The sequence below is a fragment of the Melopsittacus undulatus genome, chromosome 5 (genome assembly GCF_012275295.1).
Source record: "Melopsittacus undulatus isolate bMelUnd1 chromosome 5, bMelUnd1.mat.Z, whole genome shotgun sequence".
NCBI lineage: Eukaryota > Metazoa > Chordata > Aves > Psittaciformes > Psittaculidae > Melopsittacus > Melopsittacus undulatus.
The window spans coordinates 65,709,197-65,997,554 of record NC_047531.1 but is presented as its reverse complement, the minus strand read 5'-3'; the positions used below and the strand labels follow the sequence as shown (position 1 = coordinate 65,997,554).

Sequence of the window (288,358 nt, the reverse complement as noted above, 5' to 3'; positions counted from 1 at the left end):
AATTAAACATATCAGGGGTGGACCTCTATCTGACATTCATAGATGCTAATTCTGAATCTGAAATCCATTGGAACTATGAGAATTCAGCAGGTCCCTCAGCTACATCAATCCATTTTTAAAAAATATTTCATTTGTCTGGCGCTTTACGGGAAAGCTATTTTGTTTTGCATTGTTTGCTTGTTTGTTTTGAAGACAAAACATGCCTTGCTGACAATAAAAAGTTGTCAGTTCTGAATTCATTTATTAATCGCACATTAAGCATTGCCTGGCATTTGAGAGCTTAGCAAACATGCAGTGCTGATGTGAATGAAGAAAGGGTAATGCTCAGAGCTCATCTGGATTGTCAAAAAACACTCCTGTGCTCAGTGCAGTTGAAATAGCAATGCTGCTGTCATAAAGCTGGTCATATCTTCTGACAGTCCCAAAATGTTTGGAAGAACCCAAAAGATCAGATATGAGCCCTTTCCTCGATTATTATCACCTTAGAGCTGGCAGCAACTCACTTATTGATCCCGGAATCTCTAACAATATGATCTGATGCACATTTAAAACTACCTTTTATATAGTTCTTAAATGTAGAATATTAATTTCATAGATTATATTAACAGCCCTTCCTGCCTCGTTGATGCATATGTGTGGGCTTCTAAGAGAATTATTGATCCTTTAAACTCTAATAGATCTTGCATGCTTATGAACTCTTTCAAATATGCACTATTGACCTGTATGTCTGCACTTTGTATATGTGAATTATTCTTAGGAAATCTTTAAAACATTAATTATTGACTACTAAATACATCACTGAAGAACCTCTGGAGATCTCAGCCTGTTCTGTCAGAACAGCTGTCTTGAATGCTCACTTAGAGTCTCTCATTTAGGTCTCATGTTCCAGTTCTTCATTAGAAATCTCAGGTAAAGAACAACTGTCTACTTGAGATTTGTGTTCTCTCAGTGTTTTAATGCACTGTCACATACAAGTGTTTGGTGGAGCTCAGCACACTAAAAACAACTCAGACAGGACCATGGAGAATCACACACTACAAGTTTTCCTTTCAATACTAACGACTGATTTGACTCACAGGTCAAAACAGAAAGTACAATGGGCCTAATAACAGTCAGAAATTATATGACTGTTACCTACACACATGGGCTAACAGCAAGCATTCAAAACTACGGTCAGTTTCACCTATCAGGGAGGCTTAGACAGCGTTTTTCCTTTAGGGCCCCACATGGACCTGTGTGGACTGCCCTGGTTGCTTATTTCCATAGCTGGCTCAGCTGGGCCAGAACTTGCAAAGCCATTTACCCAAAGTATAGGTTTTGGTGCAGAAGTTTAAAAAAGGAGACTTCTCTAAAAAGTATATTTAAGAAAATTACTATTATTTTACAGATTGGAAACATTATTCCTTTCTGTTTCTTGTGCTTTCAGGACTTTTTGGTCCAAATTTTCTTCAAGTGTATATTACTGGAGTCAAGTCATTTCAGCAACAGCGTGCAAGCCAGTTCTTTACAAATTACTTCTTATGTATCCAAATTCAATGCCAGTTTCAAAAAGACTCAGTACTTCACAAAAATCCCTGAGCATTAGGTTCCATTTGAATTTTCTTGTCAGTATGGATTTTCAGTGGAAAACACAAAACCTTTCCTGAAATTCACATGGTTTGAAAAAATTGCAACTCTAACAGCTTTTTGTTTAAGGAAAAATAAAAGTAAAACCTTTCAATAATGTCTACATTTGTTAAATGAAACTTTTCACTTTTTGCTTCAAGATTACTTTTGGGAAATTAAACTCCCTTGTTGGAGTGAACTGCAGTAACTGCAGTTCCCAGTACAGCACATATACATTCTGTCCTGTGTTTACTCTTTACTTTGGTGTTCATGAAAATGCTTTTCAGTTGGTCAAAAAAAAAGCAGCTGGGACATTATGTAAAGGAGTATACTTGATCATTTAACCACTTGAATGCTGCTGAGCATATGGTGTTCACAGGGTAGGACACATTATCAGCTTTTTCCCTCTGTACCAGACAAATTGTTCTGAGTCAACAAAGAGCTGGGGCTGGTACTTTAAAGAAATGCTACTGCATCTCCCACAGCAGCACTGAAGCTGTGACAGAGCAGAATAAAAATCCACTGAAAATGCCCTGTGCCATGCTCATTATTGCTGTTATAAGATTAAAATGCTGGGTAGGGGAATGAGTATAGTAGGGCACATTTACAGTGCTGTAAATGGGGAATAACACCATTAAAAGCAACACAGTTTCACTACACTAAGATAGGAATCACCATTGTTGATTTGCTTGGGTGATACTATATTTTTGTAATCTACTATGTGTGCCTGGCTGTCACAGCCATGGGTCCTGTTGTTCTGGGATGTGTGCACAGAATAAAAGCTGTTCTATGCCACAGTTTACAGTATAGCTTTAACAATGCTTTGCTGAACTTCTCTAAATAATTAATTCACTGTAATCTACGTGAGATATTTCAGTTTACCTGAATTATTTTACAGCACTCTGCCTAGCTGATAATCATCATTACCTTTTAGAGTAAAATGCAACCAGCAGTAAGTTTGCTTCATGGAGCTTTGAATAGCTGGAATGTTAAAGAGCCTATTAAAGAACAAATTGCCAACAGAAAATTGTATTTGCCACTACAGCTTATCTTAGGAAAAAATAAAAAATGAAAAGAAACCCACTATAAAATAGCAAATGCATAAAAAGGAAGATTTACTTTCCTAATGCCTGAGCTTAGGGGGGGGAAAAAGGGCATATAATTTAACTTTGAATGTTTTTACTGGAATATTTAGAACTGAAGTTAGCACAGGAGATTACAAGCTAAATTCTGATCCCAGCTGACATCATTTTAAAACTCAGCATCTCAATTGAACTCAGTGTTATCACTCTGGCTTTGCACAGGTAATAATTGGGTGATAATCTGGCCCCTATATACATGTGTTTCCTACATAACATTTTAGAAAACTTATAAGATCTTTTTTTAGAGTACAGTTAAAAACCATAGGGTACCTCTCTTTCACATGTTAAAGCTCAAATTGTTTCTGGGCCCAGAATTTATCTGACATAAATTCAGCTCAGAGCAAATGTCTATAGCCATTTTATGAAATTTGTAAATGACAGGGAAGTTAAGGGTAGATAGTGTTCTTGCCATTACAAGCAAGGAGAAGGGAAACTTCAGGAATGATTTTGGAACGGTTGTTATGGAATGATTTTAATCATTTTTCAAAAGGACACTGCTTTATACTCATTACTTTTTAAATTCCACCTTTTTTTTAGCATCCTAATATCAAGGCATTTTTGCAAACAAAAAATAATGCTCAGTTCTGGTTTTACTATATTTGAGCTTTGGTAGAATTATTAGCAATTTTAGGGTCAGCTCTGCCGTAACAATTTTATGTTTATACAGCTAGAGGTAAAGTTTCTGTTATTTGTTATGGTGCAGCCATGAATCTTATCTCCTTTGATTTCAGCTAACGGTCAAACTCATAATTGTAAGTGCCTCACTGTGACTGTATGTTTCGTAGCATTGTACGGAGCTTCAGCCCAAGCGTGGGGCTGTATGAATAGGTCAGAAGGGAAGAAAAGATGCTTGCATTCCTCCATGTTCTACCTACACAGGGATCTGTAAGGTCATGTCCTGGGTTCAGCAGTAGCAGTCATTTTTTCTTCTTCTTGGTAGCTGGTGCAGTGCTGTGTTTTGACTTTCGGGCTGAGAACGGTTGCTGATAGCAAGTATGTTTTGAGTTACTGCTCAAATGTTTGGTTTGTCCAAGGACTTTCTGAGCCTCATGCTGTGCCAGGGAGGAGGGGAGGCCGGGAGGAAGCAGAGACAGGACACCTGACCCAGGCTAGTCAAAGAGGTATTCCATACCATAGCACGTCCAGGATGTAACGGAGAGGGACGTGGAAGGGCTAGGACTCTGGGGGGATGGAGGAGGTATTGGTCTGTGCTCGGTTGGGCAGGGTGGGGTGAGTTATGGGTCGGTGGCTGGTGAGGTGTTGTATTCTCTTCACTTGTTATTGGCTTTATCATTATGATTATTATTATTGGTAGTAGTAGCATTAGTGATTTTTGTTATACCTTAGCTATTAAACTGTTCTTATCTCAGCCCGTGGGAGCTACATTCTTTGGATTCTCCTTCCTAACTCTCCGGGAGTTGGGGGAGCAAGGGGGGGGGGGGGGGGGGAGGGGTGAGTTAATGAGCTGTGTGGCTGGTTTCAAACCACGACAGGTCATCACTTCTGCATCCATGCACTAGGTCATGATGAAGATCAGCTCATCACTCCTCTCATTACCTGCCTCGAATGAATGGTGCATTCTGCTCTGGAGATGTTGAAGGTTCTGTCATGCAACAGACTTCTTCAAAGTTTCTGGTTACATCAGGAGCCTCTGCAATCAAGCAGGCTCTCTAGGCTGTATTCCTACTACAAATTATTCCTGATCTGTCATGATAAAGCCATCAATTTTTTTGGCCTGGGGACTTCAAACATCCTTATAAGTGTTATTTCTTTCAGGGCTTTTTACTTCTCTGGGGAGATGTAATAAAGTCAATTATTCAATTTATTTTATTTCAAGAGGATCATTTTTACCTCCTCATAATTGCATTAGTTTTGATGTAAGCAGCTGCTCCTGAGAGACGCACACTTTGACCCTCTGACCTGGTGTTTACATACTGGAGAAACTGTTAGAGGCTGTATAGCTTCAGTCTACCCTAGTGATCTTATCCTACAGTATTTCAGACAGTTATTGTTAAAATTGATAAAATTGAAGTTACTGCAAAGGAATTGAAAGAGTTAGTAGACTGGAAAAAAGAGGGCAGCTATCTCAACCAAAAAGGGAAGGAGAAATATTGTGTGATTTCATTTTGCCAGTTTGTTTTCTGTTTGTGGTTTGTTTTGTTTTATTTTTTTTCTAATTTTTCCAATGAACCTACACCAGCTGTCTGAATACTACAGAGGCTCAAAGAAAATTACAATTTCCCTAGTATATACTGACCTGATACTGTGTTCTAAATCTAGTCAGTGTGGGAAATGGTAATTGAAATCACCACAAATTAATTGCTCTGTTTCAGGCAGTACAGAGAAAAATTATCACTGGATGTAAGCGGATGCAGAACACTTTATGAATAAAGGTGCAAGTATATGTGCTAAGTGACCTCTATTTTTCTCTGTCAGGAGGATTATTCATTAGCCAAGAAAATTTACATTCTTAAATCAGTACTTGTGGCTATATTGTGCTTCCCCAGCCGTCTTAGACATAGATCCTGGTGCCATAGATACTTATACATACGCTTACATTTACTTAGAGGAATGGTTCTGAGTACCTCTAACAGCGGCCTTCCAGGAATACACTTTTCCTGCAGAAATGTATACACCAGTGTATCAGAGCTTGCCAGGCTGGACTCACATTTATAATTGGTAATTTGGTGATTTTGATTTACTAAAGCAGAGAAGACAAGTTCAAACTATCTTGCCTTACCTAGAAAAGCCCCGATCACTGAGAAAAATATGCTTACACAGGGAAATGAGAACATGGGGAAATGGGATGATATTTCTACTCTTGTCTTCTGTATGAAACACAAAAGAGCTTGCATTCTGAAAAAAGCATGCATGGAGAGTTGGGGTCTTTTTTGATGTTCTGACCCACCATGCATACTTCAGGCTCTGAGTTTGCCATCTGCAGAGAATTCCCTCTCTGCTCATCTGGAAGAAGGTTGTGGTTCATTTTTACAGTGATTTCCTCCAATAAAAGCTTGTAGAAATACAAGATTAATTCAGCCACAGAAGTAAGCTACATGTATAAATTAACTTGATTCATCATTATAAGGCTGACAAAGAACTGCTAATATTGACCTTCTCAAACCAGCAATTAAAGACTTATTTTGTGTGCAAACACACTTATTAAAGTATTATGCTAAGTATCCACATTTTACTGATTATCAAGATAGATCACATTACAAATGGTTAGTCTAAAATACCCACCACAGACACAAAGACTGGATTAGTTAATCATATTGTTGGACTTGTACAAATTAATCTCCTGCCATGGTTTTATTTCAAAGTGTAAGGCTAAACTTATTTATCAAAACTTCAATTTTCCTAAGCACAACAATTAGCTGTGAAACATGGAGGACAATCATATCCCTCCTTTTCCTTTACTTTTTCTTTTTTTTTCTGAATAAAACCAACAAAAAGTGAAACACTACATTAATTCAGAAGAAATGTGTAGATTTTAGTGAGAAATATACAGTGTGTGAAAAATGAAAGTTTTAATCAGAGGAGATCTGATATAGGACATTCCATGTCAAAGGGAAATTTTTAGAAATAAGTGGCTGAATGAAATAAAAGAGAAGCTGATGAAGGAAGAAATTAAAGGGGAGAAAAAGAGAAATATTTTAAAAACCTTTTAGCTATGACTTTACCATTATGATGTAATCTCACAGCATTCTACACAGGGTGGATGGACCCATTGTTATTTTGTTGTTAGCACGCTTTGCTGGGATGGCATATATTGGTCTTTCAGATGAGGAGGACTACAGAGGGGTCTGTGATTTTACTCATTCCAGCACTCTCACAAATTATTCCCAAAGCTAGGGGTGTGTCAGTGCTGCATGGACATGTATCAGCTTGTTGGGCAGGACATTTGAAGAATATGCTTGCTTTAGGTCCTCCTCAGCTGGTTCTTCCAAGTTGCACTGTTTGGGATGTGCAGGAGGAAGCAGGTCCAGGTGAGCTGGAGATGGACTCAAGGCAGCCAAAGTGACACAGCTCCTTCCTGGGGCTTTTGTCATGCAAGATGAGGCCTCAAACTCCAAATATGGAAAAAGCTAAAGTACAAAAAGACTTCATAATCAATTAAATGATCTTGATTCAAAAGTAGGGTGCATTTATCAGGCTATGCACAAACTACATATTTATATTCAGCTGGGCAATGAATAGTAAATGGCATTTTCTTAGCTTGCAGTAATCTCTCTGCCTCCTGTTGTGTGTTTTTCCCTATGAAATGTTAACAATTAATACTGAATATTTCTTTCATTTTGCTAGCACCTCTGAATCTGTGAAAGAAACAAAACAAGAGCCATGAATACAGTCAACAAAACAGGAACACATGCTGTTTGTGGTTTTTCATTAGCACTCTGATCACTTATCAGGCTTTAACACAACTGATGATCTCAGGTTGCATTCCTTAAGACAGTAACTTTTACACTACAGTCTGCAAGCACTTTTCTGGTAACCTTTCTTAAAACAGACACTGTACAAATGCAGTGGGGAAAGCTTTTTGTCTCTATCATTTTAGTCTAAACTGTTTCTCCTATATTACATATCCCTTTTCTTTCTGCTTTCCTTTTACAGGCACTACTTTCAAGAATAATAGATTTTAGACCTTGAGGGGAACTTGTTTGTTCATTTGGGGTTGGGTTTTTTTAACCTGTTTCTAATAGATCATTATATCTTTCCTGGACCAAAATAAAAGATATGGCAATTGAGAGGTGTCATTCAGAAATTCACAGGTGTAAGTCAGCAATTAAAGCACACTAGTTTTAAAGCAGGGTAAATTATATGAGAGATAGGCACATAAAAGGCATGAGAAAGCTTTCTTGTTTTTTTCTGAGAAAGAGTTACCAAACAAACCAGTAGATTTGCCGAGCATAAAACATGTTTGATGCAAGTTTCTTCTGAGGACCATACCAGACAAAATTGCTGTACAGCTTTTTTTAGAGCTGGTTTTAGAGTTTTATCTGTTAACGCCACTTGTATTTCATTTCCTGCTAATTAAAATTTGTATCACATATTAAATTTATATTACTAGCACAGAACAATATTAAAAAGTAACTGAATTTCATCTAGGAAATAAATTAGATCTTCTAGTCTGGATCATATCAAAACTTCCAAAATTTACTTTGTATAGATTAGGGAATGTATTGGTTTTGGCTTCGGTTTTGGAACAGGTGGAGTGTTTTGGTTTTGTTGGGTTTTTTTTTCTTTTCTTCAGAAAGGCTGATTTTGCATTTAAATGGAAAACACTTCAAACTATCAAACATTTCAGTTCAAGCTACATTGTCTTCTGAAAAGCATTTCATGCCTTATATTTTGAAAAACTGTCTTTGAAAGTTTTATTCATAGGTACTGTACCTAAAGCCAGCCAGCAACAGAGGCAGTACAAGAAGAGATGGAATCCTGAGGAAAGACACATTCTCAGTCTGTTTGCCTGCTTAATTTGCTCAGCTGCAGTGAACTTGTGCTGCACACAGACTAACCTGGGCATGTATAAGACAGGTTTATCCTGAAAGCCAAAGGCCCACTTAGCAGAGTGCTCTACTCAAACTAATGTGTTCCATCATGAATCTGTGGCTTCAGCAGAAAATGACAGCTAAGTGTGAGCATCTTGTGGTAGATGACTGATACTACTGAAATCCAGTAATCTATCAAAAAAATTAAATTGGAACAATTAATATTGCTGTTCAACATTAAGCCTTTCATCAATTTGGTATGTTAGCTTTAAAAATGCTTAACAAAGGAAAAGATTAGGGGAACAGTGAATCATTAGCCCTACTCTGCTGTAAAAGGGCTTAGAAGAAAGAAGTATCATTGACTGTACCTTAATAAAGCAAAAGCAAAAACATTTTCAATCTTCCCAAAGCTATTAAGAATACATGTTGGTACTTATATAATTTGTATTATTTAGCTTTAACACTACATTAGCACCTGCTGAAATTAAAGGTCATTAAAGGATCACAAACTGCTACACATTGTAACAAATACACCATAGAAGATGGTCCTTTCCTTGAGTGGCAGTTTATGTACTCTTAACAAAGGAAGAGTATAAGGAGAAAAGAGACATTGATGGGACCTGTCCATGTTCACAGGAGTTAGGATGTCTATGGCAGAACCAAAAGACTCTCAGGTCCAGGTTGTTGATCCTGTACCTTTTTAAAATTCTTCAAATACTATTTTGTGCATTTTTTTATAACCTTCCAGTTTGACTCAAGCTTTAAGGAAAAAACATAACAAGTAAGAGGGTTAAAGCCGACAGTCTCACTGCACACATGGCTCCATCAACTCCTACTGTTTCCATGGACACGCTAATTAACTCCTTGACTTCTTCTTGATGGTATCTTATTAGAAGGTTATTTCAGAGGAAACTGGAAAGGTGAAAAGGGAGGAAAGTTGGTACTAGAGAAGTACAGATTCTGTGAAATCCAGTAAAATCAGACTAATTTTATATGCAGTATTTATGCCCCCAGGAAACAGACAGCATTTCTTTTATCTGTTCTAAGTGTTTTCATCGTTTACCTTTCATCTTTATTTTATTCTGCCAAATTATTTAATATGAATGTTTGAGCTTTCAATTAGCTGTGTAAAATAAAATATTATATTGTCGTCTCATTTTTAATCTCTTTTGATTCTGTAAATTGCAAACGCAAAAGAAGTAGTACCTGAAGTCAGCTCCTGGCAATGGCTACAGCCTTTTATGGCCCATGTTCACAGCTATACCCAGTCTCTGATTTCTACACTGTCATCATTTGCAGCATCAAAGGGACAGTTAGCTTGCTTCTGCTCTGTTTAAAAAATCAAAGCAAGTTCATTAAATTATATATACATGTACTTGACAGTTTGTTTTAGATGTCTTGCTTTAATACCCAGTGGAAAGTAGCTTGCTTTGGTTTAATTAGCACTTGACATGTTCCAAAAAATGAAAAGGATATGTTTTTATAAAGTTATTTTTTGCATCTCAGACTAAAATGTTGTCTCATTCCTCAAATGGTGAAAAAAGTGAACCCTTCACATCACTTTGCAAAACAAATAAAATCTCACTACCACCTATTTCATTCGTCTAGAGCAAGAGCCGATTTATGAGCCCTTGGATCAATAACCTTCCAGGACACACAACTCATTACTCTGAAAACCTTTGGGAGTAAAGGGAAAGTGGAAGTAACTGAAGTGTCTCTGTGGTCAAAATAAATGAAGATACATCTGCTGAAGAGAAAACAATGTTAGGACCTCCTTCTGAGGCTTTACTATGATCTCAAAATCAAACAAAACAAACTGCAGCTTTGACTGCTTCATTTCATGTGAATACGGGCTTTGAAATGAATACATGACTTAAGATGTAATGTTCAAATATGGGTTTTTTTTTGCAAAAATCAGAAAGTACAGAGCAGTAGCACAGCCTTGCACCATAGGTGAATGCATATCCAATATCAATTGCTCCACTTTCTCCCTTTCAAGGAAGCATCAAGTGGCATATGAAGACCTGTGTGACTATGTCCTCATTAAGCAGCAAAGACCAGTGGGTGACATCCGACTTGCATGCTACTGTTCAGGCCACTTTACGTGTATGTGTTTTAAGCACAAATTGTCCCTCTACTCCATGGGATCCTTTAGAATATTGCCCATTTTTATTCTGCCCTGCCTTTCCCTCAGTTGTATCCACAGGTGGAGTGAGCTGTTTGCTCATCTTGAACACTTCAGGATACAAACTTGTGTCTGTGTTTCGTTGCGAGTCATAAGCAAGTCTGCCATCAGACAGGGGAACAGGGAGACAGAAAATAAATTAAAATAAATAAAAAACAAGAGAAATAAAGAAAATAAATTTGTGTCCTCTGGCTGTAAATGTTGTCACTAAGAGACTTGCTTACACTGGGTCTCTGAAGTCCTGAAATAGCACACTAAGCACTGAGAAGCGTAACTTCTCCTCTACCTTACATCTGTTTCAACACAATTTTAGAGCAATGAACTCCCCTGCCATTTAGGGCTGGGGGGCTGAGAATTCATAGCAGTGAGGATCCTTTGCCAAGCAGCCAGTGGCAAGGAAGCTTGGGCCTCAGTTTGCTGGGAATCTCGGGACTCAGCTCTGCTGGGAATCTCAGCTACTGAGACAGGCAGGACTAGGTGGTGAAAGAGACCAAGTCAATGAGCAGGCACAAATTCACATTAAGTCAGTCACAGCTTCAGCCCACTCCTTCCTCACAAACACACAAGGTTTGGGCATGTGTATAGAGCTCTAGTTAAAATAACAGTGGTTTAATGGGATAGAATTTGCAGGAAACTGAAATATGCCTTAATAGGCTGGTTATGTGTACTCTAGGGACCTTGGATAATTAGGATTTCCTAAGAAATCAAAGCAGCAAGATAACTGCATGATTCTTAATGGCACATTGGCCAAGAAGAACCAACCTTGACTATTTTTAATACTCTTTCAGCTAGAGCTGGAAACAGTTTCTCAGTGTAGTTTCAAACTGAAACCAAGTCTATTTATATTGACTATGAATATTTGTCAACACAAATGTTAGAACTGGTAAAAAACTATTTCATCTCTTACAAATCTCAAGCACAGATGATAAACATTAAAATTTGAAACAACATTTTTAAAAAATCACATGTAAGAAGTTTTGGATTTTAGTAAATCAGGTTGATTACTGATTTACACTATAACTTTTTATTATTGGAACTCATGAGTAGTAAATAAGTAGAACTCATAAGTAGTAAGAATACTGTCACTCAGTTGTGTTTTCAAATAATAGTTAAAACAGTTCTTTAAAAAAGAACTTTCTGCAGTTCCTCTGCCTACAACTGCAGTCATAGTTATTACACATGATCAATATTGACCAGTTAAGCAAAAGATTTATTGCATGATGAGTTAACAGCCTTACCACAGTAACAGTATTTTGCTTAGTCCTGAAATGCCTGAATTAATTCATGTCCTTTGGGAAACAACATTTTTTAAATTTACTGTACCTGTTGCTTACAGATCAATAAACATTTCAGTGATGTATATGATTGCTGATTGTGAATGATATAACTTTAACCACTGTGATAAATATGAAATATAGTCACAGTAAGAATAATGAAAATGTAATGAAAGGCAGACAGACTTGTAATAAAGGAAGGACAGTAAATGCCAGGAGAATATTCCTATTAGATGTCAAAAATAGTGTCATATAAAAGAGACGAAGTTAAATGCTTTAGCATTACTGTAATTTCAATTCAGAAAATGAAATGAGATTGCTAACAGCAGCTACTGCTGGAGGGTAGAAGATGGTTAATTAATTTAAGCTAGCCAACACTGATCTCAGAAGTTCACCTGGAGTCCAGTCTTGTTGCCACCAAAGCCAGTGACAGCAAGATCAAGCTTCGATGAGATTCCTGCTATCAGTGTGATGCTCGCTCAGTTCTAAGCAAGCAATTTATCAAAGCCATAGAAAATTTTAGCCATCTCCAAAACCTGTTTTTTTCTCATAGCATACCTGAGCATGCAAGAATTTTTTGCATTACTGCATTGTTAATTATGACTATGTAAAAAACATTTTTGTCAAAGCTATATTGTTATTGAAAATAGGATTTTTGACTAATTGAATTTCCTCAGATAGCTTTGTTTCCATGGAAATGCATTACTTTTAACAAAATAAAAAGTTCTAAAAGCAGAAAAGCTCTCTCAGACATCCGTTCATGTCCCTGTTGTCCAACCAGCCACAATTCTCATTGAGCACAGTGCAGTTCACCAGCAAGACAAACTGTGGTGCCTGTGACAAATAAAGCAGAGCCCAGCCTGGGGGGTCATGAGAGGAGTGGACACCTGAGCCACTGCATCAGTACCTCCCAGGAGATGGTGTGGTGGGTTTCACAGACAAAATAATCTTTTCAGGACATAGACCTTAGCTTTGGTGTTATTTTGGGGAAGGGAGGAGTTTGTTTGGGTGGGTTTTGTTAGGTTGATTGGGGTTTTTTGCCAAAGCATTGATATTTTCTATGGAGACACATTGATCAAGGAAAATAAATTTAATTTTCTAATAACTATAGCTGTGGTTTGTAATTAAAAATGTAGCTATAATTTTCTGGTCCTTTTTTTCTCATCCAGGACCACAGTGCTTAGCCACTGGTTTGGGGTTCACATTACCTCAGGGACTCAGCAAGAAATCCCTTTAATGAAGAATATTATTTAAAGTTGTTATTATCAGTCTTATGCTGGAATACAGTCCACAGTTGTTGCTCTGAATGGTAAAATATTTAGGCTATTTTCACTTCCAACTTACCTTTCTTTAAACCCTTTTGTTCCTCATTTTAAACAGCTTTTCCTTTCCTGCTCCTTGCCTTCATCCTGAAGCAGTAACAGTAACATCCTCTGCTTAGTGGTTTAAACACCCAAGATCTTTTAGTCTTTCTAGCAAATGTTTTTCTACTCCTCTGATCATCCCAATAGTTCTTCTATCTATTTGTCTCAAATTAAATTTATTCTTTGTACATGTTTCTCAGGTAGAACAATGCTCAAACAAGTATACATTGCTAATTCACAGTTATCCTGAGGTTCACTACATTCCTTTGCACTCTCCTCTCCAAGCTTTCTTTCAAACTCACACACTTTCTTCCTACTGCACAAGTTTTCTTACTACCCCTTTAGCAAAAAACACAAAACAAAACAAAACCAAAAAACAAAACCCAAAACAAATCCAAACCCTTATTCTCTTCATATCTATGTACCATTTAGTTTGCATTAAAGCATATCTCATAAAGCTTTTCATATGATACATTTCTTGTCTATATGAAAGACACCTCTGAACTTCACATCACCAACAAATTTCATTGGCACATTGACACTGCTGATGGTAAGACATTTCTGGAAAAAAAATTAGAACTCAATTCCACAAAGAACTTTTGAATTACTCAACTGATGATTTCTTACAAATGTGACAGTTTTTCTGTCAATGAAATTTGTTCTCATCCTCTTCTAGCCAGCTCATTTGAAATATTACCGTTCTCCTAGTAACTCCCATCTTCACCCTTTTAATAATTTTCCATGCGCCCCTATTGTCAAGTGCTTTCCTAAAGTCCAAAAAGGATATGATCTGCTGCATTTCCTGGTCTAGAAAAACACCTCTAACCAAAAGAAACTTATAAAAAAAATTTGGCATATGCTTTTTTTTTGTAAACCTGAGTGTCATTTTCCCATTTACCACTCTGTTTATAGTCCCTCACACTTCTTCCCATTTCCTAAATACGGCTGCATGCATTTGTTACTGCCTGGTTGTATATTCTACCTATCTTTACTGAATTGGTTGGCTAAAAATGTCTGAAAGCAAATCTATGAATTACTTAAATTGTATTACCAGATAACTTGTTGACTATTTTTTAGGGAATAAAATTAACCTTTCTTTCCCTTTTCTGTTGTGTGCTTTGAAGAGAACAGGATAAATTCATTAGTACCTCTACAGTCAAGGCTTTTCCTTCTCCTATGGCTCAGCCTTTATTTATTATTTATTACTTCTTGGCTAAAGAGGGATAGTTAAAACATCATACTAGACTAATAAACAGAACTGCTTTAGCTATACTGAGTGACTTACAAATTCAGGTAGAAAAAAAAGTGAAAATTGAGTGCCACTTTCATTAGGTCTACCAGTTTGAGGTTGCAGTGCCTAAAAATAATCCTTGCTTAGTGGCATACCCTCAATGCTGGAGATGACATTCTTCATCTCTTTTCATGAAATGTCTAGTTTAGAATAGGACAAACAGATGTTTTGACCAGTAACTTAATGGTGGCATTTTGTTATTTCTATTTTAGAAAAACATTTTCAATCCTGATGGATTCAAGAGGTCCCAGGGGCCCTGAACATCTTTGTTTCCTCAGAGACTTGTTTAGTGCTCCCGCTTATGCTGAGCATCTGAACTCCACAAGTCTCACCTCCCTAATTGTCAGAGAAGGACTAACAGAAGTAGAAATGTTTTATAAATTTTGACAATTTTAATTACATGGTTGTTGGTCCTTCAGCTGGAAAATACATATGGTTCACTTTCTGAAAAGCAAACCTGAAATCTATGCTGCACCCAGCTCTGCAATCGAAAAGCTGGAAGGCTTTTGGTTGAATATATTTTTCCTGAGATGTGCACAAGTTTTCTCATCTCAAAGACTCTCCTTTTGTAGGTCAGTCTGTACTTCCAAAAATGTGAGTGCTTTTTACTTTGTGGTAACCTTTTTTTTATCACTTTCATGGAAGTTCATAATATTGAACAGAGCAAGTGGATCAAAGATGATCTCTGAAAACAACGTCTCTCAAGAAAAGTAAGATTAAGATCTGCTTGGAGAACTCATTCAAAATCATTCATCTAAAAGCTCTAGAGTAATCTTCTGACAAATTCTGTCACAAATAAATAATTCTGATTCTTTTTGGAGTCATATGCTTTGGGGTGCAGTGGGCATTTTCTGTGGCATGGGTACACTAAATCCTGTTTCTCTAGGATTTAGTGTATATGATCTAGGATCATATATATGATCTAGGATCATGTATACATGACACTATATTCTACAGCAACTTTTTTTCTTGATTTCTCCGGTAAAAACATTTTCCTCTTATATCGTAGTGCAGTTTATCAATGGATATACAATATTCCTAGGGCCACCTGGCAAGTAAAATAGATACTTTCTTATTTTATATATTCTGTTTTTCATAACATTTTAGTAACCTAGCTTCTTCACTTTATTTACAGGTTGTTATATATTCCTAAAATTTTAATATTTGTGAATACATATAAGTGCATTTTCACCAGTAAAATAAGAAAATTAATAAAATGTTTATAAATTAAGAAGACAAAGGAGTTTCCTTGTCAGTGCTCTTATGGTTTAACTTCAGAAATAGTAAGTGGGCAATTTGAGGGGGGAAATTCTGCTCTCAGCTAGAAGTTTGAAACCATCTTTCAAATTAATAAGAATTCCTCATACATAGATTAGACTGGAATTCTGGCTGCACAATTTCAAAATCTAGCAATATGTCTCTTGTAAAAAATTATACATATATTATAAGTATCTAGAGTGATATAGCTATTCCACCGTGGATAGCTGCTCATATATCACAGAGAAAGACTGCATTTTTAGAAATTTTTTATAACAGTTTGACTGAATACAATGTATGTCATTATAAGAATATAAGTATCAAAGCTTAACAGGAAAAAGTCATAGCCTTAACTCAATACTTCTACTGATAAAAGCCTGTGCTTAAGCCAGGGTTGTAATCATGAATTTTAAGCCAATTTTTCAGAAGTGGGTAAGCTCAGTGTTGAATGTCTCACACAACTAATTCAGAGTAAGGTCTTGAAAATTTAGGTTATCGTATGCTGGTCTGAATAATTATTGTTCCTAGCAGCAAAGGTAAGGGATTTGGACTAATAAATTTTGTGTTTGTAGAAATGCATTTTTTTATCCCTTAATTTTATTTGTCATGGAGCATTTTTAAAAATGAGATACAAAAAGACGGATGGACCTACTGACTGGCAATACTGCTGAAAGACCTTATACCCAGCAGATGAGAGTTAGACCACATGACCACATATTTTTTTAATCTCCACATCAGCTACCCCATGCTAACAAACAGAAGAGCAATCTATTCCCAACTCAGTGGAAATATGATGAACTTGTACATACACCTAGCACAAAAGCATTAATTTAACTGAAGGAAGTTCCACAGAAATGCATTAATTAACATTCCTACAGAGTGTCCCATCTCCAAAATCAAGTGATGATATGTATAAAAATGAGGAAAAGATTTATCACAAATGACTGCCAAAAATGGTTGTAGTACTGAATATTACTACTGCAGTATATCAGCAGGGATACGAAATATCTTAGTCCTGCAGTTTTTCTGGTTTTGAGGGGAAGTATTTTGCATTTCTAAAAGTCAATTAATTCATTACAGAAAGGAAGTTTAGAAGGAAAAGTTTAAGTGAGTCTACAACCAATCCCTGAAATTTGCATAGAGTAAAGGTGAAAGGAAGCTTCTTTTGAAATTGCTTCAAAGAAAAATAGGTCAGTATTATTTCAAAAAGCCTGAGGTCACATTGATTTTAGATAGCTCCACTTTGGTCATACTTGAAAAGGGCAAATAAATATTTAAGGAAAAATATTTCAGATGCGCTTTTCAGAGTGCTTCTGCTTGAGCCAAATAGAAAAAAAAAAATCCCTCCACACCAAAAATCAAGAAGGCATCCACCCTCCCTGGCATGTTCAGAAAGACAGGTGATCCCCGAGGATCCATGGCTCTTAACTGTGTCAGAATGAAGTTCAGGAACATTATTTGCGTACCTGAGCTTCAATTCTTTTCACTTTGGCACCACAGATTGTTAGTTTGTATGCTTTTATTGTTCAAGCTGTCAGGTATGAAGTCCCTAGTCATTTAGTACTTCACAAGTCAAAACCACTGTGATCAAGAGAATGTGTAGCTTTAAAAACTGAAATCACCAGAGAATAAGCTAAGGTCAAAGATGTACTTTCACTGTTATTAAAAAATGCTAATATATAAACAAAATGGAAATTAAAAAAATATGCTGTACACATACAGTCCAATTAGCCAGTGATGACACTGATTTCACAATTTCCACGATATTCCTCACAAACTACTATTAAATCTCTTCAAATCTTATTATATTTATGGATGCTACAGAGTCTATATGAACTACCAGAAGATTTTTGCAGTAAATCCTAAAAGACATCAAGAATAATGTACATGCTAACTAGGAAATAAGATTGTCACAATGGTAGAAATTAACTTTCTCTAAGTTGCAGAAGATATGTTGAAGTATTTTATTGAAGAATATCTGAATACACAGAAACGCAGTAGAGATTCTAAGAGTGGTCATTAAACAGAATTAAGCATGTAAAAAACACAGAGCATGAAAAATACTTACCATCCATACTGATTGAGCATATCCCTGGGAAGGTAGCCAGAAACCGTATAAAACAGCAGTACTCAGAGAAATAAAATATATATAAATATAACCTTGTGAAATTACAAGCAGTATGTCACTTCCCAGCGTTTGACAGTTCATAGCATGTACATTGCAAGAGTACAGTTCTCCTATGTAAAAGGTCAATAGAAACTATATTACAAATAAATTTACAAGAATAAATTACAGAACCCAAAATGAGGTCTGCATGAAGCTGGCTTACAAGGCAGTGATACCTTCATATTCTGGCAGAGTTTCTGTCCTTATCAACATTTTTGAAGTGGTTAACTTCCCAGTAAAATCTTGAAGCTGTTCTCATCCTTCCACCAGGGAGTAAGTCAGACTGATTCTTCAAACCAGACTAGAAATACTTCATTAATTTGACACCCCTGTGAACCTTGGCAGTGGACACAATGACACAGAGTAAAAAGCTAACTATAAAGTTCCCATCAGAAGTTGTTTGCCTATTTTTAGTAACCTCTTGTAAATTATTGTGCTAATTCTATGACTGGAACTTGCATTTTCTGAATCAGGTTTAAACTTTTCTACTGGACTTTTTTTAAACTAAAATGACTGTAGATAACGACAACCAGGAGTCAGACTACCCCCTGCAGAAAAACTTGGCAGACACTGGAAACACTTATTAGGATTGTGGGCAGACACATTTGACTTCTTGGTAAAACATCAAATGTAATATTCAGCTGCAAAATGGTGTTGTAACCTCATACGACATCACATTTTTGAGCAAGATCTCGGGTCATCTGGGCATCAGCTTCCAAAATACACCCTTCTCTTCTTGTCTATATAGAAAAGAGATGGATGAGCCTCTACTTACATTTTGTTTGTTTGTTTGTTTGATGAAATGATAAAACTATATAAAGAAGGGAAACACTGTAATGTGAAATGCTTAATTTTTCAGAAAACACTAGTTTCTATCTACAGAGCAAACAATCCTCCAACATATCAGCTTCCAGGCAAACTTCTGTATTGTAGCTGACCTGATTTCAGCTGGATTTAGATATACCAGAGTAAAAGGTTTGCTAAACATCCTGGGGAAAAAAAAAAGGATCGATGTTCTATCCATTTATTATGGTCAAATTAAGCAGACCAGAAAGCCAGCTGTATCCTGGGCTGCATCAAAAGAAGTGAGACCAGCAAGTTGGAGAAGGTGATCTTGCCCCTCTGCTCTCATGAGACCTCACTTGGAGTATTGTGTGCAGTTCTGGTGTCCTCAACGTAAAAAGGACATGGAACTGTTGGAACAAGTCCAGAGAAGGGCCACAAGGGTGATCAGGGGACTGGAGCACCTCCCGTATGAAGACAGGCTGAAAAAGTTGGGGCTATTCAGCCTGGAGAAGAGAAGGCTGCGTGGAGACCTCATAGCAGCCTTCCAGTATCTGAAGGGGGCCTACAAGGATGCTGGGGAGGGACTCTTCATTAGGGACTGTAGTGATAAGACAAGGGGTAATGGGTTGAAACTTAAACAGCAGAGGTTTAGATTGGATCTAAGGAAGAAATTCTTTACTGTTAGGGTGGTGAGGTACTGGAATGGGTTTCCCAGGGAGGTTGTGAATGCTCCATCCTTGACAGTGTTCAAGGCCAGGTTGGATGAAGGCTTGGGTGATATGGTTTAGTGTGAGGTGTCCCTGCCCATGGCAGGGGGGTTGGAACTGGATGATCTTAAGGTCCTTTCTGACCCTAACTATTCTATGATTCTGTGATTCTATGAAACAGAAGTAACTCATTGTGTTACATGACATCCACACAGTATTCTGCAGTTTGGGCTTTCTTTGTCAGCAGAAATATAGGAAACACTTTCAAAAGTCACATACAGAGCAGGATAGATAAAACATTGATTTCTTTTGTTGCTGTTGATAACCAACACAGTGCTTCAAATATGAAAGAAACTATATAAAAAATGAAATTAAAAGAAAATGAGAACATATGAAGAGTTAAGTTTGAGGTACAGTGGAGACACTGGAGCAGAGGGATTGAAAGAAAATAGTTTTGCAATTACATGCCATTACATGTGCCTATATATATTAATTTATAAATTCACTATTTTCTTACTATTATAAATCCGACAGGGTTTATTTATTTATTAATTTTAACTATACAGTTACACATCTTCAGTCACACATAGATTTTATGTTTCTTCTGTACTGTGCTCTGTGATAGACTTTCTATATGAAATAGTTTGTTGGTCATGAACAAAATAGAAAATATCAATTACTTCTCAATATATTCATTCTGCCTTGTAACCGGTATTTGCAAGTTAGTGATTATTCTCTTACAGTCCCCAAAAATATAATAGAAAACATTAGATGTTTCAAAATTTGTATGAATGTTCCTTAAAATTGTATTCTTCTGTAGTGTAGAATTTAGCAGCCTGAGCTGTGTAGTTGATGGTTCAAATTGTTTTCCCTTACATTTTTATATCATCTCTTGTTCTTCAGTCACAAAAAACTTTTATTTTTTTTCCCATGCTGTCATGGTTTAAGCCCAGCTGATAACTCAGAATCATGCAGCCATTTGCTCATTCCCCACTTTCTTCCTCCCCCTCCTCCTGGAGGGATAGGGAGGAGAATGGAAAGAATGTAACTCCCACAGGTTGAGATAGGAACAGTCCAGTAACTAAGATTTAACACAAACCATTACTGCTACCACCAATAATAATAATGATAAGGGAAAAAACAACGGAAGAGAATACAACTGCTCACCACCCACTGACCGATACCCACCCCGACCCAAGCAGCGATCTTGGCCTTCCTTGTAACTGCCCCGGGTTTATATACTGGGCATGACATGCTGTGGTATGGAATACTTCTTTGGTTTGTTTGGGTCAGGTGTCCTGTCTCTGCTTCCTCCCAGCTTCCCCTCCTCCCCAGCAGAGCATGAGGCTCAGAAAGTCCTTGGTCAGAGTAAACAATACTTAGCAAGAATTAAAAACATCAGTGTTATCAGCACTGTTCCCAGGCTGGTAGTCAAAACTACAGCACTGCACCAGCCACCAAGACTGTGAAAAATAACTGTTACTGCTGAACCCAGGATACATGATTAAAAGAATATTAACTTGTCAGCTTGTACCAATTTTTCACCAAGCTTTTGCTACTGCATTTGTTTATAAAGCAGGGCTTTGATGGTTAATATGTGTGTCCCCTGAAAAATTAGTATTACAAACACAGAGTAATGTATTCCAACAGTGAATAATGAAAAGCTAATAAAAGATATTAAATAAGAAGGATGTCAAAAATGTGGTTTATCTACTGTTGAAAGATCACGCTCTTTTCCCTTCAGTTATATACACGTGCTTGTAGTCTACAGCAAAACTTGGTAATAATGTATTCAGATGTAAAAAGATGAAACTATAAGTTTCATCACCTGAAGACACTATTGAAATCCTAATGAGTACTAAAGTTTCTTTTGGGTGGTGCAATAATAATCAAGTGTATTCATGACTGAATATTACTTAGTGTTTGAACAGAGAAGGTAAAAGATTCTGATTTTTAAATGAACATTTACTTTATAGCTATGTATTCCTGCATTCCAGGCACCTAAAACTGTTAAAGACTATGAGGACAAGAAATAGTCCCTAGAAATTCAGCTGTAAGTACATAGCCTTCTGTCCTGGTTTCAGCAGTAGCAGTCATTTTTCTCCTTCTTGGTAGCTGGTGCAGTGCTGTGTTTTGACTTTCGGGCTGGGAACAGTTGCTGATAGCAAGTATGTTTTGAGTTACTGCTCAAATGTTTGGTTTGTTCAAGGCCTTTTCGAAGCCTCATGCTCTGCCAGGGAAGGAGGGGAAACAGGGAGGAAGCAGAGATAGGTCACCCAATCCAAGCTGGCCAAAGAGGTATTCCATACCACAACACATCATGCTCAGGGAGGTAACTGGGAGTTGGCCGGAAGGGGCTGAAGCTAGCTCTCTTCTGGGTTGCGTTCGTTTTGGCGGGTGGTATCGTATTCTCTCTCCTTGTTTATTTCCTCTATCATTGTTTTTATTAGTGGTAGCAGTAGTGATTTGTGTTATACCTTAGTTACTGGACTCTTTTTATCTCAACCCGTGGTAGTTGCATTCCTTCGGTTCTCCTCCTCATCCCTCCGGGAGTGGGGAGGGGCAGGGGGGTTGTGTGTGTGTGTGGTGCTGCGGGAGACTGAGGTGGGGTTTTAAACCATGCAAGCTGTGTGGGTTTGTTTAAACCACAACACCTTCCCATCTCTCCTCCTTTGTCAGAAAGACACCATTTCTGAAGGAAATTTTGACTGAACCTTTGGATCCCTTCTACTGGAGTGCTGCTGTCCACCCATCTTTGCCTACATCACTGTGATCTTTTGTATAGGAAAAATTTCTGATTACTGTGCCTAACACAGAGCCTCAAGAGTGCATTTTGTAACTCAGTGAAGGTCACATAAGCCAGCATTTAGCAGAATTTATGTCATCCCACTTCTTACTGGCTCACAAAGCAGCGTTCTTCAGCTTGTCAGAAACTGCACTGGATTCATTGCAAGATTCTAGCTCTAAGTATTCACCTCTATCAGTATTTCTTAAAAGGTATCTGTCAAGCTACCTTTTAATCCAACTATATTTTCATCAAGAAAAAAATAGTTAAAAGGCTACATATTGATCTGTGCTTTGTACCATAAACAGTAGTTAGAGCATCCACTGGCATGCAGAAGAATCTGGGCTAAGTTCCCTTTGTAGCCTTATGGGAGATAAATCTGCATCACTGGACCATCAGATATTCTGTTTAAGGTACCACCAGAAGGTCATCCATTTTGCATGGTGAACAAAACGATTTATTTGGTCAAAGGGGAATACAGAAGGAGAACTTCAAAGACGTCTCCAAACTGCATCCAAATTATAGAACTGAATTCAAGCAGAGAACCCTATCACCTTTTCTGACAGCTTATTAGGATCTTCCTGTGGGTTATTGCTAGGCCTCCTTCCCTTGGCCTTTTCTAGGAATCCTCCTAGAAACAATAGTTTGGAAAACTTTGTCTTGAAAGACTCAGCAGCCACTGGTGCTCTTCCGTGTTCTCAATCTGTATCTGGGGAAAGGATGGCTCATGGAACTTTTCAGCAGGTTTTAACTTTGTCCCAGGTGCACTCCTCTGACACCCTGGACTAAGCTGCCTCAAATCCATTCTGGACTCCCCTGGCTCAGGCCAGCTCTTTCTGTAAAGGTCCTGCACACGATGGTACAATACCACAGCTCAGGACTACTTTGCCATTTGATATGTTAAAGGAAACATATTAGTAAAACTAACAATTACTTCTATCAACTTGTCTTGTATTTTACAGCTATGAGCTTCAATGAAATCTTATTAATAATGAATGCCACAGACAAAATAAAAGAAATAATATTAATACATATTTATACCCCATACCTTTGAATAATGTCAGATACACTTATTATCACAACAAAGCTATGGAATTCTTTAAAAGTCTGATAAAAATGGAAGAAAGTGAGTACAGTGTAAGAACTTCAGATTGAGGTCATGTTTTTCAGATCAGCCAAAACAGATGTCACCAGTAACCAGAATACATTTCATTGGCTCCATCAATATAAACTGCTCAGGTTAGAAAATTAATCTTTTTAAGAAGCACTGTAACTTAGCTATACCCCTCAGAGTAAGGATCCAAAGGATCTCCAGCTGCAGAGTAGAAGATTGATGCAAAACAGTTTTGTAAATAAAAGTTGAATAAATGGCATACTGCACTCTACAGACATCAATGAAAGCCCACTTGAGCAAGCTTTGGACTAGGGACAAATCTTAGTAGAAATCTATATGCAGTAGTCTGGTAAGTGGCTAAAATTTAAAACCTGTAGAAGATGCAGTGAAAATACAGGGGCAATGGAATCTCAGTGCTGATAGGGATATGTAGGTTAAGCATTGGTCTGTTTACTTTAACAGAAGTGTCCCTATGGCAGACCTTTAAATAGCGGTCTGATGTCGATGAAAAAAATTGAACCAGATGTCTATGATGATCAGATTTCTGTCTCTTTCAGACTTTCTTCTCCCAAAGATAGCACCATGCAAAGTGTACTGTCCCCCTTTACATTTGCTGGTTATTGGCTTAAGCTGTGCCTTAGAACAAAAGGCAGAATCAATGCCTGTGTATCTTCTCTCTATGAAGGTTATATGTGTAACAAACCATGTAGGAATTTTACTTTTAAATGAGCAGAAGCCTTAAAAACTAGCTCAGAGTCAAAGCCAGCCACAGACTCTTCCAACCTCATATAGTCTTAAACACCAGACGAACCTCACCATACCTGAAGTATGACAACATGTCAATTTAGAGACGGCTTGTCAATGATTTTTACACTCATTTCTGACACGACTTTTAAAGGATCAATACAATACTCCTGACCAACTCTGATACAATTTTCAAACTTGTGAAGCTTCCTCAGGAGCAAAGCTCACAGAATCACAGAATCATTGAATGGTTTGGGTTGGAAGCAACCTTGAAGATTATCCAGTTCCAGCCCCCCTGCCATGGGCAGGGACATCTTCCGCTAGACCAGGTTGACTGAAGACTGCTGTAAAGTCTCCCCTTGAGCCGTCTTTTCTCCAGGCTGAACAAGCCCAAGTCCCTCTCACCTGTCAATTCAATAAGACCATAGCCCAAGGAAGAAAGCAAGGATGTCTTCAGAGGTTCATCTGTACTTATCATACAAAGATTGAATTTTCCTAAACAAGTAGCAACAATCATTCATTGCTCTGGCAGTGTTAGAGCATTTTCAAAAACTTTGATGTTTGTAACTTGAAAGTTTTCAGAAATGTATCTCTCAAGAAATATTACTCAAGTATATGTATAATTTAAGTGAGACCTTCAAAGCTTCTGTATCTGCAGAAATCACTGCAGAACAGGAGTATTTATGAGACATTTGTATTCCTACAGTGCAAATGGACAAAATGAAAACAAGAGGAAAAGGTGAAGTAGAAGAAAGGAACAGGATGAGTAAGCGATTAACTAGAATATAATTATGAAAGTCAGATTTTTAATTATGATTATTGTACGCTGATATATATATATATCATGTATTACAAAAATATATTAAGCAATATATTAATATACTACTGTGATAATTTGCACCCCTGAGTATACTGACATGTAAGGATGATTTACTATGATATTGTTGCCATTACCTTATTCCCCAAATCACCACTCTGTATGTTTGTGGTAGCTTGGCAAGATCCTGGTCTTCACATTGTTTGAAATAAGGATTGTACTTATTCTCTTTACCTGTTTGGTATCTAAATAGCATCGCTGGAAACCACATCAGTACAGGTAACTCATTTGAGTTGACTAATTAGAGATGTGGTTAATAAGGTTATGTGCAGTACAGAGCTGTAAACATCCTGTGCCTCAATAATCTTATCTGTTGCTCAAAGATGGCTGACAAAGTAAAAAGAAGAGTTGCAAATTAACAGCAATTCAGATCTAAAGGTCAAAATAGGGGTATTTTCTGCTCTCTGCCTAGAATTACATCAAAGAGCAGAAACTAGAGCTGAGCACACAATCGAGAAAATACAACAGTCTATTTAAACTCAGTTCAAGCTAGCTCATACTGAACCTTTTGCATAAGACAAAATCTCTGCTGTCAAAAAGATCATAAAAAGAACAAAAATTAGAGTGGTATGAAATGAAGGGAAATGGTGTAAAGGAACCCATTTTCATTCCTAAGACCACTGGAATGCAGATGTCTAGTAACCAATAATTACCTGGAAATAACTGATGGGTTGAGTGTGTGTTCTGAATATGCAGCACAATGAATCAGCCAAGGAAAGAATATTATTTATTTTATTTCCCCAAAGCTGAGATAGACTGCATAGTCCAATGAATTAAACTACATTTTCTTTGTATTGCACTTACTGAAATTTCTTCACAGAGAAATGTATGAGCTTTAATAACAAATATTGCTGCAACTACCGTTGCAAAAGCTTGCACAAGTTAGCAAAAAGCCCTGCTGTCCCTGTTGTTTCTTTCTAAAAACAGCATCCTTACTTTTTTTCTTTTCTAGCTTTCATTTTATAGTAATATCTCAAATTGCTACCAGTTCTGCTTGTACAAAGAGAAGAGACTTCTTTTCACCTCCTGCTGCACCGTGGGACAGAAGCATTCCCAAACCCAGATCTCTAGGCATTGTATGACTGTGGGGGAAAAAGAGATCTGTACCTAACTGCTTTATGAGATCATCAGATACATGGAGATACTGAAATGCTCCCTTGTTCCTTTTTACACCATTTATATGAAAAGAAGCAACACAGAAGAAATATTAACAACCAGCTGAGGTGATCTGTGCACTGCAGAGATTTTTATGATTTCAACAGTTTTCTGTTTCACATCACAATTACAGTGCCCATTCTTGCCACAAAACATTGAGGTTTATGGACCTCAGGACACCTGAAACATCACGTTCACTTAGGGTGGGGAAAAAGTATAAACTGAGACACTGGGAATAGGAACACGCACTTAGAATAAGAATATAAACTGCTTTCATACATCATAGCTGAGTCTGTTACTATCAGCCCATGCAAAAAGGGTTTGCCTAGCATAGAAGTCTCAGCCACAGAAATGATTTTTACCAAAAGTGTGAATAAAAGCAGTTCCTACTACTAGGAGCTTAGGTTTCTATGGGCAGTATATTTAATCCTCAGCCAGCTCTAGTGCACCAATAGTCATTCTGTGCTGGTACAATAACTTGCAGAGGATTATTAAAGCAGTGAGCCAGGGCTTACATAGTTATGTGTGAAAGCAAAACAAAAAAAAATGCTTTTGCCAGTATAGTTTATTTTATTGGAAGAAATTACATAAATTATAGCACAACACTTCTCTTTGCTGGTACAGGCTGCTTCTATGGAGTAAGCATTTACCACTAGAACTGCACTAGCTTAGCTAATTCAACAAACCTGTTGTAGTATGTAAGATGTTTCTGGTGCAAAAATTACCTTCAAATCCTCAACCTGAAACACATTTCTAACTTAGTTACAATTCAGTCTCTATGAAGGATGATAATATCCTCACAATATGCTGAAAAGAATGGAGTCTTTGTTGCAAGAAATCTCTAGAACATGAAGTCAAGAATGGGTGAATAAAGTGAGCAATCCAGAAGAAATGTTTCATTCATGTTAAAGTTACTGTTGATGTCTGCTACAGCATTGCTGGCATTTGTACATGATTTGATCTTCAGGCACTTTAAATTAGAAAGTGGAAGGAAAAAAAGAAGAAATAAAAGTCTTACAAAATGCAACTGAGAACATAATTTAGAAGACAATATCAATTAATATTTTCCTATTCTCTGCTCCCCATCTTGAAGTTCCACTCTTTAGTTTGCCTTCAGATTGTAAAAAATTAGGTTTTCCCTTGGCTTTCTTTGTTTCATTTCAGAAACAAATATTTCAAGGTCTAATGGAGATGAATAATGGAAATATAGAGTCTCAGGTATATTCATAACTAAATGGGTTGACTTCACTTCATTGGAAAATGTGATGTGTCATGCAGATCATTAAGAAGTCTCTGGTATACAACCAGTCACATTTTTCAAGTTTTCATGGAAACGTTTTCAAACATTAAATGAAAGCAGAGTTGCTCATTGCTGCTTATTGATCCTTTTGTATTTATACCTTCTGTTTAAAAAATATCAGCCAGGAAGTGAGTAAAAACAAAGCTAACTGGACTCAGATGACTAACCACATGCCATGAGTAACAAAGAGTCAAAATGAACTGTGCCACTTCTGTGAAAGCAGCCTGTGGCAACAGTGAGTGGTTCAGAATTATGATCCATAAAAATATGTTGTATTCGCAGAATCCTGCTGAGGGTCAGTGTGTTCCTAAAGTCCAAGACAAAGTAGTCAGGCTTAGTACAGAATGCTCCTTGGCTTAATACTTGTAAACACTTTGGGACAGATCTCATCTGCTCCAATCAAGGCTTGATTACTGAAACCTCTTTCCATAAGGCCCTGCAGAAGGACTAGAACTCCTTAAGCCTTCAGAACATCCATCATTGCCCATCTATGTCCAAAAATGTTTTTGCTCGAATTTGTGATTCAAATCAAATTTTGTTTGGCATTTAGATGCTTTTCAAAAAAACACAAGTCACTAACTATGGCCTGAATCAGCTTCTAGGTGATATTACTTTTGCTGGCTTCTCACTGTCAGAAGATGTGTGAGACTATCTTGGATGTGATAAATATAGGGTCACAACAGCAGCAGTCCTTTTCACTGAGAGACACACTAGCCCTTGCTTCCCAGAAATACTTTTAAAAGAGGAAATAATTTCATCCTGTGAGACAAATTATCACTTGCACTGGTTTATGTCTATGGTTAGTGTCAGAAAGTGTCCTTCAAGTGTGAGCCCATTCAAAGAAAGGAAACCATAAATGAGATCAATGCATACTAATTGTGTGTGAATAAATAAATCAGATGGCTCTAAAATAAATCTTCTCTTTAAAAATGTACTTACATTCTTTTAATTACATAAATTCTAGCCAAGGATCAAATTTAAAAAAATGTTCATGAAAGTGCTGTCTTAAATCAGAACTATAAAAGTCAATGTCAGCAGAAATAACTTAGAAAAGACACACGATGCTGCACTGAAGTCCAGTGATATCCACACTGGTATCAGATTTTTAGACTTTGTCACATCCTTGTGTAAGAAAACCCATGATTTACAACTACGTAAACACACTTTTCTGAGCAAAGGAAGAGTGCTCTCTTCTCAGTTTGTCACATACTGTACAGATGTAAATAAAAAAGTTTGCTAAAGCAATGACAACACAGATTTACCTTAGTTGAGAGCAGGGTTCACAATACTTATTTTTTTGCATCTAAAGAAAAATAGGTCTAAGTGATAAAAATGACACTAAAGAAGTGTTGAAATTTTTAATGTTTTAAATGAAACCAGTAATTTCTTATGCAAGAAACTGACAATTTCTATTTAAAGTTTTTTTTCTTTCTACTCTGACAGAGGTCAGAGATCAGCTACAAGAAGGCTGAGAATGTTTCTTTTTGCTATTCCAAGTTTTTATGCCCTGAGCCGCTACACTTCAAAAGCTTTACAGAGGAAATGCCCACCAGCTTACACTGATATTCTCAAGCACTAAAGAGATAGTGAAGGTTTTACAGTAGGGAGAGACCTCACTTCCTTTACCTCATGTAACTGTATCTGGACTTCTCTACAGAATGTAAAACAAATCCCAGAATGACTTCTGAGACCCAGAGTCACAAGAAGATAAGCCTTCTGCCATCCCTAGTTTTTCCATCAGAAAAACAAATTTTCCAGTTTGTACAGAAATCTAAAATAGATTTTCTAATAATTTATTTTCCAGGGTGTTTTAGGTTTGGTTTTGTTTTCTTCTACAAAGAATCAGTGGCTCAAATGGACATTTTGTGGTCAGCTGGTCCTAACAGCTGCTCAAAGGGCCAAGACAGATTAGGCTTACATCCTGTGGTAGTCACTCATCAAGAGGCAAAAAGACAAATCTAAAACAAGTTTGAAATCTGATGTGCTGCGATAAAAAAAAAAACCTACAACAAGCAGAAGAACTGATGAGGAAATCTACAGAGTTAATCCCCAGATGTAGATAAAGAGATTATAAACAGCTATAAAATGCACATGTTAACAAGATGTGCACTATATTGTAATGAGTACATCTTTCTGAAGCATCAGGAAGAAAGTGTCCAAAGATGTGCTGCAGTATTTCCAGGACTCAGAAAATTATTTGTGAAAAAAAAAATATACAACAGTGCTATGCAGCAGCTGGGAGGCATTGACACATCACTGTCATGTAATGAGCTTCCAATATGTTGTTACACCTCTAAAGCTCAGATTTTTCATCTTTTCCTTTATTATACTAAGAGGGTTGGGTTGTTGTTTTATGAAGTGGGAGCAGAGCGCTTATTCCATTTTTCTAAATGCAATTTTTTAAACTGTCTTAAATTATTACATTTTGTCCATTTTAAACAATTTATAACAAATAGTGCTCTATGAGGCATCAGGCACTTGAAACCTCCAGTGGCTACTGAAACCAGCAATTGTAACTTATTTATCAGAGCTGTGGTTATGCTGGAAGCCTTAACAATTCTGCGAAAGCTACTAAATATTCCCTTTCTTGTGTGAGTCCCAAACATTTTATTCCTGGTCAAAGCTGAATATAAACCTACAAAACAAAGGAAGGCTGATATTAGAATAGTGCATACATGTCTGGTGCTCTCTATAAAGGATATTAAAAGATGTAGAAAATGCTTAGAAAAGAACTATACGGTTGATCTCAGGTCTGGAATAAGAACACCATGCGCTGACAGATTAAGAGTATACAATTTGTTGAGTTTGCCAAAAGAAACCAGAGCTGGAACATGGTCATAGCATGGAACTGCCTTGACAAGAATAAAATCAGTTCCAAACACCTTTATATCTGCAGAAAAACACACGCAGGAACAACATTTGTGGGCTGAATCTGAAAAAAAATAACATTTAGAAATTCAGCATGCATTTTTTTCATTTGGCTTCCAAAAGGTAGAATTGTGTTGTGTCTGTCTTGTCTATCTGTCTGTCTCTACCTGCTGGTGCTGAAGTCTATTGATGAATCCTCACAGTAGATTTATTATCTTAGAAGTACTGTTTTAGAAATTACTAATTCTCTGCAAGATGCCAAAAAAATAAGCAACTGGAATAGAAAGACTCTGCAGATTCCCCCCAAAAAGGGAATTACACACACTCAGCTCCTGTTAGGCACCAAAGTATACTTCCTTGAAGAGCTGTTATCCACACTCCAACCGTAAGAAAAAGCTTCCAACTAACATACTACTAGACACTGGAGGATCTGAATTAAAGGCATACAGCTATAGGAACACAAGATATTTCTACTGCTTGCAGAACTAGCACAATGAGTAAACTCCAGGGTGAAATAAGAAGAGAAGAAACGCTCCACTTTAATTTCCAGAAAGGTCATGTCAGGTTAGGGTTTTTTATGCACACGTGGTAAAAGTTTTTTTCTGTACAGTCTCACATATACACAAAAGAGAATATCAAAGAGTAGAGGAATAGAACAAGGAAACACCACAATTGCAGAGCCATTGTCATTAAGAAAGATGTGAGCTATGCTTCTCAGAAAGGGGTCAGAAAAAAATAGGACAATCTGTTACTGCCCATTTCAGTGAGAAAAGACACAGCTTGAAAGCTATGACTGCTCTGTTAGTCATGCACACCATGAGACTGTAGTTAAGCTGTAGCTCATGTACTATCTTCATTGTTTTTCCTAAATGCAGTGTATACACACTGAGTGTGATCCACCTGGAAACAGGCAGCATCTGAACAGCAAATGTGTGGCAAAGAAGGCTCACTGTACTCTTGTGCTCATGCTTTAACTACAGAGTCACTAAGGAACAAAAAGCTACTTCATATAACCAACAGGTCAATGACAAGGGCACCTACCTGGAAGGTAAAGAACATATCTGTTGCACCTAATTTAGAGCAAAGATCTGCATCTGGCTTTTTGCATCCCAAACAAGTGTCCTAGCCTGTAAGTTTCAAAGGCAGTTTCACCCATTTCTTCCCTCAGGCCAAAGCTGTGTTTAATTATTTCATGGAACTGCAATAGTGTAACCTGAGGAAAATGCAAAGGAGAACTTGTCTTTGGAAGTGAGAGAGCTGGCCTCAGCTTCCAAACAGGTCTCCTGCTACTCAGCTGAATACTCCAGCTACTATCTTAAATAATCTCCTTCAGTCTCTCATCTCTGTTGTTTATGCAAGGTCTGATACAGCTCTGAAGATGGCTACCAAATAAGGCTTTGCAGATGGTGAAGACAAGGAATGTCCAATTTCAGGATCTTACCAAGATTTGCAGATGTGGGTTTGACTGTGTGACTATGTGCATGCTGCTGTCAGAGACAGCATTTCACATTCCAGGTTAACTGACAGAAGGACAAGGGTTTTCAGTAATACAGTGTTGCCTAAATCTCATATACAGGCCAAGAAGCCTATAGAGGCTGTCAAAGTTATAAATCACATGGCTTCTCCTGACTTTGCACATCTTGAGCCATTCTTCAGTTCTGAATGGCATCACCTGAAATTTCATGGCAGACTAGTTCTTCCTTGGAATACCTCCACTGTTTCTGAGACATAGCTTTCCAAGAAGCAATCTCCTGATCTGTGCAGATGCTCTGTATTCACAGTTGTAAAATTTTTGGCTCAGTATTCGGCTACACTGAAATACACCCCACTTGAATAAACCAAATTTACTATGTAATTCAAATTGTCCTGGGGGAGGCATTTAATCCTCATCATTATCTGTCTATAAAGTGTCTCATCCATGCATTGTACAACTCTGATGATAGATATATTTTAAGATCATTGAAGATAATACTGAACAGCATCCAGCCTCATGTAAATACCCCTTGAAAATCCTTTGGTCCGTGATTCCCTTTGATAGTTGCTTTTTGGGATTTGCTAGTTAGTGAAGTCTTAATCTATTTAATATGTCCTTGACCGACAATGTTAAGTGAGCATTTTTAATCAGAATATTATGCTGTGCTAAGTTAAAGGCCTTATAAAGTTTTATTAGAATTGAGCAATTACTTACCTCTATCAACCAAACTCACCACTTTCTCTGAAGGACATCAGCATCATCATATTCCTAGATTTTATAGAAATCTTTTACTCATTGCTATTAGGATGTTAAGGTCTATTTCTTGGCTAAGATGAATAGATACGAAATGTCTTACTTGGCCAATAGTCTTCCAAACACTCATTTATAGCAATAGCAAAGAGGTTTCATAGCTGCTAACCTGCAAGACCGATGTTTTCTTTACAGCCCACTTTGTTTATATTTCAACATGGTTCACTTACAGTTTAAAAGGTCGCTCACTGGCTAATACCTTGGCAACATTGCCTTTGTAGGACCGAGCAATACTGGAGTAAAGAAAAACCCCTGTCCTGCTATGAAAAAAGTCAGCATTTTAAAGCTTAAAGTATTTTCTGATTTGAAGTAGAAACTATTTACCATTCATGACTGGTAATTTTCCCTTGCCAACATAGTATTTTAACAAGTTTCTTTTATAAACCAATAGGCTACCAAATACTAGTTTTAGATTTTCCACCTACCCTCAAATGTATAAAGTGAGGAGAACAAACAGAATATTCGTTTGATGTATCAGGAGAGCTTGAAGGAGAGCTCAGCAAAAAAAAAGCAAGGAAGAAACAGGAAGGTTACAAATATAAAATCTTGCAATTTGATAGTCTAGGGCACTGGTAGTGTCCCCAAGCAAAAGTGATTCCATACAATGGGAGAGTTGCCTGAACACACAATATAGGGTTCACGGTTAGCCAGTCAGTCTCTAACCGGCAATATTTTAACAAAATATGATGGTGATTGCCATTAAAATTGAAAAAGAACTAGACAAAGAAGAAAACACGAAAATGAAAAGTCCCAGTTAGCTGCTGGTTTGTTTTGTTGGTTGGTTTCTTCAGTGTTATTTTTTTCCAGAAGTTTGCCCAAATTAACCAGCTTGGTTTACCACAATGAATTTTTCAAAAGTATCAGCTGATATTAAAATGTCAGCACTTTCTCTATTCCCAAATATGTCCAACAAAATCTTCTGCTTCTATTTCCACAGTCACTAACAATAGAGAAAAGATTCTTGATGAAGCTTTAAATTATTGACTGAAAGAGATCAGAAACCATTGCACAGCACTCAGCAGAGACTGGGAAAGGTCTGATGAGCATTAGTAAGGATTAGATCTGGTCCAGCTCACCCTTTATAGTGTAATCAAAGTCCTCTCTTAAAGTTTTGTCACAGCTCTTCTATGAATGACAGAAACAATCTATTTCCACCCAGATTTGTAGCAAGATTGCAGCAAAAAGACCAGAACATTTGGGGCTTTCTTCCTCCTCTGATTGGGAGGCAAAAGTTTGCTTCATAGGCTGCTGATTTCTCTGCAACAGTAGTTCCATTTATACCTGTCTATTGTTAAAAGGTTGCACACATCCCACCCAAGAGCAAAATCATCACAGAAGAAAGTAACGCTGAAGATCCATCTATGTGAATATTTCTTTCTATATTTTTTTTGCAATAACAATGAAGGATAATAACAGAAGCAATTGTTTTCTGCCATCAGTCTGACATAATACAAACCAAGTGGTTATGGAAGAAATACAGTATTAGTTATTCAAGCATGTATTCAGCCCAGTATGTGCACCCATGTGCACTGGAAAAACACAGTGCACAAATGCAAACACAACTTTCTGAGAACTGGCAGTATCTCATGTACACAGATGGGCAGTAACGTGGAGAAAATTATGTTCAAAAATTCATTCAACATTCTTCTTTCCACTCTTCTTTCATATACGGGATTCACAGATGTTTATGAACCTCACAGAGCAATGCACACAAATACTCACAGAAGAAGCTTTGGTTGCAAAAATGGTCAAAGAAAGGTGAGCCCTAGTACATAGCAACATGCATCAGACCTTCCAGCTTTGTTAGGGATAAATGCAGGACACAACTACAGAAAATTAAAAGGGAAGAGAAAATAATAAGGTAGGGAAATTATGATGCTGTGAGTTTTATTTTCTGAATATAAATAATTTCTTTAATATCACTTTCATGTAAATTACCTCCAGTGACAAAAATAAAGTAACATTAAATTTAATGTCAAAAGGGGGATAGCTTTGCTACTGAAATGGAAGCCAATGCAGAGTTTCTTTTTGTATGTGTTCATGGGAGCATTTTCTCAAGAGCAATTCATGAACTGATATTGAAAGCTATTTCTGGATTTGGGTATCATCCAGTTAAGAAACAGAAATCAGAAAAAGCTCACTGGTATTTGCTATTCTTGGAGTACGGTAGTATTTGAAAACCACTATTAACAAAAGCTGCTAAATGTCAGTATTCCCATCAATGTGGCTTTTCCTCTTCTACACAGAAATTGTCAGCTATCTCTGCAGCTGCTCCTGTCTCCAGGCTTCCTCAAAGGGCAGAGCCAAGCTAGGTAGGGAAATGACAGGCCTGGAGTCACAAAGCTGCTCCCACATGATTGTCATGGAACTTACCCACTGATCCAATATGTACTATCCATTCCAGTTATGACTAAAAGCAGACTTTGGTCCTGCAAATGGCCTGAAGGTTTCTGGAGACCAGGTTGCTCACAAGTAACTGCCCCAGGAAGTTCCTCTCTTCTTGCGGGATGATATGAATAAAGTACTAAAGAATACTTGGCATATGAGAAAATACCATAAACTATCAATAGAATACACTGTCTTTGCAGGCAACAGAAAAAAGTCTAAGACAATGAAGAATCAGGGTAATTAACACTTGCTATTGTCCACTTAGGCAAGATTTCTACCCAGGTGATCCTCACTGTGGGGCTAGAACTGTGACAGATGTTTTCTTTTTCAGTCTGATGATGTTCATTACCACCACTGACCCAAAACTTAATAGACTTTTGCAGATTTTCAAAATAACATTTTTGTTAATACTCACTATTTTTAAAATTTTCACAGAAAGAGATGAGATTTTGCAAAACTTACAACTTTTCTCCTTTCCTCTGTATGTGAAAGCATTCTCAGACATTTTCCTGTAAGTAAATTTTCTATTAACCTAAGAAGTCACATTAAAATGCTTTATAGACAAGTCTTGCTTGGTTAGTTATATTGCAGCAAACTGTTCTTCCTATGTGATTAAAAAATAAATACTAAGCCACCTTAGTCCTAAGATATGAAACTGCGTATTAATGACTCTTGTTTGGAACCTGACCTTATAAAAGCCTGGTTGATTTTGTTGTTGCAAATAAGTATAAATAATTCAAGAAGGTGTTTTTCTAAGCAGGTTATTACCTATAAAGATGTAGCTCTTAAGACAGCCTTTAGTATAAAATATGTATAACTGCCACATATATTATTAACAGGTACCCAAAATTGTTAGCACTGTACTTTATTACCATAAAAAATAATTAGTGAGAATTTTTATATGTAATTCTGTATCAGAAAACAAGTGTGAAAGTAGACTGTTTTTTTTCTTAAATGTATCTGATTTCCCTTCATGGAAATTTAAATAAACATCAGTGTAAGGGCTTCATGATGTTTTGTCTCATTGTTATAAGTTTAGAGATAGCAGGAGAAAGTAAGATCTTGTCTCACAGAAAGGAAAAATGAAAAACATGTCTCACTGGAAAGGAAAATAAGCATATTTGCCATTGAGAAGACAATCTGCTATTTCATTCCTTTAGTGCAGTTTGTATTACGATGGTCATAATGTCAGGTTTAATTAGACCAGGGGGTGGTGTAAATGCCGAAAGATAAAGTTACCGTACATCTGTTCTAATTTATCTCATGGATGTTCCTTCAGTGAGTAAGTGAAGAATGTGGCTGGGGCCATCTGTGACCCAGTTAGAGAGAGCAGGATGGCTTGTTGCCTTGTGGGTGCCAGGACAGGGGTTGTGACAAGAAGGTCAAAGGATGGTCTGAAGAGTGCTTGAGAATTTTCACTCATCTGTAAACCTTTGGCTGGAGAGAGGTAGGAGAGACTCTCAGGTGACCCAGGTGACCTTGAAAGAGAAACTAGAAGCTGGATCTTCTCAGGCAATCCTCTCTAAGATCTACAGCCTGTTAGCAAAGCACCAGGCATACAGATAAATGTCCATTAACTGGTCGAAAAACAGTGCCAGGAAGAAAGCCAATCAGAATCCCTATGGGAAGAGGAAAAAGTGTCCTCTTACATTATCTTTAAACAGGACTTAAGACACCCAATAGGAAAGAAGAAAGATGACAAATGACTTTTTTTAAAGGTCCTGCACTTTCAAAGTAAATTTTAGAAAAATGAAGATGGGGTGCTTTACAACATGCTGTAATGAACAATGAGCAAAGGCTGTGTTCAATCAACTATCTATGAAGCCAAAAGAACAGAGCAGATGAGATGGCAGAAATATCACATGTCATTTTCAAATGTTGGGTCATACAGAACTTGGGGAACAGTGGTTAGGAAAATAGTAAAATCACTGTAAACCTGAATATACTTCTCACATGCAGCTGTTTTATGGGTGTCCAAATTCAACTAAATTCTGCCAGTAAGAATCTGTGGTTTTGTTTGGTAATGATTAATAAAAATACTGACAGTCAACACAAAAGAGGATTGGAAAGCAATACGTTGGGAAAAAAAAATAAAATAACAAACTACCTGAGAGCTGAGAAAGTGATATGTTAACAGCCAACTGGAGATGAGTTTGTAATAAGCAATAACGGTCATCAGAAAGTCAGTGCAATTTTCTGTTGAATAAGCTAAGGGATCACATCCTGGGATTTTAGCTTTCCTCCATGTGCTAGGAAGTAATTTAGAGCAGTGTAATTAACAATCATGCTGTATAAGGGTTAGCTGAAGAGAAAAATGGTACAGAGATGGAAATATGTTAGCCAACAGTGCTATAACACCAACAGGAGACAGCAAGGTACTCACTTTTGTAAAAAACTAAAAAAAAAGGAGAGGGAGACTTTAATAAGGTATCCACATGATTGGGCATAACTACGAAGGAAGAGGATTCAAGTATGAATATGAATAAGGATGGGGAAGAGCAGAAATTCTATGAAGCAGCAGGAAACTTAAGGATGAACGTTGTGAGAAAATGTCCCAGAAGTGGAGCCTATGAAAGTGAAGAACAGCCTCTTCAGGAACTGCTGAACCATATGTCTATAAAAAGCTCCAAAGAAAGAATTTAAAAGTCAGTCCGATGGAGCTAACAAGATTTCATTGCAGGTAGCTAAGCTAAATAATGCATACCTAGAGGTTATTTCCACCACTAATATTCTATAGCACTTCACTTAATTGAATTAATTAAAAGCTGGAAAAGCTGTCATTCACAAGCCCATTGAAACAGACGTAACATTGTTTCAGGAAGGTTTTGCTTAACTATTACCAGTACTGCTGAGCAAAAGGGTTACTGAAAGATTCTACTCAAAGCAAAAACTGGGAATAATTTCTTGGATGTGTCCACAGGCTCAGAAGTTAAAAAAAATACTGACATTTTTTCATGAAGTTCCCCAATTTGCTTGAACCCCAGCAGTTCTGAATTACTATGTTATTGTTTTCTTCCTAATGTCTGCTATACATCAATAGTTATAATGGAGAGAGATTGATAGAAAGCTGAGATTTAGTAGCAACTCAGCAATTAAATTGCATAACTAGTCTTTCTTCTACTGTTCCCTGGTGGATACAATCCTGTTCATTAATCTGCATGTTGATTATAGCCCCTCTGTAATATCGATCTGTGTTTCACAGTCCTGTGATTGCAAGAACATGTAGTTGCCACAGGCAGCTACAGTACTGTATACACTTTAAATTAATGTTGAAATATTTAAAGCCAGAAAAAGAAATAAAACAATTGTCCTTAAACTGGTTTGAGCTTATGTATTTTTTCCATGGCAATGGTTTTGTTGTTGTGGTTTTCTGTTTTCCTCCAGTTGCTGTTAAAACAGAATTAAATAAATTTAGACAAAATGAAAAGAAAAAGGAAGAAAATAACTTAGAAGCTGTTTGACTCAGGGTATGTCACAAACAATATTCTGTAACTGTTGAACCAATTTTAGATCTTTACCACAACTTCTTCCCTTTGTTTAGATACATTTGTGTGGACAATGTTAAGGAAGACTGTTATTTGTCATTTATTCTTTAAGACATAGTGAATGCATCTCTCCTCTTGCATCCCGGTTCCATATTCTGAATCCTTTCTATTTTTATTTGGATTCACTCTAATGTAAGAATGGTTTAGTTTATTTTTTATTCATTTAAAGAGTGAATATTCAGATAGAATAGTCCATCTGTAGGTCTATCCATGCTTGGGTAATTACCCTGTTAGCTGTCTTCTCTGTGCATCTATACCACCAGATACAAGGTCGTAGGTGAAAGCTCCAGGCTGGAGGAGGCGGTGACATCCCACCTGGAAGCAAATCCAAAGAGTGATGCAGGGGGTAGTCTGATGCCCAAGGAAGTTGTGAATTCTTCATCCCTGGCGGTGTTCAAGGCCAGGTTGGACAGAGCCTTGAGTGATATGGTTTAGTGTGAGGTGTCCCTGCCCATGGCAGGGGGGTTGGAACTAGATGATCTTGAGGTCCTTTCCAACCCTAACTATTCTATATGATATCACTATACAGAGAGACCAATAAGATGCAATAGAAAATATACAGGAACGAGAAAGTCATCTTAATACCAAAGATGCCTGGAAAAAACATGTGATGAAACAGCAAAAGAAAAGCAGAGCTGGTATAGTCAGTGTGTGCACCTCAGGAGCCCAACCCTGTCCCTTTGAGAGATGGCCTACTATGTCAGTGACTTTCCTCTAGTGTAGCAGAGAAAACACTCCTCTACTATTTTTCTTCCAGATTTCTCCTGTGTTGAAAAGGGAGTCACTGCAAAGAAGAAAGAGACGTTGCTGAAAAGAGAACAGAAGGAAGAAAAATGACTGGAGAGAAGAAAGGGACTGATGGGGAAAGAGAAGCATGAAATGAACAGCAGCAGCAAAGCACAAAAAAACAAAGGAGGGAAAGTAACATTAACCAGATGATGGAAAGTTTTTCTGCAATATCCATCTTTAAGAATGAAGAGCAAAACAGATGTACTACAAAATCAGCTTGATTATCAGTAGGACAGCTATTCATAATAAGATACTAGCCCAGTCCTGAAACATTCATGCATTTACATCCTGGTAACTTTTTTGTCAGTTTAAGCTTTTTTTTCCTACCCTGAATCAAGAAGAAGCTGAGAAATCTTTTTTATTATTATTGCAAATTGTTAATAATACCAGTACAGCAAATAAGCACTAAGCTACAATGCAGATGTGAAAAATTTGGGTTTGAGTTGCTGGTTTTACTGTGTTTGTGCAGAAATTTGTGCAAGGCTGTCATATATTTCTGTGAGTGCTCTATGAGTATAGTGCACATACTTATGAGACCCTTATGTGAGCTTCTTTCAGGGTGACTGTCTCCAAAGATGATTCAATATCTTTCTTGATGCTATTGCATTTTATATGGATTTAAATGATTTAAAATATGCAGTGGGTCAAGAACTATGTGAAAGCTCTGCCTCACTTGCAATGAAGCTAATAGCTGAGGTGGTTTAAGACCATCTTAATCACTGCTTAACTCAACACTTCACTGGGGATTACAAATCAGGCTTGATTAAAGTGAACCCATACCTTGGCCACTGGAGTTCGTAGCTTGACATCTTAATACCAGCAACCATTGCAGAGAGACAGAGCAGGCAACTGGGCAGCAGGTTCTTTAAGTGCCAGAGCTGGATCCATCACAAATTTTCTGCCTGGGTGTTAATTCTCTACTCAGTGGTAATGATACACACCTGAGAAGGGACAATCTCAAGTCACATCACTTCCAGAATTAAGCAGAACAGATACTGTCTCTGCCTTGCTCGGAGAAGTGTCCTATGTTTGACAGTATCCAGTTCTGGTTTTCACCAGCACTTCCTGTGTATCACTGTAATTTTTTCCAAAAGAGCAGTTTGTCGAAACAGATCAAAATCCATGGTGTGTTTACACTCTAGTGAAGCAGTGTGGTTTTTTTTCCTGCTTTCTGCCCAGTTCCTGAAGCATACAGACACCTTAAGTGCAACAACAGACAGCTCTAAATGAGCTGGAGATTTTCTCTGACAATATTTTTGTTATCAAATGCCTGGCTGTACTTATTTTTCATTTGCTGACTGCTTGATTCTTTGCCAGCAGTTCTCTGCCAGTGGAAACATCCACCCCAGTGGATGGCTAAAACAGCACTATGGTTTTAAACTCTGGCCAGATTTCATAAAGCTTAGCTGGCAGGAGCTGCCTTGAAAATGCACAGTCTGTGCATCTCCTTGGTGCAGTGAGGGCTGTGGCTGGGAGCACTGCAGTGTCTGGACCCTGCAAGGGCTCTTTGGTGTAGGGAACTGCTGGAGCATCCAACCACCACTAATGAGCTTCTTAAATATACACCCAGTTTTTGCTCACTCCCACTAATTGTGTTTTTCTGTATTTCTAGATATGGTTATTTCCATGCCCGTGTTATCTTCTTCTATTCTGCATTTGATTTATTCAGTTCTTGCCTCCTGACAATTTTGTTTTGGTTTATTTCACATCTTCATGACATTTTCCAGAGAGATCATTTGTATTGACATTTTATATTCAGGTGTTCTAATTTGTTGGCCTAATATTTTTGTATCACTCTTCACTTGGGTTATTTTTTTTTATTTTTCTTGCTATTGCCTCTTTTTTTTTTTCTGTTATTGCTGTTTCCATCAGTTTGACCTTATTCTTTGGACTGCTGCTCTCAGCCTCTGGAACAACACTCTAGAGCTTCACTCAACACTCCTGGCTTTGATTCTAAATTACCTCTTTCATGTAAGACTCATTCAAATGTAATTTGGAATTCAGATTTCCTGAGCTTGATATTGCAAGCACCAGTGTAGTTCTTGAGGAAAGAAAGGCCACTCAAATTTGATTAAAGCCAAAAGGGTTGGACAAGCATGTTGCAAGTTGCGTGTTCCTGCAGAGCTGTCCCTGCTCTCCCAGGGAGCAGAAGTGCCTTGCTGCCCCTGGAAAACCTCTGACTCCTGCTTCCAGTGGCAACCTGCAGGCTAAGGCACCATGCGTTGTTTAGGATGGTTGGCAGAGTCCAGTCTTCTGTACACAAGAACGTGCCATGTTTTACCTTGGCTGTTTCCTTGCTCCTGACAGATTCTGCTTCCACTTCTCTACATTTAATTTTAGCCATGTTCTGCGTTTTGTATTTGCTCATACAGCCTCTCCATGATGATGCACTTTATCTATCCTTTTGTTTATTATTTTAAATCCTTTTCAAAAAGCCCAGCCAGCCTTGCACCCGGAAGGTTGGTTCACCATCTGTTCAAAGTGGAAAACATCAGGGTAAATAAAATTTGGGTAAGGATGCTCAGAGTAAACAGGCCAAATCTTTGTAAAATGTTGGAGATGCCAACACATCTTAATCATCCAGTTTTCTCTGTGCTGAGGACAAAAGTTTGCTTCTAAAATTTTATCAGTCTTTAATTTTGAATCACATTCTTTCCTTTCAGCATAGACTACAGCAGACATGAGATAAAAATGAGAGAGCCAAGGAAGGATGAAGGAGAGTTAAGAAGTGAAGGCATGGGCTTTACATAAAAGCTAGTGTTACATATTTTTCCACATGAAAAGACAAAGAATGGGCACTGAGATGACCCAGATATCTTTTTTTACAAATAGGTGCCTTAGGGCTAGTGGATTTTAACTCAGATGTGTGCTGCATGTGGTTGTCTATCTCAGAAGGTCTGATGCTTTTGAAACTAGACCTTGATTTGGAGGCTTAAGGAACCAAATCTTGATATATCCAGAATAGCTTTCCCTTGTTTACATTTGAAGGGTTATTTCAGCCCCACAATCCAGACGATTCAGTTCATCTCTTAATTATTGCAGGTGACCAGGCATTTATCTTCCAGTTTCTAACAGATTGAAAATTATGCAATTTACTTGAGAATTTTAAAAAAGAAATCAATATGTTCCCATGATAAACATACTGTCTATCCATCCTCACACTAGGGAAGCTGGTCAGGGGAAGTTAATTGCCTAGACCCGGCAGTGCAGAGAACAGCATTAATAAATGGGGTGTACTGGCTTGTATAAAGGACAGATGTGAGTTTTCTGCTCCACTGTACTATGAATTAATTCTCTCTCTTTGCCATTTTTTCTTAATTTATGTATCACAGTGACCACTGAAGATCTGTATTTACAGTCATTTTGACAATATGTTCCCAGAGCCAGATCCTGGCCACAACTTTTGATGTCTGGACATCTCTTTCTTCTTCAATCCTCATCCCCAGGTTAGATCAGCCTGGAAAAATGCTCAAATCTTAGGCTTCAGTCTAATCTGAAGATTGAAATAACTGTGCAGCAAGAATGAGAGAGGTTTGCAAGCTGACCCATCTCACCTTCCATCACCTACAGGCACTTTCTCTCCCCTCTGTATTACTAGTTGCCTCTGGCAACTAAATTTATGAACTCTGTTGCAGCCCTTATCAAAAAAAGCTTGCTGCAGAGGAAAAGGAAGGATCCAGAAAACAGTCAAAATGGGGTTTGGCAAGTCAGGTGGTGCTTCAGGCAAGATCAAATTCTGGCAAAAAGACTGCATTACTGTCATCTGTGCACTAGTCAAACACAGAGCTGTTCAGGGGTTCTGGCTTTCCACTTGGCTATGGAAAGGCAGGACAGCACTCCTGGCTCTGGCTACAGGTTTCTGATCACTAGAGCTTGTGTTGTCACTTATGTGGTTGAAAGGCTGAGTCAATTGATCTAGTCCAGGGGAATGAGAGTGTCGGCATGCCTAACAGAAATGTAAGGTTACTGTGGTTGGAAGGAAAAGAATCAGCAATGGCATGGGCAGAGACAGACCCAGCTTTCTAAAAACCTCTTCAGATTCCTCTCATCCTTGTAAATGCACCACAGGCCAAGAAAGATGCATATAATTAAGTCACAGCATAATAGTTACTAGGTGGGAATTTCCCACATAGATGTTGTTAGCCAAAGGACAACATGGAAAAGGGAAAACACGGAAGAGGGTAAACATCATAATATTGATGAGGGGAGGAAGGGGAAGGAGGCGCTTACAAACACCTACCCAAGAAGTTGCTGTGCAATGACTATGTAATGTGCAGTGTTTTTATACCCGAAGCCAAAGTTGTTATCAGGTATGTTACAATTTCAAGGTTCAAACTTTTTTAGAACTTTACTATGATTTTAAAAAGCAGGCCTATGAAATACGATCATTTCTTGGCTTGTGTCTCTCATCTGTGCTTCCCAGCTTCCACAGAAAAGTAGTCACACACTATTTATAAATCTGTTGTTCCAGTAAAATGTGTTTTTGAAAGAAAAAGAATTTGTTTGAAATTATAAGAACCTCTCAGTTGATGTGCAGAGTATTTGTGCAGGCTTTGGAGTTATGTAAGCACAAATCACATGCTGTGAGAGTTGTATATATATGCACATTTCACAGTATTTTAAAGAATTTCTAAACATCTCCTCTTAAAGTTTCCAGACAATGGGGACAAAATGTGCCATTCACCTGATAATTTCACATTGATTTATTACTTCTACTGTTCCAATCTGCTGTTCCTCACACTTGCCATGGTAAGTCTGTGTGGTCCTGCTGTGTATCTGCAGGCCAGATAAGGTGTACAGAATATATTTTGAGGCATTCATGCTACATCACTCTTCTAAGCACATTCAGGATCTAGTCTAAAGTCCAGCAAAATCAGTGGGACTCTTGCCAGTTCTTTTAGTGGTGTCTGGATCAGGCAATACGTACAACAACTCTTTAAAAAACATATTTCCAGAGAAATGATGAAGAGAGTCCTAATACTGTTTCAAGACTCAACAGTGAAAATGCAAAAAAAAAAATCTGTTTGATCACACTTCTTCATTTTGTTTAAAAAAGTCAAATGATAGGCCAGAAATAAGCAGGGTATCTAAATTCCTTTTTAATAAGAATTTTTTTAATACCTACCTAAAGGTATACAGAATCCATGCAATAGTATACCATATCAAGCATAATATTTTCATTAGATATTAAAGTCCGTGTCAAAAACATATGTAAAGCTTTCAAAAATTACATTGTACTTTCCCTTCAGGTCTATCTTGTCTAATGCAACATGTATTTTTCATTAAAATTAAACCTAGCCCTTCTCTCACTGCCTCATCACATCCTCTTTGCTGCTACTGCTGTAGCACCACTCATGCTAAGATTTTCTGATGTAAGAGGGCTTAAGCTCTCACCTCCTGAGGGTATCAAATTCCTTATTCTGCAGTGAAAACATGATCATATCACAAAAAAGCATCCTTCTTATTCTGTTATTAATACATAAAGAAATACATACTCACACTAATGATATTATGAATAATGGCTAATCTCTATTGCTTTATTTTCCTTTCACATATCCTTTGGGAAAGCTACTCTCTTATTCCAAATATGTTTATATCCGGAGATATTTTTTCCATTTCTAGTGAGATAGAGTTCACCTTTTGCATAAACATTTTATTTACAGTGTTTGTCCTCTTTGGAAATTATATTAGTTTTGAACTCTTCATCTGATTAGCCCTTATACATTCTAGAATACTTGCTTGATGTACACACATGCAGACAAGAAAAGAGACCTCAGCTTTGCTATAAATTGGTAAAAAAAGGAGTAAATATTGACATTCTAGTAATTCCCAAAGTCTCCAGTGAGGACTGACAAGCTGTTGTAACTTGCACTGTACACAGAAAAGAAAATTTAATTGCATCATATAGAAAAGAAACAATAGAGTTATCCCACATCCCTAGGCAATATGTGCACTATAATTGGGCAAATGCATCAGTGGGCTCTTTCATGTTCAATGGTGCAATTACATCCCATATTCTCAGAATGCAAACAATTATAGTACATATAAACTACAGCACTGTATTTAAAAAAAAAAAAAAAGACTAAAAAGTACCTCTTGCCAAAACTTGCAGGATATTGTCTGTAGTATGGCACTCTTTTCTAAAATAAGTGGTTGGAGTCTTTATAAAACGTTTTTTTTTGGAATTCTAATGCAATAGAAAGTACCTTAGCTTCTTGCTGTGCGCTTGTCCCATTTATCTTACTGTGATGATATGGTTTGCCATTACAGTTATAACTTTCTGTTTTACTTCTGAACCATCCCTTTCAATTTTTATCATAATTATCAGCTTTTTTGCTGTATTTTTTTTTTATTGCCAAGAAATGCAGAACTGTTTTAGGCAGCCTTTAGTGTGGATGAGCCTAAGCTGTCAGACAATTTAGCTCCCCAGCTCCTTTCCAGGCCCTGCTCTCCTGATCATATACAAACTGTATCTGTATGCCTTAGGTCACTCTTCAGCTCTCTTTTGAAGTGAAACAGCTTGGGAACAGAACAGTCTACACTTTATAAGCACAACCAGCCAGTTTTGGCTACCCCAGCCTCCAAAAACTAGCAAAAAATTACTTTGCACCCCTCAAACTCAGTCCTGTATCTCCCTGCCATGCCCTAGGGTGTGTAGCTCACACTAACAGCATCATGACAGAAAATGAGAGCATCCTGGAGTCTATAACACAGCCTTCACATTATTTTTTCTTTGTGCCTTTTCTTCCATTCATTTTATTAGAACTGAAGAAGATGTACAAAGATAGCAGGCAATTATTTCCTAGGTCCATAAGCATACTACCTAGAGTTTAGAGAAGATATGAAGCTAGTCTACAGAACAATATGAATGAATATAAAAATATGTTTTGATTTGCTCTTGAAGCCAGGCACCATTCCCCAAAGCAGATGCCTTTTAGTGGTGTGGACATAGCCTAAACTTTGGAAGATGCCTCTACTGCATCAGCTAAGACACAGAGTTTTCTCGGAAGCCAAACTGAACTGTCAACTGAGTTATCTCCCGAACAGGCTTCTTAAAACAGTGAGAGAGGATGTCTGTTGTAAAAGATGTCAATTTTCTGCAAGGCTCTTAGCGCGGCTTCAGAAATTGAGTTGTTGCCCTCAAAGGTAACATCTGTGGAAAAAAAAATGGCAGCCATGGAAATATCACTTGGGATCTTGATGTCATTTATTTCCTCCTAAATCTTTTGCTGAGAAAGCTCTGAAGGAGCTCAGGGCCTCATCTCATCTATGCCCTCATCCAGAGAAATACCAGTCATGGAGATGATTGCTCCTGGTGGTGAGCAAGACCATCTTCTGGCCCAGAGAAAGGGAAGGATCAAATCCAGATGACTTCTGAAGGTAATTTTTGTGTGTGTATATTACTGTTTCTGGAAGACTTAAGAACTACACAAAAATAAAAATGAACACTATTTACATTACTATTTAAAATGACCAGCAGTTATCTATATCTTTATCTATCTATATCGTCTATATCTATATCTATACCTATACCTGTATCTATTTTTATGTATCTCTACATCATAATGAGATAAATAGCACCATTTTTCTCTCCATTAACTATTAAAATATCAGATGATTAATTCAAATATACTTCTTTTATTGTCCCTGTTTGCAATTCTTAGTGCCCTAAACAACTTCATAATGCAGTCATAACAAAAAATCAAATTTAAGACCTCAAAGTTTGATATTAAAGTTCATCTTTAGATAACATTAAAATTAATTTTAAGTTTTTCAAATGATTATGATGTTTAGGGTTTTTTATGTGATTGCTTATCATGAATACATTAAGTCCTCATATTGAAAAATAAATTCAATTTGTGTTATTCTTGTTTTAGTGAGTATAAGATCAGTGAAAGAATGGTTTTATACTCTATTAGCTAATATTTTTGTGTCTATTAGGGCTTTATTTTTTCAAAATAGTTTTATATACAAACAGCTTACAATTAGAACCTTGAAATTATACTTTGTGTCATAAGACAAGGATTGGGAACATACACTTTAAGAAAATTTCCCATCGTTCCCCCAAACATTATTGCATATTGATCAACATCAGGGATTCTTACTGGAAAGCTGGAATTTGATTCCTTCTGGAGGAACCTCTGTCAGAAGATGCACTCCAGCAGCTAACAGGCATTTAGTCCATAGGAGTAGACTTGAATTACTCTGAAATAAAATTCCTGGTGTTATGTCCAGTTTCTCTATATAGAGCTGCTGCTCGTAACACACATACCCCACACAAAACTTGCTAATATACTCTTAATTAAAGATTGACCGTGTCGCATTTTATTACTATACTCTTCTTGTGATGTAATTCTGAAACGGGTAATTCTTCTCCTTGATATATGTGTGTGCATTTAACAACTCTTGGCAATTCATGAAGAGATGGCACTGCAGTTTTGCTTTACTGTCATGCAATTTTCTACAATGCAGAAGGGACAAAACATGCAGACAACAATCCTTTTGTGAGCCAAGATGCCAGAATTCAACCTGCACTTTCCTTCAGTTCAAGTGCTTTTTACCACTTGTATGCCAAAATAACTCATTTCATCAGGAAAATAGGATAATAAATAATTGCAATGTGTTCACACTTCTATCTGAACTTCTGAAACACCCTGTATTCTCTCCTTCCATTATCCTATCAATAGTGGGTTATACTACCACTGCTGCTGCCTGTGTTTGTGTTCTCTCTATTAGGACTCATATCACTCAAAACACAGTACACTGCAGCACAAATTCTGTCACTCCTTAAAGTATTGGATCCCTAAAATCTGCCAGCTCACATCCTTCTCTCTCCTATGGTATCTATTGCTTATGCAGATGAAAAAATGTGTACTGCTGTATTTTGCCAATATGTAGGTACATTTATCCTCCAAGTGCCTTCGTTTGGCACTTCAGGCTGTAATTTATCTCACTTCCTTTCTTCTGCACCATGCAACAGAGAACGTGAAATTTGATTCTGAGTTTCAGCACAGTGCCATTTTGTTGCAGACAAGCTTGACAAAGGTTGTGTTATTACTTCTAGCTTAATTAGACTATTAAAATGATTCATGTGCAGTATTTCAATCACTCATTATTTTGCCTTGCTATTTTCTTCAACTGATTAAATCTCTGGTAATCAAAAATTTTGCATTTTAGGCCTACCACTTATTTTGACTAGACTTCATTTTTAGGACTGATCATTTCATAAATATCGATTGAGCAAGCTGTTCAAAATTCACCGAGTTTAATGCATAAAAATGTACTTAGATGATAGTAGCTTTGTATAACTGTGCTCCCAAAGAATAAATAGAAATTTGCAATTAACCTCATGGGAAAAGAATTAAGAAAATGCTTACAGAATTTTTTTGATAATCACAATCGTTTTGCCCAACAGAATGCAAGCAGAGAGCAATCCCTATGAAAACTGTTCTCTTAGGGTCCCAGAGTTATATGGTCAAAGAAAGAAGAAAGTATACAGGATCCTGTGGAAAGAGCTCCACAGGATGTACCCTTGGAGAACCTGCAATGTAGAATAAAATTGTGCCCATAGGTTCTGTGAAATCAACTTGTTTAATTATACTAATAGGAAGTAAGGGTATAATGCTGAAGTGCTGCAAGGTTCAAGATTTGTTTTCATAAAAGTCCATCTCTAGGGAAGAATATAATTAAAACCTGAGTTTTTGCAGAAATTATGGAGACCTGAAGAAAACAGGAAGGAAATGGAAAGTTTGAAGGAAAGTCATTAGTCTCGATCAAAATTATTTGGTAGAAAATGACAGTCTTCCTTTGCTAAATGTGCCTGCTTACAATATAGGAAAAAAAATATAATAACTTTTACTTTTCTATTACTGCTTAAAAGATAATTGTTGTTCATGTTGCTCATGATTAAATATTCTAATATACTATTCTTGCAGGCACAAGATAATGTTCTTTTTTTGAATTGGTTCTGTCTGGTAATGCCAGTTGCTGGAAACCTTTTAATGACTGCATTCACAGTATCACCATTATCTAAAAGGGCAATAACTCAATGATGGCATATACTGTCCTTTGGAAAGTTAGGATTTGATCCTATGTCCTTCACCAGGTGTTTATGGGTTTAGGCTATAAACATCCAATGGGTTCAGTTCATCTTCCAAGAGGAAAATGTGGACCAGGGCTTTTTTGCATTTCACAAAAGGCAAGTGAATGTCCTCAAAGATTAGCCCTGAGAAGAATATACCTTCAAATTTGCTCTAGAGCAAGAAGTGGCATTCATTGAAATGATGACATTTGCATGTGAGGCCCCAAGGAGAATAATTTCTGGTCACAAGTCTTCCCTGGAGGCTCTGGAGCAAGAAAGATTAATTAAGAACTTGAAAATGACCATAATTTGAAGTTAGACTATATTAGACTACAAATATGAGCTAGAGATTGTAAACATCATGTGAGAACTGCCTGTGAGCAGCGTCTGATGTTTCCCTGTTCAGAGGCAGCATGCAGAAAAGTATCAGATTATTTGTCCTGTTGTGAAAGCTACATAGTTAGCTTAAAGCTATCTATAATAACACTTGTGTGGCTACAGTGTAAGTATACACTTTGATTGGAAGCCAGAAAGAGTTCTTAAATTAAGGAATTATCATAATTTCAATAGTGCTTTGAAGTGTTTCTCTGATCAGGCAGCCCTGCTCTTCCCATGATATCACTAACCACTGAAATTGTTGCTGCTTGAAGCAGAGCACCAGAAGTCTGAAAGAGGTGTTTTGCCACTGGATTTCTTTATCGCCATCTTTCTTAAGGGAAAATATGCAAATATTTGGTAGAGATCTCCCCAGATTACACTGGTCTCTTCCTAAGGCTGCTGTAGGGACCAAATAAACTCTGGGAATCAGCAATGCCAAAAACTGTGTGAGTAAGAGAGAAAACTGTCAAAAAAATATTGTCTGCGCTCCTCCTAGCCAAGGCCTGAAGGTGGGAGATGCTGAGAGGAGGGAGATGGCAGAGGCCTCAGGAAAGGCTGACCAAAAGCAACCACTTTTCAATTTTGGCTTCAGTCACAGCCTGGTAGTCCTGTGCTTCTCTGAGGACACCAGGCAGGAGCTACTCCCCAGTGCATCCCACCTGGGAACTGAAACCCCCTTTTCCAGCACTCTGCCAGCAAATGTGAACTGCAGCAGCAATGTCTTGGCTGCTTTTGACTCTTCAGAGACATTGCTCAGGGTCCTGACCGTCTTTGTAAAGTACAATGAAAATCCCTCACACTAAAAGGCAAGGTCGACCATCCAAGTTAATTAAACAGTGCTGCAGTCAGCACAGCTACACATACATCTTGTATGTTCCCATCTTGCTAGAGTTACATTCTCCAAGGCCAGTGCCTCTGCCAGTGATCAAGTATCTAAATTCATTTCATTTTCTCCAGTGATTGCTACTGCCCATTTTCAGAAAATACATTGCTCCCAGTTCAAGCTCCGGTTTGAGTGTTATAGATCACAGCTCTTTTACTATGATATTTTGGAACATTTAGGCTAAATACTGAATTATTCTAAATGTAAGAATGGAGAATGTAGTACAAACACAGCCAGGATGTTGTAGACTTCACTCACCACATACCTGTCAGTCCAATCTCTATCAAGAATAAGAAATCTCCAGGGGAGCAGCTATTCATCTATCCATCAGATTTCACATCTTCTTTTAGCTTTCAAGTTAGAAACAGCAGTATTAGCATCAACTGATAAAGACATCATGACGGTGATGGATGGAGTTGCAGAAACATATGCTGGGGATATGACTGATTTCAGAGATTTACATAAATTAAGTGGAGAGGTTGTATTCAGTCTGATGGAGCCGGTGTCTTGATCTCCCTCACCAAAGGAATCTCACTAAGCTATGCAGTCATTTATCAGATGATATGGTAATTAGAGTAGTGTCAGCAAGGCATCTTGCCAGTCTCCACTGAATATACAGTTCGTAAATTTTGCAGAGGTACTATTATTGTAGCCAGGATTGTCTGCATGAAGGCTGTACAAAGCTGATAGGCAGAAATATACCTTTTATTCAACCTACTGATAGATTTGGAGAAAATCCCTAAGATTTCAGACACAAAAGCCCTTCTTTAGTTTGGAACCAGAATGACCCGTGGGTTGCTGCTTAACATAAATGTGTTAATCTCTGAGGCTGGGTCAACAGAGCAGTTCGTATCTGAGGAAATGAAAGGAGTACCAGCAGTTCGGCTGCCTTTGAGCAGTGTAACTGACAAGCTGATTACAGAGGGGCGGTATAAAGGCAGCTGCCTCTGGTCAGGCTGTGAGATGGGCTGGGGGAACCACAGTACTTGCATTGTGTTGGCAGATGTACTTTGAAAGTCTGGGGATCCCACAAAATGCTCCGAAGACAAGCTGTGTCCCTGCTGCATTGAAAACATTCCTTTTGTAGAGCAGTTTACATTAACATAAAGAGGCTGGGGAGGTGCAAACCTTCTGTTTCAGGGTCAATATTAGTAACAACTGGATAAATTTCATCAGTGACAGCTTTGCCAGCACACAAGGAAATCTGTTAGCAGACATGAGCAGGAAGCAAGCATTAAGTGTCAAATAGCAAGTCACCAACTTCCTGCCCATTATAGCATGTAAAAACAAGACAAGTTTGTATTCACAAAACAACTTCTACCAAAGGCTTTCTGAACTTTTTCCCATCTTTCAATACTTAGTCCTCCCAATATCCCTTGAGGAGAAAGTATTATTATGCAAAGGCTAAATGACTTGCATTCTGCCAGGATAAATGATTTGCCTAAAGACACAGAGCAAATCAGTGGCTTTGATTTATAGCTCTGATCTGGCCTGACTGCAAGGTAAGACTTTCCTGGATTTGCATGGAGCTCCTCTGAAGTCTCCAGTCCCCACTGGAGAAAGAGCCAGTGCAGAGTCAGAATCCAGCAGTCCTGAGTCTTAATACTCAATCTGTTTTTTCTTGCCCAAGGTACTGTTTGCAGAGTAATGCCTGCAATGTCTTTGCATTAGGTATTTGACAGGGAAAAAAAATATAATAAGAATACTGTAATGTGATAATATATGTTTATATGCATTGCCACTCTTCTTAAAATTGTGTTTGAGCAATCTAGCTCTAATATTTCTTGTTTCTATAGAACTCTTTGCTAGCTAATTTTGTCAGTGTGTCTGATCGGGCTCATTTAATTCATCATTTTCATTTGACTCATTAATCTCTGCCTCTCCTTTGAAAGATAATCTGCATTTAATGGCTGTGTTATGTAATATGCAGCAAGCCAAGAATATCTTGAACACTTTCAGAGGGCAATATTGTAATGTGTTGTTAGATTTATCTATGCATCAAAACCTCATTTTTAAGATGCCCAAAGTGCTTTCAATTACCAATGGGGTGTATATCTGAGCACTACTATAATTTGTTTCTGGGAAAACCTGAGTTTTAGAAATCAGAGTCATATAAGAATTTTTCAAGGTATAGCTGCAATCACACCAAAAAAACCTAAAGACAGGAATAAATTAAAATTATATGCTTTATATTTTCTTCTCAATAATTTTTCACCCCAAAGCCATCCCTTCTGACAATCACTATGCTAAGATTTGTCATGACAGGATTACAGGCCTTGGTACGGAGGCAGTAAGCCCAAACCCTCCCTTTCCTCATGCTTGCAGCTCCCAGTAAGGATAGCAAGGTCTTTGTAACTCTGCTATCGGCCAGTAGGTGTAATCCATTTCCAGTGGCAGATGTCAATCTACACACCTCTTAGCTAGTGAGCAGATATGTTCTTCAAACATCTTTTAAAGACATAAACTGGCAGCAGCTGGAGAAATTTAAGATGTGAGAGAGCAGTAAATCTGCTTTGATTCACATTTTGTAATGTTTCCCAGATTGTGGTGTCAATGGAAACACTGAGAAAGTACTTGCAGACAGCTGACCAGGGTCTGGCGCTCTTGTTCTTAATTTCATCCCATTACTTGAGGATTCGACCTCTCCATTCTAGGAAATTCAGTATAGCTAAGCTACAGCACCTCCTCCTTCTCCTTCATATTGCCTCTAGAGGCACATACTCCCATAGGTGATATAGAATCATAGAATAGTTAGGGTTGGAAAGGACCTTAAGGTCATCCAGTTCCAACCCCCCTGCCATGAGCAGGGACACCTCACACTAAATCATCCAAGGCTTCATCCAGCCTGACCTTGAACACTGCCAGGGATGGAGCATTCACAACCTCCCTGGGCAACCCATTCCAGTGCCTCACCACCCTAACAGTAAAGAATTTCTTCCTTATATCCAGTCTAAACTATTTAAGTTTCAACCCGTTACCCCTTGTCCTGTCACTACAGTCCCTAATGAAGAGTCCCTCCCCAGCATCCCTGTAGGTCCCCTTCAGATACTGGAAGGCTGCTATGAGGTCTCCACGCAGCCTTCTCTTCTCCAGGCTGAACAGCCCCAACTTTCTCAGCCTGTCTTCATATGGGAGGTGCTCCAGTTCCCTGACAATCCTCATGGCCCTCCTCTGGACTTGTTCCAACAGTTCCATGTATTTTTTGTGTTGAGGACACCAGAACTGCACACAATACTCCAAGTGAGGTCTCACAAGAGCAGAGCAGAGGGGCAGAATCCACTCCTTTGACCTGCTGGTCACGCTCCTTTTGATGCAGCCCAGGATACAGTTGGCTTTCTGGTCTGTAAGTGCACACTGAAGCTGGCTCGTGTTCATTTTCTCATCGACCAACACCTCCAAGTCCTTCTCCACAGGGCTGCACTGAATCTCTTCTCTGCCCGACCTGTAGCTGTGCCTGGAATTGCTTCGACCCAGGTGTATAAGCATCAAAATATTAAACACAAAAATGATCCAAATAATTTAACATGATGTAGCAAACACTGCTTATAGTTATTTGGACTCCTCTTGTTTCCAGATATAATAACAGAAACTTGCTCTTCTTAACTGCATTTAGGTTAGTCACTGAATGTCTTAGTCACTGGTTTTTAAGATTTTCTTAATTATCTTATATCTATTCAGTGTACATATAGATACATAGACACTTTTCTACTCTCATAATCTCTTTGCAAAAGACTTAATTTTGTTAACAATTGAGCCATCTATTTAGAGCAATCAAATACCACTGTCCTAGAACCCAGGTTATTTCTCATCTTGAATTCTTTCCTATTAAATTGTTTCTGAGAATGAAAAACCTTATCCAATTGCAGTCAAACCAAAATTGGTAGACAAAGATTAAAACTCCTCGCTGAGTGACACTATGCATTACAGTGTGATCCCATAATGGTACTAGCTCATTTTGCTACTATAACTCATTGCAAACTTGTACCTGCTTTGCTCTTCTAACTCCTCTAGGTTATTTTGCACTGGTGTTATTGAGGTTTCTCCATTCTACTGGGTAACTGGGGTTTTGAATAATTTTTCCCACCTGCATTTAGAGGTGAATGTTATTTCCTGTCAAATATTAAATTCTTTAGGTAGGGTCTCATAAATTTTCCCCATCCTTATTGCTGTTAGCAAGTCCCTCACACTGTAAAGTTCATTGAAAGGCTGTTTTTTCCTACCTTTCTGAGAAATTATTAATGAACATATTAAAACCCAGGCAACCATTAGGTACCTCACCCAAGTCTTACAGATTGCCACAGGTCTTCAGACATCTTCAGCCCATGTGAACATGTTTGTTCCCTGGCTAATTTTAACTAATTTTAAAAGCTTCTGTCAAATGCTATATTAAAATCTAAATAAATTATAGCTACTGCTCTGAATTCATCCAAGCACTTAGCTATTCTATCAAAAAAGCAGTCATCAAGTTTGTCTTGCCAGATCTGTACTTGGTAAATTCACATTACTTAATGCTGTTGCTTTCATTATCCTCCAGAAGTCCAGAAATGCATTTTTTTCCCAACACTTCTTTCTTTAGCATCCTAAAGATCAAAGTTAGACTTATTATAGGGCAACACTCTAGCTGAGTATAAATAATCATCACGTGTTGATCACCTTCAATTTTCTGAAGCCCAGTAGTAGGTAATTATTTTAATCTATTCCTCCATTTCTATTCTGCCATTTGCCTACTATGTTTCTACCAAGAGTTTGAAATGTGTGTAGGGGCTGTGAAGCCTACAGCCACTTCCTGCTTGGTCAAAGGGACTAGTTAATCTCTATACATAATTTCCAGACCATTGACTTGGTACTGTAGTGTTCCATACTTCTCTCTTAATAGTGGTGTCTTAATTCATTTCAGTCTAATGCTTTTATTCAAGGCCATGACCACTTCTGTTGTTTTATTTTTATATTTCTAAAACCTATCTTTTGTTGTTTTTTGTGTTTTTTTGCACACATGAATTGACTTATTGCCGATTGTCTTCACTGTGAAGAAAATCATTGCACCACCTTATGTTTCCCACTACATCGTGCTAGATACTACTTCTGATTTTATGATGTAACACATTACAATTTTAAAAGATCCAGGCAATACAATAGATTTTCTATATCACACATCTTCCCTATTATAACATCAAAGATTCAGGAAGAATTTATATTATTCATGAATAAAACCAGAGCCTTGCTCAGATAATCCATCTGTTCTCTGCCCTTGGAGCACTTCAGGAGATACTTTAGTTTTAGGCAAAAGCACTACTCTGGGTCTGTTCCTGAGTAATGTCATCAGAAGACAGTCAAACCTAAATACTAATGAAGTGAACAAAAGCTGATACCTCTCATGTGGTGGGGAGAAAAAGAAATCTGGCTTTAAATCATAATATAAGAAAGAATCAAATTATCAACTTTGCAGCAATTTCCTGCTATCAGAGCACTGTCTATCCTCACACATATTTTGACTAGGTTATATTGCTTCCCACTAACACAAGTGACAGAGGCCTGTGAAAAAAAAAAAACGCAAACAAAAACATTCCACCCTACTAAGGCTCCTTTAGTTTGATGGTTACTTTTTTACATTCAGGTTCTGACCAATTCTCTGAGTTGGGCTTCAATTACTAGTTTAATTTACATTAAATGTAGTCAGTTTTTCCAAGAACTTCATAATTCACTTCAGGGTATACCTTTAAAATTTACTATGTACACTATCCTAGTACTGAAAATAATTATATTCACCTTTTCTATCCACCTTACTGCATTAATTGCATATTTTGTGATGTGATTTATTGCTTTTTTTTCCATGTTGACTGAAGTATCCTTGATAACTAGCTCAGATGCAGACATCTATCTAATAGACAACTAAACTTAGCAAGTCTGACACACACTGTAGGGATAAGGTTCTTTGGAAGGAGTGCATTACACTGCTTTGTCTCAGCTGTTCAAATCTCTGTAGCACTGCTAAAATAGGACTGGATAGCACAATAATTGAATCATTACTACCAGGAAACATGGAAGTCCCAATCCTGCCGTGCTTTAGACCAGCGGATACAGTTTTTCTGTCACCCACTCCAATACAAATTAGAAGTTGCTAGCACAACATAGTGAAAGTAAGCATACTTACCCATTAGGAAGACAAACTTGATCTTGCACAGCTGGAAGTAAGTCAACTCTGTTTATCTGAGTTTATCCACTTGTCTATACATGCTTGCACTTAGCTTGCAGAATTTTGTAGAGTCAATTCTCATTACGTATTTCCCTTAATCCCTTGGTGTTAACAAATCTGATTATTTACTTCAGTTTTTCAAATGTAGTGCTGTTAGAATTTTGTACCTTTATGCCCTGCCAGGTGTGTATGTGGTTAGCCAAAGCTGCAATTTGACATATGTAGGAAAAAATTCATAGAACTCTGTCCTTTTATAGCCTAAACAAATCATTTAGACACATAAAATGTGTACCACCATTTTATACCCTGTTACAATTGCTGAACACAAGTGAAATGATTTTAAAATTGTAATTGCAATTGCACACCTAATTTTAAACCTATGATGACCTTCATTTTCCTATTTACTGCATGTGTAAATTTGAGCACTTAGCCTCCATAGAAATTCCATGCAGCTCTCTAAATTAAATATTTGCCCGTGTTAATTTAGTGTCATACTGCACACACCAAAATAGTAAAATGCAAAGCCTATACATGTCTTAAAAATTTCAGTATACAGCAAGGTCAAAGAAGGGTGAATTATGTAAAGACAGATGCAGAGACAGTTTTTATGAACCATGATCCTGATATTTCATCCTTAGTTTTTTATTCATACAACTGTTTTCCCCAGGCTTAAGTTTGAGTTTCTGAAAAATACCCTCAGTGATAAGGAGATTTAAACAGAACAGAGAAATTCCTGAGTCAACCATTTATCTGCTACTGAATTCTGTGAACTAATCTTAGTTCAAGCAAGAGCTCCCCTAAGCAGTTCATATATTTTAATATGGTACAAGCACTCTGTATACATTGTGCAGTTTATGGCTTACACTGTTTAAAAACTAAAGGGAAAAATCTGCAGTTGGATAGCACATGGCATGAAATCCTTACTAAGCCTCTCAGCCCACTGTCCTAGGCCAGTCACAATAAGGCACTAAGGAAATCTTCATCTTTTACTTCTTCCCAAACCCACACCATTTAGTGATAACCATCACACACTATTTCTCTTAAGCAGAAAAAACTTGTCTTATCATTGTTGGTAACTACAGGAGGAGCATTTTAAATGCATGTTTTTCATTAATCTAATGGCATTGGCCAGTGAAGAGTTTTTAACCTTGAGCTCTCTCCTAACGCACTGGTTCCACTGGAGATTCATGTAGCTGCTTGGCATTAAATTGGATCTGTTGATGTGAAATAATCATATGTACATATTTTTTTCAGTCTTTTAATTCAGCGTTCAGTCCAAAATGCTTTCTCTGTAAGCTTTTCTCAGACCCACAGTCCCAATTTTTTCTTATGTCTTGCCTTTTTTTCATTTGCTCCAGATTCTTTGGGGTTGGGGTTTTCCTCTGCTCATTCTTCATAGATGCATGGATGTTCAGAAAGCAGTCAAGAAAGATCCTCTTCCCCCTCCCCAAAGTGCCTCTGCTTTCCAAGCTGACATATTCTCCTTTGGAGTAACTTACCTGCCTTGGGGTAGAAAGGGACAGAAATGCTCCAATTTCCACTTATACGTATGGAAACACATGCTGATTTGGTGACAAGAATTCTATTATGACACACTTACTCTAACCTCCATAGAAATGTATTTGAATGTGTCAATCAGCTAAGCAACTGAGTGGGATGAGATAAAATGGGTTACATCCATGACTGTAGAGTGGAAACAATACAAACTTTTGGTATTAACTATAAATAGTTAATGGATCTGAAAGTGCATCTCTGAAAATAATACCACTTATTTAAATCATATTTGTGAGCTATTTCATCTTTTTAAGGGATGAATTCACATTTCTGCTTGTGCTTATTGCAACCTTTTGACAGCTTTATTGTTGAAAATCTTGAGGTACATCTCATAATTGTACCGGGAACATGCATTTATCACTGGCAACGGTTCTGTGCCACATGAAATGAATTACTGTAATAAACATGTCATGTAATAGCATCTTATTATCCTCCCCCTCTTTCTCCTCTTTCTTTTTCTTAACCTTCTGCAATGAGCAAGTCAAAAATGATGGCAAGTATAACAGACAAAAGTGAATCCTGAGTAAAATCAAGAAGCAAAAAGATGCTTGCTGAAAGTAATGCTGCAGCAGTGCAATGAGTAATTAACATTGTTTTCAATACACTGCAAAATAAAAATGCTATACTAGGGCTTAAGCCCTATTGCTGCTGCTTAGACCCTAGCAGTTTAGCAGATAGTGAGGAACTTTGGTGGAGTAGGGTCAGGATGGCTAGCACCATGGAAGGTCAAGGCCACTTAGATCCTTCTGCCCTGGTTTCTTCATTGCAGGGCTCTAATTACTGCTAACAGTCATGGTGATATGAAGGGAAAACCATACAAAATATATCCAGGCTCTACTTGTTCTTCCTACAGTTTGCTGTGGCCTGAAAAGAAGAGCAGCAGGACTGTAGCAGAAAGGAAGGAGGTGACACAGCAAGTGTCCCTGAGAATCTAATCTTACCATGGCCTTGCTGCCGCAGTTCTCGCTCAGCCTTGCACAAATAGTCCAAATTCTAATGGGCTGACAAATTGGCACAGACATAGACAGTATGGGTTAGATTCAGTACAGAGGAGTTTGTGCAGCTTGACATCAGCTCCAAGATGCAAACAACAGCCACTAGCAGGGTGCCTCCTTTTAACCATTCAGCAATTTCTGTTTACTTTAATTAGATTTTGGCTGCAGTAGATATAGCTGCTAACTCAAAGACTGAGTTTCAGCATAATGAGGCTCTAATTTCCCAAGCACACCCTCATTATTTCACATCATTTCAGCCTTACCTTCATTACATTTTTCTGACTATCTCTGTGCTCATTTTCCCATCCCATCCATAACACAGCCTTGGCCATCAAAATACTTTGTTCTCAATACTGCTTCTCCAACATGTGGTGTATGTGCTCAACTCTTAGAACAGCCAGGATTATCACCAGCTCACTGAACTATTTCCCTCTGCTCCCAAGGCCCTGGTCCTTGCAGCATGCAGGAGTCAGAGTGACTCTGACAGCAGTGGGACTCTGCATGGTGGCTTCTATGCTGAAGGTACAGCTTAAAGGAAGCTAGATATTTTTTCGCTAGGAGTAAGAGGAAGCAGGGAATAAGTCAGCAAAAACTGATTTTCTATGATAACAAATACTTCTAAGTAATTTACAAACCAAAGGCTCTAAGTTCTTTCCCTCCTACTCCCTCCAGCTCAGCTGCAGAGCTTTCAAAGCAAATGTATGCCTTTAAAGTTCTGCTCTTACTGAAGACACTGAGCTGAGAGCAAATAAACAGCTCTTCATTTGGTCTTGTATGAAAATGTTTGACTTGAAAGCAGTTCAGCCACTGACTGAAGTGCTGCTGATTGCAGTGGCCACACTGGGAAGAAACAAGCGTGTTCTTTCTGATGTTTGATTAGGAGATGTGATGCCACTGGGATTTCAGAGGGAAGTGCCGTTCCTCCCTCCTCATGCTCCATCTCCCCTTCCAGGGATGCTTCCAAAGTGGCCATGCACTTCATCTCAGCTATTTCAATGCTCCTGGAGAAGTATGTATAGTGGAAAAGAGGGACAAGGCCTCTTTGGGAGACCAGTACATGCTAGCTTTTCATAGTTCATCCTACATACCAGTATCCCTTCTTCATGTAAAAGCTCTGTACTGGCCCCCAAATCACTGCCTCAGGCCTTCAGAACTCAGTCTTGAACTCAGGAAAAAGAGGTATAAAATGTATGTCTCCATACTCTGCTGACATATTGGATAGTTAAAACTATAGCATAATACAGTGAAGTGTTTAATGGTAGGATGCTATAAACATACTCATTTAGGCCCCAGTTCTGCTTACCTGAGCTCAAAGCACCAATGCTGCCTGTTGTGCTTTGCAGAATCAGGACCTTAAAAAATCCTTTTGGCTTTTCAGCAGACCAAGATGTGCAGTACAGGAGAAAACATCTTTATTGTTAAAGAAAAAAGACATTCTGGCATTGAAAGGTATATTTTGAAAAATACAGGGTTGGCTTTTATTCCCAGTGATGTCAATGTCAAAGCTCCAATTGACTTCAGTGGGAACACGATTGTATCCAATGGGTAAATAATTGCACATATTTCACATCTCATTGTTACTGAAAACTGTTCTTCAAAAAATGAAAAGAATAGCCTGAATTCAAGGACTGTATTAAAAAGTCATTTGAACTGCATTCCTGTTGAAATCACTTCTACCAATGAAAAGATCTTTTTGCATATTCAAAATTTACATAATTAGAAAAGCACAAAAGACAGACTTTGCTCTCTATTCCAGTCTCAGTCCTGTTAGTCTTGGAGTGCTTAAGAGTACTTCCAAGCCCAAGTTCAGTATTTACTGTGGAACTCTGCTTTCTACTAGTCCCAGCACCTGAATGTGTTTTGAAAAATCCCTCACATAAAAAAATACTTTTCTTCCATGTTTTTAATTGTGAAACCTCAGTGTATGTATTCAGCATTATTAAACTGTTATCTCAACTGAAATGGGAGCATAATCAAAAGGTTGGGTTTTATCTATCTTAGCCATGTCTCCACATCAGAAAATTAAGACAGTGATGAATTACACATTACTATAAAAAATTTTATTATCAGAGACAAAATTCAAATTTGTTCTGCTTAAAATACAGAAGATAAAATTTCTTATTAAAAAAAAAATAATCCATTTACTCAGTCCTTAGAATGGAATAAAAATTTTATGTTGAACACATAGTGGTCCCATATTTATGGAGTCATTTTTAAAGGCATATCATAGAAAAACACTGTTCTGGTAAACTGTAAAAGGAATTAATATACTTTATTTGGCTAATGGTTTAAATTGCTGATTACTTCTCTATTCATTAATTAACATTGTTAGAATAATTCTTTTATTCCGAAATCTAGGATGCTTCAAACAATAAATGAAAAATCTTATTAAATTTGGCATTTTTAGATACTGAGAATTAGTTAGTATCTCCCCGCTATGTGCAAAATATATGATTTTCTATAAAAAAAAGAGGGAAGAGCATTTGGCTCTCTATAAAGTTAAGCTGTGATTTTAAACTCAGCAAAAAACACATCCCCATATCCCTCACTTGAAACCTGTGCAGAAACAGGTTTCAACCTCAATAACTTTCCAGAAAGACTCATCCCATTTGCATGATTTGATACATTAATTTGAAGAGTGTGATTTATCCCACAAAAATCAGTGGGACTGCCTGTGTGCCAATCATGTGTTGAGTTATGGCCAACACAGCCTTACAATCTGCCTACATCCAACTGCTTTGCTGAGCTGAAACTTTTGAATAGGATCTATAAATAAGAATAACCAATGAAAGCTTTGTCAGAGCAAAATGTCCAGAACTAGAAGCTACACATGCATGTATATAAAGTATATAGAGAACTGTGACATTATGCAGTGATCTATATTCCCTTTAAATGAAAATGGCATTTGGATCTTGCAAACACTACTTTGTGTGATACCATTGGTAAACTGCATCTAAACTGAGCCAGCTCCACCTCTTACTTGACAAACTGAATTCCAAAGAGCACAGATTCGAGAAGTGATGGAAAAATATGTTCTTCTAATTACAGTATTCAGAATTAACCTAAGGCTGAGACAGAATTAATAGAGGGACTCATTCATTATAACCAGCATTAATAGCTGCAGGACTTCTTTCTTCTTAAGGTGTCAAAAAATCTTACATGTCAAGCCTCTTGGGAAAATGATGCAATTTATTATTGAGCCTTTATTTTCAGTAGTATGATCAATTTACACCATTGATGTGTGTGTAGTGGAATAGATCATTAGTTTTCAGGGTCCTAGTTTATTTTCTGCAAAAATAGAGCAACTGAACACCTTTCAGTAAAACATCAGACAGGGAGCTACAATCTCTGTTTTTATAAGTCTATACACCCCACTCACACCAAAGCCTATTGTCCCTCAAACATATAACAACATAGCAAAATTACATTTACATATATAATAAAGCAGTCTTTGTACAGGGTAGTTATACATTAATTACAATGATATTTCCATTAGAAACTGTCAGAATATTTTTCACAGAGCATCTAAATCCAGGGAAGTCCATCTCTGCTGAAATCTACTGTTCACAAGAAAAAGAGAAGGTAGCAACCACAGTAAAGTACTCCGCAGCTCTCCAAACATGTTATAAAGCTTTATCACATTGGAACAGATCACAAAATATTACTTTAACAGAAAGCAAACAGAAAACAAAAAACATTTGTTATCCAATATGTGCTACTGAAACCTAGATACAAACATGTAAAACAACCTGTAAAATAGCCCAGCTGTCACCTCAAGGGGCTGTTCCAAAAGCAATGGGTTAGATCCTCAGCTGCAAGTCACATCAGTCACTTCAATGGATCTACCTCACTGAAGGATCTGCAGTGTCGTCTGTTTGGCTACAGGTTATTACCTATTATTATTAAACATTTCTGTAATTAATAAATTGCCCAAAATTGACCAAAATGCATGGCAGAGAACTGAGACTGCATCTTGGCCCTTGGCCTTATCTGCTTTATGGAGGCTATCCTTGATCAGGCAAATCCAAATGATGCTGTCCAGGAAATATTGGTGCACTGTGGCTAAAGCCTCCTGGCTTGCAACTGCCTGTTGCTCACTTCTATGTTCTATACCAATACCACTTTTATATCCTTAGGAAATGGTGCATGTAAAATAAGCAAAGCAATTAGAAATACTGTTTGGCAACGTCACACCTAATTCACTAGTTACAAATCAGGCAAATAGGCATTTTTTTCTGAGAAAAGACATTTGGTCTGACTCACAACACTTGCTTATGTTGGTAATTCCCCTTGACACAGCTCAATGGAACCAGTTCTACACATCTTTTACAGAATCTGACTTCAACTGTATTAACATGTAGGAATACTCTGAGGTCAATCTACTCTCCACTATCAGCATGGACACAAGATGGAACTAAGTTTAGCCAGCTTCTTCAAAATATATGTGATTTTAAAATTCACTCTTTGGTGAAAAATCTTTACACACAGCAATCCCTTTCTCACTTTCCCTCTCATTAAAAACTAAATTATTCATGTCAGCATGGACTTCCTGCCCATGGCAGGGGGTTGGAAGTAGATGATCCTAAACCTCTTTCCAACCCTAACTATTCCATGATTTCATGATCTTCCATGATTTTTGCTCAGAGTGGTTTCCCTGGGTTTCAGTATTAGTTTTAAGATAGACAGAAGCTTCCAAAGTCATATGAGAAACACAGTGGATAATTTTTTTACAGTTTTATATACAAAGAGGGAACCGTCACTAATGCCATACAGGTTTGCACGGGCATCTGAATTTTTTGATGGTATTAGTATAGTAAATACTGTTACTACTATTATTACCATAAATAATTTGCACTGACATCCTTCTAAACCATTTGTTAGGAAAATGTCCAAGAAATTCATGGCACATTTTCAAATATTAACAAAAATATCCTAAAGAAAAAGATGGTCTGTGTTCTTATGCATACCTGAAAACCAAAATATTTGACTGTTAGAAATTACTTCTGAAAAAGGAACATTACACTTGTCTCTTACAAATTATTTTGGTCAACTTTCTCCCATTGGAGTGACCAGAGTTCAGGGATGGAGGTGTTTCTGAGTAACACAGGCTCACTAGCAGGACCTTTGTTTCCTCCTGTCACAAGGCAATGACACTAATCTCTGAACCATAACCCATAACCAGCAAAGGGACCTTCTGTTCCTCCTATCTAGCTGAGAGAAACATGGATGGAGCCTCTCTGCACTTCAGTGGCTCTAAACTGCCTTCCTGACCTGGGTGGAATAGTGGAAGCAGCAGATGATCCAGCCAGCAGTTTTAGGATTGCCCATCCAAAACTGGGAAAACAGCCTCTATTCAGGCTGCTTAGAAGCAGGATGGTCCTTTTACTCCTTCTTAATGATTCTGACACTGTGGCTATAAACTCTGCTTAAGACAGGCAGCCTAATATGGTGAATACTCATAATAGGAGTGGTAAGTTGATCATATACACAAACAGTTTTCTAAGTCACATCATTTTCCCTCAAACAGAAAGTTGCACATTTGACTCAAAGTTTGTTTTCATTCACGTCATTCATGATCATATGGAAAACCAAAACCTTATTATGCAGGTATCTGAACAAAGGCACCCTCAACTGCAAATATTGGCTTCACTTTATTCTATCCATATAATGAGACTTACTGACATTTCATGGGAAAATTAGCTCTACAGAGAATTTTTCACATTAATGTATATATAATTTTCATCTTTTATTCTTTACTACTAAGGATTTAATTGCATGGTTCAGGATCTCTGCTGTGAAAGCACCCTTGTGCATCAGTGGAGATATTTCTTTTGACACTTTAAAGCTCGGTGAAATATCCACAACAGCCCAAAAGCTACACAAAATTCATCTTCAGTTTCCAACACAGTATCTGAATTCTTGCTATATTCACTGAAAACATCAAAGGTCACAAATTTGGATGTACCTGAGGACACATGAAGGTTTTTTTCATCAAAATCAATGTCCAAATACTCCCAGTAATAGCAGAAGTGACATTTCATCTCAGAGAAATGTTTTTACATTGTTCTGCCCTAGTCACAATTAATACCTACTATCATTTTTATAGCTATTAGCAGCGGATACATGACAATTCCACCAGCTACAAAGTAACAGAGTGAGATTTTTGAAGTGAAAAATGTTATAAAACTACAATAGGTATTTTTTCAACAGGTATATAGTTATGCCAGTATAAAAACATAACTATTCATATGTCTTCCTGTATGATTTAGTAAGCCGTATCAATTAACAACTGCAATGGACCCCGAGTCATACAAAGGCTGATTGGAGACACAGATCTCATCAAATCTCTACAAAATGGTACCCCGGGCCTGGGTGAGGTCCACATTCACACTGGATATACATTTTGCAGCATCTCTTCTCATTATAAAGGACAAAATTAAACCCTGGATTTGAGAATACTGACAAGTTTGGGCTATTGGCTTCTTAATCACAATCCAAGTTATAAAAATGGGGCCCATTTTTATATAAGGATAAAGGAAGAAAAAGACTGGTAAAGGAGAAAGAAAATCAATAAAATAAATAGATTTTTCTAAGCAGACTGTATTAGAGTTTTCCATGAGGTATCAACTATTCTTTAACACACAGTTGGGTGGAACTTCTTACTAAAAACAGCTTCAAAAGACATATAAATAAATGCAGGGGGCAGAGGTTGAATATTGTAGAAAACAGCTATAATTTTGTTGGATTTAATCCATTTAAATTTAATCCTGATTCATTGTGAAACAGCAAAATACAAAATATAAAAAATAAAAGACTAGGAAATGATAATGGAAAGGCCAGCTTAACCTTCACTATTGCAGTAACAGTGTTCTAAATAATTCTGAAACGTTATTAGAATAGAACAATTACAAGCAGTACATCAATAGGTATGTATAATAGATACATTTAGGGCTTGATATCTGTGGTAGACCAGTTGCTCAAGGCCACTAAAACGTTAATTTACATCCAACACCAGCTAAATGTGCAAGAACTTCAATTTAAATGAGCAACAGTGGAATCTTCTGTGCACTCTGCAGAATACACAGGCTGAAATAAACTTTTGACTTTGGAACATACTGTTAGCCTTCCCTGTATCAATGGAAAGACCAGAAACTGTTATGCACATCCTGGAAGTATGTGGTTTAATCTGTGGTGCTAAAAAAGAAAAGTCATCAAAGACAATCTTGAATAAAATTGCAAAGGGACAGACCATTACGTACACTCTTCTCTGAAATCTTCAAAGCAATTCACATTTGAGGGTTTGGTTTTCTACACACTCTTTGGATATCACAATTTTGGCCTTCATTACAGGCTAAAGGTTATATTAAATAATATTTTGCTTACTTTTTTATTATATCAAATCTGCATGTGATATTGTCCAGTAGATATTAAAAATGTGACGCTACATACTGGCACTGAGGTTGAATTTGATCAACCACATAAAATAATGCTTTGCACTTTAAAATGCATTTCATCAGAGGATATTCAAGTGCTTTGCTAACATTAGTCAAGCCTCACAACACCCCTGTGAGGTAGGTAAAATACATAGGAGGAGAAGGATTTTACTTGACTTGGGCATGATAATGTCTCTGGGCTCACTAGCATCTCTGGGTTCACTAGCATTGCAACATAGCACAAAGGCAAAGAATTAACAGTACAAGAGCACAGGATTCCCTCTTCTTTTGGTTGCATGTGGTCAAGCTAACATGCAGTGCTACATAGCACCAAACACTGGAGCAAATGGCCACACAATGATTTCATGTACCCAATCCACAAACAGCACCCTCTGCACGGTAAAAGACACAAAATGACAGGCTGAAGATAGGTACAACTTAGTTATGGGATGTGTTTACCAGTTCTTGAAGAGCAGGGTACCACAGAAATGACAGCCCAGAAAACAATACTGTCTGCACACAACTCTGATAATATCTGAAGATGCTTGGATTTGGTTCCTTTTGCACTAATGTTTTAATTCACAATTTACTGGGAACAAGAAACTGCAAGTGTAAATCATGTTGGTAACTTCCATAACTTGTGAAGGAAACAACCAGATAAAATGGCTGCTCTCTACTCTGGCTGGCCACATTTCCAATGTATAGGGCTATGATGTGGTCACATGGGATGGGGTGGGATAAAGAAACACAGTTGTACATCTACATTCACCCTCTGAAGTTGCTGCAGCCTGACTTCTGAAAACTCTCTGTAGTTTTGTGGGTTGTTTTCTCCACAGTGTAGATACGAGAGAGGATTTGTTCCCCATCGTTTTTATCCTCAACACTTAGCACCAATGGTGCAGGTAGTTGTACTATCTGTGTAGTACACAGATGATCACCGTGTCACTGATCTTTCAGATTAAGGATTGAGAAAAAGGAAACAAATGTCATTCATCTACAGCAGTCTATGTAAAACACAAGAAAACAGAAAGAAAACAATTTGTGGTATTAGCCCATATGAATAAACACCTACACGCACACATACACTTTCTCAATATTTCACTTTTCTAAATTAGCATGAATGCCACATCCCATATTTGCAAAAGTATTGCCTACATAGAGAATATGACTTGTCTGTCATAATAAATCGGTATAGAGGCTGGTCTACCACATGCAAGACAACCTTGAGTAATTTTATGTCTTTGCATGCAAGATATTTTCCCTTTTTGTTAATTTCCTTGTGAATCTTAAGTTTATCTATAATACTTGTGCACAGTCACCTGCATAACTTAGTACTGGACAGGTTGGGTGACCCATTGTAAATATCACTGCCTTGTAAAATAGTTGAGAAGAGGTGGTTCATGTATTCTGTGAAATCAATGTGAAGCTACCCTCTGACACTGAATACGTTCACAGCTAGAACTACATTGTTCCACTGATCAGTAGTGAATACATGCATATAATTGCAATGCATGGATGATGTCCTTCTTGTTTTCCCTCTCCCCCTGCCTCCATGCCCCTTTATCTTTCTCCTCTCTGTATATATTCTCCTTATTTAAATATTGGGTTACGGAGACTGTAGATACAACTGGTGGCATCTTTGTAACTATTAAGATACAAACTGAGTGGTAGACTAATTGGCAGCTAGCTGAAAAGTTTACTTTACATCTCATACTGCCCCAAGTTGGAAGCCTTCTACATTTCCTTTTCCTTGTTTGCCTTTTGATCACTGGTTTTCCTTTTCTTCGCTGCAACACTGATTGTCGTAGAGAGTCTTTGTGCTTTGTATAATGCCCATCTTTGATGTAACTGGAACTCACATACAAAAAGTGGCTGTTTTACATAAGCATGCTAGAATACAGGCAGGGACAGTACAAGCATGCATAAAATAGTCATTGAAGGGCTTTTGTTTGTTTTTCTTCAACATTTACATGCACCACTTAATATCAAGTTTGGTTTTGTACACTGAGGACTGGATTTCACAAGCATTCATGATCCTCTCTTCTGAAAAGCTTCTGGACAATTTCACAAAAGCCCAGTGTAAAAAAAAAAAACAAAAACAAAACCAAAAAACAAACAAACAAAAACAAATCCCACAATTAGAAAACAAAAGAAAAAAAAATCTTATCCCTGCAGTCTGATCTTGTCTTCATGATTTTAATGTTGAACACTTCTAAAATGCTTCTTCTTGCAGAGCTTCTTGTTAAATGCTTGGCTGGAACGACAGATTAATGTGTCAAGGATTTTCTTAGCCACTGGAATAGTTCTTCTTTGTAAAGCTTTTTCCACCGCACATTGGCTTCCACTGTTTCCACGGCACGAGAGAAAGAGACAGCAGCTCCTCCTTCGTAACTCTTTATAAAGTTCTTTAGCTGGAAATACAAGTTAACAGGTTAAACTTGCAGGAACCAAAGAAAGTAAATATTTCCACTGCACACAAACAAGTCAGGCATTTAGGACAAAGCTCCACCATCACTGTTGAAGTATCATGTAGAAAGTTTTAATAGGAAATATAGTAAGACAGCAGACTGCCAATTAGACGTGATGTAATTGTTTCACATTCACTGGAAGATATTGACATGTCAGTGAAGATCACATTAATATTATTCCCTCCTTCTATCCTGCAGCCCAGCTGCTCCAGACTTTTATTTCTACATAAGAAACCAAACTGGGAGCACTGGAAATGTAATTCAAGATTTTATGCAAGTTTCTTTAGCAGAAGGCATCCCTGATGCCCTTTGGTTTTATTAAGCTTCTCAACAAATTTATTTCATTTTGATTTGAAGAACTCTTTTGATGATACAATACAGCTCAGTTGTTTAGAAAAGGAATAGATGGTTACAATGTGCAGAGAATGGCAAAATAGCAAGTGGGTACTCATTTAATGATCTTTGAATGCCTGAAACAGATTACTTCCCTTATGAGAAAACTTTGATTTTTTCTAGTGGACTGAAAAGGCTCCTGCTCTGTTCTTGTGTATCTGCAAATTATAGCACTATCACCTGGACTATTACCACTGATAGCACTGGTGTGCTTTGAATTACTGTTCTTTTAAAGTGAGAATTGCAAGGCTTATCTGCACAGTAGGTTGCTGGTTATGTTGACTTGTATAAAATTAGGGGGTTTAGCAACACTTATTTGTAACTAGTTAACTTTTATTTCCTGGTGACACCATATTCAACTTGTTTATTTAAATCTAACGTCCAACAACATCTCTTTGTGCATGGACTCAAAACTGAAAAGGCTGATCCTTTCACTGTCTCATTCACATCACCATTAAAAGCATGGGAGGGACCTGGAAATTAGAATTTACCTGATCTCTGTACTTTTTATCCCAAAATTTTCACTTTTAGGTAAAGTATAAACAGGCTGCCTGCCAATACTATCATGGAGGTGGAAACAAAAAGTACAGAAGGCTTCCTGGTAGAGGGGAGATAACTCAGATCTGGCCAGCACTGTCCTTCCCACCTGCATAGCTTTGAGGAAACCAGCTGTGGCTCATCCCTAAGTTTCTGAGGCCACTAGACTTGAGTGCAGGCAAGTGGTTGGACACAAAATATAGTGCAATCAGATTTCAATTAACAATGATTATGCTGCATGAGAATAATTTGATCCATTTGAGGTAACAACGAGCAGCTGCTAAGCAGAGTGTAACACAATCACACAACTACCTCAGTCAAGGCAGATGTTAGGTTAAAATGAGAAACCTTTGCAATCTAAATAAGAAGTACTTAGCATTTATAACAAATTATTTTGGTGTCATTTGCACAGAATATTGGCTTAACAGTTTTTCTCACATGGAAATATTGTAGACAGAAGAAAAACAGAATAGGCACTGGCAGTTTCTGCCTTCAACACAGGGGTTTACTAGGGCAGTCCTTTGCAGCTGTCCTGGGTTCAGCAGTAGCAGTCATTTTTCATTACCATAAGCTAATGTGAAGAGGAAGATCTCATTTTTAGTTTCTCAACCAATAGTCAAGAGGAAAAAACCAAACCTACATATCCAGCCAAGCACAGAGAAGTGCCTGCACCTCCTGACACCACCTCTACACACTCAGATGCCTTGCAATCTGCTCCTCATCTTCATGCTGCCCAGCCACAGCACAGGTCTGCAACTCCAGCTGAGCAACCAGAGTTTTCAGATAACCTAGACCTTATGGCTCCTGCTCTGGTTCCTGCTTACAATAAATGTGATGAAAGTAATTTAAAAATTACCTCTCTTAGTTCTTCTTCAGTATTGAGGAATTCTGTGACCCCACTGACAAGCTTCGAATTCATAAATAATGCTTCTCCGTACCTGTAAGGGCAAAAAGAAGATGCATAGTGTTAGTGCAAGTGCCCTGCCAGCTGAAAATTAGAAAGGTGTCTTCCATAATCAAGGGAGAAGATATGGGACTGATTCTGGGGATGCTAGGGAATACTACTGGAATTGGTCACTGGTATTACAGTGTTGCATGCTAAAATCCTGGACTGAGATTAGGCTGAGCTATTTGTACTTAACTTTTAGTCAGATGCTACTAAGCAGAACTGGCTTAACCACAGTCACAAATGAGACCTCCAGAGGACAGGACCAAACTACACCATCACCTCATGCTTAATGAAAAAGCTTTCCGTGTAATGATGCTCAGGAGCTCAAAATGCAGGAGCCAAAGAGGGAGCAGAGCAGCAACTGTGGAGAATTATTTTGAGAAGCCCTTCTAGATGTACCATTAAAACAGGCTTTTTGAAGTGCTGCAGCCTTCTCTACACTTTGTATTTATTCACCTCATCCACATTATAAATAGCATCTCGATAAGTGAACTGGATCAAATTTTCTTTTTCCAGTACCTGATAATTAAAATAAATAATACTGATAAAGAACAAAACTGCTAAACTAATCCCCTGCACCATGGTGTAGCATCTTCAAAGAACCAACATGGAATTAAAATTTGAAAGCTTGGGCAAGGAATATTTAAAGGGTAAGATATTCTGCAACAATCAGCAGACTGCAGGTTGTTGCTTTGAAATTGGCCATTTAAATCCTGATGTTCCACTCACTTTTCTGCAAGTTCTTTCCAGCCCCCTCAGATCTACATTACTTATATGATTAACCAGACTTCTGAATTTTTACATTTAATGTTGAAATAGCTTGGGTTCTTGGTTTTGTTTGGTTTTGTTTTCCAAAGTCAATATAATTCCATTGGAAACTGAAAGCAAGTCTTTTGTTCAAATTAGATGTCATTCAGCATAGCAAAAGGCACTTGACAAATAGTTATTCTTATCTATGTATCTGTACATACATCCAAAGCAACATCTAACTAATCTGAACATGACTGTTTTTAAGATAAGGAATCCAGCTCACTTGTCAGACATGTGTAAGTGATACCAATAGACTTCAATTAAGTTTTTATTGGGGAACAATTCAGTTCATAACCTACCTTTACAAAATGATTTAGAGGAGGAATTCAAAATTCAAAGTGAAATGAGCTAGCACCATCACAGGTTTTATACTGCTTCTATTAATCATAAATTAATTAATTACCCTTAAATGCTTAGGTACTGTAAGCCACAGTCCTTTCAAAAGGGAGAAAGAAAGAGAAAGGGAGAGGGATAGCCCCAGGGAGGGGAACAGAAAAAGGGAGAGTTAAGAGAACTGTGTTTTGTTTGAGAAGATTCCGTTTTAGGGAAAATGTACACTGTGTTGCTTTCTACCTTGAGCTTGTGTGAGGGGAAACAGTTACAGGTTTTACAATCCTGCTTCCTGATAACTAAATTATTCATGGCTATTTCAGCAAGTGAATCTCTTTTTCCAAAAACTCAGTCATACTGACATATACAGACATTGAGAGGCAAACACTTCCTATGGGAAGTCTGGATTTCATGGTCCTTTAAGCATGTTTAGACTTTCTAACAAAGCCCTTTATTTTACAGTCTCAGCTTAGCCTCATAATTGACTGCTTGGAAAACTGGAAGCTCCTCTTGATGGAGTCTTTTGACAACATTACCAATCCACTTTACAGAAGTGACCTCAGAAAAACAGCTGCAGGGATTTTACTTTTCTTTCAGTCTCTACTGTAGCCACAGTGCAAACAGAAGTAGCAGAATTCCTTCCACTGACAATGATACCTTCATGAATACGGATGCTGATTACCACCCACTACATATTTGTACAGGGTTTGCATTTGTGCTAACTCAATGTGAGAAGCAGCATAAACCATTTACTTTGGGCAGATGTAAAAGGCTTCCCAAATATTGCCAGATTCCCAAATGCTGACAAATGATTAAGCATTTAAGAATGAAGAGATAACAACATTTGACTGTGATTGTAACTCTTTTACATGTTGTGTTTTAAAGACAGAGGAAATAGTGTTATAATTTAATCATCCTCAGCTATTTCACATTACTACCTCAAACATCAACATCTTTTATAATAAATTCAACAGAAAATACCATTGAGATATCATGTTATTAAATTAATGTTTTGTGTAAAATACATTAATTTAAAACAAAATTGAATAATAAATTACAGAAAAAAGGTGCCTTGGGACAGATTATACTTGAAAGAGGGTAGATTTAAGATTGAATATTAGGAAGAAATTCTTTACAGTGAGGGTGGTGAGCACTGGCACAGGTTGCCCAGAGAAGGTGTGGCTGCCGCATTCTTGGCAGTGTTCAAGGCCAGGTTGGACAGGGGTTGGAGCAACCTGATCTAGTGGAAGGTGTCCCTGTGCATGGCAGGGGCATTGGAACTAGATGATCTTTAAGGTCCCTTCCAACCCAAACCATTCTGTGACATGATTCCATGATAAAAATGTAGTAGCAAGCTTAAATCAGAAGCCTAATTTTGCATTCTATCATGTCACTGAACATTAAGCGGCAAGCTGTTAGACTAATTTCACCCTCTCAAAGTCTCGCTTAAAAAGTTTTCATATATAATTACAAAACAAAGTTATTTTCAAAATATATCACATATGTACAATGTGCATAAACTATTTCATTTCACTGCACTGAATTTTTTGGTGATGGATACAAACTCAACAAGATGTCCCTTTCAGAAAAATGAAAACACCACAGCCTTTTTGGTGGCTCTGAATTTTGCTTGGAGATAGACTGAGTGTAGGTATCATGAAGTCAGGGTTGAACAAAAAGACAGATTTTCTGCTATTTTCCCAGTAACAGGTTTTTGATGAGGTTTTTCTGTTTGTTAGGAACTCAGATAACACACTGATGCATTCCAAGCAAGTGAGATAAATTAAATTAAAATTTTAGGTGAAGTTAAGCTATTTAAAATTAAAACACACACACAAAAAAAAAGACATGCGGCATAGTTTTCTAAATCTTGTCCATTTGTCTACAATGCTTAATCTTGAACAAACCTAAAATTACAGGTGTCGGCTAGGTTGTCAGATGAATGTACTTGCTAAGAAAGGACATGTGTTTGTAGATTTCGACAGATTTATACCAAAGCTCAGCATAAATCCTTGGAGGAACCTGAAAAATTATTTGCTATCCAGTGCATAACTAAGTGCACTGGGCTGCATAATAGCAATGGGTGTGCCATCCACTTTCTGTGTGAAAGTCTAGTTCTTGGAATAATCATGTGAGGAGAGGATTCTTAATTTTTAAACTTTCCAGCACACTTAAAGCTTTTTTGGAAATTGCATTCGATAGCATACTCCTACAATATAAACTTCCAAAACCAATTGCAGCTCAAACTTACTTTGCCAGTTGAACTTCTAAAATCCTGCTATATAATAAAGTATTACTCAAAACAGCATGAACAACTTGTTACATCTTTAGGCAAGTTTCACAGTCTCCGAGTTACGCTGACTATTCTTCAGATGCTGTGAAACCTCTAGTAAGTTTGTACTTATACATCAGTCACTAGAATTTGGTCGCTTAAATACAGCATTTTAAATATACAATTTTAAATATTGTGTGGCATACTAGATGTCTCCTCACAAGTACAGAATGAAACAGATATCCAATACTTTTTCTGCCAACACCATGGGAGTTGCCTGGCATAGGTTCCTGGCATCCTTGGACACCTGCCTTTAAGAATTTGGTCCCTTCTAATCTGTCAGTATCAGATGAGGTGCTGTGAAATCTTTCAGACCCTCAGGCTGTCCCTAAAGAACTAAAGAAATCTGTCATTCATTGAATTAATATCAAAATCTTCATCAAAAGGATTTTAAAGTGTTGACTTGCACTTCTGAGTAGGGAGCATGTCTGAGTTGTTCAAAGAGAAAGGGAAGCATTTATAAGGAACAACCATGTCTCCTTCCTGCTCATCTATTTTTAATTCAAATTGTTGCTCCTCTATTACTTGAAACTCTCCTGAAACACAGAGTGGAAGGGAAGGGGATGATACTTTATTAGCATCCTTTTGAAAACCGAAATGTTTCAAAAAGTATTTGGCATTTTATTTCCACACTTGAAATAATGCACTTGTAAAGATTTTTTTCCTATCAAACTCAAAATCAGCAAAATTCCTCTGGGATCTGCTGCTTTTTTTACATAAAAGTAGAACTGCAGCATTTGATATATAGATAGAATTCATTATTGTAAGTGCAGACACAATATAGTAATAGATACATATACAGATTTGCTAAGAGATATCTATATGCACGTGTTTGACAGTCTATTAATAAATATATTTATGACTCATATGTATGTATTTCACATTTAGACACATCTCTATGGATTAAAAGACAATGGACTACACTCAGGAACTTACAGGAACACATACATATAAAATACTTACATGAATGAGGTCAAAATAAGAAAATTAAAATAAATTTAGACTTTTTATTTTTACCTTGCATTTAGGATTTTCCATTTTTCTCTGAAAAACTTCCAAGCAAGATCCCTTCCATGTGGATTTCGAGCTACATGAATTATTACATCAATTGCATCCTGATCCAGGACAACTTCTGAGTTGAGAGACAAATTCAAAAGCCTAGTGGGAGAAACAAGGAAAAAAAATCCTGTTTAATTTCACCAACACATAGTCTAAAACCAGTCCATCAGAAAACTCGCAAAAAACCCCTATAAAATCACTACTAAATGCCTTCTTTAAGTATCCAAGTGAGCTCAGTAGCTTATTTCTATGACTCCAAATACCAGGTACATTTACAAATCAGAAAAATATTGATGTAAAAGGATTTCAGAAAAAGCTGAGTGGAATTTTATATGTGCATTTTTATGAAACTGGTAAGATAGACTGGTCAAAACATTCAAATGAAGGCTATGCTAACCAAAACAAAACAAAACAAACCAGCAATTATAACAGGATTTCAAGTATTTTCAATGAACACAGGAATATCTGGAAGCAAAAAGACATAATATGTGTCAATTTCACATGTATTAATGCGAAAACGTAAGGCAGTTTAAACAGACAATAAGCCTGTGCTTGAAAAGTAAAGTTCTTTCATTTAGACCAAAGCTCAAGTGATGATCCATAAATGTTGAAGTGATTACTGGTAGTAGGTGCAAATATATATAATATTTGTACCTATTGAGCAAGTTCCTGTCATCGCTGCATGTTAAGGCTTCTAATAATATTTTCTTCTCAGACACTGCTGTAGTAGAATGAAATTTCATCCAGATGAACTCCCATACATCTTCATCCATCAGTGAAACTCCTGTACAGTAGACAATGTCTCTCACATTGAGTGGGATTCTGAAAAAAAAACCCAACAAAACCAATAATAGCATTGTGGTAATAAAGAGCTTCTAGATATTAAAAACAGAGAATCTTAAAATGGTTTGGGTTGAAAAGGATCATAAGACCATCTAGTTCCAACACCTCTGACACCTCCCGATAGATCAGGTTGCCCAAGGCTCCATCCAAAATGATCTTGAATATTTCCAGGGATGAGCAGCCACAATTTTCTGGTCAATCTGTTTCAGTGCCTCACCACCCTCACAGTAAAGAATTTCTTCCTTAAATCTAACCTAAATCTCCCCTTAAAATCTCTCTCCCTAAATCTCTATCTAAGGAGGATCACCACATTCATGAGACACTGATGTTAAGAGTGCAACAGTAATCTTCCTCTCTTTTGAAAATTACATTTACATCTCTGCTGCCACCAGAATCTCCCAGGCCATCCTAATGGACTTTCTAATGGGAAACACATGCTTGCCATTCTTTTTATAGCAGTGACACATTGTCAAGAGACTATAAATTACAGTCATCTGGTTCACCAGCACATAAAGTGCCACATAACCTGCAGGACAGGTAACATAAACTCTCCAAATTAGCACAGGATCTTATCGCTTTGTTCCTGGGCTCTAAGCCAAATCTCTTCTTCTTGTCCCTAGTACTGAGTTTTTAGAACAGGAGCTGACTAGCCAGAAACTCCTCCTTGCTTGTGCTGTAGAGTGCTCCATCTCCATATAGTAAAATACAAGTAAGGAAGGATGTGCTGAGAAAATGCCCCTTTAAATGGTGTTTTCAAGAGTGAAAAAAAATAGGAGGATCTGTTATTTTTTTCAGCATTTTAATACCAGTACAAAACCAGCTATGTCACAGGATGGTTGTGAATTGTGATTATTGGTCAAGCAATATAAACTCAGACTACAGTTAAATGAAAGCTTCTTGAAACCAAATTCAGACCTAGTATAGGATGTGCATATGTACCATTTTCTTCTAAAATCAGTGTGAGAACATGCCCATCCTAAGCAATGCTAAGCAATCAGCATTGCTACAACTATGACCACACAGCTCAAGCAATTCCTACATGTCACTGACACACAGGTAGGACCTCCAAACTAAGCACAGGTCCTCCCCCTTGACGCTTCCACTTACCTTCTTAGGTCTTTTTCCTCTCAGTGTTTAGATGACCTAAAATGCTTGGCACTGCAAAAATTAGTATTTCTCAGATTTACTCAGGATCAAAATGTTTTGGCTTATGAATGGTCTGCGCAACTGCTTCTGTGGTCCCTATAGAACTGCTACGCCAAGAGCAAGGAAACCACAAAATCTGTAAAGCTGACCAGATCCATCAAAAGAGACAGTGTTTAAACATACACTGGCACTGAAGAAAAGCAGTTATCACTTTCACCAGCCTTTCCATACTACTGAGATTTGATTCCCAAAAACTGAGTTAACATTAGTAAAATGTGAGTTTTGGTGACATTTACAGAATTATTCATGTGTGCTAGGTGCTGAATTTCCATTTCACTGTAACAGAATTTGTACTTCTTACTTGAAAGCTTACCATTAAGCTATTGTTGCAATATTTCAAACATTAATGAATATCAACAGTTTACTTTTCCCCCATTTAACCTTTCTTTCAAAAAGTGCATGCAAAGGAAACTGCATATAATTGAGTCTGTTACAGAAAATTAAGACTACATATTTAAACACAAGAAATGAAGACATACTAAAATTAATGGAGCAGATATTTAGCTGCTGCCTTTGTGTTAGCTTACATTAACTCAGAATGAGGCTTAAAGTTTTTTAAATAACTGCAACACTCTCAAAACTTCAGTCATTAATTACCGTTACATAAATATGAAGTGTATCTACATGTACACTGCATAGAAGCTGAAAGTGATATTCATTATCATAGTGTCTTGATTTTCTGATACACTGGCTTACTTGTCCTTAAAGCACAACTTCCTTACCAGTTTATGTCCTTTCTTTGCTTCTAACTTGGTATATAATACACTGACAGCAGCCATAAGAACATATGCTAAATCAAAAGGACTAAGGGATGCTATCCTGACTGTCAGACCAAACAACCCATTGCCCCAAATGTGTCTTATCATATGTACAATATCTGAATATGAAGGACAACTGAAATCAGTCAAGCCTTATTTCAAGGAAGGAAGGACTTTGTATCTTGACACCCAAACACTAAATTAGTTTTTTACAAGCACACATAGTTCCTTCTGAGTTTTGCTGGCAGAAATATTATCTTTGGTTTATTGCAAGAGAGGTGATCCGGTCAACAGATACTCTAAGGAACTATAAGGCACCTGGAAAAGGTAATTATTTTTTTGGTCGATTGACCCATTAATTCAGATAGAAGGACTGACACTGTGTTTGGCTAGTAGAGTCAGCAGCAGAAGTACTTAGAAGAGGATGTCTCACCCCAGAAAGGTCATCATTCTTCACTTGTGAGGTTTACATTCTTTGAAATTTACAATAAAACATCTCAATTCAATAAGCTTTCCCAGCCCATTGTCACCTTTTTATGTTGTGATTTTAGCACTAGTGCAGTCACTAAGCGCAGGATCATTTGAATGCTCTGGGAAAGAAGGAGGAGTTAAGACATACAATAGCACTGATTCCACGCCCAAAGGTAATAATAGACTTCCAGTGTCAACAACAGATCTACTCAATATCATTCAACCAATTGCTCCAGGGAAGGTTTTAGGTCTCTATCTATCAGCTAAGTCATTAGGACAATGGGAAAAAAATCATCTACTACAAACTAAGACATCAAAACAAACACTGATCTTAAAAGACACATTTTGAGAAACTAGAAAACTTACAGCTGTGAAAAGCTACAAATTACTCCTGTGAGAGGCTTGTAAACAGGATTGTTTACAGTCGGGGTTCTTCTTGTGGAAACGAAAATTGTTTATGAAAATGCAAATATCTCAAAAGTAATTTCTTTTTTAACTACTGCCTCAACAGAGAGCCCTCTAATTGAATTTTCTCCAATGATTATGGTCCAGTATTTCATCATTATCTAAACATGTGAAATCTCCCCAGTCTACAGATTTTTTAATTTTATAGCTTCATGGGAAATGCTTTTCTAAAACTGCGGTTCCAAGGCACTACACCAACATGTGCAATGTTTGTTCCCTGTATTAACTGAATCAAGTGGATAAAATTACCACTGTTTTAGTATGGCTTATGTAGTAAGCCATCACACCTAGTAACACTACAGAATGTATCCCCTTGTTATATTAAGTTTCATCTGGGCTTTCAAGGCTGCTCTCATTTTTAAAGAGCTAATATGATTGATGGATACTTCAGAAGGATAAAAATAAAGATTAACTTTTGAAAGCATAACTTTAAATGGCTTTTATTTGAATACTGATCCAATTTATTTAACTTTATTTTTCTTGCTTAAGAGATATGATGGTAAGAATGAAATATGTAGCTAGCAGAGCTCATGTTTAAAAATTAAACACTTTGGGAAAAAGTTAAAAATTAAACAGTTAGAAAAAATTAATTAAAATCATGCTGTGCCTTTACAGAGATTTTTTTTTCAAGAGTGAATAATAAAGCTCTACAATGAGCTAAGAATAATCTTCTAAGATATAATTAATTGCTACATACTTGCTCCTATTTAAAGTATGTTCTAACAATTGAAGATACAGTTATAAAATTGGACCATAATTATTTATCTTCTGGGCAAATTGTGTTCTAATTTTTTAAAATGTAATTGCACACAGCTTAGACAGTTCTTTGATTAAGTGACAAATTTCAATACCATTCAGGCTACTATTTGACAAAGAAAATTAATCAGAAACATTATTCTTTATTTTTGCAACTATTTAACATTTAACTTAAGCCTATATTTCTTGATGAGCATATTTATAGTCTTGTTTAATAGGTTACAAGGCTCAGATAAGTAGTAACAATGAAGTATTTGTACTTTGTTAGCAAACCTTTAACACAGATTCTGTTACAAGGAACACAAAGTTTATTTTCTTAAGACATCAGTCCCAAAGCTTATACCCCCCATTTTCTTTTCCAAATTCCAGAGGCCATGCTGCTGGCACCAGTGTGCACACAGAGGAAGGGAGGATCCTCTGCCATAGCACCCATTCTGAAAAGGCAGAATTTCCCCTTGAAAATTGAGGCACAGAGCTGTGATGGGCTTGACATTCAAGTGCCTGCCACACACCGAGTTCAAGGGATGCTGATGGAAGATGTGGCTTTTCCGGGTGTCAGGCTATGCACAGGTGCCATGTCCTGATCCTGTGCTTCTGAGCTTCAGGTATCAAATGGGTCTGACAGAGGCAGGCAGAGAACACCTCAGTCCTCAAGTGACAGCTACTGCTAATGCTCTCAGTCATATGCCTTGTTTGGCCCTTTCTGCACTGTTTTTGCAACAAAAATACAGTCCTTTCTGGTCAGTTGTTTTACAAAGTTGTGGAGAGATCATTCCTGAATGAGAAAATTGGAGATTAATTTATCTAACTTAAGGACTGCAAATTAATTACTGCTAATCCATAATCACTAGATATAGGGTAATTTTGTTGTGATTTCACACAGAAGTCAGCTACCTAAACCTGCTGCCCATAAAGCCCAGTTTCATCTTTCACAAGACAAAATCCTGCCTCTTTTCAGACGTACTCCCCAGACAGTCTTTTGGAGCACTAACTCCTTGATTAACTCATGCACTCAACAGTGTTTTCTTCCTCCTTAAATAGTTTTATTGACTTGAGTGCAAGATTCTACTCAAATGTTGTAACAACCTATGAATTAGTTAATTCACTTCAGCAACATTGGTTGACATTCGCTGGCAAAGCTCCAGTAACATTTCAAAATGCATGAAAAGCAATGCTGAATTTTTTCAGTAATTAAAACTTCCAGGGCTTGAGAACATAGAAGGGATCCATTCTATTGTTTTATATTTATCAGACATTCATGTGTGAAAAAAAATGAGAATAACTCATTTTCTCATGTTTGCTGCTAATGATTTCCAAGAATAGCTGGTGGGCATCAAACCCATGTAAAAAGCTATTGCCTTTTCCAAGCAACTAAAAAAAAAATCATTAAGCTCTTGGCCACATTCCCACAAATATTATGTTAGTGGTTAAACTTAAATATATGTATAAGTGGTTTTAAGACTGTAGCACTACTGTGTACATGTAAAACAAAGCACCAAGGTTATGTATCTTGAGCCATTAGAGAAAGAAATAAAGGAGGAGGAAAAAAAAAAAGAAAAAAACGCTTTGTTTGGAAAAACATTTGATTTTCTATCACCTAACCCAGACCTCATTGAAATTATCTCAACTAATGACTGGTAATTTGTTATTTACCACTCCCGCAGATCTATAGATAGCTTAGTTTCTTGTTGTATTACAGTATCCTGTACACTCCTGCAGTGCAATTTGTTTTTCTGGTGGCATTTCCATTTAGTAATTAAAGGTCCATCCAAGTAAGCACACTGCCAATTTAGGCAGGTGGATGGACATGAATCCATTGTTCCTTGCAGAAGAAACACAAATTCTGCACAAACAAGTATGAAGATTTAGTACTCTCAAGATAGGCTTGCTGCTTATCACTGTCTTTGTCCAAATTATGTGATAAAATTCATCTTACTTTGTTACCTGCACCTTCCTTAAGACTGGTAAAGAATAGTGTTCCTAACAGTCACAGCAATGTGACAAAGTTTTGAAATGTCAATCGGAAGTCACTGGGAAAGCCCATATCCACAATAATGCCCTTAAAAAGAGTAAATGAGGTAACTGAGTACTGGAATACAATAATCCAATATCCTGAACGAAAAGTGGCTCATCTGTAGTGCAAAACAGCACGCAGATGTGTTCTGACTTGAAACCACAGACTGAACAGGAAAATTCACTGCATATTCCCTTTGGAGAGATCTCTGGTCCAACCTCAGCACCCCAAGACTTCTCAGAACAATCTGGATGATTAGAGACTAGAACATATTCAAAACACCTGGATTTGCATTAAGGATCATCTGGCAATCTGTACTCTTCCTCATTTACAGACAGACAAATGAAAACTTCATTAACTCATGGGCCACAGGATGGAGGCTGACTTCAGTCTAATTCAGTAGAGCAGGTTGAATCCCACTGCAAATATTATCTATTCATCTTAGCACTGCTTTCCTTGAAAAAAAGAGAAATAACAGCAAAAAAAGAAACCTCATGCTTTCCTATCTCTTGTGTTAGAAAATGTAGACTGAATGTAGACTCACAATTGTGAAAAAAAAAAAGAAAAAAGAAAGAAAAGAATTAGAAGTATTGAACATTAGTTCTACTTATCAAGTAGCATAGTGAGCTTAGATCTGTTGATCAAAGATTAGCAGACGTTATCAACCATAAGGTCAGCATAACAACTGCAAGGACAAGAGACACCAGATTTGCAGACAGCAGAATGCAACCCTCACTTTACACGTTTGCTGTAGTAGTATATTGGATTTTTATTTTTTCAATTGATGATATCTGCAAGGCAGTATTCCAAGTAAACAAAACTTATCAGAGTGCTTGTGAAAGAAGAATAACAGTAAAAATAGTAAAAACTGCATCAAACTAAAAATCATCCCAAAGTGAAATGAAGCTCAGATCAATCGAATGCATTTACTGTGCATTTCTCTTCTAAGTAGCAAGTGATGGGGCCAGAGGTAACTGCCTCAAGCTGTACCAGGGGAGGTTTAGACTGGATATTAGGAGAAATTTCTTCACCAAAGGATAGCTAGGCATCGAAAAGCTTTCCTGGGAAGTGGTGGAATCCCCATCCCTGGAAGTGCTCAAAAACATGTAGATGAGGCCCTCTAACTGGTGGACTTGGCAATCCTGGGGTAATGGCTGGACTTGATGATCTTAACGGTCTTTTCCAAATCAAGCTGATTCTATGGGGTATTTAGGCAATTATTTAATTACTTTGTTTCCATTTAAAAGCAACCAATAAATAGTAAAAGCTACATTTCAAAGGAAGAAAAAAATTAAGAGCAAGCTGAAGTGGCTATGGGGCTTCCAAAGAATCCAGTAACATCTTAAAGAAACATCAGCACATAAATGCATCTGATGCAATACTATCATCTCCCACTTCTCACTGCTGAAAAAGAATAGCATCACCACAGCACTCCTTTTTCTGCTGAAGACAAAATCAGCTGTCTCAGATCAAAACAGCTCTCTCACATGTTCTCGTGTTCACACCATCCTCTCTAACTTTGCCTGAAGCAAGCATATATCCACAGTCCACTTTGCCAGCAGAAATGTGTATGTGGCAACCTGTAGCTGACAGATGGTAATAGTAGCTAGGAGAAAATTATGCCTGCACTCAGAGAGGTTTGCAAAGACATGCTTGTGTCTACAGATGAATTACGCTTTGAACCATCATAGTGTGTATTCACATGTTACCCACTGTTATGACATCTCCTGTCAGGAGTTTTCAGATTGCAGCTCTCCACATAGTCTTTCTTAACCTCAGAAATACATGCTTACTCAGTCTATCCAAGGAAGAAAGCATGAAAATGCTAATCCTCTCAGAAACATGTTTTTCTTTCAGAATAGATATGCACTGAAGGTTAAAGGGGTTAACAAGGCTGATTCTCAAGCTCAGGCAGGCATTGTATGATAATTTTGTTAATTTTTTAGGCTGAACCACAATGCTGTTGTATGTAAGGAGTGTGAATAATGTATTTCTTCACACATGGAAGAGCTTCACAGGGATGAGCTCAGTTAAATGAAGGTAGAAGCAAACATCTTAATTCTCAGCCAACAGTAGCTTCTCTTGTACAGCATCCTGCTGTTGACTGAATCCCAGTAACCTTACGCTCTCAAACTATATGGGAAATTTCAACATGCTTATGTTTTCTACTAGGTGTGCATTCTTCTGAACATCACTATGGAAGTTTCAAGGGTTTCCATTGCTCCAATACAGGAATAGCATACATCTCAAAAGAATAAAAATGTTGGCATTCATATCAACTCTCAAGTCGTAAGTGAATGCAGATTTCCAAACAAAATGTTCTGGAGCCATCAACCATTTTAAAATAACAAAATTATTTAAATTCAGTTATTAAAAAAACTGTAAAACATGCCTTGAAGTCTAATCTCATGTTTTCAGCTGAAAGAAGTAATCACTTCCTTTTTAACAACTGAAAGGATTAAAATATGATGTCAATACCCAGACCAGTCCAACCAAATGTCTCCCTTATAGCCTTTTCTACACGTGCTATGTTTGGTTTGCTCCATATAAAGCCAAACATCTAGAGTTATTTAGCTATAACTTTTCAGAATTATGTTGCCTGTTTTAGCATTATGTTTTGCCCCGCAAAAGTGGTAGCAAGCAGTACCACCTAAAACCCTTCGCATACAAAAAGTAATCATGATATTTCAGGCACTCAAGCCTCCCACCCTCAAATGGGTGCTCTCATCTTTAGGCTGGAGAACTGTTTTATTTCTCCTGCTAATGAAGGAAATTCCAGTGGCTGAGCTTCAACTAGAGGGGGAAATTTTGTTGCAGTGTCTTAATACTGGCCTGAACACCTCACAGATTAGTCATCAGGGTGGTATTCTGCATGTGGCAGATGCAGGGCTGAGGTACTAAACTGGAGTTCTACCACAACCTCAGAATTACTGTTCAAAAGAGGGTTGAGGAACAGCTTCTCTGCCAGCTGTGTTTGAAAAGAAAAGGAGCAGACCTTTTCCTGCTTTAGTGACACTTTTGAAAGGCACCCTTTGCAAGGATCCCTAACTATGATCACCATTTACATATTCATTTGATATAGGTATCTTTCTGCCTGGAAAGTGCTGGACACTAAAGAGGGCCCACTCTCACTCCACACAGTTTCTTGTTAAGAGGCACTTCATTCAGCGTAGCAGTTACCACCAACTTCATTAAGAGGTTCCCAAATCCCCTTGTGAGAAGTGTTAACTCCAAGCATCTGATTCTGCCCTGTGAGCCAGGCATCTAAAAAATGAAGCACTGCAACACCAAAGTCACCTGAGAAATTAACACTCTCAAGCCTCTCAGATGACCTGCATTTTATGTGTGAAGGCTAACACTGCACATCACATGTATAGGGTTTATTTTTTTAATAATTCCATTAGAAAACCTGCAGTCCTACATTTTAAAATTTAATGGCTTTTTACAAATACTGCTGGAAACATAAAAAAGACCTCTGGCTTTGTGCTATGAATGACCATTATTTTACTAGAACAGTGGCAAATTATTTGCACAGTAAAGAATATGTAATTACAAAGCACAAACAGTAACTGATTATTATGATTATTTCAAGCCCCTACAGTGAAAAGTAGATGGTAATTAATTTCTGGACCTACCAGATTAAACATAATTACTAAAAAGCACAGCAACTGTCGGCATATGCTGGTAAAACAGAGTTAGATATCACTGTATTTGTTTATTACCCAACACTTTATCCGTAATTAAATGCTACAAGTAAAACAGGAAGAACATTTCAAAATAACTTCTAAAAAGCCACAGATTAAAAATGTGGGTAAAAAGTTATGAATTTTAGCATTTCTACAGTATTACTACTTGAACATTCTCTGTAATGCTTATTCAAACTTTAACTGCAGTAACTGCCAGGGAATCAAAATCTTCTTTGCATGATTTACTGTCTGTGCATTTATGTGATGTTCAATACCACATATTAATTTAATACTACCCTAAGTTTGTATTGATTAGAATCTTGGGACAGAAGCCTAATTCCATAGCCTCTACTGCTTTGAAGAACCAGTGTTCCTCCTATCATCCACTGCTTGTGAATTAACTCATTATACGAAACACACCATCTTCCAGAGTAAGGTTTTTGTGAGGGGATGGGTGGAAAGGTTGAAAATTATGCTTTATTTTTACTCTTGTAGTCAAACTCAAATCATACTTGTATATAAAAAATATCTCAGAGCTTTCTGGAGTTTTCTTGCTCTGCTATGGAAACCATCAAGACTAGGCTTTCTGCAAAGCATGAGACAATGTCTGTGTTCTGTTTCAGAAGAGGAAAATACATCTATCTACAAGAACTTATAGAGCAGTTTTCAGCAGATACAACCTTATTCATCGCTGATAAGGAGTGGAACAGGGAAGGATATATATAGTTTCTGTACCTGTTACCAGCTTTCCTCACCAGTTGTCAGAGAAGTCTGGAAAAAGATGGGCAGCATGAGTTTCCTTTTCTTTGTAAAAAAACAAGCATTGAGGGATTCCTACAGATTCTGAGGTGGCTGTTTGCAGCAAATTCACAGATAGCTGTTAAAGGCATCAAAATGAGCAAAACACTTGACTGATGAGAAAGAATAAAAAATGGCACCTGTTGGATGTGCTCTCTGCATGTATCTTGTACTTATCTGCTTGCCTTTTGCACTTAAGCTAGCTATTGTTTCTGAAGTGCTAAAAGAGGCAGAAGCATGACTCAAACACCATGTTAATTAAATTCTGATTGTAGAATCACCATAATTTTCCTGGTGGAAAAGCAGGTAAAACAGCCCCTGCTTTATTTTCAGGTTTTGGTCTGAGCTGGTTTAAACTGAGCAAAGGTGATACGGGGCACTTCTGATGCAGCAGGGATCTGAACATTCTTGAGAGAATATTGACAAACCCCTACAAATGTTGTTACTGCGAAAAATAAGCTGATTTTATGCCCATCAAGCTGCTACTACTAGTAGCTTTTGCAATATTGTTTCAATTTAAGTAGATAGAAAATGAGTCAGCTCATATGTTAGTTACATTCAGTTTGTCAAACTGCTCTGAGAATAGCAACTGGTAAATTCTGGGGTGGGCAATTGAATAAATACTATAAACTTAATAAATAAATAAAAACACATCTTTGCCTTCTTTGTAAGTCGCACCCCTATTTATCGGCTGCCTGTCAATCTGTATTCTATAATTACATTATTTATTGCAGCTATTTTTCAAAACTGTACCGTTCCTTTGGAGAAATGTACTGCTTAACTTTGCACCTATTCTCTTCCTCTGCCCTGCTGTGATGCTTTTATCATAATATTTGTCATATGCTGGCAACAACAATCTTGTGCTCCCAAGAATAGCCTCATAGAAAGGCTAAGATGAATCTTTAGATGGCTCCTTAAATTTATTCCTTTCCTCTCTTGTTATTGTTAGCAAACCAATAAGCTTTTTTTTTTTTTTCCCTGTGATGCTTCCTTCTTCAATCCTGTTTGCAAGGATGAAGACACAGAATAGGAGAAAGCTTTGCAGGGTGTCAGCTTTTTAACACTGAATAATCTACTGCTGTGCATGCTAATAGATGGTGCTAGGTTTGATTAACTAATTTTGCAAATGAATATCTAAGTAAATTACTTTTGCAGATTGTTTCCAATGATTCTTTCTCTTTTATCTCCACATTGAATAGTTTCATAGTGATTGTTGCTGCTGATGACAAGAGGTCATATAAAACCCTGGGTATATATTTCATAGTAAATACATCTGGTATCATCTTACACAAGAAAACCCTCCTTCTCACACACATCTTATTTAAAGGTGCACATTCATAGTTTTTTCAGAAACCTTTTTTCAGAAAGGTGCACATTCAATTTTTTCAGAAGTTTCAAATTCATATAGAAATTCAACTTCCATTCATGGAAGGTTCATGGCTGGTTTTAAAAGACACTCAGGTACTTATGTAACTGGGTATGCCTGCAAAGGATTTTCAAACATTCCAAAGACAGACAGACACATTTTAATTGCAAACAAACACCTGTGTGGCCTAACATGTCTTTGAAAAATCCTCCATGTCTTTAGAGCTAATACAAGATTTGGACTAAAACTGTAAGACTTTTTCTCTTCTCCTTTTCTTTCTTACATCAAAGTAAAATATTTTCCTTCAAACCACAGTATCATGTCATGTACTTATGCGAATACTTCTGCACCCACATTCCACATATCAGAAAATCCATCATTCTTTCGCAAAAAGTCATAACCAATAGGGCTTAACCTGCACTTATTGTCCATAGATCACTACACACTTAAATATTTGTATTATCAGTAATTTAACATTTCTTAGATGCTTGCCTTTAAAGTATAAACTTCATACGCCATCCATGGCCCATGTCCCCTTGCCTCAGCTGAATAAACCTGTGTCTAAACAGACAAACTTAGGCATTCGCAGTCAAACCACTACACTGCTGCTAATGCTCAACACATCAGTTGTCATCCTGTCTCTGAAAACTTACATTAGCTTTTCCACGTGTTCCTGAATCACATTGATTTCCAAGTCTTCACCCTTAAGTACTTCATAACATTTCCCTCAGATACATTGTTTTGTCTCTTTTCTTTCTTCTCAACTGTTGCTTGCTCTAACTTCTGTCAGTTGCTTTATCACTTAGCACCTTCTGCTCTCTTGCCCTGACACAGACTCCACAGTTGTCTGCCAATATGCTGTTCACTCATATTTTTTCTTTTAAACCACTCCTTAAAACTCATCTTCTTGCCTTCTAGCATATAATCATCTAACAGCAATTTATCAGGAGTAGGCAGAGGCTACATGGGTGCCCCTTCCACCCACTCACATATGCAAATTCGAATAATTCATTCTGAAGCCCCACAGACTTAAATAGCAGCCAGCGACCTCTGCTTCCTTCTGTACCACTCTGCAGAACAGGGCACTGCAGATGGGAGCAGGCAGGAAAGGAAACATGCCAGCTGTATTGCCTCTGAGTAGGAGAAACAGGACATACACGTTTCAGTTCCACTTACCGGTTCCTATTGCTAGAAATCCAATCCGAGATTAAAGTTGCAGCCTGCTGGTGACAATGTTTGTTACCGAAGCTACAGGCCAACATGATGACTTCTCGACGCAACTCTCTGTCCAAATTAAGGAAAGCCACAAGGCTGCATTAGTGAATGTCTTTGTTTACAAAAAGCAATTTTTGTAAGCATGGCAGCAACTGATAGCTGGGCAACATATCAGGGATAATCCAGCTACACAAATTTCAGTGTCAATTTAATGCCTACAGCAGCTGCAACACTAAAGAAAGGTTGTGAACCAAAACCATTTACAGTTATGCATGCTTTCTGATCTCTGTGGTCACAAATCCAAGTTCTTAAACATCCAGTTCAGTCAGATATTAAATTAAGGCTAAGGAAATCATGTTCTCCAAACTCAAGAAAGAGGAATTAATCTTACAGCATCTTGCTGCTCTACCTCTAACCCAGAAAGGAAAAACAGAAGAACAATAGAGCTAGGAAAGTATGACATGCTGAAGATTACACCAAAATTTAGGAAAGTACATTATTACAACTACATCCCACAAAAAAAGAAAAAAAAACAATAAAAAAAGAAATATAACAGTACTCATGTTGGTATGATGCTTGAACAAGAGATTTGTTTAAATTATTCGTTGGCCATCCAAGCTTGAGATACATTGATGCAACTTGTCTTAATATATACTCCTGAGGGAAGAAAGAAAAATATATTTAATGATAATTTTATTCCTTATTTAAGATTGAAATAATACTGACTATTGAAGTTTTAGTTGGTTTTTTTGTTTGTCAACCTCAGTGTCTGATTTTCCAAAGATTTTCATTTGCATTTAGCAAAGCAACATGTCTGCCTATAATCCTTTCATTGCTATAGTGAGTAGTCTGTAGAACAGCTATTTGATTAGACGCCTGGTATAAGACAATTTATTGTCATAAACCCCGTCAATTTAAAAGTTTATTACATGTTATTTTGAACTCACAATACACAACTGAAAATCTGCAAGAGTGTCAATAGCTTAATTTCTACTCTATAGCCAATCTCAACTACAACGCACATGTACACTCTTTAAAGAATATTGGTTTAATAGCCATAGCAATAAACATTACAGAAGTACATTCAATTAGCTTCAGCATACAGAACAATGTGGCTGCAAAAAAGCTTTGTACATTTAATAACACTATGTTTTAAGTTAAGGTTTTTGGTGTGCTTAAAAAACAAAAAAAAGCCCAAGATTTACTTTAGTTACTTTTACTTTTTACACAGGAGACATATTTACATATTCTGAGAAGTTGTGAAGAAAGAAAATCATTGTATACAGGGTAATCTTTTGCAGACTGAAAAAAGAGATATCTGAGATATGAAGACCCACGCAGGCCAATATATATTTTATTACTGTGGATGCATGTGCATGTATATATGATGTCAACACAAAAGTAAATTCATAGTGCAACTTTCTCTAGCAGATACATTATTCTGTGACTAAAAAGACTTTTTATTTTCTGTTATCACCTTTGCTAGCAAAGCTCTCATCAGTAGTGATAAAACACAACACAGCCATGAATTTTACTGGTTTTATTTATCAAAACTGTGTTTTCTTTAGACAGCCTTGTTTAAAAGTGATACAGCAATGGCAGGCTCATAAGAATTTTTCTGTGCAGCTAACAACAGACTAAACATGCAAATTATTACATCATTTTATATAATGGCTCTGGTTTCCATGTAGGCCTACACTGTAGGTTCATAAAGAATTTCAATGTATCTTCACTAATCTGTAGTATTTGTTCTACAAAATTTCTTTTCCATGTCAGCAGGTAGCTCTATGTATGTGTGTGTATATATATACTTGTATGTACTTTTATATGTATATACATACATGCAGCCACCTCTAGCCTCCTGTTGTCTGACTATGTGTGTTTGTGGGCACACAGACTCACAAGCAAACCCATGTTTAAATTAAAAAATACCTTTAAGCATTTCAGGCTTTAGAGGGTTTGTAAATTTGAAGGCATTATAAAATTATATAAAATTACAGTACGTTGGCCTTTGAAAATACATAGCCTCCATAAAATTCCTAATGAATTAAAAGGCAAGAGTTCATAAGTGTCACTGGCTGCAATCAAGTCCTGTGAACTTTATAAAACATGCTTCAATGTACTTTTAGGTAAAATGTTAAAATGTTTGTCAGTCTATCTTAATTATGTAGTGCTAGCTGTTACTGGTCTCTTCGGATCCAATTATGAATGGGCTTTTGACTCAATAGAGATCTAATCCTTGTTAATTAAGGTAACTGCATTGAATTCAACATGGCTTTTTGGATGAAATAATGACTACAAATCTTCACTTCAGTTGTATGCGTCTTGTTGAGTTATGTTCGCATTTAGTTTCATTTAGGTTGAGCTTGGGCATTAACCTAAATATCGTTGTGGGGCTCCTCAAGAGAAAATCTGGAAACAGATTACTTTGGCTCTTTTAAGTGAAATACTTTACTTGACATAATATTTTATAGGATATATAATTACCTTTCCTTCTGCTAATCATATATGCCTCAAACAACAGTTATCACTATTCAAATGCAAATGAACCAAAGCTTGACAATTGCTATGTTTAAATAAAGAATAATTAAGAAGAAAGCTAATATCCCTAGGTCATTTACAGTATATGACTAGGAATAGCTTAACTCCTGGCAATGAGAGGAGGTGGAGTAAGAGAAAGAAAAAGGATAGAAGGACGGAAGGATGGATGGATGGAACGAATGAAGGACAGAAGGAAGGAAGGATGGATGGAAGGACAGATGAAAGGAAGGAAGGACGGACAGAAGGAAGGAACAAGGACAGAAGGACGGATGGAAAGAAGGAAGAAAGGATGGAAGGAAGCAAGCAAGGATGGACAGAAGGATGGATGGAAGGAAGGTTGTATATCTTACATTGAAGATGTTGTAGTTTTCTGCTCGGTCCAGCAATTTATCTAGAGGATAAAGAGCTCGGCTGGCAGCATGCCAAGGCAGAAAATCCTTCTCCTCTGAAAAGTATCTGATAATCTCCAAAGGGATATTCTGAGGCAAATAACCAGCTCTGCACAATAAAAGATACTAGTGTTAAATTGATTTTGCAGAAGATACCCAATGAGGCAAAAATTACTTTTTTCCTTTTTTTTTTAAGAAATTAAAAGACAGAAAAGCATTAGAAACTTATTACATTAAAATGACAAAAGACAACCTTACAAAAACCAGCAACTCACAGTCACTCCCAACACATGCAAGCATACTTATGGATGAAGGAAGCCATGAACACACATGAAAAAACTAGACAAGCTGTCCATACTTTGCATGGAATCCTGTGGCTATGAAAGACGTGAACAATGAAGTAACTGACTTTAAGCAAAAAGCAAAAGGAAGACGTCTGCTGATTTGTAGGATAGGAAGATGTCTGCATAATATCAATGACTCAAAACATTTTGCTTCAGAGAACATTTCTGCTGGCCATGGGCAATTGGGAAGAACTAGTGGCAAGGAAGCATCTTCGGTTTCAGTTATCTTCCCCTCTTTTTTCTCTCCTTTGAAGCTACCTTTTGAAATAACATATCCAGTGACATCACTTTGACTAAGGATGTTCCAGCACTTTCCACATTAACTATGTTTTTTCAGGTGTTTATAAATCAATCAGAATTTTGACCTTTTTTTTTTAGTCATAAAAGACCAAAAAGAAGAAGGTTACTCCATTTTACAGAGCTTCCTTATTTCTGAAGCAACAGAGTATCATTAGGATGAGTTCTAGGTCTTAATATTTTGTAAAGATATGTAACCAAAATTACGGAGCTAGAAGCAAGCAGGATTGACTGCAGTTAAAAATCTTGGAGATAACATTAGCAAAGAGGTAAACTAGCTTGAAGTTGCATATGTGTAATTAGTTCCTAATGGGATCTATGATTATTGTTACTGATAATTTGATTGACATGAGAAGGCTTGGAGTATGGAACAAGAGAAATAGCTCTAGGTAACATGCTGCTTAAGGAATAAACAGAAGGATGTTTATTATAGCTATACTAATGGACATTTAGGAATATGCTTCCAAAATTAAATCTCTCTATGCTAAGTGCGAAAAGGAAATCATCATCGCAAACCAAACAGATTATTTCTTTTTAAGCTTAACCTCCTCATAAAGACATGTAAGAAGTGACTCAGGGAGATCTATCTCTTATTCCTGAGCTCTTGGTTTTCCTAATCATTTTCAAAATCATGATACTTAGCTGATGATACTCATCCTGTTCACAACAGGAACTGTTACTCTCATCAGTCACTGCTTCTAACTTCCAAATTCATCAGCCCATGCAATTATGCCTTCCTCTCCTGCTGTCCCCCACTTTTACTGTTGTTTCCTTAACAGTCTATTCCTTCTTACAAAAACAGATTGTGGGAAAGTTCGAATCAGTCCCGAGAGCAGGAATAGGGATAAGGAGAGGTCCTTGTGAATGATATTATTATATAAATGGCAACAAATTCATCACTTCAGATCAGGGAAAGTGGTTATGGGTGCTATGATCAATGATAAACTCTGTCAGCACATGTTGTTAATACCTTTCAAGTACAGCTGCTAGGCTGGACTTCTGAGAGAACTTGAGCAGAGACATATCAAAAATCCTCTTACAGTGGCAGTTAAGATAGGAGCACTTCCCCAGAGAAAACAGAAGTGTTTTAGCAACTTTGCCATGGCAGGATGTTCTTTATATTCTACATTATTTTATTGTATGGACGCCTACAGAAAACTATGATCGTACTATTCGTTCACCCTCAGCCACTAAGCCATGTTTATGAACTTCTTATTCCAAATACACCACACTCACAGAGTATTTGCCATTATATTGTTTCTGTAATTCTGTCCATTCTGTCAAGATAAGTACATTCATTGATTTACCTTTTTGTGTGGAATGTGGCATATATGTCATCAAACATTACATTTCTATAACAGCTTAAAAAGCTGTATTTTCATTCACAAAAAAAAAAAAAGGCAAGAGTTTGGTAAGGTTGCTAATTTTTTGGTATTCATAGTTTGGAAAATAGGATACAAGAAGCTCTGACCCGAAACCACAAAAGGGATAAACCAGAAACTGTAAAACGGACTTAAAAGTCCTAGAACCTAGATCACAGGTCTAGGACCTGTGTGACTTGTCCTAGGACAAGTCTATCATGACAATCAGGTTAGCAGAAGACAGAAAATAGCCAAAGCACCTTGACTGTGGTGAGCTATGTTCTAGTATCCTGCATCTCCACAAAGCACAGTGTTTGGTTTCTTAAGCTTTGTATTTTACTACAATCGTATTCCATAACTTTACATTAAAGGCTTGATCAGCACTAAGAGTAATTTCAAGACTTCTCTTTCCTAGGGGATACTGCATCCAGCAAGATGTACTGCCTCTTGAACAGTGGCAAACTCTCTCATCAGCCAAGGGGTGCTGGCACACATCTGGGATTCACCTTCATCAAGAGAACCTTTCAAAGATGGTTACAGAGGATCTGGCCAGAAAATCAAACAAGGAAGGAATGGTCAAAGACTCACAAGTGTCACAGGATATGTGACAAACACACACCTCCAGCTGGCTGACAACTGCTGAATGAAATCACTTGTGTCATTTATGGAGCAGGAAAGTACCAAGATGAGAAAAGAAGACAGAACACAGAATGAGTCTGTTCGGAGTATCTCTCTGAGCAATGGCAGAAAACAACAGACTCACAGAAATGCTCAACAGAACAGAAATGTTTAACAGTTACTACTAAAAAAATAATAAAAGTCACAGTAGCAACCTTCCCATTAAAGGAAAGAATATAAAATAACTTCCCTGTCTGGAAATATTTATTCAAAGGCACTATAGAGTATAACATTAGTTAAGTATATACTCTACACATGCAGCTGGATTTATCACTCTCTCTTCCAACAATGTCACTGGAAGGTCAGTGGCAGAAATCCTTATTTTTCTTGTGTCTTTTTAGCCATCAATCATATTTCTATCCTTAAAGTCCAGCAGAATTACTATCAGATATTGCCTGCCAAAGTCCAAATACACAAGAGCCAGGGCTGAGACAAGGTTCTATTCCAGCTTAGCCATCTCAGAGGAAAATTGAAATATTTTCTGTCACTCAGGCAATAACTGATTATAGGCTATACTGAAACCAGATAACAAACATAAACACTGCAGAAATACTGTGATGTCCGGTCTTATGCCTGGTCTGAAAAAGGTTTCTCCAGCTATGTCTCCAGTATCCACCTGAGAATCTCAGCAAGCACAAACCTACCACTGAAAAAATTCTGCAAAGGAGTCTGGGATAGCCTTGGCGAGTATCTTAACAGATAAAATAGTCAAATCAAGTGATGTCAATTCATAAACAGTGGACAGTTGTATATTGATGTTCAGGCTAAGTACTTCTCAAGTGCAGGTTAAGAAGTTTACAAAACTTCACCTACAGCATCTGGATTGAAAACACTGGAAGCTAACTTAAGAACACATCTAGTCCCTCCCCTACCCAAAGCAGGTGCATATCAATGCCATTCATAGCAAAAAATTTGTCCAGTTTTGTTTATATAGGCCTCTAGCAATGGATATCCAATGATCATTAGAATTTCAACACTCCTCTTCCTAGAGGCATAATAATAAGAACATTGTAACTCCAGTCTTTGGCCCTGTAAATATTCACAGAAGACTACCAACAGATCAATTTAATGTCCTAAATGAACTGTTGTTATGTAGGTTCAAGTATAAACTACAAAAAGCAAGAACCCTGTATACTGTACTCTAGATTCTAGATTATTTACATCACTCGTCACACAGAAATAAGCCCAGACTTAAAAAGAGCCTCTACAAGCCATCTCTAAGCCAGCATTCATCATATTGAGACATGACTACAAAAGCAAAATTTAACCAAAAAGATCACATTGGAAACACTTCACTGTTTTATCACTTTTTATCTAATTGTCCTTACCCATCAATTGATCAGCATGTCAATCATTCCACAGCCACCATTTCACATGACAACTTTAGCATGTGCTAAAACAAGGCACCACATGAGATGCGTCTTATCTGTGTTCCTAATTTCAAAGTTGTCTGCTGAACTGAACTGGAGAACAGGAGAACAGGAACACAGACTAGCAAAAAGATCTTTTTAGTTATTAGATAGATTACTTCTAGACAAACATCTTTGTGCAGCAGGTTTTTATGTCATAGAATCACAGAATCATAGAATAGTTAAGGTTGGAAAGGACCTTAAGATCATCTAATTCCAACCCCCTAACATGGGCAGGGATACCTCACAATAAACCATGTCGCCCAAGGCTCTGTGTAACCTGACCTTGAACACTGACAGGGATGGAGCATTTACCAATTTGGGCAACATATGCCAGTGCCTCACCACCCTCACAGTAAGGAACTTTCTCCTTATATCTAACCTGAACTTCCCCTGTTTAAGTTTGAACCCACTACCCCTTGTCCTATCACTAAAGCCCCTGAGGAAGACTCTCTGGCATCTTTGTAGGCTCCCTTCAGGTACTGGAAGGCTGCTATAAGGTCTCCACGCAGCCTTCTCCAGGCTGAACAGACACAACTTTCTCAGCCTGTCTTCACACAGGATGTGCTCCAGTCCCCTGATCATCCTCATGGCACTCCTCTGGACTTCTTCCAACAATTCCATGTCCTTTTTATGTTGAGGACACCAGAACTGCACACAATACTCCAAGTGAGGTCTCACAAGAGCACAGTAGAGGGGCAGAATCATCTCCTTCCACCTGCTGGTCACGCTCCTCTTGATGCAGCCCAGGATACGGTTGGCTTTCTGGGAGGTAAGCACACACTGCTGGCTCATGTTCAGTTTCTCACTGACTAACACCCCCAATTCCTTCTCTGCAGGGCTGCTCTGAATCTCTTCTCTGCCCAACCTGTAGCTGTGCCTGGGATTGCTCTGACCCAGGTGTAGGATCTTGCACTTGTCATGGTTAAGCTTCATGAGGTTGGCATCAGCCCACCTCACAAGCGTGTCAAGGTCCCTCTGGATGTCATTCCTTCTCTCCAGTGTATCAACCGAGCCACACAGCTTGGTGTCATCAGAAACTTGCTGAGGGTGCACTCAATCCCACTGTCCATGTCACCGACAAAGATGGTGAACAAGACTGGTCCCAACACTGATCCGTGAGGGACACCACTCATTACTGGTCTCCAGCTGGACATTGAACCGTTGATCACAACTCTTTGTATATGGCCATCCGGCCAGTTCTTTATCCACCAAGTGGTCCATATATCAAATTGATGTCTCCCCAATTTAGAGACAAAGATGTCATGCAGGACAGTGTCAAATGCATTACACAAGTCTAGGTAGATGATGTTGACTGCTCTACCCCTGTCCATCAGTTCCATAGCCCCAGGCCATCAAATTGGTCAGGCAGGATTTTCCCCTTGTGAAGCCATGCTGGCTGTCACCAAGCACCTTATTGTTTTTCATGTGCCCTAGCATGCCTTCCAGGAGAATCTGCTCCAAGATTTTTCCAGGCACAGATGTGAAACTGACTGGTCTGTAGTTCCCTGGGTCTTTCATTTTCCTCTTCTGGAAAATTGAGGTTATATTTCCCTTTTGCAGTCATCAGGAACTTCACTTGACTGCCATGATTTTTCAAATGTGATGGACAGTGGCTTCACAACTTCATTCACCAGTTCCTTCAGGACCTGCACATGTATATCATAAGGTCCCATGGACTTGTCCACATTCAGGTTCTTAAGATGATCTCAGGCCTGATTCTCTCCTACAGTGGGCCTAAGGTCTTAATTCTTCCAGTCCCTTCACTTGTCTTCCAAGACTTGGGTGGTGTAGTCAGAGCACTTGTTGGTGATGACTGAAGCAAAGAAGTCACTGAGAACCTCAGTTTCCTCCAAATTGAGGGAAGCCAGTTCTCCCATTTTCTTCCAGAGAGGACCCACATTATCCCTAATCTGTCTTTAGTTTACAATATACTTATAGAAGCCCTTCATGTTATCCTCGACATCTCTGGCCAGACTCAATTCTAACTGGGCATTAGCTTTTCTGACCTGATCCCTAGCTTCCCAGATAATGTCCCTGTATTCCTCCCAGGCCACCTGCCCTCACTTCCACCTTCTATAAGCTTCCTTCTTCCTTCTCTCTAAAGAGGCTGCTGACGAACTTTTGTGAAAAGTGATATCCCATTTTTACAACAAGGGCAGAGGTAGAAAAAGACCTTTCAAAAGTTAATATATATATATTAAGCAGCTTATGACATTATATAATATCATAGGCACCAACCCTCAGCAAGGTGCTATTATGCTTACACTGAAGAAATTGCTAGGATGGCCATGGCTTCAGAGAAAAGAAGCAATGAAAAGAAAGTACTGAACATGATAATGAAATGACCCTCATAAAGTATTCTCACTAAAAATCTCATGGCAATCAAAAATAATCTTTACATTACATGAGCTTTTAATGAATCAGATAAAAACAGGAGATCTAGATTATATTATGAAACATCAACGTGCATTCAGCTGCATTCTGACCTTGATTTGTTCTTTACAATGAGCCGCTGAACTTATGGACAGATCCCAGCACATTCATTTTCCCCTTAGGGACAAAGTACCAAATGGTAGTGTAATTGCCAAGGGAAAATTATTACTCTGTTCTGAATTATTTCTATCATAAATCCAGCACCAGTCAAACAGACTCTGTCACAAAACCGACAGGGTTGCCGTACAGTGATGAGAGTCCCACATACAAGGGCACCATAAATCCCTCAGTCCCACCACCCAACAAAGTCATTAGAAGTCATGTGTTTAAATCAAAATTAGAAAATCCAAGCTGGCAGCAAACTGGTTTGCAATGTTGAAACAATGAAAATGAGGTGATTTACTTGCTGCTGGTTTAAAACTCACTCTCATCGTCTGTTTCTTATGAAATATGTGAAACCTGACTAGCTTTTTTGTCTGGATAATTTTGAAGGGGGAAAATGCAGCTCTTCAGAACACAGATGTGCGACTCAGATCAACTTCAGATTTGTTTCTGTGCATATGCAATATATGAATAACTAGACTTTAATCATTAACCCATAAAGGGACAGTTTAAAATAAGTTCTGATACTTTTTCATTGATTCTTTACTGTGTGGGTGGTGAGGCACTGGAATGGGCTGCCCAAGGAAGTTGTGAATGCTCCATCCCTGGCAGTGTTCAAGGCCAGGTTAGACAGAGCCTTAGGTGACATAGTTTAGCATGAGGTATTCCTGTCCATAGCAGGGGGTTGGAACTTGATAATCTTAAGGTCCTTTTCAACCCTAACTATTCTATGACTCATTCTTTTCCTTTAAAATCAATTTATGTGGATTAGATTAATTCACAGAGAAACTTGGTGCCAATGAACATTCACATTTAATTATATTTTGCATTTTCTAACCCTACTAATTTTTCCTGGACCTACCAGGGACTGGTGACCCCACTGATATATTCAGGATATTCTTTCCCACAGTGCTTAAACAGCAGTTCTTTAACAGCTGAGTGTAAGCAGGTGTGTAGAACCCTCACACATAAAAAAAGCTTTGAGCAAGATGACCCATGCAACAGGGAAACTAACTCTTGTAGTCACAGATTTCACCTTCCACTCCCACAGGACTGGGAAGTCAAGACAAAAAATTTATGATGACTCACATTTATGTTCATTAAGGGAAGGCAGGAAAAGAAAGTTTTTTCATTGAAAACTAACAAGTAACCTGTAAAAAAACCACCCTGTGATCTCCAGCATCAAAGAATGATCTGCATCATCTTCCACTTCCAGGGTTGGGCAGACTTAGGGGCAGGTAAGGACTGACTTGGAGGCATTATGATTTGTACCAGCTCTGGACTTCCACACAAACAGGACAGGAATGCACATGTGCTCTTTGATAAATTCAACAGCAAAATGTAGCTTACATTCTCATTTTAAGTACTGAATTTAACCGGCATCCAATCTCTCCAACATCAAAGGATTCAGAGAGCATAACTGTTTTAGGTGCAGCCTGCCTATTATTATGTTTTCTTACATGCAAAATATTTGAGGACTCTTCAAGTGACATTCAACTGCACACAAGAGCATTTGAAGCATCCTACAAAGAACAGTTCAAATTTAATGTAATTATCAGAGCATCACATAGCTTAAATTTTCTTGCACAGTTTTAGAGTTGCCACATAAGCAATGACTAATATTTGAATTAATCACTTTTGTTGAAAACAGAAAAAAAAAACTTAAAACTTTCTGTGTTTGTAAAAATACAACAAAAAATCCTCAAAACTGGAGCTCAGTATCTCTCTTCTCCTCTTTCCCCCCCTATAAAAAAAAGTAAAATAAAAGGAATCAAAAATAGCAATGCAAGATGAAAAGGAATGATCTTACTGCTGAAAATTAAGACCGCAGTTAGGTATGTCAGTTTTTCATCATCATGAAACGCCAATATTTGAGATATCATTCATGTACTTAACTAAAGAAGTTTGAAAGTATTTCCAGGGCTAAGAGATGTCAATTTCAGATGACGCAATTATTAAAAGTGTTATTTATTTTATTTCTTGATTACTTTGTTGGAAAGGTACAATGAAACAGTCCTTCTATTCATTAAGTCGTCAAACAGGCAATGGCATCTATGAGAGCATGTTTGTACAAATTCAAAAATGAGTTAGTTTACTATTATTATAGAATCATAGAATGGTTTGGGTTGGAAAGAACCTTAAAAATCATTTAGTTCCACTCCTCCTGCCACAAGCAGGGACACCTTCCACTAAACCAGGTTGCCCAAAGCCTTGTCCAGTCTGGCCTTCAAGTACTTCCAGGGATGGGGCAGCCACAGCATCTCTGGGCAACCTGTTCCTGTGACTCACCTCCCTCCCACTAAAGGACTTCTTCCTAATACCTAATCTAAATCTACCCTCTTCCAGTTTAAAGATATTACCCCTTGTCCTATCACTACAATCCCCTGTACTAAGTCCCTCTCCAGATTTCTTATAGGCCCCCTTTAGGTACTAGAAGGCTGCTCTAAGGTCTCCCTGGAGCTTTCTCTTCTCCAGGCTAAACAAGCCCAACTCTTCAGCCTGTCTTCATAGGAGAGTTCTCCAGCCCTCTGATCAACTTTGTGGCTCTCCTCTGGACTCACTCCAACAGCTCCATGTCCTTGTTATGTTGCAGGCCTCAGAGCTGGATGCAGTACTACATGTGGTGTCTCACAAGAGCAGAGTAGAGAAGCAGAATCACCTCCTTAGACCTGTTGGTCATGGTCCTTTTGATGCAGTCCAGCATATGGACTTCTTTCTGGGCTGCAAGTGAACATGGTCATTGATCTTCTCAACATCAACACTAAAACACCCCAAAGTTTTGTTCCTCAGGACTGCTCTTAATCCATTCTCTGCCCATCTTGTATTTGTGTTTGGGATTGTCCCGACCCAGGTGCAGGGCACAATACTTTTTCATCTCTCTCTTTTTTCCTGTTCTAATGTTTATGATTTGCATATCAGTCAACCAAGTGAAACGTGTTTTAAAGCTAGAAACTTCATATGGAAAGCACAGAAAGCTGCCCTTGAAAATACAAAGACAAGTTGAATTTTGTTTACCAGAATAACTACAGAATTGGATATTATTTCTGTAAATATTTCTGTAAAATTCCTGTAAAAGCAGTTCCCTATAAATATATTTATAATAAAAGATTATCTGAAATTCTCATACTTTCACCTATCTTCTTATCTCCATTTTACAGGAAGTGTATAACAAAAACAGCATTCCAAGTTTCTCTAGTCCCTGTGCAGACCCTCAGCCTAACACAGTCCTTCCTGTCATTTATTGTTTGACTTCTGCGTAAGGAAAAACACACTTCTAGGTAAATAGGGAGGAGCTAAACTAACACAACATTGTCAAGTGAAACTGCTTTATAAAGTCACCAACTGAAGACAAAAAGCCCCCAAGGTATAATCTGTACTTTGAATTCAAAAGTTCACCCTGGCAGTATGTTCTGGCAAGCAGGTGGAGCATACACCCACAAAGGCCCTCTCTAGACAACAATCTTGGCCAACAGCAATCAGATGAGCCCAAAAAGTAAGATCGTTTCTGAAAAGCAACTGTGCAGACAGGTGAAAGCAGGAGGCAAAGTAGTCAGTAGCCTGAAGAGGCAAACGTTTTTGTTAATGCTGATGAGGCACCAGCATTGTCCTTTCTAGCTAGAAAAGTTAGCTCTTGCTTTTTATTCATATATACTTTGTTGATGCTGGGAAAAGAAAGGGTGTCTAGAGCAGTACCTCCAGCCTCTCAGGGTGGTTTGTTGCTACTACCTTGACCAAGGAAGCCACAGAGTCTTTTGCTCCACATACTAATCCTGTCAGACTCTCAGAAGGAAGAAAAAATGTGCTTCTGGGATAAGGTGGGAAAAAAAAGTGTTTATTGTGAGAGGGCAGGTGAGAGAGGTGGAGAAAAGGGCTGACAAGGCAACTGTGGGGAAGAAAAAGGGGCATGATGATTCAAGGAAGGTACAGGGAACAGGTGTATGCTAGGTAGGAGAAGATAGGGCCCCCATAGAATGACATAAGTTGTGATGCTGGACAAAGACTTCTCCTTGCCCCACCAACACACAGGTTTTTGAAGCCATATTTGCACCTCTCATCCTCCTTTGCAATACTTAAGGTTGCTAAGAAGCCTTCAGCAAGCTCCACTCATGCCACTCTCTTCTTCTTGTTTAACCCTAAACTCCAAGTTAAGCATTCTCTTGAAGTGCAATGTGGGCCTGGTTTAAATAATGTTCCCACAACAAATTTCACAGATTGTTCCTCTCCCCTGTCATTACACAGCAGTCGCTGGCATCTGTACTGCAACATAGATACATCCATACCAAGCTGACTTCAGAGACCAGCTTGAACCATAGCAGACCAAGACCATGGAGTGAAAAGACATTGGGCTAACTATCATTAGCTAGAAATAATTCTTTCATTCCCTTGAAACCAGAGTCATGTTTTCCTGACAGTTTATTCTGGTTCATCTAAGAATAGAGTTAGTGTAGTCTGCAGGAAAAAAAAAATAACAAAACCACACTTACTGCTATAATAATTGAGAAGTACCAGAAATAATTGAAGTATAGTCAAATTTTGTGGGGATGTACATTAAGAATATCATCCACTTCTCCAGGATAAATGTATACTAGACCAAGACCTACCCCTCCACTAAACAATCTGCAGAGAACTCAGGTCTATTGTTTCTCTTTTGTATGTGCTGAAGAGACTTCTACTTCTTTCCTGGCTCTGAGCAGGATGTCAGTCCCGGATGCTCTCTCAGCATCAGCACTACCCTGGAATGTGCTGTACAATTGCTTTATTGCTCTTTGCTACACAGCAGAATTAGATGCACATATAATATGCACTGTGAAAGCAGAATTGACATTTGTGTGCTTACTCTTAAGAATCGCTTCGATTCTTCCTGTACAAACCTATGCAAATGTTAGCAGGAAATATGTATCTCCACGTAAAGCAGGTATCAAGGCTTTGAGACATCACAGAACATATGGACTGTCAAGCAGCATATGGAATGAATGATGGCTACATAAAAATATTTGTAGCTTTCTATTTTCTCTTTAAAAAGTGCAGCTGCTCTGACCCATTGAGCAAGTATTTATGCCAAAGGAAATGAAACAACATTTATGGAAGCCATATCTAAACCAATGGCTGGTGAATCATCACCAAAATTTGCTTGACAGTGAAAGAGCTACTATGGCATCTGCTGAAATTATTTAGATGAGGCCTCACTTATTAAAATAGTAAGTCTATACCACTATTAATCAAGCATGATATAAACTACCGATCTAATACTCACTCCCTTAGGTGGTACTCAGAAGCACTAATTAAGGGAGCTGCTTAACATATCTGTTGTTTGCCTCTATGTTGTCCTATCAGCAAATGTGATCAGAAGTAATAATAAAGGCTGGAGTTAAAATGCAGTTTATTCATTTAAATGGACCCTACATGATTGTTTGTGAATACCCAAGCAAAACAAGGTCAACAACCCTGGATGTGGCTGTTGAAATTTTGAAATATTTTGAAGTACATTAATTGGGCTAGATGAGAACTTCTACTTTGTCATCTATTTACTGTCCAGCCCCAGAATATTAAATGGGTCTTCATTGACTTTTTCTGACATTACACTGAACACGACTTTAAGTAACACAAACAAGTGCAACATGGAACCAATTAGCCCAGATATGCTGAAAGTTTTCACATGCTACAGTAAATGATACCTTAATCTCTGGAGAAGAAAATCAACAATGAAGATCACTTCAACTCCATCGTTTAGCTTTGTTAAGTTTCCACCAGCAACTTCAAAAAAAGCAGTCTTCCAATTTAGCAATAATAACTCTGGATTTTATATGGAAGCTTATAAAGTAGAGGCTTAGTTACAAGATAACTAAATTTCCAGAAATAAGATCAGATAATCATTTTGGCAGGTGGCACTGCCTCAAGTAGCTGAATGGATAAGATGATGGCAATACTTCACACCCAGGAATTAACTTAAGGAATAGAGAGAGGGTTGGCTTTGATTTGTTGGGTTCTTTTGTTTTGTTGTTGTTGTTTTCCTGGGTGTTTTTTTTTTTAATAAAATAAAACAAGAATCCTAAAGATATGATGTTCCAGATCCCAAAAGCTATACTTGGTTAACTGGGACTTACATTTAAAGTGAATTTCTTTTTTGAAGCTGGTGAGAAGGTGATCTGGAGTAAGCATCAGCTTAGTTCAGTATTTTATTTCTGGAATCAACCTTGGAATCAAATGCACCAGCTGTTAAAGATGCTGTCAAGGGATTGGATCTGGATGTATATATTGGAATGCAGGTTGCCACTGCTTTTTCCTTTACCTTCAGATTTTGGTTTTCTAGAGTCAGCAGAACTCACAGCTTGAAAAGAAGCAACTCAAGAAGAACTGATTAATGGCAGGAAAACAATTATCAAAATTCATCATACATCTGCACCAGGCTCCTGATATTGGCCTAGTGAACGAAATTCTGAGAGAGAGGAACTCTCAGGAAGGCCATCTGCAGCAGAGAAGTCACTTAGTTCACAGATAATTCTGAGGGTATATTTTTTTGTCATTGCTCATTTCTGACATAGCTCCATGTATTTGTGAAGTCTAAAGGGGCAGGCTTTTCTGGCTTAAAAAAATTTCATCTTAAGATTCTATAGCTCACTCTCCCCCTAAACTGTGAAAGGAAATGGATAGCTCTCCAACATGGCCATCCATCCCTGAAGAAGAAGAACAATTATTTAACAACACTGCTTCACACTTTCTCATTAATCCAGTTAAGAAAAAGCTTCTGATAAACATCAAAGAAATGCTGCCAAGAAATATACAGAAACTACTGTCAAGTTTTATCTCTGGCCTTTGTTAATGCGTAACCTTTGTAGTCTTGTACCGTGTAGTCAGTGTAGTCTTGACATGCACTGTGCTGTCACTAGGCCTCTATATTCCCTTTCCCACCTGAAAGGGAACCATGAGCAATATCTGAATATCCAGGAGCTCCACCACTATCTCTTCAATCACAGCACAGAAGACAAGGTATTAAAGTATAGCAACACAGTTTGTCAGCATTAAAAAAAAAAATTTCCTGGAGCCATTGGCATGCAAACCAAGAACCTGCCACCTTAACATGGTGAGCTGACTACAGTGCAGGTAGGATCAAAGGGGAATGAAACACACATTGGGTTTCAAGAGACAAAACTGATGGATTCTTCCAGAACTGGAAAGAACAGTAACTATTTTAGATGACAGTAAAATAGGTATCCATAGACACATCTCATTCAACAATGGTTAATGCTGAACACAAACCAGACCTATTGATTTTACATAATATTGGATTAAGTTAACCAGTTTAATGAGGGGAAATCAATATTAAGATTTAGAGCCCAGCAAGGAAGAAGCAGGGGTGATACAACACTCTTTATATTAGGAGGGTAATTTATCTTATGCTATGTGGTTAAATGGCTTTGAAAGGTTAGGTGCATGCTTCTCTCCATTGTCAGTGCACTGCAAGGTGACAAACTCAGATTTATGAGTCTACCTTTGGGATACCTAAAGTAAATATCCCACCTAACCTACTCACTAACTGACCCCTTACAGTAAAGAAAGAGAGACAGAATAAGCTGACAACATTACTCACACTCTCAAGAAACAACAGGATCTTTGTTACTTCCTGTGGCACTAGTTATTGGAGCTATCTGAATTGCCCTCTGCTCTAAGCTCAGAATAGAACTACAGCTTTATTTGTCTTCTCTTGCTTTCTCAGTCAACACGTATCATTTACTACAGTCAATGTATTTTCAAATTATACTGAAGTTTGGCACAAAAAAAAACAAAGATAAAGGGTCTTCAAGAAGAAGGAGAGAGTGCCAAGGTGCTCAAGAATTTGAGTCATGTATTTCCATAAGCTATGTTACTGCCAAGGATATAGCTACTAGATCCTCAGGGTGTGTGCGTGTACTACAGCTGAGAACAGAGTTACGCTTAAAAATCTGAAAAACAAACAAGCTTGCAAGAATTCAAACACAGTGGGCAAGCTTCAGCTTTCTTTTATTGTTATTATTCACTTCAACTCTGCTTGATTAGTTTTATGGAACCAAAATACATCAAGAAGGAAGAATAAGGAATAAAATGGGCAAAACTTTATGAAATTCAAGTTATAGAGCTCAAAATATTCCTTGGAGGAATCAATTCACTTACATTGTTTATTTTTGAGAGATCATTATGCTGGGCAGTACAAGGATAATAAACATTTTGGAGGAATGAAATGAAACACACCTTAAAAAAAATGTGCTCCAAAATCATTTATCTGAGCAATGTTTTCATCTTTCTCCAGATCTAAATATAACTAAATTTTATTAAATATAACATTGTTCCACAAACAAAATCAGTTAGTAGTAAAACTACATTGAAACATCATATTAGGACATACCATATTAGGACACTGGAAAAACTGAGTGCCACTTCTTATGTGGAATGGGCATTATCTGTATCAAGTCTGTTGCTCAACAGCTAGGGAGTACTTCAAAAGTTACTAAGGACAAGGTACGTTGAAGAAATACAATCTCTTCAGTACAGTAAAAAGAATCATTTATGTTGTAAATTCTTTTGAAAAGGACCAGATTGAATTTAAATAGTTATGTTTTCATTTTCACACTATTTTAGCACTGAAAAGAATAGATAGGGATTAAAATAAAAGTACATATTCCACTCTTCTCCCTCTCAAAATGTGTATGTTTATAGTTGTAGACAAGAAGATAGATAACACATCAGTGCAACTAGGGACCACAATTGAGGACTGAATTACCCATAAAACCAGATAGTTTTCTTAGAACTCAGGTCTAAACTACCAATTACTACCTCTATGCCTGGTCAATAAGGTTACTCACCTTTTCTCATGTCACTGTCAGAGACAAGTGTACGTATTTAATCACCCCATCATGTGTCATTATATGGGCAGGGAAAAACATGAACTGTGCATTGGAGAGGAGACTGAATCAGCACTGCATCTATGAGGCAGGTAACATCCAAACCATGGTACTGCTCCAAAAGAAAGTGAAATGACTTTCTACACTGTGCCTTGCAGTAAAGGGGGGGAGCTAAGTTTTTTTTAGGCTGATGGTGGCATTTTGAACACCAACTTTTTGACAAAATTGAAAGGATCCATGTGATTTTTATAGCCCTCAGAGCTTGTATTAGGAACACTGATGTGTCCAGTCACAGCACCTGACAAAGCAGGGGCACCTGAACCACCCTGCAGCATCAACATGCAATTCTCCATTGATTGTCCCAACAAGAGCTTTTCCATCTGCTTTTACACTCCTAGAAGTTCACGTGCTCTGCCATCACAGCCTGACCCCAAGAGTCCTCTTCTAACAGTCTCTTAATGTCTCTCTAGTCCTACTCATGATAGAGGAACAGAGCATGGATTAGGACTATTCCTGACCTTTGTTTGTCTGGGAGAGTGGAAATAAAAAACAAACTCTTCTTAAATAGGTACCATAGAGTAAGCTAGCCAATTAGACTAACCAGCATCATTATAATTGTTTGGGGCTTTTTATAATAGGAAAAATGATAGATGAATAAAGTAAATCAACAAAAAGCATACCGTACCAGGCAAGTTTAGCCAGTTCCGCATATCTTATTGATGCTCTTGAAATACAGGGCATGAAACTACTGCTCGTAAACATGTAGATCTTTCCTCCACCCAGACTGGCTTGTAAGGCACATAGTCAAGGTAATACTACTGACCACAGTCTGGGCAGACATTTTAAAAAAGTGGGAATCTGGCTGCTTATCTCTGTTGGAAGAATATTTACTCACAAAGAACATCTATGCACATGTGTATACACTGTTACTATACAGCTCAACTACTTTTTCCCATGGTGCACGAGTAGCAAATGCAGCTGCAACCTGCTGCAGCTCATCATTAACAAAAGAAAGTCTTTTTACAACCTGAAATCTTGTGAAATACTTCATTGTACTCTGGTGTACTTATCACTGAAAAAGCAGCAGGATCCAGTCACCATAAAGGTGCTTTGGAAAGAAAGCAGGGAATGCTCTGGGACAGGTCAGATGAGGCTTTAGGTAACCTGGTGTAGTGAAAGGAGTTGCTGCCCATGGCAGGGGGGTTGGAACTGCATGATCCTTAAGGTCCCTTCCAACCCAAACCATTGTATACTTCTATGATTCTAATGCATTGCTGATTTAATCTGTAGGTAGTTTTTAGGCGGACAAAACTTGGCCAGACGATTCAGATTGGGCCTTTAATCAAGACCTTGCCTTTATGCTTCACAAACAAGACATCCTAGAACAGTGGCTCAGTACTGACTCTGAAGAAAAATACACCTAAAGATTCAACTTCAGAAACAGGGTTTTTTTAGTGTCTAGATTTTCAGAGAAGTCTAGCCACATCAGTCTCTGTTCAGTGCATGGGAAGTGCCACACTGACTCTGTGTAACTGCACACTGCTTCTCTGAGGTGCCAAAATCAAATTTGGAACAGACTATTACATTACTGAAAAATTAGTAGTTCTTCTAATTGTTCAGATATTTTGAAATATTCTGAAATGTGCTAGTACCCAAAAAGTACACAAATCATGGTCCACTGACATCTTAAGTGATAACCTATTTCTAGTCCTTTACTGCTGCCAGTGGGAAAATGCCACATGGCAAGAATGCAGGGCAGTGCAAAAAGCAAATGGATACTCTTCCTCTCCCCATGATACCTCATTCCCTACTACATCTCTGGATTGTTAAGTAAGGGCTAATAAATAGTTTATGCCATATATTCAACCTAGCACTGGCAGCAGGAACAAAGTGGTAGGGCACACAACTGTGTTTTACTGCAGTGATGCTGGAACGTCACTGAGCCATAATTTCTGTGTGACACTGTACCTGAATCTCAAACATCTCTGGTGACCATTTGTAGTGAAACGTACCTCAACACTGCTGATTCTTGAAAGCCCCTGCTTAAATATGGCTATAAATACACTAGGAAACAGAAAAGGCAGTAATATAAGGAATTCTCTTCATGCTGCCTTTGACATCACAGTGTTTTACTGATGCAATGTTCCCAGATACCAAGAATCAAAAAGTTTTAAATATTCCACTACTCTCATTTTACATTTTCATTGCTAACATATCAGATGCCCTGATTTCAGAATGGTGAAAATGTAATTGCCTCAATTAATAAAGAAGGCATTACTTAACAAGCACTGTGTTATCATTAACTCTGATCATAGTAAAACACAAATGTTGTATAAATTCCAGAAACGCTCAATGGAACTCTGATTTCCCATTCTGCATGAAAAGTCTCATGCAGAAAAAGAGAGAAAAAGGAGGCACTGGTAAAATGATATAATAGTACAAATCAGGGTGAAAACAATTACTGAAGCTTAAAGGTGCCTTCCATCACAAATTAAATACAGCAGGGTCTCATAAAGAAAAAACAGGAGAGGCAGGGCAGTAGGGAGAAACAGCAGAAAAAACCCTCACTCATTAGAGAAAGAGGAAAGAGATTATTTATCTCAAAAGTGTTAAATGGAACTTGCTGCAAAATTGATCATACCTCTCCAGACTCGGAAATACCCTACAGCAATTATTGATCAAGAGCAGTGAATGTGCAACAGAGCATGTTTATGTGCCATACAAAAAAAAAGAAACCAAAAAATCAAGAGGGAAAAAGAACTAAGGTGTGTTTAAAACATATTTACCTTCAAAGCACACTCAACTGCTGAGCTAATGATCGCATGAGTTACTGCAGCAATGTGTATGAGGATAGATTATCTTCAGAAAAACATACCTGGCTAGATTGAATGCATCATCGATCAAGCCTGCTCGATTACTGACAGAGATAACCTGTGAGGGGCAAGCACAAAAATTGAACCATTTAGGGTGATGAAACTGTGAAAGTTCACCTATCAAAGCAGATTTTAGGGATGAGAAGGGGAGCTTACCTCGTGGTTCCTTGTTAGCTGATTAATTAGCAGCCTCCAATTCCTAATATCATAATTAACTCTAAAGTAGCCAGTCTGGTTGATGTTCCCCAGCAACCAACTTGCCTCTTCCAAAGCAGGAACTCTGTGGTGTTCTGAAAACAAAGAACAAGATGGGAAGGGAAGTTGGTTTAAAATTTCTTTGTTAAATTCTCTCTTTCTGTAAATATCCATGAAAGCAGCAAAAATAATTTAAAGACTAACAAAAGCATTATGTTGGATTACTAATTTCATTTATCTGTTCTGATGTAGAGAGACACCAGCTTACATTCTTATGGGGCCTTTCAACCACGCAAAACTCCCGGGGTGTTTTTTTACTGGCAAATAGTATTTATATGAGAGGTGCCTATTTTAAGTCTGGTACCCTGTTTCTGACCATGCTAAAATAGCTTTCTACAACTGTAACTCCACTAATTCAATGGATGTGCTATATAGAGAAAACTAAGCCTGTGATTAAAAAAGAAATAAATTCTTAAGTGCTTCTTCATGTACTTTATACTGGATTTCAAATTAAAGTATTTCCAGCTGTACAGCTTCTAGCTACTAACCAGTGAGATGCTCCCCTTTAGAGCTAGACCAATTAACCTTATATCAACTATCCTGTTCTTCCTCTTTTGTCTCTTTTTTAAGTAATCACTTCAGGGCTGAAAGTCTAAATTTATTTTAGTATTTGTACAGCCAGGCAGTCCACAACTATTTGAAGGTCTAGGGATTTCAACAACAAAAATGCTCTGAACTCACAACACACAATTTTTTCACTATGGAAAGCATCATCATGGAATGATGCCTCAGGCTTCATTGTCTCCGGAAGGAGCCTTCAATCTAGTAAATTATTCTGACAAAATCGATCATGAACCAGAGCTCACTAAAAATTCAGCAACAATTTTCTACTATAAGTAGTTTGCACACTGTTGAGAAAAGAAACAGTATTATGCATTTTTAAAAATTAAAAAAAAAAAAATTAAAAAATTTCTTTTAAAATTCCATCAGGAATTGTTTGGTGTGCATGAATTCCGTGAAAGTAACTAATGGGAAAAAAGTTAACAATACAGCCTTCACAATTCATACATAGTATCTAGTACATAGACTTACTAAATAAAATTATTTCAGCCTTTCTTATATAAAAGTAATTTCTGAGGAAATAATAGATGACTAGGACTGCAGATAAAGGTTGTTACGACTAAATACCTCTAGCAAAACCACAAACAACTGTATTTTAAGGTGCAAAAAATAAGAACAGCAAGAACCCAATCCTAAAAACACTTAATTGTACATTTAACATTAAATTAATGGATTTGCATTATGCACATTAATTCAAATAAAAAGCTGGAAGATTAAGAAAGAAAATAATCTCATTTACGTAGCTGTGACATCATTAAATTCTCTTAAAAATACACTTCTTAGAAATATTGAACCCAAAATAACTCAATTGTCAACTATTCAATTGTTATTGCTATTTTAGTGTTTGTCTAACTGACTCACACCAGTTCAATTTAATTATTCTGTATAATGACTGAGAAAAAGGAACACAGACCCCTCGTTTTAGTTAAAATATTGACTACATCCATATATTTATCTGTGATAAACTGCCAAGCAAACACATTCTTTAGGAGCCAATGCATCCTGTAGAAATGAGACTGAGGCAACCAGAATTAAGTCCTGTAACATTGTGAGCTTCCCAGGCATTCATACTGTCGAAGCACTTAAGATACTTTTGCCAGACAATCAATTTGTAATAAGGTTTTAACACTGGATGTCCTTCCTGCCACAGAGGTCTGTTAAACACTGGGCTATATAACTCAGTTTTAAGCACACTCTCTTAGACAGCTATACTGAAATTGCTCCTCTGTTTAAATACTTTTTTCACTGGATCGAAAGTCAGAATCACACAGTTTCTCCAACCTACTTATAATGGACTTGAAAACTAGCTTCTGTGTAAATCACTGAACCTTATAAAAGAAAAACATTACTGTAGAAATACCATAAAAGACTGTAACAATTTACAGCACAGTGATAATGGCACTTTCTTAGAACCAATTTTTATCAAATAGTTGTTGTAAAACAGGGAGGGAAGGAATCTGAATCTGGATCTACATGATCCTATTTAATTTACATGATGTGGTGCTGTGAATACAACCTCTCACAACTAAACCTCCGCTATCTCAGTTCCAGTAGTCATTTTTCTCCTTCTTAGTAGCTGGTGCAGTGCTGTGGTTTTGACTTTCAGCCTGGGAACAGTGCTGATAACACTGATGTTTTTAATTCTTGCTCAGTAATGTTTACTCTGACCAAGGACTTTCTGAGTCTCATGCTCTGCCAAGGAGGAGGGGAAGCTGGGAGGAAGCAAAGACAGGATATCTGACCCAAACTAACCAAAATGGTATTCCATACCACAGCACGTCATGCCCAGTGTATAAACTGAGGGCAGTTACCTGGAAGGGCTAGATCACTGCTCGGGTCAGAATGGGTATCGGTCAGCGGGTGGTGAGCAGTTGCATTCTCTTCCCTTGTTATTTCCCTTATCATTATTATTATTTGTGGTAGCAGCAGTGGTTTGTGTTATACCTTAGTTACTGGACTGTTCTTATCTCAACCCATGGGAGTTACATTCTTTCGATTCTCCTCCCCATCCTTCTGGAAGCAGGGTGAGGGAAGAGGGGGGGAAGTGAGCAAGCGGCTGCATGGTTCTGGGTTGCCGGCTAGGCTTAAACCACGACACATGCCAACCCAGTGGGTGACTTAAAAGCAACAGCACAAATATCCGTTTATATATCTAGGAGAGACTGTCGAGGAAAATGACAACTTGTAGAGTTTCTCTGGCTCTTGAGGGGCATACTGCCATGTGGGATCAGGAGCAGGCTGCTCATGTCTGGTAGAAAATTCTACCACTTTAATGCAGTACTGCTTTCTACCCATGCTTTTCTGTTGCAAACTAACCCTTAAATGCTACCATCCCTGAAAGTAGCTACTTGCAACTGGTTAATCCCCATACCTCTAGGATACCTAAAACTGTACCAAATGGGCTATGAGCTCACATTAATCAATAGCTGTATAAACAAATACGTGAAATGGAAATTTTCAAAATTGGACAGTATAAAATTGTTACTGAGTATTTTTATTAAATTTTGATCTCCAAAATGATGAAATACTGAATGACACCTGCCAGCGAAATATGACGAGTTCAAAATTACCTATTTCACAAGTAATGGCTGTGCAACACCTCCAGCACATACTGCTTTAATGGAGAAAAGTATCTTTTCAAATCTTGATGCTATTATTGCTGTTGTGGTCAGTTTAAATCCAGCCATAACCCTTTACTATTATTTTTCAATAAGACCACTCATGTGTTGACCTTCTCCTGAAATACACGACAGGAATCTTTCATGCCTTTCCCACTCATATAAGGAGGCAGTTATTTTAAGGGACTGCCTGATGCATGTGCATGAGCATAGTTCTATATAATTTACTGGAATTTGATGTTTTAGTCTGTGGAGTCTCACACCCTTGTGTAAAAGAAATTCTTTCTTTTGGTGATTACAGCACTGAAAATTTCTATACACCTGGGCAATTTCTCCATTTACCATAAACACATTTATTAGTTTCCTGTTAAAAGTACTACAGTTACGGAAAATGTAGTCATTCTGTGTTAAACCCTACATTAAACCAATCATGACTTTCTAAACAACAAAGATTTCATTTGGGAAGAAATCTGTCTTCAAAGGTTTTAGTTTGCCTCTTAGAATTCCATCTACAATAGATATACAATTGTACTTGAGATTAAAGGGTTTTTGTTTGGGTTTTTTTTTTACTTTTCTTCCGTCAGAAAGAGTTTTCCATGGTCGTGTTTTGTCTGGGTGCCTCATAAAAGAACATAGCTCTGAAGCTTCTAGTTTTGCCATATACATATAGGAGACATTTAGGAGGAAATGGTTACTTTTATGACATTTGTTTTGAACTAAGAAAAACAGTTAGGGTCTGATTCTAATTTTCCCTGCTCTGGAAGTGTGAGACAGCCCTCCAGCTGGTGCTAAAAACAGATGACTTGAAGTTCTGAGCACTCCCCAACTCTCCAGCAACTTCAACTCCATCAAAACCAGCAGGAAAGATTGAAGCCTGCTCCTCTGCATGGCAGCATGAGCACCTTGTGAGGAAGGTCTGGGTGAAGGGCATCCCTCTGCAAGACACTACTCCAATGCTGACAAAAGCGTGGGCTAAACACAGTCCTACTACAGTTTCAAGTGTTAGACTCTCAGTTGTTATTTTATCTTTTCATTTTATACAACCCTTAGCATACTAGGAAATTGGTTTATGCTGGTAGACTTCCTACTGGGAGAACTGACTCCACTTTCCTGCAAAAACAATTGCACAGGAGTAGCACAATTTCATGCCAAGAACATCAAGCGAAAATTTTCTGACAAAAAAAAATGTTCCGTGAGGAATTTCATCACAGTATTTTGTGAAAGAATACCAGCTTTAACTAAATTCTGCAAATCTCATTGCAAGAACTTTTCATATTGAGGGAAGACAAACCAGAAGAAAAAGTTGGACTCATACAATCAACTAGATTGGAAAAGACCTTCAAGATCATCAAGTCCACCAAGTTTTTTCCATCTCACTTGCCACATCTCCATGTTGGAAAAAAAATGCTTTGATGTAGTGAATAACACAACAAATGGAGAACACCAGTAAATACGTCTCGCATACTTTTTGCTCAGACTACCCTTCTACCCATTAACATTTCTATATGATGGAACTGCTGATGCCTATGGTGATACAAAATCTAAGGAGCAGTCTTCTCTTAGGATCGTTGCTCAGCTGTTAGGATAATGGGAATAATTCTGCCTCACTCTGCCAAAATCAGATTGCAGGTTTTGTATCCCTGGTCCTCACTGTAACTGGCTAAAGTTATAAAGCAGGACCTATATATTTATTTTACTTACTCCTGCTTTTGAAAGCCAAAAGAGTGGAGTCTGGAAGCAACACAGGTCAAGCTCAGCAGCTTTGTCTCAAAAAAGAAAAGAAAGGGTGTTTTTCTAATCCTGCACTAATGCTCTGTTCCCCAGTGGGCAGCCAGCAAGCTCCAGCTCAGAAGCAGCTGTCTTCTACAAAGCACTTGTGGAGGAGAACCACTGTCAAGGGGCTTACAGATGAAGTACAGATTATCTAGCAGGAGGTGGGGTAATACAGTAAGTTGGGACTTGCTGTTTGGAAGGCAATTGCCCTGTTGAACTTTCTTTCCCCCACCTCATGGCAATCCTGCAGAGACACTAAGAGTCTGAATGAAAGCAACTTTGCCAGGGGCAGGAAGGTCTATCAGAGGAATATTTCCCAGGGACACAAGAAGACAGTCATGATACAGGAGGTGGGAATGGAAAGGGCAGGGAAGCAAACTGAAAAGCTGCATCAATCTGTTCAGCAGCACTTGCTGAATTGCATGAATTTCCCACCTGAAGCCTGAATGACAGAAGAGTCACACCCAGGGAATGGCAAGTATGCCTATGTCCAAAGCCTTGCTCACCTGTTTTGATGCGGGTGCTAGCTAAACCTCCTCACTTGAGGTTAAAGTCCTTCTCTTGGATTTACAGAAATGCGACAGGTGAGCCTGTGCTTACATACTTAGTACACCTTCAGCAGCAATCACCAGGACCTTCCCTCAAGTCCTGCTAAGCAGTTGTCTTGTGGGGATGGGCTGAATTGAAAGCTGGTCCTTGACTTTCTACCCACTATTGATTTTGGGCTGACCCCAAAATGCTGTGGACATTGCATCCATACATCATTACAGAGACTACAAAAGAAGCAACTTATCTAGGAGAAACAGAAACAAGCCCTGGAGCCATGACAGAGCAGAAGTTCTGTTGATACTGATGATTTCCAGTGCCAGTGAAATCCTTTATCATTCAGCAGGCCTACAAGACTGTAGCACGAAGAGCATTGCAGCCATCTTACTGTAATGCCTCTGACCTCAGCACGGATAGGAAGGCTTATCATGAGATATGTCTCCTTCATCACTGGTTTAATTTTCAGAGGTTTAATAGATGTCACCCGTCTGAAGCAGAACAGACTCATTCATGGATACAAGAAGTGAACAGGGAAAAAGGTGGTGGTGACATATCTGTGCAACGCTGTGACAGTAAATGAGACAGCCCTATTTCACATGCCCTGACAAACTGAGCCAGTAAAAGGGTCATCTGATGGCCAGTGTATGAACTGGTAAGTGAGAAAATGGTTACATGAATGCTACGGTTCACTGGGCAAGGAGAAGAGAGACTCACAGAAGCACTTGGAAGATGACAACCTTCCAGCACTATGACTACATACTTTCCCAAAACAGGTGTGGAGAGCTACACTGAATATGAAACATCTTGGAGATAATGCACTTTGTCAGACAAGTAGCCAAGGCCTGGCACTGTTCTCTCTACAGGATTTGTTGCAAAGGACAATGAATTAAATCTCAAAAAGACACCACATACTTGCAATTTCCAGCATCCCTTCACCTCAGTAGTGTAAAGAGTGGATAGAATGAGCTCTGTTGCCAGCAGCTGGGATGATCTGCAATCATCTGAACTTACCGTGCTCAGTATATTGAACAATAAATGAGTTGCTTGTCTCACTGTCTCTAGTATGTAACAAGAGACAGCCAACACAAGTAGAGATGAGCAATCCAAGCATCCCATTTGAGTGGCTCTCACAAGACTCAACAGCAGCCTCTTATCCCTTGCTCATGAAAATTCCAACTGGCATCCTACAGTACTTTGATGAGGTCACAGACACAGTAGCAAAGAGGATGCAAAAATCAGTAATTCTCTCTTTTGTCCTGGATGTACACGGAGGAAGAGACTTTTCCATCAGCAAATCACTTATACCTGGTGAACTCTAGTGCAAAGCAGCAGGAGTACTTTCCTGGGAAATTATTTAAACTACTACAAAAAAAAAAGAATATTTCTTCATGGCAATAAATGTATCTATTTCAAAGCTGCTGTGATTTCATTTCTCTCAGATAACACACAGATAAGGATAATTTTATTGAAAAAATTAAGTGGTATGTCAAGGTATCATAATGGTAGTCATTAACTTGGATCCTCTTCATTACTGGCAGCTTAGATGAGTTATGTGACTGGAACTACATGACAGAAAACAGGCAGCTGCTCATCATCTCCTGTCCACTCTTCAGGTTACACTGGAAGCTTCTTTAGTACAGCGGTTTAGTCAACAAGAAGGAAATGCCAGCTCCTTCCTGAAGACGGCATGGAAACCACCCTCATGAACAGCATTTCCTCCAAATTTGTGTATCCACATTCAATTGCACTCACATGAAGAGCAATGTGACCACTCCTAATCTGACAAATATATTCTGGAGTAGTTTGTTTTACCTCCAGCCTGCAGAGATTCCATACTACTCACTGGGACAACAGTGAAACTGTGTCCTCTGCACAACAGAACGTCTTCAGGATTCTTCACATCCACAAGAACCAGTCTTGGAAGTCATCCTTTCCAGTCTCAGAATCCCTCCCACATCCCCATGAAACAAACATATCAGCTCCAGAAAATCTCCAGGATTATCACAAAATCATCTATACCAGCCCCAACACATAACAGTACGTACAATGAATCACACACTGAGTATACCCAGGGATGTTCTTACTGAGTTTTTATGTTGAGAAATTCTCCAGCTAAGCTAAACAATAACTAAAAGCAAGAGGACATCCTTGCTATAGTCATAAGTTTACAGTCTCATTTTCAATGAGGCACAGCAAATGAATGAGTAAGTAAGTAATGAGGAAGGACAAGGATAATGACAATAGATCACAATGGCATTGATTCACTACACAGGAAATTGATGACTCAAAAGGTTCCTCTTTAACTTCTATATAGCAGCCACCCCAAAATCTTTGCTCACACCGGCCATCATTAATTTGTTGACTTCTTGAAAGCATTCCAATAGGAGCAGTAGATCTTAAAAGAGTGGGTAGTGGTTTTATGGACTTGCTCCTCCACAGTGCTCTGCAAGTAAAAGGCAATGAGGATGCAACTGTGCAGATAATCGTAACACACTGAATGTTCAAGGCTGGAGCGCAGGGAAGGAGGCATGCATATGCAACCTAATGGGATGAGATGAAATGTGATGATCAACACTCTCTGAAGTCAGTGGGAATCTTTCTATTAACTTCAATGAGTGTTCAATTAAGCCATATAGGACAAAAGAAGAGGAGGCCATTACGGCAGATTGTGAAAGTGCAAACAGGTTTTGAGCTATTCTGGAGGTGTTAATATTAAAAAGTATGGCCAATGTGATATATTTATGCAAAGTGAGGCAGCATTTGTAAAGCCCATGTGTCAAAGGGATGCATGGATCCTTCTTTTCCCTTCCATGGAATCATTCTATTCAAATTTCCACATTCCTTCCCTCAATCTCTCAATTCCAGTTCAAAACTGTCAGCTGATGCAGCATGAACTCCCAAGGAAATAGATAAATATTTCATAAAATGTCTATAACAGGATTCCTTTTTTAGATGAAAAAAAAAAAACCCACTGGTATCTAAACCTAGCTGTCCTCAGGACAATAACTATTATGAGATGTAGAAACTGAGGAGGAAGAAAATAAGTAGTAATGCAGTTTCGAGGTCCAGCATCTGGTTATCTAATAGAGAGAAGAAATACTTGGATAGATCAATAAGGAACTTTTTTAATGACAGCAAACATTTCTTAGCCCTGGTTTCAACTATGGATTAGCATTAAAAAAATGCTACAATTCTAAATACTTTGCATTTACTAGGTCATACTCATCAGATGCTTTGCTATAAAAATATTACATTTAACTTTCACCAACCTATAAAGTGAATTGCTTTCATCAATGATTTGATATGTGTTGCTAAATATAAAATACTTAGGTACACATTTCTATGTAAACGCTTTTCATTATACTCTCTAACTTCTCCGATAATTATAAATCCTTCTTGTTACTCATCCTTCATTCCTCCTCCCTCCCTTCCCAAGTCTCCTTTTTTTGTAATTCATTTCAAGTAGCTAAAACTGGGTGCAGAGAAACTAAACAATTATCTAGGATCAATTCCAAAGAAACAGTTGAGGAAAACACAAGTATGCTTTATGAGATTCCACTGGGAGGAAAGTTTATTTTTACCTGATTTGTTAGACACCCATATAATTGCCTCTGATGAGATGTGGCTCGTATTTCCTACTGCAATTGTTAATGGAATCTGCCACAAGTAGCTGCAAGACAAAGGAGGGGGAATCTAAGAACAAAAATACTGTACTGATTCTTCTCACAGCAATCAGGGATCATGTCAAAGAAATCAAAACACAATTTCAGTAGCAGTGTTAAGATGTGGATTCTATCAAGTTACTTTGACTTTGAAATGCATTTGCTATTAGCAATAAAACAATGAAAAAGTCATTCATCTTAAAAAAACCTAAATTATATTTCACATTTTTCACACACTATCATCATAACAGGACTCTTTTGCAAGGCTTTCCTAATTTAACAAAATGATTCACAAAGGAGGAAATAATGATTTCCCATAGATAGAACACTTTTTTATATTTATTTAGAAAAAGAGAATATCTGGGTAAAATATGCTTTGATTTATAGGGACCCCAAAGTTTAAAAATAACATACTATTCTAGTAACTTCCTAGAAAGCTATGATGGGCTTTCATAGCTCCTGGTTTATAAAAACAAAATAAATGGGATGGCACTCCACTCCTTTGCACCATATATTATCACCTATGTGTATCAAGCTGGACAAAACATGCCATGTGGATTTGGAGATAAACTGGTATAATCAGACCATGACTTCCTCATAGGGTATCATAAATTATTTATCATTTATAATTTATAGGTTATAATTTACTTAAGACTCTTACCTAATAACTTTATCTCAAGAAACAGGAATTTACTGTATGACGTCAATTTTTTTTGGGGGGGAGAGATGGAAGGGATGAATTTCTGTGGCTTCATCATCACCTTTAGTCCTGAGTTCTCAAAAGTATCATTTCACCAGCAAGTGAAAGAGCAACATTTCCCTCACATGCCTGCCATGTGATTTTGTACACCAGTCATGGGGAAGCACTCAGTAATGGTACCCGTGGTATCTTTGTATAGGGAGTCTGTGTGCATTCAAGCAAGGCAGCATGGCAAGAGAACAGCCCCTGCTTAGGTAACACCTTACGCTACCACTTTGATACCAAATAAGTATATCATTTCAGATTGATCACGTTAATATAATGCAAGGATGAGTGTCGGCAAGTTCTTGATGTCGACACCAGCTTCTCTCCCACTAATACACAAAACCAAGCCTATGGTACTAAAAAGATAAGTTTGCTCTTTTCTGCTTACCCAGAAGCCCTCTCCACTGAACTACATACACCATGCAAATGTGCCACAATTGCAGTGCTGGCTTGCAAGGTCTCACTTCTGGGGGGGTTAGGGGAAAGAAAGACCCCTGTCCTGCCAACCCTGCTGCCACACTTGGCCCCTTGCTCCCCACCCATTTGCAAAGAGTCCCCCATACACAAAGAAGTTTGCAGCACTTGGAACAGCACTGTGTGTGTCAGGAAACGCTTATCTATACAGCAGTGATTCAGTAGAGAGGGGGAGATACTTGGAAAACTACACAGCTGAAAGAGCTATGAGTGACACTAGAAGGAAAATATGACATTTATTGCCATATGGAAAAAATAAAAAGGCCCCATGCGATTTTGGGTTCTCTGAATGTTGTTATTTTGACACACCAGGAAAATTATTAAATCTGCTCATGTTCTGAAGACAAACTCCACATTAGCACATGGTCTGACAGACATTTTTTGATAATTAAGCTATGGCACTTGAAAATGCTACTGCGTTTATCAGTCTGCCCACTCCTTGTGCTGGTCATTACCACCCCTCCAGAACACAGCTAGCAGAAGAGGATGTCTACTGGTGCATTAGCTTCTCCAGTTCTTAGTGTGGGGTTGGAAGACAAAGTTAATTTCATTGTTGGCTCAACTAATGTTCTGGACTATGAACTGGAGTAACGAGGTGAAAACATGTAGTGTGTATGTCCTGCTGCTTCAGCTTCAGCAGCCGTAACTTCTGGGTTTGACAGGCGAGGGCACTGAGGAGATGCTACAAAAGGATGTACCAGAGTGCATCTTAGTAAATGCACTTACTAGACAACTGGCAGCGTTTTAGAGCCTGTTAAAAAAACCTTTTAGGAGATAGAATCCTCTTTAAAAATACGTCCAGTTCTAAAGAATTCTCCAGAATGAAAAAGATGCTGGCAAACTGTTATCAAGAAAAAATAGGCAAAATTAAGCATAAGGATTGTACATTATTTGAAAGATTAGGAACTTTGGCATATGAAAAAAATTAAATCTGCATTTGCATGGTATTTTTATGACTCTTGGGATAAACTCATACTAAAAAAGTTAAACTGCAAAATAAAAGATACGGAAAGCTGCCCATGTAACTGTGATTTAAAAACATACATACACATACACCAGTATTTGTGTATGAGCATACACATGGACACCTGTTATTTTGGGAAAGAACTTCATAGGTAGATAATCTGTAGATTCAATATCTATACAGCAAAGTATTTTATATTACCTTATATATTTTACGTTACCTCCAACCAGGTAAATCCTATTGAAATGAGGACAGACCCTACTCTGAAAGGTGATGTAGCTGTGGAACAGAAGCCACATAAGCTACTCATCCTCAGAAAACATGTGTGGATTTACATGTGGAAGATCAGTACTGGTAGATTTAATTTTCATATCCCCAGGGTGAGAGATCTCCTGATGCTCTTGGCACTGTCCAGAACCTCCAAATATGATCCTTTTGGTTACTGATTTATCAAGTGATTTAACAGGTGAGCCACAGATTTCCTTTTAATAGACATCTCCAGAATCCCTTTTTTTTCCTACTTTACTGCTGCTTTCTCTGTATATTTGTATGTTTTCTCTTTCCAGTCCTCTTCATTCTTGGTGAAACTTCTGCCAGTGTTGCAGAAGAATCTGTGGCTAACTTTTAACTGTGTGTGAGGGGGATGAATCCGGCTGACCTTTCAAGAATTTTTTTAAGATGAATTCTCTTACAAGCCATCTCTGAGTGAACTGTATGGACTGTGCTCTCCACAGGAAGAAGCAAACTCTTTTTACACTTTTCTATCACACTCTTCTACTTTACAGAGAAATGGTGAAAAAGTGACCCACTTGCCTGTTTTCCTCCTGCTCTGTCTAGGAGTAGTGCAGATCTTTTATTTATTCTTTATACATTAGGAGCACCACTAGTGTGTTCTGTGTATGTATCTAGGGGAAAACGCATCCTGTTCCAGCTGCCTGCTGTGACAAACCAGTTGCAGTGAAAATAATAACCTAGCCTTGAGGACCCAGTGACTAGGGCAACAGGACCTTAAATAACCCATTTGGTCCTCCTGCCCTCATGAACATGTCTGCAAGAACTGAATGCATGTTTAGGTAGAACACTCAGCCCCTAGGTGAAATGGAGCTCTGGAATGGTGTGTTTAATCTGCCTGAGATGCTGCTGAGCTTCAGAGGGATCCACACATGTCTCTATGGACACAAATGTGATCATCTCAAAAGGGACCTAAAGGCAGACCAATTAATTGCAGGCAACTAAGGGCTATTTCAGGAATTTAAGAAACAAACTCTAAGGATGAGGAGGAGAAACATATAAAAATGGAACAGACATGGTAAACATGACCTGTGCTGAAAAAAATATTGTTTAGTCATAAAAGTCTTGAAGAGAGGTAGGAAAGGGGGATGTTATTTAAGGTAGTATAAAGAAGCATTTTACTGTTGATGTATAAGTGGGAAACCGTTAATGGGAAATAGTTAAATTTGGATAACATGCACAAGTAAAGCAAATGCATTGGTGTGTTTTTGTTGTTGCTTTTTTTGGTAGCACCACCTCAATGCATAATACCAAAGTGTATTAGCATCTCCATTCAGTTTAAAGAATAGTCAAAGGGACTTGTTCAATGAAGTAATACAATCTTGCATCTGCCAAGGTACATGCAATGCTAGAAGCTAGCTAATTATGCTCTACTTGGATTATATAGATTTTTTTTTATGTTGAGCATTACATATTGATTATGTAGCCAGTATTAGTGTACTTTATCTCTCACAGAAAGCGATAGTATTTGTGATGAGTACTTGCTTATTCCTTGACTTCCAACAGATAAGAACTGAGATCCCTTCGTGAGCGAATTCTGAGGCCATAAAGTATTAAGTAAACATAATGCCTCACCCTTCTACCTCTGATGGACAGTAATGTAGTAATATTGAATTTTCAGTGGCAAAATAAATTGGCTTCTTTGTAACGAGCTATGCAAAGCCAGAAAAGGGCAGCGGTTTTATTCCCTCCGCTGAAAAAAAACAAAGATGTAAGGTCATTAAAAAAGAAAAGTCAAGGCTCCTGGAGCTTCAGATTTGCACAACTTTTCAACTATTTTTTCATATGAATGAAAGTTTTTGCTGAGATGTAAACCCATATGTTTTCAAGATTCATCTTCCCAGTAACCATGATGCACAAAGCTTCCACCCACTGCCAGCAGTAAATACAATGCTTTTCCAGTATATTTCTCCTTTCTTCCCGGCATTCAAAACTAACCATCGAAGGTCATCTATTCCTAGTTCATTACTCACAGAACAATGGATGTATCTGCTCAGTACTCAGAAGCTTATTATCCTTGGTTGCATTGTAAAGAGTATCATAGGATTGGAAAGGACCTCAAGATCATCTAGTTCCAACCCCCCTGCCATGGGCAGGGACACTTCACACTAAACCATATCACCCAAGGCTTCATCCAACCTGGTCTTGAACACTGCCAGGGATGGAGCATTCACTACCTCCCTGGGCAACCCATTCCAGTACTGATTTCTTCCTTAGATCCAGTCTAAACCTCTGCTGTTTAAGTTTCAACCCGTTACCCCTTGTCCTATCACTACAGTCCCTAACGAATAGTCCCTCCCCAGCATCCCTGTAGGCCCCCTTCAGATACTGGAAGGCTGCTATGAGCTCCCCACGCAGCCTTCTCTTCTCCAGGCTGAACAGCCCCAACTTTCTCAGCCTGTCTATACAAGTAATGTGATTGCTTCACGTAAAGTCACAGAACAGCTGTACCTAAAACACCACAGCAGAATTTAGCTTACCTTCTTTTTGTACGGGAGAGGAAGTGAACAATCACATCTGTCTATAGTCTTCTTCTTTTACAGACCTCTGGGTTAAAGACTATTAATCTATCCTGCTGTTCTTTATACAGAAACTATACTTCACCCTTCTTATTGCCCATCTCTGTATTTTTTCTGTATCTGTTATACTCTTTTCCAATTTAGAAAGCCAGGCTTGGCGTCAGTGCTTTTAAGGCATGTCTGCCACAGATTAAGAGTATCACAATTCTTTTCTCTTCTACTTTTTCTAATGCTACTTTCCTGCTAATCCCTGCTGTTTCATTTACTTGCTTGACTATGTCTGCACACTGAGCTGATGTTTATAGAAAACTACCTACCACAGCTCAATGATCTCTTCCCTGACAGAACAGTTTCTTCAGAACCCACCACTAAGCATCTAAGCTAGGACTGTCTTCCCTATGTTTATCACCTCATTATCAGCATTGAACTTCATTGGTCATTTTATCACTGTGTCAACCAGCACTGAGGAATAATTCTGTAATCTTGGTAATTAAAATTTGTTTTCACTACCCTCACAAGCCTCACATTACCAGAAAACTCCGTAACCTCACTCTTCCATGCCCTTTATCACATGACTGAATAGGAAAAATTTGAGCACAGACTGCTCAAGAATTTAATGGGCTATCTCCCTCTAATGAGAACTCCAACCCTTAATTTATCGCTTTTTGCGTATTTAACGGAGATCTCCCATCTTATTCAAGTGCAGATTATTTTCTTTAGGAATCTTTAATGAAGAAGCTGGACCTCCAAAAATACATAAAGAACAGCTAAAATGACAAGATGCTGGATACATTTAGATACAGAAGATGTCTATTAATAGTCTGATTATACACTTAGCTAGGAAATCAAAGGACCATGAAAAGGTAGAAGAACAGAACAATGTACAGATTTTAGAAAAATAATACTATTTTTTCAGTACATCTAAGGAGAAGAATAAGGGAAAACATTAAAATGCTATGTACAAAAGCAAATTAAGTGACCTGCTTTTTATCATAATAATATAATATAACATAACATAATATATAATTTTAAAGTGTAGTGGCAATCATGAACTTAAACCATAGAAAGATTAAGGTGGGAAGAGACCTTAGAAGATACAGCCCTCTGCTCAGATGTGCTAACAGCACAGGAAAACAGTTTAATTGTAGGTAGAACATGAGACAGAGGAGGATGCACAGGCCATATGGCATCATGCAAAGCCAATCAAGTCAAATGTGTCAAATGATTTGCCATATGCTTTTTTATGTTTTTTTTTCCTAATGCCTCCCACTGCAAAGCATCTACAGAGCTACTTTCAGAAAAGCTGAACACCAGAAGCTGTGTGTACCTTCAAACAGCTTACTAAGCTGAGAAATGAAATTGTGAGTTGTCAAAATTATCCCAGAATGGAAAAAGCAGAAATTGTATACCCATCAGCTGGTACTGGTGAAATCTCAACCATCAGTCTTCTGTGACTCAGTTTCCTAGGCTAAATTCAGTTGTGCAAAGTGGTGTCTAATGAGGGTACCTGTAGGGTACCTGTAGGGTACCAGAAGTGTCTGCCATGGGCTGTAATATGGCAGAGCACCTACGGGTGCTTCTATCCATATAGTGGCAGCACCAGGTAAAGTAAGATATATGAGAGTGCCTCTAATGGCACCAGTAACCTGTGCAAGCAACTAAATGGGCTCTCCATCTACTCGATGTTGACAGCATTCTCTTTCACAATTAAACATGAATTTCCTGAGGAAACTTTTTCATTTCTAACTGAAAAAGGCAATTTTTCCAAACCAAGCTTCTTGCAAGAAAGCGAAGACTTTGGCATAGATTTTCAAATACAGCGTTTAAAACAGGCATTTAGAACAGTACTGTTTTACATAAAAACTTCCAGTTTGCTGATTCAAAATGAATTTCAGCTGGAAATACAAGTTAATTGAAAGAAGAAGTTAAAATGAGTGAAACTGAAATGTAAGGTACTGAAATTGCAGAATTTAAATGAACTAAACCAATTTTCCCCCAAAATTCTGCTTTCATTTTTGTCCTGATTCAGTACAGGAAAATGTTTTGATATGTTGAAAATTTCTGTGGGATGGGAATCCATTTCCTGCTCATCTGTAACACTTACTAATCGTTGTAAAATATTCTGAGAACATAACAATCTAAGGTTTCATATCATTGAAAGATATGATTAACGCTACTTAATGCAGAGATAAAGTGAGGCATAAAATAATTTTAAAGCAAGAAGGATTAAAAAACAAAAAAGCAAGAGTAAAACTGACTGTTTAAGACACATGATTCCTTGTTTTAACCACCAGAATTTAATATCCAAAATGCCAACTCTGTCTATTCAGATAAAGATAAGAAGCTGGTACATTCAGAGCTTCTGGACTCTTTGGCATTAGTTTATCATTCTCAGCTCTCCAGATGGAGAATGCTGAAATTTCATGTACACAGAGACATATGCTTGGGTGAGCAGCACTGAGTCCAAGGAGGAGACATCTTCCTGATGTAGCCCTTTCAAACAGTGATGATTCCTTGATTAGGTTAGGATGCTGACAGGGGCATTCCTTACCAAGGGAATACCATCATGAATTCATGTTATTGGGATTTCATAGACAAAAGAACACAAAAGCAAAGTAGTGAGAAAATGTGACCTTTTCGAAAGCAAGTAAGCTTTACAGAACAAAATGAAAACTAAGAATTAGAGATTTGTATTTTTACTTCAGTTGCATACTTGACTGATCTGCAGAGACATATACAAATATTTACTGGCCAGTAAAAGAAGCACTTAGCTGTATGGCTGCTAGAGTTTCTGGCTTATAGCCTTAAAGCCTATTAGAAAATAAAGGGCACAGAAAGTTGATAACATGAGCTAACTAAAGGATAGTGTGAAGTTTGGAGTTTCAACATTACAGCAGTACAGCAGTTCTCCTTGCCAACACAACTGCAATTTCTGTTAGCAGACTGTACTGAGTTTGGCTGGGTTAATTTTCTTCATAGTAGTTGGTATGGGACTGTGTTTTGGATTTGTGTGGGAAACAGTGTTGATAACAGAGGGGTGCATTATCCGTTATTGCTGAGCAGTGCTCACACAGAGTCAAGACCTTTTCTGCTCCTCACATTACCCATGAGCGGGCTGGGGTGCACAAGAAGTTGTGAGGGGACACACCTGGGACAGCTGATCCCAACTGACCAAAGGGATATTCCATACCATATGGCACCATGCTCAGTATACACAGCTGGGGGAAGAAGGAGGAAGTGGGATATGTTTGGAGCGATGGGATTTATCTTTGTAAGTAACTGTTAGTCATGATGGAGCCCTGCTTTCCTGGAGATGGCTGAATACCTGCTTGCTGATGTGAAGGGGTGAATAATTTCTTGTTTTGCTTTGCTTGTGTGCACAGCTTTTGCTTTACTTATAAAACTGTCTTTACCCAAGAGTTTTCTGTCTTACTCTCCTGATTCTTTCCTTCCTCCCACCAGAGGGGTGGGTGAGCAAGCAGCTTTGTGGTGCTTAGTTGCTGGCTAGGATTAAACTACAATGCAACAAGAAGGCCTTTGCTTTCAGTGAATTTTGAATATTAACATAGTGTAAGGTATAAAGGTAAGTAAACAGAAAATCTGAAAGTGTATTCAACTAATCTATGAAATTACAAGCCTTGTTGCTGTGGTACCTGGAAACATTTATTCCTAGGCTGAGAGCACTAATACACATAAGGTGATCAGTGGGAAACAAGTGAAAGCTGTTGGAAGAGCTTTAGAGCTCCCTGCTACAGAAAGAGATTATACATGAACCGCAACTCAGCAGTACCAGGGTAAAATTTTGTAAGCCACACTTTCTAGAGAGATTGTGTTGGAAAAATAATTTACAAGCATCACAGAAATTTTCCCAGGTTATACATATAGTATACATATAGTATTTCATTCAGAAAAGAGTATTTCAGGTTCCACGGGAAGCTCATGTGACTATCACAGGAAATAACATAGTTCTATTAAGTGTGATTCTACAGTGTTATTTCTGTTTAATGGACAAGGAGTTGATGATACATTCATGTTGTGAATATCATTCTCACAAGACTGAAGAGCACAGAGATTTCATTAGATTTAATACATGCCAGTAAAGTGATTGTAGGCTGCACCCAGAGGCATAACACAGCAGAAGATGTTATTCCCACTCTCACAAGTATCACACCTCCTACAGTGAGCCAGGGTGTCAAGGGATTCCTTGTACCCTGTCAGCATGGAGGATGGCAGACAGGAAGGAAAGATTTCACAAACTGTGCAGCAAAGATAAATACAAAATGAAAAATTGATAAAGGAGAACAATTTGAAGGAACTGAGATCAGCTGAGTACAGCTCAGAGGCATTTACTGATCATCTGCATATGCCCAGTGTGGTCTTAACTCCTGTGCTCAGAGTGAGAAGAAGTTTAGTGCAAGAAGCAAAATGTTTAGTGCAAGCAACAATGAGAAACAGGTGAAAATCACAGGTGAATGTAACTACAAGTGGGATGAAAAAAGCAAACAGCAGACTTTTTAATCAAGTAAGAAGTTGGAATTAACCAACTTGAAGTCAGAAAGGACAGCACTTAGGTTTTATTTACTGGAATAAGCTTGCTGGTGCCTGAACTGGACAGGACTTCCACAGGTCCTGCAGACAGACGATTTCTGACTACAACACTTTATGCCATGAGGAAATGAAGAGAGCAGGACAAGTGTACCACACCACATTACTTGCGGGATGCATATCAAGTGTTTGCTGGCTTGAGCAAAATGAAGAAATGAAATGGTATTAAGGTTGGGATTCTGGGGTTTTAGGGGCTCTGCCCTCACCCAAGTCTAACAGACTGGCCAATGAAAAAAAGGGAAGCTAAGGGGGAAAAGGGGTCAGAGAAGTTAATAACAGTGATAACATGACTGACAAAGACTGAAAGCAAAAGACTGTGGAAATATTTACTCCCTGATCATTCCGGACTATGCTGGGCAGGCATTTCCAGTCCCTTTACAAACGAAAGGTAATAATTTAGACTTCTGGTGGGCTCTGTGAATTAAAGACAGTGCTCCAGCATAGCCCTTAGGAAGCTCTATCTGACTACTTTTTTCATCCAAGACTCCAGACATAACGGAATTAGGGTGTCATGTAATACACATATGGAATTGCCTAAGCAGATGACTGCAACTGAGACACACGAGTCAGAAATTAATGGTTTTCATGTTCATGTCTTCTATAACCAACAGGTCAAAACCTAACAGAGCTTTTTGTATCAGTTTCTTCTTTCTCACTAATGCCTTACCTATGGAAGAATTCAAGTTTTTAGTCACAGAAACTTATCAACCAAAACCGTCCAGAGGGGACAGCTCTAACAGGTACTGCCAGGCAGAGAATGGCTTGACCACCTGTTTGATCTTAATAGGCTCCACAGCAGAAGTGTCAGTTTTTGAGGAGTACTGCAAGTTTTTAATAGAAGTGAACTTAATAGATGCTTCACAGATTAAATCAATCTGTAGAGCAGTCTTGCCTTTTAACTACTAATATTTATCTACTTTGAGGTTTTCAAAGCCTCTAATTGGACATGCAGTTGTACCTAAAAATACTTAATATGTATTTCAGAGGGAAGAAAAACCTGGGGATTTGGAAGGTATTTGGAATTGTAGGCCTATTATAATTTTGAATACAAATTATACTTAGCTGAATACATGAAGGAAACTATGGATAATATTTATAGTTTGCAGAAATACTTAGAATTGCATGAGAGGGTGACTAGGAAGTTTATATTCTACTCTTGACAGATGCTAGCACTTCTGAGATGACTTGCTTCTGATAGTAAGCCTTTTTTTTGCAGTTCTGCCTCAATACAGCTGCTAATTTTGCAGATTTGTCTATTATGTACACTTTCATTCAGAAACTCATGTTAAAAAAGCAATCATATTGGAATATTCTAAAATAATTGTTGATAGTTCTTCTAAGAGTATTTCTAGAATAGATCATGGGTTGTTTGGGTTTTTTTCTGTATAAGTATCTAAATACAAAGATATAAAGGGAAAAACATTTTCAGTGCCAATACAGGATTGCTGAAATATATTTTAGAGGCATGTATTTCAGTACAGTCTTTGACACTGAATTCATCTGTAACCAGAATAGTGATTAACATGTTTAACAGCAATGTACTTTGTGGTTTTCCTTTACTCTGCCACAGTTCTGATTCTTCATGGATTTTACAAGAATATTTGGAATAATTTTCAGCAATAAATAAGTCCTAGAGCTGAAATAGGGGAAAAAAAAATACATTCTCCAGGAGTCTTATGTCAAATACAATGCAAATGCAATGTAACCATAAAATTCCAGAGATAAGGTTTCAGTGTATATCAGCAGCACTAGCATGAAAAAACCATGTGTGGCTCTGCACTGTGGGACTGCCTTAAGCTGACAGCATGCATATTCCATGAGAAAACAGCTGTGTATCTTTGGCCATCCTATACGAACCCCACTCTCTTTTGGTCTGATTGTTTTTTAAGGGTGGACACAAGGTAATTTAAATGGGTTAACTTGAATTAAATTACCCAATTTGCAAAGAAAATAAATTACATTATCTGATAATCATAAAATATTCTCTGACTATGATTATCTGATTACTAAACCTTCTATAAAGTTCTGTGCAGTTTTAGATTAACATTTCATACCAAAATAGGTTCTAAATCAGGCAGCTATAAATATTATGGGGCTCTCTAAAACTGACCCATTTCAGTGTCAGTGCTAGCAGAGTACCTTAGTAAATTTAGAAAAATTGTGTAAGCAAAGAACAAATGCTACAAATTCTTTGTCAGTACATGCTTTCTCCTCTCTGCCTAACATCACCTTTTCACACTAAACCACAAAATGCTTCATTTTCAAAAGTGACAAGCAATTTTGGGTGCTGAGTCAGAGATGGATAGAAAGAAGATGGTTTTAAGCATTGTTAAGTCCATTCTAACAGCGCCTCTTTACCCTCCAAAAAAGGCTCTTAATCTCTCTGGCATCCTCTGCTCAGCTTTGTACCAGTACAAAACATCCTTACAGAATAGCACAGGTGGAGCTGTTCGTGCTGTCCTTTACCCATGAGCATAGGCACTTGACTACAGAGTGCAGATCTGAGATTTCTCCATACAGAGCAGAAGGATACCTTATGGGCTAAAGAGGTAGGCCCACTAGTAGGAATTAATAGCATCTTAGCTGTGCCTACCATACTCCAACTTGTTCTCAGAGACTTACTGCCAAGCATTTCTCAGTATATTCCAATGTTCAGTTCTAATTTTTACTACTGTGAATTTAAGAGAGATGAAAATATAATTCCTACTATAGTTTCTCTTTCCTCAGTAAACTTCCCTAAATGTCCTCCACCAATATATCTCCTCGATAAAATCTGAGATTCTACTACTGAGCATTAAGGCTCACAGGGAAATAAGGCAAAAAAATCCATTATTGGCAACTTAAGAAAGAAAAAAAAAGTTATAAAAAGGAAGCATGTTAGTAGTTTCATACTCTGATCTATAATGAGGAATCTACATCTCTGTTTTTTACAAAACCAACAAAATATGATATTTATCCAGCTTCTCCCCTTCCATTATTCTTGTCTCTGTCAAATGCTGCTTGTGCTTTCCTCAATCTGCTCATTACTTCTCTAAAATCCCCATCTTAACCACCTTCTCCATTCCCCTGGTTTTCCGTGTTTGCCCATTCCAGCTACACAACTTTAACGCTTTCAACTACAGCTCCTGTCTGCATCCTGCCACACAGCATTCCCTTTCCCTCTCCCTGCATGTTAGGCAGCTCCCCACCAGCATTAGCACTGCTGCCCTCATTCTCCTCTTCACCTACCCACCTCACTCTGAATTAAAACAGTGCTGCCCGCAAGTACACACTCCTTCACTTACCATGAAATTGATTTAATTAATGTTAGTTAACTAGTTTGGGTATCTAGCAAGTTTCAAGAGTTAGCATTAGCAAATACAAGGAAAGTGACACAGTCTACAGTGGTAACAAATAAGCAGCAGTTTTTCCTTGTCAGCCTAACTTCTGTCACAATACTAGTGCTGCCACTGCACAGGAAGCAATGAGACGATGTACCAATTCTGTCTTCTTTAGCATTCTACAGTTCTAACACTGAAAGCTGCCCATATCCTGTGCACCAGATTCTATTCACAAATAGAAGCTATGAAATGGTTTTGGAAATAAAGTGTTAAATTCCAGCTGCCATTTCTGAGCTCATTGCTAGCAGCAAAACCTTGCTGAAGAGACATCAGCACAGATATGTGCAGGAACAAATTCTAAGAACATTCCCTATTCTGATTTAATAATAATGCAACAATCAGAGAGCCTCTAAAAAAATCCTACTGCAGCAAGCAATGTGCAGTGCAAGTAGTGGGCTGGCAAACACCAGCACCTCAGATCAAAGGGGCTCCTCCTGCTTGTGCCTGGGGCAGACAGGCTTCCTCGCGGTCACTCACAGAAGCAGCCCTTCTTGCCGGCTAGTTTGGAGGATCAGCACCCTGCACTGTCCTCTCTCAGGCTGCTGGGGTTAAGGACTGTCCCTAGACACATTTAAGGACAAAATCTATTGGTGTTATAGAGCTATCCTCTACTAACAACTAGTGTACACATAAAGAGAAGGAGCTCCCTGCACTTTTTCACTCTTCTGCAAGAACAAATTTTTTAAATCCATGCCTGACCAGCAAAAAAAAAAACTAGTTAAATCAATATCCAGCTGTGTTCACACACAGTTCTGTGCTCCACTAAGGATTCTTGACTTTTTAATCTCATTCCTTGATAATTCCATTTTCTCTGTGCCTAATACACTGGTATCTTCCTCTCCTGGAGCTTATTCCCTTCATCATTATTATAGCTGATATAGAGGCACTCAGGTCAGTCAAGATGAACCAGAGTACCACATCTGCTCCCTAGGCAGCAACACAAAAGTTGTTTCTAGTAGAAATGCTGATATAAGCGCAATCTTTCAGGTATAGTAAAGATGAAAGGCGTAGCAAGAAAACACTCAAAGGACATGAGAAAATAGAAGATTAGAGGATATTTCCCACAGACAGGGAAGTAAATGAGCACTTCTTCTTCTATTTATATTTTGTTAGCCCTTTTTCCTCAGCTTATTGAACAATATTTGTCCATATTATGGTCCTTTTTATTACATAATTAATACTACATATGCTACATTATTCCTCAATTGCTCTAAGAAGATCTTAAATATACTTAAGAGCATTCCCCTTGTGCTCTTAACATTTTGTGTTGTGTTTAACCAGCCCCTCAGCTGACAAGAAGACAGAGTATGTTCCCCATCACTGCCCAAGTGATAACACCATACAAATAAGGATACACATGGCAATATTAAAACACAGCTATGCTTTTACTATTCAAATAATTATCAGGGAAGGGACAAGCAAAGTCCTTTTCCCACAAAGCTTGAATAAATGAGCTTTGTGTAGGAAATTCAGAAGAGACTTGAAGGGAAATAAATTCTGCAGTTAATCATTCATCTTGGAGTGACTGCTGAGTAGCTCTGCTGCTCATTGTAAAGCCTTTCAGTTGTCGTAATTACTACATGGTGTTAGACCCATGAGTCTGTACAGCTCTAGTTTTGCTGGTCATGTCCCTGGTTTGCACAATTAGACTGAATTTTTCCTAGTCCAGCCACACAAAGAAATCACAGAGGATCACCACACTACAGCATGTATGTATACCCTGTCTGTATCCTGGTTTATACTTCTTCCTTTTTTCTCTTTCCTCACAGCTAGGAATGTGTGTCAATGCTTAGCAAGACATTTCCCTTTAGGAGATTATAATAAACAAGCAAAGATTAGTTATGGAAACTGCATGCATGATAAGAACACTATACAAGTGAGTACTACCTCAGTAACATGAACTTAATTATTTTGATAACATTGGAAAGGTTATTTCTCCGCTTTTGAAGAGACAAGCTCTGCATATTTTTTAAAGGCAAAACTTAAACCTATAACCAGAAAGCTTTGGTCTGCTCTTCAGTACAGTATATAAAAGGTTTATGGATTTCATCAGAACTGATTAGTTTATTGTCTAGACCACAGATTATTTTTCATAAGATTTCTTGTCATATCTGTGAGCCATTCCTGTAATGATGGATGAGACTAGTGCCTTAAAATCATCATTTTCTCTGTCAGCAGGGAAACTCACTGAACCCTGTCAGATGGAATATCACTTCTTCTCCTGCAGCCTCACAATGTAAGGGCATAATCTGCTCTCACAGGGGTATACAGGAGTCCAGGATTGAAACTACACATAACTAAAGCATTGTTATTCAGGGGAAGAATATGAATTACACAGTTATTACAGGAGTTTTAAACTTTCGCTTGGATAAGCTGAAATTGCTACTGAAACATTTTACGACCCACAGTCTTTGACATTCAAATCAAAGCCCATGATTTTGGCCCTTCTGAGAAATGGCATTCCTAGAAACAGTGTCTGTCAATGTTAGTTTTATTCCCTCATAAAATGAGAACTATGTATCATGTGAAGCACAAGTGTCAAGTAAAATCTGTATTCAGTTTGCAAAGAAGTGAAATTGTGTACCCTCTATAATTTCAGGCCAATTGTTAGAGCTTGGCATGCTGTACAGTTGATTTATGCAAATAAATCACAGTTTATACATACATGGCCCTTGAAACACATTTTTTTCTGCAGTTTTAGAGAAAATTAGTCTAACTGCACATAACATGGGAAAATCAACTTTATGCAATCATTCGCTTCTGCAGTGGAAGACACATATTAATGGACTACACAGGATTAGGAGTAAACCACCGCCAAAGGTATCAACAGTTTTCACTTTTACCACTTATCACATAGAAATATCTGCTTACTGCTTCTATATCCCTCTATATGCTTTCAGAGAGAAACATCGAATACAGTGGTTCACATTTCATTTTTAACAGTTAATTGCTGCACAAATATGTAGCATAAAGCACAGATATAAAATTGTTCTAAAGCATTTACTTGCCTCTTTATTTACATTTCTTATACAGCAGATACATCTGAAAGACTTACTCTGAAATGACTCTAAAGTAAAGCAAAGTTAAATTTCCCCAGAGAGGGTCTGAAGCAGAAGTTTAAACTTCTCATCACTTTGAAGGCAATAGAACTGACGTTTATTGCTGTGCCATGCCAAACTACAGCCCCACCTCTGGATAACTGAACACTATATGGCAGATGGATGCTTTAAGAACCTTCCCCAGAGCCTGCCAGTGCATATTGTGTTGTCTGTTTAGATGATAAACTACCTGGAAAGGCCTGGACCTGTACATTTTTCTATGTTTTGTGCAGCTTTACTCTTTACGGGGTTTAAAATGATCATCACGATTAATCCATGGATAAACTACCCTAAGGAAGCCAATGTTGCTTGCCCTAAAAGAGCATGGCCTTAAATGTGGCATAAATACCATTTGCTCCCTGTTATTTACAGTGCCTATTATGGTTCCCCAGGGAGCCATGCATCCAAGGCCTAATTCATGGGTCTCACAGGGGAGATGAGCACCAACTTTACTGGACTGTGAATTAGGCCACTGATAGGTTACACCCTCAAAGCCTGCAGGCTGAGATTATATATGCGTATATATATACACTTCTGTGCCTCCCACAACATCTACCCATGTTATCAGGCCTTACTGGATGTCAGTAAACCCTTGCCAGCTTCCTGACCTACCTGCAGAATCAGTCAGAATACTGCATTAGTGTTGAATGTCCATCAATCCACTGTTTCCATTTCAGTTATCACCCTCTTTTGTGTACTTGTAGAAAAACTGTCCCCTTTGTAATATGCCATAAAAACTTCAATTCTTGCAATGTTAAAAAAAAAGGTAATGTATCATGAGTTATCAAATTACTTCACATTACTGGGATTTTCCCTATCTACTGCTTTCACCATAATTGAAGCAATAGTGAATTTTTCCAACAGAGAAAAAAAAAAGGCACCCAAAAAATTTAAGAAACTCAGAAATGTCAAAAAGAATATACCTATATAAACACCAGAAAAAAAAATCTAAGTCATTGCTTGCAGAAAGATTAAATTTATTTTCAGTATTTTAATCTTTTTCTACTTAATTTGGTGGTATGAAATGACATTTAATGTCACAGAGCCATTATGCATACCAGGCCACATGCAACTGTGGGCATTATACCAACAAATTGTATAGTTATTGTTATAATGTTCTGTTCACTAATTTATAACTAAACCATAGGACTTAAATATAAATTCATGGATGACTTTTGAAAGGTGAATGGCACAGATAAATTTCACTCTTTGCTGGATATATACAGTTCCTGTTCTTTGGTATTTATAATTATGTAACATGAGTTTCAAATACCTTCAACTGTGAAGCGGCAAATTAGCTCCATCATCTAACTGGCTGAACACCCCATCTGTAAAGCCTTCCTTGGACAAGAGGCTTCCTTCCCATTTGTGGTTAACAGGACATGAAAGCACAGACTAAAACAAAGGGGGAAGAGAACAGGAAAGAGACTTGCCAAAGGGGATACATATAATATGTACTTATATGTTGTAATATTATATATATATCCTTTCTATATTATTATTATATGTATATTATATGTATCTCCTGTACTGCTTGTTGGAACAGTAAATTCATGGCAGGGCTCAAACTGGTATCTTTTGCTGTGCTTTCTATAGCATTAAATCTGTCTTCCAATGTTTAGAAATCATAATTGCTACAAAATCTCTAAACAAAAGAAAGTCAGTATAACTTGCCCTGCTGGTGTAGAAAACACTACCCTTCCACATATCACAGCATACAATTTGAATTCTGAATTAATGTCACATGAAAATAAAACAAAGTCTAATTCTCATGTGTATTGGGTTTGTGTGGAGAGGTTGCAGGGGGAGCTACAGAGCTGGTTTCTGTGAGAAGCTGCCAGAAGCTCCACTCATCTCCAACTGAACTTATTATGTCTGCTGACTCCAAAACAGACCACTGGACTGGTGATGGTGGTAACACCTCTGGGATAACATATTTAAGAAGGGGCAAACCCCAAACCTGCATAACTGCAGCTGGAGACAGCAATGAGAATGTGTGAGTGCAAAAGCTCTGCAGACACCCGGATCAGTGCAGAACAAGGGCAGGAGATGCTCCAGGCACCAGAGCAGAGATTCCACTGCAGCTCGTGGTGCAGCCCATGGCGAGGCAGCTGTGCCCCTGTAGCCCACAGAGGTCCATGGTGGAGCAGATTTCACCTGCAGCCCATGGAGGACCTCACACCAGAGGAGGGGGATGCCCAAAGGAGGCTGTGACCCTGTGGGAAGCCTGCACTGGAGCAGGCTTCTGGCAGGACCTGTGGCCCCGTACAAAGAGGAGCCCACACTGGAGCGGGTTTGCTGCAGGACTGGTGACCTCACAGGGGACCCAGGCTGGAGCAGTCTGTGCCTGAAGGGCTGCACCCATGGAAGGGACCCAGGCTGGAGCAGAGTGTGAAGAACTGCAGCCTGTGGGAAGGACTCACATAGGAGAAGCTCATGGAGGACTGTCTCCTTCTGGAGGGACCCCACACTGGAGCAGGGGAAGAGTGTGAGGAGTCCTCCCCTGAGGCGGAAGGAGCAGCAAAGACAACATGTGATGAACTGACTGCAACCCTAGTTCCCCACCCTGTGCCACCTGGGGGAAGGAGGTAGAGAAAATTGGGAGTCTGGGAAGAAGGGAGGGGTTTGAAAAGGTGTTTTAAGATTTCTTTTTATGTTCTCATTACCCTACTCTGATTTGATTGTTAATAAATCAAATTAATGTTTCCCCAAGTCAAATCTGTTCTGCCTGTGACAGTAATCGGGTGAGTGATCTCTCCCTGTCCTTATTTCAACCCACCAGCCATTCATTATATTTTCTCTACCCTGTCCAACTGAGTAGGGGAGTGATAGAATGACTTTGGTAGGCACCTGGTGTCCAGTCAGAGTCAACCTGTCATATCATCCCTAATATTACACCTTACAAAACATTTACATACCTAGTAGTCTTTACTCGTGAATTACAGCAGCAGTATTACAATCAATACTGCCTACCTAGCAAATCTATTTAAGAAAGTCTCTAAAGTAATTAAAAGGATTAACATCTCTGTTTTAATCTATCAAAAAAACTAATAATCTCTGTTTTTCTGAGTAACCTCTCTCACACTGCACCAAACTGTGAGTCACAAACTCTTGCAACAGTTCACATTCAATTGTTTTATCTCTTTTTGCATAGGAATTCACTTTGGGCCAGAACGTAAACAGATGCTTACTACCCTGCTAGCATGTTCCAACAGAGCCAGAAAAAAACACTATTTACTCTGTGTCATGTTTGAGTTCCATAACATTTATATTCTGAAAAAGGATAATGAATTCTAAACATTTCCCAATAAATGTAACTATATTCTTAGGCCTTCCTCAACAGAGCTCCACACATGTCAATCAAATTTTGTATTAAATTTTACCTTTAGATGATTTAAATCTACTGGACAAACAGAGTACTCAATGGCGACAGTGTGCCCTCTTTCCTGCTGAGCATGAACAGGCGAACACAGAAACTTCTAAGGCTGTCTTGTAATTCTCTATCATTAGTCCTATACTCTTGGCCTTAAAATTTGATTCTAAAACTGCTTTAAACGGTAAGATGAGGATAACACCAGGCACGAATGTCAGCCTGTTTCTGGGATGAAGAAGTGTGTGGAGTCATCTGGGAGCAGGAGAAAAGCAATCTAAGGAGTAGAAAAAGGTCAGGGGCAGAGATGCCTAAATGCCTGCTGATTTCGGCCAATATAATGGTCCCCACAGGACCAGCTCAGCTGGCTTCAAAAATGAACAGCTGGAATCCCCTGCCTTGTACAGAGGTCCAGTTCAGCTCTTGACTGCTTCCGTAGTCAAGTGAGGTATGTATCTGACACACAGTTACATCTGCATACTTAATCTATAAACATGGAGAGGTCCACTCCAAAGAATTACTTAAAAAGAAGTATCAGACCTTCCAACCACATTCCAAATTACATCACGGACAAAATCAAAAGAATAGAAGAGGAAACAGATGTGTGATGTAAGATGTACGACAGTCACAGAGGAAACTGTCAGGATGAAAATGGGCACATTAAAAGCTTATCTTGTTCTATTAATGTAATGACTTCTTTTCAGTTCTTTTAACTAGCCTCATCTTTACTGCATTTCAAATGGAAGGGTCACCACATGCTACTGATACCAAGCAAAGCTCAGAGGTGTCTAAAGAGCCATCTTCATAAAAGTACACGCATGAAGCACTTAAACAACCCTAACCTCTTGAAAGATATTAATTGAGGAATGTAAGTACCTGCTGTCTCCAAGGGCAGGATCCTTGGGTTTAGCATCAATATCATAAACAAAACGCTCTTGAGAGATCACTATGACACTGTCTGTAGTTTCATTTCCCAAGATAGTGATGACAGGATAACCCATCTGTAGTGTCCACTGATCCATTACTTGTTGGATATTTACAGATTTTCCAACCCTTTTTAATGCCTACAAGAGAAAAATAAAAGTTTCAATATGTTGAAGCATAATCCAACATATAAAACTCTTTTTTTTTTGTCCCAGAGACCATAATCAGTTTTTTAAATGAACATCACTTACACACACATTTACACCCAGTACACATACACTCTACATGATTTAAACAAGTCTCTGTCCATCTTAAGAGTAAGCATTGAGCAATCCTGCCATAGAGAAGGACAGTCAGGAAGTCATGTTTCCCACATCATTCAGGCTGTAACACAAGAAACAACCTGCTTTGCAGGGTTTTAACAAGAGCCACAGAAAAAATACTGGGTGGCTGTCTCCAAAGGATATTTTAGACCAACCAGAGTTAAAAAAGACTCAGTTGATGCAGGGTGCCTACAAAGATGTATATTCAAAGGGCCTGATTTCTAAGTGCAGAGCTTCTGTTCTGAGAATCAAATGACTAGTTACTTGAAAATATTGTCCCTCATGCCCAAAGTGAGGCTATGAATACCAAGGTAACCCCAGCTGTTTCATGAACTGCACCTGTCACAACACATGGAGGATTAATATGTTCTCATTTGATACCATATGTCAACAAAAATGCTGGTTTATAAGTGGATTTTCATCTGAAACAAAAAGAGAAACTATGACATCATGGGAGATGAGACTGGGTATGAGAAGATTGACTACTATCATCTATTCTTCAGTGACAGAAATATCCTTAACTGCCAAACAGTCCTGGATTACAAACTGAGCAACCTCTCATAAATACACGAACCCAGCAAGAAGTCTTCGAAACTGAAGCTGCAATTGCGATGCATTAAGAACAAAGCAGCTGGCAACAAACATGCTTACAGATGAGGCAAACAGAATTACCAGCCTTAACAATGGACTTAAGCATACAGTATAGCTGTAGTGGTTATACATAATACAGTCACAGCTTTGTTGTATTTTATCAGGTGTGGGTTATGTTGGTTTTTCAATATTATGCTCATCCCTCTGACATTCCATCACCCAGAGCTATCCTAAAGGCTTTAACAGAAGAAGACACCAGGTGAGAAGCAAGAAATATTTTTGCAGTGGCATTTAACTTCAAATTCAGACATAGATTTAAGAGCATGACTGCATGTTTTATGTCTCGACTCTCATTAATAGTCAATACAGGCTCAGTTCAGTTGCCCACACATAGGTGGTTATTGTCATTTGACATGACACCAAAAGAGTACAAATTTCTCCACAAATTTCTCCACAAATCTTGTGACATATCAGTTAGATCCACCCGAATGTAAGCAAGAATTTTAGGCATGCTTGGCTCACTTTATGAAAATTAAACTCTGTGCAAATAGATCCCTAGACCTTTGAGCAGAGCAACCAAAGGGAGCATGGACATAGCAACTGTAAGTCTCTACAGCATGCCAAATGTTACAGTAAGTAGTTATCTGTTTACACCAGACTTCAAAGCTTTAACAGTTTTGCCATTCACACAAATCATAAATCCATACAAAATCACAAACATGCCTGATGTAAATGCCAATGCTCAGCACTTTAATGTGCTTTCCAGCTTATGAGCCTTAGCATGCTGCTACTAAAGTCAATGAACACAGATTCCATGAAGTATCTTTTACTGAACACCAGTGACATAGCACAAGCAAGGAAATATATTTTAACATAACAAAGAATAGAAATGCTGCAAAAAACATATTTTATTGTTGCCACTAGGTTAACTGAAATGGAATTTCTTTGCATCAATTTTTATATTTGCTTTGGTGTCTGAAGATTTCAATATGCACTATTCACTCCTAACCTCACCACGAAAAACATTACAGTAAATTCTTGCTTCTCCCTCAGTGCAATAGATTAAAGCTTTTTACCTTTGACAGTGTGTTCCAGAGATCATTTCTGGCTGCATTACCATATTTGTGAATGGTTAAATAGTCCTATAGAAATAAAAATACGAATCAGTATCCTATACACAAGGCAAACAACTAGAGCTGTGAATCACTGTTATTAGAAGTTAAAGCACATCAATGTTTGCATTTGTCAAAAATCTAGAAATATACAATATGTTAATCCAAAGGGAATAAATAAACAGGTTCTTAACCTAGTTTACAATGCAAAGACTGTTGCTAAAAATTTCATTTATGGCATTCAATACTCTTCTGCGTAAGCCACTCTATAAGCTAAATATTTTGAATATACATTTAAATTACTTGTCTAACCTCAGAAGGGTTTCCTAGGTAATTCTCGGCAACAAAAGGAGAAGCTGACAAATCACAGTTGCAGTTCCTATTTTAGCAGGTCATTCTGCATCTAATGTCAAAAATTCACTCACTCGGGTGACAAATGCATTTGCTACAAAATATTTAACTGAGCGGTAGCCTATCTGAACTACAAACTCTTATGCAGGCAGATCCCTATGCTTCCATGTTAAAATACATCTTTCTGGCAACTAGGGTTGTAACAGGTTATCACAAAGGGTCTCCACAACTGGGAGTGGTGGAAGAGGGGTGACAGGTACCCGACTCTGCTTGTGCATGTGTGTTTTCATGACATATGTGACTCAGAAACTGAAGAGGTTATAAACTGAATACTTTCACTTATTCAGCTGCAGTTACAATGACTGAGGGTCCATTCTTCTCCCTTAGCAGCCAGAAAGCTGATCCCTGGTAAGCTACCATCATATTAAATTAACTTCCCAAATTAATAGTTTAATCATATGACCAGGTTAGGTCTGGGCCTATCAGGCACAAAAGGCTTCCAGTTTTGGTAGAGACAACACAGTTAGTTTCCTACCATTCTGTGTCCCTAGAGAGCAGCTCATTCAATTAAAGAAATTAAATTAAGCAATGATTATTTGAATAACATACATTTTAAGCATTTTGATTGGAAGAATTAAGTGAAAAAACACATTCGAGGTTGTAAATCAATGTGTTCTCCTGCATTTGAATTTCTACAATCTCCACTTTACACAATGGCTGCAGACAAACCCTAATTTACAGCACAATGATAAAACTGGGACAAATTTGCTGACTCTGTTATCTGTGCTTTTTGTGAAGTAAGATACTTTGGGAATAATTAGTATTTGGAAAGAAAATTTTCTGATACACAAATTGTAGCACCTGTGACAGATTTAGCTTTTGTCAGCCAACTCATAGTACAAGAAGCAGCAACTCCCATTTAATCACAGGCTAGGAAGGCTAAATGAGAACACTAACTCTGTAAATGCAGTGCAGAGTCTTAACAATGTCATGAGACTAACTTGGAAAAAAAGACAATATTATACAGGCTGCACCTACAGCACACTGTGCTTCCATTTTGTCTAAAAATACAGAATCATTTAAGGCACAGTGAAATATTCAATAGCTTTCAAAGCTGAGTAAGTTGAATTGCAAATTAAAAAGCTAAAATAGGAATAAACAAAAGTGGGACAAGGTAAATAAATAACAACAAATACACTTGTGCATTCTAAGCGGCACTAGAAAATACTGCATGAATTGGTTCTTCTGAGAGCTGCTTTCACAATTGTAACACAGCAAAATAAAACGGGTGGAACACTTGAGGATTTGCTCCATCCAGGCAATAATCCTGTTTACCAATCTACCATTAGACATCAAATTTTACTAATTTTACTTTTACATTTTGTGTTCAGAAGGACTGCAAAGAAATGAAACGCTTCTGTCCTTTTGGTTTTGTTTTTTTTTCTCTCAAGACACGGACTGGGAAATTTAGATGTGGCTCACTGCTCAGTTAAACAATTCATTACCCTCCAATCTACATGTTTATTACACAAAGGAAAACAAAAAGAATCATTTTATCATTTACCATTATCATTTACCACAAAATAAGAAAACACAATGACATGCTCAACAGATGAGTGCAGTCCTGGTACCATACAACTTGTCTACTTTTTCACCATTCATGAAAGTTGCATATACACAGCATCAAATTAGGAGTGTTATTAAATGCATATTTCACAAAAATCAGTCCTAAGTGAGAGTTTGCATCAAAATATATTTCTAATAGCAAATCTAAATAGCAATCCAAAATCTGAGTGCACTATCTACAAGAGCTAAAGGTTACTGAACCAGGTCCCATCAAACTACCTCATATATCAGTATCCTGTTTTCAATAACCAGCAGCAGATATCTAGAAAGGGTGTAAAACAGGACAAGCATACAGTGAGACTTCCCCAGCATGCTCTTCCATTATCCAGCACTTCATGGCATGAGGAATCCTGAGCAGATTAGTATCTTTGTATTAAATAGTTACCTTCCATGAGTTTGGCCAGTTGTTTCTGAACCTATATAAATGCTTAGCATTTGCACACCTTTCAAAAAAAGCATTTTCCACTTCAGTGATCTGTGGGGTGAAGATACCTCCTTCAAACATCTGCTCATCTGCTGGTTTCATCTGCTGTTCCCTAATTCTGGCACTAGAAGACAGTGCATTACTGTTCCCTACTTTGGTCTCCCCAGTTCATTCATATTTCTACAGATCTCTATCATCTATGTCTTCGTATGAGAGCTTGGGTTTATACTGAGAATGCCAGCAGACACAATGACCCTACCACTCCCAGATAATGCTGCAAAGTTACATTTTCTTGCCAACACCCAAGCTTCGAAGCTAGCTAGGGTTACTATGACCCAGACGCAACATTCTTTACCAAATTATCAGCCTCTCTTGACGTACCTTTCATGGACAGGCACTCAGCTTAAACAGGAAAAGGCTTGTACATATCAGCATCAAATACGTCACAGGAAGTATTCAAACAGAAGCCAAACATCTACAACATACCCTGCTTGTCTGTTCTAAGGATGGAACAAGCAGGAATACAATCCATTCTTCCTCCTGGGGAGCCATAACTAAGCCTTAAATAGCTTGCAAAGGGGCAGAAGACATGTTCTTATTCACTGTAATCCTCCAGGGAAGGAGAATTAGCCACCCCTTTGCCTTTACATTGGATAGAAAAGTACTAAAGCAAACAGAAGAGATGCAAGACAAAGAATGAAAAAGGAGGATGGCACTGAAAACACAGTGGCCTGAATCTAAGCTGCACTGAGCACAGCTCCAAAGAAGGTAAAGTGACTTAAAGCCACTTTCTCATAAACACAGATACCCAGAATCATTTGGCTGCAGTGCTGCTTCCCATCATAAACTCAAAATTCTGTCACCTACAGAAGTTTTTCCGACAGCTGGAGCATGCTGGAGCATGAAAATATGCTTCAGTCATTTTCCTTTCAACTATAACCCTACAGTATGTGTGAGGAGAAAGATGGCAGGAAAACCTCTTTACCAACCCAAGACTCAGGACAGCTCTTCTGTCTACAATTCTCCCTTTCTCCTTCACTATAATGCCACCTTTAAATTTTTTCTTTGTCATGAAGAAAGTAGAGAGTTCACAGACCCTGCTACAGTGTCACTCATGATCAGACACACACACAAAAGTGATCATTTCAATTTACATTTTCAGTAGTTCTCTTGTAATAATATACTTGCATTAAAATACATATACAATAATACATCTTGGCATTAAAAAATGAAGCCACACTTTGGCAACAGGAATAAGAGTTTGATCTCTTCCACTCTATAAATAATAATAATCAAAAAATCAATGTGTTTTTCTGACATGTGTTTTAGTAATTTTTAACATAAAATAGATTTTATTTTTAATCCAGAACTTGTCATTGCCATGAAAACAAAGTCCAATTACTGCACAACAAAAACCTAAGATCTTGGAAAAAAACAACAGATTTAGACTATAATATAAAGTTTTGTCAAATAGAAATCTTAACCACCCCTAAAAAATTAAAAGGCTTAATGCTTTTCATATTATTACTTGAATACTGAAGCAGATAGCTTGAACTATCTATAGCAGAAATACAGTGGAAGTGCTAAAGACTTTTGAAAGATGTTTTTAGTAATGCTGTATTGATTAAGCTTGCAGGCCTTTTATTGTACTAGACTTTTTTAAGAAAAAGAGATTATTTAGAAGGGAAAAGTCTTTTATCCCTTTGCAATCTTAGTTCTCTCAGTCCTGCTAGAGACTGAGCCTCTTGGTTTCAGAAAAATGAACTATCCCCACCATCCAAACATGATAACGCTCACAACTAATAAAAGGTAGTGACTGATAAATGCACAGAGGTTAAACAAGGGGAAATAAGTCTCCAAACATGTATCTTATTTTCAGGAGAGACTTCAGATCTATAACCAGGAACTGAAATATCAATTCTAAGACCAAACTCCTTCCTCAGTTTATCTGTATGAAGTTGATTACTTGGCAGAAGGAACAGCTCACGACTTGTACCAGCGGTGCTGAGATCTGAACCAGATTAACATTGAGTAACTTTTTCTCCTAAAGATAACTGAGAAATCCCACTACCTAAGATGAGTGAGGAAAAAGTAGTAAAATACGGCATCAAATTCTTGTGGCTACATTGCTCTGAATGCCCTCATTTCTCAGTGATAAGGAAACAGCAGCCTTGCTCTACCTCTCTCTTTTGTATTTCACTTCTATTCCTGATGCACATCCTCCTCCCCTTAGCCTACAGTATGTTCTTGTCGAACAGTTTTATGCATGAATGTTGCAACTCATCAAAGATTTAAAGATACTAATAAAAATACCTAGTTCCGGTGGAAATCAGACTCTAAGGCTCTGGCTATCAAATCCAGCATGCTTGTTTTCCTGGAAATTTTTATACTTAAGAAACCAGACACCAGACACATTGACTACAACATGCCACCTTTTTTCCCCCCTTTCCTTTACACTGCTAACAGCAAAGCTTCTACCACATATTATCCTGACATTACCTAACATTCAAATGAAAAATCTTGGGTCAGGGTCAGAGGAAAGAAGGTACTGCATATGTTTGCAACAGTGAGTGACAAATGAGATGCAGTGAGAACACTGATAAAGCATTACCAGCAAGCTACAAATAAATGAAGATTCCTGTAAGTAAGTGAAACTACTGAATAAAAAAGCTAAAACAGCCAACTAGGTTTGCAGTATTTGTGAGCTGTAAAACAAGTCAACTCTTGAGAAAAAAAGAGCCCTAAGGAAGTGATTGTCCTCTTCACTGGGCAGTCAGAGAAGCAGTAGAGTACAAAATAGGAGTAGGTAAATTCACCTTAGCAGTCATAGTAAACACTGTATAAGGCAAATTAGATGGAGGTTAACTCTATTTGCATCAGAATCAATTTGTAACACTGAGTCAAGCGCAGAGCTACCTCCAAATTGAAAGAACAACTGTGATCAGACCACTTATCAAAGCAGTACTGCTAAGCCAGCTAAGAAAAAACTTGGGAACAGATTTTTTCCATGTGAGGTAAGCCAAGCAACTTCTTCTGCATCAGTTTTACTAAAAGTGCCCAAAACTGCTTCCAGACAGTCTTGTCAGAAACTGCCAACCTAGACAATACCCTAAAGTCATTCGACATACTCAAACTTTCATGAGTTCTACCAGAGGATCAAAAATGTTGATAACCTTCCTTCCCTTAATCTACTATTGCATTAAAATGTGTTCCTCCAACAAAAAATTAAGTTGCTCTCTGGTCAACAAGCCAAGAATTAAACTAACAAAGCATTTCAACTTATAATAACAAAAACCAGCATCAAAATTATGTTGAAACAGCAGACATATAAGGAGTGTAAGACCATGCCTGCAGCGGAGATAATCCCTATCTAGTACTAAAATTATCACATCTGTTTGATATACAGACACAGCATCAAACGCATTCCTGTATCTCCCTTTAGCTAATCATTTTGGTGGTACAGCCAAAGTACTTTCCACAATCTCTGCTCCTCCTTGTCCCCATCCTCCTGTTTCTGAGGCTACCTGGCAAACCAGATCTCTGAAATGACCTGTATGGGATGCAGGTCTCCCATTCTGCACCAAGGACACCCTGCTCTCCTTGATCAAGTTACCAAAAAGGACCTCAAAATCTTCCACTGGTACAAATGAAGTGGTGCTGGGTGGCAATGCATGGATGGGAACAAGCAGCTGGAGGCAGCACTGAGGGAAAGAGAAGGGTGATTTCCTAAGTCAATGTCCTGTACAAGTATGCAGCAAGCCTTATGAAAGAGAGCAGACAGAAACACAGTGGTGATGTCAGAATACAGTTAAGATGACCCACATATTATATTTAAGGTAAAAAAAAAAAAGTTTATTGTGTAGACCATTTCTCTAAAAGTGATACTCAAATGTTCTTTTCAGCTAATGGTTGACGGTATCATTCCTCCTCAATAGGCTAAGTAGACCAGTTAACTTCATTAAACTATGTATGGACACTGTCATTAAAAACTGAAGTAGACTAAACTCAGCGACTTCAAGTCACAATTTAAATGCTATCATGAATTAAGTAAATGAAATAACAGTTAACTTCAGTTTTAAAGTTCCCACATGGGGGCTATAATGAGGTTTAACTAATCCAATTACAATTCACACCATCAGCTACTTTGAACTTTCGTGTGTCCCTGTATAAACACAGCTTAAACCTTGTTTACTTGGCATTAAAATTAAAACTCTGAACTAGAATTTTACACCACTTTGAGCAATCAAAGAATATAGCTACTAAGGATAATATATTTTTTTTTTCTCCATATTTCTAATAATTCTACACAGGAGCTACATGTTGAATCCCTTCCAGATAGACATTTATTGGCTTCCATATTTTAAGTGATTAGTAATTCTATCTTCCTCTTCAGTCTTTGAAAGTGGTGACCCTGTAAGATGTTCAGGCCTGGCAAATAGGACTGTGGGCTTTTTACTTTATTTAATCTTCTCCAAATCTTTTTTGTCTTTTTCTTTAAATAATAACCCATAGGAATTATTTTATCTGCTCCACATATAATCACACTTTCTCAGTCTCTAATTTATCCAGCCTGTATTTTAACCATTAGCTGCAATAAGCAATTAAAAATTCTTGAGAGCAAGTAACACCTTTAATGTTCAAAGTAAATCTACTGTGGTACCACAGGAAAGCAGCACTTAAAATGTTCACTATCAGGATCATCTTATCTAAATTCTAGATTCAAGCTCCCAAATAGGCAAAAAGAAGTTACAAAAAAGCCGGAGTGGTGTGCAACATTACTTCAGAAGCACCATGCAAGTACTCACTTCAGCCGTGTTCAGTCAATGCCTAAAATCCTAGGGAAGGAAATCAGTGGAATCCCACCAACATATACCAGATGAAATTCCAGCCTTTTATTTTCAAAAGGTATACTTAGATTTTTTTACACGCAACAGTGATACAATGCTCACAATCAGGAGCAACTGGAAAATATCCACTGTCATCATGTCATATCTGCAATTAAATCATTACATGCAAACAGCAAGCTATAACTACTGATCAAGAAGAGTGACAATGGAACCATACATGAAAATAAATCTTAATTTTCTCTAGAGCCAATGGTGCTGAATAAGCTACACAATTATAGTATTTTACTTTGTCCTTTTTTCTTTGCAATTCATAATAGTCCCATATGCTCTAACAAGAATCAGATCAGCAGAACTGACATTTCTGGAATTATATGGGTTAATGGGATTGTTAGCATCAATTTCAGTGGGAGAAGAATTAGGACAATGTTGAGTATATCATCCATGGTGTTGGAAGTGTATCATTCATTTAGAGGATGTAAACAGCACCTGTGTCCTGTCCCAAACAAAACAACATCCAGTGTACCATCCAGAATGCTGAGACATAAGAGAAACCAGTAGGAGTAAGGAAGAGGCAAAAGCCATCATTAAGTCAATGGGTCTGCTTTCTTTGCTTTACCTGCTTCCTGTTGATAACAAAGCAGTACTGCAAAAATAGAAATAACCCAAATCAATATGGCCGTGTCATTTTCATTCCAACACGAGAAAAGAATAAAACCTCAAGCTGCCATAGAAACCACAATTTTTGCAATTAATACATCTTCTGCATTGCAACTCAATGAATCCAATGTGAATGAGGCATCTAAAATAGATTCAAAATTTGTACTCAGCCAAATTTCCAGCTACTTTTATATTCTGCTTTGCTGGGAATCCTTATTAAAAGATCAGAATTATTAAATGGAGAGGTTTATTTCCTTTGTAAAGTTTACCTTCACCTACTAGGTATTAGCATGAACAGGACAGAAGTTCCACTTTGAAACACAACAGCAGTTGCAGTGTGGTGGCAAAACAATTTGCATGCAAAGTCTAAAGGAAACAGATAGTGGGATTGCAGAGCTATTGCCTAGTAGAGTCTGATGGTATCTGCTGTGCAGTGAGACACCTGCTAGTATATTAAGCTTAGCTTTAAAGAAAAATGTATTTGACATATTATTTGGTAGTGGTATTGAACTACTCAGCTAAGAACAAATCTTACAGAAATAAAGCACTCTTTGAAATTGAACTGCATATATTTGACTGAATTTGTACATTAATTTTAGTTCTGCCTTGTGTGGTTGTATAATACTTTTGAACCTAAGCTCAGATATTGCTCAATAAATATATTTTTAATGCACACAAAATATGAGGGAATGTTTTCTACAGATATTTGGATGGCACCTGCTAATTGTGACAGGTTGCCTGCTCATTCCTCTGCATTAATTTTAACTATGCCCAGGGATTGCTAACCAGGCAAAAAAAATCTCTGCTGTACTTTTTTGTAATACATTTTTTCTGTAGAAGCCCCAGAACTGGAAAGAAATTAATGTTACTTACTATGGAAAAAGTCACTATAAACCACTTGAGAAAACTTATTTTAAGTATGATTGCATGTCACCGTGTCTAGTCCATAATGACCTGCAACATTCCTACAGTAACAATGAATAACAGATAGGAAAGCAGTCACAGTGAAGCTTCAACTTTACCTACAAGTTATTTGTTGCTCATATCAATTGAGAAGATTTTTCTCATGGTGTAAAAGACAATATAGTCACTAAAGCTGTATTTAATTTTGAAAAATGAAGACACCTTAAAAATCATTAGCATTTACATCTGGCTATATGCTATTGTGTCTACCTAGCTACAGTAAGTGAACTATAAATGTATGTAGAGAAAGAGAAAGGAATAGTCAGAGGATGAGGGAGGAGAAGGAGTAGGAGAAAGAGAAGAAGAATAAAGTTTTGATGACAGCCTGCTTCATCCGGTAGGGACTCAGCTTTTTTCCCAATGTCCTCTCTTGGCCTGAACAGAAGTAGATTTATTTTATTTCTGACATGTATTAAGTGTTAAGTAGAAGTTCAATCTTGCAGTCTTTGTGCTGGAAATATCCCCACTGACTTCTAAAGAGCTAATGGAAATTTTGATTGCATGAGGATGGTAAAATTGCACACAAAATGTGTACTTCCAATGCCCTGTAAAGTCCATTGTGCTAGCTCATAGCAACAGAGGCACAGTTGTTGCTGAGATCAGGAAAACAGTATAATTTTATTCCAAAAGAAAACATTTTCTTAAGTAGATAATCAGTCCACTGATGCTGAGAATTCATACCAATCATTCTTCCTTTTAATAATTTCTATAATAAAGTGTAGAAGAAAATAGTCATAACTGAATTTCACATGCAACTAAATAAGAAGCTCACTGAAAGCACACCAAGTGAATATCTGTAATATGACTGACGTAGCATTGTAACATTGTAACATTATGTAACATCGTCCTAAATGGCATCCTGCTCTGAGGAATCAAACTTAACAAGTAAATCATGTGTTTTTCTTACTAGTTGTTTTTGGTTTTGTAAGAAGTTTGAGCAATAAAACAACACTTGATCCTAGCTGAAGGACAGCATGACTTCCTCTTAGTTGAGGCAACACTGACTGTAACCTTGCTCTGAAACATAGGCACCGGGGACATCACCAGATATCGAGGTTCAGCAACACCTACCATTATCAATCCTTGTAGCTCTCCCTGCTGGGACCCCCGATGTGGCCAAAATGTAATTGTTAGAGCTGAAATCCTTATCTTCAAAAAGCCAATCTTAGACTGAATTCTTATTGAAAAATTCAGTCAAAACCAGGAAGAAAACATGAAAAAATACCATATTTTTCCTTTTCACTCTTTGAAAAGCTTTGCTGTCCCCACACAATTGGAGCACAGGTCTAAAGTTCAGAAGGAAAGTAACCTTGTTTCAGGAACATGCTTTTTCCTAGTTCTGGTCAACTTTAGATAACCTAGCAGCTAGAGAGCCTCTGTCTCCCTGTACCAAGGGCTCAGAGCTGCTTAAGCTTTGAGGGAAGTTTGAGCCCTGAAGCAGGAAGCAAAGAGCCTGTATCCGTTCTCTTGGCAATTCCCAACAACTGGGGAAAAAGCCTGTCTGATCCAAACATTCCAGAGACAAAGCAGAGCAGAAGGGAGGGAAAGAAGTCAGTATAACCAACCAGGAATATTCTGCTAATACAACACTTCGGGGAAAAGCTCCCTCTGCACAGCACCTACGTTAAATTGGGCAAAACCCCCCAGTGGTTATGACAGGTAGTGGCTGTAAGTGCGGGTGCCTTACGTTCAGCCCTGCGGTCTGACATGTAGCAGAGCTAGATTCTTCTGACTGAACTTGATGTGAAGTGTGTTCTGAATATCCGAAATAGTTTATAATTCTAAATACTTTGACAGAACCTTTTCTTGGGTTTCAAAGCAGATAACAAAATTTCATGGATCTTTTTCATTTTAATCACACTGGTCTAATTTCCATCCAAATATGCACCACTCTCATTGATTTATTTAAAGCAACACTAGTTGTATGATCGACAGTTTCTGGAGGCCTACCTTGGTGCCACTGGAAGCTGAGCTGCAGCCACACTGAACACTCAGAGCTGATGATGAAGCCAGTGGAAGCTGTGCTTTGAACACATAAACTTTTGTGAGCCATAAGTGCTAAGACACTTAGGAGGAAAATGTGCTGCACTAGGCATCTCCTACTGCATGCTCCATAGCTGTGTAAATTTTAACTTCAATTTCTGTGGACCTAGATCTCCATTTATAAAATGAGGCTAGCACCAACCCTTCCCTCCCTACAAGGTTCATGTCTTCTATTCCTGACTGTTGATGATGCACTTTGATACCATACCAGATGTCATTTAAGAAAATTCTATGTAGCAGTTAGGAACTGGGGCTACAAAGCAAATGAAAAGTATACAAAACTGTCTAACAGAAGGACAACCCAGTTACCATGGTCCACTTTGTGAACTAAATCAGACACTGTCCTATATAGAAAACATTGGTAAATGCGTAATTAAAAATCCTGGTTAAGGGGCATACAAAAAAAGGAAAAGAATGCAAAGATAGAATTAATTCTAGCATTTCTCAACAACTGCACATTTCAATTACATATCTTCAAAGAGCTGTACTTTAAACAGAAGCATTTTGCTATACGCATAGCATACTCAAATCCTGTTGGATCTACAGGGAAGTCTTCCATTTTTGATAGTGATATTCGACTCTGGCCCTTACTATGCTATACAACTTTAACACTTTCAAATGAAAAAAATACTGTGACACTGCAACTTACAGAAGTTTAGAAGTTTATTATGTAAACTTTTACTGACCTACTCAGTCATAGCGGAAAAAGCTACAGAAAAAGTCCATAAAACTAAATGCATTCTAAAATCGCGAACCTAAGATCCAGAGTGATGCAAATTAGAAGCGGAGAAATGCTGAGGGGCCAGAAAAGGTTAAAGATACTATCAATCTCATATGACATGCAGTGTAGAAAACAGTGATGTCAGCTCCTGTGAGATTTCCTATGACTTCCTATGTCCTGCTTTTAACAAGCTCAAGTTATCTTGTTGACAACTGTCAGTAGGTAAGACAGTTTAAAAAAAAATAAAGGGATCAGTAGCTACTAACTTAAGGACAGGTCATAGCCAGTACACCCATGGTGGTACTTTGATGTTCGCCAAGGTCATACACTCTGTGTTCTAAACCAGAGGAGATGGGTACAGAATTAACTGAAAAGTACTTTTCCCGACATCTACTAAATGCTCGAGCTGTAATACCTGAGGTACTCCAGCTGTAATGATGCTCCTGCCTGGTGGTAAAATTTACATCTTGTCACTGAACAAAGGAAGACTTCAGGTAGTTCCATGTGCACTGTTTATCCGGGGAGAGCATCACAGCTCACTGCTTCACTGAGCCTGATCCTAAGGTGTCTGGGGTTTTTGTGGGGTATTTTTTGTTTTGTTTAGTTGGGGGGGTTGGGGGGGAAAGGGGGAGGGAGGTCATTGGTTTTATAGATTTAGTTTTTTGTTGTTTTTATAGAAAACTCTATGAAGAAGTTTCTAATGACGTCTCATTTTAAATACCATAGAGCTAACTGCTGTGAATTGGGAGTAAAGATATAAATGGCTATGATAGAGTGAGAACATAGTTTAATATACTATGTAAAAAGTAGATGATAAAATAAGACTGTGGAAATATAAGAATATAGATCTTGTAGCACTAGATTTTTGGACAGAAGTGACAAACAATACGGAAAATGGCACATTAGAGCTCTATTTTACACCCAGAAAGTTTCTGATGGGGTTTCATATTGACTGCCACAATTCAAATAGAACACAGGCATGCACTGAGGTGTCTAAAACGCAGGAAATACTAAGCAGTGTGGATGAAAGAAAGTCTAACTAGCCAGCTTTATGGTAGTAAAAAGTGATTGAAATCTGAACCTTGCTGTATTTAACACCCAGCACATCACATTTCCCCAGACGTCTCCTCTGAAAGGTTGACCAATTTGTTTCAATATAGTGGCCACTCAACAGCACCAAAGAAGACAGCGATATCCAAAGCACTATATGGAAATTCTTCCTCAAATGTACAATGTGAAGCCTAAAGTACAAAAGCAGTTAATTTATCACACAAGCAGAGATTCCTACAGTAACTAATTCAAACTGCTGATGATGCACTAAATCAGAGTGAGTGATGAACACATACATAGCAGCAAGTGAAGTTCAAAAGGATACAGATCTATGTGATCAATGAGCTGCCACATGGCAAATGAAATGCAACGTTGACAAACGTACAGTCACAAGAGATGAGGCTCCAAAATAATCAAACCAAATATAAGAAAAGTTTAAATAAACCAGTGCAGAAATGTCTCATTACAGAGCTAGAGGTGACTCTTTACACACATCTAAGTACCAGACCTTCAAATCACTGGTTTTCCTTTCCATATTTAATATGAAAAATACCCACTGTTAACTTGAAGAAATGCCTTGCCATAAAGCAGTAAAACCCTCCAGGAAATGTAATACAGTGACACCAGTCATGTAAGCAATCATCTATTTCAAGCACACAGATTAGGAACAACAGCCTACAGATGAATATCTCACATGCATCTGGTATTATATTGCATATTACTGCCTTGAGTGATGACTTAACAATAAGGCCAACTTACAGCTTCTTCCTCTACTAGTCCATGCAGCTCAGAAACATAATCAGAGCAAGTGGTGACTACCTAGCCTCTTCAAACTGCAATCGCTGTACTAGCTGATTAATGGCTTTTTGACAGAAAAGCAACACCAGTTTGTAAGAAGAGGACTGGCATTCAGTGACATGCACCTCCAGAATTTCCCTCGAGCATAAGAAACTTTGCACATCATGAAAGATATCAGGACTTTTAAAAAGAAAGAGATCACCTACTGTGATAAGGAAGGGTTTTTATTAGACATTTTCTACAAAAATAATAGCTGTGACTTTCTCATATGCAAATTATTACCAGCTGTAGCTATTACTGTCATTATTCAATTATTCATTACAGCTAATATAAATATGTTCTCTTTTAGTTTTGTCTATGAAGTGCTATGTGAAAACAATTATAAAGTTCTCTCTTTGTTATTAAATTTTCTATTGGAAAATGTCACATGATTCAAGGTATCATATGTCCTTGAAGTGCTTCCAGAAAATCATACCTTCACTAGGTAGTCTCTTGGCTGCAGTTTTATTGTGGAACTTCCACACTTTAATAGCATGGTCTTTCACAGTATTATTTACCATGATTGGAATAGGCCTGTTACTCTTGACTGATATGAACCATCTACGCTTTAAAACTGAGCACGTCTACTACCTCCTTGCAGACTCCTCAACAGAATGGTTTGCTGAACTGTGCACCTTTGTACCTTTGCTTCACCTTGTATTCCTTGTTAAAGAATATCTAACAAAGAGGCCTACTCTCTTTCATCAACATTTTCCTTCTTTTTAACAAAATTGCTTGTTTTCCTTGACATATAAGATTTCTTGATCTGCTTTTCAAAAAAGTCCACCTGCCAGCTGATAGCATGTAATTAGATTGAGAAAAAAGTGGTAAAGAATGAAAAAGGTGGCTATCCCATTTACTTCTTGCTCTAAATCTTACCTTTTCAAAACCTTAACCTAGAAGTCAGTATATTTGTTGTAGCTTCTGTCATATAAAAGCTCTAATTCTGTAGCTCTTAATTGGATGATGAATCATACCTTGATTCTGATGAAACCATAAACACTGAACACACAAACACAAATAAAGGGCTATTCATTTTGGTATAATAAGACTACAAGAATACTCTTTTTCATCATCTATGAAATGCTTAAGGACATCCCTAATACACTAAAAAGAACTGGAATAAGATTAATACTGGAAATGCAACACAGCAGAGAGGAAACAGTCTAGAAACAAAGAAGGAGGGCTAAGGAGAATCTCTATCCTTTACTGGATACAGGGAGAAACATAAAGACAAATGATGAGGAAAAGGCTGAAGTATTTAATGCCTTTTTGCCTCATACTTTAATAGTAAGACCAGTTTTTCTCAGGGTACCCAGACCCCTGTGCTGAAAGACAGGGATGGGGAGCAGAACGAAGCCCCCATAATCCTAGGAAAAATGGTCAACAACCTGCTACACTACTTGGACACACACAAGTCTATGGGACTGGATGGGATGCACCCAAGGGTACTAAGTGAGAGCTGGCAGAAGTGTTCACCAAGCCACTTTCAATCATTTGTTGGCAGTCCTGGCTAACCAGGAAGGTCCCAGTTGACTGGAAGTTAATAAATGTGACACCCATTTACAAGTAAGACTGGAAAGAGGATCTAGGGAACTACAGACTCTTTAAAACTACCTGAAAGGAGGCTGTAGTGAAGTGGGGGTCAATCTTTTCTCCCAAGTGACAAGTGACAGGACAAGCGAAAATGGCCTCAAGTTATGCCAGGGGAAGTTTAGGTTGGATATTAGAAAAAATGTCCCCCCCAAAAGGGTTGTCAAGCACTGGAACAGGCTGTTCAAGGAAGTGGTTGAGTCGCCATCCCTGTGGATATTTTAAAGACATGTAGACGAAGCACTGAGGGACATGGTTTAGTGGTAGACTTAGAAGTGCTAGGTTAATGGTTGGACTCTATGATCTTAAAGGCCTTTTTGAACCTCAAGGATTGTATGATTCTATTAACTGTTGTGTTCTATGTACTGGAGGCTAATGAAAAATAAAGCAAACAAGATGAAGCAAAGGTCCTTAAGAACTCAGTTACTCAGCAAGCCATCAGAGTAATCCAGAAGAAATGAACTATCAAGTGCACTTTCAAAGTACTTGTTATTTAAAGAGATTTATAAGTAGTAGTAATACTTGATTTTGCAGCTATCCTTAAGAAAGGACATTCAGCTGAACATTAGAATTTCATGATAAAACTGGATTCAAGGCACCTTAATGCTAAATCCCAAGTGGTGGTATCAAGGCTAAAGAGCTAAGAAGCCTAAACCAATGCATGATAGAAAGGCTAAATTGTAGTACTTCAGTTCCCCTTATCATTAGTAAAGTTATGCTCCTAACTCCATAATGCAGGAGCACTATTTTGTTGGATCCATAAGCCACAAAGAATTAAATGACTGACAGACTTTTCCAGTTGTATAACTTGTAGCTTGTTTACTTTATTTCTTCTTTTGTTCAACTTGGAGACATTCATATGGAAAATCTCTGTCTGGATTTCAGTTTATATAAAAGTTATCTTTCTTCTGAACTGATGCAAGACCTTCATTAGTCAGATTTTCACAGTTAGATTTTTTATAGACTTCCACTAGTAAACAGAAGAGTTTCTACTTAGAGGAGACCTGGTGAAAAGCAGAAATAACAGGAAACTACTCAAATGAAAAAACAAAGCTCCATTACAACTTTACAATAATTATGACTATTTAATTCCTTGCATAGTCTTATTCTTTGATCTGAACTTTTTTAGCTATTTCTTTCAAGACTACTTGCACACTGTTATTTCTCAGCAAATATAAAAGAAAATAAGAAAATGGGGTTTGAGATTTATGCATTAAAACTTTCCCTTTCTAAAACTCTGAGTGAAACGCTTTTTGGGGGGAAAAGTGCTACTGAATTTCCACATTAATGGATCTTTGCAGGCCAAAGTTTCTTGCTGGAATATGCAGTTTGCTGGACTAAGGACAGAAGTATTATTAGCTTAAATGAGATGAGGGTTTTACCCTTGACATATACAAAATTTTATGAAGGAAACTTCTGATCTTAAGATTTCTTATCTGGATAAGATTAACTAACTTATCCACTTATGAACTGACCTGGTGTTACAATTAAGAAAATGATCCAACTGAGTCCTGTAAATAAGTTATGCTGCAAACTCTGAATGTCCTGTAAACTCTCCTGTATTTCTCCAGCAGTGTTCCTTTCATTGACTACTGCATGGAACACACCTCTCTGACATAACCAATGCATTTATTTAACTTTTGGTTTATATTTTATCTTCCAATTTATTTTGGTTAGAAGTAGAATTACTCTGTTAAAAAATGACCTGATCTTAGACATAGTTTATTTAAATTTCAGAATGAAAACCTTACTAAGAACAGATAAGATTGATTGCTCTTTCCATTTTAGCATAATTGTATTTCAGGTGAACATCAATTTACTTTAAGGGACACTTCTAAGTAGCAGCCTGCATCATACATAATTCATCAATCACAGCTGCCTGTAACTTGATTTACTCAAGCAGGTTTCAATGGAATAGAGGGAATTGTATTGTTTTTTATCCTTTGGCTTGTTTGTTTTTAAGTAGTTTACGAAACATTCATTTGTGCTGAATTATTGCTGAAAAGAGTTCATCCTTTGTAATCAGCATGTTGAATTTCTTTCTTTTCATACAGAAATGCTACCTCTTTAAACTTCATTTAAAAGGCAGAGTGAGTTTTCAAAGCACCGTTAAGGCAGAGAGCACTCCATGCTTATCCAAGGCAAAAATAAAGCTCGAAGATTTTGCTATGGGGGGAAGGGAAAGCAAAAATATTTATCTGAAAAGCATCGTTAATTTTAGGGTTGTGTGTTTTCTAGCTAGCTTGACATCATGTTAGATCTTATTTGTTAGACCAGCATGCACATGTAATTGAAGGGAAGTAGCTCTTTCTTCAGCTAGCCCTTCATGCAGGTGTTACATGGATAAAATGGCTTTCATATGGCAATTTACACAAAACCATGTGCCACTTAACGCGCCATTACTTGATACACCCAGAAATATAGCTGAAACTAGGAGCACTGCAATGTGTGTTATATACTTAGCATCTTCCATCAAGTTTGTCTTCAGGAACCTGTTGGTGTCTCAGATGGTCCTGAAGTAAAGAAATATTTCCAAAAATAGATGCAAATAGAGTTTTAAAAGAAAAAAGAAAGAGCTAGAAACTGCTAGAAATGCACACCTACACAAAGACAGAAATGCCTTTACTTACTTGTAAGCCCATTTGAAACACAGAGTGACCCATAAAGTTAGCCAACATTCGAATTAGAGCTGCACCCTGTGAGAAATAACAGAAGGGGAAAAAAAAAGTTACTGTTTTTGCATGTCAATATTACACAACAATAACAATCTGAAATAGGCATTTCCATCCAACACTATCATCTTGGAAAACTGAGATTAATATGATCTTTATTTGTGCTGGAATGAAAGACAGAGAAGAAAATGCAAATACTTACAACAAAAAGTGAGCAAGTAGACTGATCTTGTTAATATCCTGACCCATATACTGAAAAAGGCACAGGTCATAAAACACACTCTCTGCTGCTGGAGCCTGGATGTGTCAGCTCCACAGCTGATTGCCCCCAGCCCTTCTGTGCACTCAGCAGTACTGCACAGTTTCAAATGAGGGAAGAAAATAATGTCCATGATGAATTCTACCACAGTGATTATTGATAGTATTTTTACTTTCATTATGCTCTTGCATATCAAGATTTAGTGATACTACTTTCCTTTGTAAAAGCCTTCCAGATCTGATGATTGGGAAGTGAATCAATTTTGTAAGAAGATGTGGATATACCTATTTGACTTATTAATAGTCAGCTTATTTCCCAGAATCCATGCAAAGAGGTTAAATACTTGTCTAACAACTTGTCTTTACCTACCTATGCCAGTACTTATCCCTTAGCCCCTTCAGGCAAAGTTGAGAAATCTAAAAGATTTCTTTTGTTTCACAGGTGATTCTGATTCCCCGTACCTACATCAAGAAATTAACAGGTACATACTAGAGTAACTTTTTTTAAGGCATCCCCTTTGTGTTTTCCCACTCCCTCTCAGAATCACAATTGCTGGTTTTCCCTTGTACAAGGGCTCTATTTCAAGCAGAGGTATCTTTGCAGATCTGATTTGATGACTTAGCTATAATATCCCACTTTGCAATCCAATTTCAAGACAACCTCCCTTCCAATCCCATTAATCAAGTGTTATACTTAGCACTGATCACTGCACAAGAGGAAGGGCCCTTTTGATTTAAAGTCAGTAAATCAAAGCCATAAGAAAACATGATGCTAGAACTCAACAACCTCATCTATAGATGTAGGTTAAGCAATTAGGCAAATGCTCAATCAGAAAATAAATAAACAAACAAATTAACATTTCACAGACTCAAACCCTCACATGTTCTAAAGCCAAAAGGGCTATTACAACAATGTAATTGGACTTCCTGCATTAATAAAGGTCAAACAGTAATTTAGGTGGCAAAAAATCTATTGCTTTCTCTTTACACAATAGCATCTCTTTTAGGAAGATTCAAGAACAGGAAAATGTTTCACAGCACTACATAACTTGTCACAACTAATATCTACTCACAGTGAAAATGTTCTCATTTTTACAAATTTGAATTTGTCTAGCTTCGGCTTTCAAAACAGCATTTTATGCCTTTTCCTGCTCCCTTGAAGTTCAGAGCAGTTTTGAAATTTAACCACTGTTCAATTTTTAGACCATTTTACCCATGTTCCACTCCTTTTTTGTATAGTGATTATTTCTGAAGTACTGAAGGGATTCCCTGAAATAACCAACATTTGAAATAATGATATAAACAAAAAGAATTCATAAATTACTAGTAAATTGTGAGAAAACACCACAAGTTCTTAACATAGGCAGCAGCAAGTAATACAGAGTTAGCAAAGTAACTGAAGCAACAACAAAAGAAATAAATCAGAAAAAAAAGTCATTTATTAAAGACATGTCTGTGGTTACATAAGAAGTGAACAGTAAATAAACCAAAAGATTATGTTTGCATTATTAACCCTATGCTATGTTTCCATGGTGGTACATATGGTATGGTGATACTGGGAGACCAGTCATGCCTGGAACTAACAGCAGCATAGAAAATAATCCCTACCAAAATAGATTATTACCTGAACAGACAATACCATAGGTCAGAAAGCGTTATTACCCTACTTTTACTGGAGGAACAGAGTAAGTAAAGTATTGAGATGCTTAAATAGATAAACAGGAGATAAACCTGTCTAAGAAGATAAACAGATTATTAAAATATCAATTAATGGATAAATCCTGTTTATCTTCTAAGTAACTTGGGCAGGGCAACCCAAAACATCTGTAGCAGAACAAAAAATAAATAACATATAAAAGGGATCAGCTTAAATCCTTAACAACAAAAAATTTTTCCACTCATCACACAACCCTTTTCTTGCTCACTTTTTAGTACTCCAGGGTCCCCTGTTTTTTTTCTCACAGTTTAGATTTCACATAGCAGCAATGGACATATATTTGTACAGGCACTTTACTGATTTCTTTGAGAAGTAAGCATGATATGATCTTGCCCATAGAGTTTTTTCTATCCTGAAACCAAGAACATTAGATACATTTAAAAAAACTCCTCATATATATATATACACATATATATGCACACACACACACATATATATATACAAAAATCCTCTCACAGGTGACATTTTACTACTCATTGGATGGAACTATGGCTCGCCTTTACACAACAACCAAAATAAAAAAGCAAGCAAAGACTGAATAGGAGATCCAAGGCACAAATCGTACAAATCTTTCAGGATTGATCCCTTTTCACAGCTGCTTTAGAAGTGCTTTCTACCAATTAATGATCTTCAGGAAACTCAGAAGTCCCACTTCCAGCTTGCAGAACAATATGCTTGTCCCAGTTCTGCCATCTTCTCCACACCTTCTTGATTTATTTGAGGAAGGAATTCTAAAGATAAAGGGAAAACCAGAAAGAGGAAAAAACTGCTGGGGGGAGAAGGGAGGAGAAACAGGAGCAAATGCAGCCCTTGGTGTGGAGGGAAAAGAGATGGGAGGAAAAAAAGGAAGAAACCACTCATTTCACCTTTCTTGAACTTTGAAAGCAGGCAAAACAGTAAGAAGAGCAAAAACAATCAATACACTCCCAGCTCTGGGAAGGAATGGGAAAGGCAGCAAACACTGGCATTCTGACTGGAGATAAAGAGAAATAGGTTTGCAAGAAGCAGGATAAAATGCAAGAGATATGCAGAATAACTGGCAAAAGGAGAGCAGCTTACTACAAAAGAAAGTACCAAATGGAATTTTCTTTAACAGGAAAAATAAAAATATTTACATATGTACCCAAAAATTTTGACTACTGTGTACAACACAGTACTGTAATATAGCCACAGAGAAGGGGATACATCTGACCCAGTGCAGTTATCTGTAGCATCTGTGGCTACAATTACATCAGTTGCTTAGACTTCCTTTACAGACAATGGCCAGCACCAGTCACTCCTGATTGCACTGAATCTCACCTTAAAGTAGACCTTCAAATAGATCAGGAGAACTGTAGCCTACAAGCACCCATCTCTTGTAATTCATCCTAAAAGCAGCCTTGGGTGAGTAGCTTATACATATATAATCTGCACTGCAGACATCTAAAGTGAGCTGAGATTTCAATGCATTGCCCAAAAAGGCCACACAAAGACTGATTCTCAACTCTGCTACAGAAGCTCTTTACTAGTAAGTAGTTCCCAAGAATTTCTGAATTGTGGAGTCAGAAAACTGGTGTGACAATATTTTTTTTGTATGTCAAACAATATACATCATAGCTTGGTTTATTCTACATGTCACACTTTCATTTAAGAAAACCAGAAAAGGTTCAAGAGAGAGCCCTGAAGAGAGAGCAGCATTTGCTAGTTGCAGGTAGCGTTCACCAAGCAGACAGCAAAGCAAAGTACTTGAAATAATGAACTGGTGAAGCAATTGCAGTGAAGGAGACAATATAAAAATCAGTAAGCCAGCACACAGGATTATACAGAAGCTAGGAGGCAAGGAGCCATGTGTAAAAGGATAGAAATGAGCTGGGAAGTCTTTTAGCATTATTTTTTTAAGGACCAAAAATTATGTCAGGATTCTAAAAATTACTCAGGAGAGAAAAATGTCACCAACATAAAAGAGAAACCATAAACTACAAATGACTCTTGCAAAGGTGAAATAATACAGTGTCCTGTAAATGCATTGGAGTCAGGGACAGAAGAGAGACCATAAAAGACTGACCTAGCATAACTCTTCTGTCCCCTTCACACTTAAAACTTGCCATTTTTTCCTAGAACATAAAATTCTTTCTCCTTTTTATTTCTGTGTTTGTGGGAATTGTTGATTTTAACTGTAGGATTGAAATTCATCTGACTGAGCAGATGCTTTCATTGCACCTATCTGATGCTTACTCAGTTGTATACAGCTGAGCCAGCTGCCTAGCCTCCTTTTAAAGCATTTTAGCTCATCCTGATTCATCTCATCCAAAAACATGCATCTAAAACAGAACACATGAATTTCAGCCTAAAAGTGCTTGTTTATCTTCACTGATGATGTAGGGAGGTTAAAGGATCAGTCAATTGCACTAGTCAATACAGTGAATATCCCAAGTGAGGTGACATGAATCCCCATGAAGATATTTTATCCTGCAACTCACAGAGCAACCTTAGAAAATGGGAAAACATAGTGCAAAAACACCTCCCTGAGTTCAGAGACAGCATCTTGCAGACTCCCCTAACCATTTATTCCATGTAACACCAAATACCAGTGTCGTGGGTTAAACCAAGTCCCCCAACTCCCGGAGAGTTAGGAAGGAGAATCCAAAGAATGTAGCCCCCACGGATTGAGATAAGAACGGTTTAATAGCTAAGGCATAACACAAAAGCCCTACTGCCATTTACTACTACAAATAATAATGATACAGCAAACAACAAGTGAAAAGAATACAACACCCCACCAGCCACCGACCCATAACTCACTCCACCCTGCCTGGCCGAGCACCTCGTGCTCCCTCCTCCATTTTCCTCTCCAGCCCTCTCCTTCCCAGTATCCATCCTGGGCATCACGTGCTATGGTATGGAATACCTCATTGCCTAGCCTGGGTCAGGTGTCCTGTCTCTCCTTCCTCCGGCCTCCCCTCCTCCACCTGGCTGGAAAAAAAACCTTGAACAAAAACACCCTCAAAACATGCTCAAACCATGACAACCAGTAATAATAATTATGCAGACCTCAATATATCTCCACTGAATGTCTACCTTCCCATCCTTGCTTAGCAATGAAAGCTGTTTATTTCGATTTAGTTCATAATGATCACTTCTGTGACATAAAATATAAAACCAGGAAGTATCCTGATATGAAAAACACCACCATGCTATCTAAGGTGTAAATGAGGAGTGAGGTGCTTAGGAGAGGAGCATTGGACAATCAACAAAAAATACGTGAGTTTCTAAAAGAAATATAATAATTTAGAAGGTCCATTTTCCACAAAACCTCTACCCATTCATTTTTCTGCCTCTTTTCTCATTTAAAAATAACAATAAAAAAATAATAAAAAACACCCCCACCAACACTGATTACAGGTGATTTATTAACATTCTTCTATTGTGCAGCAGTGAGTGCAGTCAAAATCAGGCTTCATTAATATGTAATAGCACTGCTTGTTTTTAAATACAATGGGACACAGATAGGAGGCCTACAGTTATTTTTCTGTATGCTGGTATCCCTGCAATTTAAGATTATGGTTCCTTTCTCTCTAGCTAACGGAAATGTGAGTTACTCAGTCCTTTACTTCAATTACCCTATATTTCATTCATATTATAATTAGAGCTTTTATTATCAATAATAACTTCTGATTGATTAAATAACTTGATATATATAACTTGATATATAACTAGATTGATTAAAACAAGGCTCAGACCACAACAGGCACTCACAAAGTTACCATTCTTTCACAAAGAGCTCCTGATTTAAAATGAGAATCAATATACAAAAGTTGACGGCCACTAATATATACCCGATACATACCAATATTCTTTTTATTTAATGAATCAGTCACATTGCCCACACATTAAACATTCCCTCCTTAAACTATTTACCCTGAACTACAGGCAAGGTGCCTTGTCAAAGACTTTTTCTAAACCCTGTGTCTAATGACTCCCTGCAAGAACTCCAGCTGGTTAGTGAGTCAGAATCTCCCTTTGCAGCATGCATGTCCAGGCAAGATCAACATATTTATCCATGTGCTGTTATCTTACTCTTTATTTGCCATGGAGATACCCACCTTGATGGAGAAGGACACCAAAGTCATCAGCCTATAGCTCCCAGGACTTCCCATGGAGGCCCTTCTGCACATTAATTACCCCAGCAATTCTTGGGCATAATTGCCATTTGTGAGGAAAGTCTACATCTCACTGCCAGAAGTTCTGCAGCTCTACACATGGTTATCTTCAAAAGGTGCAGGTGGATGCCACCCACATCTGCAGACTTCCTAACTACTAATCCAGCTCCTTTAGTTGGTGTTTTCATATACCTATCTCCAACTGATCGTTCCTGCAAGCTATCTGTTACAAAGAATAACATGAGCATGGGAATCAACCCATTCTTCAACAGGAAAGTCCGATACAAATAATTAATTGTACTTCTCTGATATATCCTTAAGAATCTGAGTCTCCCTTTTACACTTTGGCCATGACATGGCCCCTTACTTATCACCAAGTAAGCTAGAGCCATACTTGCTGTATATACACATCCAAGTCAGGCACGAACTACCGTAACAGAAACATTTAAGATCACACAAAAACTGCCAAATTTTGGCTAATATGTTTTGAGTAATGGTTGAAATGTATCTTTTCTTCTTGAAATATGCTGAAGAAAGATTTTTTAAAACTGCAAGTGTAATAAAAGCAGCATACAGGTTGGGTTTTTTCCTAAAAATAGTGGAACATATTTTTACAGTACTCTGTCAAATAAAAGCCTAAGAGTATCAACAATCAAATGGGATCTTAGGTAAATTAGTATAATTTCATTTCAGCCCAAAGTTGCTGAATTAATACATTATTCTTTATTTCTCAAAATCTTAGATAATTCTGTGATTTTAAGTGCATTTTAAACATTAGAAGAGCATATTACCAAGCAGTCGTACAAAGAATGCACATTTGCGCATTATGCCACTAGTCAAAAAGTAATATCCAAGTCACGTTTTCCAACACAATCATTCTTTGTTGGTACTAAGCAACCACAGCTGGATGCCCCATGAAATTTAGCTTATTGGGAAAAAAACAGCATGAATTAAAGTGAAAGAACAATGTACATCAAACATGTAGAAAAAATGTGACATTTAAAAAAGAACTCTTACATAAAATTCTAAAACTAAAATGAAATCTGTTGAATCCTGGAGAAATTTTATATGAAAAATATGTTTTGACTAAGTCATATCTGCAGAACTTGCTCAAATGTAGATACAGAATAGTCTATAGATATGTAAATGAATTATTTAAAAACTTGGTCAACTGAGATGCTGTGTTACAATACACAGTGCACTAGTAGTTCACTGAATTAAGTGTATGTTACCCTCTGCATGTTAAAGAAGAAGACCAAGAAATGGGAGAAATCTGGCTGTAATGTCTGTTAAGCAGCTGGAATGACCTTAAGCAAAACAAAGGACATCCCTCAGTTGTCCTGTAATAAATGAAAAATGGACAACCACTTTCAAATCCAGGTGTTGCATTTAAATTGTGCTTCCTTAAGCAAACAGATTGACCATACACTTGTTTTTTTTCCTAAAGAGAAGTCCAACCATTCTGCAAGTTCCCACTCAGAAGATCATGCTGAGATGTATTTTACCTTCCCACCTTTGTCATCTGAACTGTCTTTCCTGGTATGCAGCCTTATGCTGATAATTGTGGAACAAGAGTGGCCTGTTTATACCATCAGTTATAACATGTTACTGTGGCAGGCTCCTGAAAAACTTCTTCTAAAGTACTTCTATTGAGTTGTAAGAGCAGAGATAATTGCAAAGCCTTCTCTGGAATTCTTCCACTGCCTCTATGCAGAATATTTCATCTCTAGGAACTGTAGAAGTACTCACTGAGAAATTATTTTCAGGGAATTAATTAGACTGTATCATGAGTCACCAGCACTAAATCCCCCTCTCATTTTCAGAAATTGAGCACCATAATACACCAGCTTAGCTATTTCTTGTAGTCTCCAATGGCACCTCCAAACACTACAAGAAAAATGAAGCTTAATACATGTGAATTTGATGAGTGTGAATGTTTCCTTATTTGATTAGGTTAACAGAACTCATTTGTTTAAATGAGTAAACATGTGCCTATGATTTCTTCCTTGCGGCATAAATGTAAAATGCTCAAACAAATTCCTAGAGGCTTTCCCTTTGGAAAACCCACATAAAAGCTGAAAGAAGAAGTAAGGAAGAAGATAGATATATGCAGACTATGCTGCACAGTAGTACAAAATGTGACAATATGTGCGTTATCCTTAAGCATGCAAGCAACCCAACTTAAATACTAGAGCTTACACACATAAAATCAAACAACTATGTACTTGGCTAAATTTGGATCTGAGTAGTTTCCCTGAACTTGGAAATTGTTAAAAACTAAGGGATTGCATTCATTAAAATGAGCTCAAAATAACTATTCCTACTTGATTTTGACAGTGCAGACTATTAAATAAGAAAAAAGAAATAAAAAATCAGTCATTTAATTTGTCTTCTTTACATTCTAAAGTAATACAGAATTTCCTGTTGATATTTGCTTATCGAGCACTGCACACCCACAGGTTAACATGTTACTAATACTCAGCAATAAAACTGGGATATATTTTAATAAACAAATTTTAAAACTTTACTTAGTGTGTAGAAGAGCTAGTATTTTTAAAATCAGCATCTATGCCTATAAACCTGTAATGTACTGTGCTAAATCATCAAAGATGTATAAAGGCACCTTATGTTGTTGTTGTAGATTGTAAGGCCATTTATCTGATGCCAAAACACCACTGAAAAAGTAACATTATATTCAAGGAGCGATTTTCACTGGGAAATCATAATCATTTTCTGTTCTGACAAACACAGCTGTTCTAGGACTGGATAATACCAAAATGGTCAGATGGTAAGATGAGCTTTGGAGAATTGTCTTAGACATAAATTCTGTTGCAAATTTTAGGACCATGACACAAAGAATAAAATCTGGGGGTAAATGACCATAACTAATCATGTTCTTCAGGGGGATATTGTCATATTATTTTCCTTGAATAATAAAATGTTATCAGCTACCTAGACAAAATGCTATTGGAACGCCATTTACAACAGAAGTATTATTTAGCCTCAACACAAAAATCTTTTTTTTCATGTTTTGACACCATTGACAAGGACAAAAGCATGTAATACTTTTTCCATAACTCTTTGCATGAAGAAATCTTCAAGGATGGACAAACACAAGAAGTTGGTGACATTATTTACACAGAGAGGCCATCATCATTTATTAAGTACTGAATCATAGAATCATACAATAGGGTTGGAAAAGACTTTAAGATCATCTAGTTCCAACCCCCTGCCATGAGCACCTCACACTAAACCGTATCACCCAAGGCTCTGTTCAACCTGGTCTTTAACACTACCAGGGATGGAGCATTCAGCACTTCTTTCGGCAACCTGTTTCAGTGTCTCACCACCCTCACAGTAATAAATCAGTACAACTTAAAATCCATTATATTAAGAATCTCTTCTAATAAAACTGGCTCCACAAATCTGTGTTTTCCATTAGGAGCAATGGACAAAGATTTTTCCTTTTATGATCAGTACTTACAGAAGTGTTTACACAGTCACAGTTACTTCACCATTTTACCAACCAGCTCCACACACAATCCAAAGCCAAATTAAGTAAAATAAAACTCAGAATTTGTGGAGATTCTCCACTGATGACTACCTTGGTGATCAGTATGATCTGATAGCTATCTCTTAATACAGCCTCTGTGCTCTCTAATGATGCAGTGTAGCACTGGGGCTTTTTTTTAATTTTATGCCATAATAAATCAAAGATTTTAAAAGTCTATGTCTCAACACAATTTATCTTTACCAACCACACATTTAACCTCATCAAAGATTGAAGTCAGGTCTGTTTGACCAGCTTTGTTTCCACAAAGGTTGAATATTAATATTACTTTTTTTTTTAGTTCACTAAATACAGCATAAGAATCTCAATCCATTTGCCCAAGTCTGATTTGCAGCTAACAATAAATAAAAATACCATTCTACTTTCTCTCTTTTATTTCCTCTTTTAAGCTTCAGAAATTATCTACTGCTTAAACATACCTTTATAAAACAACAACAAAACAGCATGGCAGAGGTTGTTCCAGAGAGTTCCCTCTTGAATAGTGGTCTTGCAGGCTCATACTTTGATACAAATATTGATCATAATTTTATGTCATTTTTGTTCTTTTTACTCTATTTCATTATCTCCACTTAATTTCCTATTTCTAATTCTTGCAACTTGTTCCAAGTTACTTCTTTAACACTTAAAATTATTGCTCTTGTTTTACTGATTTGAAATCAGCTGTGTGCCAGCAAATGCCTTGCCTTCACTTGGGCATTGTTTGGTTTTGGATTCCTTCAGGGAAAAAACAGCCTGTAAAGGCTTACAAAGGTACTTCCTGCTTTGCCCTTTGCTAAAAATTATCATTAAAAAGTAAAACCAGAGAAGCAGAAAGGTGAGTGCACTTCAGGAACTCTGGTGCTGATACTCCCGTGTACATCCACCTTTATCAAAACTTTATTTTAAGTCATGGAAACACCTAAGACACAGATGCACTATTCTATTCCTGCTACTCCCTGATGGAGAAAGACGTATGCAAAATAACAGCAGAGGAGAGTGTCTTGAGCTACCTTTGCCACTTCTGCTTTGGTTTTGCTCTAGTCGTTGGGACCTCCCGTTTGCCACTGCCTTTCAACGGCGAACAGGCGGAAGACAGCCCTGTACCACAACAGGTTGCATCTTCCCAGTTGCTCTACCCTGACTGAGCAATCTAGTCTAAAAAGCTTTTCTTTAAAATAAAATTAACATTTGTGCTCCATTTTTATTATTTCCAACCAAACCCACATACAGTTCTCCTCAGTATGGGGAATGCTCCTGAGGTACATTAGGTGTGTAGCTCTTTATATACTACACACAATGGTTTCTATGTTTCTTCTTCAGAAAATACTATCTTGAGTCAGGATAGTGCTTCAGATGCCTTAAGATTTTAAATATCTTGAAGCACCTGCCTAATTTTACATAATAGCACCCACTGGATAGAGTGGGAAAGCCTGCATACTTTAAGTCAAGAACTCTTGGGGCTGCTCAGAACTTGTACCTAAAGGTTTCACTAACTCTGACTTTCAACAGCTTTCATAATGGAAGCAGTAATGACCCACAACCTTTTCATCTAAACAGAAAGAAATTATTTTTACTACAAGATACTTCCCCTGTTACAATGCATTACAAACAAATGGCTCCTGAAAGCACCTTCTGCAATCTGGGCGCTGACCTGCTGCACTTGCAAGTCATGGAACAGAAACCAGCATCATAAAATGCTCACCCAGGATTTGATGGCATTCACAGGCAACATCACAGCTAAATTAGTCAGGGAAAACAGAGCTCTCCCTTTACACTATGGTGAGTCGATTGTAAAGCTACCTGTATTGTATTGTAAGACTTTTAACTAGCTGGATACCATCTTATGTTATTGATTTAGTTAAGTGAATAATTAAAAATAAAACCTGTTTTGCTATGGTTTACTATTTATAGGTATTTGTCTAGAATTTCTTTCATTATTAATGAGCTGCTCTCACTTTTTCTGTGGTCACTTCATAGAAGCACACTGTCACAAATTAATTGCACTCACAAACTGAGCGGCTTTCACTCTGATACTAATCCTGGTTTTACTGGGAAGAATACATGCCTTGGGGTTTTTGTTTCATTCTGTTATTACAGTGCCAATATCCTTCCCGGTGCCTGAAGAACAGAAGTAAAAAGAACCAGGTTCATAGAGAGATTTTCCAGAGAGTGCAGTTATCCCTCCTGTACTTCCATAGTCTTGTAGAACATGTTATGCTGTAAATTTTCAGAGAACTATACTCAAAACGGTAAGCAAGCCACTACTTTCAATTTCTTGTGTTCTCCTTTGCCAGAACTGTTACTGCAACATACAGGGAAGCTGAGCATTTTCTTTGTGCAAATTTTTAGTTGAAGAGATTTCCTAACACAGAACATTGCCTCTGAGGGGACGCAGGAAGCATGGTCTCTCATTATTGTTATTAGAAATATATTTTCCTTCCATCACTTAACACAGAAAGCAAGGAAAAGCATTTTCAAAGAAGTGGCATATAGTTAAGAAGGAAAAAGAAATTGCACATACATGTTTAGGAAATAATGAATTGCCTGCATTACAAAGCCAGGGCCAGTGACTGATCTCACTGCTGAGGTTAACTTTGCTTCAGGGAAGAAAAGAAGGGATATTCTAAACTATCCCAGTCATCCTCTTCCTTGTTTTGATTACTGTTTGTCACTTGCCAAGACATATTCTACTGGGGGTACTTTTATAGTTACACTCCATCATGCTGGTCCTGCTTGCTGTGATTGCTGCCAGAATCTTCAACCAGCACACTTCAAAGCATGCAGCAGGCTGACTGAAATGACTTCAGATATTATCTGGCTCTCTACAGTGTCCTTGGTGCCCTTTCATGCCTTCTCTTATCTGGCTGTGCCTGCTCATCTAGGACCATGACTCCTTTAGCTCTGTCTGGGATCTCTCTCCCTCACGCTGTTCTGGATCTGGCTGCTCCCTTTGAGATGCAGCTGTCTTGTTTCTCCATTTTATTACTGCCAGTTGTTCCTCACTGATTGTTCCTTCTCAAGTTATTCTTGCTGCACTCTCTCCTCCTCTGTTGATGCAGCTCTTGAGGACTGTGACTCCTGCTGTCAGTTATTTCTGGTGTAGAAAGCTGTCATGCTTTTTGCTTTAACAATTCTCAGATCCACTCTTGTGTTCAGTAGGCTATATTTCCTACTGCACTTGGGATATAACCACTTTTCCCATCATCGTGGGAGGACACTCTCTCACTTCCAGCTGCAATAGGAAGACCTACCCCTTCTGATGTAAACTGAGAGACTTGAATCCTCTACCACTACTGTTTATTAACAAATTATCACAACTTATTTTTCTCTATATATTTGTGACCCTAGTGTAGGATAAAACATTCCTATCTAAAGAATGCCTACCTAGTATGATGCTTTTGAAAGAGGCAAACATTACCCTCAACAGCTTACATGGAAAAACATTGTGTGCTGCTGGGCTGTAGTATCTGTTTCACTCTGCTTGTGGGACTACCTGAATGCCATTCTTCAGAGGTTTATGTCATGAGATTTCTTAACATGTGCAACCACCGAGGACAAGAAAGTGGAAATGAAAAATATATTCAGCTCCAAGGCATTTAAATAGCATAGTTTCAATGATCATCTCTGAAGTGTATAGAAAAAGGCGTATCTTGAAAATGACAGCTGAGTGCCTAGCAGAGATGGGCACTTTAATGGTGTCTAATTGATTTATGCCACAGTGATGACAGTAAAGACAATGAAATGACAATGACATTCTATGACTGTCATTTCAGTGAATAAAAATTAGATGGGAGAAAGTTTCTTGATTTCAATATCGTGTAGAGAACTGTGAAGAGAGAAAAGAGATCACAGCGACAGTCCAAGGTCCTAGGGAGCACAAGATGGACATATAAAGAAGAAAAAAATAAATAAAAGAGAATGAAATAAAACCATATAAAAATGTAGGCAAAAGATACTGCACATGGTCCTAGACTGTTCAAACACAAGCTGGTTTTTTAAGACAGTGGCAAAGTCATCACTGATGGTCCTGATCCAAAGTTTATACTAAAGTCAACAGAAAAATATCCTGAGAACTTAATAGTTGACAGAAATTTACAAAATCAATCAGCAAACAAAAAGCCATCCCAGAAACACTGACAACAACATCCCTCTAGCAGGTCTCATTGTGTAAGGAGGACTTCGAAGCACACGCCTGATCAGCTAAAAGCCTTCAGTATAATTTTACAGTTTGGATTTTATTGACATACGATTCAACACAGTATTTATACTTGCAGCCACGAGGGAACTAGAAGGATAGGCAAATGTTCTAGCTATCTAATAAATAAGCTTATTTCCCTAGTTGATTTTAAGTGCACACCATGCATGCATGCCTACAAGGCTACATAGGAATGAAACAATGTAAGACCTACAATATGTTAAATTTTCTCTAATCTATCCTCAGAAGACAACAGAGTCAGGAGTCTGGAGGAAGATAGAGAAACAGTGAAAAGAGCAGTTATGAAGTCAGTTGGGAAAGTTTCTTTCTATTAGATATTGCTTGTATCTAAAACAAAAGGATGAATGCTTACAGGGAATAGCAGATAGACAAATTATCAAACAGGAGGTCTCCATGGGTGAAAGAATGGGTCTTTTAATCTCCTCACCTATGAAGGTGTGTTAAGTAAATTCTTCAATTGCCATTCCTCAAGGTGCAATCTCCTATCTAGACTCAAAAATTACAGAATCAGACCCTGCTAGGAGTACATTCAAGTGTCACCTAGGCTTCAGGAGAGGTGGCCATCAGAGAAGCTGAGTGGAGATCCTGCCATATCCATTGGCCATGGCCACTGTTGCAATGAAAAAGAAGCCTTTAAATGGAAGGATACAAGATAAAGATTGTACTTTAATGTGCACAGAAAACAGAGATCCTAATTCCCTGCATAAAACAGCTAACTATTACTAATCCTATAGCTAATACTATATATAAAATAGCTAATGCCCTATTTGCCATTTCAATGTAAATGAAAATTCCTTGATGTTTGAAAAGTATTCATAATATGAAAAATGCAATGTATCACTTTACTGTGTGATATTACTATTATCATATTAATAAAAACATAATTAGCTTTAAATATTAAAATACTGATGTGAGATAAGCCTCCAAACAAACTAGCTGAACTGAGGTTCAGCTACCACCAACAAACATAGGACTGAAACATTTAAACAATGAGAATACTTCAGTATGCTAAAAGCTGCTGGCTATTACAGCTTAATTGACCAAGAGTAATGTTTACAAAGCCAGCTAAGGGATTTTTGAAAATGTTACTTGGGCTTTTGAGCAATTCCAGCATTTTGAAATATTTCCCTAAGTATTCTGTGCTTGCATATTACATCCCCATGTTACATTCTACACCTATTACATGGACATATACACACACATGCTCATTTGCCCATCCTTAAAGGCAAATGAGATCCTTTCATGGAAAAGGATCAAGTTCAAGTTATTGCTGACTGGGAGTAACTGATGATTATAAGAGAGGATACACATCTTTTTTTAGCCCAGAATGAGCTCTGGATAAGCTGGAAGCTCAGTAGGAAAGTTAGTGTTATGCTGCTGCTGTTTTGTTACATATGTGCATGTTAGTATGATGTTAGCCAGCTAATAGTGCAGAAGAAAAGATTATCAAATGCAAAAGTGATAGTCAAAAGACTCCTGTTAACTGAATCATCAGCAGAGAGGTCCAGTACAGACTTCACAGCAGAAGGTTGCAGAGAGCAGCCTCTGCATCACACTCCAAACGTATTTGGTCACGATATTAAGGCATAGTATTACATACAGCATGTACCAGAGAACAACCATGTGGTAAGATTGAAACTACCAGCTTTTGGGCCATATACTAACAGCACAAAGGCAAAAAATGGAGAAGGTGAAAATGTACAGCCCTCTCACTCCTGCCCAGATGGTGTTCAGTCTCAAAGCTGGCCAAAAGGCTTTCTGTTCATTTGAAGTACAATTTGAAACTGCCTGAGTTTAATACATATTCCTTTACCACGCCAGAAGGCAGTTCCTCCACTCTCACTGTTCCACAATGACTTCATTTTTCACTGACAGAAGAATTCTCATGCATAGAAAAAACTGGAAAAACTTTACATTTAACTTCAGCACTGGATCCTTTTCCTAGAGAGTTTCAAAAGGACAAAGACTATACATTTTTCTCCTTTTTAAAGCATCTAACACAATTCAGACACCACTACAAAACAAACAGTAGTAAAAAACCCCAAATCTATTATTTATAACATTCAACAGCACTGAATATGTTGAATTTCACAGAATCACAGAATCCCAAGGGTTGGAAGGGACCTCAAAAGATCATCTAGTCCAACCCCCCGCAAAAGCAGGGTAACCACTGTTGTATATTACAGACAGATTCCACACAAAGTTTCCCAACTAGTAGCCACTGTAGTGTATGGGTTTTTTTAACTGGTATTAGTCCTACAGACAGAATGATCTTCTAACAACTACTGACATAACTGTGTATAAAGATAAGTAAGTTTAATTAGCCTTACCTTTTTATAGGCAATCCAGTCAAACACCCTGTCAATATCTGTGGCTTGCTGCACCTCCTGGGATACTGGATGTGAGCTGGCCAAACCATCCAGCAACATCACTTCATGCAGGACATCTGTCAGAAATCTCTGTTTTTCCTGAAATACAGCGTATGTAGTAGTATCACAGGCCAATACACATTTACAACAATACAGAAATTATGCAGAGTTATCAGAGGCAGCTGACTGATGACAGTTGGCTAAAATCAGACCTACTTGGAATGTAAGTCACCAAGACCTCCTACGATATGGAACAGGCTCTGACTTAAAATCTTTTGTTGCAATAAAACTTTAATGAAATCAAATTAAAGACTATTAAATGAACCAAAACATATCTGTAGGTGCAGACTGCAATTCTGATTATGAATATTAATTCACAGTTACGAAGGGTGGTGAGAGGTGAAATCGTGTAGTCTTCAATCACAGAAACACATGGATGCAACAAGTCGAGATGATTGCGTATGAAAACTTGCAGCTATGCAGGTTTGAGGGTATGAAAACTTCCAACAGAGATAGGTAAATACAATTATTATTGCTTCATTTAGTGAAGTTTCAGTCACTTGGCTCTTTGTGCCAAGTTCACACAGCAGGTCAGCATGGGACAGGACAATGAAGAGAGCCAAAAACAGTGTTACAGATGCCTACACTGTCTTTCATAATTCTGGTACAGAAATCCTTTCCCCTCAAGACCTTGTGTGCTCTAAAAACTTTGTAACTTCCACCTGAAGGAAAACATTATTATCTCTCTTTACAATTGGGACAATAGCTGCATGTAGAAGTTAAATGACATAGTCAAAGTCACAGCTACATCAGAGGCAGGTGCAAACCCAAACAACATCCAACATACTAATTTGTTTATATACCTTCCACAAATACAGATTGCAGAGGTATGCCAAAACTGCTGCACATTTACTCTGGCAGCAACATTAATTAAATGTGTATGTACAGCCTATGAACTATGCTGCACTCAATTTTACAGTGCAACTAGATGGGACTTCTTCAGCTGAGAAATTACATGCCTTAAAACTCTCTCATATTGCATTCATATAGATTTCTCTAATCCAAAATACTGTTTCTGGAAAGAAGAATTTCATTTACTCGTTTTTTTTGAGTCAGAAATAAATGCGAAGAGTGAATTAAAAATTATAGAAGGTTTCAATACATTTTTTTTACCCTGAAATACATATCTTGAACTGTATCTAAATTACCTGAACCTAAATGTTCCTCAATCATTGTCAACCTCATGCCATAACACAAAGGAACTCTAGTTAATGCTGCATTTTTTTAAAAAGCCACCTTGATGTCCTCAGATAAAATAACCACACAATTACATAATAAATTCTATGTTTAATTTCTTGGGTGTCAAGGTTTTGGTATCAATGTGTTAATTCAAATTATATTTATAAGACAGCTGAAAAGCTCTTCCAGTGCTGATCCATCTGGAAATAAGCCTTTATGTTAAAATTCATTAGAGCACAAGAAATGTACCTTGATCTGATTGTATATTCAGGCAATTAAAAACACAGGATGCAGAAAAGCCAATTACCCACCACACTCTTAGTGCTCTCAGCTGGCTGCATGAGGTAAGGTTTGTGAAGGGAGAAGTAATGCCTTGTTTGTATTATTGTTCATTTCCAGATTTTCTCAGGCATACACAGTTAGCAACTGCCCTTTTTTATGGGTGGAAAAAAAGGTGTAGGGAAACAATCATTATGACAGTCCTACTCAGGGGAAAATTGCTCAAGTGTAAAGGACTGTAGATGCTTTGGTTGCACCTCACATTCCCTATTAGTCAGTAATACAGCCTCAGTTTCATCAGATATATGAGATGTAATACATACAGGTATGAACACACAGAGTTATGGATCTGTGTCCAAATTCAAGTCTGAATATCACAATTCACAAACACTTGTGGGACTGGATTGTTAGTTTGGAATTAATTCATTAAAAGGATAATTTTTAATCACAAATTAATACTTTAAATATAGAACCTGGAATCAAGAAAATCAGCATATATGAAACCTAAAGTAAAGATAGAAGAAGAATACAAAAAAAAAAGACAGGCTACATTTGGGTTTTCTGTTTGTTTCTTTGGTTATCTCCTGAAAAGGAACATTTTAGATTCATAATTACTCATTCAACTTACCATAGCTGAAAAGTCTTCCTTAAAATTTATGTCACACCATTAGACTGAGATACAACTGGAATAGCTAGTATGCCTCCAAATAGTAAACCTACATTTTAGTGGGAATTAATAGGTCTTGTAATCTATAGCGCTAAATTTATTGAACTAAAAGGATTAAAAAAAAAAACACAAAAAAAACCACCCTCCCTCACAAAAAAAATTAAATAAAAACAACCAAACAAAATATTCCCAGCTTTTTCCTTTAGGATGGAACCCTTGAGAGCAGTTTTCAAAGGGAGACTTAAATAAAGACCAGGTTGGACAGGCCCTTGAGCAACCTTGGTTTGCTGGAAGGTGTCCCTGCCCATGACAGGGGATTGGAACTAGATGACCTTAAGGTACTTTCTAATGCTAACTATTCCATGATACACACAGGGACCTGCAGCTTGAAGAGACAACAAAAAAAAAAACAAAAATGCAAAAAGAAACTAAAACTGCCTTAATTATGTTGAAGAACCACTAAGCTATTAAAGTCCTAACAACACATTAAGGGGGAAAGGCCAACCCGTCACCAACTTGCTTATACTGATGGAAGAGGGTCTTTCTATTTTCTTGTTCGTTTCCTCTATACAGTACAATGGAATTGATGTAACATGATACAGGACTAAAGAAACAGGTGGCATAGAAACTGTAAAAAAAGTCACTCTTGGAATGCATTTAATCATAGAATCATAGAATAGTTAGGATTGGAAAGGTCCTCAAGATCATCCAGTTCCCACCCCCTGCCATGGGCAGGGACACCTCACACTAAAGCATTCCACCCAAGCCTTCATCCAACCTGGCCTTGAACATTGCCAGGGATGGAGCATTCACAACCTCCCTGGGCAACCCATTCCAGTACCTCACCACCCCCACAGTAAAGAATCTCTTCCTTAGATACAATCTAAACCTCCACTATTTAAGTTTCAACCCATTACCCCTTGTCCTATCACTACAGTCCCTAATGAACAGTCCCTCTCCAGCATTCCTGTAGGCCCCCTTCACATACTGGAAGGCTGCTATGAGGTCTCCACGCAGCCTTCTCTTCTCCAGGCTGAACAGACACAACTTTCTCAGCCTCTCTTCATATGGGAGGTGCTCCAGTCCCCTGATCATCCTCATGGCCCTCCTCTGGACTTATTCTAGCAGTACCATGTCCTTTTTATGTTGAGGACACCAGAACTGCACACAATACTCCAAGTGAGGTCTCACGATAGCAGAGTAGAGGGGCAGGATCACCTCCTTTGACCTGCTGGTCATGCTCCTTTTGATGCAGCCCAGGATACAATTGGCTTTCTGGGCTGTGAGTGCACAACGCTGGCTCATGTTCATTTTCTCATTGACTACCACCCCCAAGTCCTTCTCCGCAGGACTGCCATGAATTTCCTTTTTGCCCAACCTGTACCTGTGCCTGGGATTGCTCCCACCCAGGTGTAGGACCTTGCACTTGGCATGGTTAAACTTCATGAGGTTGGCATCAGCCCACCTCACAAGTGTGTCAAGGTCCCTCTGAATGGCATTCCTTCCCTCTAGCGTATCAACAGAACCACACAGCTTGGTCTCATCGGCAAACTTGCTGAGGGAACACTCAATTCCATTGTCCATGTCAGCGACAAAGATATTAAACAAGACCGGTCCCAACACTGATCCGTGAGGGACACCACTCGTTACTGATCTCCAGCCGGACATTGAACCGTTGATCTCAACTCTTTGAGTGCGACCATCCAGCCAGTTCTTTATCCACTGAGTGGTCCACGTGTCAAATTGATGACACTCCAATTTAGAGACACGGATGTCATGTGGGACAGTGTCGAACGCTTTGCACAAGTCCAGATAGATGACGTCAACTGCTCCACCCCTGTCCATCACTTTTGTAGCCCCGTCATAGAAGGCCACCAAATTGGTCAGGCAGGATTTTCCCCTAGTGAAGCCATGCTGGCTGTCACCAAGTACCTTGTTGTTTTTCATGTGCCCTAACATGCCTTCCAAGAGAATCTGCTCCCAGATTTTGACAGGCACAGCAGTGAGACTGACTGGTCTGTAATTCCCCAGGTCATCTATTTTCCTCTTCTTAAAAATGGGGGTTATATTTCCCTTTTTCCAGTCATCAGGAACTTCACCTAGCTGCCACGATTTATGAGGGCACCAAGCTGCCAACAAGGTAGGTGACAGGTTTGCAGCTACATATGAAACAATGACCCTCCTCTGAAGGAGTATGACTGCAAGAAAAAAGCCAAAGACTGATCTGCCTGTAAGGAAAAGATAGTTTCAGGTGAGTCCAAGGCTTTGCTTAGAAGCCCAATGCTGTGCAGTGCTAACATAGGGCCAGTGCTCTGAGCAGAAGTTGATGTGACAGTAGCAGAAACCTAGCCTGAAATAAGCACAGAGGTGTTTCCACTCAAATGTGTGCCTTTCTCTACAGGCAACCAGGAAGCCCCTATGCTCCTTATCTCCCTACTGCCCATTTGGAGTTCCATCTCTTCATCTCCTCTCCTCAAACTCTCCTTGAACTATGGATAGGTGAAGTCTGGGGGACCAGACCCATGTTGAGAAGAAAAGACATAGAATCATAGAATCAAAGAATAGGGTTGGAAAGGACCTTACGATCATCTAGTTCCAACCCCCCTGCCATGGGCAGGGACACCTCACACTAAAGCATTCCACCCAAGCCTTCATCCAACCTGGCCTTGAACATTGCCAGGGATGGAGCATTCACAACCTCCCTGGGCAACCCATTCCAGTACCTCACCACCCTAACAGTAAAGAATCTCTTCCTTAGATACAATCTAAACCTCCACTATTTAAGTTTCAACCCATTACCCCTTGTCCTATCACTACAGTCCCTAATGAACAGTCCCTCTCCAGCATTCCTGTAGGCCCCCTTCACATACTGGAAGGCTGCTATGAGGTCTCCACGCAGCCTTCTCTTCTCCAGGCTGAACAGTCCCAACTTTCTCAGCCTCTCTTCATATGGGAGGTGCTCCAGTCCCCTGATCATCCTCGTGGCCCTCCTCTGGACTTGTTCCAACAGTTCCATGTCCTTTTTATGTTGAGGACACCAGAACTGCACACAATACTCCAAGTGAGGTCTGATGAGAGCAGAGTACAGGGGCAGGATCACCTCCTTCGACCTGCTGGTCACACTTCCTTTTGATGCAGCCCAGGATATGGTTGGCTTTCTGGGCTGTGAGTGCACACTGAAGCCGGCTCATGTTCATTTTCTCATCGATCAACACCCCCAAGTCCTTCTCCACAGGGCTGCTCTGAAATTCCTTTTTGCCCAACCTGTAGCTGTGCCTGGGATTGCTCCGACCCAGGTGTAGGACCTTGCACTTGGCATGGCTAAACTTCATGAGGTTGGCCAGTTATTTCTTATTGCTTTCCCTTTTAGAATCATAGAATAGTTAGGATTGGAAAGGACCTTAAGATCATCAAGTTTCAACCCCCCTGCCTTGGGCAGGGACACCTCACACTAAACCATATCACCCAAGCCTTCATCCAACCTGGCCTCGAACACTGCCAGGGATGGAGCATTCACAGCTTCCCTGGGCAACCCATCCCAGTGCCTCACCACCCTAACAGTAAAGAATTTCTTCCTTACATCCAATCCAGACTTCCCCTGTTTAAGTTTTAACCCCTTGTCCATGGACTTGTGCACGTTCATATTCTTAAGATGTTCTTGAACCATATCCTCTCCTACAGTGGGCCCAAGGTCTTCATTCTCACAGTCCCTGCATTACCTTCCAAAACCTGGGTGGTGTGGTCAGAGCATTTGTCAGTGAAGACCGAGGTAAAGAAGCCATTAAGAACCTCAGCCTTGTCCAAATCCAGGGTAGCCAGTTCTCCTGCAAGCTTCCGAAGAGGGCTCACCTTGTCCCTGTTCTGTCTTTTATTTGCAATATACCTATAGAATCCTTTCCTGTTATCTTTCACATCTTTAGCCAAGTTTAAGTCTAATTGGGCCTTAGCTTTCCTAACCCGGTCCCTAGCTTCCCGGACAACATCCCTGTATTCTTCCCAGGACGCCTGTCCTTGCTTCCACCTTTTATAAGCCTCTTTTTTCATTTGAATTTTCCTCATCAGCTCCTTATCCATCCAAGGAGGTCTCCTGTCCCTCCTGCTGCACTTCCTTCTAGCTGGGATGAACACTCCTGAGCTTGTAGCAGGTGATCCTTGAATATCAACCAAGAGTCTTGGGTCCCCCTACCCTCTAGGGCTATATCCCATGGAACCTTGCTAAGCAGGTTCCTGAAGAACCCAAAGTCTGTTCTCTTGAAGTCCAGGGCAGTGAGCTTGCTGCACGCTCTTCTCACTGTCCTGAGGACCTCGAATTCAACCATCTCAAGGCTGCCCTGGAGTGTCACATTCCCAAGCAGCCCTTCCCTGCTGGTGACCATGAGGTCAAGCAGGGCACCTCTCCTTGTTGGCTCCTCTATTGCTTGCAGAAGGAAGTTGTCTTCCACACAATCAAGAAACTTCCTGGATTGCTTGGGCCGGGCCGTACCGTCGCTCCAACAGATGTCAGGGTGGTTGAAGTCCCCCATGAGAACAAGGGCCTGCGAGCATGAGGCTGTTCCTATCTGTCTGTAGAGTGCTTCATCCACAGAGTCCTCTTGATCAGGCGATCTGTAACAGATCCCCACAGTAATGTCTCCCATCACTGTTTTCCCCTTAACCCTGACCCACAAGCTCTGTGTTGACTGTTCACCTGTCCCCAGACAGAGTTCCATACTCTCCAGCCTATCCCTAACATAAAGGGCAACTCCCCCTCTCCATCTGCCAGGCCTGTCCTTTCTAAAGAGCCTGTAACCTTCCATTCCAACACACCAGTCATAGGAGCCATCCCACCACATTTCTGTGATATTCTGTGATAATCTTTCTTATTCTCGAGAATGCTTTCAGGTGCAGGGACTGAAATGCTGTTATCAGACAACAATGCCTTTCAAACGTTTACATTATCAAAGATCTGTGGTTACTAGATTCAAGTATTTGTCTCTTTACAGGAAAGACTTCTTTTAATCCTTGCAATAAGACCTACTCTACTTGGTACAAGGTTGTCCTGAAAGACTAATCCCTTGTCTGCTATCAGCTCGTTAGACAGCATTTAATCATTGTGAAAATACTAATTTCACTCCTTCAGGTAAGAGAAGCACAAATACTATGGGTCAGAAAAGTTCCACTTACAGCAATTTTTCCACATTATGGAAATAATCTGGAGATTTTAAAATGTGATCTATATTGCAAATCGTTCCATAGCAAAAAGAAACAGAAGTAAGGAACTGGCTACCCACAAAAAAGCCTTCTGGTTCTAGTTTATTTTCACTTTATTCTAGGGAGGAAGGTTTATGGAAAGGTGCATTCATCTCCAATAGGATGCCCATTGTTTAACTATTCTACCTCTAAATGTAAAGAAAGGAATTCTGAAATAACTTTTTTTGGCAGAGAAGTCTGTACCTTCAAGTGCCATTAAAAATGTATTGTGCATAACAGAATAACAATGATGTAATGGACAGGGACTGCTGCTGGTGACTTTACAATACCATATTGAGGCATAATGTAAGAGTTCAAGTTAGCATGACAATAACATATACATAGTCACATAAAAATAATTTCTAAAAATTAATATGAAATACCAGGGAAAAGAATTACAATGGAGAGAAAAAAAAATAAGAAAAAAAAGGAAAACATCCAACAGTGGAATAAAAAGAACAGAACAATGAAAGCCGAAACTGATAATTAGTAGGCAGAAGAGATCAAAGGCCTCAATATTAAAGGCATCATCTTTGTTCTGGAAAGCTATTCAAACAGCTTACAGACTGAGGATTCTACATGAATAAAGCTTAATATTAGTGTGCAAATCTGCAAATGATTTTCCTGACAAATTTGCCAGAAATGTCTTCTCCAAAACATAGAGCTTTACTATCATGAATACAGAGATAAGTGATCTCTCATGCCTGACAAAACAAGCATTTGCAAGATGTAGTACCTGGGTTTATAGGGAAACTGCACCCTAGGGGAAAAAAAACAGGGGCAAATTTTGAAAACAATCAAAGAACACCAGAATATACACTACCGATTCAGTTCTAATACAATATATTTCAGGGTGAAGCTTAACAAACTACAAAGGAATACCAGCTTTGAGGAAACCTAAAGTTCAGTACAATACCTTAAGGGCACAAAAGATCCACTGAGGGACAAAAGCAAGTTCTGTCTACATGCTCATAAAATCTAAGTTGTCATAGCACAGGAAGTCTCCTGAGTACTTGCAAATGAAAGCAACATTTCTTTCTCTTTCTTCCCAACAGTAATTTTTTTGTAAGTAGCTTGAGAAGCTTACAGATTACCTTTCTTTTTTTTTATTTATATCTCTGTATGTGTGCTTCAATTATGTGTGCAGCTTGCTGAAGGAGGCCTGCAACATAATAGAATCATATAATATTCTACAGTATCAGCTGTATGTCATGCTTCCGTGTCTACCTTCATAAACCTCTTTTCTGTATTTTCAAAATTCTTGCGAAATTTCTGTTCCTGTGCATGAGAAATTTTCTCACTGACAATGTTTGTTGTTATAAAGCAATGTGGGTGTTCTAGGAGTTCATAGTCAAGGAACACCAAAAGTTCTGAGTATCAGGAAAGAGAATTGGATATGTTGTGTTTTTTTTAAATAAAGTGCCAAATCAGATATTCCCGACAACCTGCTTAAGAGGCCAAGCAGTTTGGATTTTGAGTTTTTAAGCAATTACACCAGCTACTTCAACTGCTGTTTCTTCTCACCACTCTGTTTTCCAGGTGTACACCAGATCCCCTAAGCCAAATGTGGGCCCACAAAACAGGAGGATGAAGTACAGAAAAGGGAGCGTTAGAAAAGGAAACAACACATAATGACCACCAGCACTTCACAAAAAGGCCAGTTTCACTCTCCATGATCATATTTTGTCACTTTGTGGGTAGCTGCCTTTACAGAAATAAAGTCATTAAACAAACAGATGAACACAGATCCATTGTCTCCTCAAGCATGTGTCTCCAGAGCATTTTAAAATATTAGGCAAAGTATGAAGTCTACTCTCTACTTTAAAATCCACAGGTGGACTCTGTAGAGGAAATTCATCTAAATTCAAATAACAGTAAATAATATTCAAATGAGGCTTTGAGATGTGGTTAGTATACTGAGTCAAATTCCAGCAACAACTGACAGAAGTCACCCTCAATGAGAATAATTTTTGGGTGCATTTGCTGGATGGGTTTCAGCCTGAAAGCGATGAGATTCAACGACGTAAGTCCTGAAGGAACCAAAGATATTTTGCAGGCAAACCAAAAATTGCTTGGGTTCCAAGTAACTGCACACTACCATGATTTTAAAATAAACAGTGGCAGCACATTCAGGACAGCTGAAAATGTAAGAAGCAGACGCCTTCAGTAAGAATGCCCTCAAATACACAGCTACAGCTTTGCTGTTGAACATCCCATACCAACTACACTTCTTGATGAAGTGTGTATTCTTGTTTCAGTAGCACTACCCTGCAGTGAGTCATTGCCTTAAGGCAAAACTTGCCATCAAGTTTCCTTCATTTTTACTGAAGACAAAGTGGTTACTAATTCACAATCATTTGAAATTCAGCCAGTTAACTGAAGTTTCTTTCTGAAACAAAAGCTTCATCTAAACCCCAAACTCAGGAGGTTTGAACTCACATCACCCAAAAGCTCTCATCATAATGTCATATTAACTGTTCTATGAAGATGAGCAGATAATGACATGAAGAAAGAAGAGATGCAGACACTCTCCAAACTTGAACTTAATCTCCTGAATAAATGTTTCACCTAAATATTGATATTCTTTTATGTCTGATCTCTACGTGTTAAGAGTTAACTACTTAAAGTTAAGAATTCCATTATTAAATGGATATTAAAACACATTACCAGAGAATAAAAAAAGAAACTGTTAAGGAAGACCATGTGGAGATGGAGATTTATTTTCCTAGTTATAAGATAAATGTAGTATAAGCATTACTAAACTGGCATACTTTAAAATGACTAGTAATTGGCAACCAGATCTTGCAGCTTACCTTTACATTTTTCTTTTTTCCTGCCAAAGTCAATTATACATGAGATTCTAGTCAATTTTACATTGAAAGCTTTCCCCACAGTTGAGTTAAAACAGAAAATCATACAAGGACTGACTTCACTGAGCAGTTACTGGGGCAAAAAACACTCCATGTGGTATTAATTAAAGGCTTACTTTATTCCAGCGTGGGGAGCTTTTAACCAAAATAGAAGAGATGAAAGTAGTTTAAAAAAATGAGAGGCTGAATCTCTCTCAATGCTGAGCCAGCGTGATATATATGTTGGGTTAGAAGGATCAAGCAGGCTTCAGCTCAGGTCTGAAATGACAAAATAATAATGAAATAAATAAAAAAAGCCCAAGTCTTAAGTCTACTTCAAAACTTATAATAATATTCTGTGTTTTCTATGAGTCAAATAATGCCTAAAAAAACTTTACACATTCAGGCAAACACTTTAGGAGGCAATCTGAGTCTAAAAGCACATTAAAGATACATATGTATCTAACAGCCATATTTACTTTTATTATCCCAACTGAGTCAATGTGAAAGATAAGCAATTAAGGTAATTTATCAAGACTTTGGGCAGCATATTGCATGATGTTCAAAGTACTTAATGTAATGAAGTTCAGTTGAATGGTTTTCTGTTAACATTTTAGGCACAGGTAATTTCTTGCAGCATATATTTTTAAAACAGAAACAATGTGCAACCTCATAATAATTTTCAGCTGCCCGTAGTAATTGCAGGATCTCCTAGACTTTGGAACCTAACAGTGTGAAGGAAGCATGGTTTGCTTTAAGAAAGATGAAAGATGCTTTTCCGTGTAGACACAAAGTTTTACTCCAAATACTTTAATCACAATTGTACAATACTAAGAAAATTTCTGGCAATTATAAAAGTAGTAAGCTGAAAACTGTAAAAGTAGCAAGCACACAAAAAAATTGGAGATCTTACCCTAGAGCTCCGATGGATAGGGAAGGCAAAGGATTCAAAGCCATCGCTGGTGTACTACAGCTTGGCTCAGCCAATAAAGTTGTCAGCAAAGCTAACTATTATAGAATTTTAAAAAAGGGAGAAGGCAGCTGGGCTCTGTGAAATGTTTTCTCAGCATCAAGCCAGCTACTGACCACTAAAGTATTTGACGCTTGTTTGATAGATGAAAGGGAAAATTACATGCTCATAATTCCTGCTGTCATAGTCCTCAAAACCTACCCCAATTCCAGAGACATTCAAGGACAAACATGATGGTTTCTTCTACCAGAGTATAAGGAGGCAAAAGGTCAGTCAACAAATTCCTGGATGTGTAAGCTTCAGTTGAATTCCTCCCTTTACAAAGCCACCTATAAAGGACTTCAGCATAATGAAAGAAACAGAGAGCAAGATGGAATATGTAGTTGCAAATGGTATCTGAAACAGGAAAGTGAGCAGGGTAGATGAGAAAAGACAGGACTGTGAAGTGGAAACTACCAGCACGCAGTTTTCTGCTCTAACGATCTCTTTGCTCCTAAAACTAACAGAGGCACCTTCCACAGACATGAGACTACGTTGTGTCAGTTGTAAGATCTTACAGCTCAAGAACTCATATCCAGCTGCTGTTGCTTTTTGATGGCATGGAGAGAAAACCAAAAAGTTACATGGTAAGCCTCTAATACAGAAACCTCATCACTTTCTAAGTCATAAAACAGCAACAGCCAGGGAACTGACATGCAGATGACCACTCTGAGTACACATGATCAAGCAAAATTCTGTGATCTATGGGGGGAACAGTTTGCAGAACCAGCTTTGTTTCTAAAACTATCCTGGCAACACAGAAACTGTTGAAACTCCAAAGACCTTGAAGAATGAGATTTGAGAATAAGAATTTGAGACACTTTAGAATAAAAATTTAAAAAAAAATCTGCCTGGGGGATAGGCAAGGCAAAAGGCTGAAATGGAAAGAATCATGAATTAATTTCCATGGTAAATGACTAATGACTGTACAGTAGGGACATATTTCCTACAAAACCAAAGGGAGCTTCACTTTTAAAAGGTAAGAAGTAACATGCATGGACTTATTTTCTAGCTGAGGGGAGGAAATAAGAATTTCTAGCTTTGATCTTGGTTTCAGCTGGGATAGAGTTGATTTTTTTCCCACTAGATGGTATAGTGCTGTGTTTTGGCTTTAGTATGAGAATATTGTTGATAACGCACCCATGTTTTACTTGTTGCTCAGTAGTGCTTTCCCTAAGCCAAGGACTTCTCAGTTTCCCATGCTCTGCTAGTGAAGAGGGGCGCAAGCAGCAGGGAGGGAGCACAGCCAGGATGACTAACCCGAACTAGCGAAAGAAGTATTCCATACCACAGCACATCATGCTCATATGTTCCTCCTCTCTTTTTTTCCCTATTACTATTTCTATTATTATTATATTTTACTTCATTTCCATTATTAAACTGGTCTTATTTCAACCAATGTGTTTTACCTTCTTCCAAGTCTCCTCCCAAACCCACCCAGAGCAGGGAATAAGGGTAGGAGTAAGCAGAGCCTTAACAGTGAAAACTTAAGTGCCTGTAGCCTATAGGCATCCAATAAGTTAGGTAAGAAGCTGTGGGTAGATCTGTTTGATTCAGATGCATCCATATTGCCCAAGCTACATTTCCAGATAAAAGTCCTTTTTCTGGAACTGACTACCAGTCTTCTAAACTTATCCAAAATAAAATGTGACAAAAAATCCTTAATAAGGTGACAATGAGCTGAATTTGACATTTTAGTCCATGGGCTTCCCAAGGAAACTTTCAATGGTAACATTTCAGTACTACAAGAGACAGAACTTAACTGCCTTTCTCAGTTCTTTAGAAAGAGGATTTGGCATATTACTCTGTTTTCCTTATGCAGATAGCTGTGCTATCATACAACATAGCATCTTTTATTTTTATTACACAGGTAAGAATGACCACTAACAAACCACCACCCCAAATACTGGAATATTGTTTAACCATCATGACAGAACACAAGGTTTGTAAGTCTTGTTTTGCAACAGATTTACAAAGCTCATATTCTACCCTTCATTTTTGGGGGAGAAGGGGTGAAGTTGTTTGGAGTAGTTTCTCTTTTTATAAATGCTGACTTTTTATTTTGCAAGCTTACAAATGTCAGTAAAATCTAAACAACAAATGTGTTTTATGCTGGTAACAAAATTATGCAGCAAGCCAGATTTCTGTAACTGCAACTTTTACTCCTCTTCCTACAATCTCTGTATAAGGCAGAAACATCACAATACTGTTTCCTTCTCTAGCGTGCAAAAGGATGCAGTATGTTTAAATGTTGAACCAATCAAGTGTTCCATCTTGCCACAAATTTTGTAATTATTTAAATATGTCAGTATGGCTATTTTTATATCAAAGGCCAATGATATCCAAAGACTTAAGAAAAGTTTATGTCTACCTTGTTTTTAATTTAAGGAAAAAATTGACAGATTAATATTTTTTCAGGCACAGCAATATTAGTGTAGTTAATATTAATTTATGCAGCACATGTCTGATTTCCCAGTTTAACTGTCATACCTTTTTTAATCCATTTGTTTTGCCTGTATCCTGCTAAGACATGGGGATTTCATGTGATGGGCATGTCATTTACATAACAGTGAACATTATATTAATTCTACAGAAATCTCAAGCAAATATGTTATATTCCGAATGACTTCTAAAGCAAAGTACTTCTGGATTTGTTAAACTGATTATGTGAAGAATAAATGACTGATGATATGAAGATAAAATTTAGTGTATAAACGTTGTCATCTATGACATTTCACTATGCTAAAATCATAAAGGCCTGCCAGATTTCATTGCATTCATAATTAGAATCATTACATTGTAATTCAGGATGTGTTTTTCAGAGATAAAAAGAATGAGTTTTAATACAGCCAAAGCCAGATAAACCCAACAAGCCTACCTATGCAAGACAGATGTCAGTTCAGATAGAGATTTATTTTCCTTTTCATAATGCAATTATAAACAATATTGACACCTGAAAGAAAAAATTATAATACTACAAAGAATTCAAACTTCACAAGAAGCACACCTAAAGCAAGAGTACCTGTACACAACTTTTTTTAAAATTAACTTTACCTCATAATTATAGCATCTTCATTTCATGACACACAAAAGTAAATTGGACAAGAATACACAATAAATCAACCAGAAATGGGAAAAAAAACATTTCAGAAGTTAGTATGCAAGAGTTTAATCAAAACAGGCAATCTATATTTATAACAAATATTTTGCCACATAATTAAATGTGCAAACACAAAGCGCTAGCAAACAGAAAAAATCTCCAAAGGACAACAAAATCTAGATAGCAACCTTCAACATGGTCTCACACACAGTTTCCTTGTCCTGAGGTCTCTTCATATCTCATTTTTCTTACAAGCATATTTCTAGACTACAGTGGTTGCTATAATTTAGGACCTGACTAGGTCAGATGTGACTGAAGGACTCCAAAAGAATGTCTCAGCATGGCTTTACCAGTTTGCCATCAGAAAGCTCCAGTATTTGCACACCAGTTGACAAAGCATGCACAACTGTGTACAGCTGAAAATCATACCAAAACCTAGATTCTCAATTTATTTATCCCATGTTAACTTAATATGCACTGCTAGATGGCCAAATATTGCAGGAAGATAAAAGAAGTAAACTTAAGGAGAGGAGAACAGTATACTGTACAAAAAAATATGCTCAGTTTCCAGTATGTTTTAGCCAAACATTTCTTCCAAATTTTTCATGGATCAAATTTTATCATGTTCACAGATAAAATTCAGTATTTTCAATATTTTATAAAACAATCCGTGAAATCATAACTGCTTTAATCCAAAATGTTTCTGAGCAAAGAGACAGTAGTTAATGTTGGGTTATGATAGACATGACCTTATTTCTTTTGTAATAAATTGCAGATTATATTTCTGAAATGCTGTCAAATTATTTCACACCTACTGATTTTCCTTCACTGGACATCTGATACTTGCACGCATCATTTGGTATTTTTCAGCAGTCTCCATTTATAATAAAACAGGAGTATAACAGCAGAGCAACTTTTCTGTAGTCTTTGAATTAACAAGATAAAACTGATTTACCATGTTCCACCCTGGGTAGAGGTAGTCTGTCCCAACAAATTCAAAGTAATGAGCAAATCCTTCTTTCAGCCACACATCCTCCCACCAAACTGGAGTCACAAGGTCACCAAACCACTGCAAAGTACAAACAAATAAACTTTAGGAAACCACGTTTGCATATACCTTTAATGCAGAACACGTTCTATTAAATGTATCTGTTTAATAAAAACAGTAATAGAGATCACCCACTGAAACTTGTTAACTGTTTTTTCATATACTGATGAATTAAGCCTTTACAGGATGCGTAAGTTACTGGAGTAAAACATTAGAAAAGAACAAGCAGGGGAAAAGAATCATTGAGGAGAGTACTCACAGATATACTAGTAGAAGCTCACCTAGGTTTAAGGATCTTACATATACAGAGCACAGAAAAAGGCTTCTGACTCAAGTAATTAGATTCATTACCTGGAGATTTCGCTATGTATAGCGCAAATCTTAAAAAACTGGGAACACAATCTCCATACCTCAGACCTAAATTTTAGCATTAGTTTCTCCATGATGTCTGCCCTTTTACATTTTCCATTCTAATGATGCTCCATCTGTTGGTCAGTCTCCTAAAGAAAACAGTTTTATACAACCATGCCATCTCCCTGTGGGTAGGGACTCACGCACAAAAGCAAGTAGTTGATGCTACGTAAATGGGGGCACCCAAGATACCCACACAGGCATAGGAAATTTCATACAGGACTTACAGGAGATTTGCAGCCTTCCCAAACAGCAACCAGAGGCAGACAATATATAAAACAGGCCACCTATGTTTATGCAAGGGAATCCTACCCGAACTGACTGCATTTTCCATTACCCCATGCCACTCTTGAATTTCCCTATTGACTTCCATCTAATTTCAAAAGAAGGACAGAGATCACAAGGATAATTAAACTCCTACAACAGTACATGAAGATCAGGCAGTTGAAAAGAGAAGGATCTAAACTGGGGCAAGGCAAGAATCTGCTCAGTAGCCATCAACAGCCACAAACCTCTCATGGTACAGGACACATATGTGTCAAGATGGATTTTAGACAGCTGGGTTGATCAATGGGAGAGGAATGATGATAAGGATTCAAAGGAAATCAGGCAATCAGAAATTATCGATTTTTCTGCTGACGGATGGCCCTATTTAGATTACTGTAATGGCTCTGTGTAACCTGGATCATCGTAACACCAGTGGTAAGAGCACAAACACATACATTGTTATGAAAATATATTTCATCTTCTTTATAGCATCTTTCTGCCAAGCAAACACCAAAACTTTATTTCAGTAAAATTGTCTGACAGTTTTTAATTAATGAGATTAAAAATTAGATTAATTCATAATCAATAGAGATAACTTTGTGTTTTCATGGAGTTGGTAAGATCTGAAAATACATGGAAAGGAAGAAGCTAATGAGTATTCCAGAGGGAGACACTCATGTCAGAGGAGAGGAGCTGCTGCTAACACTATAACGAGAGTGAGGAACAAATAAAAGCTGAGTTGGCCAGTAAGAGGTTTGATTTCCTGATGGCTGGCTTATAGGCTTTGTCTGGGACCTGAATGAAAGGTCTCACTCCCATGCATCTCTTTGTGGAGTGAGAATAGGCTAAGAAAGGATCAATGCTTCTGTGAGGATTCACAGTAAAGGGAACACATGGGCTCCAAAGAACAGACTACAGAAACTACAGAGATTACCAGATTGCTACACAACGTTCAGTAAGATTTCAATGACAAAATGAAGTGAAACATGACAATGAATGTCACTGACAAACAATTTAAGAATTTAGGAAGAAGAGATGAAGTTGACAAAAGTAATATACATTAAGTGAAACTAAGCTTAATGGACACTCTGTGAGCATTATCTAGGTGAGGGCTAGATAATGTATTAATAAATTAACCCTCTACAGAACCAATACACATAGAAAAAGAAAGACTAGAAATACAGATAATGCACATAATTTGAAATGTTAGAGTAGCATACCACCAGAGAACTATGAAAGTTATATTTATACAATAACAGGTTGATTAAATGATTACTAATGACAGACTGAACACCATAGCACAGAGTTCATTTCTTGAGTTACAAGAGGACTGCTGAATAAATATGAAACCAGCAATAGTCATGGTATACTCTGAGTATTCAGAGAGAGATTTAAAAAAATAAGGTTGTGAAGCTCATAATACATCCTTCAGTAACTCAAAAGAATTAATAACTTTAATTACCATGTCACAAAAGAGAATTTCTTATAGTCTTCTATGAGTTTTCTGGGTACATTTATTAATGATACAATTAAAAGTATTAATTTAATTATTCACCAAAAGGAAGAAGTGTTTTATAGGCATTAAAAGAGCATGTGATACCAATATGAAAATGTAGGGAATTTGCTTAACTAGTCTCGAACAGTATCAAAGTTAGTTATGAATGTCACACAGAGCAGTCCCAGACACTGCAAATAATGAAGGCAAAATTTCCAGCAGAAAGGTGCCATTATTTTTCTAGATGTTATATATCTGAAGGGAAAACATTAAGTAAAACACACTTCATTTATTTAAGTAATTGTTTATGTATTTATTGGTATAGTTGGCTATAGACACTATTTGCTTGGAATGAAGATTATTACTTCTTTTATTTCAGAAAAGAAAAATTAATTTACATGTATCAAGTAGATAAATTTTGCATCTCCCTCAGCTATTATGCTTAGCTTGACTTGCAGAAGGCACTTATTTTACAGACACACCAAAAGGACACTCCTTCCTATATGCTTTCTCTAGTGGTTATTAAAATAACACAGATTTAGAAATTTTAATTTTCCTTCTGCTTTCATGCCTCTTTAACTCAATCTGTCACACCAACTTTTGTTCTCAGGTAGGAAAACTATCACAAAAAATCATGGCGCATAAATTCAAATGATCCTTTTTTCAAAGGCTGCAGGTGGGACTGATCCACACTATGCGAATAAAACTGATTACTACCTTAATGGAATTATTTTAATAAATTATGGCAACTATTTCAAGATATCAACTTAAGCTGCTAGAAATATGTGTGTTTTGATCAGTATCTCACTTGTGTGCTGTGGCTTGGAGGAGAAGCTTTTATGCCAAAACACTCCTCCTTTTGATTATTTGTCTGTTTAATTAAATACATAAAATGTTCTAAAAGAACACTCAGAATGAAAGATCAAGCACTAGCAACCTACAAAATTACTAAACTAACGCTACTCATGTAACTTTAATGTGTCCCTCCTAAAACATGTACCTAAAGCAAATATCTGGTCAAGCCTGACAAAGTCACCTGAGAAGAAATCAGGCGTAAAATTCTTTCTTACATGCTTTTTAACGTATTTTGACAACCACATAATTTCTTTGTACTTATGCAAATCTGTCTCTCATTTTCTTCTATCTGTCCTGAACACTGTGTCAGGCATTAATACTCAGCAGGTTAGGGAATTCTGATTTTAAACAGTCATACCTAAAAGTAACAATCCCAATTCTTAATATTCACCTGGTATCAAAACAGAAACAACAGCAACATGAATGGAGGAAGATACTTTCAACTAAGCAAACAGCACTGGAATTGATATCAACACAGACACTAAGTAAGCATTCTCACTTGCAATTTTACGATCACTTAAAAGCACTCTGTAACCACACTGCTACCCTAAAATAAATTTAAATACAGTTTTTACCCATTTTATGATCCTCTGATATTCCCAGAACAATTTAAATAGGTGTTGGTTGTAATGAGGATCAAATAAATGAACTTGGTAAGTTACTGATGTAAAAATTGCCCACATAAATTACTTTTGAAAGAGAGTAACTTATTAAAGCAGTGCAAAGAATAACTGGAAATAATGAAAGTACTTCACAAAAAGGAAGACTTAAGCTGAAAAAAGTTACTGATCATCAGATTTAATCAAAAGGTTTTAAGAGAAGCAGCATAACCCTGTAATCAGGAGCAATGAACCCGGCACTACAAAATACACCTCACTGAAGAATCCAATACCAACAGGAGCTGAGATTTGATGACCTAATATGTGTTTTCCACACCTCATTCCTAAGGCACTATAATTTTTCTAGCTGAACAGTGTGCTACTCTATTGTACTGCACAATAAAGAGCATATAACAAAATCAGATGATCCTACTGAGAACAAACCAGCAATAACCTTCAATAAAAATTTCATGTTGTAGTTGAGAACTTCATATTCATCGCCAGATTTTATGTGAAACATGAATATGAACAAAACATTATTATTTCCAGGTTCATCTACCAGAACTCCATTACAAAGGCTCCCTTTTATATGGTACTTTTTATTTGCAGAAAGTGTTAAGAATTTGCATTGCCTTTTAAAGAATACTCTGTAAAGTCACAGATGTAAGCCATGCTGATTACACAGTAGGATTTCATTCATTTTAACCTGAAGGCTATGATTATGCCTCTTATGAGTGCAACAAAGGGTTTCCTGTCCCTGTAGTGAATTTCTTCAATAACATTTGCATTTAACTCAATACTACTAAACACTCATAATGTGTTTATATTGAGATAAGAAGATGGAAAAAATGTAAAATAAATTGTAATATATGTTTATTACAAAGTCTTCTTATTGATACAAAAGTTTCTGTACACACAAAGACTCGATTATCCATCATTAGCGAACAGAGGGTCAATACCATATTGAGAAAAAAAAAAAGAAAAAGAACATGGAAGTATGTGTTTATGTGATGAAAGAAGATGAATACCAAAATGATTTCAGTCAAAACCTTCTCTGACATGAACATGAAACTCAACATGAATCTGCTATAATTCTGCAATAAATCATTTTCTGCAGGTATCAGCATGTTCAGTCTATATACCAATACCACAAACTCACCCCACCATGCAGAACATAATCATACAGAAAATAGGGAAGTTGTTCATTGCTACTAATTTTCTCTTCTATCACCATTGTGAGTTCCCAGTTTCCGCTCTGTAGTGATATGTCTTATGGATCTCCATATTATTTGGACTCCAGTTACAATAAAAGTTGCAACTGTCCATGTGAACAACACAAATTAATTTTCAGTTTTGAAAAGGAATGCATAGTTTCTCACATTAACAGCAAATATCCAATTTTATACCTGATGACACAGCTCATGTACAATGACCATGGTGACGTCCAGTAGGTATGATATAGAAGAAATGCTTGGATCTAGCAGTATCCTCTGCTCCACAAAAACACTCAGTCCCCAGTTCTCCATAGCAGCATATGGATGCTTAGGCACAGCTAACAGATCTACAAATAGAAAAAATATATGTTAAATCCTTGCAGGAACTACTATGCTGAAGAAATATTCTAAGTAAGGCCAAAAATGATCACTAAAAGCATTTTAAACAACATACACATAAAAAACCTAAACTTGATTTCAGCCCTCTAGTAATGTTATTTAGGAAATATTAATAAAATATTCACTTTTATGCCACTATCTGTTCACACATTTACCCTGTTACTGCTGTAACAAAGTACGTAGTCTTTCTAATTGAAGTTTTCCATACAGAATCCAGCTTATTTACAATACCTTGTTAATTTACTTCTGAGTTTAATACTGCTCCTCATATTTACTATATCACATCTGTAGTAATACAGACTTACTACAAGCATTCTTTATCTTTTCATTAAGGTGACTCCTTTATGAACATCTTACACAACAAACTGCATGTAAGGACTGAAATTAAGGGGAACACTGAAGAAACACTGTTTCTTAACAACCAGAAAGATGGTGAACTGTTTAGAATTACAATCAGCTAAAAAAGAAGCCAAAACAAAAAAAAAAAAAAAAAAAAAAAAAAACGAAAAGAAACCCCACACCACACAAAAATGAAATGGTGGGGAATGTCTCTCAGTGGCATGAGGTTGAACAATACCATATTACAATGTCTATCCATGTATTAGAAAAATCTTAACTGCAGAAAAGTGAGAGAGAACTAAAATTGACTCTAAGTCCGGAAATAAATCTAAAATTACAGTAAATTGACATAGGGAATAAACCAATCCACGATGCTGCTTCATGGCAAAAACACCTGAAAGAGCCCAGAAACAACCTGTATGTCTACAAGAAGCCCAGTGCAACCTGTGCACAAATTAGCCAGAATTTTGGAAGCTAAGCTGTCACATCAGCACGGTGCTCCCTTCAGTCAAACTAATGAGCCTGGCTTTGAAATTAATTAGCCTGGCTGCCACACTCCTCTCATTTGGCTGTACTACCTCTGCTTCCAAAGTTAGTTAATTCACAGTTAACCCAAGTTATATCTAGGTAGTACCTCAGTGGGTGGGATGAAAGGCCTCTGGGTTGACTTCCTAACCTGAAGAAAAACTCTGACCTGCATATTCTAAATGATACTCTACATCACAGCACTTGGTTTGTCTTTTTTGGTTTGATGACATTCAGTGGTGGATTGGCTTGGAGAACAACCTGACAGCTGGGGCTCTACTTCAGGATTCATAAGAAGTTGCTACTGAAGTATCAGGAATGGAAAACCTGGGCATATTCCAGCACTCCTAAAAAGGGCCTGCTGCAAGAAGCATAAAAATACCAGCCTTCTAGTGGAAGTAGAGAGAGGATAGCAGCTATTTTCAAACACAAGGAAACTGAAAATATCCAAATTGCAGAGACATACTACAAATGGTAAAGAATAAATATTTTACATCAAGGCAGGCACCAGAACAAGAACCTAATTAAAGAAATAAAGCAAAAATCCAAAACATAGTGTTCAAGATTAAACATTGTCATGGTTTAAACCAAATCCGCACAGTTCGCTCACACACTCCCCCCCTTGCTCCCCCAACTCCCGGAGAGTTAGGAAGGAGAATCCAAAGAATGTGGCCCACACGGATTGAGATAAGAACGGTTTAATAGCTAAGGTATAACACAAATCACTACTGCCGTTACTACTACAAATAATAATGATACAGCCAATAACAAGTGAAGAGAATACAACACCTCACCAGCCACCGACCCATAACTCACTCCACCCTGCCCGACCGAGCACCGACCGATACCTTCTCCATCTCCCCAGAGCTCCAGCCCTTCCGGGTCTCTCCCAGTTACATCCTGGGCATGACGTGCTATGGTATGGAATACCTCATTGGCTAGCCTGGGTCAGGTGTCCTGTCTCTCCTTCCTCCCGGCCTCCCCTCCTCCCTGGCAGAGCATGAGCTCAGAAAAGGCCTTGAACAAAAAACACCTGAGCAGTAACTCAAAACATGCTTGCTATCAAGCAGCTGTTCCCAGCCCAGAAGTCAAAACACAGCACCGCACCAGCTACAAGAAGGAGAAAAAATGACTGCTACGGCTCAAACCAGGACAAACATGCAAGTAAATACAAAATTACATGCTTTCCTTTTCTTCTCCAGCTGAAGCTCAAAATATACTAATTTTTTTAAATAACTGCAATTTGTTATAAATGACATGTAAAAATAAAAACTCCTGTTTGCTATACAAAGAAGGGATAAGGATGAAAGAAGGGACACAAAGGCTACTGGGAGACATCACTGAAGTTAATGGGAAATCTTCATCTACATTTAAACAGGGATCTCTCCTATTTTCAACTCTGTAAAAAAAAGCCATAACTTCTCCCAAAGTGATTACACTTTCATCCAAAAGGCATCTTCAGAACAATACAGAGAATCTCAGTTCTTCTTTAGAATGATTAAGTTTTTAGCAATTCCCCTCAAATAAGCAAAGTGACACTGAAATAGAAACAGCATGAAAGTAAAATCACTTCCCAGTGCTTTTTCTTTTCTGTCCTTTGTGCTCATTTGTAGTTTCTGGTCTTTCTAACCAGTCATAATGGACAGATTTTGTGTCAGCCAGTAATAAACTGGAATAACTCTCTGGAACTGGGAAACTAGGGTGAGTTCTCACACTAAACACCTTTACAAGCTAATTATAGACTGTCACTATTAGTATCATTGGTATTGGCCTGTTGGTTTAGACTTTATAGCACTGACATATCCATAAAACCTGCCAATCTGATGGACAGCTAACTGCCTTGCAGGTGGACAGCCACAGTGGGATATTCTAAATCACTTTCATCCAATACAGCTCTGTTGCTTTGCAAGCCTGGAAATTCCTCTCATGTATCAGCTAATGCTTAAAGCGCTTTTCCGAACAGACAAACCAAAATGTAATAGATAACCCTGTTGGTTTCCTGAATGCTAATCCTTGCAAGTGACATACTGAATGAAATAGGAGGTGTACTAAAATATATGCACACACTCCTACCTTTTTCTAGTGCAGGGCCTGGTGCACTGCACTTCAGTGCCGAAGAAGAGACTTAATCTCCAGTGACTGACAGAATGGACTCTAAACATATGCACAATCACAAAATGAGAAATCTTTTGCTTCTCGTTGCCCATGTCTACACTCAAAATGTCCAAGTCTTGGTGTTCACTTTTCATTTAGAATTTAGATTCTTCAGCGGTTGGTCTTGATTGCCCCACAAATTTCTACTACCTTTAAATAAAATTCCAAACATGCCTGGTTTTGTGGTAAAAGACATAATAATCTATATCTTTCTCTGGGAAGCCATATTGCTTCTCTGATTTCTCTCTGATTTCAGAGGAGCATTGAACATTTTTGATGTTCAAGTCTCGACATGAGAATTTGTATTTCCCTCTGTTTTTCACACCATTAGAACACTGAAGATGGTACCCTGTGCTCCTAGAGGTGACATCTGTTAAGGCTTTAGTGTAATTTTTAAGGAGCAAAGTATAAAAGGAGGGGTGATGATGCACATTTTGATAGACATATCATTCACACATATTACTGCTCAAAAGTGCTCAGCACTAACTGCAAAATGTGAACTGCTGAATATATAACAGCTTGTGTGCATGCTGCATTCAGTTACTCTGCACACTATTTAATTAAATTCTTTGTAAAGCATTTGTGAATGTTTGATTATGTGGATATTGCTGGGGAAATAGAAATGCGTGTTATTGCTTGCAGAGAATAATATCCTCATACATCATAAAACTGTTACTTGAGATTTCCTGATACAGCAGTGCAGAGAGTTCTATGTAGTGCTGGAATAATAGAGGATTTCCACCTCTTGGCCTTCACAGAGACTAAATTCATGACCAAGAAGTAAAAACTATACAGCTAAAATAAATCGCCAGAAAAGCCATCAGGACAAAAACATGTTGGAACTTCACACTAGCATTCTATACTGGCACAATTATTCAAATATAAGGATAGCATTTGGAAGTTTTTATATCTATCTCTGCATGAATCTCATGAAAAACATTTCAAGTTACTAAAAATGTACATAGCTCAAGAGCTTCATTTCCAAACAATTAAGACATCTTAACTATGTAAGCTTACATCAAAATAACATCTGACATTATTAGCAATTATCACCATAGTGCAAAACAGAAATTAGCAATTTAACACTTAAGTTGGGCACAAAGCACATCATTATTTGATGCTCTTTTAAGTTAGTTACACTTAGTATCTGTGCAATTTGAACAAATGATACTGTTTTTATTTTCCACTACTCAGTTACAGTATTTTCTAGGCACCTTTAAAACATATTAAATTCCCCAATCCACACAACTGGGAGCATCACTCTTGCTTTAGATGACAGCAGAGTTAAAACTGAATAGGATTAAATGCAAAACAAGATTTAATTCTCCAATGCAGGATACCCGGAATTTCGGGTCCTTCTCCCTCCTTTATCATCCTACTCTTCTACAAACATCAAAGCACCTCTTTCCACCACTGCGATTCCACTACGTTTAACTACTTCAGTCTAATGTCTGATGGGGATACTGGTGCAACAGACACACATCATTACTACACATATAAATATGAATGCGTGCATAAACACAGACTTCTACACATATGAACATATTCACTAATATTACATGCTGCAATTTTGTTTTAACTGCTGGTTGAAATGTGACTAAGGGCTAAATGCTGCAGAACATGTGTCAGTATTAAATTTCTAATACTCAAGGTGGAAGATAAAAAGCACCTACTAGGAAAAAGGAAAAAAAAAAGAACAACTAACTGTGTGAACAATTTCTGCAAATTTTGTGTGTCATACATGGTAAGTTCCCCAAATAAATTTGAGAGCCCTGAAACACTGCGTCTGACAAGAGAACATACAGTGAGAAACAAGAATTTTCTGTCAAGCATCTTTACACGTATATTTTCCTTAATAAAACCTGAAGGCACACAGAGATAAACTTTTCACTCCTTGAACTCCATGTTTTTCTCTTATAATTTCTGGGTTTATTACAAAAATGACACTATAAAATTATTTGAATTTGCCTATGTGCCTCTCAACAACGTTATTTTAATTCATTTCTTCAGAGAGGCTTTCTTCAAGATTTTAGGTGTAGATTTCTTGCTACCAAGTATGCTACTTTTTGGACAATAATTTGTAGAAGTTAAGAGACAGTATGAACTAATATCAGTTTAGTTTAGTTTATTCCTGACAAATGAAAAAAAAAAGGTTTTGCCCCTTCCTAATGCTGCATAATACAATCAATAGCTTTACTAAATCTCTCGAAAGGTCTTGTGCGATCTCCTAAATGAATGTTGTTGCACAAAGAAAAAGAATTATTTACTAAAAGGTTTTATATTTCCGCCACACAGTTTCGTTAATCAAAGCCATTTCTTTTACTACAAATAAGTAGATGCTTTCCGGTAACACACCACCATTTAAAGATTTACGCAGATTTTAACAAGCCAGCTACAAAAAGTGACAGCTCTGGTTAAAAACCATTACGTCAAACAGCGGTTATTGTAAGAAATATCAAAAGTTTCTACTGATATACAACCACTGAATACAGAACTTATAAGAAATATCTACAATGGCTACTGAAAAACTTTCTTTTCTGCACTGTTCGCTTAGTATACAACAGAGAAGCTTTTGCCAGAAAACCAAGTTTTCCATGTATATACTTTCATCCACTTAAAAGGTTATTTGGGGGAGGGATGGAACACAACACACACAAAAAAAAACAACATCCCAGGCCTTAGTGAAAGCCTTCTGCAGCCACTAGGAAAGTCTCCCACTGACTGCAACAACAGAGAGAAAGGTAACTGATAGATGCGAATGTTCAACTTGAGACACTACAAGACATCAGATTTTCAGAAAATACAAAGTGCATGTTTCCTGAAGACTAAACCATTTCAGACTCTCATTTCTGGCAGTGAGGAGCTAGGTTCTGTAAATTAGCTGTCTTTTAACTATTTTATTTAAACTACAATTTAACTGTATTCTTCTTTCTTCTCTCACTACTTGCAAAGTATTGAAACACACAACAGTTGCAAACAACCAGGATGACAGCCCCACAGGAAATCTTTGACTAACACTTCTGTTTACCTAAATACTTACTCTGGCACCCATCACTTTTTATCTCTGGGACTACATGACCAATACCCTTCTGTAAACAAGACACTTACCAACACACATGGACATTAACCCGCAGAGTTAATGCAAAGGTCTAAAAGTGTTTGCCATTATTTCAGTCAAATCAAATGGCTTGTTGCAGACCCTGAGGAGAAATCACTGACACACAGCAGTTTATTGCTGGGGTTTTTATTGCTTCTTATTGCTGTACAAAGTATTACTTAACATTAACTGACATAAACAATGGATGGATTTCCAGAGTGTTTGATAAAAATAGCAGATGCTTAATGCAACGTAAATACTAAAGGATCCAAGAGGGGAAAAAAAATGTGGGAGAGAACTTGTGGAGGGTAAACGGGGAGAATAAGCAGTAATGTGGAAAGAAAAACTTTGCTATTTTTCCAAGCAACTGAGCCTTGACACTGGATGATGACTGTTTACTGTTCAAGAAAATAAAATAGAGTCCTGTTGATATAATTTGACATGCATATTAGGAAATTGCTTTCAATTTTCATAAGCCAAATCTATAGATCATTGCTTTGTTATTTCAAAGGATATCAAATAAATCAATGTTCAGTTGAAAAATTAATGCAATCGTCCATTGAGGGTTAATTATGTATCATCTTGGTTGTATTGATCTCTACATGAACAATGCCTTTCTTTTAAATAATATCTGGACAGATCATTATTAAATGCTGCACAGCAACAAACAAGGAGGAAGAAAACCTTTGACAAAGTTTTCCCATAGATATAAACCTTTTTCTAAACTCTTAGACATACATTAGAACACAGATTACAAGGAACAGAGACACTGACTGAAATCAGCTCAGGTTTTGTCATTCCAAGTTACAAGGCTAGTACTGCACCTTGCAGTGTTACATCCCTTACAGTATATACACAACAGATGAACAGAAAAAACATATTCCAACTCTCAACACTAAAAGACCTAGAGAGAGCAAAAAACAATAAAGACTTTTGTTGCCTTCATAAATACTGTTTCTAACGCAAATACTAAGAGCATTGACATGATGGAAAATTGCCAACAGCCATTTTCCTACCACCACAATTAATAGAGCATGAGGATTCTACAGCTGAAAACAACATGCCACTGATTACTGAGCACTTCCAGTATGAATACTGCTGCAAAGAAAATGATCGAGTACCACTGCTGTATTCCTTCCCTTCACTGCAAAACCAAGGGGCAGGTACACAGAAAACTCCAGAAATCCAGACTATTCGAGAGTTATAAAAATGAGGCAAAATAAATCTTTTCATCCAGCATACATAAAACTGATTTACATTACAGTAATAAAGACATGAATGTTCCCATTATTACAAACTCTATATGCCCAAATTTAGCTCTTTTATGTTTGCTTTAAAGTGAGATCATATTCACAGGTGATGGGTACAGTTTAGTACTGAAAGTAGAAACATGAATTTTGGGAATACAGGCAGCTATTTTGCATTACCAGTATCTCAAAAGTATGTATCCCAATATTCCATCTGGAGATAAAACTAAAATATAGCTAATTATATACAACACATCTGAAAGCAATGTTTTTGTGGGGACTGCATGTATTTATCTTCTCTCCTCCAGAGTAAGATGAAGAAATGCAAATGTACTGTCCTGGATAGCTTCTGAGTCATTGTTTTTAGGTCCTACTGTTTAGCATAAGCACTAACACTTACCTTATGTTCTTAGGCAAATAATTTAGATAATATTAGATCAGGATAAATATTTACTATGTTAATAGTAAAAAGACTAATCTATTAATCAGTTTATTTAATATACCAAGAGTCAATAACCTTCTGTGACATATCACAAAAACTCCATCATCCTTAATTCTTGAGAAACACATTCTGTTCTCTTGCATGCCCACACTCTCCTCCCCACTCACGCCTGAGGATGCAACCATTTCAACTATGTCTTCTCACAGAATCCGCATTCACCCTCACAAGAGGGTCCCAGAAACATCCTGATGGACCAGGAACCAAAATGTGAAAGTCAAGGCTGAACTTCTGGGTGCATTTAGATATCCTGGAGAGACCTAATTAAGTGAATTTACACCTTCATTCTGTTTTGTGTCAGCATGGGAACAGGCTGCCAGCAATGTGCTCTGCAGTTACCCCCCACAGGGGAAAAATCATAGTTAAAAAGCAAGGGTCCAATACTGTGACAGAAGAAAAATCATCCTTTCCTACACAGGCACTCCAGATTTCCCACAGTAAAATGAAGCACCAGGACCCGAGCTGTTAAGAAGCTTCACTTTCCTGGTGCAGGAAGGCTTAGCAATATGCTCCACTCAGCCCACATCCTGGTATGCAGAGGCAGGCAGTAATATGTCTCTGAATAAACAGGGTGGTTTTTAAACACAGTGGGCCCAAAGTTATTCCTTAACCCAACATGGTTATCAGCAGGGAAAAAATAAAAGGAATTAAAGAAATAAATAGGTTAGAAAAGCAGAGTAGCTGAAATCTCCATCAGAGCTGAAAAATATCTCTGAGCATGGAAAACAACAAGAAGAGACCAAAATGGTGCTTCATTCTACACCTGGAAGCAATATGTACTAGTGAAGAGAAAGACAATAATTAGAAAGTAGCCTTATTTCTGACAGTTATAGTTTCAGATGTACATGAAGTGTTTAATAGTTTCAATTAACTCAGAGAGTAGAACCCAAACATGAAAATGTGTTACAAAAATGGAAGAATATTGCAAACCACATAAAAATAAAAACTCTAGAAAGATCTTAATTTTTTTAAATCTGAAGTCGCAACATATACGCACCATACTAAAAAGAGGTTGGTAACTGGTACAAACTGAGTGGTACTACTGAAGTTTGGCAAACAAAAGCTAAGAACAGAAAAGGTTTTGACAGACCTGGGACAAGTACTTCAATAACAGACTACTGGGACTTTCAGGAAGAAGCTAAAAGCAGAGCCTGACAAACAACAGCAGTCATCCAGTTCAGAACAAAGTTTATAGAGATCAGTCATATCTCTGACACAGTGAGTAAGACTGAAAATCCAATATCCCACCAGTAAAGAAACACAGGACAGAAAATCATGCAGAGCTCAGAGAACATGCAGAGCTGCACACACAGTGATGGCCTGGGCAAGTTCTCTTCAGTGTGAAGGAAGAAATACAGGAAAAGTAATGGAATAAATCTCCTCCCTCCACCAGTGGTGTGACTATATTGACAAAGAGAATGATACAGCCACACCAACTCCAAATAGTATTTCCTATGTACCTTTCTGATACATAAATGCCCTAGTGTATGGTATTACTATGCTTTTGTATAATAAATGCCTTGTTAGTTCCCTTAAATTACATTTAAGCCAAATGAAGGTTTAAAATCTGTAACAAATTTTATCAGTAAATTTCAAAACAGATAATGTTGTAACAAATGCTTATGAAAGTTACCACCAAATAGGCAAAATCTATGCTTAATGTATTTACACTGATCCATACTTTCATCCATATTGAGCTGGCACTGACAAGCAGGCAATCATAGCTCAAAAAAATTTTTGTTTCATATTTTCCCTATCACTGAAAACGAACTCAGAAGTTTTGGTCTGAGAATTCATCTGTAAGAGATGAACTTCTCACAGAGCATTTTTAGGTACATTCCTCCCCTCCCTCATAGATCTTCACATCTCTGCACATCCCTTTGTTAAATCACAACAGCTTTTACCAATCTCACCTTCAAAATGTTCTTGGGATCTAAACAGACTTAATCTTTCATTCTGACTCATTCTATTCCTCCATTTTTGAGACACAGTCTGTCCATTTTTCTTACTAGTGTTTGTTCACTTCCTTAGATACAGAAATATCTGTCTATTAGACTAAAAATTACCTTCCATACTAAACTGGCTGGTAAGCATCTTCTTAATTCAGTGAACTCAATGAGAGGATAAAAACATCTCCTCCTCCCTTTGGTAATTCATTTGAATTTTTCAGTGTGTGATGTGACCTCCACTAGAGTTTACATTCTGTATCAGTCTTTACCTGCATTATACAAAGATCTAAATAGAATAAAATGTATGCACTGCATTACTGACTGCTGAGACCAGCAATATTAACACACTAGTAATGAATCACTTTGGGATAGCAGTGGGCTTGCAGTGACTGATCCCCATTGCAGCCACACTGCTCTCAAAGTCAGAGAGCAGCGTAAGTCAACTGCAGGATATAAGAAGTCAGTGAACAGAAAGAAAGTGCATCTTCCCTTGCTTTTGCATGAGGAAGAGCCAATGTAAAATTGGAACTTTTTTTTATTGCCTAAGAGGGTAGATATTTTGAGAGACCACTGGTGTCAAATATTTCTATGTTGAATATGCAAAATTCTGGCGGATGCCATTTGAAAAGGTTACGCATTCATCTTGCAATGGCACAGACAGAGTATATCAAGTTTTACACGGTAACACTTCACATGGGTAAAAACAGGAAGAGAGAGTGGCAACAAGCTTTGGACAACTTTGGAAAGATTTAAAAAGTTGCCAAGTTAAAATAAATACACCAAAAAGAAGGGCATACAACACAAGTGCTGTACTGGAAGTATGAACTGTTAATGTGCAAAGATACACAGGCAAACCACAAGGGCAGCATTATTACCATGTCAAAACAACAGAAAATATACTGACATTCATGGGAATAACAGATTAGGTGACTAAATTTGTGCCATATGTAGGGATTTTCAATCAGCAACGACTGTAAGCACCATGGAGAAATCCCATTTACAGACATCAGAAAAGTCCATGAAAAGGCAACAACTGAAAGAGCTGGATAAAGAGATCTCACTGTAATTCCACAGCCAATTCAGAAACAGTACTACAGGAAATATAAGACTAAATTCTTTAACACATTTAATGTGGTATTAGTGCAGTGCTATAAGAGAATCACAGAATGGCTGAGGTAGGAAGGGATCTCTGGAAGTTATCTTGTCCAACACCCCTGGCTCAAGCAGGGCCACACAGAGCTGGCTGCCCAGGACTGTGTCCAGCTGACTTTTGAATGTTTCTGAAGATGGAGACTCCACAATCTCTCTGCAACCTGTGCCGCTCCTTGATTGCTCCCACTGAAAAAACTGTTTCCTGATGTTCAGGAAGAACCTCCTGTGTTTCAGTTTGTGCCCATTGCCTCTTGTTCTGTTACTGGGCACCACTGAAAAGAGCCTGGTGCCATCTTCCTGGCACATTTCCTTCAGGTATTTATACATATTGATGAGATCCCCCCTGAGTTTTCTGTTGCCCAGGCTAAACGGTCCCAGCTCTCCTACCCTCTCCATATAGCAGACATGCTCCAGTCCCTCAATCATCCCCATGGCCCTTCACTGGAGTTTCTCCAGAATGCCCATGTCTCTCTTGTACTGTAGAGCCCAGAACTGGACACAACACTCCAGATGTGACCTCACCAGTGCTATGTAGAGGAGAAGAATCACTTCCCTTGACCTGCTAGCAACCCTCCTAGCAGTCCAGGACACCATTTACCTTCTTTGCTGTGAGCGCACAGTGCTGGCTCATGGTCAACTTCATGTCCATGTTCTGCTTTCTGAAAAGTTGCTTTCCAGTTAGTCACTCCCCAGCATATACTGGTTCATGGGGTGGTTTCTCCCTAGGTGCAGGACTTGGCACCTCCCTTTGTTAGACTTCATGAGGTTCTTGTAGCCCATTCCTCCAGCTTGCTGAGGTCCCTCTGGATGGCAGCACAACAACCCAATGTATCACCCACTCCTCCCAGTTTTGCATCATCTGCAAATTTGCTGAGGGTACCTTCTGACCCACCATCCAAATCATTAATGAAGATGCTGAACAGGACTGGGCCTAGCACTGACCCTTGGATACACTGCTAGTGACTGGCCTCCAACTCAACTTCATACCACTAATAATCACCATCTGAGCGCAGCTATTCAGTCAGTTTTGAATCCACCTTACTATCTGCTCATCTAGCCTATACTTCATCAGCTTCTCTACGAAGATCTTATGGGAGACAGGGTCAAAGATGTCACTGAAGTCCAGGTAGAAAATACCCACTGCTCTCCCCTCATATACCAAGCCAGTTATGCTTGACCAACCTGATGACCTTCTATGATAAAATTACTTCCCCTTGCTGAATCATGCTGACTGCTTCCAGTCACCTTCTTGTCCTTCATGTGTGTGGAAATGTAGTTTTCTAGGCCCTCCTTCTTGACCTCTTGAAAATGGGGGTGACATTTGCTTTCCTCCAGTCCTGTGGTACCTCTTGCAATCACCATAGCCTTTCAAAGATAATCAAAAGTGGCCTCACAATGGCATCAGCCAGTTCATGGGTTCACAATGACAATTGTGAGGCTCATGCCTCACAATGAGATCAGCAGCTCATCAGCCTCAGCATTCATGGGTGCATGTTGTTAGGGTCTGTATGGTTAAAATCAGACAGCATTGTCATGGGCACTAAACAAAAATTTGGAAGCCAATATTCAAGCAGAGAAGGGACTTCCATAACATAATACAGATAACCTGCTTCAACAAGATTCAGAAGACACAACTGAGAATTTTTTATGTGTGTTACAAATGTATGAATCTTAGTTCAAATCTCTGTAGTTTCAGCAAATCAGACAAGTGGATGAACTGACAGATAGGCACGGAACAAAACCCAGAGCAAGATAAAGTTTATGCCAATAACAAAAAGGTTATTATCAGAGAAAACATGGCCTGTGACTGCCAGAGAACTGAAACCTTTCAGGAAGTAATCAATGCTTTTAGAATAGGACAGCCAAGACAGCATATTGCTGTCACTCCAGACAAGTATTTACTGAGGCTAAAAAAGCACACTTCCTACAGCTCCCTAAAAGAATGAAGAAATAAGGGAAGTAATTAGGCAATCAAAAAACCTAAGCAATCACTCCTGAGACACCACAATGGATTAACCTTCTCCACACAGGCAGAATACCAGTATTTTATGGTAAATTCATAAACTTGAGCAGATCAGAGGTTATTTACACACTTTTCCTAAGTTTGGCTTGTGAGCATGGTTAAAAATTTTGGTGAATTTATGTCATCTAAATGTCCCTGTTACATAATCACTATTCTTTAGCTGAAGAATTAAAACCAGACAGCAGGAATTTTAACTGTAAGTGGTTCTACTTCCCAGGCTAGATTTTTACAGGTAGGACTCAGTCTAAATTCATGTTCTGGCCAGAAGAGGAAGTTCTCAACATATCTCTGCAGACAGGCCATCTTCAATTTTATGTGATGCACAAAACAATAACTCTACATTTAAACCTACAGACAAGGTGCTGCTTACAAGGCATTTTCAATGAATAAATGCTGGAGGCTATGTGCTCCCAGCTGATGGCTATGGTGGAGCCAAGGTCCCTCTTCTTCACCCTTTACTGTTTTCCAACTTAATTTTCCTAGGGCTTACACCAGACCCACTAGAACTCCACCTATGCCTGAGACTTCAGTGCAAGCTGTCACTGTAGTCTATGACCATGGTCCTTCCTCTCTTCTAGCACAGTCCACCAAACCATCATTCCCATTTGGGGAACAGACTCCAGGCACCTGAAGACAGTATTGGCCAGCTCTTGACAAAGAAGCAGTATTGAAGGGAGGTCAAGCCAGGTAGGATAACAAAGACCCAGGTATAAGGTCTTATTTATAACAATGAATAAAGCAAAAGCATCAGCATCTAATAATCTATAATGTAGAATTACCTACAATTATAGTTGTAACACAGCCATTCTGTTGATGAATCGCATATCGCAGCTACCTATAAGGTTATGAATTAAATACATTTCTTCAGTCATTGTGCCCTTTTTAATTTCTGTAGTAAATGTAACCCACTCAAGTTTAGTTATTCAACATAAATTGGGAAAAGAGAGTCAGCTTTTCTGGTTTTTCAACTGCGTGTTGAGCAAGTCACGGAACTAAACTAAACAAAATAAATCAACATAAACAACTTCATTCTTCCAATAGCACAAGAAGCTGTAACTACCCAAAACTGATACAACACTTCAACATTCTTTTTTTATGGGGTTTAGCAAATTGCCTTCCCAAATTTAGTAGTCTGTCACTAAGACTTCAGCAGAATAGTAAAGTGTTTGCATATTACCTCAAATTTAAATAAGCACAAAAGAACACAAACCAGTCAGGTCACCAAAAATCCACTACTACTTACAATCTGAGTTCAAAAGAGTATATTTTATGCTTAAAATCTGATTTAAGCTTTGAAAAATCTGATCTCAATTACATCTTAAATAATAGAATTTTGTAACATATTTCCTGTAAAAATATCTTCTTGTTAGTATGCATGTTTCATTAGAATGCTACTCCGTAGTAAACACAAAACTCTTGTCACATTCAAATGATATAATATTTTCTGTAATCAACAACCATAAGAGCTGCAGAAAAACAAAGAGGCCATTCCTACTTCTTTACTGGATATCTTGTATTTCACAGATTTCAGGGTGATGACCAAAGAACTAAGAAGGTAGCTTGGAACACCAGAAAAGCACTAGCTTGAGCTAAAAAAAAGACTGGATTATTTCTGAAGAAGCAAAGATTCAATACTGATGGAACTGAAAGATCCTGCCTCAGAGCACCAAGAAGTGCAGTGGGAAAAGCTGAAAAGTATTGCCAGAAGGCTTGAGAGACACAGTTGAAACAGATGAGAAACACAGACAGACAAACTGAGAAACAAGTCAAAGAAATGAAAAATTTGTCTGAGACAGCCAGTAAGGGCAGGCCTAAAAGCTGAGGGACTATGTCGCCAAAGGGACTATGAATACAAACAGGAGCATTACTGAAGGAAGAGCTTTACATGGTGAAGTTGATTTTGACTTCACCAAAGTTAAAATATTTTGTGTATACAGTTTTGCAAACTGTATACACAAAATGCGGTGATAAAGAGATTTCAAAGACCACATGAGCCTCAAAGATGTTGAAGGGGAAAAAAAGCTGTTAAATAAGATGAACTAGCAAAAGAATCCATAGAAAAGAAATTTTGAGTAAACTGAATGTAAAGCAGACAGAAATTTAACATGACCAATTGCACCTACCATATAACAGAAGCTGAGAACATTCCTGACCAGCCTTTTTATTGCAAAGAGACCAAAATAGACATAGTACATTCTTCTCCTAAAAGAGCACTACTTGTGCAAATACAATCTTCTCTATGCCCCCTGTTATACAATGGCATTACAAAGTCATGAAGATAAATGTCTGCTCCCAACACTACTAGCCCAATGAACACATAAACTTTTCCACTTATACAGAAATCAGAATAGTTTCTCTGAGTAGAATTCCATTCCCTGCATCACAGATTTAAAGTTATATTAAACCTATATTAAAGAACCAAAGTGAGGTTCACAACCTCAACTAAACTTGATAACTTATGAATAATTTATCTTAAAATAATATAGTTTTCATTTTTTATGATTACTTTTGTCTTTTAGAATCATATTTTTTCCATACCATCTTGTTTCATTATTTACAGAAAAACAACTTCTGATCATTCCACTTAAAAGAAAAAGAACCCAATTAAAGATTTTGCTGCATCAGGAATGCTTGATGAAGACCATGAAAGAGCACACAGGCTTTTCTTCTCAAAAAAATGTAAGAATAACTTGCACAAAGTACTGCAAAGCCTATTAGAAACAAGAGAATAACCTGCCAGATCTTCAGTATAATGAAAAGCACTAATAAACAACTTTGGGATCAGCATCTTAACAGTCTTTGAATGTAGAAAGTCTTTTTGGTTTGGCTTCCATCAATACAGTTCAGACTACATAGATAATTCAATGTGGACCACGTAAGTGCTCTTAAAAATCTTGATAATACCATGTAGAGGACCATCACAGTCCTGTAGTGAACTTAGTAAGGCAGCACCCCAACTCATCGAATCATCTGCACTGAAAGTAAGCAGGATTCACTATGAAAGTCTATGAATCAAGTTCTCCTTTACACTGAAGACAACATCTTCTTCCTCTAAAAGATAAACTATATATTCAGCCTGACTCTCCCGGGGGGTCCCAGATTCCTATAGCCCCAGAAGGAGTCAGGACAAAAGAGGAGTTTGCTTTGGTAGATGAGGACTGGGTTAGGGATCAGCTATGCAATCTGGACATCTATAAATCAGTGAGTCCGGATGGAATACACCCACGGGTGCTGAGGGAGCTGGCGGAGGTCATTGCTAGGCCACTCTCCAACATCTTTGGTAAACTGTGGGAAACGGGAGAGGTGCCTGAAGATTGGAGGATGGCAAATGTCACGACAGTCTATAAGAAGGGCAAGAAGGAGGACCCAGGTAATTATAGACCGGGCAGCCTTACCTCCATCCCTGGGAAGGTGATGGAACAACTTATTCTTGACGCCATCTCTAGACATATCAAGGATGAGGAGTCATTAAGAACAGCCAACATGGTTTTACCAGGGGGAAGTCATGTTTGACCAACCTTACAGCCTTCTATGAGGAAGTAACTAGGTGGAGGGATGATGGTAGAGTGGTAGATGTGTTTTTTCTTGATTTCAGTAAGGCATTTGATACTGTTTCCCACAGCATCCTCATAGATAAGCTAAGGAAGTGTGGACTTAACGATCAGGTAGTGAGGTGGATGAAGAACTGGTTAAAAGGAAGAAGGCAGAGAGTTGTGGTCAATGGGGCACAATCTAGCTGGAGGTCTGTGACTGGTGGAGTCCCTCAGGGGTCAGTGCTGGGACCCGTGCTGTTTAATATTTTCATCAACGACCTGGATGAGGGAGCTGAGTGTACCCTCAGCAAGTTCACTGATGACACTAAATTGGGAGGAGTGGCTGACACACCAGTAGGCTGTGTTGCCATTTAGCGAGACCCGGACAGGCTGGAGAGTTGGGCAGGGAGAAACCTGATGAAATTCAACAAGAGCAAGTGTAGAGTCTTGCATCTGGGGAAGAACAACCCCATGTACCAGTACAGGTTGAGGGTTGACCTGCTGGAAAGTAGTGAAGGGGAAAGGAACCTGGGGGTCCTGGTGGATAGGAGGATGACCATGAGCCAGCAATGTGCCCTTGTGGCCAAGAAGGCAAATGGCATCCTAGGGTGCATTAGAAAGGGTGTGGTTAGTAGGGCAAGAGAGGTTCTCCTCCCCCTCTACTCTGCCTTGGTGAGGCCACATCTGGAATATTGCATCCAGTTCTGGGCCCCCCAGTTCAAGAAGGACAGGGAATTGCTTGAAAGAGTCCAGCGCAGAGCCACAAAGATGATGGAGTGGAACATCTCCCTTATGAGGAGAGGCTGAGGGAGCTGGGTCTCTTTAGCTTGGAGGAGACTGAGGGGTGACCTCATCAGTGTTTACAAATATGTAAAGGGTGGGTGTCAGGATGATGGAGCTAGGCTTTTTTCAGTAATATCCAGTGATAGGACAAGGGGCAATGGGTGTAAACTGGAGCATAGGAGGCTCCACATTAACATCAGGAAGAACTTCTTTACTATAAGAGTGACAGAGCACTGGAACAGGTTGCCCAGGGGGGTTGAGGAGTTCCCATGTTGGAGATATTCAAGGCCCGCCTGGACAAGTTCCTGTGTGATGTACTCTAGGTTACCCTGCTCTTGCAGGGGGGTTGGACTAGATGATCTTTTGAGGTCCCTTCCAACCCTTGGGATTCTGTGATTCTGTGATTCTGTGACTGAAACTCATGTGATTCCAGGTCCTATTTCAGTGCTGGAACAATGTGCAACCGTGTTGGTTCACATGTAAATCAGATTCAAAAGGACTAAGGACTTGCTTAAAGCAAATTATTAAGTACGTGGAAGATCAAAGCCTAGCACTTCACTGACATATGAGAATGCAAATGAGAGATATATGAGGATGAAGAAAAACAAAAGAGAACTGGGGGATTCTTTCTTGGTGCAAGCATTAAAAATCTACTGATTTAGCTTAAACAATGGCAATTATATCAGCAGAGGAACCCTCTTCTTATCTCACAGCTTTACTTGATGAAAGACACATTATAACATTTCTGTAAGAGGACAGTTTGTTCTGTTTTTCATGCTATCATTTTGATACTCCTCAAGAAGATATTTTACACATAGAGACAATTTAGTTCTCTCTCATTTAACAAACACTGACTTTATTTCTTTTCCACCTGTCTGCATTTCAAATAGAGCTTAAACAAGCAAGGCTGGTTTTAATACCTTCAAAGGTGCTGAAACTCCTCTGGCTATCTGGAATAAAAATCCAAAGCTATGTCTAGTACTTTATGGATATTCCAATTGCAATTTCTTCTTCTTCAAAGCTTCAATAGCTGTTTGAAAGAAGTACAATGCATTCTTCTTCAAAGATGACAGGAAAGGTACTGCACTTTGCATTACCATACATGATCTCACTATATTCCTAGCTTTCTGCTCTGCCTGGGAGTTCAGCTTGGTGTCAGCTTGCAGGTCTTATGGTGATTACCAGATAGTCATCCACAGAGACATATTACTACAGACTTCAATAATACCAGCTACTCTGCCAGCAAGAAAAAATGAAACACGTATTTCTCAAAAGACACTTTTGTCTCTTGCCACAGCTATATCCTAGACAGGAGTTGCTATTTCATTTACAAGTGAATATTCAGCATTGCAGTGACAACACAAATATCAGTGAATAGAGTAATATGCTTGACAGAGGGTTGAAGAACAATATTATAACCTGCTCTTTCAAACTTCAGCACCTGAAATAACTAATGTAAAACTTCGGAAGCATCAGACAAAAAAACTAACAGTCTCAACCATTACTTTAAGATCTAGAAGAGCACATTTGTCCATTTGGTATTTAATGTGCTTGATATTCACCGTTTTTCACAGACATTCTCTCATAATTTCATATTAATTGTGTAATAAATGTACAGGTTAGCTTCATTTGAAAACAAATGCCCAACCACAGTGAATTAATTGCATATACACAGAAATGCATGGATTATAGAAATAGCAACTAATGAAGAAAGGCAAGGAACCTCCATGATAATAAAAGTTATCATGAAATTTCACTACTTAGTCTATGCAACAGAGGACCCTCTCACCATGACAAAGGCTGTCATTCCTAGAGACACCCCTTGAAGTTTTTTTTCAGAGTCATAGAAATGTCTTGACTCATATCAGGATGCAATCTGATCACAACAGTACTGCTGAAATAACACTTAAGAGACCATATCTCCAGGCACATGAATCCCTGTAATGACTTCCCCACTTGGCCTTAAGAAAATTCAGCCTTCTCCAGACATTCTGGCCTTCCCATAATTGTCATTGTCAATTACAGTGTATCTCTTCCATGCTCATGTTATTTGTCAACTCCTCTCCTCTTCTAGTACTTTAATGCTGCTTCACACTTGATCAAAACCCTTTATTCCCTTTTTGGCTATATCAGATTACTGCCTTTCACATCCCTTGGTGTATCTGCAATTTACTGTGTTTGGATGCTCACAGGGACTAAAAAGAAAATTGAAGAGAGAACTGAACTTTGTATGACTCCACAAGAAAGTAAAGTAGTTTGTCATCAATCCTTGAAACTCTTGTGGGTGCCTGTAATTACAGACAGAAAGAATTTGCCCATGTAACAGCTTTATCGGCCTTTCTTATACAGCATCAGCAACTGCAATTGTCATGCCAGGAACCTTCCCTTAGATCACACTGGCACAGGTCAATAGTATTTTTTGAGCTAGTCTATTCAGTGACCTATGATCAGTTTACCAGGCTCATTTGAGAAACACATTTCCAGGTACAATGAAGATTCAGACCTCTTTGTCTTCCCTGCTTTCTTTGCAACAAGCAGTTGGGAAGTATATTGTGTTTTCTTCTGAACTGAAGGACTATTAAGTAGTCATCTATAACAGGTGACCAGATTCATTTCTTTAGCTACAGGTCTGATAATTTGCTATCCCTCCCTCTTCCTCTAGCTCAGGATATCAAAAACCCACAGACATACCTCTGATCAGATTTGAAGTTGAAGGTTACACACCATGTTGACATACAACTATGCTTACCTGCCATGTCCTGGAATGATCTGTTGAGGTCTTCTTTTTTTCAGTAGGGTACTGAATTTTCAAGAGTTTTTATGTTATTTTGGCTGAAGCGGGATCACTGATCTTTCTTATTCTTTGCAATACAGTGTGCCTAGAAAAGCTGTACTTTTGCAGTGTGCTTTTTCTTGACTCTCTATGTAAAGGTTCTCTATAGGTATGTAAACAAAGCTAGTGCTGATGAAACAGAAGAGTCCTCAGGAAAAACACCAGCATAGCACACACTAGAAGCAGCATTCTCCTACAGGGTTCCAAGCTACATCTATCTTCTCTTGGCAGCAAAGCCACCTGATGCAGAGCTGTGGCTGCCAACACACATAGGAAATACGTTAGAGGTGATTGAATGGCTCACCCAAATATGCTGAACTGGCAGGCACTGCCACCTCATTGTAATTTTGCACCAATAAATCAAAAGTTAAAAGGCATATAATACGAGGTGACTTGAAGTGGCTGTCATTAATTATGTTCTATGTTTTGCTTAGTAACCACTGAAACACAGTCTTCAACAAAACTAATACTAATTACAGTTTGACAAGTTTCCCAAATTATGCTTATGATTTATTTTAGCATGACAGTTTTGCAAACTACAAGAGCTGTTCATTTCCTCTTTATTTCACAAGTATACCAAGCAGAGGTTCAGTCAGAGATAAACACATAAAAAGTGCCATTTGAACCTCCAGGAGCTAGCAAAGACATTGTTAGAAGACACTAGCATAACCTGAAAGTATTAAAAATTAAGTTTTCAGTAACTACAGTACTAGTTTCAGAAACTGATAAAAAGGTGACAGCTTCCTTCTGATCTCTTATTGGAGCAAATCAATCAAAATTTCTCTTCTGCATTTCACTAGAGACTTCATAAAAAAGTATTTTCTTTTATCTGTTTTAAACCAGTCCCCTACCACTTTCAATGAGCATCACATATAGCAATGTCCCTTGCAGGATTCGATGAATTATTGTTCTGCATGAATTCATTTACAGATTTTCCCTCTTCACATTAATAAACTCTCTGTGAAGAACCCCCTCAATAACATACTTCGTACTCTCAAAGTCAGACCAATTTTGGGTAAATATAGGGGAGGCTAAAAGAAGGGAGAAGGAGAGTTAGAATTTAAAACTGAAAAGTATCTCTAACTCTCAGAATAATCCATATCTGAAATATTTCAATGTTGTGAAATACACTTTTCTGTGTTGCTAGCCTCCTTTCTCCTGGAATCGGGAGAATAAAAAACGACGTTACTGGTTTTGTCCAGTTTATAAAAAAATGTTCAGGATGAAATATTACAACAGCAAAAAAAAAATATCAGTCTTCACTGCTGAAAGTTACACCTAAATTTGCAGAGTTGTGTTTATGTGACATATAGATTTATAAACTTTTAATAGCTAGCATACCAACTAGCTTTCTGAACTCCTATAAGCAGGACAGGAACCTTCATTTCTGCAAAAACAGCACTCAGTATGAAACAAAACCTTTAAATTCATGTGTTACAAGAAGAATTCATAATCACATTTCAAAATCATGAGCATGCAGCTAATAAAGGAAGCATCGCATCTCCATATTCCCTGGTCACCCATACCTGGCTCTGCTCCTGAGAAAGGCAGAATCCGTGAATTGTCTTACACCTGGCTGCTTTTCTGCTCTCAGCTTTGGTAGAAAATGGGTTAAACACTAAAAAACAATAAAATATTCTTTCCATCTTTGAAGTGTACACACACTAGCCTTTTCTATACACTTGTGCCTTGATCAGATATTAGTTCTAGCATGGCATATGCTGGGAAAAATTATATAGAACCAGCTGCACAACTTTAAGCCCAAGACTGATTCCTGAATGGTACCAGCCTCAAAGAACATTAATGCTCTCACTGTCTTACCAAGGAGATTGCATGAAACTTGCAGGACCTGGCTTCTTTTCTCAGCAACCCACTGACACCTGTGCAAAGGCTCTGAGTGTCACTCCCTGCTCTGTTTGCATTGATCCTTGGCTACTAACTGGGACATTGCGGATAATGCCAGTTATAGGGGCCTCGGGCTCTGTCAGCATTTGCTGAGGAGCCTCTGCTTGATCTCACTCCCAGCAGAAGGAGGCTGGCACACCTCAGGATCCAGAGTGAAGCAACAGATGGGAAGGAGGGGAAAAGAAAAAGAATCAAAGCTGTTTTACTCTGTTTGCTCAGAGGTTGCCAAAACAGGTACTGACAGCAAGTAGCCATAGGGACCTGAAGATAGCTTAAGTCCTAATTTCTCAGCACGTGCAAAGCATGGAGACAGCATTTTAAAACAAACCTCTAGCAAATCCTCCATTTTTTTCCTCTCTCCCTTTCTTTCTTCTTTCTTTTTTCTTAAATGGTTTCATTCCCTAACAAACAAAATTGCCAGCAGCTTTCAACTCAGAACAACCCGGTGGCAACTCTTGAGTACTTTGTCAACAATGCTGATCTGTAAGCCAAAGAAAAAAGACTTCCATTTATAGTTTAGCAGGGAGAGGAGGGGGAAGCTGTTTTCTCTGCAAAACAGGCCTAGGAAATGTAAACTGATGCAACTGAGTCCCTAGAGCCTGCAAGAACCTAAGACTTCTGCTTCTGTTCAGCACTGCGGATCTTTCTTTGTCTTGCTGGGTCCTTCATTGATAGGGTACTCCAGTACCTCATTTTTAAGGACCATCACAAGCAGTAGGAAGATTATTGATGCTAGCTAGTTATTTTTAAAGCACATTTTAATCAAGTTAAAGTGAAACAAACATACTCATTTTCTAAATCCAGTTTGCACAGTTGAAAAAAAAAAATAAAAGGATGAAGAGAAGAAAGAAGCAGACACACACCTACTTTGCACTTCAAACAGCTTGAGAAGTTTCTCCCACACTGCACGGTTTATTTAGTAAGCTAGTACTAGCTGAGGACTGTGATTTTCACATGTGCCATATTTCCTCAGGTAGCCTTCACCCTCCCCAAGAAAAGAGTCCAAATGATAAGATGCATTCTTTCCTATAATCCACATCTATCATTGGAATTATTCACATTTCAGTTTCTTCTCTCACTTCTGCAGTTTCTGCCTGAAAACCTTTTCTTTGTATACTTCAAGCCATGCAGGAAGCAGTCTAGTATCTCCACCCGTCTTATTGCCATGTCCTGCTTTGGAATTGCTAATGTGTGAGGTGACACCCAAACAGTAGCTGCCTGAACTGACAGTGAGTGAACTCTCAGCAAGTTATTTCCTATGAGGCTTAAGACTTCTTCCACTGGATCCTGAACCATTCCATAGTCATAGCCTGACACTGACTGAAACACATTAATCTCTCTTATTTTATAGAGACACAAAGGATGCGTGTGACCCACACAAAAGGCAACACCATCTTTTTAGTGAGAGCAGCTATGGTGGTAACAAGTCCCTGAAATGATAACAAGTTTGGGATGAACTGATCTTAATCCTTTCTTTAAGGGTATACAGATAACCTGACAAGTATCTTAAACTGACTTTCCACCCAGAATTAAAAAATGCAATCCCTCGTCCCCTCAGTAACCACATAACTCTTGCATCTTACTTTACCTGAGCACTTTGGTGAGCAGCACCCACAGCACAGGCTTCTTTTTTTCACTTGCTAGCCTCTTTCTCCCTTCTGCCCTTCCATCCCTGTCAATCATTACTAGTATTATGTCCTGAAGCAAAAGGGTTTACGTGTCTTACGAAGTCTCAGATATAATCTACTGTAAATTAATGCTTTTATTCATCCAACCCTCTTCTTTTTCACAATACCCGAGAGGTTCTGGCCTCAATGAGAACTGGAAGCACCAGGTTTTAGAAATGAATCTGCCTCCCCAGATACAGTGTGGATTTTTTAAGACTCAGTTCTGGGAAAGAACTGCCTGTAGTAAAGCTGGCCATGACCCCTATCAATACAGGAAGAAGAAACTGAGAGGATTTGGGAAAGATGTGGAACTGATGGAGTCTAAAAAGGAGAAATAATATAGTACCTAGAGAATATACCCTTAAATCAGTATTCTAGCATCCCACAAAATAGAAACAACATGACTGATACAGTCACTGTTACTTCTGGACCTGAGTTGCAACATTAAATTTAAGTGCCAAAAATAGGACATTTGGATTTTTTGTCTTCAATGTTTCTTAAGTAACTACTGGTCCTAGGAGGAAATAGGTTACCATGTTATTATGCCTAGATTGTCAGACTTTACCTTGATCACCAAGAGCCCTTTTTCTCCAACTTCTGCTTCTTCTTTCTGCTCCAGGCCTAAGGTATGGCACTAATTCAAAAGGTTTTACTTCAAAACAGTGAAGTACCACATAAGGTCTAGGTTCAGTCTTTCTTATTTGCACATTTTCTTTCCTGCACACTCCTTAGAGACCAATGACTTCAAGTAGTAAAAAGCTATGTGTTCATAGCTAGCTCACTCATTCCTTTACCAAGTCTGGATGCATTTACAGTGAAATTAAAAACAAAATTCTATATACAATGTTTTATATGGTATGCTTTAAAATTAATGTTTTAATTTTCTTCCAAAAAGCAGTGTAAAATTTCAGCATTCAAGGCCACAGTGAACTCTGAGTACCTAGACATGAGGAATCCTACTGGTTACAGCAACTAGAATTCAGACTTCACAAGATCCATTTTTGTAAAAAAAAAAAAGTATGAAACCACAACATTTTCTGGTAGGAATATCATAGGCAGAAGACTCTAGGCCTATTCAAATTGGAGTTTGATGAGTTGCTGATACACCTTCCAAATACAAAAATAGGACAGAGTGCAATGACACAGAAGGTCCCTTTCCAGGCTGCACCCTCAGCTGTGTGATGCATTCTCTCAATCTGGCCCTAACAAACTCTGCTTTTCTCTTATTCAGGGTGGTCCCACAGCAAGCCAACTTTTACCATTGTTAAGTCTATTTATTTATAGTAAGTGTACAAGTTATTTTTCTGGGGCGGTAGCCCAAGAGCATTTTAGAAGAAATCTCAATTTGGGGAAGTTAAAAAATCTAGTGGCACTCAGGGATATATAATTTTCTGCCTGCTTGTGCTTGTTTCTTGGTCACTTATCTGAAGGATGACAACACCACGTGTGTGCCAATAAGAGTTAACTGAAGACACTCTTAGACCTTTCAGACACTTGACACCAAAAACACCATTCTGCATGTTTTGTTTAACATACAAAACAAAAAGTAACAGCTTTGATTCTCAAGAATCTGATTCATAAGTCAACTACCATACATAAACCACATGTATGCTGTGGAAGCACACATAGAAAGCAAGACAGAAATATTATTAAAAAATGTTTCCACCACTTGACATTTCCCACAATTAACACAGAGAAAAAACATGGCAAAATTAAGTCCCCTTTCCTTAAAGCTGAGAGAAAACTGTTGTCTGTTTGGGACACAACAATTTGACAGTGACACTCACTAAGGAAAAGGTCTGTCCTGCAGGCAGATTTCTATATAAGTACTCCATAGCCCACAGTGAAATTCTTAAGCCACTTCTCCAGTCCAGAAGGGAATTCAAATTCATGGCTAGCATCTACAAACTTAAACCTGGAGTCAGATTTGCAGTGAACTGATTCAGTGAAGTCTGAAGAGGCTTTTTGCCAGGTTCCACATGGTCTCCCTGCATTCCACACTTCTGCCTTCAACAATATTTAGAAGCAAAATATTAGTCTCTCTCTCAGTAGCCCACCAGGCACCTCAATTCTGCAGTTCCCAGCAGCCCACCTAAAGGACAAAGGCACAGTAGACCTACTTCATGTGCACAACATGACCAGTTTAAGAAGCCTGTTTACCAGAGCTTCCTACCAGAGGGTGAATCTGCTCTCACAGAAGGACATATTCAGCTACTGCCCAGAGACTCTGCTGTCTTCAGAATCTTGTTCCCTGATCTGACACAGAAAGAAATAATCAGTAACTATATATAGACAGCTTCTTTCTAGAGATTTGTGCAGTGTTTCCCTGCAATAAAGAGTGTTTCTAGCCACAGAAGAAAGCAGCAAAGGTCAGACAACATTCTTTGGTCCCAAGCCCAGCATTAAAAGATAGATTAGAGCTTGGGAAGAAAATCTGAATTTATAAAATTACTTGATGGATACAGAGCATAGGTTTTTCCACAGTTGCAAGAAATTGGCTTGCTGCTTCTGCCAGCTCAAAGCTTTGAATCAATGTCTGTGGAAATCATTTCAGGTTTTTCCCATTGACTCCACTGGGCATGGAATCACACTTCAAACAGCCTGTATAGCTAAAGCTCTAATTATCTTGCTGTACCTGAAGATTATCCTTTGGGCTTTTCTCTGCGATTATTTCCTCCAGATGCTTTCATTCTATCCTAGAAATCATTTAACAAAATAATGTAAATTCTCCACAACACAACAAAAAAGACCATTTGCTTTCTCAGACAGTAAGAAGTCATGGCAAGCGATTCTCTTTTTACATAATTTACTTGGAATATAATATTTTTCCCATCAGTGTACAGAGCACTATACTAGCTCTTCAAGGGACTATAGCCTATCGTTCTCAATAACCTTTTTCACTGCTAATCTTTTCAACATGAGCTTGAAGAAAGATTTCCTAGGAAGAGAGAAAAAACATAGAATCATAGAATAGTTAGGATTGGAAAGGACCTCAAGATCATCTAGTTCCAACCCCCCTGCTATGGGCAGGGACACCTCACACTAAACCATATCACCCAAGGCTTCATTCAACTTGGCCTTGAACACTGCCAGGGATGGAGCATTCACAACCTCCCTGGGCAACCCATTCCAGTACCTCACCACCCTCACAGTAAAGAATTTCTTCCTTAGATCCAGTCTAAACCTCTGCTGCTTAAGTTTCAACCCGTTACCCCTTGTCCTATCACTACAGTCCCTAATGAATAGTCCCTCACCAGCATCCCTGTAGGAAGAACACTTTTTGGCTGATTAACAACTTCTTAGCAACAATAACGATCTGACCCTTTACTTCTCCAGCTACCTTAACATTGTCCCAGATACACTGAAAAGTAGTGACTCTTTTCAGGCTTATTTGCAAAGAGAAACAGAATTTTCAAATACTTACTCTTTTCCACATAAATGGCAAGTGTGTATAGAAAAACATTTGAAAGCTAATCAAATGTCCATTTGTTGGCAGAAAGAAAAAGAAATCACAGGAAAAATCCAATTCTTAGAAAAGGGGCTGACAAAGAACATCAATGTTTATAAATCTGGTTCGGAGAAATACTGACTCTGTCCATGGCTTTTGTGTTTTGAATAAGTGATTCTGGACAATTTTTTATATGTTGGCTCATATTAATATATCAATATACAACACACTGGGAAAGGTTAACTATTTGCTGAAAGGGTATTTTTCTTCATGTATCTTTAAAAAAGTAAACATTTAAATTTACCCTAAGAAAAAAAAAGTGTCCAGGGAATGTTTCCTACCAACTTATTTTAACCTGTGCCTTTTCAACAAGCTGATTTACAGCAGTACCCAATGAACAGTTTTAACGGACCATGTGTGTAGGGGAAGAAGGAACAAGCAGTAATGGGCAGAACTGTTTTGTAAGCCAGTTTTCTCCTGAAGCCAATGTACAACATAATCACACCCAAAGAAAATGTCTGAGAGGATCCAACAGGGAAGCTTTCCTGGACTCACAGACTCAAAAAAGAGACCATGGATTGAAAAACATAACTGAAGAGTTCTTCTGAGACTAGAAAACAAACTGATTTGTTTTTTTTATTTAACTTGAATCTACATTTAAGTAACCTCAGATTTGGCTACCTTTGGTAATCTCAAGGAAACCCAAATGCTGATGGCACAGCTTACTGTTCTGTTACTCTTGCTACTAATATTTGTATTTTTAGAATGAGAAATTCCTGATGGAGAGAGCATTGTACAGAGCCATGCTGCATTGAAGTGGTGTCCAAAAGAGCCAGAGATTCTTCAGGCAGGTGTTAGCTGAGATGGTGACCCCAAACCAGTTGTACCATGCACCAACAAGAATATTACTGCTCCTGGATCCCTAACAGTATGACACACCAATTAGCAGATCATCTTTTTATGAACTTCACATGAACCTTTAAAATAATTTAGAGTTTACTTGCCATGACATGCAAACCAGGAGTCAGCTAACAATTTGAGAAGAAATGATTACTTAGGGCTGAAAATCCGTATCAAAAATTCCATTGAACACAGGTGAAAGTAAACTCTGGAGCACCTCCCATTAACTGAAATACTGTAGAAAATTCTTCTAAAAACTACTGAAGGAAATTTGAGAAATGGTTCATTCTGCAATCAGATATCAGGAAAAAACTGTTTGAAAATCTCTCAGAAATACTGATAATAATGAAAGCTTACTAAAGCCAACTGCAAACCCTTACTTATCACCTATGTTTTTTTACATTCTTATGAATTATAAACTTCAACACAATCAAAGCCAAAAAAGGTAAGCATACCAGTTTGCTCAAATTTGAAGTCTCTTGCAAGTAAATAAATGTGTTGCCTCTATTTCCACTTCTTCATTTATATTTTATTACATGAATTTTACACATTTCTCCTGTAAGCACATTGATATTGACACTTGTTAGCTACCAAACATTCTGTACATTTAATACCATTGCAGATTGAAATCACCTGTTGGCATTTCCCAGCTATGTATTTACAAGTTCAGGGCAATGAGGTACTTAAACATGTTAGGTTTGAGTGAAAATAATCATGTACTTAAACTCAAAGACATGACTTGTTGAAATAGCCCCTGAACTGGAATCTCCATTAGGAAATTATTCATTTGAATGTATACAGTTTACAACTCTTTCTTTTCTATTATGTTCTCTCTGAAAAAAATAGCTATTTTCTATGTCCATTGAGGGTATGCCAGTTAACAGGCCTAAAAAAAAAAACAAAAAAAAAACACTGAATACATTTTAAAATTTCCTTTCTTCCAACAATGTCTACTGCTATTTGAAAAACAAAAATTCTTATTTTTAACCATAAGATACAATAATATATTCCCGTTGTTACTCAGCAGGAATGTTTTTGACGCATTTAGATATCACTCTACACTCTAACGTTACCCATTCTACAAAATCACTTTAGCAACACTGTTAATCGCTTTATAAATCAAATTTGCAAGCTGTAAAAACTTATAAAACCTACAACCTTATAGTCATCATATTTCATAAAGTCAAATATTTCTGGTTACAGAGATATTCTCTAGCCTTACCCATCACCATATGAAAATATATATGGGATGTAATTTATTCTGACATTTTTAGTGCAATATAAGATTTTCATTTCATATTCTGTACTATATATATCCAATAGACAATTTTCAGCATAAATTCCAGGCATCCAACAACACAAATTCATTGAAAAAAAAGAAAAAAACAAGAGTATAATTTATATTCTATGTGATATATACAATTTGGGTTGGGTAACAGTGAGTGATGACAGATTTTATAGCACTTCAATGCTGACTTAATCACTTCACTTATTGTTTTGAAGTGATTTTGGATTAGTGGAATTTTAGATGTTGAAGATTTTATATACAAACACAAATTACACTACACTGGAATTTCATTAAATATAAGTATCCATATTTGTACCTCCCAAAATGTACAACTATTTTAAAGGCATGATGTGGTGAAGGATTTCTTTGGCTTTATTTCATCCTATTGCAAAAGAAGAATTGAATTTGTTGGAAGCAGAACATCACCAACTGAATTAAAAGACCATTTTACCAACAAGACAGCCTCCACAGAAATTCTGAATGTGCCTAGCCCAGTTTGATTTATGATAGCTGATGGGATTACAGCCTAGTTGACACAACCCACAATACACAAATGTGCTATTAGTAACCATGGTACATTAATCAATGGTGACGAGTGTAAAAAAAAAGCTAAAATACTCTGATCTCAATATGTTATGGTTTTGCTCAGTTTTAGCATACAGAAATGGGAAATTTAAGCACAAAGCCATGTGCACTTATCATACACCATGCCTTAATTGTACATTCATCAATGCAACTGTTCAGAATTCTGTTTTAAAAAGCTGTGTCTACGTAAATACAGAATATGAAGGCTCCCCAATCTCATTGCTTTAGATGGCAAATAAAAGAAGAAAAGTTTAACTAAATTAACTTTTCTTAATTACATCAAAATTTAAAAGAAATGTAAACGAAGTGAATAATGTCTAATCCAATTTAATAAAAGCTGTTAACTGAAAACACTCTAAATCAGATTTATGATAATTCCAAGGTTTAAATGGGACATTACCTTTTCAAGATCAAGCAGACAGAACTCTATCTTCATGCTAGAAATCATCTTTTTCAAGTGTATATTTTTATGCAATCCCATCTAAAACACAAATCAAGTATGCAGGAAGACAGGCAACCAGCTGGTAGTCCACAGGTAAAGTCAGGCAGTTCATATTGATTCTCAAATCTGCAACTCATCCCAGTTCCTGGCAGCTCTCCAGCCACGTGCTGAATTTCTAGTCTAACTGCACCTGGGATTCCCAATCTCACTGCTCATCACAATGCATAAGAACATGAAGGGAAGATGTCAAGCAAAGACTGCTGTAATAGAAAAGAGCTGCACATTCAGGTTTAAAGATGGAGAGCTGGGTTCAATGTCAAAACAGTTTCAGTGGACGTAAAAAATAAAGTTGAGAGCAGAGAAGTTAAACAAGGGGTTATTTATACAACGTTGAGTTCTACAACTATACCGCCTTCACAATCATGTTGGCAGGGATGCAGTATTTAACACAGTAGCATAGAGAAGGTAGCATTATCCACAAAGTCAACTGTTCCATCTATCTGGCAAGCCAAACACTCAAGATAAAATCCAAGGCAGTCCATAATCCCAGATCATGTAAGGTGGAACTTTGGGTGAGATAAATAAAGGAAGAAAAAAAGAAAATCCTTTTTCCTCTCTATTTTAACTGCTAAAGAAAACAAATTTAAAAAATACAAATATTTGTATGCTGCTAAAATCCATCAAAACTTTATTACATTTTGAGTGAGTCTCAGATGATAGTTTTAATCAAGTACAGGATTAGATTCTGCTTCCAGTTAACAGAGTCTGAAAACTATACTAAGAAGTGAGTATTTTCTCAGACTTCCCACTAAGTGGTAATTCTGTAACAGGCTTCAGTAACCACAGAAAACTAAAACCAGCTAAGGTTTTAGAATCCTTATTTGCCAAAGAGGCCTGTAATTTTGTATGTCATAATGGAAATGTTAGCTGGCACAGCTGAAGATTGAGGATCAGAACTTAAACCACCTGAAAATCCTAAAAATGAATCTGCCACAAGGTATTTTAGGAGCTGAGTACAACTCTTTCTTCCATACTAATTCTTATTGCAGCAGAAAACTGAGTATTCTTAGCTTATTTTCCAATGTGCAAATGAGGGCACTGAAATGAGCAGTGCTGTGCAGAACCAAGAGCTGACATCCAGATCATGCGCTGCATTCCTTAGTCCTGGCTGGGAGAGCTCCCTGCCTAAATGCACCCTTGAATCTTCTAAGCCAAGTGACCTTGGAGACAGAAAAGCCAACCTACCAGCAGCAGAATTCAGCAGAAACACCCATGTATAAATCAGTATTTTTTTCTTTTTTTTACAATGTATCTTTCCTATCTGCTGGTTGGTCATTTGCTCAATTATCCTGCACTTCCTGTTGCTCTTGATCCTTTTGCTTTGGCCTCGTGCCATCAATTCTCCTTGACACTTTATAAATCCCTTATTTCAGTATAATACACCACAGAAGAGTATCATATACAAATGAGAAAACAGCTTGATTACCATCCTGAAATGGCACACCCAGGAAGACCAGAAAAGGATGACAGAGGCAATTAGTCCTATAATTATGACACTGAGTAACCAGTCTGTTTAGTCAATTCTCCCCAGGAGAGCAAAGAGGAGAAAATATAAAGATTTAATTTTGAAGTAAAATTCAATGATCAGCATAAAGAAAAATGTAAGCTGAAGTTCTAATATTTCTTTATTATAAAACTAATGCATGTGTCTGCCTTTTGATCTTCACTACCTATGCTAGGGACAGAAGGAAAGAATCTTTACAGGTACAACTCTGCAATACAGATAATATCAAAACCACAACCAATTCACACTGAAAGAAATGCAGCACATTGTTCATTTGAGAATGTATCCTCTGTAACAGCTCAGTGAAAGGATGAAGAAGATGCCCTTTCTTTATTGGGGTACTCCACACACACCTCTAGAAAGGCATCAATCATGAGACAAGGAAATTAATCCCACAATGCACCATCTCCATCAGAGCAGGAGACAAAGAGCTACTGACAAAAGCTTAGAAACTTGCCTATTGAGGGAACACCACCACATCAAAACTCACCACATTTTTCTGGCACGTTCATTTCACTAGCATGCTCAGTTTAAACTAGATGGTAAAGTATTAGGGCAGAGAAAAGACATCTTACTGAAAAGACCTGCCCATATGTGCATGTCTATCTATATCCAGTGTTATAAAGGCCTACATCAGAGATGAAGTTTTAGCAATTTGAAGACAAGATGACTATAGATGAAGACATAAAAAAAGCTTTTTAATATACCCAATTGAGCAGTTCTGTATTTAATACCATGAACCAATGCCAGTATTATCATGAATTTCCCATCTTCATGCAAAGGAAGAGTAACACTGTACCACCTAGACTTGTTCATAATCCTTAGGTCAAAAAGCCTGGACCTTAGATGTGCAGTGAAAGCAAATTCCTAGCTAGGAGTATTAAAATATGTTTCAGTGAAGCTCACCAGTCTTACAGATCAAAGAATATGCTGTTACAATATTGGTTCTGCATGGAGTTACCTCCCAAAATATAGAATAGCTTGCTTCTCAAGTCAGAAGTTTCGCTATACAGATATTTATATTTTCCCTAGTCCTGTTATCTCTCTATAGGAGCCCTCTTCCTAAATATGAATATTGAAGTGAAACAATTTTACAGCTTCTGTGTCTGTCAACTTTTACTTATAGGCAACTTGAGTAATGGAAATGAGCCGCTGATGGTAGAGTATGAGAGTTCTTTCTAAGTGAGTTCACCCTGCCACCTTTGTTTTGCTAATAGACAGCAAGCAGGAGCTTTCTGATGCCAAAATCCCTGATTCTGATAACACAGATACAACACACATTAGACTCTTTACATATGAATCTTCAGAGTTACTTTGGAATTAGACTTAACTTTATCCTGTTGTAACTAGACTCATAGACTCCCAGAATGGTTTGGGTTGGAAGGGACCTTAAAAATCATCTAGTGCCAAGCCCCCTTCCACACCTTCCACCAGACCGGATTGCTCAAAGCCCCATCCAACCTGGCCTTATCTTGCCGGGCTTATAGCTTGATGAATACTCGCAACAGAGCTGTCTTAATGTCGTGGTTTAAAACCCAACCTCAGTCTCCCTCTCACCACCCCCACCTCCCTCCCCGCTCCCGGAGGGATGGGGAGGAGAACCATAGAAGTGCAACTACCACAGGTTGCAACAAGAGCAGTCCAGTAGCTAAGGTATAACACAAATCACTACTGCTACCACCAATAAAAACAATGATAGAGGAAATAAACAAGGGGAGCGAATATGATACCACCCACCGAAACAACCCCGACCCGGAAGAGAGCAAGCCCAAGCCCTTCTGGCCAACTCCCAGTTACCTCCCCGGGCATGACGTGCTGTGGTATGGAATATCTCTTTGGCTAGCTTGGATCGGGTGTCCTGTCTCTGCTTCCTCCCGGCCTCCCCTCCTTCCCTGGCAGAGCATGAGACTCACAAAGTCCTTGATCAGTGTAAACATCCAAGCAGTAACTAAAAACATAGGTGATACAAGCACCGTTCCCAGACCGAAAGTCAAAATACAGTGCTGCACCAGCTATCAAGGAGAAAAAAATGACTGCTACTGATGAACCCAGAACACTTAAGAAGCTCTGGATTTCACCCATAGCCCAGCCACCAGACCCTATCCACATTACAGTTCACTGCTTTTCAGCAGTGCAGCTAAACTGTGGGACCACCCTGAAAAAACAGATCTCTGGAAAGAGGTGGTTAAAAGCAACCCCCCAAAAATCAAAAGGAAGGATACGATTCTATGATTCTACTCCACGTAAGTTAATGTCTTATGAAACCACATGTAGGACAGAGTCTGCTTGCCTCATCTTTCTTTGGTCTGATGAGAGAGTACTGCAGTGAGGATCTGTAAGTGGATCGTGCAGCTAGAAAATGTCATGAGACTGTGAAATAAGGGATGTCTAGCTCATAAGCAGTAAACAAGACCCACCTTCCCGATGAGACCCTCAGATAAGGGTCTGAAAGCAAGCAGCTGCCCCAGTTCTCTAACTATGCACAGATCCAAACTCATCTCATGCTTGGAAGAGAGACTTCTTGTTCCCACACTCTGAATCCTGTGGCGCAACCACTTCTCAGTTCCATGATCAGACTTGGCCCTATTACATAGGATAGTAGAAAGGTAGGAACGATGGCCTGTGAGAGACTCCAGAAAAGTCTGAGGCACCTGCTGACTGGAATTTTATCTATAGATAACTATTTTTACAACCTTAATTAATACACTTAGAGTTGTATGCACATAAAATACAGCCAGGATAATACGTACACATGTTTGTATGTGTCTATGTGCATGTACATATGGTGGGAAAGATAGATTTATGTTAAATGAGCATTCACAGACAAAGATATGTAAATTTTTGAAAGGCTAGAACTACATGTAGGAATTTTTGCCTTTATTGTTTAAAATTGCTTTATATTCACCTGCACTATTTTAGTTTTCCACTTCAGTATTGCAACATTAAATTATCCTTCAGCTCAATACTTAGATTTGACCATTTTACACTCCATATCCACAAATATCAGAGTTGCCACAGCAGTGGCATTTTGATTGCAAAGAGCAAGCTTTTTTGTTTGAAGAAGAAATAGTCTGCTAAAGATAAAATACAGTGAATTCTTCTGGGGCTGGACTTTCATCCAGCTGTCCCCAAATGCAATACAAGCATTACAGAAAGCTGTCTGTTCATTGTTACTCCAAATGACTTCTAGTGGTTCTTGAATACCCTTCGGTGTCATCTGACAACATTCTTATCTTTGAAAGGTTTTATTAAGAGCTACATTATATCATTCTGTTATCAATCACAGCTTGTACAATTCAGATCCTTTTAATCACTTGGAAACTGCTTCAAATGGTTTCTACAGAAATACCTGGAGAGATGGCATGCAGCATAGAACTGTATTTCTAATGCATCTGTTTGCTACTGAATAACAGCCATGCTTCGTCATAAATTCAATTGTCTGCCATTATCTTAAGACAGAACCAAAACTTAAAACATTCCAAGAACACAGAGAAAAGATGCCTAGGAAATCATTTTACATTAGTGGCAAAAAGACATATAATGCATTTTCCTACATATCTAAGCTACGGCTGACAGTCCTGTGAAACTTTATGTATTTCCACACATGAGGATTAGCACCCTAAGAAGAACAACTGTCAGACCAATTTTGAAGCAGGAATATTGAAGACACTTGTGTGTCCCTCACACAAAACTGAATCAATACTCAATTATGAAAGAATGCAAGTTCCAGCTGCCTTCTGTTCCAATATATATTTAATTTTTTTCTGACAAGTGAGCATTTTATACAGGTCTGATCAGCAAAACATCTGCCTCTCTTCACCTCTCAGCATTCTTTGCTCTAAATAGGAGAGCAAAACTGTGGTGTTTTTCCCTTTGCAAAACACATTATGTATAAACAGCCAGTAGTGATTATAAAGTGTTTAGTTATTATAACAACTGCCTTATATGGAAATGTCTCAGATAATTTCATTTTAGGAATTCAGCCACTGGGCTCTGTTACTCTTTTAGAGTCACATCATAAACGCAGCCATGTGTAATTAAAGTTCTGTCAAAATACCTGTACTTTTACACCATAACTTTAAAACGAAATCTATCTGTAGTTAATGTCCTAATGCTGGTAACAGACCAAACTCCCTGCCAAATAAAATACATATAGAACAATATTGCCATGATCAGCTTCACTGACAGGTCCCCTATTGCTGCAAAGCTGAGGGTTTAGTTATAAAGCCACAAATTCAGAAGCTATTCTAAACCAATTTCTGAAGGTTTATCTAAGCCACCCAAGACAGCAACAGCTGCAGAAACTTAGGACAAGGGTCTCCAGAATACATTTCTAAGTTCTTTTGCATCCTTGTGCATCATTCCCTTTGCCTCTCCTTCCCACTCACTCTCGAATTAAATTGCCAGGTAATGGACAGCAGCAGAACTACATTCAGCCATGCCACAGCTGAACATGCCAGGAGACAGTGACTTAACTTCTCTAGGCTAAAATATTGCCTGAGTTTAATTTCAGTAAGGAGTAGCATATGACAAGGAACATATTTTTGAGTTGAACAGTGGGAGTTGGTTTAGCTTAATACAGTTTCGGAAGTGTGCTATCACTATGACAAATATATATCTTCATGAGGACAGCTATGTTAGAAGTGTTACTGATAAGAATCAGAGCGAAGGAAAACGCAGTCTTCACAGAACTGATCCTGAATCTGGAAATGCTACATTCAAAATACACAAGCAGATGGCATTTAAATAAATTAGAAGCAAAGAAAAGGAGAATTTATACACAGCAAGGGAGAACACGGAAAGCAAATTTAGCACTAACAGAATTCTCCACAGCATTTTTATTGATTCTTTTAATGTCCCTATACTACTTTAAGAAGACTGACAGTATTGGGGAGGGAGGAGGGGGGAGCATGAACAGTGACAAGTCACTTCTTTTAATGAAAGTTGTTCAGCTATCTTAGTATTTTCATCTTTACACTGAAAATCACTGGTTTCCTTAATGCAAAAATGAAGTTGCTTCAGGCATGGTGCTGCAAACATAGCATAATTCATTGTATTAGGATATCTTTTCAGCTAAAATATCCTTAGCAAAAGCAATAAAAGGTGAATACATACATCCCTTTAAATTTCAGTATCTTACAGAAACTAGCTAGTACAGGTGGAAGGTTTAAAACTAAGCCAGAAGAATCAAGGCAGCAGCAATGGGTTCATTCAGCTCTGTAGTTATAAATTTCTTCACATATTTTGTATGAACAGAAATCTCTGGCCTATTTAAGTCCCACTTTAATGTGCTATAATCTTTTTCAAGACACTGTCATAATCTCTTGAAAGATACTCCTCATGTTCTTTGATGATATATGAAAATGTATCTTCTTTACTTCTGTATCTATGGGGTTTTTTTACAGTACAGAAGTAAGACAGGAAAACCCATTTTATACAGCTAAATACAGACTTTTAACTATTTTGAATATTTAGGACATTGTCAGTAATTTATTAATTATCAGTAAGTGGTTACTTTTTTGTAACTCTCACTGCATCAGTAATGCACAACTACTATGTTTTAGATTTATTAAGAAATAAGTTTAATTGTACAGATATTTTTGGGGGGAGAAGGAGGCGGGAGAGGATGTACTTCCCTTATCTATATTCTTTCTGGCACAAAATATCCACAGTAATGAAGACTGTTCTTGGTAGGGACAACTAGAGTTGCCCTGACCTTGGTGTTAAAGTAAGCATGAATAAGGTCAACATTTATATATGTGTGTGTGTGTGTGTATTTCAGGATAAATGTAAGAAAATAAAAGCAAATGCAAGTCAGTTTAAGTGAGTCAGTGGATAAAATGCTTTCTCATCAGTTTTGCCTAGTAAAACTTCTGTTTCTCAAAGTAATGTATTTGGTGCCCTCAAATCAGCATCTAATAGAAAATAAACTTTGTCACAATACCATCTGGAGAGCATAGCAAACTACCCCAAAGAAGCACAAACTTTCTAAAACTGAAAACATGGAAAGTTAACAGGAACACTTCTCCAGTGATGCAGGGGGGCAGGAAGGGAAAAGAGGGAGAGGGAAACAAAACCTTGCTTTCCATTCTCATTTCAGTTTAGCAATTAAGTCAATATGAAAAACAATTAAAATCGCACATTCTTAAAAGTTCAAATCAGCATTAAAATGATAACAGTGTTTTCAAAATTATTGTGAAAACAATTGCTATCTCTGAAAAAGGCACAATACAATGCAAGTATTGTTGCAGTGTCCTCTTGGTCTTATCTTTTAGTCTTTCTGCATGGAAGTTGTCCTTCCAGCCATTCAGAGACTACGTCACAGAAGTTACAGATTAGCTTTGAAAGTAAAGCCAAGCATAATAAAATAAAAAGCCTGAGTGAACTATTCTGGTGTTTGATGTGGACAGTACTCTCATCTGCCACTTCTTTCCCCTCCCCCCCATCAGCCCAATACCTTGATATTACCAAACTTCACTCTTCAAACAGGAAAGCCTCTGCTTTACACGTAAGACAGAAAAATCAGAAGTCCCCACAGTATCCTTGTCTTTTTCCCACACCTTAAACTGTAGGGTTAAATGGAAACAAGAACTTTAGTGAACTGAATTTAAATTATTTTCATTTAAAATTTGTTATATGATTATGAATATGAACCAGACATAATCAAAATTACAGAAAGCCAAGTAAGTCCTTAGTAAACTTCCATGTTTACTCAAATGGCATCACTATGAGCATGTTACTGTTATTCTGTTAGCTCTGGCTGTGGATATGCAGCCATCTTGAAGGTGCTGTTTACACATCACTCACTGTAGAAGACTGCATAGGTGGTCTATATGTTTTGGTAGGTCAACAACAGTCATTTCCCTTTTCCATCAAAAGACAATATACTTGATCAGATTGTATAACACTTCTGTACTGTTTCAGATATAAATAATCAGGTTATTACCTCATTTTTGAGAGAAGCCACAACTTTCGTTTTGGCACTCTAGTTAATTGCTATAGACCAATCACATTACCTACTTTAATTCAAACTAAACACTATAGATACAAGTTTTAAAATGAAACATTTTCTAGCCTAGCACATCCTTTCAGAAGCCAATCTTCCTACACACTGTCCAAGGATTCACACACACCCCTCTTCATGAACACCATCTAAATCTATCACAGTATCCTCAGTGATATAATTTCTGTTCCTTTCAAACACTCCTATATTTATTTTTCCGCCATGCAGCTCTGATGTCCATATGCTAACCTTCATAGTGCCATAGCATGCACAGAAAGTAATTCTCCCAGTATTCTAATGACAATGCCCCTATCCCACAATAAAAAACACAGTTCTCAAAGCCTATACAAACATAAAGTTCATTGTGGGGGTAAGGCCAAAGCTTTTTCTCTACATATGCTTCTTCAAGACAAAGTTACAGTTCCTAATGTAAAAGGTTTCAGCTGCTGGTCAAAATCTCTGATAAACCCTCTCAACTGGCATATCTACCAGGTTATTAAACATCTTCAGTAGACTCTCTTGAAAAACAGAATTCAAAAACCAGACATGGCCAAGAGGACTCTGGTTCCAACGATACTATTTTGCACCAGAAATCAGTACTACCCTTCAAATATCTGATATTAATAAGTGAACGTTTCTGGTTAAAAATACTATGATTATGCTAACAAAAAGACTAGCAACCCTGAGAAGACAATCAAGGATGAGAGCTCTGCTCAGGTGGAGTGAAAGGAGCTATAATGAAAACTGCTTTAGCTACGGCTATATAAAAAGTATTTTGGATTCATGCACTTTTAGGTATTTAACCATCTTGTACCAGGTGAAAGTTCACACAGGCTCCTAGCGACTTCCATAATTTCTGTGGAGTTTCTGTGTCTGGCAAAGATCTCACCCCATTTTGTAAGTCCTATAGAAAGATTCACCTCATCATTTAGCCATCTAAAAATCAGAAATTAAATTTAAACTAGCCAGATTAGTTTTTCCTCTCTCTGTAGTCAGCAGAGACACCTCTACTGATACATCTGCCAAGATTTATTTCTCCTAACTTATGATAAAATGCATCAGTTTCTGAAGTATGTATCTCACAAGATAAATAATTTTGAGTAGACACTGCTAAAAATCAGCTCACCCCGTTCTACATTGGTACTATCTGCTCAAATGAAGAGCAGCTTAGAAAAAACTCCATTTACATTACTCATTCAAAAGACAGGCTGATTTAGCTTAAACACCGTTAGGAGGCTGTCAGATTTGGTCACCTTCCTTCTCCTTTGGGCTGACTGAACTACTACTGGCAATAGTGCTACTATCTGAAGACTTGCATTATTTGGGAGATTTGGATTCTATTCATGTTACAATTAAAAGCGAAGGGAAATAACTACATAATGAAATCACTTCACTCAGAAGATCATTTCCACCAGGGCCCATTCATCTTTATTCTGCATAGACGCTTTATTCCTGTATGCAAAATCTCCTGTCTCCTGCATACAGTATTATACTTGCAGCACCAAGTCAACAGAGGGAGATCAGGTTTCCCTTAGCAAACTTCAAAACCAGTTACAATACCCATAATGAGTTGTACAATATTAATGACTGGAATTAACTAGCTTACCGTTTAAAACAGTTTAGAGCAACACAGAAAGAGCAATTCCTAAGATAAGATTATTTTTTCATACAATCATAGAATAATTAGGGATGGAAAGGACCTTAAGATCATCTAGTTCCAATCCCCCTGCCATGGGCAGGCACACCTCGCACTAAACTATGTCACCCGAGGCTTCATCCAACCTGGTCTTGAACACTGCCAGGGATGGAGCATTCACAACCTCCCTGGGCAACCCATTCCAGTACCTCACCACCCTAACAGTAAAGAATTTCTTCCTTAGATCCAAAATATACCTTCCCTGTTTAAGTCTTAACCTGTTACCCCTTGTCCTATCACTACAGTCCCTAATGAAGAGTCCCTCTCCAGCATCCCTGTAGGCCCCCTTCAGATACTGGAAGGCTGCTATGAGGTCTCCACGCAGCCTTCTCTTCTCCAGGCTGAACAGCCCCAACTTTCTCAGCCTGTCTTCATACAGGAGGTACTCCAGGCCCTGATCATCCTCGTGGCCCTCCTCTGGACTTGTTCCAACAGTTCCATGTCCTTTTTATGTTGAGGACACCAGAACTGAACACAGTACTCCAAGTGAGGTCTCACGAGAGCAGAGTAGAGGGGCAGGATCACCTCCTTTGACCTGCTGGTCATGCTCCTTTTGATGCAGTCCAGAATACAGTTGGCTTTCTGGGCTGTAAGTGCACACTGAAGCTGGCTCATGTTCATTTTCTCATCAACCAACACCCCCAAGTCCTTCTCTGCAGGGCTGCTCTGAATTTCTTCTTTGCCCAACCTGTAGCTGTGCCTGGGATTGCTCTCACCCAGGTGTAGGACCTTGCACTTGGCATGGCTAAACTTCATGAGGTTGGCATCAGCCCACCTCACAAGTGTGTCAAGGTCCCTCTGAATGGCATTCCTTCCCTCCAGTGTATCAACCAAACCACACAGCTTGGTGTCATCGGCAAACTTGCTGAGGGCACACTCAATCCCACTGTCCATGTCACTGACAGTTGTTAAACAAGACCGGTCCCAACACCACTCCCTGAGGAACACCTCTCATTACTGGTCTCCAGCTAGACATTGAGCCATTGACCACAACTCTTTGCATGCAGACATCCAACCAGTTCTTAATCCACCGAGTGGTCCACCTATCAAATTGATGTCTCTCAAATTTAGAGACAAGGATGTCATGCAGGACAGTGTTGAACGTTTTTCACAAGTCCAGGTAGATGATGTCAGCTGCTCTGCCTCTGTCCATCACTTCCGTAGCCCCATCATCAAAGGTCACCAAATTGGTTTCCTTCTTAACATCTTAGTGTGGACTGATTTCCTATGCAGTTTGTTTCAGTTTAGTAACTCACAGCTCCTTTTCATATTTCAAAGCATTGTTCTAAGAAAATAACACTGCTTTTTCCTATGGCTGGTGCTGGAATTTTTCCCCCTGGAGCCCTGACCAGTTGCTGTTTTGAAGTACCCACAGCTCAGAAGTTTAAAAAGAGAAAAAAAAAATAAAACAGCCTCAAAACAAAGGCTTCAAAGGTCAGGGTAAAAGTGACATACTTCATTCCATGTAGGAAGGCTCTGTATCAACAAATAGTCCCCTGTGCAGAGGTATTATGCTTGTTTCAAGTAGCTGGACAAAGAAAACGGTAGGTTTCTGTTCTGCTGCCTAAACATCGGTGATAGCCCCAGTTGAGGTGCTCAAAATTACTAAAAACATCTGGAACTGTCCCATAGGGACCAGCCTTAGCCCAGCAGGATCTCATCCAGAGGCCAGCAGGAGCAGCAGCTAAGGCTTTTCAGGATACACAACAGCATTTAAACAGTACCAGTTAATTATGCTTAGGAACTTGAATCAAGTCCTTAGTGCCTCCTCTCCCACTCTTCCTCATTCCAGAAGTCATATATCCCAGTCCCAGAGCATCTTCCTTCCTACACTCCTTTTTCTCAATTCAGAAGACCATACAACTAAAAACTCCTTCAGACTTTAGAGAGTTGAACGTTCCTTTCCTTCTCTCCTTCAGGGTTGTAAGGGATTCTCTCTCAGTGGAAGAGACTGGACATATTTCAGAAAGACTGTGTACACTTCAGAAAGACTCTAGAGCTATGCTGTCATCAGAACAGTACAAAATTCCTTAAGCCTTGCCATTCTGGAGGTCAGATGAGATTGGCATTTCTGAAATTTTCAGGTTGGCGACCTCTTAATCAAGAGGCAACCAAGCTGACAGCCATTTTCAACTACGGTAATAACAAGACCAGAAGAGTAGTAATTATTGAAGGAAGAGGTCACCTTGCTAGGGAGAAAGACAAAGTATAAGGACAGGAATTGTGAAACTTACAGCAGAACTAAAGCTGAGAATGCAGCCAACAACATGGAGGTTCACCCTGGAAGGAGCAGCAGAGACAGGAGGAAGGACATTGAAGGAGAAGCAATAAAGCAATAGCAGTACAAAGAGTGCTGATGACGACGATGGAGGATCAAGCAGGGCAGAAGGCAATATTGTAATGAACAGGTTAAGAACATGTCAAAGAGTCAAGCTAATAGTAAAGGAATTAAATCAAAATTAACAGTTCACCACTAGTACACACAGCAAGTCACATGACCATCCTACAACAGCATCCAAACATTTTTATTCTGAGCCTGCAATGCCTCACACAGCAACAGGCAGCAGCAGCATCTCTCACCAAAATATTCACTGTCAACAATCAGGGAACAGAGCAGAGGTACATTGAGTTTCCTTTGAAAATCAGAGCAGTGCCCTGTTGAACTTTTACTTACATGGCTGATCTGTTTTTCACATTATAAGAGAGTTTAAATTCTTCTATGACTTTAAAGCCTGAAATACGTTCTCCAGAAATACTTAAAGAGCAAATGTTAATGGTCCAATCTTGTCTTCTATTGTGCAGCACGTTCACTAAATTCCTTGGAAAATCATCTTCTGAGCTTTTGTATTCATAACTTTAAAGTGGTTTCGCTGCATAATGAAAACTGGACCATATCATTTTTACATGAACCAGGTAATTGGTACTCTGAACATACCTGGAATTAAAAAATAAGCCCTACATAAAATATATCAGATGCAACTCCATCAAGATATATTTAACACTATCCTGCTCACACAAATTGTAGTATTTATAAATTAAATATTGACTCATATCTGTTTACCTCAAGACAAAACAAGAAGCAGACTTACTTTCACCCAGCCTTTCTGTAACATACAGTGTCCAAAAGTGGATTCTTCAACTCCATATTTCCACCTTTCAGGACACGTTCAGTGGGGAACTGAAAGCCTTCCAAGCAGCTCAAATTCTTTCCAAGCTTATTCACAGCTTTTCATCACTAAACATCTCCTTCCCAGGTCTGCATAAGGTTAAAGTTTAATGGTACATATGACAAATTAAGCTCAGGGGTTAATAAAACATTCTTTCTCTTACCTGGGCAGCTCCAGTGGAAGACTCTCCCCATATAAGACTCAAACCATCTCCAGGAAGATCTCTCCACTGAGGAATAAGAAACCTAAGGCAATCAGCGCTAATTTAGATATGCCAGTTAAGTACATAAAGTTGAATGAATCCAAGTGAAGTGCCTTTGAGTTAAGCACTGTGTGTATAACCCTTGAGACATCCAAGTTCCTTTACACAACCCACAGTGGTTACACTAATTATGTGGATGTCTAAATACAGTACTAAGTATAAAACAAATTTAGTTGTAAAAAGAGTTTTACAAGAAGCAGTAAACACATCCTGCTAACACCGTGATACTGCAGTGCTGTTAAGGGGAAGAAACAAGGCCCAAAATTCTTCACAAAAGTGGCTTATTTATGCATCACATATGAAGTTATGTCAGTCTTTCATAACTGGAGCCCTATAAAGTTTCTTATTCCAGCACCTGAAGTAGTCTGGAAATGAGACTTTGTGGTGCTTTAGTAGAAACACTGGAGAAACTGGGAGATTGTGAACATATGGATAACCCTGCCAGCTCAGAAAAAGAGACTGCCTAGCTCACTATTAACCTCTCCAACAACAGCCACAAGCAGATGTTCAGGAAAGCGGAAGCCCAGGGAAGTATGACCAGCTTCTATTTTCACACCATACCATTTCTTTCCATGGAGCCTTTCTCCACATACTTGTCCACATCTCTATTTGAACCTGCAGAATCTTTTTGTATCTGCAACCTCTTTTAACACAGAACTTCACAAAACACCACCTGCTGCAGTAACTAATCTTTTTGTTTTCTCTGTACCTGTCTCCTGCTAACCTCACTGGGCTGCCTCGGAGTCTTGGTTGTAAAACACAGTCAGTCCCTCCACCCCACATTATTCACAACTTCAGAGTCACAACTGTCCACGTGTAGAGTGCTTCCTTACCTAATCATTCCCTACAGGGAGATTATTTCAGATCCTCATAAGGAAAAGCTCTATGCATGCAAAGAATTCTTTTGTGTGTGTTGCAAAACGGATTAAAAATAAATATGTGATACAAATACAGAAATATATTTTATATTCAACAGCCGAAGAAACACAATTAAAAAACCTACTGCATTATCTCTTTAGAATTAAATAAATCCCCATGCTTTATCCACCCCTCATTTTAACTAGTGTTTATAATTATATAGTCTTGGAAAGAATCTGGAGGGGTTTTAAGACCCTTTTTTTTCAGAAATGAAATTCATACAAAAATTATTACTTTAAAAACCTACACAGGCATGTTCTAATTCAGAGTACAATTAGGAAAAAAACACATCTCTACAAGCTTAGTAGAACTTTTAACTGTGGAAATTGGTTATTCAAATGAGAAAAATCCCAAATTCCCATTCATTACCAGAATTCACATCAACTGGCAAACAAATCTCCTGTTCCAGTGCATTCAGAAGTCAGTACAGGCCATATAGGACCTACAAATTTTAGTTATGGGATGACAAAAAAGTTCCTCCAGCTCCTCCATGGCTCCCAATAGTAACAAAGGCTGCCAAGAAGTCAGAGAAGCCCACAGCTGACAGCAGCAACCACAGACATCTGACTGCATGTAAGTACAGTAAAAAAGCCTAGGCAAAACCAGGCAAGTAGTCAAGAGCATCAAGAGAAAGTGGTTCCTACAGAGAACACTAGATGAGTCATTACAAACTTAGATGAAGAGGACCAGTTTCAAATTCCAAGGATCCCTGGAAAGGGACCTCAATGACATAACAAATGAACAGATGAACACAGGTCCATCTGATATAGCAATACATCCAAAAAGCCTAAATGTCCTCAGATATTCCTACCATATACAGTTCAAATGGAAGGCCACACAGATGATGGAAGTGTTTCACCAAAGGTTGCGGGTCTCTTGTCCCTACACGCACCCCAGTATACAGCACTGACACTAACACATTGCTCAGGTAGCTGATAGTAACTATGCAGCACCTGCATAGTAAACTGGTCAGCAATTCAATAACAGAATTACTTTGGAAAATATAAATTGCATTTTTTACATTTGTTGAAGTTCACTTTTATTAGAGTTGGGCAATACATGAAACAAGACTTTTAATTTTTTAAAACATCTCCTTTTGAAATTGAACATTTTCTACAATCTGAAGCTGTCATTAAAAAGCTTTTTAAACTACATTCTTCAATTTTCACTCCCGCCTGAAGATAATTCACATTTCATTTATAAATCAAATGAAAAATACCTAAAATGCCCCACAGAATCATTCTGACTTTTCTTAAAACCTATATGAAGTATGCAATCCTTTGCAGCAGTGACAGCAGCGTATAAAGTGACAGTCACAAGCCTTCAGAGAGCACAGGCGCGTTCTCAGTATCAACACATCCTCCTGATACACATGCCTTCCCCTGCTGTAGCTAATGCTGTTTTGTCTCCTCCTTTAGAAGTCTTCAATACTAGTGCAAAATCACTGTCATAAAAAAGACTACAGTGTTTTCATTTTTAGTCCTTTTATTAACCCATAAGACTATAGTCCCTAAACTTCCATTTTCCAGCAAAAAATTATAACAATACAGAACTGCTTCAGGTTAAAGACACTAGAACACACTTAAATGTAGCAATCTTAATGTCTGCCTGAGCTGGGAACAAATACACTTAAGCTCATATGCAACATTTGCAAAAATATTTATATCACTGAGAGCTTTGAAATTTTCCTACTTACATAAAATGAATTTAACATTTCCATCGTATATACAAAACCTCACAAACTGTTTTCTGCAGTATCACTACAGAATAGCTAAAGTTTTACAGCAGTATTTCATCTTAGCTCAATAGTTGTGCTACAAATTCTTGATGAAAAAGTACAGTTTTACTTGAGACTATTCCTCCATTCTGTTCCAAGGAGATCCAAACTGGAACATACTAATTTCCAATATTTTTAAAAGATATAATGATAACACATGTTGCAATTGTGAAAGATAATTCTGAAGCAGATAGAGTCCCTACTGCCTGCTGCTACCTGGCATCCTCAGTAAACTACCTGAGGATGGTGCTCATCCTTCATATTCAAAAGAAAAGTTTTGATTATTTTTTCTTCTAAATTTTTGGCATCTTTAAGTCTCTAACTTCCTTTATGAAATCATCATTACATAGCTGAAGCCAGCCATGGAAGGATACATAGAAAGCCTGATGCACATGCCATGTTTAACCCATCTGCGTATTTCCCTAGCAGAACACTGCCTGTAAACTATCATTCAAAGACAACAAGAAACAAATGCCACAACATACTTACAAAAAAAATTTGTGCAACACCCTGATCTGGCAATATCAATTACTTTATATATCTCCTACACTGTTAGTTGTAAGACTAATAAAGCTACTCAGCAGGCAAGGGATTTAATGAAATAGACCATGAGTTCCTGGGAGGATCACCTGTGGTTCCAACTCTCACACTTCTGATCAAATACAAGCTCTCTTCCTGCTGCTGAGCAATAGGATTTTCTGGATCTTGATCAAACATGTTCCAAAGGAGGGAGGGTGTAATAATACAGTATAAAGTATTCAAGTGTGTAGGAGAACAATCGATTGTGGTGACAGAGAAGATGAGAAGAAACTATTTAAAAAATAATAGAAATTGACAGCTTTTACATTCTGGTCGCTTGAGCAGCAAAACAAGTTCACAGCAATTTTTTCAATAAGCAACAATACAAGTAAGCATAGGCACTAATCAGCATTAAATGACCACATAAACCAGCATAAAACAAAAAATACAGCCTTGCACTCTTACAGGTTTCCAGTTTCCATAAATATTTTCAATTCTGCTCCATATCAAAGGCTGAGGCACCAAGATATAAATACTACAGAACAAACATTTCCTAATAGCTACCTAATGAAAGTACAGACCAAAATAAACTGCATTAAACAAACAAACAAAAAAAACAACCTACTTATCAGTGACAGCTCTCAAGCTCTCTTCCCACTGCCTAACACATTTAAGTACTGTCCGCTTCCTGCTCCTTTCAGTTCAAGGCTGCAGACAGGACAATTTGGCATCCCTTCCTCTGCAAGGAAGGGATGAAAAGTTCCAGACTTATTGATCCTTCTAAATTAACCCAAATATTCCTTACCTCAAAAGCTAGTACATTCCGGTCTTAAATTTCATTTAAAAAAACTGGCTTAATTTCCCATCTATGGGCGAACTACATGTTCTAAGTGAAATCTTACCTAATTTTGGCAGGGAATATGGCACTTTAAAATAATCTTCATAAAATTCAATGAGTCTCCTTGTAATATTTAGGGCATAGTCCCCTGATCCTCTTCGGATTGCATCAGGCCTTGCATATAACCGTACCTGTTAAAAAACAAAGCAAAAACCTGATCATTTCAGCATCTACATTTTAAAGCTCTCCTACCTACAGAGGTGAACTATTCTAAGGTTCTTGTGAGGTGGCAGGATTATTCTCTTCAAGCCAAATGTAACTGATGTATATTTGTCAAAGCATGTAGCTGAGAAACAGAACTTCCACAATTAAGGTTATAAAGTTCAGAAGTCGGTCTCTTACTTGTTTGTGTTGCCAAATAAAAGACTTAACACTCCTTGCATCAAAATAAATATTCAAAGAAAACACTTACATGTGTTTGCTAGAGATATGACAGGAGAGTGGATTAGTTATAATGGTTCTCTGCCTACACCGAATGTAGGCAGGATGCGGTGGCTCAGTAGGGGAGAAGTTCACGGTTTGTTAAAGGCATATTATATCAAGCCCTGAAAGTACTAGTAGACTGTGGAGAGGGAAAAAAAAGTCATTCTCTTTTCTCTTCTCTGGCAGTGACACAGTTACCCTCGATGAGCTATGGAAGACTGCAAAAACAACCATTTATAAGCTCGTTCATGTACACAAACAATTAACATTCCTGCAACCTCCATGACTGCTTCAGGCCTCTGTTTTCAGAAAGCAGTAAATTAAAGCTGTTTATACAAGCCACGGACTGGTGTGTTCAGTATAAAACAGCTCATACACCTGACTATGTGAAGCACCCATGTGAACAGAACTCACCTTCATAATTCAGCACCCAAGTGTGACCTTGATTAAGGAGGCAGCAGAAAGCACTGCCAGGTTATTCACTATTCCCTCTTCTTACAGTCTTTGATGCTTCCTTAGTGCAAGGATGACATAAAGCTGAGAACTGTTAACCAAGAAAGGGATAGAAAGGAAAGCCACTTTTTTATGAGCCCTCCTGATATGCTGTCTGATGAAAGCAGTGTGTGCTTTGTCTCTAGTGGCTGTGGCAGAAGGTCTCTCCCTGCAGTACATAATGACCCGATACAAACGAGACTCTACTAAATGTCAGTCATACTAATAATATCTGACTTGCTAATACTTTCTGTGGTAGGATTAAATCCCAGCCATGATCCTGAGGAAAGCAGCAGGGCAGAAATCAGAAAACATCAATGCAAACATGAAGGAGAAATAACAGTTTTGAAATATTTCTAAATGCTCTTTTCTGGACCAAGAAAAGCCAATGGGACTTTCAGCTTCAGTGAAAGCATTACCAAGTATTGCTTTATTGCTCTTTTCCTGAACCAGTTCAGTTATCCGAGTGGAAACCAGGTATCAAGTCTCAACATATTGTACCAGTCAATTCTGTTTTAACCCACTGTCTTTGTTTTCAGTATGCAGACACATTACTCTGCTTTGTTACTATGTCCATCTTTATATTTTTATCTTTGTGTTGTATTAGATTCAGTGCATAATCAACCACAGAGTTATCATTTGTAATGTAAAAAAGGTAACAGTGTAACCTAATGAGACATGTAATAAAGCAGATTTCTCATAATCACCACCTGAAAGCATATAAACCATTGTCTGAATATCTTCACATCACTAGTTTTGTTTATTGCCTCCTCCCAAAGTAAACAGTGACACGTACATTAAATGTTCCCTTACCTGCTAAACTAAATACATTTTTTAACAAGGTAGATATTAACCACAGATATCCTAATTCAAACATCTCAAAACCTTTCGTTTATGAAAGTATGGTAAGAACCACAATTAGATTTGTGATGAACACTGTTTTGTATCATTAAACCTTTATACACAATTTTGCATAATTGCTTTACTGGCACAGTTGACTGTATCAGCAAATTAGGAAAAACGAGTCAGCCAACCAAGTATGCAAAAAATCATTCAATTTGACAGTGGCCAAATGTGTCCATAATAAGAAATAGGACAACAGAAGGGAAAAAAAAAACAGGCACATACAAGAAAAACCGAGGAGTTCAACTTGCTGCATTACAACGTGTGTCTTCTGGCAAACGCAGAAAGGAATTTAATGGTGTCTGAGATGCAGCCCAGGTACCAAACCTCAAAAACCGCATTGCTGCAAAGTTTAATTTGCCACCTGCCTAAGGCTGAATATAGTTTTATTTTGCCTGTAAAGTTGCCCTGGGTGCCTTTCTGCCTGCCCAGAACAGCTCCGGAATGCCAGGGCTCCATGGCTCACATCAAGGTCACCCCTAAACTCGAACACAGTTCAGAAATGACCCATGACTTTCCCAGGTCTCTCAGGGGTTTTGAGGCAACTGGCATTGCTGAAGCATGCCAACCATCCTCAAATGCTGGATCTGCTTCTGTCTCAAGCCAAATAACCACTGAATGTGAAATGTATGGAGGCACCTTCACAGACCTACCACTGGTCTCAGAAAATTCCCTCTTGGTCAGCAGAGGGCTACCGCAGGCGACAGTCAGTGACATCCTGCTACCCGGATGGCTGTTTTGGATGACACCTTCTCAGGTGTCATTCACGGTATAGGGAGCTTGATGCAGTGTTAAGTCAAAAGGCTGGCACCTATTTAAGCTTGAAATTGAAGCCCTTAATTTTCACACACCGATGTCGTCTAATGTCTATGGGCTCATCTTGACCACATCTTACCTCCAAATCCATAAAATGGGAACTATGTTATTTCCTTAGGTTATACAAAGATTCTGAGTGTTAAGTAATAAAGACTGTAATGTTTTCCATTGCTGCTCCAAAGAGGATCTTAAGTAAATTAGATAAAAATTAAGACATAAGATTTGTTTAGCATTTTCTTTTGTTTGCTTACTGCTTTCATTTCAAAAGGCAGATAGACTATGTACTTTATAACGAAGTTGGACTGAACAATAATGCATAATCGCTATATGCTTTCCCACGGGTAGTTTGATCACTATACTAAGAATTTGATTTTGCATTAATTTAAGTAAGAGAAAGAACATAAAATTTTCTGCAGCATCCACCCTAATGTGGACACCTGACAGCCTGCACCAAGCAACTTCCACATTTGGGAATTAATAAGGTAGGGGCTGTTCAGACAGCAGGCATATCCACAGCATACTGGTGTTGTCCCAATGCAGCATAGTTCCCTGTATGTCTAAATGACAAAGACACCAGAAAAAATGCTATGAGGCCATATTAGTAATGACACTGTCATAGCAACTACGAATGTAACAAAATTTCACAGTCAACCCAAATAATGGGGTTTTTTTCTTAATCCCTTTGCACCCACATTTGCAATGTTCTTAATAATAGGACCAAAAAAAAATCCAAATCTCTCATTTCTCTCTCAAATGGAACCAGACTGAAGGTCTCCTTCCTACCACAAGTTTGAGTAACCAGGTTTGCACCTGAGGCACTACAACCCAGAGCTCCCTTTTGACACTTATAAGATGATGTTTTCCTATTAGTCGTCATGACAGGACAAGAGGTAATGGATTCAAACTTAAACAGGACAGATCTAGGTTGGATATAAGGAAGAAATCCTTTACTGTGAGAATGATGAGACACTGGAACAGACTGGTCAAAGAAGTGGTAAATGCTCCATTCCTGGCAGTGTTCAAGGCCAGGCTGGACAAGGCTTTGAGCAACCTGGTCTAGTGGAAGGTGTCCCTGCCCAGGGCAGGGGGTTGGAACTGGATGATTTTAAGGTCCTTTCCAACCCAAACTACTCTATGATTCTGATTCTTTGATTCTATACCTCACAGCCACTGATAGAGGAGGCCAGACACACTTTGCTAGAAATAATTTTCACTTTTATTTACAAGACGCAAGAAGTTATTAGAGATCCTAAATGAAAATGCTGCAATGTATATTTTCTCATTCTTTTCTAAAGTGAGAAAAAACATGAGTTGCTTCCCTTTGACTGCTTCCCAGAAGCCCTGGGTTGTTCTCATTAGAACTTTAAATCAAGACAATACAACAGCCACACTCAGATACCAGCATAGAAAAATCATGCTGAAGCATCAATTTAAAAATATTAGTAAAAATATTAGTAACCTAACTCAAGCAGTTCTTAGAATTTCTGACTATAGCACCATTATCAGGTAAAACGCTAAAACATTCCTGAAACTCGTACGGTAAATTCCACGTCTTTATCTGTTGAAAGAGATCAATAGTCTATTTCTTTATAGTTAGTGAAAGCATTTGCTGTACAAAAGGTGTACTTTCACAAGGAATTTGCACATATTACAGCATCTTCTGTAGTCTCTCAATATTTCAGTATTTGTTACATAAAATAAGGTATAAAATAAGTAAAAGTAATTTAAAAATATTTGTAAAACCAGGTCACCAGAACAGATGAATGTAATAGTAAACAAAGAGCTGCTTCCCGTAGTGAGCGACAGTTGTGATATACACTGAGAAATGTACAACAGATTTAGAACAAATCACATCTAAACTCAGGTTATTAACTACTGCACCTGAGAAAATTTTCTTGTCTACAGCAGGTAAAAATTATCCATCAAAAAGAAAGTTAGCACTTAAAAAGAGAAAAAAGAGTTTTTCTTGTCTTATTACTTCAGAGTGTTTCCAAAAAATGTGAATTAGTAACTATATACAAGGTACAATGGGTGAATACTGACAAGTGCAGACTGTAAATAGCAATGAACATCTTAATTTCTGGTGAATAGTATGTTCACTGAAAACATTTCCACTGTGCCAAAGACTAGTGATAATTTCAGCACATAATAAACAGAGAAATGGGTTCAGAAGTTGAACTGTTCTATTCTGACATATAGAAAAAAATATTCTTTTTTGTTGTTGTTGTTTCATTTGGGCTTTTTCCCATTAAAATTGAAAGGGGGAGAGGGAAGCTGAGAAGGATGAAGGGTAAGGAAAAACCTGCAGTCATGTTTTTACATTCTGTAAAATATTTCAGGTCAAACTGAAGGCTTTGATCAGTTCTGCTTTGCAGGTAGGAGGAATATGGAATACATTCAGCATTTTTACCATGGAAATAAAAAGTAAAAATCCATTATTTACACATGTCTTATTCCAAAAAGACTGTTGTCCAACCTTTTCCTTCTGCAGGAATTCACCAAAGATGAAGAAAGACCAGAGAGAACCATAGTATGCTCTCCTTATGGCACTAGAGAAAAACACTAATCACCTTTGCTGGAGGTGCCACAGGCCTGCTATCCTGCTTCCCCAGGGAATTAAGGAAGCTGACAGCCTGGCAGAAATCAGGATGTTGCAATAAGAGGCTTGCAAGCCTGAAGGGTGCCATACACCAAAGCCCACCTCTCACTTTAGAATTTAAATAAGCACTTTTACATTTGAAGCCTGCTCTTGAAGACGTTATTCTCTATGCCACCTTCTATTTTATGTGTGCGCTTCCTTTGAAACCTTTGTTCCTAGAGTGGCGTTATTTTTGCAGAGGAGCATCACCTTGCTCAAGACATATTTTTATTATTTTATTTATGGTAACAGTAAAGTTTGCTGATCATAAGAGTCCTATATAATAGTCTGCATTCATTCTGCAAGAAAACTGAGTTCTTTAAATGTTTAACCATCTTTTCCATGTTTTAAGACCACTCAAATTGCCATCACTACCTTCCATGATGCCCTGGGGGGAATCACAGAATCACAGAATCCCAAGGGTTGGAAGGGACCTCGAAAGATCATCTAGTCCAACCCCCCTGCAAGAGCAGGGTAACCTAGAGTACATCACACAGGAACTTGTCCAGGCGGGCCTTGAATATCTCCAACGTAGGAGACTCCACAACCCCCCTGGGCAACCTGTTCCAGTGCTCTGTCACTCTCACAGTAAAGAAGTTCTTCCTGATGTTAACATGGAACCTCCTATGCTCCAGTTTACACCCATTGCCTCTTGTCCTATCACTGGATATCACTGAAAAAGTCACAGCTCACTGGATGAGAAATACTGCCTCAAAGGAATAAAGTGCACCTCTGCTTTAGCAAGGCAAGGCTTGTGAGAGCAGAAGGCTTACTGGGCTCTAACAGCCTGGCACAACACCCTCTGACTTCAATTGAATGACTCCTGTTAAGAACAGAAACTTTGAATTAGACTTTCAGAAGAGACATGACCAATTCAGCCCCTGCACTAGGGACACTTTTGCCAAGGCAACCTTCATCAACAGGATCTGCCATGTCCACAGTCCATGTTTTTAGATCACCACTAATGTAGTCCCCGTTAGGCAGTGCACAGGAAAAAAGGGGGGGGGGGGGGGGGGGGGGGGGGGGGGGGGGGAATCCTTTAAATAGCAATACTCTCATAATGATCACTGATAGTTCCAGTCATCAGAAGCAGGACCACTGACTGAATCTTACATTTATATTCCATGTGCTATAAGGAAAATAGCTCTCTGAATCTTGAAAACATCCTGATGCAGAGCTGAGCTCACACAGCAGTAATCATTGCTATATCTCCACCACACCTTCAGGTACGACAAGTCCAGCTTTGTTGATGACAAGGGGAATGCATCTGTAATCCAAGCCCTTAGTTCATACCATCTGATACTGCAGATGGTGACTACACAAACATGACTACACAAAACCACCCCTAAAGGTAACCCCATCTATGGACAGCCTTTGCCCAGCCCTGAATGCTGTCACATCACACCTGCCTGTGGGACCACAAGAGAGCTGAAACTTTCTCTTCTTTATTTTGGCACTATTACAGGATCTTCCCAAGCAAACAGAGCTAGTGTTCCAAGGACAGCATCTACATATCTTGCTACTGCCTAGATTTCCTCTACCCTTTTTTCTGTCTTTAGACCATTTTGCTATACATACTTAGGTTTAAACAGACTGGAAGCAAATGGGGGCATGAAAATTGTGAAAAGTCTGATGCCAACCTTAAATCTTGTTTTCCTAGGCAAGTATGGATTTAGGTAACCTTATATCAACACAGGAATCCACTTCCCAATTAAGGATAGTTTTCCCTCCCACCTACATCAAGAAGAATTAAAAGTAACTTTGTCAATGCTTTAAAGCAGCTCAAAGTGCTTTCCCATTACAAAACAGATGTTTCTGCACATCAACTGGTGTCACCAGTGCCACCCTGGGAATAATGCTTGCTCTTTAATCCCTTCCCCAGAGCCAGCAGACTCCACATGCAGCACTGTTCTTGGGAGGCCCCTCCAAATTAGCTCCAGTCCTCTGTGTGATTATACCCACAGGCACAGCCCAGCACTGGTACATCTGGGATCTCAAACTCATGATGATTTAAAAATCTCAGTTCAGAAAGCACTTATGCATATGGTAAATTTTAAATATGTGTTTAACCTCAAACGTGTTTACATGTTTCAGAACGTTCTAACATTTCAACAGATCAGCCACTTAGAAATTTTATTAAAGGGGAGAAAAGTCTTAGGCTCTTTATTTCAAGATCCATGATATTTCTGCAGTAGTGACACTCTCAGCTGAAAAACACATGCATTGCCTCTCTACCTAAAAGCTTCAAATTACTTGATAATCTGAGATCTCTTTTATGGTTATTTTGCTCACAGACTATTTTAGGCACAGGTATTGCTTTTATTATTGTTACAGAGATAAATATATGTTCACACTACACATTTAATATAGCAGGCAGAAGTTGGGACACAGCAGTTTTGCTGTGACCTCCCTGGGTCAGTTCTGCAAACAAGGCACTGCATTGCAATGAGATTTTGAATGTGATAAATTCAAAAGAAGTAATACTTCCATACATATGCAAACAAGCTACACACAAAGTTCCACTAAGCATGTGCATGAGTTGTTTCACGTGTGGATAACTCCCCAAGTTTCATGTGTTCAAACACAATAAATTTTACAACATTGATGAGTGAAGGAAAGAGAGAGGTAGCTATAGAGAAATATCAATTCTGCTGTAGTGAACATAGCTAAACTTGATAATGGAAAGAAATGACAGAAAAATGCCTTGTTTCAATCTCCTATTCATTAATTATCATGGACAATACCCAAAAGAGTCTGTATGGTAATGAAATATGCTTGTTGAATACCAAAGGGACAGCTCATCTCCAAACTAAGCAGTCACACCCAGCACTGCACTGAGCCTCTTCTGGATATAATTATAACAAAAAATCTTCTAATAAATTTAGGAATTTTTTTCTAAAGCTAGCTGGAAACATTGAGAGTTCAATAATCTGATACTTGCTGAGGAAACCCTGTTTTGCTTTTAAAAAAGTAAACTAACAACATCTTTGCATCCTCGTTCAAGACAGCTTTAACTGGTTTAATAAAAAAACTTAAAAGGACAAGTTGACACTAAAAATAAAGTATATATACAAGACATGGTCACAGAAGGAGTTTCACTGGTAGAGCAATGTCTCAGGAAACTAAATGTAAGCAGAGGGGTGCCTGAACATTGTTGCAGGACAAGCTGAAAGACGCTTCGAACAGACACAGCAGATGTTCCTGGATAAAACTGGTAGCATGACCCTGAAGGAGAAAGAGGTGAAAGAAACTTATGGGGTTCCAGCTGGCAATAAGGAAATGAGGAATATTAAGCAAAGAGATTGCCATTATTATCAGATTTTGGGGTGGGAGGGGGGGAGTAGAAATAATTTTGTACATCTCCTCTCTAAATAAACATGACCACACGGGAAAACTCTCTAGCTGCCTCCTCAATTTCTCATCTGAATAAAAACAAATGCAAGTGTTTGCTGACTGCTCCAGCCAAAGATGCATCAATATATTCCACCAGGAGGCAAAACTGTCATGCAGACATGCCTGAATTTCTAACTTGAGAAGACATCATAAAACACTTTAGAAAGTTAATGAGCTGCACTCACATATAAATCCAACCAATGTTCATCTGGCATTAAATAAAACACTGGCTATGTCACTGACCACAGTACCATTAAGATTAATTTTGAGCACTCAGAATCTGTCATCTTGTTGAAATAGCTCAGGGACAGAAAGTGAACATGTTAACAACTAATATATAGCAAATGTAATTATGGACACCATTTCATAGCCATTTCAGCCAGCTAAGAAAGCCACGATCCCACCAGCACACACTCAGTCATTCAGCTTTGACTCTACAATTACATTAGCACCAGAGTTCACCTCATCTCACAGCAAGCTGTCACCCAGGTAAACTGGCAAACTATGACAACCGGGTGGGTAGTGTCCAGGCAGCCCAACTTCCTCATCTGTGCTGCCTGGACACCCATTAGGTTGGTGCTGGTACCAGCATGAGAAAGCATTTATGGAAGGAAGATAGAACCACAACAGACTGGATACAGAAAAATTCAAGTTATTACAGAAATTCAGCATAGGAAGAAAAGCTATGCTATTGAGGGGAATTCAGTGTTTAAACTGTTGAGATACCCAGTGGTTAAAGCCCACTGGAATTCTTTGTAGTACATGAAAAAAACAGCGTAGCTTTAAGAAACAAAGCACATAGATTTAACATTATTTACCTATTACACAGAAAAACTCTGCCTCCAGGGAAAATCTGCTGTAGAGATACCCTAAGTGTTACCACCAGTTTCCATTTCCTTTGGTTGGGCTGGGATTCAATTGAAATTTAAAAGAATTCTACTGTTTGGAGTATTTTTCATTGGCTATTTTATAGTCAAAGCATTCACATAGCGCTTCATTCATAAATAATATTTCACCTACTCTGGGATAATAAACTTCTGTACTTCTGTAACTCTGTTTTAAGAAAGTGCTAACAAGTGACCTATAATATTCAGCAGCCCTGTGGCATGGCTGATTTTACCCAGCTAGACTGCAGTCACATGCACCCAGAACCTAAAATTGGTTCCATTTGAAATTATAACCTACAACCATTAAAACTGCTAATTTATATTTTGGCATTGTCTAGGGGCTGTCAATATGACAACAAGGTTCCCCTGTGTTCAGACGGCTACATAAATAGAAGCAAGAGTTGACTTATTGTCAGGTCTTTCTGTCAAAAGAAAAGCAAAATACAAGGGAAATTAAGGATGTGGAAATACAGGGTTAATGCCAGTGAGAAAATCTGAAAAAAGAGCTGGAAATAGAGTCTGAATTTCCTCACTGCCCCAAACTGATAAATCATCTTTTCATTACAAATCATCAAATTACTATTATTATTCCTAAAACACATCTTCTGAAAAACAGAACCTTTTCCATTACAAATTTTCAATAAGTGCAAGGTCCTACACCTGGGTCAGAGCAATCCCAGGCACAGCTACAAGTTGGGCAAAGAAGAAATTCATGGTAGTCCTGCGGAGAAGGACTTGGGGGTGTTGGTCAATGAGAAAATGAACATGAGCCAGCTTCAGTGTGCACTCACAGCCTAGAAAGCCAACTGTATCCTGGGCTGCATCAAGAGGAGCGTAATAAAAGGAGGAGTTAAAGACAGACTGTACATGACAATCAACAAAGGCGATTGTGAGGACATGTTAGTACTTTTTCTGTTTCACATAAATTCAGCACAACCATAGTGGAAAGCATAGTCTGGTAGATACACATTTAACCTTACCCATCATATATGTGCATTATCAAATACTTGATTAATATTAGAAGAAAAGAGAAAAATCAGTTGTAAATAAAGAGAACTGGTGAGAAAATACAGTCACAAGAAAAGCAAACCAGGAAGCACTGCTCATCTGTGAGCTCGGAGTTACTCAATGCATAGCTGATCATAGTGACTAGCAAAAGGAACACAGGAAAGTACCATCTTGTAAGCAACATGTAAACTTAATACAAAAACTGAAAGGCAAGCAGATTAGTACTGTAAAATGCTAAGTTTTAAAGTACTCTTTAAAACTTGCTGGCACTAAGAAAACTCAGCACTTCGTAGGCAAGTCTGCATACTTTTTGAAAAACTGTACCTAGCCTTTAGGAGGGAGAAAAACATACACATGGGAAATTTTGTGCTCTGACTGGTATAAAATCCATAACAAAACCAAAAACGGGTTACATCAATAAGAACAGCAACCATATTAACAGTGAGAGTTCCTTCAGGCTAAAAACTTGTTGGAGCAAAGAAACAAACAATTTGGCCAGTAAAAGCAAAATCCATAAACCATGAAAGAGGGAAACAAGAAATCAAATTTTTTGTATAGACTCACACTAAAATCCACTAAAAAAACCTCATTAAAAGCTTTGTTTCTGACTCTCAACTGGCATTTTAAATGCTTTTAAAAACCCACGAAATCCACAGAACAATATAAAAATAAAACAAAAAAGCTAAATGTGCTAATAGTATCCAAACAGTTTTGCACAACTACCCTCTGATAAAACCATGATAAAAGCATGAGCCCTTCAGCCAGAGAAGATAAATTAGTGAAGAAGCAGTTGTCTATCAACAGCATCTCCAGCCCATGGCTGCAAGGATTTCCCCTTCTGAGCACACCAATCTCAGTGTAAAATATGAGAATTAGGGAAAAAAAAAATCAATCCAAAGGCAAATTACAATTATAAATAGAGAAAGCAAAATAGGAGGGCAGAATCAATTAGAACATTATTCCTATCTCAGGACTCCCATCTGAGAAAGATCAAGGCTACAACCAGGGATCAGAGTGATTAACCACCTAACCAGCAGCCAGCAGACACACAGATGAGAAGTGGCAGATCATATATACATGAACAATCCGACCTGGCAAACACAGGCTTTTTGCACCTTAAGACAGAAGAAACTGCAAAATTCAAGTACACTGACATGTACAAATTTAGACAAATGTGATAAACAGACTGAGGCATGCTGGTTTTAACACACATTAATTGTGAATCATTTAAATTAAAATCAAATACTATAAAATGTTTAACATGCAGGGTTATTAATCAAATCCCTTCCAATGTAAGAGATGCTCAAATGTTTATGATTATGAAAAACTATTTTTGCACAATTATCATTCAAACTACATTCCTCATCTTAAAAATTCCACTACTCAGGACATATTTCCTATTAGGAAGATGTGAATTAATCAGTTACATCCTCTGCATGCCTATGGAAAAGGTAAATTTGCTAACACCTTCTGATTAGCCACAGCTCAAACTTTGCATCTGGTTCACAGCTGGACTGTCCAGGTTTCAGGTGGAATACAGTTAATTTTCTTCCTAGTATCTGGTACAGTGCTTTGTTATGGATTTAGTCTGAGAATAATGTTGATAATACATCAATGTTTTAATTGCTGCTAAGATGCTATTTTTAGTTCAATTATTAAATTGTTCTGATCTTAATCCACCTTTTTTTTACTTGTTTTTCTGACTCTCCTCCCCATCGCACTGGGGCAAGAGGGAGAACTGGAGGGGAGAGTAGCAAGCATCTGCATGGTACTTAGTTGCTAGCTGGGCTTAAATCACAACAGGTCAGCTAGCTAGCCAGCTAAACACCTGAGATTAAACTAGGTCTGTATGACTATCACAAGGGTTTCACAAAATAAAAGAATTTGGTAAGAACTGACCTCTTCATTCATGCCAATGTGCTGGTCAGCATTAGATTAAAATAGTTGATTTAGGATTGTGTCTACAAAGAAACAGAATTCAAACCTGTTTTCTTACAAAACGTTTTTTCTTTATAAAAAAGTTGAGGCAATTCCTCACCCAGGAATCTAACTAGCTCAAAGCAACAGTGGTGTCCAATGGATTATAGAAAGATTGAAAGAGAAATATCTCTGAAACCTGGTTTCCAAACTTTTAGATGCTGCGAGCTGCAGGCAAAGGTAAACTCCAGCTAAAGGTTTACCTCTTAAATAGCCTACCAATTAGAGAAACAGGAAGACAGTAACATTTTTTGCCACAATCATTTCTTCCGTTCCTAGCACAATGGAACAGACTGCACAGATATATATTCCTTTGCTGACAGTGGAGCAGACTGCATTGTTTGAACAGTCCCTTCCTTTTTCCTAGCTGATGAAAATTTTCCCCTGCTTAGCTTCCAGCTGACATTCATGTCAATATAACAGCTTCATTAGTCTCTCTTTTTTACACTTTCTTAGAGTCTAAGATAGCATTCTGTCTCATGAGACACATCCCAACTGCAAAGCACAAGGTAAACCTTTAAAATGGCAGGCTTTATTTACTCTCATAGTACCTGTACTCACAGCATAAACTATGTCTATGACTAGAAGACTTGCAGAGCAACAAACATTAAGAACAATTACTAGGGGCAATATCAACAATGTATGGGCAGCAAGAGCATTTGTGCAGTGACATGAACAAATGCAAAACCTTTAGGAAGCTTTCATGGGATATAAACACTGGAAAGGATCAAGCAGGGACCTTGTAAGGAAACTTTCTTTAACATATCAGAACAGGACCTCAAGTATCCTTCTTCCTCAGGTTTCTGGTGCTTGACTATCTTTGGCAGGACAATGGAAGAGGACAAATGGTTTGATCCTGTTTGTGTACAGTTTGTCTAATTATTTGCAACAAAATATCCATGAAGAGTGGGATCCCTGTGCTTGAAATTTTGATTTCTGTAAGCGGCAAACTGCCACTAACGACATGGGGACGAAGGAAGACTGTTAAAAGCAGAAGGGGACTGAATGAGCTAGGCTGAGAAAGTATAAACTAGTAACAAGCTGAAAGCCTTCAGCCTATGAAGTGAACTGCTACCAGAAGCTTCTAAGAGAAACATTTGTACAAATATCACTGACTAATACTCTGCTGCCAGTTTTGCCTAAAGCTCTCAAGTAGCTTGTTGCTACTGCCTCTAAAATATCTACTATACTTTCCCCATGAGGGTCTTCCAAGCTGCCATTTCCTATTAGGCAGAGCAAAGGCAGGAAAAAAAGATGAAGGAACAAGAAAGAAATACCAGGGAGAAGCACAGCTGCTGGATCACACACTCACAGTGCTGATTGACTCCTTAAATGAAAGGCCAAAATGTTCTCTAGTTCAAGGACCAATCAATCCCATCATCAGCACCCCAAAGGATTAAGCCTATGAGAGACAGGGAGCCTCTGTACTCCAGTCAGCTGCTGTACTTCAGGGACTCCCAAACACTACCCAGCCAGCTGCTGTTCCCAAGTGCCTCTGTGCATTACACAGACAAATACAGAAAGGCCTTGGGACTTTTACAGCTGCATTTGATCATTGCCCAGCTTGCTCATTAAAAAAAACCCCAAACAAATAAAAAGCATTCATCACACATTATGTTAAAAAACATTAGAGTACTTCCCCTCTGTTAATCTTTCTAAAAAAAAATAAAGGGTCTCATTACTTAAAAAAAAAAAAAACACAAACTAACCACAAGATCAGTACAAGCATGTAGACAGTGAGCTCAGTCTCAGGAAACAGCAAGCTTCTAGAGGAGAGGGCACATGAAGACATGAGCAACAGTCCATAGCAGCATGGACCATGCTTGCGAGGAGGAGAGAGCAAGCTCCCCTGGGCAGCAGAGCATGGTGCAGAGGAGCTGGCAGGCGCACTGACATTGCTGTGTGTTACAATCCAGCATCGCTCAGAGACACATGTATGGCAGACACAGAGCCGTGTCTGAGCTAACAAGCCTTGACTTGAAGCACAGCAAATGACCTGGGACACGATGCTCTGCTGACATTGCTATCCCACTCGCCATTCCAGAAGCAGCTAAATCAGCACCCATTAAGGGATCACCATGCTGTACTTGCTCTGTACTCCACTGAGGATTACTCATCTCTCCCTAAAAAGAACAGATGTGCTTCATTCATTTTACGCCAACGTAGGAATAGGGTCAAATATGAGCTGTGCAGTAGCTGTAAATCAGCTGAGCAGCCATCATTCTCCACATTCCTCTGTACGATTTTCTGTATCTGGACATCGTACCAGAGACCTCTAAGCAGCAAAGCTTGCCTCCATTGGTCTTCTCTGACCCAAGTTCCACTGACGCACTTGCACACTCTGCAAAGCACACCCACATAAGATCCTGACAAATAACTCTTCTTTGAATGCTGATTTTTACTTTGTCATTACTGCTGAGATGGCTAAGGGTTTTGCAGACTCTCGAGCAATAGGTGTTCTGAAAGCTCTAGGGCAGTACTGAATCAAAAACAAAGCAGTTTAATATGTGGTGGCCTTTGAGCCCATAAAAACTGATATATCTTCATCACATGCTAGAAAGAGCAGGTACTTTGGAACAAACTCCAAATCCTATGTGACCAAGGGCTCAGGCATTATGGAAGTAGATCGAGTTACTAGCTCACTCACATAAGTAAGTCAGTAAGCACAGCAAGGAAAAGATCTAATAGCATTTTGCTTCCTTTTGGTCCTGCAGCTTAGAAAGAAAACTGAGCCAAGAAAGCAAATACATGATTGAGGGTTTGTCTACACTGAATGCTGCAATGTTTGAAGAGCTGATCTGCAATTCATTTACTCCCACATTACACAGCATGATCACAACTATACAGTTTCTTTTAAATTAGTGGTATCTCTACACCTGACTTTAGCATGTTACCTATCCCTGCTAGCTTATACATCAGTACCTTTCTTAGCTGTACACTAGACTGCATTCACATGGATATAATACAAGGACTTAAAATCTGCAACAATGAACACAAATATTTAGAAAGTACAGAAATGGATGGAACAATATAGCCCTGTGAACAACTCTCCCATTTAACTCCCATAAGGAGAGAGTTAGCAGTAACCTGAGTTCATTCTGTGGACACAAAAACAAGGTTTGTAACAGGTTTCTACATTGTAATCTAAACTGGAAAATAAAAAGAGCTCTGGTTCAGAAGTTTCCTGTACATTTGTGGATTCTGGGATTTACTAAAACGAAGAAGCTGAAGAGAAACAACCTAGAAAATGAGTGTATTTTCAGCTGTACAAGGTGTTTGGAGGCCATTTGCAGTCATCTATGAGCCATAATAAACAGCACATTATACTGGTATGAAATGTTATCCAGAACACTGAATTTTAACTGCGAGGGAAGGGATTTCATTATTGCTATTATTATGATTATTATATTATTATATTGCAAATAGGTACTGTGGAGGCACAGCATCCATGATTACAGTCTGTGACTCCACAGTCAGCTATTTGAAAAGAAGATTCCAGCTTGCAAACAGTTTGCAGATGTTCAAGACTACATTCATTAAAAATACATTGTCAGATCCAATTGGGAACAAAATGCAAGTTTGCAGAAGTCTGTCAAAGTTGCTGTGGATTCCTTTTCATGTTTTGATTTCAGTATAGGCAGATTCTAAAATCAATTATGTTTCCATTGTGCATTTCCCATAAACAGTGCAGCATTATGCCAATGTGTTATAATTTGAATGATTAATATTATTTGAAAGTAACACAGAAAAGGTACTTTTATTATTACTTTTGATAAAACGAAATTGATAAGTTTGATAATTTTTTTTTATACTGCTTTCAATTACAGCATAACTTGGTCATGTAAACACTACCGCTATAGTCTATAGCTCCCTCTGATAACGGCTTTCACCACCCAGGGTGAAAAGCTGCCTTTTCATGGTTACCTGCATGCCAAGGCCCAGCTATGGTATTGCCTAGCTGTATAATTGCTGATGAAGAACTATGAGGAAGTCTGAAGGCAGACAAAAACATGAAAGTTAAGAAATTTGAGACATCAGCATTGCTAGCTCAGGGATTCAAGAAAAAAATGCCAACACAAAGGTATAAAACCACAAAGAGAGGCTAGCTGACCCCAGTAGGAATCATCACCTCCAGTCATGACCATTATCAGAGTCATCAAAGCTGGTGGCAGATGGCAGCTGAGCAACACTGAGGGTCTACTGAAAGGAACCATGCTGGACAATCCTCCTCAATCCTCCTTCCCAGCCAACGCCTGTCAGGACAGCAAAGATTGTGAGCAATGGTGGGCACACTAACACTGAGCCTAGCAGCTCACTCCTACAAATCTTCTGTGTGTTATGAAACAAATAATTGTTCTACACTTTTAAGGTGAGTGTATCCTGCTTGCAGAATCTTTTTATACCCAGCCCAAACAAGCCAAAAAGGGGTTGTAACAGGCCATACCATGACAACAAAATTCCATTAATGGCAAAGCCAATAACCAAATATACATTAAACATGAAAGTCACACTCATGACTTTACAGGATCAGGACATCTATTTCCCCTGCAATCAACTAATAACAAAGTCATTTATCTTTATATGAATACACGAATAAAATACAAAAGGCATGCATTTTACCTAAAATACTGTCTGGGGTTAGCCATATTGGGCAACAGTGCATTGCCAAGCACTGATTTGATTTTCATTGCACTGATGGCAAACTCATTTATCTTTTTTCGGCTCCCAGTCTCCTTTTATCTTTTTCTTATGCTTCTGTATTTTTTCTCTATTCTGCAGTGTTGCTGAATGCTGATGAGCATAAAATGGTACAAAACCACAGACAGACTCAGACTAAAAAAAGTTCAGGTATGGAAGGCATAGCTTTTTTCCATTTGGTGAGTCCAGAGAAGCTGTATATTGGCCATTGTCCAGCTATATAAAGATCAATTAAATACCTCACTATCTGTCCTTCTCTAGAATAGACAGACTTTCGAACAGTGACATGATGTTTCTTTCATGGTTCTAGTATGATCTCCATTAAGAAGAGAAATTATCTTCATGTCACTGCACCTGGAAGTTTTAACAAAAAATAAAATTACCAATGCAAAAACAATTTTCCACATATCAGAACCACATTTGTTGCTTTTTCTTTTTTTTTTTTTTTACATTCAACTTGTTACATTTGTAGACTACCAGCAGCACACAAAATTCAGGAAAATTGGAAATATAAAGAAAAAAAATCTTTCCAATGTTGTAGGACTTAGCTTTTAAGCGTGTTAGCATCTCACCAGGGATGTGCAAAGCACTGACTTTTTTAATTTACCAGCTGAACTTGCCATTCTTACTTTGTTAGTACTGAATCAAAATTTCCTTAGCCCTGTTTCCCACCAAAACAAAACCAACGTATTTAATGTCATGACAGACAATACATTCCTCTTGAAACAGCAGAATTTCCTAAGATTTGTTCAAGAAACAAATGTAACAATTACAGACAAAACACTATAGCTTACGATTACTGATGCTTCACAAACCAAATGTCTCAGATGTCTTTCAGGTCCTAAAGGTCCCTATGATATACATGTCTGCATACAAGATGGTATCTGTGCCTCCGTCGTCAGTCAAGAAGGAGGTCTGTTCAACAGCTAACAGAACATAATGAATGATTCAGAATATACAATAACAGATACACCTACATCAGGTCAGCTGACTGACTAAACTACCCTGAAAGTGTTGAAGATGTTGGTCAACTTTATCTTCAGCATAGGAACTGCAATTGCTAATGTTACTATATTTCTCATACAGCAGTGACCTGAACCCCAATTACCTATGATTGCTAGCAACAGCCTTTATATTCTACATTCACCTCTTTAGGTGTGTTTACCATCACACTGCAGAATCTTTTTCAGCGAGACTTCTCAGTAAAGTTCCATCAAAATTTCCTATTACAAAAGAGAACATGCAACTGCCAATTTCTTGCTTAGTCGTGCTCAGTTCTGCCACACCAGCAGAGATAAGCAATAATGAATGTGTCCAGAACTGACATGGACAATATGTGGACAATTTTTTTCTCTTGTCAAGCAGAAAAGTGTACAATCTGTACAGAATTATTCAGAATAGTCATATGTACAAAATGACGCAGGTGAATCTCATGAGACTGAGTGGTTAGTTGGTAAAACAGCAGATGAAATTCAACATCAGTAAGTACAAAGGAACACAAATAGGAAAAAATAACTGTAACTATATGTACATAGCATCTGAGTCTAAATTATCTATAGCTCAGAGAAGAATTCTTGGAGTCACTGTGGACAGTTCTCTGGAAACAGCTCAGTGCTCAGCAGATATTCAATAAGCAAACACAATGTTACAACAGATTAAGGAAAGAACCAAAACCAAAACGAACTCAAGCACATTAACTCTAAGCACTTGCGGCATCACCCCTCTCTTGCTCAGTGTTTCACACAGACAGTGTAGAACTTAAAAGGCAAAGAGAACAGTGGTAAGAATAAGAAGAGATGGGAAGCGAGTACCATACAAGGAGAGATTAAGTACTTTTGAGTTCTGAAAAAAGACAGCTAAGCCATCTATAAAATCAGGACTGGTACACAAGAAGTGAATGAAGAATAACCAGTCACTGACTGTCACAACAGAAGAGGACAGCCAATGAAACTGTGGAAAAAAAAAACTATTTAAGTAAACTAGAGATGTAAATAAAATACAAATCCTGTTGCCACCAATTGTCACAAGAGCAAAGTACAACAGCTTCCAACATGGATAATGTACATTCACAGAAAGCAGGTCCTTTGGTGGCTATTAAACCAGCTGCCCATGTGTAACTCCTGGTCAGGGTCACTGATACCTGGAATCTAAGAGTAATACTCCACTGGTTGTCATCTCTAAACTGGTCTCCATAGAGGACACAGTAAAATATTTTCTGCTGTGGCTGTTCTTACAATATGCATTTTTTGTTGTGGGGTTGTTTTTTTTTTAAGACTGCAAAAAGAATATTTCAGTGTAATTTAACATAGGACTTGAATATCTGAGTGTAATTTGACATATAACTGGAAGGCCAGGTCTGGCTGTGGGTCCCCTGCACAGTGCCTCTTCCTAGTGGGTTTATTTTCTCCAACTACAGTGACCAACACATCTAGACTCTGGGAAATAGCTGATAATAAGTTCTTTGCAATCAGGAAGGTGAATTACAGATCGAGAAATGGTAAAATCATCTCACCCCTCTGAAGGGTCTCACTTGTAATTCACACATACCAAGCACCTAGCATTATCTTCACCTGAGTAATAATGAGAGCAGCTTGGATGTGACACAGTGACACCTCCACAAGTCAGAGTGTGGCAAAATACTTCTATAGACAATTTTATATTGTTCTTACTCCACAGTTACGATGGCATATCATTAAAAAGGACAGTCACATATTTCCTCCTTTTCCCGTTACATCCATGGACTACCCACACACAAGGCAAGATGGCTCGGTCAGCAGGTTATTAGTTTTTTTCATTAGCTTCCCTTTCGATTACTGCAGTGAACAAGCTCACTGTTTAGCCACAGATCACTAGATCTGACAGAAATGACACAGCATAGGTGTGCAAGCAAGGGCAGGAGGAACACCCCTGTCCAGTAGCAGCTACACTGTGTTACATTCAACGCTAAACTGCAACCTATAGTTCAGCAACATCATTTGAACTTGGTCTGCTGAATGAAAAACACAGAAATCTCTGAACCTGAAAGACAGCCACTGTGAAGTGACCAGATTCCACAAAGCAGCCACTGAAGGAGAATGGAAAAGATATGAAACTCTGTGGTTAAGGGTTGGAAGGCAGAGGGGAGCTTGTCCAAGTTCAGGTGACAGAGCTCAATAAATATGGAAAAGCACTTCAAGTGGTAAAAGTTTCTCGGAATAGTTACAGTAGTGCAACTTCATGAAAACACACCAGCATCAGTAAATCTCCTCTGCATTTGAGAGGAAGCACTTTTCTAGAGCAGATAAGATTCTGCAGGGAAATAAGTTTTGTTCTTCTCTGGATTTCCTCATGTAGGTACTACAAGGTATCATTGTACTGGTGAGTTCAGTAAGGGAACAGACTGTATAATTAAATGTATTTAAATACTTTAAATGCTGTTCAAGCACATGTGTATATACAAAATAGTACTCAGGATACTTCTTAGCCATCAACCCCTGAATAACGGAACTATGAAACCAAGCAACTCTACATTACCAGCTGCACTATGATTCACTGATCCTTTTTATCCTCACAATACTTCTTGGTAGTATAATCATTCCTAGTCATGTGTGATTCATCAAAGTATTCTGTAGTCAAGACAAATGTTATAATATGGCCTATTGTAACCATGCAAATTACAAATCTTCATTTCCATACCTAAATTATGCTTTTGCTGAACATTTTCTGCTGCTCAAGCAGCTCTCACATGCAAGCTAGTTAGGCATTTCAAAATTGTTTCATAGCAAAGAGTTCCAAGCCTTCTAAGAGGTGGCCCTCTTCATCCCTTTTCTACCTTTCTCAAGCCTCATCGTGCTTTCCACATCACTGGTTAGAAAAGGTTTGCGTTAGGTTCTTAATTCTAAGCTATCACCATATCTCCTCTGCATGCCTCCCATGTTTCCTGTTGCCGGGAATTAATGCAACTCAAATTGGCAGACAAATTACATAATACTTTCAACGGCAACTCTGAATGACTGTTCCATTGAGGGTCATCACAAGCCAAGAGATATTGAGACACAGAGAAAAGTTTCAAACTTCCTTTTTCTACACCAACATACCATACTCCCAGTGAATTCATCTTTCTCCTGTCTTGGGGCCTATTAACTTTAATACACTCATTGCTATCGCTGTCCACTGTCCACAACAGATGCAATATTTTTAAGTAAAATTATGTAAAAACTTAATAAAGTCTACTCCATTTTTTACTCCTCTGCATCTTAAAACTTTTTTTAAGAAATTGATAATCAGGGTCAATGGGTGATGGTAATGTAATTTTAGAACTGCTCATATTCACTGCCTGAATTTCCAGTTCAGACCAAATGGGTTTGGCTCAAGAATAAACATTAAACAGCTCCAAGGAAAGTAAAGCCTAACATGCTAGGGTTTTTTTAAACCAAACATAAAAAGGAAGCACCTCTTCTTGCAGGTAAAACAATAGATCACAACAAATCATACTAAGAATCACGGTTCCATGGAGAATCCTAACTAAACCTCAAAGTGATGCTACGTACTCCTTCAAATAAAACAATGGGAATAGAGAAAAAGCTACATTCTTTTCCTAAGAGGAACTAGAATAGCAAGTTTTTAAATTCATGCACAAAGGCAAACATACACTTTATATGCATCACAGATGCATACTTTCAGTGCAAGTAGATGGACCATGAGAGGACAGGAGGCTTCCAAATACATGCAGAATGCTACTACTATCTTTTCCAGTGCTTATCACAGAAAGCTGATACAGTAAAACTATTGTGGACTGAAATATATCAGACATTCCTTGTGATTGCTCTGTTCAAGTGAACTCTAGAACTGCATACTTAATGCATTTAAAACATATGGAGTTGCTAAGGAACAAAACCCAAATGTAAATGAAGAGAAGAAAACCAAGTTTGGTTATCACTCCCCATCTGAATCCATAGGAATCCAGTTAGCAGAACTTCAGTAAAATGAGAATTAATCCTTTAATCTGGGGGTGGGGGAAGAAGGAGGGAAGCTTATGTCTTCTCTGATGCAGTGGTAGCCAAAAATATAAGTATTTATTTTATGAATGCATATGCATTCATCCATGTGACTTTAAATGAAGCAGTACACTGCATCACTCATTCACATTCCCACATACAGATCTGGGCTTCTATCTGAATTACTCAGATCCAACAAAAACCTATCAAACTCTCTCACTAGGTATAAAACATCCTTCTTTTTTTCTCATGACATTTAAAGGGTAACAGTGAACTCACTCCAAAACAGTATTATCAGATTTTAAACATATAGGAACACTTCTCAGTAAAACAAAACACAGCATGATGCACTGTTGTTCAACCATGGACTGTGATTTAATTAGCCAGAGGACTGGAGAACTACAAGAAATACATATGTGGTATGTGCATGATTCAGTAGGTATACTTCTTTCTTTGAAATTAATCCACAGGAATCCACTTCCCTGCTTCCTCCTCTACCTTTTATTCCCTTCTTTTATCTCCTACACCTTTTATTCTCTTCTTCTTTTATCTTTATTAACTAAGGTACTGCTTATTGTCCTGAGGATACAAACTCTTAATTGAGGTTCCAAGCTGCTGTGACTATTAAACTGCACCAGGGAAAGGAATGGTGAGGGGGAAGTAAGTGTGGGTACCCCCAGAAGGGCCCCCAGTGAATGCTAATAAACATTTTTTGCTTCTTCTCCCCTCCCCCACTGTAGTAATTTCAAATAAAGTATCAGTCTTCTCACTCTGTCCCACACTGCCACACAGCTCCAGCGCACGCTGTGAAACAAAACGCACTGCTAAATATTTTTCAGGATAATCCACTGTGGGATAACTTTTTTTTAATACACTTCAGGTCATTTACCCTTCAAAGAGAAACATAATCTGCTTTCAAATTATGCTGTTCCAAATAAGAAGATAACAGGCTCAGTTCTCATCTCTGGCTGCTCTTGCTATGTCTCAACAGCATGCAGCAGCCAGAAAGCTGTCAGACAGGAGCAGTGCAGGATCTCCTAGGGGTATCATTCAGTGGAAAGAGGCCAACGCAGCTGGTTCTCTGCCACCTGTCCCCACCCCACTGCACCAGAGGGGTGCCAGGGGATGGGGCTGCATGCAAGGCTCCCGCAGTTGGGCAGTAGCAGCAACCACTATGAAATGGAATAAACTTGTTTGTTCACAGAATATTTTGTAGCTATAGTCTTTAAAAATTAATAAACTAGAAGTCATTTTCAATATGCAAACCTGACACAGAATGGGTAATCAAATTCTGATATGATGAATCTGAAAAACTAATTATTCCTTTGGACTACTAATGTATCATATTAGTTTCTCACTTAAGTAAAACCACAGTAGTGTCCTGATTTCCACTGGGATAGAGTTTGTTTTCTCCTTAGTAGCTGGTACACTTCTATGGTTTTGGGTTTAGTATGAGAATAGTGTTGATAACATACTGATGTTTTAGTTGTTTCTAAGTAATGCTTACCCTAAGTCAAGGACTTTTCACACTCTCATGCTCTGCCACTGAGGAGGGGCACAAGAAGCCAAGAGGGAGCATAGACAGGACACCTGACCCAAACTAGCCATATTCCATACCACATCACATCATGCTCAAGATATAAACTGGGGAAAGTTAGATTACAGCCACCGATTGCTGCTCGGGGACGGGCTGGGTATTGGCCAGCAGGTGGTCAGCAGGTGTATTGTGCATCATTTGTCCTTCTTGGGGTTTATTCCTCTCTCTCTTTTCTTCTTCTTCTTATTATTATTATTATTGTGTTTTACTTTATCTCAATTATTAAACTCTCTCATTTCAATCTGTGGAGTTTACCTTTTGCCAATTCTCCTCCCCATCCCAGGCGGGAGGGAAGTAACCAAGCAGCTGCATGGTGCTTAGTTGCCAGCTGGTATTAAACCACAAGCAGTAAACACTAAACTGAGTAAAAGGTACTTGTAAAACCAATCTTTCTGTTGTTACTACAGAAAAAATGTCATACAGGCCAAAGAAAGCACAAACACACCTATACATGTTCGGATGTGTGTGTGCTTTTCCAGCTCAATATAACTGTTATTATCTCCCAACACATCCTTTGTAACATGAGTTTTATTTTCAACTGTTTGATGAAAGCTATTCTGGGGAATACATTTGTAATGAAGACCAAAAATGAATGGATGTCATCACTATCAGAGCAGCATTCCAGGACATATAAAGATTAAATGTTACAAGCCTGCACACACTAGACTTCAGAAATATGCCTGGTGCTTCCTGAATTAGCTGCTAGCTGTTTATCAGATACACATGTGGCCTCCCAGTGGTAAGTCATGGGCTAACAAAAGTTACTTTTCAGGTTTAGGTGGGCTTATGAAATAAAGGTCAACTCTGGAGCTGGACTAAATTCAGGCTACAGAGAAAGAAAACTTCATTTTGAGAACTAATTCTACTTTTGATAGCTAAATCATTCTTCTGTAACAAGTTTACTCACCCAGAAAGAATTATCTGGTGTATAACTGATCCAATACTGATTAATAAATAATAACCAATGGAGATACTTTGCTGGCAGTTAATAACTAGCAGCTGAAGAGAGGTCCTAAGGAAGAGCCTCAGGCCTTTAACCCAGATAGTCATCAACTGGCAGAAAATTCCTGGTCTTGAGGTCATTAATGTTAGTACACAAAAATATGACTACATTTTGCACATTTAGTTAAAAAAATTCTAAGCCCTACAGGCTGAACTGCACAATAACTGCAGAGATATTTTAGAGAGAACTGATATTTTGGTTTTTTCTAGCAACTAACAACGATGGAACCCGCTGGGGAAAAAGGTATTCTGAATAGTTGTTCCACCTGATTTTATTTTTAGACTATTAATGACAGTCAGCTCTTCAGTTTCCTCAGACTGATCACCACTGTAGATGAGGGAATGCTCAGCCCAGCTCTCCAGCATCTCATAGACTGGTAGAAGCACACTACCTCTAGATATTTTGTCTTAAAGACAAGTATAAAACCATGGTCCCATGGTGCTGGATCTAAACTAGCATGAGCCTTTGGACATGCACTGATTCTGATCCAAGTCTACTTATGTGACTCTGTTCACTAGCCCTTTCTGGGCAAAAACTATTTTTCATTTGTGCAGAATCAAGTGACTATTACTGCACAGATTCCATTTCTGAGAACACTCTATCTTTTTGTGTGATGCTGAGCCAAACTGAGTGAGCCTCCCAAACACATGCCTAAAGGAATTCAGTGCTAGGATGTTCATGCAGGTTCTCTGCAAGGCAGAGCCCACTACAGAAACGGTAACTCTCATATTTTCTTCTAACCAGATTATTACAGCTCCTCCTTATTGGCCAAGATAAGACTTAACTGTAAAGTATTGAATCAAGATCTTAAACCAGGAGCTTGTGATCCCTAATTACATCTTAGATGAAGTAATAAGAAAACGATAGCAGTGCAATAAAGGTTGGCCTTATTGTGGTACGACTCTTCTCATAAAATCTTTGTTAGCCTCAAGATCTTTTCTGTATTATGACAAATTACTTGGCACTGATGACTCCACAGTAATGTTTAATATAACTGAAACTAAGACATACCCAGTTGTAGAGGCCTCTTCAAAATGCAACACACAAGGATTCAGACAGACAGTGGAGGTCCTAGCTTGGAGCTGAGTAAGCTTTGGTCAGGTCTACATAGTGCCAGTCCTGCAACATATGCTGCAATCACTTTGGAAGAGGAGCAGGAGCAGCAAAAGTGAAACCATGCAAAATTCTTGTTTCAGCACTGCCTTCTACTGTCATTCCTCCTCCCACCCACCACCACCCAGCTAAATAGCCACTTCCTTTCACTGCTGCTCACTCCCATCTGCTCTGATGCCGCCTGCACTTGCTCTTCCAACCCCTGCGCCCACAGTTCCTCCTGACTCCATTCCTTTCCATGCACTTTCTTTTTTTCTTTTTAGCAGATACTCCTCCTGACAAGAGCCAAACACTTTAAAGCTGTCAGTTGGCATTTTATTTCCATACCTATCTCCACACCCCATCCACAGCAAAAGAGAAGAATGGTAGAAGATGAATATCCCTGAAACAACTCTTTCTAGCAATGCGTTCATCTCCAGCAATATATTGTGCTTTGTCCTTAAGCACTAACTCCTTGCACTAACTGAAAAGAAAGAATCAGCAGGGGGAAAAAAAGGAATTACAATAACTTACGAGACAGAGAAAAGGCATACAAGATATAGTCAGTTTCCATGTCCGCCAGACAAAGGAATGAAAAACATGGTTTAGACAACAGAAGTACAGCTAAACATGAGGAACAGTAAAAAACAAATACAGATGGGAAAAATAAAGTAACAAAGTAGGAAAAGGCCTGGTGGACTGAAAGCACAGATAAAAAAAACAATGAAGAAAAAAGACACAGAGGTGATGAGACAACATTACAATCCAATGAGCAGTATTTTGCTTTTAAAAATTACTGACAACATACATAAGAGGCACAATTAGGAAATACAGCATATGAGTATAAGCAAGGAAGCATGTGAAGGTAAGTGGTGTTTTCTGGATTATTGTACTGTGCAATGATGACAGTACACAGATCCCATGATTTTCACCAACTGTAGCTGACAAATGCTAGAGCCATGCAAAGATCAGCTAGGCTGCTCACAAGGACATCTCTCCTCCCCCAGCACACCATTACCTCAGGCAACACCATGGCAGAACTGCACTGCTCCCAGTCCGCAGCGGCAGAGGTTACTACATACAGCACAGTCCTTCCCACAGAGATCAAGCCCTCCGCAAAGGCAAAGGCAGTGATTTCTTGTAACCCCAGATGAATCTGAACAACATATTCTATATATGTAATGCATATAAAGTCAACTCTGCCTTTAAATTACCTGCTTTGGAAGGGATTCTGATCAGACCCACATGGACTTAAGAGTTATGCTAATGATTCATATCCACTGAGCTGTGGTCCTAGAAAAGCACTGCTTGTCTTAATTCCCCTTTCCAAATTAATTTCAGTGTATGAAATATAGAACATCTTCCTGTCTGCAAGAATTATATAGGATATATCAAAATTACTATTTTGATTGGCTACTGAAGCTTTCTAAAAGCCAGGTTCTATTTATAACTTGATTTGTATTTGAATCTCACATTTAGGTTAAAATTAATTTTGAGGTCAATGTCATTCTTTGAGGTAAACTGAACAGCTAACACTTAACCATTTCTGAAGAGCAAATCTGGTTTTGAACTCACCGTTTGCTCTGTTCTTCAGGGATTTATCTACCCTTGACCACAGCACTATAGTAAGACTGGTCAACTGGAAGAGAAGTGAGATTTTAATCACTAGCACACTGCCAAAATCTGAAAGCGTAGACCCTTGACCCCAAAATGTTTTGTGAACCAAAACCAGGTTCATGAAAGTGCCAAAATAAAGTCTATGCAAGCTGAAGTCTTTTAGGTGTCTACTCCATGTCTAGAAAATAAATACCACATACGTTGCATTAACTGAAGAAAGATTCCCCAGTTTAAGAAATGGCCTATCAAAATGCTTCAATATGGATGTTTGGTTAATTTTCCTGAGCATTCATTCATTTTAGAAGCAAACTTACTTTTATCATTGCCATGGATATAGGAACAACTAAATTCCAGGGGAAAAGTGGCCTTAGAGAAAACCAAGAAGTTTAAAATTGCAAGTGTCAGGACTCACATAATTTCAAATTCACCCAGAAGTGTCCATGAACTCCTGGTATTGCAATACAAAAGACTCAAAAAGATGGATTACCTCTGCAATTCATCTGAATGAACACAGCTCTGAACCGAAGCGTTCGCCTTAAAAGATACTCTCTCAACAAAACTGAACAATGATTAAAGATGATCAGATCACAAACAGACTGAACAACAGCAAGATATGCTTAAACAATAACTCAGTGTAAGCTATTTTGGTATTTTGGGGCATTAATATACCTTTGTGATAGGGGCATTACAAAAACCAAGAGCTAAATCTCTAGACTAAACAAACGATTTTATGGGAGAAGAGACTATCTCAATCTACATAGGTCTTCAGTTTTTGTGAAGATTATCTGCTAATTTGCATAACTGTTGGCAAAACTCTGTGTAGCGATACTGTCAAGCTGGAGGAGTATACATATGTATGTCCTATGTATGCTGAACCAATGATTCAAGTATAACTATCAGAATCTAATAGCCAAAAAATTCCTAACAAATTAACATTTGGATTTTCTCTTCAGATTCCTGTTTAATCTGAAGTCTTGAGAACAGTTTTGCCAAACATGGGAACATCAGAAAGTTATTATTTACCGTCTATATGACATGCGTATGCCTCTGTCTTGAGGGTATCAAACACACCCAAGCAACAAAAATCTGCAGGATATGAGTTCTGAATAACACTATAAGAAAATGAGTTAAAGTGGAAGTAGGTTGTATCATTCAATTTGACAGTCCTGAGGTCCACTTCCTACGTTTCACGTATTTGCTTACAGTGACTGTTGGAAGCTTGCAGTGGTTCCTAGGTGAGTCTAGGACATTCTAAAGTGAGATAATAGGGTAGTATTGTGTAGGACAAATTTGCTAGCATTACACAAGTATTAAATCACAAGGAACATGAGACCTACCTACTAGAGTATACACTCAAAACTTCCATCTTATTACAGTTAAAGAAGAACCTCAAGTAATTAGTGTTTTCAAAAGCTGAAAAAAATACCTGGCCAGTCTTTAGACTAATTCCTTCAATGACTCCTACATGGATAGAAGTCTGTTTCGGTACTGGTTGCTAGAAATGGCTCAATTTCTCACCTACTAGGCCAGTGAACATTCCTGTTTATCAGGGAACGTATTCATAGGACAAGGAACAACAGTTTTAAACTGAAAAAGCATACATTTATATTGGATATTATGAAGAAGTGCTTTGCTATGAGAATGGTGAGGCACTGGCACAGGGTGCCCAGAGAAGCTGTGGCTGCCCCATCCCTGGCAGTGTTCAAGGCCAGGTTGGAAGGGGCTTTGAGCACCCTGGTCTGGTGGAAGGTGTCCCTGCCCATGGCAAACCAGAAACTTAAGTCTTTCAGCCATCACAGGTAACCATTAGGATCAAAAGCAGTTCCCACATCCTTACACTAGCAGGTCAAAGCACCTCACAGAACCACCTCCTAGCCATGCTCCCTCCCCTTTCCTGGAGCCAGAGAGTAGTGTCATAGCCTGCTGGCCATGGTGTGAATGGAGAGGAGTGAAAGGCCACCAGTGTCCTAAACAGCTGTTCCAGTGACAAAAGCAAGACATTTTCTGATCACTTCAGTATGGCCCAAATAAGGGATGCCAATGAAGAGGGCTATCCTGTATCCACCTTCCATCAGTACAGCCTTGAGTACATACTAAGGCTCTGGCATTAATCCAAAAACTTTCCCAAATTTTCATTTATTTTTTCAGGTCAGTTTTCAGCCAGATCATACAGCTGTACAAAGCTGAAGATTGGCACAAGGAAGACATGGAATACCTTTTGCTCAGAGAACGTGGAATCAGCTCCCTCCACAGCAGGTCAATGCTTAGGCTACCTACAAGTGTTTATGGAGATGTTTCCTGACCTTATCAGCCATAGAAGGGAGGTCTGCAGTCTTTCCTCATGCCCCAAGACTACAGCACAAAGCCATAGAGCATTTACAGAAGTATAAGGTAAACACTCCTTTTGCTAAGGTACACAGCTTAAACTGCTGCCTAGCCCTCTGCTTCCGGAACTAGCTCTGTTTTGTCAATCACAATAACTAAGGAGGGTTTCTCTGTATGTTCACCCAAAAAATCAAGATGACAGCACTGTGAAATATTCTATTAAGCTGACAGCAATTCTCATGTATGTTTTGGTTTGTATACAGTTCTGAGTTTGATATTTGTAAATAAAACCAAACTGACAGAAATAAAGGTCTTTCTTTTTATTCCATGGCATAACTCCTGGAACCATGCCATATTTGGAAAAAAAAAGCTCCAGAAAGTTAGTGCGTCCATCCATCTGGACTCCACAGGAAGCTGTCAGGTTGCAGAGTCCTGCTCCTGAGCAGGAGATCTAAGATAGAATTTACTTTATCAGCTTCCCAAGCTAACACACAGCACACTAAGGGACATGTCAAATACTGAAAGAAGGGACTGGAAACCCTGCCAGTATTACTGCTTTCTTTCAATAAGCAGTGTCATGAACACTGGTACTGCAAAGGCTACAGGAAAAATAAGAGAAAAATTCCCAAGTAAATTAAAGTGAAGTGAAATGGCATATTTAGAAGCTTAACATTTCATCAGACAACCACACTTACTAAGCTAATCAGTTATAAAAAGCATTAGACAAACAAAAAACATTAGAAACACCTTCAAAAGGCTGCCAAACAATACACACTATCATTAAAATTTTAGGAATGCTAATCGAGAAAATGCTTTTAAGAACTTCATGTTATGATCCCTTACAAAAAGTGAGGGGTTTCAAAATAATGACATGCATTTGATGCAACATTAGAAATACTTACAACTACTCCACTCCTGGTGACAGTTTCCCGGTATGTAAAATTGCACACTGCCCAAGCCAGGTAATACGTGGACATGAGAGGGGTCTGTGAAAAGTGATCTGTAACCCATCCATCTTCTTCAAAAACAGAAGTTTCCACTGGCATGTTGGACAAAGATAAGTAAGTTGCTTGATGCCTGATGCTGATCTTGAAAGTGGCCTTGTAGATAGGCTCGTCAAAGCAAGGAAAAGCTTTCCTGGCATGAGTAGGAGAAAACTGTGTAACACCAAGAAACCTAGAAAAAAAGCAAACAACAGAGAGATTACTAACTGTGCACAACACTTGATTCATGGATATAGCAAATAAGACATTTCTTGACTATTGTGGGAAAAAAGACAGACTGTCCAAACTATACAGTGCTTGAACACTGCTTTACCACCTTCTTAGTCCCCATACTGCAAACACAATTAATACAAAGTAATGGTCTACAAATTTGCAGACACCACACTGACATTAAATAAATAAATAAACCCTCACCTTGCATTAAACCAGGTTCTAGCAGTTTTGCTCATCAATATGTGAAAATGTGATATGATGTAAGGCAAGCACAGTCTTCAGTTCAAACCAGGATTTAACAGCCTCTGGGGAGTTCCCTCTGCCCTGAGACACTGACAATTTGCCTTTCTTTGGGCATGAGAACTTAGGGTCACATAGTACACTCAGGGGGGTTACTGTTTTCCACTGCTGATTACCTCTGTACTGGCTGTGTGTAGGGGCATCCATAATGAGACACAGTACCATACAACACTGCTGTTAATGGGCAAGTCCAAATAACCATTCCGTGAGCTTTGCAGATTTACAGATATATGCAAGTGATTAAACACTGAGTTTTAAAAGAAATACATGTAGAGTTCTACATATGCGTTTTTTCTCTTGTGTATTTTATAGAGACCAAATCAATGTTCTCAGCTAATGGGTCAAATTAGAAAAGGACCTCTGAAGGAGCAAATGCACTTATTTTACCACTGTAAAGAATGGGAAGGCTTTAGTTTGACAATAAAATCTGTAACTGTTTTCCATAGAACAAAAGAGATTTTAATCCAGACAGAGAATAGGAAGTGTTCTGGGTAGACACTTATATTTACACATTTGGAGAAAACCCATGTGCAATAATCTTTTTTTGCAGAAACAAGAAGCCACACTTAAAAGGCTGAATTATGGGTTTAATAAGAATATTTTCTGGAGGTATGCAGGATAAAAAAATTACTATGAGCCAAGTACATAACTGTAAAGGGAGCACATATGTAGGCTTTTTGTGTGGTATTGATTCATGTCTCACTTTCCAATGTTCCATCAGTGGAAATAAGCATGCAATTTTAGATACCAGGTAAACATTTATCAGGATTTTAGAGGTTGATTAATCATCTGTTATTCCTCCAAGGCAAGAAGATGAGTGGTTAGATTTAATATAATGAAGAGGGTGGCACCTATTATTTATCAGTCTATAAGCACCACTGTGCAATATGATACTCTGTAATGCCGAGGAAGAAAAAAAACATAGGTAGCCCATAAGAAAAATAAAGTATCTAATTAACTTTTCCTAAAACTTCTTGGTGTGTATACATATTTTGGAGCCTTATATTATAAAAAACAGTGAACAGAGAAACTTCTTGAAATGTTATATTTCTATCTTGCTACAGTGTATCCACACCTGAGAGAACTAGATATATGTTTTCCAGTTAATTTTCACCTCTCTCAAAAAGGCTAACATGTAAAATTTTTCCACCACTGAAGCAGCTACCATTGGTCTTTTTCTAAAGGAAAAAGCCTTATTTGGCTAGTAATTACTGAAGGAATTCATCATATGGCATTTTTCTTGTCTCATTATAAAACACGTATTACTAAAATCCTCATTCTGCATCAGGTTGCTTAATGTAAGGTAAAAGTTGGTGTCAGGTATTCCAATGTTAATCCAACAAAATTCCACATTATCAGGGAATTTTTCACCTGTGCAACTAAGCCAAAACAGCCAATTAAATGAAGCAAAGCAACTTAATTTGTATGCAAACTATTTCAAGTGGACCTGATTCTGCATTCTAGGCACACTCTAAACAACTATAGACATCAATAGAAGCTTCAAGTGAGAATGGAAAACTGTACTGCCCTTTTATTAATAAACTAAGTATTATGAACTTTCTTTTGCAACTAACAATTCTAATGAGCTCCAACACGCACGTAAATGCATACTTAGGGAATATTGTATGTATTCTGACACTCTCTAAATAAGGAAGCTTTTTTTTCACCCCACTTCTTGGAGATTTTCTCAGAAGTCATTTAATATTTGTTACGTGTTAGGCCATCAAAACAATCCCTTCATCAGGCTGATAAAAGCTGGTAAACTCTGCATCTTCTATATTCTCCCACATAGACAGATACAGCCACATACAAATAATTGGGCAAACACTGGGCAGTCAATATTTCATACTAAAAATACATCAGCTACCAATAACAGTGATATTTATAACATGTGCATTACTATCAAACATTGATTCGCTTGTTGCACCATAAAACAAAACAAAAATTTAGAAACTGCTTCCCAAAGACTGTGTTTAAAAAAAAACCCAAACCACTGTCTATGTTTATCTATTTATCTGCGTTAGGAGGAAAAAACAAGCAAAACTTCTATAGCATGCCATAAGTGAAGAGCGGGATGAGCATTTCATCCACCTCTTCACACACCTCTCTGGGCACTGACATTTATATCTCCAGTTCCCAAAAATATCACCATAAAAAGTTGTTGTACTTTTGAGAATGACAGCCTCGCAGCCTGTCTTCTCAGTATACCCACAGCAGTAATTTGCAGGTGTTTTAATTCCACCTCATCTATTAATGGAAGACATGTGTTTCCTCAACAACCTATCTATTTTGACATCTTAGTTGTTATAAGATAGAAGAATATGTCTGTTTGGTTTGTCTGTGTGATGTAAGAACTTTTTCTTTCCATTTATGCCAAAGTTTGATGTTCATTTAAATAATGCATGCATATTCTTACGGTGTTCTACAGTAGCTCTGTATTAAATGTCTGTTGATTACTGCCAGTAAATTCTGGCGCATAATGCAAAGTAAATTTGTAGCATATCACTTGCAGTTTACATTTTTAGTGAAAGTAGCAAAGATTTCAGTAAGAAAATAAACACTTTTCCGCAGCTATCAACATTTCAGGCTGATTTATGACTTTCAGCAGTGATGACCACAGAAAATGAAGTAACTTTAGAAGAAAAAAAAAAAGAAATCAAGAGAAGGTATTACTAAGTTTGTGAAGCCTCACAGTTAGCCAGAGTTATAGACTCCTCATGTACAACAAAAGTGAAAAATGATGGTATAGACCCTTTATAGTAACCATTACTCCAATGAGGTTACTGTATTTTAATCGAATATAAACACAACAAAAAGCTAAAGCCCTGCTTGAACATTAGGGTCTCCCAGAGCACGAGAGAAGCCTGCCTGCCTATCACAGTAGAAGCTGTTCATGTTTAAGAACTACAAATGGTTATATGTATTCCCTTAAAAATGGGTTATTAATCAAAATGCAAATTGCTACACTGCAAGAGCACACTCTGAACAAAGAAGTTCCTGGTTTAGAATGTGTATTATTTCCTTTATAGTATAGTGAGTTGTTAAGCCTGTGACAGTTGAAAATGAAAACCAGCACTTGAATCAAACACCTGAAACTATAACCATGCATTGATTATAGTTTTATAACATTTTACTGAAAGAAATATAAGTGAGCTGGTGTAAAGAAAAAAAAATCCCTCTGATCCCAGTACGACAATGTTAACTTACACAGGGTAAGGATCTTCCTAATACCACTGTATTCAAGTGTATCATAAGGCAACTTGTATATGAAAAGTTATACAAAAAGTACTGGGAAAAAAGCTTTACCATTATCACCTTCCACCCTGTGTCTTAAACTATCCTGATGATTCAAAAAGTTAATAGGCTTTTGCTGTTGTTTCATAACTGGGGCATTGGTATTGAAGTGTAGTATAGTAACTTTGGAAAAATGTCACTGCCACATCTATTTGACAGTTCAATTATTCTTGTACAAAGTCTAAATACACAAGAATAATAACTGCTTAAGTAATTTCTTGAGTTTGTAAAGTGAATTATATCTCCTGCTGTTAACTGTATTTTATTCTCTGCTTTGCCCATTTTCCGTGCAGGTCTGTAACAACTCCTGATTACCCCAGTCATCTACCCCTCCATGATAAAAGGATTTTTACCCACATCTTTTCCTACAACCATGCTTTTTTGAATTTCCATTTTATTTCACTGTGATGACAAATTGCACAAACTTCATTTTAATACCGCTTGCAGTTGGCTGTTTAAAATTGTCAGTAATCGCAGTAATGAAAATATGTTTTAATGCAAGGGCTGTTGATTTAATTGAGTTGATGAGCGCTCTTTTTCTCTCTGACTTACTATTTTTGCCCAGTTCTTTCAAGTATAAACAGTTTGCTTCAATTCACAGCATGAAACAGTAAGATTCAGAAGAGAAAACCTGTCACAGCACAGATGTTGCAAGAAAGGGCAGCTTAAAAAGAAACTAAAATTATATCTAGTGTTTCTTTTCCATTGCAAAGCCTGGCTATGGTTAGAATAGAAATAAAAAAGACTTATAACTGTCTAAAAGGGGGCCTCCGCAGTGACCCTTCCTACTGTAACAAGGGCCTCGACAGGGACCCACTGGCTAGAGTCACAAAAGTAAACATAGTTGATGATAGAATCTTGCTCTGCATGAAAACAGTGGCAAGTGACCAGGTTTGCCCTGTCGCGGGGTGTAGATCTGCAGCGACTCAGCTGCAGCAGGTGCCGTGAACGTGCTCCCCTGATGTGAAATCACAACTCAACACCTCTTTCTTCAAATAATGAAACAGACAAAACAGCGGAGAAGTTCCGCTCCCCCATACGCTGCTACCTGTAACCTGGCACGGCTCTGTCACACGAGGACACACGGCGGCCGGACAGAGCGTCTGTTCAGCAGACCCTGCGCCTCCGCTCGGGTGCCCAGCCAGGGTCAGTGCTTTACTCCTACCACCCCGGTACCACCGTCCACTTCCAAGCCGCGCCGCGGCAGCTCTCGAACCGCCGGTAACCACCGCAGCCATCCCCACCCGAGGCGGGCGCGCAGGCGGAGCGCTCCGCTCACCTGGCAGCGGCCGCGGCTCACACCGGAGCGGCATGGCACGGTCGCCCGCACTGCCAGCCCCAGCCCGAAGCCGCCGAGGGAGCTCCGCCGAGGCCCGGCCTGCCTGCGCCCGCTCCCACATAGCCCCTGAGCGTCAGCAACTGCCTCTGACTGCCCTTCAGACACCGGCCGGTGGAGAGGAAAAGGGAAGGGCTGTCGGCCCCAGAGAGGCTCCGCAGCTCCGCCCCCAGCGTCAGCCCCCAGCGGCGGCTGGACAGCGGAGGGGACCCCCGGCGAGTCAAGCGGAGGCTGGCGGCGAGGTCCGGCCTGCAGCCATCCGCCGGCCGGGCGCCCCGCTGCCGTGGCGGCTGTCCCCCCAACCCCGCGGCCCCCTCCGCCAGCAGCCTGCCGAGCCCCGCAGCATGGCCGGCGAACCGCCGGTGCCGGGCGGCACTGAGCCCGAGGCCTCCCCCGCCTGGCGGAGCCGCGGCCCGCCGGGTCCTAGCGCCGCCCCGCACGAAGTTCGGCGCGGGCTGCAGCGGAGGGGCGGGGGCTGCCAACTTCAGCCAGAGTTGAGGTGAAGCAGCGCGGCCGCTCCGCTACCTTCTCTCGCCGTGGAGGACGTAGGAGCTGCGGAAGAAGCCCAGCAGCTCGTTCTCGATGAGGGCGTTGTAGATGATCTTGAGGTTGTAACTTTTCTGCACCTCCAAGCTGCGGTTGAGGACTACGACAAAGACCTGGGTCTGGGGGTAGAAGAAGGAACGGTCCACCCGCACACCGCCGGCCAGCTTGTCCTCGGCCACGCGGACCGCCTCGATGTGCATGCGGTGGGCGTGCAGCACGATGTACCGGCTGGCGTTGAGCACCTCCAGCTGCACGTTCACCTCCCCGCTGAAGGTGAAGTTCTCCATGAAGGCGCTCAGCATCAGGTTGTAGTGCAGCGGCCGCAGGTGCCGCGGGAGCCGCGGCCGGGTCCAGGGCGGCAGCTCCCGCCGCCGCTGCCACTCCTCCTCCTCCTCTTCCTCCGCCACTTCCCCGCCCCGCGCCTCCTTCTCCTCCTCCTCCTGCTCCGGCCGGCCAGGGGGTTGCCCTGCGCCGGGCGGCTGCCGGGCTGGACCCGGGAGGCTCCCGTTGCCGGTGCCCCGCGGCGGGCCGTCGGCAGCGGCGCTGCACTCTTCAAAGCGGACGCTGAGCAGCACGGCGATCATGGTCACCGCCAGCAGCGCCAGGATGGAGACGGCGAAGCCCAGCACCAGGCGCTTATGCACGGCGATGTGCCGCTCCGTAGTGCGGGGTCTCGGTCCCGCCGCCTCGGCCCAAGAGCCTGGCGGCAGCCCACGGCTGCCGTTCCGCAGGGCGGCTTCCTCCTCTATCATCATGGGGGTGACGGGCGGGCGCTTCTCCCGTTTCTCCTCCAGGTCCATCACGGCAGCGCCGCCCCCGTTTCCCACGGGACCGCCGCCACCCGAGGGGGCCCCGAAAGCATGGGAGGCTCCGAGGCAGGGGGGCCCTCGGCCCGGGCTGGGGAACGTGTCGTCGCGCTGCCTCTTACTTCCCGGCGAGCAGCATCGCCCTGCCTGCCGGCAGCTCCGCCGGAGAGCGGCCCCCGGGCACGGAGACGGGACGGGATCAGGCGGGAGCCGGCTGCTGGCGCTCCCCCGCTGTCCGGCCGCTGGGGCCGCGCCGCGCTGGCAACTTGTGTGGCTTCTGCGGGGCACTTCAGCACATGCCGCCGAGCGCACCCCGGCGCTCAGGGGGAGGGCTCTGCCGCCCCGGCCCCCCCGCTAGCGCCGCCGCCCGCAGGGAGCTCTCCTCCCCCCGCGCCCCGAGCAGCTGGGGCCGGGGTAGGGCTCCGCGCTCGGCCCCGGCAGCGCCCGAGCCATGCGCGCCCCGCGCCCGCGCGCAGGTCCGGCCGTCCCCGCGGGTCTTGTCCGGCTCCGGAGCGGTGGCACCGGACAGCGGCGCCGAGCAGGGCCCGTCCTCCTCCTGCTGGCGGGGCTGGCTCCGGAGAGTCGCTTCCCGCTGCTCCGCTCTTATTTAGTGTTTCCTATCTCCTGCAGGTACAGAGCAGTCTCCCGGTTGGCTCGGGCAGTGGCGGCTATATATAGGCACCGGGGAGAGGCAAGGGAAGGGATGGGATGGGAAGGGGGGAGAGGCGGGCAAGCCCCGCCGCCCTTCGGCTTCAGCGGCTGCTCCGGCTGCCGGCGGTGACGGCGGCGCCCCGGGGGAGCGGGGGCGGGAGGCGGGGGCGAGGGAGGCTCCGCTCCGGTGTGTCACACGCGGCGGCTCCGGGGGAGGTCGCTGAGCGACGGCGGGAGCCCCGGCTGGGGCGGGCGCAGGGCGAGAGCCGAGGACCGGGCGGGTGACCGGCGCCGGAGCTTTCGAGCGCAGGAACCCCCGGATCCTGGGTACGCGAGCGTGTACTCCACGTAAATATTGAACGCTGGTACAGTGTCATATTTACATAGACTTTATAATAAAGAACAGCCGACTACGCGTTTGGACAACAATAGCGCTGTCATACTAACGTGGGGATGGAGCCGAAGAAAGGGTAAATACTCCTTCTTAAATCGGTAGGATTAATATGCCAAGAAAAAATAAACATTGTAGAGTGTTGGCTGAAACTTTCAGTAGTGCCCCGGACGTTGCTCCGCGACCCCAGGACAGCCTTCTCACTCCTCTCCCTTCTGCCCACGCTGGACCCTCCCTCCCCGGTTCTCAGTCGGAGGGATTTAAGGACGTGTTAAATGCTGCCTGGGGTAATACACCAACACGTGGCTTGAGTAGTAGGAGCGAACCCCGGTCTGGGAAACTGGATTAGTGAGTGAACCCACTTCTTCCACCTGCCCCCAAACTTTGTGCACATAGAGAATGCAGAAACACAGAATTAACATACACGGCGAGGATCTAGATCAATGTCTGAAAGCAGCCCTGTTCCCCTTATTTTGCTTGCATACTTCAAAAACTACCTCTGTTCATTTTCTTCTTTGAAGCTCTTTAGCTCCAATCTTGTAAGCAGTTACAGATGTGTTTATCCATGGCATTCAGTCCCATGGAATCTACGGGAATATATGCTGTACATCAAAATAAATGCATACGTAATTTGCAGAATAATGGCCTTATTTTACAGAGTGAAGAAAAAGGGAAAAAAAATAAAATCAAGCCCTACACTTCTTTTATAAGCAAAGCTAATCTGTAGTTTCACAAAATGTGATGTATTAGCTGTTTTACTTCCCGAAGGAATGTCTGATCTCCCTTCTTCCTGAATCTGCTACATCTTCTAGAAATGTTATCTTACTTTGCATGCTGTTGCAGAATATGAATGATCATCTACTGAGATGCTAACCAGTTTAAGTGTAGGGAACACCAGTTTATAAGGAATTTACCAGTTTCCTTGTATAGTCTTTATAAGGATCTCATATAAGGATTATATATAGGTCTGGATGTCTCTCTGGACAGAGCTGAGTCTTTGCTTTTCTCTTGCAGCCCAGTCTAACAAAGGCTTGTAACCTTAACGGTGCTTAATTGTAAGTATGGTGATACACTTGCTAATTGTGTTTGTACATCCTAGGAGAACTAAGATTTTGTTCTATGACTAGCATTCCCACGTATTTACTGCTGTGTTATGTGGCTGCCTACCTGTTATAACAAGCCAAAGAACAGAAACATTTTATTACCTGAAAATAGCCTTCATTATTTGTTGACTGAAGTTTGAGGCAGAAAGGTAGAAAACTATTGCTGTGTGATTTGGAAAAAAAAAAGAAACACACTGACACAGTAGAATAACATCCAAGGCTACAGGTTTAAAATGTCAGTTTCTATATGTTTCATTAAACCCTTTAAAAGTGGGCACAAAAGAAGTGCCTGAGTGCTTTTAAGATTTTGTATGCATTGCTGTCAGTATATGGGCATTAGTAAAATAGGCACTGTCTCTATCACTTTCTGCACTGGTGTTTAACTCATGTCTGTTAGCAGCATAGAGAGATATTCAGGCAAAGAACAGAAGTAACCTGCAATACAGTTGAACACTTTGGGTTTCATTTATAATTATTTTTATTTTTTAATCACATTTTTAATGAAATGCGCTTGAATAGTTAGAAGTTCCACAGCTTAAAGTTTTTGTGAAGACTTCTCAGAAAACTGGTGCCAGGCAGTTGGGCTATCTGGCTCCCTTTTAAAGAGAGAGGTGACAGCACAGGAGCATGGTGCTAGCCTTCTTCATATACAAATAACAAGCACATAACTCTCCAGGCTGAGATCTTCCAAAACCAGCTGAGGGAGTCAGTCACACAGCTCATCTCTGACAATATTAGTCTATAAATTGAAGGGCCAGTATCGAAGAGGATATGTAAAAGATTTAAGGCTCATGCTAGTAAGAAGCCATGAGGCTAATTCCTTTCAAGCCAAGTTGAAATAGCACCACTGAAATACTGGAGGAAGGCATGAGTGACGGGAGCCAAGGCTGTTTATATTCACCTCCAACTTTGGTCCCATTACTCAAACAAAGCATCGAGAGGTTTGCAGGCACCATCCACCCCGTCTTGGTCTTCTTGTCAGTCTGGAGACTTATGATAAGAAGGTGCTCCTAGGTACTGTGTTAAGTAGCTCACGCGACTCAACTCATCCATCATTCTAAAACTGCACATTACTAGATTAACCTCTTCTTCATATTAGCAATGATGGGTTTCTAAAATGTAGCTTGACCAGATACAGGTCAAGGGAGGTATTAACTTCTAAATTTGTTCTCAAATGCTACTCTCTGCAAGTAGCTCTGTGTATAGAATGCTATATATAGCCATTTGGATGAGAAATTTCAAAGGCATGAGACTCCCAAGAAGCAATTTGTGTACATCTGGAAAAAAATCTTGGCTTTTTTCATTTGTCCACAGTTACAAGAGTGGACATGGATTTCATGGGTATTGCCTCAGAAGCTTGCGGTTCCTTTGGTCTTTCTGGAAAAATTGTTGGAAAATACACCAGATCATGGATTATCTTTTCAACAAGATTGTGATAATGACTCCCAGTTGTTTAAAACTTCCCCCAGGCCATCAACATCTTGTATGCAATCTTATTTTATGATGTTATAGGATAGGATTTCAGTTACTCATACAAAATACAGGAGCATGTCTCACCTTAACTGCATTGCTATGGAGATAGCCCTCCCTAGACAAGTATCAGAAGAAACATGGATAACCTTCAGACAGCATAGTTTCCAATTCTATACTGGGTTATACTGTGGCCAGCACAGAGCTGATGAGGGACCCCCATAAAGCTGTGGTTCATGTTACATTAAGATTGCACACAAACACCTCTCAGTATTCACACTGGTGCATTACAGTCTTGGAAGAAAAGCTCTATAAGTAAGCAACCTTATTGTATATCATGCATCTGGGTACAGTTCATCCAAACTGGGGGCAGGCACATTGTGGTTTTCCAAGGCCTAACTTCTTCTCATTTTTAACCTGAATGATTCATCCTTCATTCATCTGAGTATGTCAAAGGTTTACAGACAGACTTTATCATACTGACCCCACTCACACAAAAAAACGCCACACAGTAAATGGCTCAGAAAATGTCCTTCTATGCCAAGCCCAGAAACATACAGGTCAGAAATACAGCGGGGAAAGACATCAGCTCACATCAGTCAGTGCTCCACTGACCCTTCCAGCCTCAGTCAGGTATTTCTGTGATCATAGTCAGGTTCACCTTGCGTAGTTCAAAGTCAAGGATACCCATTGCTCTTAATCCCTTCTGTTTAAGTGCTAAAATCACGTACACTTCATAGCCTACTAACATGTTGGTCAAAGAACATCAATAAGGCACTCAAAGTACTATGAACTCACAGATCCAGCTTCCAGGTGACTTGTTACTTAAAAGATAAGTGAGGGATAACTGTTTCCAAGCCACAGGTTGCCAGAGAAGCAGAGGAAATTAGCAGACAAACAAAGTCTGTTAGCTTTGTAAGTTTTACTCAAGTGCCACTCCTAACAGGGGACCACTGTGTCCTTTTGAGGCTTGCCAGTGGGCCACAGGGAACAGACTGGGACAGCAGTCCTACCTTTAGTGGTTTTGGGGTTGGTTTTATTTTGGTTTTGTTTTTTTTTTCCAGAAGACATTTTCAATAACGTGTCAGGTTGAACATATGGCACTGGGGAATACACCTGCTGCTTAGTTAAAAAATTGCTGCAAAGAAAAATGCTAAGGGAAAGACTTTCTAATTAAAAGCCGAAACAGCCAAAACACTGGATTGTAAAACAAGCTGACACATGGTGATTTGTGCTGGCTTAAACATACCAAAAAAAAGGAACTTTCCTTCCATCATTCTTCTCTGTTCCTTCACCCTTGCGTCACCTGTATAAATGGCCTTCTTTATTTCTTGAGTCCAGTGGCATTAAGCATTATTTATGTTTCATTTATAGGGATGGCCAGATGACTAGATATGGCTGCATCTTGGACAAGTTTTATTTTTGCTTTTACAAAGGAACAGACATAAGAGGAAGGGCCATGGTGCCACACTGTGCTCTGGGTAAAGTCCTGTCTAATGAGAAGCTGAGAGATTGCTACAGGCTCCCCAGTAATCTGGATCCTTCTCTTCTCCTCCTCCATCCTTTCTCTCCTATCATCACCTCTTGCTTTCTGGTCACCTTTCAAGTTGAAAGGAACATCTGAGGAGGCATCTATGGCATGTTGCCTATGTACCACCAGGACCCTGTGTACCACCATTCACCCTGTGCTTTGAAATCATACCATTGCCATCCTTTGCTGTGCAATTGTCTTCTTTTTTATTTCAATCCTTTTAAAACTACGGAGTACTACGCTACTAAATCATAACATTTTTTTTTACTCAAAAGCCAACATTTTCTATCTCAAGTTTTAGGATAAAAATACCTGCTTTCATATGAGAATTTAATATTTTATATTTCCAAATTAGGTGGCTGAGATGTATTATTTTCCCCAGATGTTCTATTTTCATATTGATCCACGTCTATTCAGAAACTGATTTTTTTTCTTCCTCTCATTTCTTTTTCCCCATTTCAGCAGCAATTTAAGAAGGCAAACAAGTGTCTTCATTCTCCACTAGCAAGTTTTAGTTAAAGTGTATTTCAGTTGCTTTACAATATATTTTTTCTCAGTGTTTTTAAACACAGCTTCTTGAAGGTGTTTTTTTCCCAAGCGTGAGCCATTTGAGTTCCACAGGTTCAATAATGCCATGTTGTTAGTAGTGGGATGCATAGCATAGATATAATGCTGTTTGTTTCTTTCACTGAATAATTACACTTAAAACTGGCTAATTGGAATCAATTAGTGGTAAGAAGTTAGTCTCAGGGGGAGAAGGAGAATTTGTGGGAACTCCAGATTGTGTTACAAA

At 38.4% G+C, this 288,358-nt stretch overlaps 1 protein-coding gene across 1 annotated transcript; it reads right to left on the bottom strand.

Annotated features, from left to right (window-relative positions):
- Positions 1 to 68,903: 68,903 nt before the first annotated feature.
- TRHDE (thyrotropin releasing hormone degrading enzyme) lies at positions 68,904 to 282,413 on the bottom strand. Its single transcript, XM_034063129.1, has 19 exons — positions 281,593 to 282,413; positions 275,823 to 276,096; positions 245,080 to 245,206; positions 196,696 to 196,850; positions 191,570 to 191,683; positions 176,204 to 176,341; positions 159,952 to 160,017; positions 142,174 to 142,239; positions 140,136 to 140,323; positions 119,733 to 119,821; positions 110,555 to 110,688; positions 110,401 to 110,456; positions 91,984 to 92,131; positions 89,652 to 89,749; positions 89,054 to 89,161; positions 76,169 to 76,336; positions 75,473 to 75,613; positions 70,891 to 70,972; positions 68,904 to 69,047 (listed from the first exon to the last, which is right to left on the bottom strand). Exons 1-19 carry the CDS (start codon positions 282,411 to 282,413, stop codon positions 68,904 to 68,906), a joined length of 3,117 nt encoding a protein of 1,038 aa, XP_033919020.1.
- Positions 282,414 to 288,358: the final 5,945 nt, after the last annotated feature.

Coding starts and splice junctions, on each gene's coding strand:
- TRHDE (XM_034063129.1), bottom strand. CDS start 282,413: ATGGACCTGGAGGAGAAACGGGAGAAGCGCCCGCCCGTCACCCCCATG. Junction 140,324..142,173: donor TCTGGAACACACTGTCAAAG/GTAAAAAGCTTT, acceptor TTTCTCTTGTAG/GCATTAAAAAGGGTTGGAAA. Junction 92,132..110,400: donor GATGCATTCAATCTAGCCAG/GTATGTTTTTCT, acceptor TTTATTGTGCAG/AGCTGGTTATTTGCCTCAGA.